The sequence below is a fragment of the Mesoplodon densirostris genome, chromosome 10 (assembly GCF_025265405.1).
Source record: "Mesoplodon densirostris isolate mMesDen1 chromosome 10, mMesDen1 primary haplotype, whole genome shotgun sequence".
In the NCBI taxonomy this organism is placed as follows: domain Eukaryota; kingdom Metazoa; phylum Chordata; class Mammalia; order Artiodactyla; family Ziphiidae; genus Mesoplodon; species Mesoplodon densirostris.
Genome location: NC_082670.1, coordinates 105,149,805 through 105,355,612, shown reverse-complemented (window position 1 = coordinate 105,355,612; position 205,808 = coordinate 105,149,805). Strand labels below are relative to the sequence as shown.

General features: G+C 45.2%; 4 protein-coding genes across 10 annotated transcripts; 2 read left to right on the top strand and 2 right to left on the bottom strand.

Moving 5' to 3' along the window:
- Window positions 1-2,988: 2,988 nt before the first annotated feature.
- Window positions 2,989-77,856, top strand: RAF1 (Raf-1 proto-oncogene, serine/threonine kinase). Of its 4 annotated transcripts, XM_060111590.1 has the most exons (19): window positions 2,989-3,341; window positions 47,440-47,672; window positions 55,354-55,466; window positions 56,309-56,404; window positions 58,224-58,326; window positions 58,619-58,776; window positions 60,383-60,481; window positions 62,174-62,327; window positions 62,926-62,985; window positions 65,435-65,462; window positions 65,570-65,697; window positions 66,051-66,168; window positions 72,238-72,322; window positions 73,103-73,279; window positions 74,512-74,558; window positions 75,727-75,845; window positions 76,231-76,362; window positions 76,497-76,631; window positions 76,854-77,856. In XM_060111590.1, the coding sequence occupies exons 2-19, from the start codon at window positions 47,466-47,468 to the stop codon at window positions 76,995-76,997; spliced, it is 2,103 nt and encodes a 700-aa protein (XP_059967573.1). In that variant the 5' UTR covers window positions 2,989-3,341; window positions 47,440-47,465; the 3' UTR covers window positions 76,998-77,856. The 4 variants fall into 4 exon arrangements, with proteins under 4 accessions (XP_059967573.1, XP_059967576.1, XP_059967575.1 ...); XM_060111593.1 differs by lacking the exon at window positions 56,309-56,404; XM_060111592.1 differs by lacking the exon at window positions 62,926-62,985.
- MKRN2 (makorin ring finger protein 2) lies at window positions 77,784-107,530 on the bottom strand. The gene is made up of 8 exons (XM_060111595.1): window positions 107,415-107,530; window positions 93,016-93,144; window positions 91,892-92,073; window positions 90,359-90,663; window positions 89,240-89,454; window positions 87,457-87,567; window positions 79,270-79,414; window positions 77,784-79,103 (listed from the first exon to the last, which is right to left on the bottom strand). The coding sequence occupies exons 1-8, from the start codon at window positions 107,438-107,440 to the stop codon at window positions 78,966-78,968; spliced, it is 1,251 nt and encodes a 416-aa protein (XP_059967578.1). The 5' UTR covers window positions 107,441-107,530; the 3' UTR covers window positions 77,784-78,965.
- Window positions 107,531-117,829: 10,299 nt separating this feature from the next.
- Window positions 117,830-123,762, top strand: MKRN2OS (MKRN2 opposite strand). The gene is made up of 4 exons (XM_060111280.1): window positions 117,830-118,128; window positions 121,290-121,339; window positions 122,563-122,725; window positions 123,522-123,762. Exons 1-4 carry the CDS (start codon window positions 117,830-117,832, stop codon window positions 123,760-123,762), a joined length of 753 nt encoding a protein of 250 aa, XP_059967263.1.
- Window positions 123,763-131,061: 7,299 nt separating this feature from the next.
- Window positions 131,062-172,323, bottom strand: TSEN2 (tRNA splicing endonuclease subunit 2). 4 transcript variants are annotated; one of them, XM_060109709.1, is made up of 12 exons: window positions 172,265-172,323; window positions 165,945-166,159; window positions 163,806-163,887; window positions 159,248-159,284; window positions 151,624-152,149; window positions 150,357-150,434; window positions 144,171-144,221; window positions 141,938-142,076; window positions 135,086-135,122; window positions 133,843-133,954; window positions 132,712-132,801; window positions 131,062-131,819 (listed from the first exon to the last, which is right to left on the bottom strand). In XM_060109709.1, exons 2-12 carry the CDS (start codon window positions 166,131-166,133, stop codon window positions 131,760-131,762), a joined length of 1,401 nt encoding a protein of 466 aa, XP_059965692.1. In that variant the 5' UTR covers window positions 166,134-166,159; window positions 172,265-172,323; the 3' UTR covers window positions 131,062-131,759. The 4 variants fall into 4 exon arrangements, with proteins under 4 accessions (XP_059965692.1, XP_059965693.1, XP_059965691.1 ...); XM_060109710.1 differs by lacking the exon at window positions 172,265-172,323 and adding an exon at window positions 171,770-171,956 and having other exon boundaries at window positions 151,657-152,149; XM_060109708.1 differs by lacking the exon at window positions 172,265-172,323 and adding an exon at window positions 171,770-171,954.
- Window positions 172,324-205,808: the final 33,485 nt, after the last annotated feature.

Sequence of the window (205,808 nt, the reverse complement as noted above, 5' to 3'; positions counted from 1 at the left end):
GTCCAGCGGTTAAGCCCCCTCCTTCCAGTGCAGGGGACGCAGGTTCCACCCCTGGTTGGGGAACTACGCTCCCACATGCTGCAGGGCAACTAAGCCTGTGCACTGCAACTACTGAGCCCACATGCCACAGCTACTGAGCCTGAGCGCCACAACGAAAGATTCCGCATGCTGCAATGAAGATCTTGCATGCTGCAACTAAGACACGATGTAGCCAAATAAGATAAAATTTTTAAAAATGGCTAATTTCATGTTATGTGTACTTCATTCACCTCAATAAATTATTTTTGAAAAAATGTAGTAGCCAGTCTTACTGGTGAGCTGGGAAGTTTGAATGAGGCACAGACTCCAACTTTCTAAGCTGTGAAGTGCTGGGCAAATACCAGCTGGGGGTGGCTGAAGAAAGGAATGGCCTAGGGGTCGGCAAGTGTGGTTTGCTGCTCTGCCCTAAGCAGTAATGATAGGATGATAAGAGTTAACTATAATAATTACAGCTAACACTTCTATAATGTTTAATGTGAACCAGGCACTGTTCCAAGTGCTTTACATCTTAAACTCACTAAATCCTTACAACTCTTAAGAGGTGAGTGCTATCGCTTTTTCATTACAGATGAGGAAACTGAGGAACGGAGGTTTAAATGACTTATCCAAGTCACAGATGAGGAAGGGATGGGCCCAGATGAGAGTCCAAATTTGAACCTTGGCAGTCAGCCTCAACCCCCAGGCTCTGTGCTAAGTGCTTTTCATGTTTTATCTCATTTAATCCTGTGAGGTACGTATTATTGAGACAGGCTGGGACATGTGATCTGGGACCTGGGACCCTTTGCTGCAGTACACCTGGACAAAATACAAAGAAAATATAAGGGACTAAAAATAACTGCGTGCATGCAGTTGGGGCAAATTATAGAGAACAAGATACAAACGACCAAAAACCCAGCTGCGGCTTCTGAGGTGTCGGGAGCAAAAGCAGGGTACTTCGCATGCCCCCTGCATACAGCAGCACGAGCGGGGCGGGCAGACCACCTAAGCACCCCTCCAGCCTCACCCTGGACCAGCCCCTACCCTCATCCCTTATAAGGAAACAGCTCGCCACCCCCCTGGGGAGCGAGCCTGTTTTCACTCCCCCTTGCTGCAGCAGGGGCCCCAATAAAGCCTTGCCTGGATTTCTTGTCTGGCCTCTGATCAATTTCTATTGATTAAGGAGGCCAAGAACCCTGGCAGGTAACATCATTATTCCTAATTAAAAAAAAAAAAATCCCTTCATGGTCCCTACATGTTCAGTGCCTTCCAGTCTTTCCCCTGCATTTATGTATATTTATGTGTATTTACATATTTATGTATTATTTTATTATTATGTATTTATATATTTATGTATTTATATATAGGTCCAAATACTCCTGTCATTATCTCCTCTTCATCTTCATTTCCCTTTATTTATTATTATTTTTTTGTGGTACGCGGGCCTCTCACTGTTGTGGCCTCTCCTGTTGCGGAGCACAGGCTCCAGACGCGCAGGCTCAGCGGCCATGGCTCACGGGCCCAGCCGCTCCGCGGCATGTGGGACCTTCCCGGACCGGGGTACGAACCCGTGTCCCCTGCATCGGCAGGCGGACTCTCAACCACCGCGCCACCAGGGAAGCCCTATTTATTTTTTTAATATTTATTTATTTGGCTGTGTCGGGTCTTAGTTGCCACACGTGTGAATTTTCCTTGCAGCACGTGGGATCTTTCGTTGCGGCGCAGGCTTCTTTCTAGTTGTGGCATGCAGGCTTAGTTGCCCCGTTACATGTGGGATCTTAGCTCCCCGACCAGGGATGGAACCCGCGTCCCCTGCACTGGAAGGTGGATTCTTAACCACTGGTACACCAGTGGGAAGGGAAGTCCCTTCATTTCCCTTTATACTGTACATATTACTACCTGAATTTATTATTTATATTTTCTTTGGGTTTCCCATCTCTGCAAAACAGAGCTTTTGATTACTGTTGACTTCCCAATACCCAAAACAATGTGTGGTACATAACAAGCTCACAATAAAAATTTAAATGAATGACTTGTACATGGTATTGGGTAGCTTTGTGTGCCTGTGTTTGAATGAATAAAATCATTCTGTACATGTTCTACTTTTTAAAATTTAATGTCCTGGATTAAAAAAAAATCAGTACATAGATCTAGCTCATTCTTTTTAACGGATGGATATCCTGTACTGTGGAGCTAGCACCCTTTATTTAACCTGTTTCCTATTTAATTAATCCACATTTTTTCCAGTGTTATCTCTAACACAAACAACATGGTAATAAACATCTTAGCAGGTGCCTTTTTGTGCGTATGTGTACCTATTTCTCTAGCATGAGTACCTAGAAGTGGACTTGCTGGGAGGAATAGTATATACATTAAAATGTCCATAGATAACGCCGAATTGCCCTCCCGATATCCATTCCTGCCAGCGTTGGATGAAGGTACACGGCAGGTTTTCACACATCTTGCACCAGACTGGATATTATCAGTCTTTTAAAGTTTTTGCCAGTCTGACGGGGGAAAAGGAACCCTCAATTTACAAATGAGGAAACTGAGACTCAGAAGTTTAGGGACTTTCCCACATGATGGGTTGCGATTTGCCACTTGATGTGTCCCACTCCAGGGAGGACGGGCCAAAGGTGGACACGGTCCTCTATGCTATGTGTCCTCGGGCACGTCTGGTTATCTCGGCCTCGAGATGCCGGCAAGCTGGCCTTCCTCCCCCCGCCAATTCTCAGGCCCCTTCGGTGCAGCCAAACCCCAGCCCTTCCCGATTGCCAATCCGGGGCCAAGGAAGACCCGCCCTACTGCCTTGGCGGCTCCGAAATGGCGACCAGCGAGATGGCGAGGCCACGCCCCTGAGAGGCGGGGCCTGAGTTCAGGCCAGAGCGGTGGATACCCGAGCCAAGTTTGAAGTCCGCCGCCAGGCGAGCTCGCGCAGAAGCAGAAAGCTGGTGGCGTCACAGGTCGGGAGGAGGAGCACCGAGTGGAGGGCTCGCTTGCCGGGGCCGCCCGAAAGCGTCTTCAGTGCGGGCGCTGGGGCCGCCATCTTAGATGGCGGGAGTAAGACGAGAAAGAGCGTGAGAAGCGAAGGCTTCCCTGCCGCTCTTCTTGGGCCCCGAAGAGGGCCAGCTGGCCGGGCTTTGGGGTGTGTGCCCTGAGGTGCGGAGGCGAGAGCGACGATGCGAGGGCTGCCCGGGGCCCCGTCCCCTGGGCTGGGGACGCGCCGAATGTGACCGCCTCCCGCTCCCTCACCCGCCGCGGGGAGGAGGAGCGGAGCAGACGCCACTGCCGGACGACTGGACACAGAGGCGGCCGGGCTCCCTCAGGTAGGCTGCAGGGCCGGGCCCGGGATGCCGGGGGAGCCGGGCAGCGGCGGGGCTGAGGGGGCCGGGTTACCCGGAGGCCCGGCCAAGGCGGCGCTGACGGAGCGGCCCCGCGGCTGCCGGGCGGAGGGCCCGGGCCAGGCCGCTGTCACCCCGGGTGGCGCTGGGCGGGCGGGGGCCCTGGTGCCCGGTGTCATGGCCGGCGAGCCGAGTTCCCCACATCCCCACTCAGGTTTCCTTGTGTTTTGGGGAAACGTGCCGGCACTACCCCTGTACCCGGTGCACATTCCTTATATTTTGGCCACGGGAAAAACCGCCCAGAGCTGTCTCGGATCTGTGTTGTTACTCAGATGGGCTAATGTCTTTCTGGCCGCGGAGTGGGGGACCCGGGCTTGCATCTTCTCTCAAGTGACACCCTTTTCCGGAAGATGAGAGCAGTCGGGGACGGGAGGAGGAAATAGGTCGATGCCCCACCACAAAGGCATAGGGGCCTCCCCTTGGGTCTCAGGACTCTGCGGGTACCTAATGAGACGTTTGCGGTGCTTATACTGACGATTGGCCCCGGGATGCTTTGGAATGAAGATCCAGGGCTCTTGTGTGTGAAGTGAGAGCCTCCAGGACGCTTCAGTTCTGCAGCTGCAGAGGCTTTGCAGAGCTAGTCGATGCCCAGAGAGAGGAGTTTGGACATCAGGAGAGGCGAGGCGGCTGTGTTCATTCATTGTTCTCTTTCAAGGGCTCTGGGTGTGCCCCCTGGTATTCATTCTCTGGTGGGAAGAGTGATAGGGTGTCCTGTGTCTCCTCGAGATGTGTGGCCGGGTTCTAGAGGATCACCCAGTCTAAGTAGGGAATGGATTCAGCGCACGTTCATCATTTCTGCTTGATTCGTCCTCTCCGGGCTGGAGGGAGTCTGCCCTCTGTTAGCTCCCGAGGCATGAACACAATGCGCTGTGATTAGGATGGATTTACCAAGTGTCTTGGGAATTTGGAACAACTAGTTTTGCCTGGGGGAGTTGAGGAAGCTTGTAGACTGGAGGGGACTTCTGTGCTGAGGTTTGGGCTGATGAGTAAGTGCTCATCAGGTGAGGAGGAGGGGAGAGCATGCTAAGTTGAGGGAACAGCTGGTACAAAGGCACGGAGACGTGCAGGAGTTTGGGGAGCAGCAAGCAGTCTGGGGTGCAGGAAGGAAGTGGTGGGAGATTAGGGTCTGGAACAAAAGTTGGCTAGCTTGTGAAGGATCTTTGTTGAAGATAGTGAACTAGTTGATTTAATTGGGATTATTTTAAACGAGTGTTGCTAATTCTCTTTTCTTGCTGATAACTTTATTTCCTCCTGTTGATGTTAAAGCTGATAGTAATTGCACAGATTGACTTTGTTAAACCCAGTTAAGAACATTTTGATAAGGGCTTTATGTCAAATGTTTTGTACTTGCACTGTGGTGAACGAACTGAACTCATATTCCTAGGGATTCTTGCAAACGTTTCTTCTAAAGTTACACTTGCTAACAAAAATGTTGATTTTATAAATGTAGTACACTCTACTAATGCTACATTTTCAGTGGCTGTTGACAATGTAAACCATGCTCCGCAGTCATTTAGAAATTGGTAGATTATATGAAACATCTGAAAAATTGTAGAATGTAGAGTATTTTTAGTTAAGTAAATGTTTTATATAGTAAACTGTTTCTTTGGATTGATTCCGTGGATTCCAATTCTGTTATAAAGTCTTTAGCTCTATGAACATAATTTCCCCCAGAGATCTGTATTGTGATTAATGTTTATGCTAAAGTGGTTATTATGGTATTAACAGACTTAATCTAGCAGTTCCTAAACATTTCTTGGGTCGTAATGATTATATACCACTGGAGAACCTTTTGGCTTGTTTTCACCCTTATCACTTCAAGGGATAAGCTATTGAAAATGCAACAGAGACGTTTGACCCAGTTGAACACTGGATACTTGGGAAAATTAACCTGTTACTCTTTCTGTTGTAAAAGCTTATCTTTTAGGTATGCGGTGTTTGTGATCGTAAGTTGTAGTGGAACTGCTTAGTCTTGTTAAACTCTTGTCAAATAGTTTAAAAGATGTGCATGCCTTCAAAATAGAAGGCTTGAGTGAAATACATTAGAACATATTTTATGGGATTTGGTTTAGCAGAAGAAAACAGCGAGAAGCAGGTTAAGCTGGTCACTTATGATGAAAAGTATCTAAAAGATGAAATGGAGAAAGGTTAAACGTTAAGTATTGTACTATAACTGCTTTGAGACTGGTTCCTTTTAGTTTAAAACATGCCGTTTGTGAAATCCAAAGTAGGAGTTTGCTCTGAAGATGAAACAACTTCTTGGAAGTTGAATTTGACTTTTCCAGAAGCACCAGATTATTTATTAAATGGAAAATATAATTAATAACTTGAAATTACTATTTCAAATAGCCTGTTAGTAGTAGGTGCATGATTCTATCACATTTTAATTCCAGGTAAAACTTTGTTAATAACCTATTGCTTAAAGTAGAAAAATGTTACATGGGAGAGTGCTTTTGTTTGCATGTTAACATAGTAGGCCATATATAATAATCCTGGTCTTGGGAGGAGCTTGTTAGTCAAACAGCATGCCTTAATGTTGACTTGGAGAAAAGACTTTTAAATATTGCCTTTGAAAGGCAGTGGACTAATGTGACAGCGGGACGGGGGTTAATGAAACCACAAAATCGAGCTTTGACTTATTAAAAGGTCTTCTGTTTTTTAAATTGTGCATGTCATGGAAGTCAGTTCTCCATAACAAATGTCTGTAGTTGGAAAATTGCTCACCTTGGCTAAATTAATTGGGAAATCGAAGAACACTTGGGTTCATTTAGGATAAGGTTGTTTAGGATTTAGGTTGGGGTGTGTGTGTGAGGGTGTGTTTATATTTATGTATGTGTATGGATGTATAAGAATGCTTATTTGCTAAACTGACCAGGTTGAAAATGTGATACTAGATATTTGTGTTATAATTCAGTTAGTATTTCTGGTATAGGGCTTAACTACCTTGCCTATAATCCTCAGGATAGTAATGTCTGGGTATTTTATTCTTGCCTTAAAGTTGTGAGTAAAAATTCCTTAATTACATATCAAAGTTTTCATCTTCAATTTTACAGTGGTTGAGTCATTCTGTTCCTCCTTTTCTCTCAGAATACTTGTGTAGCTCGCAATGATTTTAGTAGTTAACTTCAGATCTGTTAGCTTTTCTTCTAAAACAACTCCTAGAATGTCAGTTTAACCAAGGAATATGTCAAATGGGTGTTGTTCCTTTCTTACTGGTTTTGGCCCAGGCTATCTCAAGTCTCTTTGGCAAATCACTCAAGAAGTGTGTTAATTGCTTCACATTCCAATCAGTGTACATAGTTTTTCTTGAGGAACACTTGACACAGAGTTTTATTTTTAGATCAGATTCTAAGGGATTTTACTGGGTGGGGATTAACAACCCTAAAACTAGTTTGGAATCAGAACCTTTGTGATTTAGAAACTGTTTACATTTTTGGTTAATGAATGGGAAGCCGCAGGCAATGACAGTGTTTTAGGGAACCAGATATGGCTAATTGCTTCTGAGGACCCTTGTAGACTATACCGATGGCATCTTTCTACCTGTTGGGTTTCACTTACTATGATCCAGTAGCAAGAGTAAGTACATCTTTACTGTTGTAGTCAAGATGTTGTCTCCTGTTTATTTTCTTCCAGCCTGCTAGGCAAGGCAAAAGTAGTCTGATTTCTTTGAAGCTACTTCTTTCTAGGCATCATATTTGGACAAAGTATTTACCTTTCTCCACCCATAAACATTTCTGATGGAAGAATCAGGCTAGTTAATGTTTAACTTTGTTAATAGGTCTTTAAAGTTATGACATTCTTAATCTGGGTTTTATGGAGGCATACTTTTCAATCAGATAGCTTTTAACATCTGTCCTTTACCTAGGTTTGGGGTAGATGAAATATTGAGTTTTCCTTAGAAGAACATGATTCTTGTTCTCTGTGGCAAATCTCATTAGGAGGCTCAGAGTTTTGGGGAGAGGCATTTCCCTGGATCCAGATAGATCATTCAGAAAGGAACTCCCATTTGCATTTAAGAAAGTTTGTTTACAGTAGAAAAAAACTAGAAAAAGTTCAAATGTACAATAATAATAAAATGATTAAGTAAACTGTGGTACAGCCACTTATGGGGCCCTATGCTTTTCATTAACTGTGCGTATATGAAGCATTTATGACACGGGAAATGCTATATCCAAATGATTACAGTTGTGTTAAAAAACAAAACAATACAATGGAATATTACTCAGTAATAAAAAGAAATGATGTACTGATACATTCTCCAACATGTATAAACCTTGCAAACATTATATTAAATGAAAGAAGCTAGTCAGAAAAGACCACATATTGTATGATTCCTTTTATATGAAGTGTCCAGAATAGGCAAATCTGCAGAGAAAGTAGATAAGTGGTTGCCAGTGGCTGGAGGGAGTGGGCAATGGGCAGTGACTGTGACAGGGGTTTCTTTTTTGAAGTATTGAAAATGTTCTAAAATTGATTGTGGAGGTGAATGCACAACTCTGTGAGTATAATAAAAGCCATTGAATTGTACACTTTAAATGGGTGAGGTGTATGGTATGTAAATTATATCTCAAGCTTTTAAAAAAAACTCAAAACCTATGCATTGGAAGAAAACACATATAGATGTTAACAGTGGTTGTTAAACAGTAGAAATACGAATAATGTTCCTCTTTATACTCTTCATATTCTCTGAATATATTGTCTTATAATAGAAAAATACATATAATAAAGTTAAATTCAGTTCATGGTGTAGGCCCTTATGTCCCTCCAAACATTCAGTCACTCTCAGATTACACTGACAACTATATTTTTGAGCTTCTTTCACCTGTTTTCTACTTCCTCCAGATTAGTTCAGGCTTTTATGCTGTATTTGCCTTGACTGTTGTTAGAACCTCTGAATTGAACTCCTTTTTCTTATTTCTTCCCATGCCAGTACACTTTTCACATTATTGCCAGATTCACTTTTTAAATGTGTAGAATCTTAAAAATTGAGTTTCATTAATTTTTTGTATAGATAGTACAGTCACATGCTACAAAATTCAAAGAATACAGAAAGTTATGCTGTGCAGAGTAATTATGCTTTCCCCTTTGTTTCCCAGATACCCAGCTTTTTTTCATGGAGGGAAATATGTTATGGGGTTCTTATGTTTCCTGTTTTGTGATGATACAGGAATATTCAAGTGTAGATGTGCTGGCCTTTACTTCCTTTGGCAAATTGTCCAAGAGTCTCCATTGCTTTTCAGACTGAGCATACAGTTCTTGCTTCTATGTCTTGCTAATGTGGATTCCTCTTACTATCTTCAGTGGAATTCAGAAGCCATTTTTTTTTTTAGCACCTAAATAGGTGCAGAAGGCTAGTGTGGTGGAGGGTGAATTAGGCAAGTTCCTGCCTTCAGCGACCTTATCTAATGAGGAGAGATTCACAGGATTTCCTCACTTTTATCTGTTCCTCTTTTAAGAGTCATTTTGAACACCATCTTCTAAATATCATTTCCCGATCTTTTTCTTTTCTTCTCACTCATTGTTTCCTTCTTTGAACCCCACCTTAAAACCCTTGCATTTATTTTTCTTATGGTCTTTATCATATAGTCATTTGTGAGCTTATCATCCCATTAGGTTATCAACTCAAATTAATGCTTTCTAGTCAACATGCAAGTCCTTCTTTATTGATATTTGTGAAAAAATTTGAGAGGCTGAGGGACCAGGCCTGTGTGCTTTGGTGAAAGCATTGAATCTAAATTACCACATTTAATATTAGGATTTATAATAAGACCTTTTATTTAAACTTAACACGGTTTGTGTATGCACTTTTCGGTACCATGCACTGTAGACTTTATATGTATTTATTGTGACGAATTGATATTTTATTAAAGTATTTGTTTACCTTCCATCTTTTCTCAGAGGACCGTATCTTAATCATCTTTGAATACCCAGAGTTTAGCAGTGGCTGGCCCCTCTGATTTCAGTTCAATTTGTTGAATGTAAGGTGCTAAATAATGTTTATTGAATTGAATTTTTTGTATAGATTTCTTACATCTCTGGCTAAACTTAAGCTCCTTAGAGCTGAGCCATGTCTTGTTTATAAATCTCCAGTTCTTAAAACTTTCTCTTGATTATGTAATAAACATTAATTGCATGAGTAGAGATTCACAGGTTAATCACCTGTGGATTTAGTTCCTTCCTGCTGCCCACCACACACAGATGCTTGCAATTAAAAGAGTATACTACTTACTAAACTCACACTCAGAACTTTGTAACTTAGGACATCTGTCGAAGGACTTACCTTGTTTAGCTTTCCCTTCTGTTTTGCTTTATCAGTAGAATGCTCTGGGTTCTCACTGCCAGCTCCTTGAGGACATTTGCCTGCTTTGGCAGCTCACTCATTGGTTCAAGCCACTCTTGCTATACTGGCTATTTTCTTCTGCATTCATAGGCTTTATACGTGGAGGAAAGTTTTAGCTAGAGAGAATGAGGGGATAAATGATACTCTTCTACCTTCCTTGATCTTAGTCTGGACTGGAATTAGAGAAGTGTGAATGTGAGAAAAGATATGTCCTTCATGACTAGTATTTATCTAGCTGTCTGACAATGCAAAATGGACCCTTTAGGCTTTTTTGGGGGGTGGTGGCGGTGTTGGTGGTAACTTATACAAAATATAAAATATACCATTTTAACCATATTTAAGTGTATTGTTCAGTGGCATTAAGTGCATTCATAGTGTTGTGCAACCATGACCACTAATCTTTTTCCAGAACTTTTTTATCATCGCAAACCGAAGAACCCTGTAACAATTATACAATAACTCCCCATTCCTCCCTACCTCCACCCTCTGGTAAACTCTGCTCTACTTTCTCTCTGTGAATTTGCCTACTCCAAGTATCTCATATAAGGGGAATCATACAGTATTTATAATTTTGTATCTGGTTTATTTCACTTACTGTGTTTTCAGGGTTTGTCCATATTATATTGTGTGTGAGAATTTTATTCCTTTTTATCGTTGAATAATATTGCATTATGTGTGTGTGTGTGTGTGTGTATGTATGTGTATGCTCCCATGTGTGCACACATAAAATATTTTATTTATCCATTCAATAGTTGATGGGCTCTTGGGTTCCACCTTTTGGCTTTTGTGAATATTGATGCTATGAACACTGGTTTACAAGTATCTATTTGAGTCTCTGCTTTTATATACCCAGGAGTGGAATTGCTGATCATATGGTAATTCTGTTTAACTTTTTGAGGAACTGCCAAATTATTTTCCACAGCAACTGAACCATTATATATTCCCACCAGCAATGCATGAGAGTTTCAATTTCTCTGCATCCTTTGCTAACACTTGTTATTTTCTGTTTTTTGATAGTAACTGTCCTAATGGATGTCAAGTGGCTCTAGGCTTTTTTCTTACTGCTGATTAGATCGAATGGTCAAACCAGAAGGTTAAGAAGTTGGCTGTATTTGCATCGGATGGACTTTTTCCTTCCTTATAAATGTATTTGTATACAATGTTCTTGAAAGATAAATTAATTACACAATTAGTGACTCATTTTTTGAAAAAAAAAGTTTTTGTTAAGCTGGTACATATAGTTGTTGTAATTACCTTCTTTGTACCCTTATTCCCCCCACTTTTTTTTTCTTTAATTTTCTTGGCGGCCGCGTGGCATGTGGGATCTTAGCTCCCCAACCAGGGATCAGACCCGAGCTCCTTGCATTGGAAGCGAGGAGTCTTAACCACTGGACCTCCACGGAAGTTCCTACCCTCATCCCCTTTTAATCTAAAATGTATTCAGTTTCAGTTAGTCCTGGATGGTAAGATATATTAAGTGAAAAAAGTAGGGTGCTAAAATATGTACACTAAGACTCCATTTTTATAAAGAAAAATATTTACATGTGTCTATTAAAATGCTACCCCTTCCAAGTTCAAATACTACAATGAAATCATTCTTTATTGTCTACCTCTTCCTCCACTTGAGCTACAAGTGACCTTTCCACGCTCCGAATTCTTATAGTTTTCTTAAGAAGTTACGCCTCTCCCCCACCATAACCACAAAAAAAAAAAGCTCTCACATCTTGCTGTAGGCCTCTTTGTCATCCTGAAAGCTCATAGCACATAGTCTTTGGGAAATGATTATTTTTTTCTTCTACTTTAAAAACTCTTGGAAGGCAAGGTCTTCGAAGCAACTAGCAGTTGAAATAGATTCTTAGAAATTGTTAAATGATAATGCTCCTTATACTTTTCCACTCAGTTCTCTGCCAGGTTGCAGTATACAGAGAGGCATTCTGGTTCTTTAGATTGTATATATCAGTACTTTTATGTGGTAGATAGTGATTCAATATCCATGGAAAAGAATTAGGATAAATGTTGTAATTATAGCTTTTCTCCTTTATTATTATTATTATTTTTTTTTTTTTTGCCGTATGCGGGCCTCTCACTGCCGTGGCCTCTCCCGTTGCGGAGCACAGGCTCAGCGGCCATGGCTTACGGGTCCAGCCACTCCGCGGCATGTGGGATCTTCCCGGACCGGGGCACGAACCTGTGTCCCCTGCATTAGCAGGCGGACTCTCAACCACTGCGCCACCAGGAAAGCCCTCCATTAATATTTTATTCTGATATTTAAGCATCTAATTTTGTGCGAGGTACTATACTGGATGATGGACTATAACAAGACATAGGAAATGCGTAGACTTCTTTTCCTTAAGGCATTCAGACTTTGGTGTATAATTACATAGGTTACATTTTCATATTTTGTTTTTTTGCTCCTGTGGCAAAGTAGCTGGGTATAGTTTAGGGCTTTAATGAATCAATGGTCTAATTTACAGAGAAAACTTCTGCACATTTCCTTAAGAAAATTATTCTTGAAAAGTTGATTTAAAATATTTTCTGAGAAACAAGTGATACTATCAGTTTTACAGGTATACCTTATTGTAATTGCTACTAGTTCTTAAAACAAGCAAGGTGGTTGATTACCTTTGGGGGTATCATTGAAGACTAGGGTATCTTTCTGTGTATGAAAGCCATTGACTCCAGAAGGAATTGTAGGAGAAATGGCCGAATCAGATGGTTACTTCTTGAAATAGCTTTGGCAAGATTGTAAACCTGGAGGAGTAGTACCTCCTATCTTGAGGATAAATCTCAGTGTCTGCCCAATTGAGAGATGCTAGGGTGCAGAATAGTGGATTCACTTATTTTATATTTCATGTCTTTATTTTTGAGGAAAGCTAATGCTGTTTTTTAAGTCACTTGTTGATTATGCAGGACTTGCCACTGAAATTGATGCCTTTTATGTGGAACAGAAATTATTGGTACAAGGTTAAGTCAGTGTTTCCAGGCATTAACTTATTAGCAGGATGAGATGTCTGCGTGGTTTTTATTTCCTCTCCTTCCCCTTCCACTGACTAGGCGTTTTTTACTTCATTATTACCCAGCCATCAGAATGATCATTCCTAAGCCATATTTTATTTGTGCATTGATACATTTTCATGCTTGTGTTAATGGTTTTACTTTGTAAATGGCTCTGTTCATTTAAAAATGAGCAGTTGCTGCCTAAATGAAGAAGCAATGACTCATTTGGAGATGAAAAGTAAAACTTGGGTTAAAAAAGAGTTCAGACAAAGTGACTTAAAATGAAAAACTAAGAGTTAAAAATAAAATTGGCTCCAGATGTCTTTCATTGTGGAACTGATTGCTTTAACGTAATTGTTTGGACTAGCTGATTAACTTGTTTTGAAATTAATTATCCTTTTAAAAAGTTAGACTCTTTCCTAAACTCAGGCGGCCCTGCTTGCTAACTATTAGAAGGGTAGAGTATCACATTTTTTCATGTTCCTGTATGCTGGCCAGTCATCTGATGAAGTTACCAGTTTGTGGTCAGAAATTGAGAAAGAGGGGTGAGGAAACTCAAAATATTGACACACACACCACCTTGCAGTGCATCAGAGTGCCCTTTTGAACTGGTTGGGAAACTGTAGCTAAGCCATTTCCAAACTAGACATATTATTGTTTCCTAGCTTGGACAAGATAACATTTTATTTAAGTGTTTGAGCGTTTCTGTTCAGCAGAAACTTTTTATGTGTGAGGGTGGGTTTTTTACAGTGTTGTGTGACCAACTGAATTAAAACAAAACAAAATAAAACACTTAATCCTTAAAGGAGGCTTGGAGTAATCTTGAAAAATTGATCACCCAGTCTCTCAGATGGACCAAGGCTGGATTGAACAAAGGGATGAGCTTAAAGGAGAAATGAAGAGTGAAGTCGCATTATAAATACATTAAAATACGAGTAGGAAATTACCTGGTGGTCCAGTGGTTCGGACTCTTGCTCTCTCACTGCCCAGTGTTCAGTCCCTGGTTAAGGAGCTAAGATCCCACAAGCCACATGGTGCAGCAAACACAAACAAACAAAACAACCAAACAAAAAATGAATATTCATCTATGTTTTTGCCCTGCCAAAAAAAGTGTTTTAATAATGCAGGCAATTTTAGCCACCATTCCTCATACTGAGTCTATGTTCTTGTGAGATTTTGATTGCATTTGAAGAAAGTGAATCTATTCTTTTGTCATTTTCAGTTCTCCCAAGCCTTATAGTTTGACCATCTCACAATTGAGTGTGATTGTTGTGTCTAAAGATACATTTTTAAAAAAAGGTCCCGGGCTTCCCTGGTGGCGCAGTGGTTGAGAGTCCGCCTGCCGATGCAGGGGACATGGGTTCGTGCCCCGGTCCGGGAAGATCCCACATGCCGCGGAGCAGCTGGGCCCGTGAGCCATGGCCGCTGAGACTGCACGTCCGGAGCCTGTGCTCCGCAATGGAGAGGCCACAACAGTGAGAGGCCCGCGTACCACAAAAAAAAATAAAATAAAAAAAAAAATAAAATAAAATAAAAAAAGGTCCCTAAAGATAATAGCTTACCTTTATTGACTTAACTACTATATGCCAGGTTCTTTTGAGAGTTTACTTAATTCATTTAATCTTCCCATCAGCCTGAAGATGTAGGTACATTGTGATCCTTATTTTAAAGAGGAAGAAACACAGAGACGGAGTAAATACCCTAAATATAGGCCATCTACTTAAGGAGAGATTAAAGAGAGAGAGATTTTCTGGGTTAGTTTTGACTTCATCCTACATCCTATCAACACCTTAGAATTTAAATTCTAGATGTGATGCAAACTTACTGTTCTTGTTAGGTTTCTGGGAATGCTGTCTGCCTTATAATTTTCTTTATGACTTAGAGTAGTTCCATTTCCTTCTTATAGGCCTTATATGATTAACCCCACTTCATCCCTGTATTACTTCTTCATCTAAATTATAAATTTATTGAGGGCCGGAATCAAGTCTTAATCAAATTTGCCTCTCCCAAGTACTTACTTTTCATAGAGCCTTCATAGGTATCCCTTCTGAAGAGTTGTCTTTCCTAAACTTTTTTTGACTTGAGTAGAAATAATTACTTCCATTACTTTTTTCTGTAAGTTGATAAGGAATCACTTTGTTATGACTTTGTATGTGAAAACTTTTCTTCAAATCTTACATATTTAATTTAGGGATTTAGTTTAAAATAGCACTTTAAGAAGTATTCTTCTTGGGGCTTCCCTGGTGGCGCAGTGGTTAAGAATCTGCCTGCCAATGCAGGGGACACCGGTTCAAGCCCTCATGGGAAGATCCCACATGCCGTGGAGCAACTAAGCCTGTGTGTCACAGCTACTGAGTCCGTGTGCCACAACTGCTGAAGCCTGCGCGCCTAGAGCCAGTGCTGCGCAACAAGAGAAGCCACCGCAGTAAGAAGCCCGTGCACCGCAATGAAGAGTAGCCCCTGCTCAATGCAACTAAAGAAAGCCCGCATGCAGCAATGAAGACCTAATGTAGCCAAAAATAAATTTAAAAAAAAAAGTATTCTTCTTTCCAAAATGTGTTTCTCTCCACCACTAATCAATATTTCATAAAGTTCTAGGACCTTTTAATCACTTGTATAAAACAATTGTGGGCTCACACTGAAGCCTTTAATCTAAAGTTTGGAGTGATTGGGGATACCTGTCTAATGTTTTATCTTAAACATTTACCATTTAATGGGGAGACTTCCCTCTCTGGAAAGTTTTCTGTGCAGATTTGCCAGTTCTTATGAGAATGTTTAAGATGCTTAGAATTTTATATGATAGGTAAATACTCTGAAGAGTGAGCTTAGTGGAAAGATTTCTGAAATGATTTATTGGCTTTTCTAATTTTAAAGGTTCATTAGTCAATTAAGTAATCAAAACTGAGTAGACACAAGTCTTTGGAATAGTGTTAGTGTTCTGATCAGAATGGCTGTTGGACTTATTAAAAATTAATGAACTAAATAAGTTTATTTCATTGCTACCATTTCTGCTACTCTATACTTAGCCTATTTTCTAATTTTCTGATTTACCAGGAAGATACAGAGTTAGAATATTTTAATTAACTGATTAAAATATAAATTGACATATACTTCAAATAAAGTTGTATACCATATATAGTTAATAGAGCTACTTCTAATTAGCTACTTCTAACTGTATTTTACTTAAAGAACAGTGAAATAGGGTATTTTACATGTCTTTTAAGCATTGTCACTGTAAGTTGTACATAGCATTTGGTTTATTTGTCTTTGATAGTAAATCTTATAAATCTTGTCTAATTTCTCCTATCATGGGAAAAAAATAGGCTTTTTGAGGAAATGATAAATCCAAGCAGAGAGAGAGGTATTTTCCAAAAAGTTACATTGGTTAATTGTAGGTAATTTAGGAGCGTGCAATGTTACTCACAGGTTCCGAGTTATAGACTAATGGGTAAAGCATCTGGAATTATTACTCCATGCAGTCTCTGCAGAGGATCTCTGGGAATATGGAGACAATTTGCAAAGATCAAATGAACAAGATAGCATATGGCTAGTGTTATTCCCCCAAGTAATGTGAGAGCTAAACAGTTGATCTGTATTTTGGAACCTGGGACTTAATTTTGGAACACAGTACCAGTAGCGGTTAAGAGCTTTAGGCTTTGAACTCAGAAAAACCCAGGCTGGAGGTGTAAGGGCTATCTAGAAGAGTTCCTCCTTGTTGTATATCATGATAATAGGGAACATTTACTGTCTCAGGCCAACGCTGTGTGTTTCACGTGTTATTTAATCCTCACATCTTATAAAACATGCTGAGTAGAGGAGAATGAAATACAAGTAAATCTTAAGTTTAGGTGTCATAAGTCAAAGGCTGTTTAAAACTATAGACACCGTAGTGGATTCAGGTCAGGTATACCAGTCGCTGTCTTTTAAAGCTCTTGCTACCAGTTCCTCCTCCTCTCTCTGCTTTCAAACCAAGGAGAAACTCGCAGCAGCTAGATAGTATTACAACAGAATTTTAACTCTAGGGCAGTGCCCAGGTTATTTTGATGTATAGGAATTCTTTTGTATTGACTAATCTTCAGAAATAGTGAGTCATGGTTTGTAGTTCAGAAATTCAGCAGTCTTCTAGTTACATGGAGATTTTATTTTATCTAAGCTGTATTTATTACCAACTCTGGGGAGAAAAATTTTGGATTGAAGATAAAGAAGAATGACTTAAAGGCAATTTACAAGACCAGTGCTCTAACCCCTGAGCTACAGAGCTGTAAAAAGCAATTTAGACTTCATTATTTTTGTCTTAAATCCTTATCCATTTGCTGCAGATTAAAAGAGTTAGCTTTCTGAATAAAAGATTATATATTTCATACATTCTCTATTCTGTATCATTTAGTGGATAAGAAGAAAGGTCATGTGAGAAAAAGCATTAGTAATAACAACTGCTCTAAGGTAAATCATTTATTATTTAGAAATGACATAAAACTCTCTTAAAAAATCTCTAGTAAATTTAAATTGCTTATGATATATAAAACATACTTTCCTTTCTTCCACATACAGGTCCGATGCATTACTTATAAACAATAAACAGTAATTATTTCAAAGTAGTATAATAGTAACAATGTTAAATAATTATTTTTTGTGTTTTAAATCAGTGTGTTAACATAGAGCTGTAATTTAAGAGTCTGAGGACCTGAATTGTTTGTTTTGCTTCCCTTATTGTCACTAAATCTTTTGAACTTCACATTTTCTTTATCTACAAAGAGGAATAATACCTGCTTTTAGCCTGTTAATTCTAACAGCACTATGAGATAGTGGAGAGGAATAAACTGTAAAGTTCTGTAAAATTTTAAGTTGTCCTGTTTGAAGTAAACTATCTGCAATCAATCTCAACCACAGAATGCATTGCTACATTCTCAGAAACTAGATTTTAGGTAGATTAAGAATTTCTTTAGGGCTTCCCTGGTGGCGCAGTGGTTGAGAGTCCACCTGCCGATGCAGGGGACACGGGTTCGTGCCCCGGTCTGGGAAGATCCCACATGCCATGGAGCGGCTGGGCCCATGAGCCATGGCCGCTGAGCCTGCGCGTCCAGAGCCTGTGCTCCGCAACGGGAGAGGCCATAACAGTGAGAGGCCCGCGTACCGCAAAAAAAAAAAAACCCAAAACAAAAAAAAAAAACAAAAAAAGAATTTCTTTAAAATCTCATTTAATGCCAAAATGCTAGCTGCCATAGGTGTTTTTTGCTCTACCACTTTAATTTTTTTTTTTTTTTTTTTAGAAATGCCTCTGAATGCAGCAGTTCATTGAAATTATTGCTAGAGCTGGGTCACAGGCTGAGAAGGCTGAAATGAATGTGTTGCGTTTAAAATGCCTTATCACAACCTGGTATTCTGGATTTTGAGTTTAGAATAAACTATTCAAGTGTCCTTTGTAATATCACTTGTTAGGAATTGTACTAGGAAATAACTTGATTTCTCTGAAATTTTTAAACAAGTCAGTTTTCACAAACATAGTAGGACCCTTATATTTACTACTCGCTTACTTTGTTTGCATATCCAAGAGTGTCCCTTCCTGCTATAACCAGTTTCTCAGTCACATGGTGTTTTGTGTAGATTGGGGCATGAGGATTGTGGAAAGAGTGCTCAGAACTCTGCAGACTTTGGAAATACAGTAAAGCTTTTTGCCTTAGCTGAGAGAATGTTTGTGACTTCTCCGTTAATGCCTGGGAGTTGAGTGGTAGGTACCGTGCTCTTACTGCCCATTTGATTTGTTGCCTGATGACAAAAGTGCAATATTATGGGGAGGATTTGTACCTTGCTTTACCAGTGTTTAGACTTTTAAAAAGATAAACTTATTTCTTGAAAGTGTAAGATGAAAATTCTGTTCTCTTTCTTCAGAGCTTTCTGCTTGGCTGTCCTGGTGCATATTGTTCATGGAAACCCTCAGGAATGTGTTCTTTTTTTTTTTTTTTTTTTTTTTTTGCGGTATGTGGGCCTCTCATTGTTGTGGTCTCTCCCGTTGCGAAGCACAGGCTCCGGACGCGCAGGCTCAGCAGCCATGGCTCATGGGCCCAGCCGCTCCGCGGCATGTGGGATCTTCCCGGACTGGGGCACGAACCCGTGTCCCCTGCATCGGCAGGCGGACTCTCAACCACTGCGCCACCAGGGAAGCCCAGGAATGTGTTCTTGATTTTAAGAAATATGAATTTGCTGTAAAAGCTGAGTTTTTTTTTTAACATTCGTATATTTGAATTATTTAAAAAAGAGTTTGAGAACTTTATCATTTTAATCATCTAATTAGCTGTGGCATGTAAAACTTGTTGACATTCAGCAGTCGCTTGTTTTTTATTCATTGAGAAATCGGCTTCATCATTTACTAAGATGGAGACTTATTTTTAGGGCTACAACATTATGGCCTGTGGTATTTGGCCCATAGCAAATACAGAGAAAGTGGTGACTACTGTCTGATTCTAGAATCATTTGCAAACCTGATGTGAAAATGTAGCAGTTTTCCCAGATTTTAGCTCTTGCATATTCTGAAATTGCTGAAAACTAACAAAATTTTAAGTTCGTTTTTCTCTTTAATTTTGCTGATCGGTTTCATGGTTGACAACTTATGTATATGAAGAATATTTTAGATTAATATCCAAGAATCTAAACTATAATTTGGTTATGCTTAAGAAAGCATTCTTGTTTTGAGACATGTACTACAAATATTTGTTAATTATTGTATTTCCTTTAAGCTGAACAGTCCCCTCCTTCCATCTGAAATCCTCTTTCTACACATTCTTTTGCATTGTACATGATCTTAGGCATGTTTAAAAACACACTTCCACATTTCTTTAGCAGGGGCACTGTGGTTTAAAACGACTTTTTATTTTCAGTAGTGTATATTTAGGACAAATGGATGTGTGTGTAGGTGGAACATGTTTACAGTTTCGTGTGACAGAGCAGGTGAACAAGAATGGTGCTTGGTTTTATTTTTAAAATAAAACAGCTATGAAGAAAAATGCCAAACAATACTAGTAAATCAAACTTTGGAAATAACTCAAGCATAGTAGAATTACATAATGGCTTCAGCTGGCTCTTATCAGCTGGTTTTTGTCTGGGATTTGTCTGATGGAGCTGCTATAATGAATTTAGCTGACTGCCAGCCAGCAGTTACACTGTGCCGATTCTACAGTTGCAGAATTCCACAATTGTCAGTGTTCTAGTCCTAGGGTGTAGCCCCTCAGCATAGTGTGGTTCATAAATGACTGCACTGATGATTTCTGTTAGAACTCAGCACCCATTGGACCCAGGTGCCAGCATTTGTTACTCATTCAGGATGTGTCTTAACGGCCAGTTGTATGCTAGACACTGTTAGAGGTGATGGGGTTTTTAGGGTGAACTGAACTTAGCTTCTTGGAGCATACTATCTAGTAGGGTAGGCAGACAATCATTGGCTAGGCAGATATCTAATATAATTTCAAAGTATTAATTAGATGGTAATAAAGTATTACGAAAACAACAAAGCTGAGTAAAGAGAGAAGAATGATGGGGAGGGCCAGGATACACTTAAACAGAGTGGTCAAGGTGGTCCCCTTTGAGGAGTGACATTTGTGTGGAAACATGATTGATGAGAAGTGACTAGCAACGAGAAGGCCAATATGACAGAAATAAAGTGAACAAGAGAGAGAACAGTAGGAGATAAGGTGGAGAAGGAAGATAGAGGCCAGGTCATCACGTAAGGCTTTGTAGGTCATAGTTAAAGAATTTGGGTTTTATTTTGAGTGTGATAGGGAACCAGTCACACTTAAAATAAGGATTTTAGCGGAGCAATAGTGTGACCAGATTTGTGTTTTAAGGTTTCTCAGTAGAGAATAGATTTAGAGGCTTTGGGAGTGGACATCGTGACTCCTGGTGTAATCTAGGCAAGAGAAGATGGTGCTTTAGGTTAGATTGGTTGGGTTGGGTTAAAGTAGTTGGATTTTGGAGGGTCTGACAGTACATGATGGATGATTAAATTTGGTGGGTGAGGAAAATACTAAAGGAATCAAGGATCATATCTAGGTTATTTTGTTGTGTGGATAAGCACTGTTATTACCGAAAATAGTAATATAGCTATCATGTGGTAATAGCTGTCATGTAAGTGACCACTGCGTACCAGACAGTGAATTTTTCATAGTTTGTAGTTTTACATTTACTTCTCATAGCCACCTCTTAAAATATAGTTGTGCTTATTTTACAGATGAGGAAATTAAGGCTTAGATGTTTTTTGCCTAGGTTCACACAGCCAAAAAGGTTACTTATCAACAGGTCTCTTTGACTTCAAAGTGCAAGCTCAGTTTATTTAGTCATTCAACAAGTACTCTTCTAGGAGTTAAGTGTACAGAGGTTATCAAAGCTGAGTCACTGTTCTCATGGAGTTTAAGAATTTATAATTTGGGTGTTAAAAAATTTTACCGTAAGAGTCTGTACAGTTTTGTGGACCAAGTGTGTAGGAGGACCTTGCTTACGGGAATGTTGGATTTTTGGTAGCCTTAATCTTCTGGAATGTAGCTTTGACCATGCACACAAGCCTGTCCTGAAGCCTTTTCATTACTCTGTAGGCTAGGCCCTTTCTAGCCAGTAGGCTAGGTTCTTTCTCTTCTGTTGTGCTCCTTAGTACACAGGCTTGATTATCTCTCTTTCTCATATCGGGTTGTCCATAGCAAATGCTGAGGAGTAGGGGAGTCCATAGAGGTATAAATACTATCAAGGCAGAAGTGGCACTGGAAACCAGAGTGTAAGAAATACCTGAAGAATAGAAAGGAGACACAGAACTCTGTTGTCTGTTACATTCATTACCATTATTGTTTTGAAACTTTTCCATCAAACTACCACTAAAATTAGATTAAATGCCTACTCTTTAAACCTGAAAGTTCTTTGAAGTTATGTTTTATCTTAAATCTTTGGTTTTTGAATTTTACTTCAAAACAGGTGTATTATAAAAATATTTTAAAATATTAGTTACTTTATTAACCTCCCTCACTCAAGTCTGAGTAAAATTGTTTTCTTAGGAAAATCTACTATATTTATATTCTGTAGATAGCCAGAGGTTACTCATAGTAATTTATAAATCATTAAGAGAAAGTTGAAGTATAGTCTGTTTGGAAAGCTAGGGAAGGATATTCTATATCAGAAAAGTTTAACATATGTTAGATTTTCATGGCACTAGAATCATCATAATGTGTTAGAGCTAGAAGGATCACTATAGGTCATCTTTTCCAACTCCATATTTTGCAGAGGAGGCAGGTAACTTGAGGTTATGTGGATTAAATGAAATAACATATAAACACCTGTGTGCTCAGGGTGTTGCCTAGCTCATAGTAGATGCCTAAAAGATGCTGGGTTTTGTTTTTCTTTATCTGTCAAGTCTGTTCCTTTTTTTTTTTTTTTTTTTTTTGCTGTACGCGGGCCTCTCACTGTTGTGGCCTTTCCCGTTGCGGAGCACAGGCTCTGGACGCGCAGGCTCAGCGGCCATGGCTCATGGGCCCAGCCGCTCTGCAGCATGTGGGATCTTCCCGGACCGGGGCAAGAACCTGTGTCCCCTGCATCGGCAGGTGGACTCTCAACCACTGCGCCACCAGGGAAGCCCAGTCTGTTCCTTTTATATTTTCTCATATTTCACTTTCTGGAAATTTTATTTTCCTGGTCCTAGAGATAGGTGTGTTCCAGAGAAGCCACTGAACAAGAAAACATCTGGTATCTTGTCCCCTGCCTGCTCAAGTGTCTTCCCTTGAGATTTGCTGAGCAGAGCTACAAGGGCTTAAGAAGACCCATGTTGCTTGCCTGATTGGTCACGTGTGTGTGTTTTATAAACAGTGGCAATGTCTGAGAAGCTTGAATTTAAATGTATCACCTGAGTTTTGATTGTACCTTTAAGAATATGTACAGTAGGTCAGTTTAAGGATTTCTTTAAGTGCCTTCCTTTAATCCCTTGATCTTGGTGATTGTCACCTGTAAACCAGTGAACACCTGTTAACCAGTGAAGTGAACACCTGTTGTTTGTTTCTGTTTTCCCCTTTCATTGTAACTGTATCCCATATTTTTCTCTGAGGAACTGTCAGCCCTTATTCCTTATTACCTAGCCATTCATTTGAGCCATTTTAATGAGATTGACCCCCATCTTTGGCTCTAGTGGAGAGCCTGATTAGCTTCAGTCAGTCAGTAAAGGCCAACCATTTGGACATAATGATTTGTTCAGAGTGACTCACTGGAGGCCGGTGAGATGTGAAGTCATGTTTGGGGCTCCTTACTCTGAAGAGCTTCCCTGGGAAATGCTGTTTACCTGAACGCATTACCAGAAAGTTCCAAAAAGCAAAACTTGAATTTGTCCTATCGGCAACTATTTACGTAGCATTTACATTGTATTAGGTATTGTAAGGAATCTAGAGATGGTATAAAGTGTATGGAAGGATGTGTGTAGATCATATGCAAATACTATGCCATTTTATATAAGGTGCTTGAGCATCCTTGGACTTTGTTATCTGCAGGGGGTCCTGAAACCAATCCCTTGCAGATACCTAGGGAAGATTATACCACATTTTAGTTATTCATTCATCAGTTGGTGGGCATTTGGGCTGCTTCTACCTTTTGGCTATTAGGAGTAATGCTGCTATGAACACTCTGATGTCCTAAGGTTCTAATAACCTGCAAGTCTACCCTGAAGTCCTATAATTCCAGTCTGCAGGAGAGAGAGAAGCCTGATGATTTTTGTTGCTCTGGGCAGACTTTTGAAAGGTTAAAGAATAATTTATTAGGTTTTATTTGGAAATATTGAAATAGAAATAACCAGAGGTTTTTTTTTTTTGGCTGCACAGTGTGGCTTGCGGGATCTTAGTTCCCCTGCCAGGGATTGAACCTGGGCCCCCTGCAGTGGAAGCACAGAGTCCTAACCACTGGACTACCAGGGAATTCCAGGGAGGATTTTTTTTTTTTCGCGGAACGCGGACCTCTCACTGTTGTGGCCTCTCCCGTTGCGGAGCACAGGCTCCGGATGCGCAGGCTCAGCGGCCATGGCTCACGGGCCCAGCCGCTCCGCGGCATGTGGGATCTTCCCGGACCGGGGCACGAACCCGTGTCCCCTGCATCGGCAGGCAGACTCTCAACCACTGCGCCACCTGGGAAGCCCCTCTTTTTTTTTTTTTAAATTAATTAATTAATTTTTATTTATTTATTTATTTATTTTTTGCGGTACGTGGGCCCCTCACTGTTGTGGCCTCTCCCGTTGCGGAGCACAGGCTCCGGATACACAGGCTCAGCGGCCATGGCTCACGGGCCCAGCCGCTCCGTGGCATGCGGGATCTTCCCGGACCAGGGCATGAACCCATGTCTCCTGCATCAGCAGGCGAGCTCTCAACCACTGCGCCACCAGGGAAGCCCACCCCTCTTTTTTTTAAATCCTACTTTCTTTCTTTATGAATTTTGACTACTCTAGGTACGTCGTGTAAGTGGAATCATAAAATATTTGTCCGTTTATCACTGGCTTGGTTCATTTAGCATAATGTCTTCAAGGTTCATCCATGTTGTAGCATATATCAGAATCTCCTTGCTTTTTTTTTTTTTTAATCTGGCTAGTCTTTTTTTTTAAATTAATTAATTAATTTTTGGTTACATTGGGTCTTCGTTGCTGCACGCGGGCTTTCTCTAGTTGTGGTGAACGGGGGCTGCTCTTCGTTGCTGCACATGGGCTTTTCATTGTGGTGGCTTCTCTTGTTGTGGAGCACCGGCTCTAGGCGTGTGGGCTTCAGTAATTGTGGCACATGGGCTTAGTTGCTCTGCGGCATGTGAGATCTTCCCGGACCAGGACTCGAAGCCATGTCCCCTGCATTGGCAGACGGATTCATAACCACTGTGCCACCAGGGACGTCCAGAATCTCCTTGCTTTTTAAGGCTGAATGATACTTCCTTGTATGTATATAGCATATTTTGTTATCAGTTCATTGGTCAGTGGACACTTGGCTTGCGTCCACCTTTTGGCTGTTGTGAATAATACTGTGAATGTGGGTGTGCAAATATTTTGAGTTCCTGCTTTCAATTCTTTTGGGTCTACATCCAGATGTGGACTTGCTGGATCATATATTCACTAGTAATTCTAATTTTAATTTTTTGAGGAACTGCCATACTGTTTTCTGTAGCAGCTACACCATTTTACATTCCCATCAGCAATACACAAGAGTTCAGGTTTTTCTGCATCCTTGCCAACACCTCCCTCCCTCTTTTTCTTTCTTTTTGATAATAGCCATGTGAAGTGCTGTCTCATTGTGTTTTTGATTTTCATTTCCTTAATGATTAGTGATGTTGCACCTTTTCATGTTCTTCTTGGCTGTTTCTTGTATCTTTTGGGGTGTTTTGTTTTTGTTTTTGTTTTTGTTTTTTTTGCGATACGCGGGCCTCTCACTGTTGTGGCCTCTCCCTCTGCAGAGCACAGGCTCTGGACGCGCAGGCTCAGCGGCCATGGCTCATGGGCCTAGCTGCTCCGCGGCATGTGGGATCTTCCCGGACCGGGGCACGAACCCGTGTCCCCTGCATCGGCAGGCGGACTCTCAACCACTGCGCCACCAGGGAAGCCCTGTTTCTTGTATCTTTTTTGGAAAAATGTGCTGATCCTTTACCTGTTTTTAAATTGTGTTGTCTTTTTTATTATTGAGTTCTAAGAATTCTTTATTCTGTAGTCTGTAGAATATTTGTGTTCTAAATGCAGGTCCCTTATGAGATACCTGATTTGCAAATATTTTTTCCTCATTCTTTGGGTTGTCTTTTTACTTACTTTATAGTGTTCTTTGAAGCAGAAAAGTTTTTAAGTTTGTTGAAGTCCAATTTACCTTTTTTTTTTTTTGCTGTACGCGGGCCTCTCACTGCTGTGGCCTCTCCCGTTGCAGAGCACAGGCTCCGGACACACAGGCCCCGCGGCCATGGCTCGCGGGCCCAGCCGCTCCGCGGCATGTGGGATCCTCCGGGATCGGGGCACGAACTCGTGTCCCCTGCATCGGCAGGCGGACTCTCAACCACTGCGCCACCAGGGAGGCCCCAATTTACCTTTTTTTAAAAAAATATTTTGTTTACTTATTTATTTGGCTGTGCTGGGTTTTAGTTGCAGCATGCATGTGTGATCTAGTTCCCTGACCAGGGATCAAACCTGGGTCCCCTGCACTGGGAGCACGGAGTCTTATCCACTGGACCACCAGGGAAGTCCCTATCTGTTTTTCTTTTGTTGCTTGTGCTTTTAGTGTTACATTTTAAAAACCACTGCCAAATTCAAGGTCATCAAAATTTACTCCTTTGTTTTCTTTTAAGTGTTTTATAGTTTTATGGTTTTAGCTCTTACATTATGTAGGTCTTCATCCATTGGGTTAATTTTTGTATATGCTCTGAAGTAGGGGTACAGCTTCATTCTTTTGCATGTGGATATCTGAATTGTTTGGCACCCTTCTCAGTTCTGTTCTACTGATCTATATGTCTATCCTTATGCCCGTTCCACACTGTTTTGATTACTGTAGCTTTGTGTAATAAGTTTTGAAATTGGGAAGTATGAGTCCTCGAATTTTGTTCTTTTTCAAGATTATTTTGGCTGTTTTGGCTCCCTTGAATTTCCATATGCATTTTAGGGTCAATTTCCATATGCATTTTAGCTTGTCAGTTTCTACAAAGAAGCTGGTAAAGAAGCCTATTCTGTTAGGGCTTGTATTGAATCTATAGGTCAGTTTGGAGAATACTGCTGTCTTAACAGCAAACTTGCTTTTACTGCTTTGGACATCCATGGACCAACATGCTTATACCTGAGTTTATATGTTCTCTTATTCCTGAGTTTATATGTTCTCTCAATTTCAAATCAAGTTCCCAGCTTGGATCCTTGCTCCATTCAGTTGTAGTGGGTTCTAAAGGGGCAGGATCATGAATATAAACATGTAAACATTGCTGCTCAGGGCTTATTCCTATGGGTGAAGGAAGGATGTTCTCAAAAGAGGAATGTAGGATTGGGAGAACAGCATAGAGTTGTCCACCACACTTTTCGTTGATGGAGGCAATGTATGTAGGCAGGTTGGAAAGGCTGTGGAACACTAAGAAAGTATAGCGACATAGAAGCCTTGAGGTACATCCATGGTTGGAGCAGGAAGAAGACTAGAAGCCAATAAACAAGGTAGAGGGGATACAGTTGGAGACAGAAGAAACCGCTGCAAGTGCAGTATAATCAGAGTCTCTTTAGGAGGAAGGGAGAAGGAGCATTAGGCTGAGAAGCACTCTAGATTTGATTACTAGGATTTTATTGATCAGACTTGCTTAAAAGCCTGATAGATAAGTAATGGAAGAGTACAAGGTCATTAGTTTAAAGAATGTATTGTCTCTGCTAGACTAGTGTTTCACCACTTCAGTCATTCAAGTATCATCTTCCTAACAGAGAACCACCTGTAATAGTAGTGCTTATTTAATATTTTCTCTTAAATAGCTCACTGGTGGTTTTTTTTTTTTTTTTGGCTGTGCCGAGGCTTGCAGGATCTTAGTTCCCCTACCAGGGATCCAACTTGTGCCCACTGCAGAGTCCTAACCACTGGACTGACTGCCAGGGGATTCTCTGGAACTTTAAAAAAGGTGAAGTAGTTTGAGGCTGTTGAGTTATAGAGATAAAGCCTGGGTGATAGCCTCATCCTAAATTGCAGGAGCAAAGCAGGTGCAAGCTTCTTTGCTGGAAATGTAGTGATGTATCATGTTGTGACTCACTCTCTTGTGTTGACTTCTTTTGCACAAAAGTGGAGAGAACTATGTTATAAGCACGTCCAAAATACACAGTCAAAATGAATCCAGAAGAAGCTGCCAGGAGAATAGGAATCACATATAGTACTAGATTCCTTTGCTGCTATTTTAATAAAATAAAACCAGTATTAATTTGTAATTAGATATTAGGGTCTGTAGTGGCTTTGAGTTTGAAAACTATATTTTTTAATTAAAAAGGGAGATTAAGGGGCTTCCCTGGTGGCGCAGTGGTTGAGAGTCTGCCTGCCAATGCAGGGGACACGGGTTCGTGCCCCGGTCTAGGAGGATCCCACATGCCGTGGAGCGGCTGGGCCTGTGAGCCATGGCCGCTGAGCCTGCGCATCTGGAGCCTGTGCTCTGCAACCGGAGAGGCCACAACGGTGAGAGGCCCGCATACTGCAAAAAAAAAAAGGAGATTAAGAAGTGTTATAGAGGTATTAAAGATACCAAACTGATAATTCTTCCTTATCATAATCTTTATCTGATTGATTTAGTGTTATTTTATGTCATGTCCACAAATCCTCTAAAATTATTTTTGTAAACCATGAATAACGTATGGCCCATGCTTTGGGAAACCCTATACTGCTAGACTGACTATTCTGTTCATGTTGATCAACCACCCAGAATATCTCAAGACCCAGCACAGGTCTCACTAACTCCTCTACAAGGGAGAATGTGCTTAAAGGGGTATAGGATCATGTCATAAATTGTACCGATGTTTTCTTAGGTCAGTCTCCCAAGGCAGTATAAATAAAAGGAAAAATAAACGGGAGCTAATCAAACTTACAAGCTTTTGTACAGCAAAGAAAACCACAAATAAAACGAAAAGATAACCTACAGAATGGGAGAAAATATTTGCAAATGATGCGACCGACAAGGGCTTAATTTCCAAAATGTGTAAACATCTCATACAACTCAACAACAAACAACCCAATCGAAAAATGGGCAAAAGACTTAAATAGACATTTTTCCAAAGAAAACATACAGGTGGCCTACACGCACATGAAAAGATGCTCAACATCGCTATTTATTAGAGAAATGCAAATCAAAACTACAGTGAGGTACCACCTCACACCGGTCAGAATGGACATCGTTGAAAAGTCTGCAAATAACAAATGCTGGAGAGGGTGTGGAGGAAAGGGAACCCCCCTACGCTGTTGGTGGGAATGTAAGTTGATGCAGCCACTATGGAAAATAGTATGGAGGTGCCTTAAAAAACTAAAAATAGAGTTGCCATGTGATCCAGCAATCCTACTCCTGGGCAGATACCTGGATAAAACTATAATTCAAAATAATACATGCACCCCTATGTTCATAGCAGCACTATTCACAATAGCCAAGACATGGAAACAAACCAAGTGTCCATCGACAGATGAGTGGGTAAAGAAAATACACACACACACACACACACACACATACACAGTAGAGCAATAAAAAAGAATGAAATGTCATTTGCAGCAACATGGATGGACTTAGAGATTATCATACTAAGTGAAGTAAGAAAGAGAAAGACAAATACCATATAATATCACTTATAGGTGGAATCTAAAATATGACACAAATGAACTTACATACGAAACAGAACCAGACTCACAGACATAGAACAGACCTGTGGTTGCCAAGGGAGTGGGGGAGGGATGGAGTGGGAGTTTGGGGTTAACAGATGCAAACTATTATATATAGAATGGATAAACAACAAGGTCCTATTATATAGCATAGGGAACTGTATTCAATATCCTGTGATAAACCATAATGGAAAAGAATACAAAAAAGAATGTATAGATATGTATAATTGAATCACTTTGTTGTATAGCAGAAATTAACACAACATTGTAAGTCAGCTGTACTTCAGTTAAAAAAAGGAGAGTATAGGATCATGTAAAACTTTAAAAATGTGAGCTGTTTCCTTCCATCCCTGCTCTCGCCCCACTTCTCTACCCCCCCTTTCCTCTCTCCCCTCTTTCTTCTCTCTGTCTCTGAAGAAAAGAAAAAGGCATCGTCTAGGTGAGTGTTGTTAGTGGTAGTTTGAGGTTGCTAGAAAGGGTCACAGAATTATGGATTCTTGTCCTTGATGCACAGATGTCATCCAGAGATTTTCCTCCACTGACCTCTTGGGGATTTTGTTAGTTTCTTTCTTGTGTTGGATCCCCTTTTTCCTATATGCCATCTCTTTCTTGATTTACTCTTATTCATGTAAAAAATCCCTTGAGACAGGGATCGTGAAGGGTAAAATATTTTTGGTAATGAATGGCAGAAAATATCTTTCTACTACAATAGTTTTGCTGATAATTCTAAATTTGAAATACTTTTCCTTCAGAATTTAGACGACTTTGCTTCATTATGTCTTCTAGCTTCCAGGGTTGAGAAATTTGAAGCCATTCTGATTCCCGATCCCCCTTTTTTTTTCCCCTGTAGAAGTTAGTAGAATTTTCTGTTACCCCATTATTGTAAAATTTAATGTGATAGGCATTTGATGGACTACGTTCTGGTAATTCCAGTTAATCTGATAGCTGAAGTCATTCAGGTTGTGTGTGTGTGTGTGTGTGTGTGTGTTGCCTGTGTGTTTTGGTCTTTATCATACATGTTAGAAGCTTTCCTAAAATGTCTTGTAATCCTTGGCAGTCTGTCTTATTTTTATTTTTTTATTTTTATTATTTTTTTTTGCGGTATGTGGGCCTCTCACTATTGTGGCCTCTCCCGTTGCAGAGCACAGGCTCCGGACGCGCAGGCTCAGTGGCCATGGCTCACGGGCCCAGCTGCTCCACGGCATGTGGGATCTTCCCGGACCGGGGCACGAACCCGTGTCCCCTGCATCGGCAGGCGGACTCTCAACCACTGTGCCACCAGGGAAGCCCAGTCTGTCTATTTTTAAAAGGACAGTATTAAACAGCTGATTGGATGCTTGGGTTAGGCTTGCTGTCTTTGAGCTTCATTATAAGGTAGGGGAACTAATGTCAGTTTCTTTGAGCCTGGTTGCCCAGCTGTGGAAGAGGCTGTTTGGTCTTTGTATTTAAGCATTCAGTTAGCATAGTTTTCAGAATAGCATCCATGCTCTCAACTGTACCTGAAATCCCCCAGTCTAGAGACCCTCCCTTTTACCTTTTCCAGGAATAAAGACTGGGGCCACCTTTTTTTTTTTTTGCAGTACATGGGCCTCTTACTGTTGTGGCCTCTCCTGTTGCGGAGCACAGGCTCCGGACGCGCAGGCTCAGTGGCCATGGCTCATGGGCCCAGCTGCTCCGCGGCATGCGGGATCTTCCCGGACCGGGGCACGAACCTGCGTCCCCTGCATCGGCAGGTGGACTCTCAACCACTGCTCCACCAGGGAAGCCCCGGGGCCACCTTTTTAGAAGGGTTTCAGAGAGCTCTTTGGGAATTAGGCTGTTGAGTTCTACTTTTCTTCGATAGAGTATTAAAAAACACAAAATAATCTCACTTAACACCTAACCTGCTGTTGGAAAGCTGACCCAATGTGAAGTTCTTAAAGTTACACCCACTGGTGTTGCCTTTATCAGTCGGTATCTTTACCCTCTCCAAACTTTTAGAAACCTTTGTCACTTCTAAGAAAATGAAACAACACAATCTTCCTTTTCCTGGTTAAACTTACCTTACTTTCCTGCCTCAAAAAAAAAAAAAAAATCAGAGAAAATAAATAGCAACCAGTTGCTTCAGCAAATAAGCTTATCTTAAAACAAAAATTCACCCCAGACCAATTTTAAAATATTGAAAACATGACAGTAGCAGCACTCATCCCTAATTCTTATCTTTTGACCCAGTAATCTCACACCTAGTTGTTAAGCAAAATACCCGTATATCTGAGGTGTTCATTTAAGGTTCTCTGTTAGGATAAATAAGGCACAGCATTGTTTTTAAGATGTGTTCTGATTTCAGAGATTTTAAATGTGAAAAAATATATGACTTAAAAATAGGTTAAGGATGCATATATACAATGGAATATGTACTCAGCCATAAAAAGGAACGAAATTGAGTTATTTATAATGAGGTGGATGGACCTAGAATCTGTCATACAGAGTGAATTAAGTCAGAAAGAGAAAAACAAATACTATATGCTAACGCACATATATGGAATCTAAAAAAATGGTACTGACGAACCTAGTGGCAGGGCAGGAATAAAGACACAGACATAGGGAATGGACTTGAGGACACGGGGAGGGGGAAGGGTAAGCTGGGACGAAGTGAGAGAGTAGCACAGACATATACACACGACCACATGTAAAATGGATGGCAACTGGGAAGCTGCTGCGTAGCACAGGGAGATCAGCTCAGTGCTTTGTGACAACCTAGAGGGGTGGGGTAGGGAGGGTGGGAGGGAGGCTCAAGAGGGAGGGGATATGGGGATATATGTTTGCATATAACTGATTCACTTTGTTGTACAGCGGAAACTAACACAACATTGTAAAGCAATTGTACTCTAATATAAAGATATTAAAAAATAGGTTAAGGATGAATTACATCCAACGCAGTGGGGTATGATTAGACAAATAACTGTGAAATATTTAAAATTGGAAGGAGAATAATGTAACATAGGATTTGTACTCTAATATAAAGATATTAAAAAATAGGTTAAGGATGAATTACATCCAACACAGTGGGGTATGATTAGACTAATAACTGTGAAATATTTAAAATTGGAAGGAGAATAATGTAACATAGGATTTGGATTGAGACTGCAGTTGTGTACATGTACACATACGGACAAGGATTAAGGCTGCAATTAGCCCCAAAGACACCATTGCTAAATAGCAAAAGGTCCATAGCTCAGCTAGCAGGACTGTCCCCCTCATGTGATTTAGGAGAATCCCTTTCTTTTAGGCTGATGCTGTCTGTGTACGATGCACATTGAGGCATAGGCTCATTTTCTTTTTTTTTTTTTTTTTTTTTAATTTTATTTATTTATGGCTGTGTTGGGTCTTCGGTTCTGTGCGAGGGCTTTCTCTAGTTGTGGCAAGCGGGGTCCACTCTTCATCGCGGTGAGCGGGCCTCTCACCATCGCGGCCTCTCTTGTTGTGGAGCACAGGCTCCAGACGCGCAGGCTCAGTAATTGTGGCTCACGGGCCCAGTTGCTCCACGGCATGTGGGATCCTCCCAGACCAGGGCTCGAACCCGTGTCCCCTGCATTGGCAGGCAGACTCTCAACCACTGCGCCACCAGGGAAGCCCTAGGCTCATTTTCTACCCTCTCATTTCCTATGCTGAGTGTCCTTGTCTAAGGCAGAAGCTATAACAATATTAGTGTCAGGCACAGTACTAAATGCTTTACAAACATTGTTGAACAATTTTCATGACAACTCAGTATTATTATCCCTTTTTACAGTTAATCCTTCAGCGCAGACATCTTTTGAACTCCGTAATTGTGTGTCTACTGCCTACATAGTTTATTTGCAATATAGCAGCTGGACTAGTCCTTTTAAGACCTTAGGCAGATTGTGTGTCTCCTCTGCTTAGAACTTTTCAGTGGCTTCCCATTTCAGTCAGTAAAAGACAGAGTCCTTACAGCGGTGACCTACAAAACAGTATGTTAACCACATTGTTCCTTCTCCCCCAACTGTACTCTCACTTCACTGAACTCCATGATCTCTTTGCTATTCCTTGTACACAGGACACTCCTGCTTTAGGGTTTTCACTGGCTGTTCCTTCTGCCTTGAGTGTCCCCCCCAGCTACTTGCAAGTCAAACTCGTGGACTTGTGATCTCAGCTCCTACCTCCTCTATGAGGCCTACTCTGACCTCATTATGTAAATTGCAACTTGTCTCCTTTCCCCCAGCACTTATCATCCACTGTCATGTTACATAATTCACTTCATTGTGTGTCCTCCACTGGAAGATATGCTTCTCCTGAGATCAGGGGTCTTTGTCTCTAATTCACTGAATTAACCCAAGCATCTAGAGTAAAGCAGTGTCTGGTACATAATAGTTGCTCAGTAATGTTTATTGCATGAAAGATTGAGTGAGAAAATAGGTGTGGGGGAAGTTAAGCAATTTGGCAAAAGGCCACACAGCTAATAAAAGGTGGAAGTAGATTTTGAACAGATACCCATATATTGTGCTTCTAATATTAGAAGATGATATCCAAAAAATGTTTTGTTAGGATGAATAAGGTTATGGATAACTTTTCTCCTCTATTCCCCTGCCCAAATTTAATTATATCATCTTAAATAAAAGTGTAATAAAAACAAATGACCAGAGTGGAAGGAAAAAGCCAGTATCAGGAAGCTAGAGCAGGCAGCCACAAGGTTGAAATCTGGCACCTCATCTGAGCAACAGCCTGTCTCACAAATGCACTGATCTTATCTGCCTTAAGAATAAAGAATGATGGTGTGATAAAGCTCTGTTAAAACTTGTGAGTGCTTTTTTATTTTTTTATTTTTTTTTATTTTTATTTTTGCGGTACGCGGGCCTCTCCCTGTTGTGGCCTCTCCCATTGCGGAGCACAGGCTCCAGACGCGCAGGCTCAGCGGCCATGGCTCACGGGCCCAGCCGCTCCGCGGCACGTGGGATCCTCCTAGACCGGGGCACGAACCCGCGTCCCCTGCATCGGCAGGCGGGCTCTCAACCACTGCGCCACCAGGGAAGCCCTGTGAGTGCTTTTGACCTTAGATATTCTGTCAGTAATCTTGGCTCTCTAGCTTACTGTGTAATCTTGGGTAATTTTATTTAACTTTTGTGGCCTTCAGTTTCCTCATCTCCAAAATCAGAATAATAGTATCTTTCATAGAGTTCTTGGGAGGCTTAAATGAGATACTATGTTTAAAGAACTGATACTAACATAATGATATGTTCAATATCATAAAATTCAATATTATTATACATACTGTAGTATGTACTCAGTAGTATTGTACATACTGAAATGTCAGGAACTCAGTAGCTGTTAGCTAATATTACTATCATTTTTACTATTTAGTTGGTACAGAATTTTAAGAAATTTGGTGACTGTATCTTGTTTCCTAGTGAGTTTTGGCAGATGTCAAAACAGCAAACCACTATTGTTATTGTTCAGATAGCTAGTCTTTGTTAGTATTTGTGTTTTTCATGAATGCTTGCTTGTGGTTATAATTTTATATTACATATTAAAATAGCCATTTTCCTTAATAATTTACATAAATTTAATGTATTATGGATTCTGCAACTACCATCACATTGGTTTTGAAGTCTTGGTGAATAACTCCTGTGAGTCACATGTCCTGCTAAGTTCTGGGGAAACAAAGGAAAACAGAGAGGCATGCATGTACTCTATCCTCAAGGAGCTTATAGTCAGGTAGGGAGGCAGACATGTAAATAAATAATTACAGTTCAGGGTGGGAAGGGCTATTAATAACATACATGTGAATAACATAAAAAACAGGAAGGAGCGGTAAATTCTTTATGAATAGGGAGCAAAGAAGGGAGGCTTTATGGAGAGAATTTTACCTGAAGAACATCACAGAGGACCCAAAGCCTCAATAGAGGTGTATAGAATTCTACTCAGGGGCTGCCCTCAAAAGAAGACTTCCAGAAACCTACTTTGTACCTTTTAAGGTTCTCATGCTATACAGAGACTGGATCTCTGAAGATCCAGAAGAGAAGGTTAGGGCTTCCCTGGTGGCGCAGTGGTTGAGAATCTGCCTGCTAATGCAGGGGACATGGGTTCGAGCCCTGGTCTGGGAGGATCCTACATGGCGTGGAGCAACTGGGCCCGTGAGCCATAACTACTGAGCCTGTGTGTCTGGAGCCTGTGTGTCTGGAGCCTGTGCTCTGCAACAGGAGAGGCTGCCATAGTGAGAGGCCTGTGCACCGCCATGAAGAGTGGCCCCCGCTTGCCACAACTAGAGAAAGCCCTCGCACAGAAACAAAGACGCAACACAGCAAAAATAAATAAATTAATTAATAAACTCCTACCCCCAACATCTTCTTTAAAAAAAAAAGGTTAAAAAGAAAGTTACAAGACTGTGAGTGAGTATACTCTTTGTTGTGTGCACTTTGGAGAAGGGTTTAAATTGGGAGTGGCATCTACATTAAGTTCAGTGAAATAGATGTAACATCACACTCTTACTTGGTATTTTCTTTTAAAAGCAGAAAAGAACAGGAAACAGAAGACCTTACAGCAATAAAGATCATTATAAGAATTGATAAATGAAAAGGTAAAGAGGAATGGCTATTTTGAGAGAGAAGGAAATGCTGGAACTTCTACATAGGGTAAAATAATTTAGTAAATGAGACGTCATAGTGTGAGAACCATGGGTATATAACTTCTGTGCCTTAAAAATGTCATATTTAAAAGTTAGTGAACTATGTAACCTAATCAGCATTAGAGAATGGTCTCAGGTTACTGTCAGTGAATCCATTAAAGTAGATATCATCACAGTAAATTTGAATGATAAAGTCACAAAATAACTAATGGTCCCTGAGAAAAGAATGAAAACTTAGTATACTGAGTTTTTTTTGAGTCTACTTGGCAATGAAATATGTGAAAACTGGAAGGAATCACATGAAGTAGCAGAAACGATTATTTTTTTCATATTAATCTTTTATTTTTATTTATTTATTTATTTTTTGAATTTTGAATTTTATTTTATTTATTTTTTTATACAGCAGGTTCTCATTAGTTATCCATTTTATACATATTAGTGTATACATGTCAATCCCAGTCTCTCAGTTCATCCCACCCCCCCGCTTGGTGCCCATACGTTTCTTCTCTACATCTGTGTCTCAGTTTCTGCCCTGCAGACTGGTTCATCTGTACCATTTTTCTAGGTTCCACATACATGCGTTAATATACGATATTTGTTTTTCTGAGTTACTTCACTCTGTATGACAGTCTCTAGATTCATCCACGTGTCTACAAATGACCCAATTTCATTCCTTTTTATGGCTGAGTAATAGTCCATTGTATATATGTACCACATCTTCTTTATCTATTCATCTGTCGATGGGCATATAGGTTGTTTCCATGACCTGGCTATTGTAAATAGTGCTGCAGTGAACATTGGGGTGCATGTGTCTTTTTGAATTATGCTTTTTCTGGGTATATCCCTAGTAGTGGGATTGCTGGGTCATATGGCAATTCTATTTTTAGTTCTTTAAGGAATCTCCATACTGTTCTCCATAGTGACTGTATCAATTTACATTCCCACCAACAGTTCAAGAGGGTTCCCTTTTCTCCACACCCTCTCCAGCATTTGTTGTTTGTCAATTTTCTGATGATGCCCATTCTAACAGACGTGAGGTAATACCTCATTGTAGTTTTGATTTGAATTTCTCTAATACTTAGTGATGTTGAGCAGCTTTTCATGTGCTTCTTGACCATCTGTATGTCTTCTTTGGAGAAATGTCTAGGTATTCTGCCCATTTTTTGATTGGGTTTTTTTTTTAATATTGAGCTGCATGAGCTGTTTATATATTTGGGAGATTAATCCTTTGTTGATTTGTTTGCAAATATTTTCTCCCATTCTGAGGGTTGTCTTTTTGTTTTGTTTATGTTTTCCTTTGCTGTGCAAAAGCTTTTAAGTTTCATTAGGTCACATTTGTTTATATTTGTTTTTATTTCCATTACTGTAAAAGGTGGATCAAAAAAGATCTTGCTGTGATTTATGTCAAAGAGTGTTCTTCCTATGTTTTCCTCTAAGAGTTTTATAGTGTCTGGTCTTACATTTAGGTCTTGAATCTATTTTGAGTTTATTTTTGTGTATAGTGTTAGGGTGTGTTCTAATTTTCATTCTTTTACATGTAGCTGTCCAGTTTTCCCAGCACCACTTATTGAAGAGACTGTCTTTTCTCCATTGTATATCCTTGCCTCCTTTGTCATAGATTAGTTGAGCATAGGTGTGTGGGTTTATCTCTGGGCTTTCTATCCTGTTCCATTGGTCTATATTTCTGTTTTTGTGCCAATACCATATTGTCTTGATTACTGTAGCTTTGTAGTATAGTCTGAAGTCAGGGAGTCTGATTCCTCCAGCTCCGTTTTTTCCCCTCAAGACTACCTTGGCTAGTCGGGGTCTTTTGTGTCTCCATACAAATTTTAAGATTTTTTGTTCTAGTTCTGTAAAAAATGCCATTGGTAATTTGATAGGGATTGCATTGAATCTGTAGATTGCCTTGGTAGTATAGTTATTTTCACAATATTGATTCTTCCAATCCAAGAATATGGTATATCTCTGCATCTGTTTGTATCATCTTTAATTTCTTTTATCAGTGTCTTATGGTTTTCTGCATACAGGTCTTTTGTCTCCCTAGGTAAGTTTATTCCTAGGTATTTTATTCTTTTTGTTGCAATGGTAAATGGGAGTGTTTCCTTAATTTCTCTTTCAGATTTTTCATCATTAGTGTATAGGAATGCAAGAGATTTCTGTGCGTTAATTTTGTATCCTGCAACTTAGCCAAATTCATTGATTAGCTCTACTAGTTTTCTGGTGGCATCTTTAGGATTCTCTGTGTATAGTATCATGTCATCTGCAAACAGTGACAGTCTTATATTTTCTTTTCCAATGTGTATTCCTTTTATTTCTTTTTCTTCTCTGATTGCCGTGGCTAGGACTTCCAAAACTATGTTGAATAATAGTGGTGAGAATGGACATCCTTGTCTTGTTCTTGATCTTAGAGGAAATGCTTTCATTTTTCACCATTGAGAATGATATGTGCTGTGGGTTTGTTGTATATGGCCTTTATTATTCTGAGGTAGGTTCCCTCTTTGCCCACTTTCTGGAGAGATTTATCATAAATGGGTGTTGAATTTTGTCAGAAGCTTTTTCTGTATCTATGGAGATGATCATAAGGTTTTTCTTCTTCAATTTGTTAATATGGTGTGTCACATTGATTGATTTGCATATATTGAAGAATCCTTGCATCCCTGGGATAAATCCCACTTGATCGTGGTGTATGATCCTTTTAATGTGTTGTTGGATTCTGTTTGCTAGTGTTTTGTTGAGGATTTTTGCATCTATATTCATCAGTGATATTGGTCTGTAATTTTCTTTTTTTGTAGTATCTTTGTCTGGTTTTGGTATCAGGGTGATGGTGGCCTCATAGAATGAGTTTGGGAGTGTTCCTTTCTCTGCAGTTTTTTGGAAGAGTTTGAGAAGGATGGGTGTTAGCTCTTCTCTAAATGTTTGATAGAATTCACCTGTGAAGCCATCTGGTCCTGGACTTTTGTTTGTTGGAAGGTTTTAAATCACAGTTTCAATTTCATTACTTGTGATTGTTCTGTTCATATTTTCTGTTTCTTCTTGGTTCAGACTTAGAAGGTTATACCTTTCGAAGAATTTGTCCATTTCTTCCAGGTTGTCCATTTTATTGGCATAGAGTTGCTTGTAGTAGTCCCTTAGGATGCTTTGTATTTCTGTGGTGTCTGTTGTAACTTCTCCTTTTTCATTTCTAATTTTATTGATCTGAGTCCTCTCCCTCTTTTTCTTGATGAGTCTGACTAATGGTTTTTCAATTTTGTTTACCTTCTCAAAGAACCAGCTTTTAGTTTTATTGATCTTTGCTGTTCTTTTCTTTGTTTCTATTTCATTTATTTCTGCTCTGATCTTTATGATTTCTTTCCTTCTACTAACTTTGGGTTTTGTTTCTTCTTCTTTCTCTAACTCCTTTAGGTGTAAGGTTAGATTGTTTATTTGAGATTCGTCTTGTTTCTTGAGGTAGGCTTGTATTGCTATAAACTTCCCTCTTAGAACTGGTTTTGCTGCATCTCATAGGTTTTGGATCGTCAGAAATGACTATTTTAAAATGTAAGGTGGAATTAGCACACACATAGAGTTCATTGGTAGAGCTAAGAAAGACAATTTAAGACTAGATGGATCCTTAAAAAAATTTTATCATTCAAGTGCAAGAAGATGTCTTTTGTGTGGATAAATGCATTTGGGAAATCAGTGGAAGCTCTGATAGGAATTCTGAGCTTTAGAATTACATGAATTGCTTTCAAACTTAGTAGTGTTCCACACTAAGGAATACATTTTATAATGTGTGTGTACCTGAATTAAAGCTTTCTCAAAATAGTACTTACCTGTACCATGTGGATATATTGTGCTGTGCCTTATTTTTTAAGAAGGCTGGTCCTAACTCACCACAATGGTTTTCTGAACACTTACGGGTCATTCTCCACAGCTTGAAAAAGTGCTGAGTTACAGTCTAGGAAAGAAAGAGACTTGAGTTTTTGAAGTCTTCCTTGAAGAAGCTGGCTATTAAGAAGGTACTTATTCTGTCCTTGTTTGAAACATATTGGGTGCTGTTTTAGTTATGTGGTAGTTCCTCCTTATCTGTGAGGGATGCTTTCCAAGACCCCCAGTGGATGTCTGAAACTGCTGATAGTACTGAACTCTGTACTATTTTATCCTATACATATATACCTGTGATAAAGTTTAATTTATAAATTAGGCACAGTAAGAGAATATCCGAATTTCCAGCATCACTACCCTTGCACTTTTGGGCCATTGTTAAGTAAAATAAGGGCTGCTTAAACACATGTACTGCCATACTGAGACAGCCCATCTGATAACCCAGAAGGCTGCTAAATGACTAAAGGGCAGGTAGAGTATACTGTGTGGATGTGATGGACAAAGGGGTGATTTACATCCCAGGCAGGAGGGAGCGGGTTGGTGTGAGTTTTTTTTTTTTTTTTTTTGCGGTATGCGGGCCTCTCACTGTTGTGGCCTCTCCCGTTGCGGAGCACAGGCTCCGGACGCGCAGGCTCAGCGGTCATGGCTCACGGGCCCAGCCGCTCCGCGGCATATGGGATCCTCCCAGACCGGGGCACGAACCCGTATCCCCTGCATCGGCAGGCGGACTCTCAACCACTTGCGCCACCAGGGAGGCCCTGGTGTGAGTTTTCATGACACTACTCAGAAATCAAAAAGCTTAGAAAAGCATGCAATTTAAAACTTAGGAATTGTTCATTCTGGAATTTACCATGTAATGTTTTCAAACCGTGGTTGACCACTGGTAACTGAAACTGCAGAAAGCAAAACTTTCTAAAGTGGAGCACTGCTGCACCAACCAAAAGGGCCCAAAGAAGGCAACTGAAATGGATCTCAAGATTCAGGGGTTTGGTCTTTGACTCTTCCTTGAGTCCCCTTGCTGCATAATTCAGGGCTATGTGTCTTTCTATTTTGGTTATTTTGTTTGCTCCCAAACTCAGTACTATTTAGAATTTATAAACCACTTTTTAACTTAGATGTAGAAAAGGTATCATTCTCTAACTTTCTAAAAAGGAATATTTATGTAGAGAATAAATGAGGTTGAATGATTATGAGAGGTGAACTATGATAATAAAAACAGACATTTTGATATAGAAAGATGTAGCTTTGAAAAAGAGTTCAGACTGTAAAAAATCATGAATTACATGGCTGAAGTGAATGTATCTTCAAACTCCAGTGTGACAGAATGAAGCATGAAGTCAATAAAAGGCAAACTTCGGTGAACCTATGGAACCTGCCAGCTTCAGAAATTATGCTAGAAAAAATAAATTTAGAGAAATTTTGATCTACTCATTATTGACAAATGTTGAGTGGGTGACTACAGAAAGCTAAGATATCTAGCAATTAATGAGTTGTCCCTTTTTCTGTCATAAGATATCCATCCCCTGGTGTCTCTCAGAGACTGAATCTGGGGTTAAGCCCATTGTGGCACATCTTTAATGGAAGAGTAGTGGAGGAAGCAAAGTAGAGTAGGATCTAGGCTTTTTGATTTCTGAGGTGCTCTGGAATGGGGTGGTTGGAGGAGAGGAGGGCTGAACGCAGAAGGAAGCAGCTTGAAAACCAGTTGAGCCTAGCCTATTCTAGAGTGTTTTAGAATATCCTATTCTAGAATAGGCTAGAAGAATTCATGTTAAGTAAACTGTAGACTTCCTAAATTTATAGAATTTCGCTATCATAATAAGTGAAATTATGAGTATGCTGTGTTCTTTCTGGTAAAAGGTAAATGTGTAGTCTGTTGAATACAAATTCTCAGGCTGTCTCACCATATATAACTATAAACATGTAAGTGTTTAAGATCAGCGAACTTTTGTCATAATAAAGCTACTGTTTTGTATATGTGAAGAGTTATTTAAAAAAGATTACTTTTTAATTATTGGACAGAAAAGAGCTTTTAAAATTAGATTCCATGTAACTTTTTGTTACCAAAGTTATCTTTTTTAAAAAAATTGCTCTGAACATGAACAATTTCCTCTTTTTATTTGTTTGTTTGTTTATTTATTTATTTATTTTTGGCTGTGTTGGGTCTTTGTTCCTGCATGTGGGCTTCCTCTAGTTGCGGCGAGCAGGGGCTACTCTTCATTGTGGTGGCTTCTCTTGTTGTGGAGCACAGGCTCTAGGCGTGTGGGCTTCAGTAGTTGTGGCTCATGGGCTCTAGAGCACAGGCTCAGTAGTTGTGGCGCACGGGCCCAGTTGCTCCGTGGCATGTGGGATCTTCCTGGAGCAGGGATCAAACCCGTGACCCCTGCATTGGTAGGCAGATTCTTAACCACTGTGCTGCCAGGGAAGTCCTGCTGTATGGTATGTATGTATTTGTTTGTTTGTTTGTTTATTTTGCGTTACGCGGGCCTCTCACTGTTGTGGCCTCTCCCGTTGCGGAGCACAGGCTCCGGCCGCACAGGCTCAGTGGCCATGGCTCACGGGCCCAGCCGCTCCGCGGCATGTGGGATCTTCCCGGACCGCGGCACGAACCCACGTCCCCTGCGTCGGCAGGCGGACTCTCAACCACTGTGCCACCAGGGAAGCCCTGCTGTATGGTTTTTAGAAGATACTTCTTTCTTGTTTTTAGATGTGTACCCTTTCTTGTTAATTGATTACAGAGTACCTTGCCTTAGAGCTTCCTATGATAAACAGGTCAGTCCTGGGGCAACTGGTAGGGGCCTTGGCCTTTCTGGGCTTGTCTGCTTATGTAGGCATGCCTTACAAATAGGATCCATCATTTTCTACGAGTGAAATGAAAAAGGTTGGGAGGCACTGCCTTAGTGTGCTTCTCAGCCTGTAAGTGGTCTTGATATAGACATGGAAAATTAAAAATTATGAATGGTAAATAATCAAAAACTTGAGAATTAAGCTGGATTTGCATTTTTTAATCAGTTTTTATTAACAGTTATTGTAGTATGTTCTCTCCTACGCACCAGCACTGTTATTTTCCAAGTGCCTACAAAACTTAGAATTTGTCATAAAATAACTATGATCTTGGACTTAGTCTACAGTTAAGTCTTGTAAGTGGGTTCTTTAACCAATAGATTGTAATAGTCTTCCCTCACAATTAAATACAGAATGCAATTTATTGCGGTTTGTCTTTTGCTGAATAATAGGTATTTTTTAAAGGTGTACTACCAACTGGAGATTTAATTCACATTTACTAGTTCTTGACAGGTCTTTTCTATTAAAAAAATTATATTTTTTGCAACATTATTCTGGCTCGTAGCTGAATTCATTTAATAAATATTTGAGTGCTTGTGTTCCAGGTACTGTGTATTAAGGGCTAAGAATACAGTAGTGAACAAGATTGGCAGGAGGTCCTGTCAAGCTTGGCATGGAGCAGAAAGGGGGTGGGAGGGACTGACCAAAATCTGTAGACAGTTAACATTAGTGGTAAGTGGCATGAAGAAAATAAAGGTTATTTGATGGAGGTAGGGGAGTGGGGTCTTCTGACTGGGTTGGAGAGAGAAGATGTCTCTAAAGGGATCTTTTAGGTGAAGACCTTAATGATGTGAAAAAGCCAACTTGCTTGTTTTTGGAGGTTTTGTCTTCTAGATGAAGGGAACAGGAAGTTCAGAAGTGCTGAGGTGTGAAGCTTGGCATGTTCAGAAAGAAGTTTAGCTTTTATTCTGCGTCTTACACAGGGGAGGGAAATGATAAGTTGCATTTTTAAGATTGCCCTTGCTGCTTCTATGAGCCACATCATTTCAGGCTAGTGAGTTGTTCAAAGGAGTCTTCCTCTTTAATTGGGGAAAAAGGTCTAGGGAAAAGAGAAGCTTGTAGATACCCTTAAAAAGTGACCTCATGGTAATGAAGGGATAGAGTTAGGAGTGTGTTGGGGCTTGGGTAGAGGTGCCAGAGATGGGAGGCAGTGCATCATGGCCCTGCCACTTGAAGGCTGTAGGATTTTGTCCTGCCCCTCCCCCTTGCATAAATAAAATAGGCTTATAGATGTTTGTAGTAGATAGTAAAATAAAAAAGCAAAAAGTAAATAGATATGTAAAAAGTAAAAATTCCTTAATCATCTTGCTGAAATATTGGTACTTTGTTTATTATTCTATATTTTCTCACTTCTTTATTTTTATTTTTTAAATTAAAAAAATAGGTTTGTGTTACTTTTAAAAAATATATATTTATTTTACTTATTTTTAAATTTTTGCCTGCGTTGGCTCATTGCTGCACGCAGGCTTTTCTCTAGTTGCGGCGAGCGGGGGCTGCTCTTCGTTGCGGTGCACGGGCTTCTCATTGCGGTGGCTTCGCTTGTGGAGCACAGGCTCTAGGCGTGTAGGCTTCAGTAGTTGTGGCACGCGGGCTCAGTAGTTGTGGCGCACGGGCTTAGTTGCTCCACGGCATGCGGGATCTCAGACCAGGGCTCAAACCCGTGTCCCGTGCATTGGCAGGTGGATTCCTAACCACTGCGCCACCAGGGAAGCCCCTCTCCCTTCTTTATGATTCTAGATTTCCCTCCCTCTTTCTAGATGAGTATGAAAGAGGTTCAAACTACATTTGTCATTTTTTGTTTTGTCTTGGGTAGCTTTTTCCACCTTTGCACCTACAGATCTACTTTACTTATCACGTGGGAATTAGCATGATTTGTTTAATTCCTTATTGTTAAGTATTTGGTGTTCTCCCCAATTTTTTAAGGATATGAACAATGCTCTAATGAAGATGCTTATGCATATATCGTTATACACTTGCCTTATACTTCTGTAGGATAAATTCCTAGAGTGACATTGAATTACCAGATCAGTCTTTAAGAACATTTCAGAACTTTAATAGTTTCTTACCATATTCTCCTTCAAAAAAGTTGAGCCAAGGGCTTCCCTGGTGGCGCAGTGGTTGAGAGTCCGCCTGCCGATGCAGGGGACACAGGTTCGTGCCCCGGTCCGGGAAGATCCCACATGCCGCGAAGCGGCTGGGCCCGTGAGCCGTGGCCGCTGAGCCTGCGCGTCCGGAGCCTGTGCTTCGCAATGGCAGAGGCCACAACAGTGAGAGGCCCGTGTACCACAAAAAAAAAAAAAAAAAAAAAAAAAAAAGTTGAGCCAAGACTGTGAGAGTAATGCCAGGTAGTGATCTTAAGTCTCTAAACTTTTCTAGTTTTCTCAGCTGTCAGCTAAGAATAGTTATATGTATTGTCCCCTTTTGCTTCAGGCATGTGATGTGAGAAAGAGCATAGTACATAGTGGGTATTCAGACAGAAACTTCTGGTTAAGAACAAGACATTTGGATTAACTCTAGGCCATTTTAGCTCTGACTAAATGATTTCAAGTGTCAGTGTTATATATGAGAAGGTTAAGGGCTTTGGAGTCAGAGCTGCGCAATTCTGAATCCCACCTCTGCCCGCTAAAGCTCGACTGTAAAAATGGGGATGTAATTCCTACCTAGAGTATCCTCTAAGGATCAGGTTGGGTAATATGAGTGGGCTGTATGCAGTATATACTGTTTCATAATAGTAGGCACCTAGTAAATGGTAACTATTGTTAATAATGCTAATAATAAGACAAAACAAGTTTCTGAAGGAGTAAGGCTTGGGAAGGATGGGATTCCCTGTCAACCTCACTGTTTTCTACAGGAGGAAATAAATACCTCTCACTTCTGCATGGTTGCTGACTCCCAATCAGCGTCAGGGCATTGCACGTCCTCACTGCAGAGTATCTGACTTATTGTCATTGTGTGACTATCTATGGACTTTCATTGCAGTTTTCTTGTTGCCCGATTAAAACATTTGATTATTTTTTGTTAAGTAACTGTCTCTCCTTGCTTCGGTTTATAAGCTTTGTTTCTGCACTAAAACTGAACTCCGAATGTTATGTTGGAAAGTTCATGTACTTTAAATATAAACAGATACAGAATCTGGTTATTTTACCTATCACCTGGGTGTTCTTGGGCAAGTAGCATGGTTTTTCTGTGCCTTATTTGTTTAAAAAATAAAGGGTGGTTGGAGGAAGGGATTTAAAATCTTTTGGGGTGCTTACACAGATTAAATGAGATTATATATTAAGTGTCTAACACACATCCTAGAATACTAGTTTCTTTTCCTTCTTCAAAGGCAGAAAGTTATGGCTTACACTTTTTTTTTCTCATAGTACTAATTGTTACTCATACTCAAGTATAGTTGCTCATACTTAATATACAGTAACAAAAGAAGGAGAGAAGTGGAATTGAAAAAGTATTGGGTTGACCAAAAAGTGCTTTCGGTTTTTAAGTAAGAGTAAAAGATACATTTTTCATTTTCAGCAAGAACTTTATTGAACGGCATATTCACCCTTTTGTTCCACTACCTTCTGCCAGTTTTTCAGGCAACTTCATAATTGCATCTTCCCAAAACTCTTTATATTTCTGAGCAAAGAACTGTTCCAGGTGCCTTTTACAGTCTTTCAGGGAATTGAAATTTTTTCCATTAAGAGAATTTTGTAAAGACCTAAATAAATGGAAATCTGAAGGTGAAATGTCTGGTGAATACAGCGGATGAATCAGCAGTTCCCAGCCAAGCTGTAACAGTTTCTGCCTGGTCATCAAAGAAACATGCAGTTATCCTGATGGAAGATTATGCGTTTTCTCTTGACTAATTCTGGACGCTTTTTGTCGAGTGCTGGTTTCAGTTGGTCTAATTGGGAGAAGTACTTGTTGGAATTAATCGTTTGGTTTTCCGGAAGGAGCTCATAATAGAGAACTCCCTTCCAATCCCACCATATACACAACGTCACCTTCTTTGGATGAAGACCGGCCTTTGGTGTGGTTGGTGGTGGTTCATTTCACTTGTCCCACAATCTCTTCCATTCCGCATTATTGTACAGTATCCACTTTTCATTGCCCGTCACAATTTGTTTTAAAAACGGAACGTTTTCATCACGTTTAAGTAGAGAATTGCATATGGAAATATGGTCAAGAAGGTTTTGTTCGCTCAACTTATGTGGAACCCAAACATCAAATCGATGAACATAACCAAGCTGGTGCAAATGATTTTCAGTGCTTGATTTGGCTATTTTGAGTATGTTGGCCATTTCCCAGGTGGTATAACGTTGATTGTTCTCAGTTACTGTCTCGATGTGATCACTATCAACTTGAACTGGTCTGCCCGACTGTGGAGCATTGTCCAGTGAGAAATCTCCAGCATGAAACGTCACAGCTTTTGACACGCCTGATCAGTCACAACACCTTCTCCATATACTGCACAAATCTTTTTTGGCATTTCAGTTGCATTTTTACCTTTTTTGAAATAATAAAGCATAATATGCCGAAAATGTTGCTCTTTTCCTTCTGTCTTCAATATTAAAATGGGTACACAAAAATTCACCAATTTTGATGTCTTGTTTTAAATGCACGCTGATATGACAGCTGTCACATACAATCTAACAAAATTGTTTCAAATGAAGTTAAAGACAACTAAGTGCTACTAGAGCCATCTTATGGAAAAAACCGAATGAACCTTTTGGCCCACCTGATATTAGAATAAGAAGTCAAGAGACCTGGGCTTATAGTTCCAGGTTGGCTTTTAACTGGTGGTATAACTCTTGATGAATCTTTAGACCTCTAATCCCCATTTTGTTAATTTTTGAGTTGTCTATGAAATATTCTATGGAAATATACTAAAATAGAAGTTTTCTGAGTAATTTATTTAAGCAGATGTCACCTACAAGAAAGCCCACATACTACTGTTTTCACAATTACTCTGTATATTGTATTGTTGAGTTAATTACTTTTGTTCAAGAATTCTAATTATTTGTCTGTTTATTTATTTATTTTTACCAGGTTTAAGTATTGTGTAAGCTGCATCAATGGAGCACATACAGGGGGCCTGGAAGACGATCAGCAATGGTTTTGGATTCAAAGACGCGGTGTTTGATGGCCCCAGCTGCATCTCCCCTACAATAGTTCAGCAGTTTGGCTATCAGCGTCGGGCATCAGATGATGGCAAACTTACGGACCCTTCTAAGACAAGCAACACTATCCGTGTTTTTTTGCCAAACAAGCAAAGAACAGTGGTACGTGAACATTCCTCTCAGAAAATGTAGTTGTCCATCACCCTATAGAAAACGTTATGGATCATGTTGCCCATCTTATAGGCAGGCAAAATCTTCACTGTCACTTTGAGTCTTTATTTATTTAAAAATTTTATTTTAGCGTTTTGTAGTTGTACCTGTTTTTGTTTTGTTTTGTTTTTAATTGAGGTATAGTTGATTTACAATATTGTGTTAGTTTCAGGTGTAAAGTGATTCCGATATATATATATATTTCAGATATTTTCCATTATAGGTTATTATAAGATATTGAACAGTTCTTTGTGTTATACAGTAAATCCTTGTTGCTTATCTATTTTAGGTATAGTAGTTTGTGTCTTTTAATCCCATACTCCTTATTTATCCCACCTTTCCCCTTCGGTAACAGTAAGTTTGTTTTCTGTATCTGTGAGTCTATTTTGATTTTGTGTATAGATTCATCTGTATTATTTCTAGATTCCACATTTAAGTGATAATCATATAATATTTGTTTTTTCTGTCTGACTTCACTTGGTATGATATTCTTTTTTTTTTTTTTTTTAAGTATTTATTTATTTGGCTGTGCTGGGTCTTAGTTGCGGCACACGGGACCTTTAGCTGTGGCATGTGGGATCTAGTTCCCTGACCAGGAATTGAACCTGGGCCCCTTGCATTGGGAGCTCAGTGTCTTAACCATGGAACCACCAGGGAAATCCCAGTATGATATTCTTCAGTGACAATATTTCATTTCTTTTTTATGGCTGAGTAATATTCCATTGGTGGGCACTGGGCTTGTTTCCTTGTCTTGCCTATTGTAAATAGTGCTACTGTCAACTGGGGTGCATGTATCTTTTCGAATTAGAGTTTTCATCTTTTCTGGATAGATGCCCAGGAGTGGGATTGCTGGATCATATGGTAACTCTAGTTTTAGTTCTGTTTTTGTTTTTAATAAATTTATTTATTTATTTATTTTTGGCCGTGTTGGGTCTTTGTTGCTGCATGCAGGCTTTTTTTTTTTCTAGTTGGGGCGAGCGGGGGCTACTCTTCGTTTGTAGTGTGCAGTCTTCTCATTGCAGTGGCTTCTCTTGTTGTGGAGCGTGGGCTCTAGGGCACGCGGGCTTCAGTAGTTGTGGCGTGCGGGCTCAGTAGTTGTGGCTTGAGGGCTCTAAAGCTTAGTAGTTGTGATGCATGGGCTTAGTTGCTCTGCAGCATGCGGGATCTTCCTGGACCAGGGCTCGAACCCGTGTCCCCTGCATTGGCAGGTGGATTTTTTTAACCACCGCACCACCAGGGAAGTCCCTAGTTTTAGTTTTTTAAGGAACCTCCATACTCTTTTCCATAGTGTGTGCACTAATTTACATTCCCACCAGCAGTGTAATAGGGTTCCACTTAGGGTCTTTGTTAATTGGCTTTCCAGTTGCAGATTTTATTGCTTTATGTTCCTTTCACACCCCTTGCTTTATCCCAGCTCTTGGCCTTCATTCTGTTGTTAGTCTTGCCTGAAATGTCTTCTTTACTGACATTTCCTCTAAACATATAGTACATTCTTCTTTTTTAAAATTTATTTATTTATTTATTTATTTATTTTGTGGTACGCGGGCCTCTCACTGTTGTGGCCTCTCCCGTTGCGGAGCACAGGCTCCGGATGCGCAGGCTGAGCGGCCATGGCTCACGGGCCTAGCCGCTCCGCAGCATGTGGAATCTTCCCGGTCCGGGGCACAAACCCATGTCCCCTGCATTAGCAGGCAGACTCTTAACCAGTGCGCCACCAGGGAAGCCCTTTTTATTTTTATTTTTATTGGATTACAGTTGATTTACAATGTTGTGTTTGTTTCAGGCGTACAGCAAAGTGAATCAGTTGTACATATACATAGATCCACTCTTTTTTAGATTCTTTTCCCAGATAGGCCATTACAGAGTATTGAGTAGAGTTCCCTGTGCTATACAGTAGGTCCCTATTAGTTACCAATTTTATATATAGTAGTGTGTATATTATATATAGTAATGTGCATATTTCAATCCCAGTCTCCCAATTTATTCCTCCGCCCCTTACCCCGGTAACCATGTTTGTTTTCTACATCTGTAACTCTGTTTCTGGTTTGTAGGTAAGTACATTTGTACCCTTTCCTTTTTTTTTTTTTTTTTTGCAGTACGCGGGCCTCTCACTGTTGGGGCCTCTCCCGTTGCGGAGCACAGGCTCAGCGGCCATGGCCCACGGGCCCAGCCGCTCCACGGCATGTGGGATCTTCCCGTACCGGGGCACGAACCCGTGTCCCCTGCATCGGCAGGCGGACTCTCAACCACTGCGCTACCAGGGAAGCCCTGAACTCTTTTTTTAGATTCCACATATAAGCAATATCATATGATATACATCTTCCTCTGTCTGACTTACTTCACTCAGTGTGATAATCTCTAGGTCCATCAGTGTTGCGGCAAATGACATTATTTTGTTCTTTGTTATGGCTCAGTAATATTCCATTGTATATATGTACCACATCTTCTTTATCCATTCCTCTGCTGTTGGACATTTAGGTTGCTTTTATGTCCTGGCTATTGTAAATAGTTCTGCAATGAACATTGGGGTGCATGTATCTTTTTGAATTATGGTTTTCTCCAGATATATGCCCAGGAGTGGGATTGCTGGATCATAGGGTAGTTCTATTTCTAGTTTTTAAAGTAATCTCCATACTGTTCTCCATAGTGGCTGTTCTAATTTATATTTCCCCCAACAGTGTAGGAGGGTTCCCTTTTCTCCACGCCGTCTCCAGCATTTATTGTTTGTAGATTTTTTGATGATGGCCATTCTGACTGGTGTGAGGTGAAAATAGTACATTCTTATGGGGATATATTTCAAAGGGTTCTTTGAAAAATTCTGTTAGACATTTCTGGTGATTAAAAAATTGTTTTGTTCTGAATATTAAAGCAAACTGTTCATTTAAAAATTTTTTGATATTACAGGTATATTGAAGGAAATAAAATTACCTAGGAAAATTATTTTGGTAAATTTCCTAGGACTTGTGGCAAAGCTGGAGGTAGCTTAAAAATCACAGCTCTGGGCCTCCCTGGTGGCGCAGTGGTTGAGAGTCTGCCTGCCGATGCAGGGGATACGGGTTCGTGCCCCGGTCCGGGAGGATCCCATATGTTGCGGAGCGGCTGGGCCCGTGAGCCATGGCCGCTGGGCCTGCGCATCCGGAGCCTGTGCTCCGCAACGGGAGAGGCCACAACAGTGAGAGGCCCGCATACCGCAAAAAAAAAAAAAAAAAAAAAAATCACAGCTCTTTTCCAAGGGCACTAAACTAGCCAGTTATTCCTGCATAGTTTCTGACACAAAATCTCAACTTTTCTACGAAATTACTGCTCAAAAAGTTTCTTACTATCCTGGGAGGGGAAAAAAAAACACCTGGTTGAAACAGAAAAGTGAAGTTGTGCTAATTTTGCTTGGCGTCGGACATTTGAGAAAACCTTCCTTCAAAACGTCCACACCTCCTCCTTTCCCACCCTCTGTTTTTTGTGTAAAAGCAGTGCATTGTGTTTATTCTGTGTACCTAGGCGAGGCAAGGTTCCAAGGTTGGCAAGTACAGTCCAGAGTTTTCTCAGTTTGTTTCTAACAGTTCAACTCTCTCCACTTTACTAAAACTTCCTTTATACTTCTTTTGTGACCCTAAAGAGCCTTCCAGTGACAGTGTTGTACATTTAGGTACATTCTGAACTGAAGGCAAAACTCAAAGGCATTTTAAAGTGTGAGTAAATTTATTTTTGTTCCCTTTCCTGAAAATGAAAGTTTAATGGCTGGCAAAATAAATAATCCCCTTATATTTCAACAGTAGTCTTTCATTTGCAAACTGATTTTTACCCATTATTTTCTCAGTAATTTTCTTTCTTACCTTAAGTGGAGAGCCCAGATGGGAAGTCTGAATGTGATGGGAAGCTGAAGATCATCTGGTGCTGCTTCTGGGCGTTACTGCCACTGTCTTCTCCACCCCCATCTACTAGTTTGCCTGGAAGAGTGGGAAACTTAGTTTGGCTTAATAATTAAGTGTATGGGCCTTTAAGACAACAAGGCCCAAATTTAAATCCCTGTATTGCCTTTTATAAGCTGTATCATCTAAACAAATTACATAATATTTTGAGCCTCTGTTTCCTGACCTTTATAAAATGAGGCTCATGCTGACTACAGTGGCTAGTTCATAAGTAAAATGGCAGTTATGATTATTTCTGAGTGTTTTCTATATCTGTGTATACTTTTAAAAAATTTTTTTATTTTTGGCTGTGTTGGTTCTTCGTTGCTGTGCATAGGCTTTCTCTAGTTGTGGCGAGTGGGGCCTTCTCTTGTTGCAGAGCACGGGCTCTAGGCACGTGGGCTTCAGTAGTTGCAGCACACAGGCTCAGTAGTTGTGGCACATGAGTTCTAGAGCATGCGGGCTTCAGTAGTTGTGGTTCGCGGGCTCTAGAGTGCAGGCTCAGTAGTTGTGGCACACGGGCTTAGTTGCTCCACGGCATGTGGGATTTTCCAGGACCAGGGCTCGAACCCGTGTCCCCTGCATTGGCAGGTGGATTCTTAAACACTGCGTCACCAGGGAAGTCCGACATTTGTGTATACTTGACAGCCTTCATTTGAGCACAACTGGTGGTTGGGGATGACTGATTTGGAAGCTTGACTTCTCTCTGACAGCTTTTGAGAAGGTTCTGTCAGAGAAAGTTAGTTTCTTCTGTTTCTTTGACCAGAGATGGACTGTTGTGTCTCTGGAAGAACCACCTTCTTTCACTAGGCACCCAGCTTCAGGGGAGCATTGAAGGAGGAAGGAGTCATTTGCTGGCCAGCATGGCCAGTCAGCAGTTTCTAATCATCCCCAGATTGCTTCACTGCTGGAGCCCAGAATGACTGTCATAATCACTTAGTGGGCTCCAGAGATTAGTCAGATTTAGCTGATTACAACCTGTGTCCGTGGGGAGTTAGTTGTAGAGAGAAGAGTGATAGAGAGGATCTACGTCTGATTTAAATAATTTTAGAATAATTAGTAGTGGCCTGTTTTTTGAATTTTTCTTGTCATTTGTTTTGTAAACATGTGTCTCTTTGACTAACTGCTGCTGCTAATTATTATTGGATGAGTGATTGGATCATAGCTGAGGCCCATTAATTACCACTGGAATCACCCGAGAAGCAGTTTAAAATACAGATTCCTGAGCTTCATTCAAGATGACTGAATCAGATGGATGTGTTAGAGGGGGCAGGCCAGGAAAATATATTTTCACAGGCTCCTCAGATGATTCTAATACCAGCCACGTTTGGGAACCCCACTGGATTAGAAGATATTTAAAGAACTGTCTAGCTCTTGGAGCTGTGACTTTTAATGAAGATTAAATAGCACAGATACCACTTTACAGTTTTCAAAGTACTACTGCACAGTATTTGATACAGGTCATGTTTCTGTTAATGTGTGTGTTGATTTACTTTTTATTGTCCTCATTCTTGGTGTATTCATAGTTCAGATCATTCTCTCTCCCTTTACTTTGTTGTTTTGTGTCTGGAAGCTGGAAGTTAGTGGGATATTTCTAAGGGTATCACTGCTTCAAGAAACCTTTAAAATAAACTTGTGAAACACTGTAAATGAATATTTAAAAATATTTTAAACCTTTAAAATAAGTACACACATCACTCACCTCCCTCTGGGAAGGGGCTGGGTTGACCACTGTCAGATGTCACACTTTCACCCAGTGGAAGGACTCTACTTGGGGCAGTTTGCAAGCACTGCTGATCTACATTCTGTTCTCTCTACAGCCCATACTGTCTAGTTGCCTTACTTTTGATTAACTTTATTGGCTTTAAAAACAAAATGTATAGGGCTTTTATTGAAATGCTTAAGAGCTTAGGTGAAATTTTTATATAGCTGCCATTATTAGAACTCTGGCACTCACACTTTATGTTAGGCTTTTTTTTTTTTTAAGATATATTTATTTAGTTAGTTTATTTTTGGCTGCATCGGGTCTTAGTGTGGCATGTGGGATCTTCATTGAGGCATGCAGGATCTTTTTATTTTTTATTTTTTAATTAATTATTTGTGGCTGCGTTGGGTCTTTGTTGCCACATGCGGGCTTTCTCTAGTTGTGGCGAGCGGGGGCTACTCTTCGTCGCAGTGTGTGTGCTTCTTGTTATGGTAGCTTCTCTTGTTGTGGAGCACGGGGTCTAGGCACACGGGCTCAGTAGTTGTGCCTCGTGGGCTTAGTTGCTCTGCGGCATGTGGGATCTTCCTGGACCAGGGATCGAACCCGTGTCCCCTGCATTGGCACGTGGATTCTTAACCACTGCACCACCAGGGAAGCCCTAAGGCATGCAGGGTCTTTCATTGCAGTGTGTGGGCTCTTCGTTGCGGCACGCAGGCTTCTTCTCTCTTCTCTTCTCTTCTCTCTCTCAGTTGTGGGGTGCAGGGTTTTCTCTTCTCTAGTTGTGGCGCACAGGCTCCAGGGCGCGTGGCTTCCAGAGCCTGTGGGCTCTGTAGTTTGCAGCACGCAGGCTCTCTAGTTGAGGCGCATGAGCTCAGTAGTTGCGACGCGCGGGCTTAGTTGCTCCGCGGCATGTGGGATCTTAGTTCCTGCGTCCCTTGCATTGGAAGGCGGATTCTTTTCCACTGGACCGACCACCAGGGAAGTCCCTCTGTTAGGCTTCTGAGTGCCTGCTGAGTTTTTGAGGATTGGGTACAGGGGGATGTGAAGGGGCGTATACTGCTAAGGCTGTGTGGAATGGGTGTGCAGATTTATTTAAACTAGCAGTGATGTTTGTCCTGACAGCAGGGCAGAGGCTTTATTTCCTCCACTTCCTGCTTGCCCTCCCTAGTCTGAAGTGCATGTGAGATGGAATTTTTGTTAGGAATATTAACCATTTTGTTGAAAATAGGTTGAAATACAAAGTTTTGATGAGAAGAACTCATGTTTGTTTATAGATTGGGTTGGCTTATTTTCCTTTCTGGTGGATATTTATGCTTGCATGAACATTTCATTGAGTCAAACAAATTAGAGATGTAGAAAGGGAAAGTTGATCATTTCTCTCTCCCAACCACTTTCTCATAAGGGTAACAGCTGAGTGTCTATCTTTTCACACTCATATAACATATATAGGTTCCCCACCCTTTAAATAATCTTACTCTTTGTATTATTCTGAAAAATATTTTCCCCCAGTTAATATGAACACCCTCTGACGAGTCATTATAAGTAATATATTAGCAGCACCGTGTGACACATACAGATGTTCTGTACTTTATTCAAGCACTTACCTATTGCTGGACATTCTGGGTGCTTCCTCTGTGTGTGTGTTTGCCATTATTGTTGACCCTTGGACACCTCAGGGGGTTATGGGCGCCAGCCCCATGTGCACTTGAAAATCCGAGTATAACTTACAGTCAGCCCTTGGTATATGTGCTCTGTATCTGCTGTTCCATATCCTCGGATTCAACAAACCACAAATCATGTAGTACATGTAGTACTGTAGTATTTCCTATTGAAAAAATCCACGTATAAGTGGACCTGTGCAGTTGAGAGCCGTGTTGTTCAAGGGTCAACTGTACAAGCAATGCTGTCATAAAATCTTCTACATATACCCTTACAGACTGATGGATTTATTTCTATATTCACCTTTCCAAGGGATGTGCTTGTGCAACCTGTGTTGGTTCTAAAGGTGACCCTTTGTTTGTAGGTCAATGTGCGGAATGGAATGAGCTTGCATGACTGCCTTATGAAAGCTCTCAAGGTGAGGGGCCTGCAACCAGAGTGCTGTGCAGTTTTCAGACTTCTCCACGAACACAAGGGGTAAGAACTCAAAAGTCAGCCAGCTCTTCCTTCATACTAGTAAGGATTTCCTAGCTTCAAATAATAACTGTTTTCATAAAAAAAAATTGTACTAGCTTCCTATAGAATAGTGAATATTTGAATACCCTTGTTTATAAAGAGACAGTTCAGAAAAATAAGATACCAAGAACTTGAAAATTTTGCTTGAACATTGCATTGGAATATAAAATACATGTTAGTTGTTGGATAGTGTTTCCATAGAAGGAAACAGTAATGTCAGCTTTCTCTAGAGCAAGATTTTTGTGTTTGCTATATTGCAGTTAACAGAGTGGGTACTCAGAAAGTGTTTCATTATTATTTATAGTTAAAGAATACTGTCTTTAAGAGATTAACTTTTATAATTCACTCATGTTTATTCAGTTAATATTTACTGAATCCCAGCAGTTTGACAGACACAGGGCTGAAAGATGCAGGAGAATTTCTGCTTCAAGGAGGATCAGTGTAGTTCATCCTATTCCTAATGGTGGTAGCAAGATAGAGGCATTGCCTCAAAGTCTAGGAGTAATAATACCCCGTAGCATCAGAGCCATCTGTGACTATCTGTTACTTGTTACTGTTTCCCCCCAAATCTGGGATAATAACCTTAATTTTACCTTCTTCTTGGAAAGTACTGGTTCTGTTATTGATCTTTAGCTTACATCTTTTATATTTCAAGGGGCTCCCCAGCTTGAGAGACTAGCCTAGGGGATGAGTACTCAAAATGTTGCTGGAATTTGGCTCCCTGTTCACTGATGCCAAGTAAAAATACGGAGACAGAGATTTGGAAGATAAGAAATAGAGAGGCTTTTTATTTTCTTTGCCAGGCAAAGGGAAGACACAGCAGGCAAGCGCCTCAAGAACTGTGTCCCCCTGTCCTGGGGAATTACAGGGGGTCTTACAGGTGGAACTAGCAGTCCAGGGTAAGTGATAAGGATAAAAGTGGTGAAGGTCTTTTATTCTTCTTCTTGCAGTATTTTAAAAACAGTCACCGTTGGCATCAGGCAGCCTGGTAATTGGGTCCATTTATCTCTGGGTTATCAGCCGGGTGACCTTCTTTATGAAATGTAAAGAGCTACAAGGGGTGATTTGCTACAAGAGAATGCAGCCAGAATAAATGCCAGGTGCAGGGAACAATTCATATGGAATCAGAGTAATTAGCTTTGTTTAGTTTTGTGAAGGACAAGTCTAGCTACAAGTGTTTGTTAGTAGTAACAGCTAAAGAATAACCAAGATTGCTTAACTCTTTCAGGCCTGTTTATGCTGTTTCCCCAGCCTGTTCATTGTTTATTTTCCTTGTTTATCAGAAAAGTTTCATTTCTATTTTTGCTGCAACAGAAAGGGTGAGCATAAATTCATCTGTTTATGTTATTCCTATCAGCTTAGGTTTTTTTTTGCTGAAGTGCAAATCTTTGAAGCAGATGCCAGTTTTATGTGGGTACAGTCCCAGGTTGGTCCCAAAGCCAGTGCCTAGTGCTCCCTAAAGACTAGAGAGACTCTGAGACAGTGAGGGGCTTGAGCCACTCTTGTCCACGGCTGTATTTGTTTGGAGCTACCCTAGGTTCTCTTTTGGATGGATGGCACCTCAAGACTGATCAGGAAACAGGACTCACCCTCTCCTTCTTCATTAGGGCAAAGCAGGACTTTGGAGTAATGTTTGGGTTTCCCAGACCTTGTATAGGGAATTATATTAAGGGATGGATTATTTCCTGCCATGTAATCAGAAAGGTGGCTCTAATAGGCTTCTCGTAGGTGAAAGGAGAGGTTAGAATGGTGCTGTATATGTGGTGTTCTCTCCCTACCTGAGAATATTCTTCCTTCAGGAGTTGGGCCAGATAAACTAGATAAGGCATGAGAAAGGAACTGGGAATTAATTTTTACTTAAATGTACCCATTTTTCTGTCTTGTTTAGGCACAGAAAGAGTGGTTTCAGAGTAAATTTTAAGACAGTTAAGTCTTTCATCAATTTATATGTATAGACTCTGCAGACAGTTCTACAGATTTGAGCCCAATCGTCATAGAAAAGTGCATTTTATTTGTGATTCCTTTCTATTTATGTATTTTCTAGATTGAAGTAGGCTAGTGAAGATTAAATTTTGCTACTGTAGCAATATTTATAACCCATTTTATAGGATTTTAGGATTTTTATAGGATTTTAATGTTATAAAGTCCAATTTATTGCATATTTCCTTTATCATGAGATTGTTTTATTTCATTGTTTAAAAAAGCTTTATTCTAAGAGTACAAGCTTTGGAGTCTGACTGACCTGGATTCCAAATAGACCGTTACACTCTGTGTGTGGCCTTGACCAAGTTACCTTCTTAGAGCCCCATTTCTGTCATTTTTAAGATGGGAATAATAATGCCCACTTCATAGGTTTTTTGTTTTTGTTTTTTTTTCGTATTTATTTGGTTGTATTGGGTCTTAGTTGTGGCAGGCAGGCTCCTTAGTTGCGGCATGCGAACTCTTAGTTGCAGCATGCATGTGGGATCTAGTTCCCTGACGAGGGATCGAACCCGGGCCCCCTGCATTGGGAGCACGGAGTCTTATCCAGTGCGCCACCAGGGAAGTCCCTGTAGGTTTGTTGTATGAATTAAATGTCAGTGTTGTATGGGATTTAAGTTAAGTTTTATGTTTATGTAGCACGAGCTAAATGGTAGCTGTTGTTATTACTGGTATTCAGCTCTTTCACCTAATTTCAGTATTCCCCTTTCATACTATGTTTTTTTAAATCCTCTTCAGTAAAAAAGCACGTTTAGATTGGAATACTGATGCTGCCTCGTTGATTGGAGAGGAGCTTCAAGTAGATTTCCTGGATCATGTTCCACTCACAACACACAACTTTGTAAGTTGCAGATCTCTTCTCTCTTTGTGGTATGCTGGGTGCTTTGGCTGGCACAATAGGAATTTCTCAGAGATAATAAGTATATATGTTGTTGGATTGTTTAAAGCTGTGCCATTGTTTACAGTAAAGCAATTTAGGTGTCATTAGATCATAGATGTACTTTAATTTCTGTGTATGAATTTTACAGATGTTGGAAGTATGATTCTTCATTCTAATAAAACCTCTTGGGGGTCAAGAAGGAAATTATTTTGTTTTTTATTCAGTATAATTTACACCTGTGTTCTTGTTCCAGGCTCGGAAGACCTTCCTGAAGCTTGCCTTCTGTGACATCTGTCAGAAGTTCCTGCTAAATGGGTTTAGATGTCAGACTTGTGGCTACAAGTTTCACGAGCATTGTAGCACCAAAGTACCTACTATGTGTGTGGACTGGAGTAATATTAGACAACTCTTGTAAGGCATTGTTCTTTTTTCAAAGAATATAAGGGGGCAGGGAGATATAAACCCCTTTTGAGGATGCATACTGTATATTTGACAAGTCTGGGTTTTAGACTTATTAAATGCATTGTCATGATCTGGAAACGATCTACTTTAGAAACATGACAGCTCCGAAACTAGCAAGTTTTGAGGTGGTATATAACACTCTTAAACGAGCTGGTAGGAGTATTACCTGTCAAATAGAGATTGATATACTGTGCTTCAGTAAGGCAAAGAGCAGAGGGATATGAACCCCCCCCCCCAGACTTTTTTTTACTAGGTTGCTAGTAGACACTACTCTGTCTACTCTTAAATAACACCGAACAGACCTCTGACATCAAGAAGGAGCAGAAAGTTGGTGCTGTTTTCTTCACCTCAAACTAGGGAAAACATTAATCTTAAAATGATATTACAGTAAACCTTAAAAAACACATGTATCGGGGCTTCCCTGGTGGCGCGGTGGTTGATAGTCCGCCTGCCGATGCAGGGGACACGGGTTCGTGCCCCGGTCCGGGAAGATCCCACATGCTGCGGAGCGGCTGGGCCCGTGAGCCATGGCCGCTGAGCCTGCGCGTCCGGAGCCTGTGCTCCACCACGGGAGAGGCCACAACAGTGAGAGGCCCGCGTACTGCAAAAACAAAACAAAACAACAACAACAAAAAAACCCCACATGTGTCCCTCAGGAGACAAACCAGTTACTAAAATATATTCCATATAGACAAACTGGTTTTTTTAGTAAGGTTTAAATTAAAAGTTACATATTCCAAAGAACCTCTTAAAAACTATTAACAGGGATATGAAAAGTCAAAGGTGAACTTTTATCCTATTTTGAAGGTACTAGAAAAACTAAGGGAATGTTATCATTAAACTACCACGGGAACATCTTTTTTGCTTTCGTGGTAGTCACGTGTTGCTTTTGCAAAGAGAGCTTGGGTAGCATAAACAGCACAAACTTGGAGTCTAGCAGAAATTGGTCAAAATCTCAATGTTGTCATTAACTATCTGTAATCCCCTCTGAGTCTAAACTCACTCATCTGAAAAACGGGGGTATTACCATGGTTGCAGTGTTCTTTGGAGGCTTAACTGAGATAACATGTGAACTTATCGGGCACCAAGTGCTCATCTCATGGAGGGAAGATGCCCAGTTAAAGTTAATATCACTTTTCCTCTTATTTATGACTTTTGGTGCTGAAGGTGATCTATCCTTCATATTTCTGTCTTCTCATTTGTGCGTTTCCAAGACAATGTTTCTGAAAAGCTCTATGTGATTTAGGTTATAAAGTGCCCTACTCTAGCTTAAAAGAACACATTATTTTGATATGGCTGGACATTGGGCCAGTATTTCCTAGAAATGCATACTAGAGACTCTGTGCTCATTGGCCCGTCAAGACTGTTCACATTCTGTAGTCATTCAAACCCAGTCACTTGGGTAGCCCCTTACCCTGGGTAGCCTGAAATGGTCCAGGAAAATGTGACTAGGAAAAGTTGAGTTTGAGTAGCTGTGAGTTTGCAAGGCCAGGCAGGCTGACTGTAAAATTACTACTGCAAGTCTATGAACCAGTCTTCCTCTGATTTCATTTAGGCTGTTCCCAAATTCCACTGTTGGTGATAGTGGGGTCCCAGTACTGCCTTCTTTGACAATGCGTCGGATGCGAGAGTCTGTTTCCCGGATGCCTGTTAGGTATTTTTTTTTACCTACTGCTTTTCTTTTGGAAAGTTGTATTGGGGCAGGTGGGATTGAAAGCATGAATACAAGAGTTCCCTTGCGTTCCCTCCTTTCTCTGTGTAAACCCTTCGCTGCTTCTGTGGAACTCAGCATTGGCGTTAGAGCAAAACTCTAGAACTTTTTCTCTGTGGTCCTCTAGTTCTTAAATTCTGGAAAGTGACTCTGACTACAATTTATTCTATTATCCTAGCATGTCCCTTGTATCTCATTACATTTTAAAGAGTTTGAGATTTTGCCTTCCTCAGTATGCAGTGAGCCTCAGGGAGAGCATCCCAAAACGATATACAATGATTCGGTAAAAATAAAACCCTCAACTTTGAAATGCTTATATATGGCCTTGCATTGCTAAAACCATGGTATTGGGTTGGCCAAAAAGTTCGTTCGGGTTTTTCCATAACATCTTACGGAAAAACCTGAACGAACTTTTTGGCCAGTCCAATATTGAATAAACTGCTATCTTGAAAAGAATCTAATTAGATTTTTAATATAAATATCTCTTTTAATGTGCCTGTGAGTTTGCACATAATTTGTCTTTACTCTGTTTTCCAGCTTTAAAATCAGAGTTTTGTTGAGTTCACATTCCTTACTGTTACACATGAATTTGGAACCTAAAATAAATCTACATCTTTGTCCAAAATATGTGACTTTAATTTATATATAATCATATAATATTTACTGGCCTTTGTAAGACTATCATGGAAATTGTTAAAGGCAGTATATCTCGGAACAAGGAATTTGTACTGAAGTGATACCTGGATATATTTGTATATGACTTTTATTTTTCTTGATAATTTGAAAAGCAAACCTGACCGAAAAACTGTACTTGCTTCTGAAGATTTAGGTAGAAGAAACCAGGCCTCTGAAGGCATTAATGTTGAATTGCCTGGAAAGGCAATTGCGATAGAGCAATTTCTCTTAGAAAAAAAGTCTTTTATCTCTTGAATCTATGCATGGTGCTACTTGAATTTAAACAAAACTCCGAGTAATCTTTGGAGCAAATAATGAAAATGTTATGCCTAATGCGTGTTCCCAGTTTGGTTGGTGGGAGAGTGGCGTTGGGTAAAAGAAGCCAGTGATAAATTTCACAGTTAGGTATTGAAACCTAAAAACTGAATTCACATTAATTGATTTTGTGAGCTGTTTATGGGGGGAGAGAATGCACAGTGGATAAAATGCTGGCCTGTTTGCAGACATGCTTGGCAGATCTAACCGTCTATCAAAAAATCTTCCTTAAAGTTTTCTAATTTAGTCTCTAAATTAACCTGGGCAAGTTCCAACTAGCTTTAGTAGGGGGTCGTATTGGTTGACAAATGCTAATCTGTTCTTTCCCAGAGATGGTCTAAAAATTCGGAGTATCCTGTAGAGGTGATTTATTCAATAAAAGAAAACTTATAACGTATCATTTCTTTTCACAAGAATTCTGAGCACATATATTATTTACTTTTTAAAAATTTGCATGCAAAGGCATCTAAACAGAAGAAACATTTTAAGTGGTGCCTATTGAAAGAAAGGAATATTTTTTGTCAAAGTTTGTAGTATAAGTAGGGTTTGCCCCCAAGTATCTTAATGAAATAGGTAGTTGAAAGACTTTACCAATACAGAGGCCTGAGTGTCAACCATGGAATTTTCTTTCTCCTTCTCACCTAGTTCCCAGCACAGATACTCCACACCCCATGCTTTCACATTCAACACCTCCAGCCCCTCCTCTGAAGGTTCCCTCTCCCAGAGGCAGAGGTCGACGTCCACACCTAATGTCCACATGGTCAGCACCACCTTGCCCGTGGACAGCAGGATGATTGAGGTAATAGGGTCCTTTGCGGGTGGTGAAGAGTGTCAGTTAGTTAGTCGGGTGGGGTTGATGGTTGTGTCAAGAGAGTTTTGGGTTTCAAACCTGATAAGGAATGTTGCAGCACTTTGTCAGGTCTCTGGACTTTTCGAATTTCTTATTCACTGCATCTTGAGACTAGCTTAATTAATCTGGTTGGTATATCATTCAAGTGGAGAACTGAAATTTCCTGAAGAAATGTTAACATTTGAACTGATTGTTTCCATGTTAGATTTGAATAGGATCTCATTGAGCTAGTGAATAGGATACATAAAGAGTAGTTTCTTTTTCATGTGGCAAAGAAAAGAATAGTGATAGAGGACTACAAACTCTCTGAAAGACTTTAAGTGATTTTATTTAGAAATAAGAGGGTGGAGTCACAGGATTTTAATAATCAGGTATTTAGGGAGATATAAATGCGCAAAGCTAGTGTTTTCAAACTGCTTTTTCTTTTCTTGGCTTTATTGTATGTTCTGTTTGGTTTGCTTTCTAGTTCATCTTTATTAACAACTGAATACACTTAAAATGCTTCCTTTGTTCTTTATTCTTCTTATTTCTCATTGCTTTGGACTAGAATAACAGCCTGAATGCCTCTCCCAGGGCGTGGTCCAGACGATTTTGTTTGAGGGGAAGAGTAGGTATTCTTCTTCATGCCTTTGCTTTCTTGTAAAGTAGCAGGATTGCTATAAGACTGTCAGACAGTAGCCTATCAAAAATGAAACAATCACTAAAATTTATGTTTCTTGTCAGACTTGGTCTCATGTTTTCTTTTTTGGCCATAGCATATTTGGGAGTAAAAAAATAACTTTATGTGGTATTGCTGATAGGTGAAATCAGTTTCTCAAGTGAGATTTTGAGGCCAAGGGTATTAAAAAAATTTTTTTAAATCATTTTCAACTAAAGACTAATGCTAGATTTGTTTAGTTGTTACTCAGCAGCATCACTATTCTATTTATATTTTGCTTAGAAACAAAGTGTGTCAGTTTGGTTGGTGTGCCTTGAAAATCCTTTGATAAGCTTTTATCAAAGACAGCTGTGCTCTATCTACATCATGAATTGTTCCTTGAAAAACCTCAGGGCCACCCACTACCTCAGGCACAGCTTTACGTACCTCACTCAGACCTCAGATCATTTTCAACATACTTGTCCTACTGATCAGACATGGGAGGGGCTCAACAAAAGAGTTGGCTTTCGAATATGGGGCCTAATATGGTCATTTGGGGGCACCTTGGTTATCACAAGATTATTGTGAGGGGGTCATGTGTATGCAAGCTATGAGTTTTATTGTCTCTATTGTATTGTCACTAGCCCTGATGATAATACAGTAATATACCAGTTACTTTTCTTCTGATATATGATTTAGTCCTGTATAAACACTCTAATACTTAGAGGGAACATGAAAAGTGAAAATTCTTGAAGTTTTATTATAGAATAACTGGCACATCTGTGGTGCTTAATCCTCTCTGTACTTTAGAAGCAGACCAAATTTTGATTCCTGTTTTTTAAAAATCACATATGATTCAGCCTTTTAAAAGTACACTTTCTTGCTTTGTTTAAGTTCTCTTTAATATTTAGATTTCGAGATGATGATAAATCAGTCCAACTGTAGAAATTAGCACAGAATTAAGTATGAGGTATGTAAGTGGATACAGGGAAGAAAATTACGATGACATTAAAAAATCCTAGTGCATGGGAATGTACTTCTGGCCAGTAAAAATACATTGTGCCACGCTTTGACTAAAAACAAAGAATAGATTAGTTGAATAATAAAGCTACAGCTGCTAAATATTCTCCTGAAATTCAAGTTATTTTTGGACAAAGTTTTGTCTATCTGGCAGTCATCCTGTCATACTTAAAAGCATGCAGGTTCCTAGGTTTCCCGCCTTCCCTCCCAGACATATTTCAATCAGTCCTAGTGAGGTGGAGGGGCTTGGGAATCTGTATTCTTAAACACCTCTCCTGGTGATTCTGAAGACTGGCCAGGTTTGAGAACCCCAGAACCAGGCTTTATTGGTAAATTCTGAAGATGTTTGGGTGGGGCTGTGAAAGTGGGTGAGGGGCAGCTTGGCCTGTGATTCTTCTTACCTCTTGTAAAGATGTCATAGAGTGTGAGCATTCTGGTAACAGTTGTGTGAAAAAAAGGATCCTGTCTTTACTGTGGTTATACAAAGAAAACAGAGTAAGACTTCCAAGAGAAATAATCCTCTTTGAGGATATGGGGACCAAGTGTTTTTCTGTTATTGTTATTTATATACTCCAAGTGAGGATTTATAAAAATGAGGATTTAGGTCTCATGGAGAGCCCTGTGATTTAAACTGTTCCAACTAAACAGTTTAATAAATTCTAAAGGTAGCCTTTGACCTCTCACCTGAGTAGAATGTAACTAGTTTCAGAGCTTACCCATAAGATCTGAGGAGCATTTTGTGATGAATGAGCTCATGGCTGAGATCCGTGGGTGGTGATTTTTAGTTCTGTTTCTGCCACCTACTGGTTGTGTGACACTCGCCGTGTTCCTTTATCTGTTCACATGTGTTTTCTTATATGTAAAATGTAGGTTTTATATTAGGGGATTTATGGTCCTTCCAGCTTTCTATGATTTTAGGTTTGGATAAAATATGTAGTCGTGGTGCTTACCCATAGCAAATCCAACTCCTAGAGGAGTAACGGTGAACTTGCCACTGAACCCCTCATTAAAAATATTATTATTTTTTTGAGCTTCAGTGGAGCAAGATCCCCAACCACTGGAAGGATCTCAGCTTGACAGTAACTTTGCCAGCCTCCCTTTAAAGAGTATCAGTCTGCAGTGTGCACTGCTTTCTAGAGAGAAAAAAGAATGCTGCTTTATTGTATATGAGAAATTAGCATCAGTCCTCCTAATATTTGATGATAACAATCTTGGAGATATTGGCCACAGACATTTGATGAATTTAATCAAAGAAAAGTTAGAGTATGTAATTAGACCTTTTGTGTTTTAGAGATTTTATAATCCACTTTGCTCCTGTAAATCCTTCTCCTCCCTTTCCCTCCCCCAGAGAACATCTTTTCTAGTGCAGAAATTGACCAGCTTTCCTTTTCTGTTTCAGGATGCAATTCGAAGTCATGGTGAATCAGGTACTTGTCTAAGTCATTTAGCAAATAGTCATGGGCTTTTTCTCTTTATGCTGTGCATCTTCTGTTGGCTTACCCATGTGTGAATTCTGTTTGTCTTGTCTATTAAGCCTCACCTTCAGCCTTGTCCAGCAGTCCCAACAATCTGAGCCCAACAGGCTGGTCACAGCCCAAAACCCCTGTGCCGGCACAGAGAGAGCGGGCACCGGGATCCAGCACCCACGAGAAAAACAAAATTGTGAGTGTGATCAACAGTACCTCTTGCATGTTAGGGTTCAATAAGAAAAGCTTAGTCAGAAATGAGAATGCCTTTAATTTTAGGGTTGGGGGATTCTAATTAAATGAATACATTATAAATGTCAGTGCCATTTTTGGCATGCTTACATTGGAAAACTTGCTGGGTTGTTGCAAGGCGGGGCACAACTAAAATGGTATTTTCTCAAAAGACAAAAACTGGAATTATAGTTAATATGTCTATCTTTGAAAGATATGGGAATGGATGGAGCTGGGTTGATCTTTTCTTTGACACTCTCGTTAAGCAGACTTTTAACAGTCCATGGAGTATATATCAGTGATCTCTGCTTGTTTTAGAGGCCTCGTGGACAGAGAGATTCAAGCTATTACTGGGAAATAGAAGCCAGTGAAGTGATGCTCTCCACTCGGATTGGGTCAGGCTCCTTTGGAACTGTTTATAAGGGCAAGTGGCATGGTAAGTTTGGGGCCCCCCCTTTACTACCAGGGTGAAGTCACGTTTCAGTCCAGAGAGGGCCAGGCAGGCTCACGGCAGCACTCTCCAAGGGTACTTGATTGCACCTGAAGACTGAACTTAGCGGTATCTCGGTGACGTTTCATACTGTTCTGTCTAAGACTCAGCAGTGCTATAATTGGTATGAAAACGTTTTCAGGATAATGAGAAATTGGTGGAAAAGAGTTGAGCACCATAGCGAAGTGTCACAGTCTCTTATAAACTGATGAATGAATACAGTGTGCGCCCGGGAGGAACAGGCTTTGAAGCTCCTTAAATGTGTTTAAGAGTCTGTTGCTTTTAGGAGGGGCATGGATTCTGGAAACTTAAAACTGGAAAGGACCTTAGAGATTTTACATACCAGAAAACCAAGGTCCCCAAGAGGGGGAACTAACATACCCATGGTCAAACCGTTGGGCACAGGAAAGCCAGGAGCCTCCTAAAACAGATTTTCTTTGCTCTGCCCTGGGATGGATTGGTTGTGGGAATCTCTATCAAGCAGGAATGCACAGACTTAATTCTTGAATCTGTGGGGAGTTGACATTCTTATTTTAATGGAAACACTCTGTCACTTGGAAGAAACTTTCTATTTTAAGGTCTGTAGCCAAAGCTTCTGTATTTTGTCAACATACTTAACATTTCTGTCAGGTTTTTAATGCCTCTGGCTTTAGGATGTCAGCCAGAAAATAGACTGTTTTCTGGAAAATGCAACATTGTTCCCCAAAAGACATCTCTTCTAAATTCAGATTTTAATAAAGCAAACAACAACAAAACCACACACAAAACCTAAAGTGCCTAGATGCCTGTGTTTCTACTTTGGATGCCACCGTATTTATCTTTATACATAAATGGACAAAGTTATGAGCGTAAAATACATTAGAGCATTAAAATTCAAGTTGTTAAAAACTGAGAAACACTGTGGGTTTTCCACCTATAACTAATCATCTGACAAATTTCTCGTTCTTTGCAGGAACTGGCAAAGGACTGAACATTTGTAGATACATGTAGGGTGATTCCTTTACTTTCAAAAATTGCATCTAATATACTACTGGCCTGCCTCCTGGGTCACTGAGAAATTATGCTGTTGCAGAATATTTTCTAAATAGATGTCATAAATGTCTTGGTGATCCCTTAGAAAAGAAAAACACAATTTTGTGAGATTGCTTGTATCTGAGACAAGAAGGCTATAAGTAATTGCAGGAAGTGGAGCAGAAAACACTGCTTTTAATGCTTCTCTTAGGAGCATTTTATCATTTTTATCCGTTTTTAAGCCTCAGCTAAAAGCCAATACATGCAGTTTAAGTTGCGCCCAAATTTAAGCTTCCTCTGATTGAGCACTTTTATTTGGGGGTTCATAGTTTTTCAGAGCATTAGATTTGCCACAGTACTGCCTTGAGCTTCCGTTTTGTCTCAGTCTTGAACTTTTAGATGATGGTAAGGAGATGTATTTGCTATAGTGTTACTTCCATAAAGACAACTGTCAGGATGTAGCTAACATCTAATGCTTTAGGATTCTACTTTTTCTAACTTAAGAGTGTCAAAAGTTGGAGGAGTGAGGAGCAGTGGACTTTTAGCCCCTCAGAAAGCAAGCCGTGGTATGTGAATGAAAAGGAAAATGAGAGGGAAGGAAAGCGTAATTTCTAGATTGAGTATTTTCTGCTATATTTGCTTCCTTTTTTTTCCCCCATTGCTTTTCTGATTCCTATATATAATAGAACGTTTTATTCAATTTCTTATAAAAAATACAGCTGTTTTGGTGATCTCCCCCGCTGCCCCCACTGATTCTGCCCGTAGGCTGTGAACAGAAAAGGTCTTAAAGCAGCCAAAGTGGAGGCCTCAGATCCGTGAACTAATAAGTGCACTTACTTTATGTACAGAAGAGACCCTTTTGGGCCCAAGTGCAGAGTGCCCTTTTGGGCATGAATTTGGGGTCTGATTTGGCAGCCTCTGCTAATTACAAACAACACATTAAAAGAGATGAAGATAGCAGTTGAAGCTGTCAGACTGTTAGCAGCGAGGTCACTTACAGCATGAGAAGAAGGCAGCAACCCCCTCAAGAGCAGATCCCCAAACCTGAGAACACTCTTGGGCCACAGTGTGAAGTCAGCAGCCTGGTATAACCATGTATGGGGATCCCCAGCCCAGCCTAAGGCTGAGGTTTGTCATTTTGACTGAGTCAATAAGAACTGGAGGAATGGCGTTCATTCTATTTCTGTTCTAGAAAGCAGGGGTGTGTATAATAAGTTTTAGACAATCTCAGATGATTAAAGCAGGGAAATTAATTGGTGTTTAAAAAGGTAAAAACAGGGCTTCCCTGGTGGGGCAGTGGTTGAGAGTCCGCCTGCCAATTCAGGGGACACGGGTTCGTGCCCCGGTCTGGGAAGATCCCACATGCCGTGGAGCGGCTGGGCCCGTGAGCCATGGCCGCTGAGCCTGCACGTCCGGAGCCTGTGCTCCGCAACGGGAGAGGCCACAGCGGTGAGAGGCCCGCGTACCGCAAAAAAAATAAATAAATAAAAAAAGGTAAAAACATTGGAAATTCACCAGTGATAGTAGCTCTTCCTTCTTCAATGGTAGATGAATAATATTAACTTAATATCTTACTAAAAACATAACCAGTTGCCATGTATCTTAAGTTGCTTGTACTACATTTGCCTCTGACTTTACTATGAAGGGAAGGTAAGAAGTTCTGGTTTGACGAATAATGAGTGCTTCATGTAGTTATTAAGCAGTGTTACTGAATGCCTATTGCACGGAATGCTGGAGAGGTGGACTTAGTCATGATGTGCTCGGCGCCGAGGACTGCTGAGCGACTAAGTCCCCGGTATTCCCTGCTAGAGGCTGTGCCCACTTCCAACTCCAGAGCTTCAAACAGATAGCTTTTCAATTCATAACTTGCCTTGCTGACAGTTGCATCTTAGAGTTCACTCATTTCTTCAGCCAGTGTTTCCTGAGCATTCTTCTAATACCGAGCATTTTTCTAGGGGCTAGGAATGAAGTCCTGAGCAAAACAGATAAAAATTCTTTCTCTTACGGAGTTGATATTCTGGTGGGGATAATAACCAAGAAAAGCAAAGTGGATACTGTGTGCTAAGGAGAAGAATGGAGGAAAGCAGTTATAGAGTGGCAGGCCTGGTTCATAGTTTTTAGTAGATTGGTTAGGGAGGAATCTGCTGAGGAAGTGGCATTTGGGAAGCAGCAACAGCAGATGCAAAATGGGCCACTCACCTGGCCTGTCCGAGGAACTCAAGGAAGTCTGAATGGCTTTAGTGGGATGAGAGAGGGAGAGGCTAATAGAAGTGAGGTCTGGGGTGTGGGTTATAGGGTACCATAAAGACTTTGGATATCATTTGGGTGAAATGGGGGTCTCAGATTGTGCAAGACCTTTAGGAGGTTTGCCCAGCCTTGGCCTGAAAACCAGAGTGATAGGGAGCTCATGAGTTACCTGCAAAGTCATTCTAGTTCCGGGCATTTCCTACCAGTAGAAAACTGTTCTGTATAGGAGTTGAAATTGGTTTTCCTATGGTGTTTGCCCATTGTTCCTAGCAGACTGAGTCGCTGGTATGGCAGTCCTTGGAGGGTACACATACAAATGAGGGTGTGCTGTAACGCAGAGTGTGGTCTCTGGGTTTCAGTAAGAAAGTGCGCATAATCTGTTACCATAACTGTTAAACCGTGAGCTGCCTGGCCGCTGGATCCCTACGGTGCTGTGGGCTCTGTTTTTAGTTTGACCCTGTTCAGTCTTCCCATCAGTGACTTGCATGACTCAGGTATTGTGGATGACTTACACAGCGGTGTCATGCAGATTTGGATAACAGGATTTGGATTTAGAAAGATGGGAGGATTTGAAGTGTCTATGATGATAGAACAAAGAGAAGATGAACTTTTAACAGGAATAAGTCTTGTTCACGAGTCCAGAAAGTAGATGCTAGAGGTGGAGGATGTTCAGCTGACAGCAGGTCAGAGCGAGTCACTGTGAACAGGCTTTGGCTGCTGATGGATCATCTGAGGTCTGAGGTTGCATTGCTGATCAGGTCCAGAATGGGTGACGCTGAGGGTGAGTTCAGCGACGACTGGAGCATGCCCAGAGAAAAGCTGTGAGAAAGGGAAGGACTTGCAAAACTAGGCTCATGAACTAGGAAGCAACCCCTTCTGAGGGACCACCCAGCATCTCCCCAAGTCTTTCTTCTGCATCCCTGTCTCCAGCCTGTCCCTTTAAACCTCCATCTGATGCCTGGCCATCTGGCCCTTCCTGTCAGTTGACTGCCACATTGAGTCAGTTCACCTTCTCAGGGTTTCTTGCCTCCATCTCCTCCTTTTTATCCCTACAGTCACCAATGTGCCTGCATTGCACCTGCGTTCTTGTAGCAGACTCCTCCTCCCTGGCCTCCCTCCTGTCCTACAGGTGTCAGATCACATGCTATATTAGAGTTTCCCAAACACAACTTGGCGTTTCTCTCATCCCCCTTACCTCACCTCTGTTCCTGGTGTACCAAGTCTAGAATAGCCCCTTCCTTTGGCTTATATCCCATTTCCTTCAGAAAACTTTCCTATATCCTCTCTGCCAAGATATTGACTCCCCTCCTCTGTCATCCCCCCACCCCAGTCCTGTCTTGGCTCAGACTGCTCCAGAATGGGCAATTATGCAGAAGACTCTTGTCCCTCTACTCAGTCATAAGGAACTTGAGGTTGGGGCTGCATGGTTTACCAGGTCCGTCTTCCTAGATATAAGGCAGCTCTGAATATAGCAGCAGCTCTGCCATCCAAAGTCAGCAGCACCTTCCAGGCAGCCCTGGGCCCTCAGTAAGTTCATGCGCCAGTGAACTGGATAAGAACCAATTTGGAAGCTGCTGCTAAGTGGGGATTTTAGCTGTAGATGATACAAACAAGAGATCACAGGGCAACAGTTAGGGACCTATCATAAGAACCATCTCTGTACCATTTAGTGCTCCCCAAAAGTGGAATGAGTGCTCCAGCAGGCTGCAGGGGGGTGCTGCCAAGGGCACATGCTCAGTTGTGGAGGAACTAAGTAAGTCACCTCCAAGTGCCACTGAACTTAACTCCTACTTTTGTTTGACCATTGTATTTAGTAAAGTTATTTGTCATGAAAAGCTGAGGTCCTAATAGGGCTTCAGGTAATTTATTATCATTACAACTATTATGAGTATGACATAACACTTCTGAAAGTGGCTTCTAAATCGGCAGCACCTATAAAGTAGAACTGATCTCTGGATGTTTCTGAAGTTTTATGAAGAGGCTGGTTTTTACTCACAGTGATGACAGTCAGTTACTAGTCAGTATTTAGTTAGAAGTACAGCTCTTGGAGTCAGACTAGGGTTCTCATCCTAGCTCCAGCACTTTCTTTTGGCTATATGACTTTGGCCAAGTAACTAAACTTTAGTTTGTTGCTTGTAAGATGAGGACAACAGTATTAACGTCATAGAGCAGCTACGAGGATTAAAGGAGGTAACACCTGTGAGAGCAGACAGTGCCAGGGTATAGTAAGCAATCAGTATTAATCATTAGGATTACTTTCTAACGGCACTGAAGGCCGAGAGGCATAATTTCAATATATGTCTTTGAATTTGTACAAGGGAGCTTCTCAGGTCTCATTGAAATGTGGCTGCTGAGTTTAGCATCAACTGCTTACTAACTGGCCTGCTTCCGGGCCCCAGCCTCCTGGCCCCGAAGACTCAGTATTTGCTGGGCCATTCATATCCATCTGCTGATGTCATCCTCACAGGCCCAGGTTTTGACCTGTCACACATGACCTCACCACTGGGGATGCCAGGCTTGACAGGAACAGTTTAAACCAAGCTGGTTCAAGGCCTGTGGGGTGGTATTTTAAGGAAAGTAGTATAATCTAATCTTTTAAGCTACTTGATAATTCAGAAATTTGCATAGTATTTGTTCTATCTGTGTAGGTATATGATTTTTGAATAAGTGATTAATTATATCTTCCTCAGAACTAGTGTACATGAAAAATAACAAAGTAAGATCATTCAACTGCACTGACTGTAAACTAATTTGCAGGAGACGTTGCAGTAAAGATTCTAAAGGTTGTTGACCCCACACCAGAGCAGTTCCAGGCCTTCAGGAATGAAGTGGCTGTCCTTCGGTGAGTAGAAAGCTGGCCTGTCCCTTGGTGTGGCAGGGGCGGGGTGTGGATGCTGGTACAAGCACTGTAGAGGAAGTAGGCTGCGTGGCATGACCTGTCTCTGAGGGCTGAGGGCTGGGACTGGTGGTGAGTGTTCACTGTGGAGTCCCGTGGTTGAAACAACTCCCTCATGAGTGAAAAGGAGCGGAAGGTTTCTTCCAGCTTATGCGCTTGTTAAGCCTTTAGAAGAGCCCCTTTTGATGAGCATACCCCCTTCCACGGCCTCAGGTCTCTGGGCTCACCACGCTGATAGAACAGCCCAGGTTCTATCTCTGGGTTTTGTTTTGACGTAGGGAGAGACGGGTTCTGTTTTCACATTTATTTCTAAGAACTCTTTATAGCTAAGTTGCCTTAATTTGGACTTCAAAACCGTCAGCTTTGAAGTCTTTGAGTCACTGTTTAGACTTGTAGGAATAAACTGAATGATGATGGATTCCATAGATGAGGGGTCCTTGTGACCCCTGTGGGGAGATTGGTGAATATATGCTGATGAAAGAGAACGTCCTCTGTACGATCAAGGCCAGCACTGAGGGCAGTGACGGCAGCCCCTTTGTCAGCTCACAACACCAGCTGGATCATCAGCAGTCGGCTGTGTTTGCTTTGCCAGCCCCTGGACTGTAAGCATGGGTGGTGTCAGGAACATGCAGGGTCTGGTCGGAGACAGTGGGAAAGCAGACTAGATCTCCCTATTCTTCAGCAGTGGAAGGTTCAGAGCCTTTTCTTCTCTCCTCCCCTCTCCAGCAAAACCCGGCATGTGAACATCCTACTCTTCATGGGGTACATGACAAAGGACAACCTGGCAATTGTGACCCAGTGGTGCGAGGGCAGCAGCCTCTATAAACACCTGCACGTCCAGGAGACCAAGTTCCAGATGTTCCAGTTGATTGACATTGCCCGGCAGACCGCTCAGGGAATGGAGTGAGTGAATGGCCTGACGCATAGAAAATCTGGGGTCCAAGGATCAACTTGTCCCTAAATCAGAACCAAGATTAGGAAAAGCCAAGCCCATTAAGTGACTTCTGTGATATTTTTGCACAGTGGGAAATGAACCTGTGTGGTGGGCCAAAGGAACAAGAAATTCAGGTTTATTGCCCACGCTGAGGCCTACCCCCTTAGGGCTCAGATTCAGGTTCCAGCAACTGCCCTCAAAATTCAGCCAGACACTCAACACAGTGCGGGTTGCCACCTTCTGATGGGCATCGTGTCTGAGGCGTAGCCCATCAGGTGTGCTTATTCCACGTAAAGGTTTGATCAGATGTCACATTCTGTGTAATTTTTCCTTTTGGAGAATGCTTAAATTAAGGTGATCCATAGCACCTCCATTAACTACTATCGTTTTGGGTCTTTGTGCTTGACACATTTCTCTGTGAAAGGGGTGTGCGTGTGCGTTTCATTCTTGGCTAAGCCAGGGCAGTGCTTCTCAAACTTTTCCTTTGAAGTACCCCTAATGGGGAGCAGGGGGAACTCCTCATACCCTCCGACGACTAGGAACTTAACTAAAGCTGTGCTTGCAAGTGGCTTATAAAATCTCATGTTGTATTTTTAAAATTCATATGGAATTTGCATTGTATACATTTTCAGAAATGACTAGTCAGTTATTTTTTAGAGATGAAATTCACTTTTAAAATTCACTCCTCTAAAGTGTACAATTCAGATTTTTTAGTATATTCACGGAGGTGTAAACCATCGCCACTGTCTAATTTTAGAAGATTTTCAAGATACTAGATGAAGCCTTTTGTGTCTGGTTTCTTTCACTTGGTGTGTCTTTGAGAGGTTCATCCATGTTGTAGTGTGTATCAGTATTCCATTCCTTTCTGTGGCTGAAGAATATCCCATTGAATAGATATACAGCGTTTTATTTGTTCATCAGTTGATGGATATTTGGGTTGTTGGAATTACTTTTTGAATAAAACTGATGCTTAAAGAAGACCTTCCCTGTTTGTGCTGTGGCCTCACTTTCAGGTATAAGTCCTGACGTGGACCAGGCTGAACCAGTGCAGGGCCAATCCCCGAAAGTGAAAAAACTAGGAGTTTTTTTGAGAAAACTAGGAGTCAGGCCTTGAAGTGTTTTAATTCTTAGATGTAATTTGAAGCTGCTTTCTACCAATGTCTCTCAAACTGGTTTTAATAGACTTACTTTCCCTTCACAGCTACTTGCATGCAAAGAACATCATCCACAGAGACATGAAATCCAACAGTATCCTTTGGTGGTAGTTTCATCTGACTGCTCAGTTCTAAATTTAGGACACTTTTAAAGTTTACCTCAGCAAAAGTGACTCTGGAAAGAGTTCCACAGAAGTTGAGATACCTGTTTGGGTTATGCTTGGAACAGGCCTAATTTTTAAATGCTCTTTATTACTAAATTTAACTTGGGAGAATGGGCCTTTTGTCTTTTATGCTTACTTCTAGTTTGTGGACTGTATATCTGGTCAGACAGTAGCTGCAAGCCAAAAGTTGCAAGATTTAAAAAATTACTACTTAAAATTGTGTTTCTTGAATGCACAGAAATGGTTTCCTTAGAGATTACTGTTGGAATCAACCTTTTCCAAGACTTAATGTGCTTTTACGGAAGGGGAATGAATAAAGGTTTTTCTTGCCGTAGGGTGTGAAATGTAACAATTTTATGTCCGCCTCCCTCCCCGAGCCTTTCTCTTTGAAGGGAGTAATGGTATTACAGCTACACTTTGCTTCTTGGCCAGTGAGAGCCACAGCCGTTGTGTTGGGTCTCATGATGGGATGTGGCCTATTCTGGGCATGGGTCTGAGACATAGGATACCTTTTAGTGGTGGGTTTCTGGGGACAAACATACCACGAAGGCAGACACCACCGATTTTAAGGAGGTATGAATTACTGGGCATCAGCAGATCACACAAGTCGGCTTTAAACCGCCTGGCTTCTTTACTCAGAACTGAGGTGTTTGGTTTTGATTTCGAAGTCACCAAGTGGTACCTATCCTGTGAGAAATGCCTTCAGGCAGACAGCATTCAGGACTCAGGGTGTTTCCGTTAGCCACTGGAGGGCAGGAATCAGGCAGAAATGGATGTAAGCAGTCAGCAGGCCATGCTCAGAGTCTTGGGGCGTAAGGCACCTACGTTATGTCACAAGGCCAGAGACCTGGCTCCTAGGTGTGTAAGTGGAGGCGGCAGCAGCAGCGGGGGGCACACCGGCTTGTCGTGGCTGGAGCCAGAGAACCTGGTGCCTGGAGCACCTCCTGGAAGGAGCTGCGTTCTAAAGCATTAGCAAATCCAGTGCAGAGAAGGCTGGGGCAGATGGGAGGCCGAGATGGTGCTAGTAAGAACTTTGGGAAGTTTTTCAGCAGTAACTTGACCATTCTTTTAAAACCAGAGTCCTTAACAAGCATTGAGATATATTTCTCCACGAAGGCCTGACGGTGAAAATTGGAGACTTCGGTTTGGCAACAGTGAAGTCGCGCTGGAGTGGTTCTCAGCAGGTTGAACAACCCACCGGCTCCATCTTGTGGATGGTGAGGTGGCTGGGCTCCCTCTAGCAGGGTGCAGGGCCAGGAGGGGGGATGGGAGGTCTGTATGCAGGCTTCAGGCATTTCTCTACATTTCCCGACCACCTCGGTGACACCGGTAGTGTTGGCAGCCCCTGGGCAAATTTGGGTTTTCCTGGAGGAAGCTGGCGACGAGGAAGTGCTGAAGCACAGCTCGGGGGAGTTAGGTGATGGCGGGTGCTGGGTCTCAGAGACAGGATTCCTGAGCTCCTTTGAGCCTGAGAGTGGGAGCCCTTTGGGAAAGAGCTACAGCAGGGCTGAGGCGGGGACTTTCATACCCAGCCCAAGGGACAGCCTGGCTCCTGCATGTCTGTGGGGCGCAGATGGTGACAAATGCACTTTGTCCCCGTAGGCCCCAGAGGTGATTCGAATGCAGGACAATAACCCGTTCAGCTTCCAGTCCGACGTCTACTCGTACGGCATCGTGCTGTACGAGCTCATGACGGGGGAGCTGCCCTACTCCCACATCAGCAACCGCGATCAGGTGCGTCACTGGCGCTCAACAACCCGCTCGCCGTGGAAGCCCCCGGGCTCTGCCCGTCTGAGCAGCACAGGGTGGAGGTGCTGCTTTCACTGTTGTTCATCCACCTGTTCCCTCAACTGCTTTCTCTCCCTTAGATCATCTTCATGGTAGGCCGAGGGTACGCCTCCCCAGACCTTAGTAAGCTGTACAAGAACTGCCCCAAAGCAATGAAGAGGCTGGTAGCCGACTGTGTGAAGAAAGTTAAGGAAGAGAGGCCTCTTTTTCCCCAGGTAAGACGTGGCTCAAGGTGCTAGAACTGATTAAAGCAGGAGTTCTGAGTGATACAAACAAGAAGTTTCTTGCTTTTTGTTCTATAGGGAGGGGCTTGTATTCTCCACAAGGTGATGCAGGTGGGGTGGGGAGAACGGCCTGTGTCTTTGGGCCAGATTGAAAGCTGCTGCTGCAGAATGCCCCGCCCCCCACCATGAGACCATTTTATGGCCTTGTTTCAGATCCTGTCTTCCATTGAGCTGCTCCAACACTCTCTACCGAAAATCAACCGGAGCGCTTCTGAGCCATCCCTGCACCGGGCGGCCCATACCGAGGACATCAATGCCTGCACGCTGACCACATCCCCTAGATTGCCTGTCTTCTAGCTGACTCTGCACCTGCACTCAGGCCACCAGGTGGGAAGGGAAGTGAGCAGGCATCACCTTTCTGCGGGGACAGAGCTCGTCTTCAGAGAAGCTGCTGCTAAGACCTTCTAGACCACTCACAGGGCCTTAACTTCACGTTGCCTTTTCTACCCCTCTGGCCCTGGGAGGAGGAAGCCATTCGCAGTGTTGGTTTGTCCTGCTCCCCCGCAACCCCTGTGCTCATAAGCCGAGCCTCCTTCAGATGCACCGGGGGCTGCTGATGGCAGTACATGATCTGGGGCCCCAGCTGTTGGCTAACGAGTATTTTTAGGGCAAGAAAAAGCACTCAGAGGGGAAATGCAGGTAGCAGGCAAACCAGCCGTGACGTGGGGACACGTGGATTTTGGAAATCAGCTCCTATGAGGAACGCTTATACAGAAGGACTTCTCTTCAGAGATACGTGGTGTGGCACCAAACAGGTAGTTTTGCACATAATGCACCAAACAGCCCAGGACTGTCGAGACTGTGGCAGCCTGGAGGAGCCTGCTTTGGTACTATGGACTTGACTTTGGGGACACTTCCTTTTCTTGAAGGTCTCTAGTGCTTTGGGATAGTTTTCCAGAAGAGGTGCTTGGCCTGCCCCTCCCAGTCTCCGCCCTCTCAGGGAGCAGTCTTCCATTGTGCTGAATTTGTCTTCCAGGAGCTGCCCCTATGGGGCGGGGGCGGGCCCCCCCACCCCCGCCCTGCCAGCCTTGTCCCTACATCACATCCTGTATGCAAGGAAGCCAGGAACACAGGTTTTCTTGGGTTTAATTTTGTTTTTATTGCGCCTGACAAAATACAGTTATTCAATTTGTTATTTTAATAAAATAAATTAAATGTAGGTTTAATGGCTGTTTCCTCCTTTTAAAGTAATCCTGAGCTCACAGCTTGAACTCCATTTGTTCATGCCTTTGGGAGCAGAACTCAAGAAACAGGAAATGGGCTCAGAGCCTCTGCTGGGAATTGAATTCAGCCTTTGTCACCCTTCAGAACTCCAAACTCAGGTAAAGAGTTTTGCATTTTATAAAACACTTGGTGTCTACAGCTGTCTATAAAAATAGATAATTTAGGCTTGGATTGCCTTCTGATTCATAAGGTTATGCTCCTTCAATTAAAATCACTACAGAAGACTTGTACTCAGTTCTCTTCAGGACCACCGCTAGGTAAGAACCAGAAATTGTTCTTGGGTGCTGTTTAAAATTTCAAATCAAAGCCAGGTTCTACAGAAACACACATGAGCCCTTGGGACACAAGCCAGCAGGTGAGAGTTTCCCTGGAGGCATGTGTGCAAGATTACTCCGACTGTGACCCTAACACAAACCGGAAAAGAGGGGCCATATCTCTGCTTCCTGCTACTTCAAGAGCCCCACCCCCACCCCCAGGTAAGAAGGTTTATTATACCTGTCTGCTGAACGTCCTGCAACAAGACTTCACCCCTGATTTGGGACACTGTGGAGCCCTAAGTCAAGTTTTGTGCTAAGGTGTGCAGCACTCACTTGGTTTCTGAAAAGCAATATACAAATCCAGTGTTGACCACACTATTTCAGTATACTAGGGAGGTTCACCACACAGGAATCCTTTGGTAAGATAAATGAATCTGCTGCTTTAGGGGCAGCTGCACGGTTCTCGAGGACGGGAGCCAGGCTGGTCTGAATCAATCAATGAAAACTCTGGCTGGTCAGCTGGCCCCCCTGAGGAGTTTGAGGTGCCAACAAAGATAAACAGCAACTAGGGAAGCAGCAACTCCATATATGTGTTCAGGTTATTTTATATCCTCACCCTTCCCATGGCTGTAATAATGGAGTGGATGAGACCAAGGTTAAATACAACCCCACTCAAAGCCAAGTGACGCGCCACCCCAGGCTGCCGTGAAGGAAGCTCTGCACACCCTGGCGTGGGGGAAGGCTCGGCTGGTGGAGCCGAAGACGCAGGGCGACCACCTACTCTTCAGGGTTCTGATGACTCCACTCCGGAGAGGTGCATGAAGAGGTCCCCAAGCTCTGTCATGTCGACGTCTTCAGTGTTGTGGACATGCTGGCTCTCTCGGTTCTCAATGAAATCCCAGAGCCGCACTGAATTAAAGAACTGCAAAAACAGCCAGCAAACATGCCTGGTTATGGCTAAAGGCAACGTGAAAGCTGAGTAGCTTCTACTCAGCTTTGCCTACCACACGCCCTTCTGCCAAAGCTACGAGGAGGGGCCAGGAGCGGTCCCCAGAAATGCTCCCGACTAGAGATGGCGAAGTCCTTACCCTCACGGTGCCTTCAGAACTGAGCTGTTTCCGAGGTTTCTCTGGTTCTGCTAGCCGCCCATCAGGGTAAGCATGGCGGTAAAGGCATTTGCTTCCAAATGGGCAGGTCCCTTTGCCTTGCTCAAAGTATTTACAAGCTTTTTTCCTGAAAAGCAGAAAGAAAGGATCAAAAGAACAGTGGGAAAATCTGGGGTGCAGAGGAACCACTGTCTTCCTCCATCCCTACCAGAGCCAGGTCAGGCTCAGGTCAGAGGGGCTGAAAATGAGGCTCAGAGAGGGTGGATGCTGACTTCCAAGCTGGACGGTACCTACACCACGATATGCTGCCTCCCGTGGAATTCAACGTGCACGGGGCCCCCACTGTGTTCTGAGCCTGCAGTGCTCCAAAGGCCTCCAGGGGCAGGTAGGCCTGAGCCTTCCTCTGGGCCAGCTGTCTGGGCTCCAAGGTTCTGAAGCTGGGCTACTTGCCTCAGCTCAAAGTCCTAACAGGAGCTTCACCCAGGAAAGTTCCCCTTCCTCTTGGCCAGCAATGACATCAAGGTGACCACAGGAAGCCTTCACTTAGGAGTCAAGAGGGAAAGCAGCAGGCTTTAGCAGCTGCCTAAAGTTACAAGTCTCATTCCAATTTTCCTTGGTCCCCACCCTCCAGAGCAGGGCTTCTTAACTCTATGTGCTACAGAACCCTTCTCGGAACAATGTTTTTATTTTTATTTTTATTTTTTTTTTTTTCTTTTTGCGGTATGCGGGCCTCTCACTGTCGTGGCCTCTCCCGTTGCGGAGCACAGGCTCCGGACGCGCAGGCCCAGCGGCCATGGCTCACGGGCCCAGCCGCTCCGCGGCATATGAGATCCTCCCAGATCGGGGCACGAACCCGTATCCCCTGCATCGGCAGGCGGACTCTCAACCACTGCGCCACCAGGGAGGCCCGGAACAATGTTTTTAAATGCATAAGAGAAGACACATAGGTCTACAAAATAGTTATCAGAAAGTTAAAAAGATTTTCCCCCCATCTTCAGTTTCTAGCTACAGACCCCTATGTTACGAACCCCTGCTCCTGAGGAAACGCAGAACCAAACAGAGAACCAAACAGACAATTCCCATTCCTTCTTGCTGAAATGAAATTTGGCTTATGTAATCGCAAGTGATCCCACGTTGCACAGGAAGAGATGCCCGAGAAGCCAGAAGGGCGGGGAAGGTGCAGAAATGAAGCCAAATCCCAGCAGAAAGGGCAGGCTGCCGCGGGGATGGGGTACGTGGCGGTGGCAGACAAGGAAGGGACCTTCTTGACGTCAGTGTTCCCTGTTTTCTCAGACGAGGGGACAACGGCAGAGACGGTGGTGAAAGCCCCTGAGGCAGGCCTCAGAGCAGCACAAAGAAAAGCTCCCCAGCAGCTGTCCACTCCCACCAGGTCTGACTCAAGCACAGGTGACTGGGGAGTGGATTTGAGCAGAAGTCTGTGGACCAGACGCCATCCATGGCCCACTGTCCCCAAGGTTCTGAGCAGATCTTCAAATGACTGCTCAAGTAGCGAGTTCTTAACAGGGTCTGCGGCACGCTGGCTTTAACAAACTCGTCAGGTTCAAAACATTATCTGGTCCCCACCCCAAAATGATTCCCCCCGCCCAGCCTTATCTGGTTACCAGGGACCTAAGCCTCCAGATCACTCCGACTCCATCTTTGTTCTCAGCGCCCACATCCAATTGTTACTTCTGCCTACAAAGCACCTCCCCAGTCGACCATCCTCTCGGTTCCCACACCGTTGACGCATTCAGGGCACTGTCCTCTGTTGCCTGCCTGCCTGCCATGGTCCGGTCTCAACTGGCCTCCCTCTCACCACCTTGACACACCTCAGAGGAGCTTCCCCAGTGTGTCCCTTGTCGTCCTGTTCTTAAAGACCACTCAAGGCCCCTTCAGACTTGTGCCTGTGTCCCTGTAGGTCCCACATCCTTCGACACACTTCTTTCAACCACAGGGACCACGCCCACTGCTCCCCAAACACAAAATCTGCACCATTCTGCATCCATGTCATCCCATCTGCCATCCCAGCCCCCAACCCCGACGCACGGAGTATTCATGCTTCAGGGCTCAGGGTGCCATTCCCATCCTGCTTTTCCCTGACACAACCAGGTGGATCCCAATGCCTTCTCTATTGTGACGTCTGGCTAGGGCCTCTCATGATGAATCTGTCACCAGATAACCTGTACCATAATTGTCCTTCTGTAATTTCCCATGAAATTTCTGATTTTTACTCTATATCCCACATTGGTGTTTAGCTTGAGGGAACCTGGCCTGCAGCTCAGTAAATGTCTGTGGAATGCATGAAAACACTGTCATCAACAGAAAGCAAGGCCAGGAAGACCCAAACAGCAATAACGTGACTTTTCGGACAACTGCAGCAGAGCTCCTTTCTGCAGGCTGGACCCCTCTGCCTTGCCACTCCTGCCCTCTGGTGGACACACAAGAACATCGCAGGAGGTAAAAATGGTAAAACAAGGTATCAGCCTTTAGTAATCAATATGCAACTTAAAGGAACTATTTAAAAAATATACACACAGTTTCGCTTTTAGTACCCTTCCTGCAGATGAACTAGAAATACAGACACTATTAAAAGACCTGAAGGCACTGGAGAGTGAACAAAAGGATTCTTCAAGAGATTAGACACCTGGAAGAATGGAATGGCAAGAGACTGAGTTATCTTTTTAAGAAGAAATAGCACTTAACCTAGAGCAGGCTCCAGGCAAGTATCTACGTGGGGTGGCTAAAACTCCAGTGGAAAAATCAAGTCTTTCTGGCCTGAAGAACAAAAAGAGAGTTGGTGGAAATCAACCATTGGAAGGGAGGAAACAGTCCCCCAAAGAAAAGGGCCTGAGAGGGACCCATCCAAATACTGCATACTAACTCCTCCCAAATCCTGGACCAGTCCCTAACCCACACATCAGTGCAGCAGGCTCAAGGCAACTCAGCTAAGGATAAAAAAAACTGAACTGAGATTTGAACTGCTGCCCAAGAGTTTGAGTCTAAACAATTTCTCTGCCTATTAAAACAAAAACATTAATGTTTTATAAATGAACCTAACAGAATCCAGAGTCTCTACAAGGTAAGATTTACAGTGTCTAGGTTACAATCCAAAATGACTCAACTCAATGAAGAATCAGTAAAATGTGACCCATTCTTAAAGGACAATCAATCAACAGAGTCTAACTTCAAGATAACAAGGATTTCAAAGCAGCTACTATACATGTGTTCAAGAACATGAGCAGAGAGGAAAAAAGATTGAAAAAAAAACAGAGCCCAAAACTTATAGGACAATATAAAAAAGTCTATCACCTGTAATTAGAATCCCAGAAGAAAAGCAGGGTAGTAAAAAATGTGATGAAACAATGGCCAGAATTTCTCTAAATTTGGTAAATAATATAAACTTACAAATTCAGAGAAAACCAAGCAGTAAAATATGAAAAAAATCACTCCTAGGCAAAGTATCAAACTACTGAAAACCAGGATAAAGACCCGGAAAAATGACATACTACAATCTGCATCACACACGACTTCTTATCAGAAACTACAGAGGCCAGATTATATAGTGGAACGACATTTGCAAAGTGCTGAAAGAAGAGGGGGGAAAACCCCAAACTATTATCTCAGAATTTTACTCATTGAAAGAGGAGGCAAATGTGAATAAGACCAATGAGACCAATAAATTCAATGAAAATATCCTTCAAGAATGGGGGGGGGAAGCTATTTCTGATTAAAAGAAAACCTTCAAACTCATCACCAGCAGATCAGCAAAATGATAAAGGCAGTTCTCGAGGCTGAAGGGCAACTGTATCAATTGGAAGGAATTACATACCAAATGAAAAATTATATATCTGAGTAAATATAAGCAACTTTTTTACTCTTAAAAAAATACACGTTTTAAGGCAAAAGTTATTATTACCTTGTGAGGTTCTAATGCATGTAAATATTACATCCCATACATTAAAGTTGCAGGATACAAAATCAATATACAAAAATCAGTTTTTTCATATACTAACGATGATGTTGTTACATCATGATGTTGTTACATCATGATGATGATACTTTCTGATGAAGTATCATCAGAAAGAGAAATTAAGAAAACAGTACCATTTACAATTGCATCAAAAAGAATAAAATACCTAGAAACACCAAGGAGGTGAAAGAGTCATACACTTGAAAACTGCAAGACACTGATGAATGAAATCAAAGATGACACATAAATGGGAAGATACTCCATGCTTATGGATTAGGAGAATTCTGTTAAAATGTCCATAACACCCAAATCTCTACCAAAATTCCAATGGCATTTTTCACAGAAATAGACAAAACAATCCTAAAATTTGTACAGACCCACAAAGTCCTGAACAGCTAAAGCAATCCTAAGAAGAACAAAGCTGGAGGCACCGCACATCCTGATTTCGAATTAGCTTACAAAGCTATAGTGATCAAAACAGTATGGTACTGAACCAGACACACAGATCAATGGAACACCATAGAAAGCCCATAAATAAACCTGTTCATATATGGTCAATTAATTTACAACAAAGGAGCCAAGAATATGCAATGGGGAAAGGACAATCTCTTCAAAAAATGGTGCTGGGAAAACTGGACCACAATCTTGTACCACACAAAAATTAACTCAAAATGCATTAAAGGCTTGAATGTAAGAAATGAAACCATAGGCAACAAGCTCTCTGACATCTGTCTTGGAGATGGTTTTTTGGATTTAACACTGAGAGCAAAGGCAACAAAAGCAAAAATAAACAAGAGGGACCACACGGAACTAAAAAGCTTCTGCAGAACAAAGGAAACCATCACAAAATGAAAAGACAACCTACTGAATGGGAGATAATATTTGCAAGTCACATATCTGATAAGGGGTGAATATCCAAAATATACAAAGAACTCATACAACTCAGTAGCAAAAAAAAAAAAAAAAAAAAAACCAATCAGATTTAATGGGCAGAGGAACTGAATAGACAGTTTTTCAAAGAAGACACACAAATGGCCATCAGGCACATAAAAAGATGCTCAATCTCACTAATCATCAGGGAAATGCGAATCAAAACCACCATTAGATATCACCTCACACCTGTTAGAAGAGATACCTGCACCCCCATGTTCATTGCAGCATTATTCACAATATCCAAGAAATGAAAACAAGTTAACAGATGAATGGATAAAGAATATGTGGTGTGTGTGTATGCACACACGCAAACACACACACACACAATGGAATATTATTCAGCCACGAGAAAGAAGGAAATCCTGCCACTTGTGACAACATGGATGGACCCTGAGGGCATCGTGTGCTAAGTGACGTAAGCCAGAGAGAGACAAATACTGGGCGGCGTCACATACATGTGGGAATCTAAAAAAAACTCCTAGAAACAGGAGAAGAGTGGTTGCAAGAGGCAAGGGCGCAGGGAAAATAGGGAGAGGTTGGTGAAAGGGTGCAAACTATCACCTATTAAGATGAATAGAGATAAAACATAGTGACTGCTTGACAACACTGTATTGTACAACTGAAATTTGCTAAGACGGTAGAAAAAAAATACGTGAGGCAATGGATGTGTTAATTAGCTAGATGGGGGACTCCTTTCACAATGTATATCAAATTACCATGATGTACACTTTAAGTATTTCATAATTTTATTTGTCCATTATACCTAAATAATAAAAAAATTATATTATTACCTTGTGCAGTTCTAATGTATGTAAACATAATGCATATGCATTATATCTGTAGCACAAAGATGGTAATGAGGAAGTAACTGCATATTATATAAGGCAGCAGGAACATTAATTCTGACTTATTTATTAGGAGTATATTGTAATCCCAAGAAAAAACCATTTTAAAAAAACAGATAAGCTAAAAAGCTGCAAGTTAAAATGGAATTCTAAACAATATTCAAAATAGCTAACACAGCAGAAACCGAAGAGGTATCCATCAACAGGGGCACAGATAAGCCGGGGTAAACAGGCGGCACTTGCTTTGCAAGGTTCTGATCATGTGCTATGGTCTGAATGTTTGGATCCCCCTAAAATTCATATACTGAAATCCTAATGTCCAGTGGGATAGAATTAGGAGACAGGTGATTAAGTCATGAGGGTGGAGCCCTCACAAATGGCATTAGTGCTCTTATAAGAAGAGAGCCCGCGAGCTCCTTCACCCCTTCCACCATGTGAGGATGCAGTGAGAGGATGCTGGCCCTCACTAGAACCCGACCATGCTGGCACCTTGATCTTGGACTTCCCAGCCTCCAGAACTGTGAGAAATAAATGCCTGCCGTTTATAAGCCACCCAGTCTGTTGTTAATCTGGAACAGACTGATACACCATGTACGGTGAGTTGAATAGTGGCCCCCAAAAGACAGGTCAAAATTCTAAGCCCTGCTACCTGTGAATGTGACTTTATTTGGAGAAAGGATCTTTGCTGATGGAGTTAAGGATCTCAAGATGAGATCATCCTGGATTAATGGGAGGGTCTTACGAGAGACCCTTACACGAGTCAGAGGGGAGAGAGAGACACAGAGCAGACAAAGGCAGAGCCTGGAGTTACGCTTCGCCCAGAAGCCAGGAGAGGGGCCTGGAACAAATTCTCCCTCAGAGCCTCCAGGAGGAGCCACCCTTGCCCACACCTGGATTTTGGACTTCCAGCCTCCACAAGTGTGAAAGAACAGATGTCTGGTGTTTTGAGCACCCAGCCTGTGGTAATGTTTACAGCAGCCACAGGAAATGAATCCACCATGGTTTCGTTAAGTGCCACTGGTCCCCCAGCAACACAGTTCAAATTTGTCATCACAACACACAACTGTGAGTGACCATGTGAAGCATACACTGTCAGCTCTTCAGTCCAAACCATCATACGAACAACACGTGTGCACCCTGGTCAGTGACTGACCATCTTAACTCTCCTCCCAAGTCTGTCGGTGACTGGTCACTGTGCATCTGTTATTCAGTGGAGCTGTGTTGCCTCCTTGTTTCCCAGTGATACATCCACAAGACATTTCACAAAAACAGATAACTGAAAGAGGAAACTGGCCAACAAAGTAGAAGTGCAGCAAAGAAATGAAAAGTGGTAACACTGGAAGTGAAATCGGAATCCTCCACCCCTCCACCGTATTCAACGCATCAGCAAATCCATCCCAGTTCTTCTAAACAGATCCAGAATCCGACCACTTCCCATCACCTCCATGCCTTCTACCCTGGTCCAAGCCACTGCCACATCTCGCCTGGACTGTTGTAACAGCCTGACTGGTCTCCCCATTTCCACTTTTGCCTCCTCTTTCAATATATTCTCAGTGGTTCAGCCACAGTGGTCCTTTCAGAATATGTATCAGATCGTGTCAGTCCTCTGGTCAAAATCGTATGGTGGCTGCCCACCTCAGCCAGAATAAAAAAGCTAGTCTATCCAATGACCTACAGAGCCCGACACAATTCACCCCACTCCCCCTGTCCTCGTCTCCAGTGTTCTCTGCACCTGCTTCTCTCCTGCAGCTCCGCCTTGCTGTTCCGAACAAGGCCGACACGCTCCAGCCTCAGAGCTTTCTCTGCAGTGACAGCCCCCTCCCCCCACCTCTGGAGCGCTCTTCTCAGTCACATGGACATGGCTCGCCGCCTTGCCTCCTCGAGGTCTCTGCTCACAGGTCGCCTTACTGACGTGTCCTCTGGGCTCCAGCATGGAAACTGCAATCCCCTCATTTCCTATCCCCATTCCCAGGCTTATTTCACTCCTTAGCCCCACCATCTAATAAACATTTTCCTATTTTCTTGTTTGTTTCTTCTTATTATTTTTTTCCTTCAGTAGAATGTGAACTGTGTGAGGGCTGGGATTTTTGTCTGATTTGTTTAATGCTGTATCTCCAGCAACTAGAAAAGGCCTATCAGACAGATCTTTCATCTCTATTTGTTGAACGAATGATCAGAGATAAAAAGGCTATCTTAGCACTACAAGCAGGATTTCTAAGGGATACTGCTCAGCTTAAGAACTGTTAAGCAAGTCCACTTCACCACGGCCTTGCTTGCTCATCTCTGTGTCCCCAGAGCCCAGCACGCTGCCCAAGAGAAAAGACACTGAGTGGCCTCCCCAAAGGGGAGGCCCGGCATGAAGCAAAGACAGAAACAAGAGCCAGGCCCGCACCAGATCACGCTTGAGCACAGAGCACTTACCCCATCCCCTGTTTGAAAGCTTCAATCAACTCGTTCTTTTTATTCTGATCTTCTACCCAATACACACTTGGAATCACAAACTCTGATATCACACGGCACTCTGGACAAGACCTGAAATAAGAATCGGGTTAGTAAGGGAGAGATTCAGTTACAAATCCTGTGCACACTCCACCACTAAGCCTTGTGCTCAGATGCATGACTGCTCCAGGTGTTTGTTTCCCACCCCAGAATTCTAAAAGGTACAAATGCAATCCTCTAACCTAATTTACTGTTGAAACATGTTCTTCTCAACAATAAAAAAGACAACCTAATTTTAAAATGGGGAAATGATTTGAGTAGGCGTTTCTCCAGAATGGCCAATAAGCACAGAAAAAGATGCTCAGTACCATTAGTTATCAGGGAAATGCAAATCAAAACCACACTAAGGCACCACTTCACACCTGCTAGGATGGCTGACATCAGAAATCAAGACAACTAAGTGCTGGCAAGAATGTGGAGAAACTGGAATCCTCCTATGTTGCTGATGGGGATGTAAAATGGTTCAGCCACTTTGGATGGCAGTCTGGCAGGTTCTCAAAATGTTAAACACAGAGTTCCCATATGCCCAGCAACTCCACTCCTAAGGGTATACCCAAAAGTTCTGAAAATAGTGTTCAGACAAATACACAAATGTTCATAGGCACACTAGCCATAATAGATAGCCAAAAGGTGGAAACAACCCAAATGTCCATCAACTGATGAATGCACAAACAAAATGTGGTCTAGCCATACAATGGAGTATTATTTATAGTCACTAAAAAAGAGTGGAGTACTGATCCATGCTACAATATGGGTGAACTCTGAAAACATGCTGAGTGAAAGAAGCCAGACAGAAAGGCCATATACTGTATGATTCCATTTATATGAAATTTCCAGAACAGGTAAATTCATAGAGAAACGAGATTAGTGGTTGCCAGGGGCTGGAAAGAGGAATGAACAGGCAGTGACTATAGGTAGAGATTTCTTTTTAAGATGATGAAAATGTTCTAAAATTAGACTACAGTAACAGAAGCTGCACAACTAAGAATATATTAAAAAAAACCCTGAATTGTACATTTTTATCTCAATAAAGCTGTTATTTTACCACACGAATGTGTGACTTCAGGCAAGTTACTTGACCTCACCATACCTGAGTTTCCCTACACATAAAATGAGAATGATGATCAGAGGGTCTCTGAGAGAATTACAACTTCATGTATTTGAGGTTTCTGACAGTACACCGCACGTGGTAACTTCTCACTATGACTTAGCTTTTCTCCCACCCCACTGCGGAAGTTAAGAATTCTATGATGTTACGTGTCAGTTATCTCTCAGTAAAGCTGGGGGATAAAACCCTGTGTTGGCTCACTGAGTACATCCCATGTATCAGACATTACGTGAAATGTGTTAGATGCACTATTTCATTTAGTCCTCAAATAAGCCCTACGTTACAGATTAAAGAAAAAAAGGCAACCGGCCTACGGGCGGACCACCAGTAACTGTGCCAGAGTCAAATGGGCCTTCTCACAAAGAGGATCCCTGCGGAGTGTCCCCCCAACACCCTAAATGCCTGGCAGGAATTGTCACCCGCGTTTTAAAGGAAAAGGCAGTTGGGCTCAGGGAGGGTCTGCGACTTGCTCAAGTCCTTGCTCAAGGACTCACCACTCACCTGTGGAGGACAAGGGAAGGCTTCCCTGTGGATGGAAGAAGATCCCAAATCAAACCTTCTCCCAGATTCTATAGGTAAGATCCCTGCTGCACTTACTTGATGATTGGGTTCTCAAACTGCTTGGCACACCTCCACTGCCGGATGCAGGACAGGCAATACGTGTGGTTGCAGTTGGAAAGGATCCCGAACCTCCGCTCCGAGGCTGACGCCTTCTCGAGGATAACCTCCATGCAGATGCTGCACACTTTGTCCTGACTCGCCTGGAAGGCAAAGGCCTTCTCCATCTCGTGTTCGAATGTTGACATGCAGATCTGAAGTACAGGGAGGGAGGAAGGAAACCTTTGGTTCTGGGCTGGGGAGTGGTGAGAGCCCAGTGTGACTGCCAGCCACACAGTACAACCAGGATCGGGAAGGAACGGGGACTGTGGCTGCTTCAGGCAGGCCTGGCCATGCCCTGCATTCGGGACACAAAGCTCTCTCAAGACCACCACTGGCTCGCCCCCCTGCCTGTCGGCACTGCTTCACGGTCACTTCCAATTTAAAGCCGAGACCAGAGGCCCAAGAAGATTAGAGGGCCACTGTGGGGTCAAGGAAGTCCCAAAGACTGGGACCCTGGTCTCCTTGCCCCTCTGGGTACCGCCTTTCCCAACACCAACGCCGTTAATGCCAAATAACCCTTAATCTAAAACATCAGGCTGACAGGCCAGGGTCAGAGGTCAGCAGCATCACTTCTTTCTACGAGAACCAGTTACTGAACGAATCCCTTCACTCAGGAGGCAGGTGAACAGAGCATGTCCCCTGCGCAGCACCATGCATCAGGCACCAGAGTCAATGCAAAGGACCTAGGACCCAGGCCCTCGCACAGTGGATGCACACATGAGGTGAACCCACAGCACAGCACCCGGATGTCATGTCCCTGGGGAGGAGGGAAGCTCTAACCTGTGCTCACCTGAACACCCCCCGGGAGACGGCAGAGGGTTCAGACAACCTCCACAGCCCTGTGCTGAGCAGAAGCCCACACAAACACGGGAGCCTAATGACCTGCAAGGTCCCTTCCAACACTGAACTCCTCAAATTCTCCAGAACTCGGCCTGGCTGGCCAGGTACAGAATGCAGGTATCACTGGCAGAAAGATGCTTACAGAAGTACCGATTTTGTCACTTAGTGCACTTCAAGTTCCTTAAAACGAGTTCACATAAAGGCTTGCAACTGTACCTTCTCGTGAGCTTTCCTTTGCTCTGGGTCGAAGGGGTGCAGGACTTGTAACCTACAGATTTCACACACTTCCCCATGCAGGTAGACACAAGCATCCCCAAATCGGCACTCCCCGGCAGCTGCATAGGGGCACAGCTGCTGCTCGCTGCTGTAGGAGCTGCTAGCTTCTAAGCTGTCGAGACCACTCCTGATTGCTTCTAGGTAGGAATGCGGCTTCAGCTCCGGGCTGTTCTGCGGGTCACTGCAGCCTCCGGGATTACTCACCACACTTGGGCAAGTCTTTTCTTCAGCCATGCCAGAGAGATCTTAAAATAAAACACACAGCACACACACACACACATGAAAACTGGCCCAACCTTTCTGGTAAGCAATCAGTCAAAACCTGACAAATTAAACCTGACTTTGGGAATTTCACTCTTGGGATGTATGGAAAAAAACAGGCCAAGAGGGGAAAAATAAAAGGAAAAAATGTTCAGAGTGATATTACTTAGAATCATAATAAAAAACAAAGAAACATAATTGGCAACATAGGGAAACAGCAAACCAGACCATGATATGTTTATATAAAATAACACTAAAGTTCCTTTTTAAAAATGCCAAGTATGGAAATCTCAACACATGGACCAGTTACACTTAAAAAAAAAATTTTAAAGAAAACAAAGTATAAGTCAAAAGGAATTCAGAAAGAGGTCAATAGAATACAGTGGTTTCCTTTTTTTTTTTTTTTTTTGCGGTATGCGGGCCTCTCACTGTTGTGGCCTCCCCCGTTGCGGAGCACAGGCTCCGGACGCGCAGGCTCCGGACGCGCAGGCTCAGCGGCCATGGCTCACGGGCCCAGCCGCTCCGCGGCATATGGGATCCTCCCAGACCGGGGCACGAACCCGTATCCCCTGCATCGGCAGGCGGACTCTCAACCACTTGCGCCACCAGAGAGGCCCAGTGGTTTCCTTTTTATCAGTAAAGTTACCAATCTTTTTAAAGTGAAGGAGAATGAAAATCTGGAGCAAGTCTCTGAGTCCTTCGGCCAGAGTCAAACTGTCCTTCGGCCACCCACCCGCTTCTCACTCGGGAGCTGCCGCCTACCCATCATGCTTCTAACATTTACCCTGCTCCAGGGTACAGATCACGCCCCAAACCTGAACATGCTATTCTATTTCCAAAGGTGGAACTGGCTCAGCCTAAGAACTAAGACTATGAACTGACCAAGAAGACAAACAGTGAAACGTGCTCTTCAACAAAATATGTAGCTTTGAAATGAACAGCTTGGTGCTTCTCAGAGTTGGGCAACCACGCTATGCAGATGACAGTTACATGGTGACAAAAAGGCCACGTTCAATGTTTTGCCAGGCAAACCTGGTGCTCCGCCCCGCCACGGACACGAGGCCTAATGCGTCATCTGAACGCTCTGCAGCCAGATGAAGCCTGTTCTCAGGACTGTTCTGGGTGTGAGGTTAGGAGCCCCCTTGACAAGAGAAGGCCAAGGAAAGCAAGAGTGCTATTCAGAAAGGCAACAGAAGGATTCTGCTCACTCACTTCGGTCTCTAAGTACCAACGTCCTCTTTTCACGTTTCCCAGGCTCGTGTAAGTTAGTTTTCACTATTGATGCAGTGAGGTCGGAAGGAGGGTGAGGACTGTGGAAACCCAGGGAGGGCACCCCGTGGGGAACAGTGCCCACGGCCCCACCAGCTGCAGCAGAGGGCCTCGTGTGATCGTATCTGAAAACACACAGCAGATGCGTTACGGACACACCACACGCACGTGCCTCCCGCATTCCCCAGACCTGGAACATCCCTCCTTCTGCTCCATCTGTAGACGTGCACAATGAGACAATCGTTTCCCGTATTTTAAGTGATAAAAGTCTTATCAATTAGTAAGAATTACCTGGCAATTCAGAGTGAGTAGTACACTGCTGTCTATCACCTCCACTTAAGTGTCCTGTGGGACTTGAGTGGGACAGATGTACTGCCCAGACCACACAAAGAGAGCCCGACGGTTCCGGAGATGCTGACTGACTGGCTTCTCCTGGACTGTCTCTTGGGGGCGCCCACTGGCAGGGGGAGGGCAGAGTGGGCCAACTTCCCACATCCCAGGCAGCACAGAGGAAGGACTGAAGGGAGCTCTGCAGCCCAGGAAAGCAGAGCAGCCCTTCACTACAACAGCACAGGAACAGGTTTTGGAATGTTCTCCTGTCTAGAAGTTACAAAACTTGCCTACAGATGTCAGTAAAAAAGGAAGATTCTACATGCTCATAAATGTTCACTGCACTCATAGCAAAAAACTGGAAGCCCCTTAAGTATCTAATAGAGGGACAGTTAATAAAATGATGGTACGTCAACATTATGAAGAATTATAAAATTACAGGTAAGACATAAAGTAGCAGCACTGGAAGGAGCTTATGACATGTTAAAAAAAAAGGCAAGACAGAAAATCTTATGTATACTGTGAGGGCAAATTTATAACTATAGACTCATAAGAATAGGCATGAAAAGTGACTCTGAAAAATTAAAATTATTTTTATGGTACTAAATTTGAAGTTTCAAAATTATCTTTGTAACATTACTTTTAAACTAAAGTTTTCCCATCATCAAGACCCAGGATTTAAACCCCTGAAGGTAGTGAACTCAGTGTAACAACTGGTGACAGAAGCGGGTTCTTGCCTGCAACGAGTTCCATAGGCGCAACAGCCCTTCTGGTAGTATTTGCAGATGGTAGATGGCTTGCTGTTTGCCAAGTCATGTGAGAACAGGCACTGGTTTCCTTCACGACACACACCATGCATAAAATACCTGATGAGACAAGCAGAGGCATAAAACTTTTTTTTTTTTTTTGCTGTACGCGGTCCTCTCACTGCTGTGGCCTCTCCCGTTGCGGAGCACAGGCTCCGGACACGCAGGATCGGCGGCCATGGCTCATGGGCCCAGCCGCTCCGCGGCATGGGGGATCTTCCCGGACCGGGGCACGAACCCATGTCCCCTGTATCAGCAGGCGGACTCTCAACCACTGCGCCACCAGGGAAGCCCCGGCATAAGACTTTTAGAAGCACACTTTGCTTTATAAAATCACCAAATTCTTGAACCCAGCATATAAACACACACTGTGCATATGCTATGTATCAAGGCTCTACTGGGCACTGGAGATACACTTATGTCCTTGTCTCTAAGACAGTGATTTTAGATGTACCACATCTATTTCAATGACAGCTTTTCTGGAAGAAAAATGATCCCGTGCATTTGTCTTAAGATATATCCTCTTGATTTAAGATATGCCACATACGTAAAATGTGAGCCTCAGGATTGAGAAAATGCACACTGAAAGACTGCTCTGTTCTCGTGGATTTTAAAGGGTATGGTTGTAAAGGAGTCGGAGACCTGGGCTCAAGATCTAGCTGTGCCACGTGTAAGCAAGTCACAAAACCAGCTTCCCTGGGCCTTCCTACCTTCACCTATAAAACAAAAATTACACTGCCTACTCTACTATCAACTGTGGTGAGGCTCAAAGAAGACAGTGGAGCACCAGGAGACACGTGTAAGAATGTTCCACTTAGTTGTCCCATTCTGGCCCTGAAAGAACAACTGGGAGGCAATCTAGTTCTGTCCAGCCAGAGCAGAGAGGCCCGGCTGAATACTCAGAGGAAACTGTAGAGGGACATGCCTTGGCATTAAGGGTAAACAAGTCCCCAAATAAAGAGATTTTAGACCTGTCCTAATAAAGTTTTTTTTTTTTTTTTTAAACAAGCTTCAACACGATCTAGCTGATAGCAAATAGCTTATTGTCAACTAAAACAAACTTTAACATTCTTTGAAGGAAGACAAAAAAATCCAAATGCTCAAAAATACTCACAATGTTTGGCATCCAATCAAAAATTACTAGACATACCAAAAAGCAGGAAAATGTGACCCATAACCAGGAGAAAAATTAGTCAATTAACAGGAATGACAGATGATGGACTCAGCAGACTAGGACTTTAAAACCAGCTATGACAGGCTATCATCAAACAATCCACAAACAATAAATGCTTGAGAGGGTGTGGAGAGAAGGGAACCCTCTTGCACCGTTGGTAGGAATGTAAATTGGTGCAGCCACTAATGGAGAACAGCATGGAGGTTCCTTAAAAAACTAAAAACAGAGCTACCATATGACCCTGCAATCCTACTCCTGGGCATATATCTGGAGAAAAACATGGTCTGAAAGGATACATGCACCCCAATGTTCATTGCAGCACTGTTTACAATAGCCAAGACACAGAAGCGACCTGAATGTTCATCGACAGAGGAATGGATTAAGAAGATGCGGTACATGGGGGGAGGGATGGGATGGGGAGGGTGGGAGGGAGGGAGATGCAGGAGGGAGGGGATGTGGGAACAGATGTATATGTATGACTGATTCAAGAAATAATAAATAGAAAATAAAAAAGAAGATGTGGTACATATATACAATGGAACATTACTCAGCCATAAAAATGAATGAAATAATGCCATTTGCAGCAACATGGATGGACCAAGAGATTGTCACACTGAGTGAAATAAAGTCAGACAGGGAAAGAGAAATATCACATAATATGGCTTATATGTGGAATCTAAAAAGAAATGATACAAATGAACGTATTTACAAAACAAAACAACCCACAGACTTAGAGAATGAACTTATGGTTACCAGGGGGGAAGGGTGGAGGCAAGGGATAGTTAGGGAGTTTGGGACTGACATGTACACATTGCTATATTTAAAAAGGATAATGAACAAGAACCTACTGCATAGCATAGGGAACTCTGCTCAGTGTTATGTGGCAGCCTGGATGGGAGGGGAGTCTGGGGGAGAACGGATACACGTATAGGTATGACTGAGTCACTTTGCTGTGCACCTGAAACTATCACAACATTGTTAATCGGCTATACTCCAATATAACATAAAAAGTTAAAAACAAAACAAAAGACCCCAGCTATTACATATATGTTTTATATAACCCAGCTATTACAGATATGTTCTATATGAAGATTTTAAGGAAAACACAAAAATAACATGGGAAGAAATGGACGATATAAAGAAGAACCAAATGGAACTTCTAGAAGTGAAAACTACAATATATGAAATGAGAATTACATTGTAACGGCAGATTAGACACTATATAAGGAAATCTCAGAAAACTTGAAGACAAAGCAATAGAAACTATTCAAACTAAAGTACAAGAAGAAGAAAGAGAAAGAACAGATTTTGGCTTCTAGCTTTGGAGGAGCATGGAACCTGCCCTTCCACTGTGAAAAACTAGAAAACAGAACAAAATATATGAAACAACTGCTTTCAGACATGGACAAAAGGCAACACAAGACTGGCCCTTGAAGAGAAGGAAAACAAGGGAGGCGGCCAGGCTTTCTGCCTTGAGGCATATGTTGGACCTTGGTGCAGTCTCGCTGAGGTGAAGAGACAGAAACTGGAGCTCAAGGAGGCTGAGGAAAGCTCTTTAAAAAGCTTGTCAGTAGAATCACACATGCACGATCAATTAACTTTTGATAAACGTGTCAAGGTAATTCAAGAAATGATGCTGGACCCAGTATCTATATGGAAAAACAAAAAACAAAAAACCTCACACATTACATGTCTGCTGATGTTACCCAACATGAATGAAGTATACAACATAACCTGCCACGTATCCTAGCCGAAAACATTTAACTTGAATCCAACAAAACTTCAGATCTAACTTCTAGTTTATAGGAAATACAGGGGGATTGGGAACAAGCTAAAAGACCTCATGAGGAAGCACCCAGATAAATACAAAAGAAGAGGCAGTATGCGGGCCAGATCTCTTTACCAAGGAAGTGTCGTGGAAAAAAATAAGGGGAGGGGACCCGGGTTTGGAAAATGATTTGGTGGTTTCTTAAAAACTTAAACATAAATTTACCATATGACTCAACAATTCCAGTCCTAGGTGTTTACCCAAGAGAAATGAAAACATATGTTCACACAAATACGTGTATAATACGTGAATGTTCATAGCAACATTATTCAGAATAGTCAAAAAGTGAAAACTGACAATTCCATCAACTGGTGAACGGATAAACAAAATGTAATATATCCATACAACGGGATATTATTTGGCAATAAAAAGGAACGAATAATGATACATGCTACAAGGATGAGATGCAAACACACTATAGTAAGTGAAATAAGTTAGACACAAAAGACCACATGTTGCATGAACCCATTTACAAGCAGTGTTAAAAAAAGGGGCAGGGCCTCCCTGGTGGCGCAAGTGGTTGAGAGTCCGCCTGCCGATGCAGGGGATACGGGTTCGTGCCCCGGTCTGGGAGGATCCCATATGCCGCGGAGCGGCTGGGCCCGTGAGCCATGGCCGCTGAGCCTGCGCGTCCGGAGCCTGCGCGTCCGGAGCCTGTGCTCCGCAACGGGGGAGGCCACAACAGTGAGAGGCCCGCATACCGCAAAAAAAAAAAAAAAAAAGAAAGAAAAAAAAAAAAAAAAAAAAAGGGGGCAAATCTATAGGAACAGAATGGTCCTTATAAAGACTATTATACAGCCTATATAGGCTACATATAGACACAGTCCCTACATATGGTATGTAAATTATACTTCAATAAAGCTGTTAAAAGAAGAAAATTTAAAAAGGAGGAAACTGCACTAGATTAGTGGACAGAATAAGGTATGTAATAACCAATGCAATATTTGGCCCTGGATTATATTCTGGTTTGGACAAACCAGCTGTAAGAAACATTTGTGGGACAAATGGGGAAATCTGAGTACAGACCAGGTATCAGATAATTTACTGACATGGCAAGTTGAAGATTATTAACTGAGAAAAGCATATTATATAACAGAATATACAGTAAAATGGTGTAGCCGCTATGTAGAACAGTACAGCGGTTCCTCAAAAAATTAAAAATAGAATTACCACATGATTCAGCAATTCCACTCTTGGGTATATTCACAGAAGAACTGAAAGCAAGAACTCAAGTATTTGTACACCCCTGTTCATAGTGCATTATTCCCAGTAGCCAAAAGGTGAAAACAATCCAAGCGTCCATCAGAGGATGAATGGATAAACAAAATGTGGTCTACACGTACAATGGAATATTACTCAGCCTTAAAAAGGAAGTAAAGTCTGACTTGTGCTACAACAGGGATGAACCTTGAGGATGTTATGCCAACTGACGGAAGCCAGACACAGAAAGACAGCACTGTGTGATTCCACTTATGAGAGGTGCCTAGAATAGTCAAATTCAGAGAGAGGGAGGAGAACGGGTGTTGTCAGGGGTTGGGGGAAGCAGAATGAGGAGTTAGTGTTTAAAGGGGACACAGCTTTAGGCTGGGAAGACGAAAAGAGCTCTGGAGGTAGATGGTGGTGATGGCTGCACAACAGTGTGATGTCCTCACTACTCCTGAACTGAACACTTAAAACTGGTTAAGAGGGTAAATTTATGTTATGCACATTTTACCACAATTAAAAAATTTTAAAACAGCACGTACAGTAGGCTCTCATTTTGGTAAACACTAACTACACACACGCACACATCTGCATTTTAACAATGTGGAAAGACAGACAATCGCCGTTTTAAGAGTGGCAATCCTTGAGGGTAAGGCATATGGTATTTTCTTTTTTTTTTTAACACCTTTATTGGAGTATAAATGCTTTACAATGGTGTGTTAGTTTCTGCTTTTTAACAAAGTGAATCAGTTATACATGTACGTATATCCCCATATCCTCTCCCTCTTGCGTCTCCCTCCCACCCTCCCTATCCCACCCCTCTAGGTGGTCACAAAGCACCGAGCTGATCTCCCTGTGCTATGCGGTTGCTTCCCACTAGCCATCCATTTTACATTTCTTAGTGTATATATGTCCATGCAACTCTCTCACTTCGTCCCAGCTTACCGTTCCCCCGTGGTATTTTCTTATTTTTGTTGATCTGTACTTTCTAATATTTCTACCAGGAACATATACTGCTTTTGTAATAGTAAATGGTTGCTTTAGTTTTAAAACATTATGAAGGGCTTCCCTGGTGGCGCAGTGGTTAAGAATCCACCTGCCAATGCAGGGGACACTGGTTCGAGCCGTGGTCCGGGAAGACGCCACATGCCACGGAGCAAGTAAGCCCGTGCGCCACAACTACTGAGCCCGCAAGCCACCTACTGAAGCCTGCGCTCTAGAGCCCGTGATCCGCAACAAGAGAAGCCACCGCAATGAGAAGCCCGCGCACTGCAACAAAGGGTAGCCCCTGCTCGCCACAACTAGAGAAAAGCCCGCGCATAGCAACAAAGACCCAACGCGGCCAAAAACAAACATTTTTTTTTTTTTTTTTTTTTTTTTTTTTTGCGGTATGCGGGCCTCTCACTGTTGTGGCCTCCCCCGTTGCGGAGCACAGGCTCCGGACGCGCAGGCTCCGGACGCGCAGGCTCAGCGGCCATGGCTCACGGGCCCAGCCGCTCCGCAGCATATGGGATCCTCCCAGACCGGGGCACGAACCCGTATCCCCTGCATCGGCAGGCGGACTCTCAACCACTTGCGCCACCAGGGAGGCCCCAAACATTTATTTTTAAAAAATTACGATAGGTATCGAATACTGGAGAGAGTATGGTTTAAAAACAACACATAAATGCTCAGTACAATACCTATCTCACAGTGGGTACCCCCAAAGTTCAGCTCTTATTAAAGTTTAGTAAAAAAACGCTGCCGATTAAGCTGACAGTTAGTTACAAGAGGGACCTGTGCCTTATCACAATGCACGCAGAGGGCTGAGGAGTCACAGTCCATGGACCGAGGCAGAGAGAAGGGGGCGCTGGCCCAGGGGCCGCCTCGCCAAGCAGTCTACAGAATGCCCGGGTGCCGATGGGCGGGAGGAGTATGTGCCAGAAACACACAGAAAGGCAGGGAAGCGAGGCCCCATGAAGGTGCGGCAGGCCTGCTGAGACACATGGAGGGTCAGGCCTGACTGGGGCAGCTGGAATACTGATGAGTGCGCCTCCCAGGAAGGGACAAGGGGCCCAAGTCAAGCCCCGAGACACACTAAACCCCCTTCCTAGGCCTCTTGCAGAAAGGCCACTGGAGCTGCAGGGTGAGGACAGACTGAAGAGGCTGGAAGTGCAGGTGAGAGGAGCCCGTCAGGAGGTTGCTCTGTAAAGGGGCTTTATCTGTGAACCCATGTTTTAACTTAAAAAATATACTATGTTAAGTCTCAAACATATACAAAAGCAGACAGTGGTAGGGTAACTCCCAAGACGTTTCCACACCAGCTTTCACCGTAAACTCCCAAGCACTCTGGTTTCACCCATTTCTCCCCTCTCCCGTATGGCTGTGACAGTTTATCTTTTTAAAGAGGGATAACAGGGCCTCCCTGGTGGCGCAGTGGTTGAGAGTCCGCCTGCCGATGCAGGGGATACGGGTTCGTGCCCCGGTCTGGGAGGATCCCATATGCCGCGGAGCGGCTGGGCCCGTGAGCCATGGCCGCTGGGCCTGCGCGTCCGGAGCCTGTGCTCCGCAACGGGAGAGGCCACAACAGTGAGAGGCCCGCGTACAGCAAAAAAAAAAAAAAAAAAAAAAAAAAAGAGGGATAACACACACACCTCTTGAATGAAGACTTCGGGGCAGGGAGGGCCCTCCCTCCCTCTGAACAAGTATGTTATCAGAAATATATGAAACGAGGAAAAATACAACAGCTCCAACAAGCAGTACCATCAGCACTCTGTCTAGCACTTTTACTTCTTTATCTCACTTAATCCTGATACTACTCTGAGGAATGTTAGCTCTATACCCATGATGCAGACAGGAAAGCGGAGGCTCAGAGAGGTGTGATGCCTCAGAGAAGATCTAATTGCTGAGTAGGGGACCCCAGCTCTGGTCTTCCCAAGACAGCCCTGACCTTTTCCCACCAAAACTGACTTTCCTGTCACTCTGCCTCTGTCCATACCGTGGCCCCTTTCTACAACACTGTACCCCATCTTTCACTGTACTTAACTGTGCTAACCTACCTTCCTTCCCTCCCACCGCTCCAGCCCACAGCGTGCTTTCCTGGCGGCTCCATGGCATAGTGCTTCCCAACTTGGGGCCCCTGACCCAAGAGAGCTGGGGCTCTTGAACACATGGTTGGGAACACCTGGTTAACACCATACACAAAAATAAACTCAAAATGGATTAAAGACGTAAATGTAAGACTGGAAACCATAAAACTCCTAGAGGAAAACATAGGCTGAACGCTCGTTGACATCAATCGTAGCAATATTTTTCTGGATCTGTCCCCTAAAGCAAAGGAAAGAAAAGCAAAAATAAACAAACTAAACTAAAAGCTTTTGCACAGCAAAGGAAACCATCGACAAAATGAAGAGACAACCTACTGAACGGGAGAAAATATTTGCAAATGATTTGGTAGGGGGTTAATATCCAAAATATATAAACAGCTCATACAACTCAACATCAAAAAAACAAACCACCTGATTAAAAAAGATGGGCAGAAAACCTGAATAGACATTTTTTCAAAGAGGACATGCAGATGGCCAACAGGCACATGAAAAGATGCTCACATCACTAATCATCAGGGAAATGCAAATCAAAACCACAATGAGAGATCAAGTCACACCGGTCAGAATAGCTATCATAAAAAAGAACACAAATAACAAACGTTGGTGAGGATGTGGAGAAAAGGGAACCCTCCTACACTGTTGGTGGGAATGTAGATTGGTGCAGCCACTGTGGAAAACAGTACATACGTTTCCCAACTAACTAAAAAGAACCACCAGCAATGACCCAGCAATTCCACTCCTGGGTATATAAAAAAACCTCCAAAGCACTAATTTGAAAAGTACGTGCAAAACACTAATCTGAAAAGATGCATGCATCCCAATGTTCACAGCAATATTATTTAGAATTTCCAAGATGTGGAAGCAACCTAAATGTCCATCAACAGAGGAATGGATAAAGAAGATGTGGTATACGTACATACAACGGACTACTACTCAGCCAGAAAAAAGAATGAAATCTTGCCATCTGGAGCAACATAGATGAACTTGGAGGGCATTATGCTAAGTGAAGTAAGTCAGACAAATACTGTATGTTATCACTTATATGTGGAATCTAAAAAATATAACAAACTAGTGAATGTAACAAAAAAGAAGCAGACTCACAGATACAGAGAACAAACTAGTGGTTACAAGGGGGGAGAGGGAAGGGGGAGGGGCAATATAGGGGTGGGGGTTAAGAAGAACAAACTATCAGGTATAAAATGAGCTACAAGGATATACTGTATGACATGGGGAATACAGCCAATATTCTATAATAAATATAAATGGAGTATAATATTTAACAACTATGAATCACTATATTATACACCTGTAACTTACATAATATTGTACATCAAGTATACATCAAGGGGGGGAATAAAAAGCCTTGGAATAACTTGAGGAAGACGCCGCTGGAACATCACCAAATGCGACTGAACACGGAAAGCCTAAACCTAACCAATTATGTGGTTCTGCCTGGAACTGGAGAATGATTGACAATGTTCAAACGCTGGGAAAGGGAGTGGACTCTAAGGAAGGTCAGAAGGCCCGACTGTCCTTCCCAGAGAAAGGGTACCAGAGAACACGGGTGGCAATTCATGCTGCACCTCGGCCCTACAATGGGCCTGGGAGGCTGCTGAGCTGGAGGCCACAAGTTTTTAAGCCCTTCCATCCCTCCTTGCTCCCTAAGCATACTTCTAACTTTCTCCACCTGTCTTATCTCCCCAAAAGCAGAAGTGCTGACCAGGCCCAGCTGACAATTTCTTTTCTCCCAGGAAATGTTAGAAGGGTATATTCTACTTTGTGTGTCAGTGTCTACTGAGTTTGGGTGGCATGAGCCATCTCTAAATACACCAACAGAATCAAATTTCTGAGCCTACAAAGATGACTGGACCTGTGATGTAAGTGACTATACTAAGGTGGCGTCCTATAGGGTCTTTTCTAGGTGGTCAGTTATGCTTTTCCCAGGCAACACCCCCTGGGAGTCTTCCACTAAATCAGGGATTGTGTAGTAACTTGCTAAAAGGCTGCTGTAGATTTACTTAAAAAGAAAGAAAAAAGGCTCAGAATCTGGCAAACGAAGGGTATTCTTGTTAGAAACTTAAAAAAAAAAAGGCCTATATGAAAAGAATCTTGTCACAATACTGATTTAAAAAGTATGCAGAAGAGTTAATAGACAGGGTCTGAGCTTGCTTCCGAGGCAAGGCCCTGCTTACAGCACCTGGGACTCGGCTGGTAAACAGTTCCCTACGCTGATATAAACCGCCTCTAAGTGATCCAAGTGGCTCACTGGGCCTATACTGTGTACAATGTGGTTTACGCTGAACGTCTGCTTTCCTTCTGGGAGCCTGGTTTGGGTACATGCTGGGCAGAGGGTGACTGTCCAGGGCACTGGATCTCTAGTGGGCTTCCCTGGGCACATGGTGCTGCTGCATTTCTGCTGTGGGAGGAAGAGTGTGCTGTGACCCTTTACGGGAGGAAGTGAGGGCACGAAGCCTGCACACTGGCTCCTCCAGATGCCGCCTGAGTCCTTCTCCCTCGTGATCCATCTGTGAGTCCTCACTACTCACTGTGACAAATCTTCGCCTTGAGCACGACTATGAGCTAAGGCCCATGGGTCATTCTAGCCAATCACTAGCTGTAGGGGTGGTCTTGGGATCCTGGACACTAAAGTTTATTACGCTTCTAAGCAGTTTGGTAATTCTTCTTGAGAAATGCTACTCAACACTGTGACATTATTCCAATCAACCTCAAGTATGGTAATCTTCGAAGGTATAAAAGTAAAAAAATTTTAAAAATAAAAAAATAAAGAAAATCAGTGCCAAGAGGCAACTCCGATTCTCAGGATTAGAAAACTCATAAAGAGAGGAAGAGAACAGGTTCTAACTGGTTACATAAACAGTTTCACAAAAGAGAGATCTAACAAATACCTCATTAATAATTTCTTGTGGAGAACTAGACAGGATTTCCTGAAAGAATGAGGGTAAGAGACTACCAGAGCTCCTCTACCAGATCCTACCTGTTAACCAGGCATGCAAGAGGAAGGACGTCAGTGGTGGCCCCGCAGATGCCTTTTATAATTCCACCTCCTCCCGTAAGTCCTATTCAGAAAACTTGCCTTCCAAACTGCACTGATTATCTTTCCCATCAAAAATCCAAAATATTTAACCACCACCTAAAGCTTCTAGTTTTGTCACTTATAAGCTGGTGACTTCATGCAAGCCATTTCACTTCTGTAAGTGACTGAGCTGAAATTTTAAGAGGTTCAAAAATAACTTCTAGGCCACCATCACTGCCTTCAACAAAGGTGGGTGTGAAACAAGTGTTACAAGAGGTGGAGCCAGCCAGCCCTATTTTTGTAGCATATGTCACCATTTCCACTCCCCAGTGACAAACACAAAACTTCCTTGAGCGCAACCTGCCTGTCCTTCGGGGCATCTTTGTCATGTGCTTATAGCGATTCCTCAGCATCTAGGTTATACTAAGCTTAATCCAGGCCTTTTGCATGTTACACCCTGTAATAAATTTCCAACTGCTCACCCTACCCTATGGCCAAACCATCCCTTATATCTTCCTAGAGAGAAGACTGAGACATGAGCTAGGGAGGAGTGTGGGCTGTTGCTAGTATGTGGGGGCAAGTGCATGGCTGGAGACTCAGAGCAGGGAGATTTCTAGGGGACACTCCTAAGTCATCTGTTATCCTGGGTGACCCCAAAGACCGTTTCAGATGGTGTGGCTATTATATGCTGCAAAGGATATGAGGTTCACTACTGGCCACAGAACCGCCAGCAGCCCTTGCTGTGCCTGACGGCTGAACCAAACAGAATCAATCTGGTTTCTTGCAGGTCTTTCAATGGTGCCTGCCTCTAGCAAAACACTTTTGCAAATCGTTTCCAGGTATATGGGTAATTTGCATTCTCAGCGTCACCTTCCTTTATGTTTTCGCACATAATTTCACAGACTTAAATTTTATGGCTGTACTGCTTGTGACAAAAGATCCATCAAGGGGGAACACAGCTAATGTGAGGCACGGTAGTAGGCTTGAAATAACTGATAAGAGGTGGGGATGAAATAAAGTACAGTGTAGTGGTTAAAGGAAGACTCTGAGGTCAGAGAGCTTCCTGTGACTTTGAGCAACTTAATTAAATCTCCAAACCTGTTTCCCCATCTGTAATATGATATAGTTGTACTTCACAGACTGCATGTCAGTGCTTAGCCTAACGCCATAAATGCTCTTAGGATGGTTACTCGTTGTTATCTAATCTCTTAACCAACGCTGCCGGTTAGGCATTACTATCCCAATTTTACAGATAAAGAGACTGTGATATCAGAATCAGAATCCAGAACTGCCCAAGTCTGGAGCTCAAGCTCTTCCCACCACTCACTGGCCACAAGATGCCCCATATTTTGTGACTTTCAATGAGTCAAAAGCTCCAGGCCCGACTCTCAGGAAACTGTAATTCTAGGTCTTGTACTACCGATTATAAAACAAAGGGACCTCTATCACATTGAGGAGGAGGACAAACAAATTGGTTACCAAGCAATAATAAAGGCCTGCACCAGGGCTTTGAAAACAGACTGGAAGACATAGGGAGATGGTTTGGAAAAAGAATCAGCAAAAAAGGATCCCCAGATTTAAATTCTGGATAGAGTGGAATGTCAAGAAATCAGGGGAGCTGACTGATAGCATAACTGTGTGAGGGGCCATTCTTGCATTCCAGGCAATAAATATGGAGTGTCTTTGTCATTAAGTCTGGGAATCCTAGCATTTCACATCCATCTCTCTGAGGGAAATAATTCGTATTAGAATGGAAGCAAAACAAACTCTCTGTTCAGCTGACATTCAGAATAAGCAAGTATATCACATCCCACAGCAAGGAAAACAAACCAAAAAACAGTTTGCATCCTGACATAAACCAAAAACAGCAGACCACCCAGTTTAGATCTGGTCCCCCAGATAAATCATACCTGGATCATTTCATGTAAGTTACCAATGTGTGGAGATAGGACTTCAGTGAATAAGATAATCAAGTGAGAAAAGCTTTCCCATCACGAGCACACTAACGTAAACCTGGTACTCTTGGTAATACGGCCGTTTCTCCTGTTTAAATATGTGTTCTGTTTTTTATTTGGCGAGGCAGCCCTCGTGAGGCCCAACTCCTCCACATCCCTTTGCAAGTAACCTTTACTCTCCTTATGGTTTTGGTTGAGTTTTCTTTTCATATGATCATATTAAAAGATTTGAAAATTCCTGTAGCAAAGAAACTTTAATTTAGCATTTCCGAAACTTATCTGGAAGCCATAGGGTCTACAAGAGCATAAATTCTGACGCCACATATCTGCCACCTGGAAGCTGAATAACCTTGGCAAGTCAATGCCGAGGCTTGGTTTTATTATCTGTGGAATGGTGCATGTTGCTGGATTACATGCGACACGGCTGTAAAGAACCTCAAAGAGCACCCAGCACACTGCGAACCCCTGCAACGAACAACAGTTAGTACTTAAACAGAATCGATCCCTTCCCAACGTTCCAACCCACTCTAGTTTCTCTGCACCAACTTCCTGCAGGACACCCCTATTTGGGAAAAAACAGAACTAAAGCTTTTAGGTCAGGCCATCTCCTAGTATAGAAGGAGAAAACCCAAGATGATCCTGATTTACATTTTTGTTCCTGCAGTTAAATGTGAATTAGGGGCAAGGTTCAAGCCTGAGCACAAGGTTTCCTTATCAGTAAAATTAGATTATCTCACAGAGTTGAGATTCAGTTACAAAGCATCATATAAATGTGCACTGTTATGTGGCCGCATCTTAGTAGCAGTAACCAAAATTTGCTATACAGTCCACAATGACTAAGAATATTGCTCCAACAGGGGGAAATTTATACAAATAAAAATAAACATACACAAAGGTCTTCACAAAAGACCTTCTATTACAAATAACCTAGTAAAACTCTTTTCTATAGACACTTAAGTGCAAGTTTCTGACAACTGCTAAATATACGTCACCTAGGCCTTGCATAAACTGGCTGAACAGTTAATAGAGACTAATGCTAACAGGAAACTTTTTACATTATACTGTCTCAACTATTCATACTAACGAAAAGAAGTAACAACACAGATGATAATTAAATAAACTGCTCATTACACAATCAAACCATACAACTGTGAGCTGTTTTTTTCCCCCCACAATCAATGTTTCCCACACAGACTTAACTGAAACCAATTATTAAAAGAAAAATCGTACTTTGCAGGTACAATAAGACTAGGATCCCAGTACCTTCAAGCCACACGCTTAGCAAAGAATGAGGGTGTTACTCATCTAATTATTTGTATTTAACAGGAGCAGTGCAGCCATCGGGCTTTGAGTTTTCTACAACCAGCCACCCATTAATGTTGTATTTCTCCACGGAAATGGGTCTCTCAGTAAGATGAGAGTCTCAACCTCCGTTAGCCCGAGTTTCCTGCACTGCAAAATAGGAATAATGTCTGCCTAGTAGTGAAGACTAGTGACGAGTACAAACGACTTGGGAATATGCGGGGCAATGAACAAAATTCCAGTAAATGCTATTTTCCACACAGCAATTCTTAACTCGCTAACTCTGCAAGTTTACGCTGCATCGGAATTCTCCAAACTCTTAGGAAACCAAGGCTGCTTTCCGGGCCCCAGCTTCTTTGAGGCCCTCACCGACGATTAACAGCCTACACCTGCGTGGTATCTCCATCTGCAAACCACCTCCTGGTGCCCCTTTACTCAACTCCAAGTCACCTTTTCCAGCTAAACCCTCCCGGCCCGGCCCCCAGGACCCCACCAGCACTCCTTCCTTCCAGCCGCACGGGCCACCCCTGGAACTCGCGGCACAGCCGCCCGCGCTGGCTTCGTCCGGATGTCCCCACAAGGCTCGGCCACGCACGGCCGAGCCCCAGGCTCCGGCCGCCGCGCCCTCCCCGCCTGGGGAAGCCGGACCCCGAACCGGGAGCCACTTTCCACGACCCCGCTCCGGCTTGTTTCCCTGGCGCAGGACTGGGGCGCACCCGGGGAAGGACCTGCGGGGCCGCGCACTGACCTGCAAGTGACCTGCTTGGTGCTCATGGCGGTTGGGTGGAAGGGCCGCCGTCACGCCGCCGCCTCTCGCTCTCGTCGCCGCCTAGGCCTCGGCCCTGCCCATCCCGCGCGGCCGCGTCACGCCGGCGCACGCCGTCGTCCCCGTGCGGCACCTTTGTAGCGCCGGCAGCAAACCTCGCCACCCTCACAATTGGTTCCTCCCCAGGGGTGAGGCTGGGCCGACCCCCAGCTGACTCATTGAAAGCACTCCTAGTCCGGCATTTTCAAACCTCCTAGGCGGGGCCTGGCTAGCCTCCCAGTCCTGCGGATTTTATCCCAGGTGCCGACTATTAGTTCCTATGGGTCTGCCCCTTTCTCCAACTGCATTTCTTAGCGGATTCTCACGGCCTAGAATTACCTCACCCCTCCCGAGGCCAAGCTCCCGCCTCTCCTCTGCGCACCTTAATCCCAAGTACTCCTACCCACCCAAACCCTCCCTAGGCCCCTTTCTCACACCCGGCCTCAGCTGTTCCCGCCAAGCCTCGCCTCCCACTTAAGTAATTCCTTAGCCCTCTCCATTTTCAAAATCTCCATTCCCACCCCAAGTTTTAGACCTCATTTTCTCTCCTGGCATTCCTCAACTATTCATCTTCCATTTCCTCTGGTGGAAACCCCAAAAGACGTTCGTGACACTTTCCCCTGGTTGTCTACATCCTGCAGATCCTGCTTCCACACCCCTCTCCAAAGCGTCCCTCTTCTCTCCATTTCCACCGTCATGGTTCCTGTCTAAGCAAGTGGCACTCCTTGCCTGGGCCCATGCACTGGCCTCTTAACTGGTCTTCTGGCTTCTGTTCCTGCCCTTTTCTAGTCTGTCACACAAAACCTGTTTTGTTTTGTTTTTAATTAATTAATTTTACCTGATTTATTTTTGGCTGCGTTGGGTCTTTGTTGCTGCACGCGGGCTTTCTCTAGTTGTGGCGAGCAGGGGCTACTCTTCGTTGTGGTGCGTGGGCTTCCCATTGCTGTGGCTTCTCTTGTTGCGGAGCACGGGCTCTAGAGCGCAGGCTCAGTAGTTGTGGCGCACGGGCTTAGCTGCTCCGGGACATGTGGGATCTTCCCGGACCAGGGTTCAAATCTGTGTCTCCCTCATTGGCAGGCGGATTCTTAACCACTGTGCCACCAGGGAAGCCCACAAAACCTGTTTTTAAAACATAAATTGGATCATGTCATTCACCTCTATTAACCTCTCAGTAGTTTCCCATTGCTTTTTTCAAAATTTCTTTTTTAAATTGTAAAAACTTAGATAATAGTAAACTACAGGGAAGTGCACAAAATACATATATACATATGTGAATTTTTACGTATGTATACGCTCATGAAACCAGTAACTAGATCAATATAAAGAACTTTATCAACACTCCAGAGGGCTCCTTTATGCCACTGCCCAGTCAATACCTCCCAATTGTTCAATTCTTTGAACAATTGTTTCAATTGTTCTTGACGTTCATATAAATGAAATAATTCAGTATGTACTCTCGTCTTTCTTTTGACCAACATTCCAGAGATCTACCCATGTTGTTATACACAGCTATATGTTGTTTTTACTTTGCTGTAAAAATATTGTCTTCTGATGAATGAGCATCGTATATACCTCCAATTACTTAGAACTTTTGAAATTTCTCTCAGAAACTTTGGAAGAATATTGGAAAATTTGTAGTTTTCAGTGTACAAGTCTTCAACAACTTTTATTAGATTTATTCCCAGGTACCTAGATGAGTTTTTTTGATACTGTTTTAAATGATATTTTTTAAAATGTCCTAATTGTTTGTTGCTTGCTCCATACTACACTCATGTATTAATTTTAATTGTTTGTTTTATATTTTCTACACACACAATCATGCCATCAACAAATAATGACAGTTTCACTTTATTTTCAACCTTCATATCCTTTATTTCTTTTTCTTGTCTTATTGCACTACTGAGAATCTCAGTGCAAGTGTAAATAGAAGCAGTAATAGTGGACACCTTGTCTTGTTCTTGAGTTCATGGAAAGTATTTAATATTTCATCATTAATTAAAATGTTAGCCCTAGAGTTTTTGAAACTATCCATTATCAAATTAAGGCAGTTTCTTTATCATTCTAGTTTTCTTAGAGTTTTTAATCATGAATATGTCTTGTTTTTTTAATCAAATCTGTTTCCCCCCCCATCTATTGAGAAAATCATGTCTTATCCTTTATTTGGTTAATGTGTTGAACTATATTGATTGATTTTTGAATGTTAAACCAACCTCAGATTCCTTGGCTATACCCCCACTTGGCCATGATATATTATTCTTTCTATAAATCATCAGATTCTATTTGTTAATATTGTTTAGGAGTTTTGCAACCTTATTCGTAAGACATATTGGTATGTAGTGTTCTTTTTTTTGTAATGTCCATGTCAAGTTTTGTACCTGAGATGTGCTGGCCTCATAAAGTGAGTTCGAAAGTCTTCCCTCTTTTCTATTCCTTGGAAAAGTCTGTAATATAGCTATTAATTTTTTCCTTAAATATTTGGAAGAACATACCACTGAAGCCATCTCAGCCTGCAGATGTCATAAGATTTTTTATTAAAGGTTTAATTCTGTATTACATATAGGGCTACTCAGATTTTATCTTCTGTCAGGTTTGGGAAGCTTTTTTCCCCCCAAGTAAATTAGTCCATTTCATCTAAATTATGAAACATGGAGTTGTTAATAATATCTTCTTTAAAAAAATGATCTGTAATGGTGTCTCCTTTCATTACTGATATTAATAATTGGTGTTTTAAATCCATTTTACTAGAATTTTATCAATTTTGTTCATCTTTTCAATGGACAAGATTTTGGCTTTGTTCATTTTCTCTATTGTACATTTTTTTTTCTATTTCAGTGATTTCTGCTCATATCTTTACTATTTTCTTTTTCTATGTCCTTTGAATTCACATTGCTATTGTTTCTGGCTTCCTGAGATGGAAATTTAGATCACCAGTTTTCAAATGTTCTCCTTTTTTAAGTATTTAAAGCTATAATTTTCCCTCTAAGCACATTTTAATTGTGTTCCACAAGTTTTTGTCATATTTTCCTTATCATTCAGTTCAAATATTTTCTAATTTCCATTCTTTGACACGTATGTTACTTAGAAGGGTTCTGCTTAATTTCCAAACAACTGAGGACTTTCTAGTTATCTTTTCCTTACTGATTTCTAGTGTAATCCCATTGTGGAATTGTCTATTCTCCTTTTGGTTTGGTCAACATCTGATTTATATATTTTGAAGCTGTGTTTTAGGTTCAGACAAATTTAAGATTGCTTTAGCTTTTTTTTGTTTCAACACATCACTAAGAAATGTCCTTCTTTGTGCTTAGTTGCACATGTTAATTAGGGCAGTGTTATATCAGTGAAAGAATGTGTTAGAATGTGTCTAGAAATTCTTTTAATTTAAAAGTGTACTTTGTCTGATATTAATATAATCATATCAGCTTTCTTTCAGATAGTGCTTTTATGGTATATCTTTTTCCATCCTTTTATTTTCAACTTACCTGGTATTTTTATATCTAAACTGTATCTCTTGTAAATGGCATATAGTTGATTAATTTTAAAATCCTATCTGATAATCTTTGTTTTGAATTGGATTATTTAGACCATTTACATTAAATGCAATACAGTTGGATTTAAATTTACCATCTTGCTATTAATTTTCCATTCATATCATCTGTTATTTATTCTCCTTTCTTGTATTCCTTTGGATTAAGTATTTTCATTTATTCCATATTTTTCTTTATTGATTATACACTTTTTTTTTTTTTTGCAGTATGTGGGCCGCTCACTGTTTTGGCCTCTCCCGTTGCGGAGCACAGGCTCCGGATGCACAGGCTCAGTGGCCATGGCTCACAGGCCCAGCCGCTCCGTGGCATGTGGGATCTTCCTGGACTGGGGCACGAACCCGTGTCCCCTGCATCGGCAGGCGGACTCTCAACCACTGTGCCACCAGGGAAGCCCTGATTATACACTTTTAATTATCATTTAAAAATTATTCTTTTTTTTTAAATTAATTAATTAATTATTTTTGGCTGTGTTGGGTCTTCGTTTCTGTGCGAGGGCTTTCTCTAGTTGCGGCAAGCAGGGGCCACTCTTCATCGCGGTGTGCGGGCCTCTCACTATCGCGGCCTCTCTTGTTGCGGAGCACAGGTTCCAGACACGCAGGCTCAGTAGTTGTGGTGCATGGGCTTAGTTGCTCCACGGCATGTGGGATCTTCCCAGACCAGGGCTCGAACCCGTGTCCCCTGAATTGGCAGGCAGATTCTCAACCACTGCACCAACAGGGAAGCCCCTAAAAATTATTCTTTTAACGATTACCCTAGGGATTACAATATGCGTCTGTGAATTTACTAAAGTACTAGTGCCTTAAATTAGTACTAGTACCACTTCCTCAACAATGCAAAAAACCTATGATAACTCCATTAACTCTCCTACCCCATTTTGTACTATTGTTATCATATATTTTACTTCTGCATATGTTTAAACCCAACAACATATTGTAATGAATGTTGTTTTAAAATGTGGTATTCTTCATTTCTTTCAACCATTCCATGTTTCCATCTAGGATCATTTTTATTCAGCCAGAAGAACTCTTTTAGTATTTCTTATACTGAAGATCTTCCAACGATTAATTTTCTCAGCCTTTATTATTTGAGGAAGTATTTGCTCCCTTTTAAAACATGCCTTTTATTTTAGAATAGTCTTAGATTTGCAGAAAAGTTGTGAAGATAGTAGAGACGTCCCATACACTTCACATCCAGTTTCTCCTATTATTAACATCTTCTATCAATATGGCAATGTATGTTGAAACACTAATGCGTCATTATAAACCAAAACCCATACTTTATTCAGATTTCATTAGTTTATACCTTTTTCTGTCCCGGGATCCCATCCAGGACACCACATTGCATCTAGTCCTCATGTCTCCTTGGCTTCTCTTGGGATGGCAGTTTCTGAGAGTCTCCTAATTTTTGATGATCATGACAGCTGTGAGAAGTTCTGGTGAGATATTTTTCAGAATATCCCTCAACTGGGATTTATCTCATGTTTTCCTCATGATTAGACTGGGATTATGGGTTTCGGAGGTGGGGGAAGAACTTGGAGCTAAAGTGCCATTCTCTTCATGTCATATTTGGATTAGACACACAAACTACTGAAACTGACTCAAGAAGTAGAAAATATGAATAGACCTCTAACAAGAGACTGAATTAGTAATCGAAAAACTTCCCACAAAGAAAATCCCCAAACCAATGGCTTCACTGGTGAATTCTATTAAACATTCAAAGAAGAATTAACACTAATCCTTTACAGATTCTTACAAAAAACAGAAGAGGAAATACTTCCCATTCTATGAGGCCAGTACTACACCTTGATACAAAAACCAGACAAATACATCACAAGAAAACTATAGACCAATATACTTTATAAATATAAAAACCCTCAACAAAATACTAGCCAATGGAATGCAGCAGCATATAAAAAGGATTATACACCATGACCATGTGAGATTTATCCCAGGAGTGCAAGATTCATTGAACATAGGTAAATCAATCAATGTAGCTCACCATATAAATAGAAAACAAAAATATGGTCATTTCAATAGAAATGGAAAAAACATTTTGACAAAATCCAACACCCTTTCATAACAAAATCACTCAAAAAAACTAGGAAGAGAAAGGAACTTCTTTAATTTGATAAGATCATCTATCAAAACCCCACAGTTAACATCAGACTCCATGGTGAAAGACTGGAACTTTTCCCTCTAAGATCAGGCACAAGATGAGGATGTTTACTCTTAACACTTCTATTCAACATTATACTGGAATTTCTAGCCAGGGCACTTAGGCAAGAAAAAGAAATAAAAGTTATTCAGATTGGAAAAGAAAAAGTAAAACTATCTTTACTTGCAAATGATATGATCCTGTATAAAACTCTTAGAAGAAAGCATAATCATAAATTTTCATGACATTGGATTAGGCAATGGATTCTTAAATAGGACAGCAAAAGCATAAGAAACAAAAGAAAAAATGGATACATTTGACTTCATCAAATTAAAAAAAATTTTTGCTTCAAATAGCACCATCAAGAAAGTGAAAAGACAGTATTTAGAATATATATAGTATATCCAGAATATATAAACAAACAAAAAATACAAAAAAAAGACAAAGATATATAAAGAACACAAACTGAACAATGAAAAAAAACAAATAACTCAATTAAAAAATGGGCAAAGCATCTGAATAGATATTTCTCCAAAGAAGAAATACAAATGGCCAACAGGCACATGAAAAGATGCTCAACATCATTAGTCATTAAGGAAATGCAAGTCAAAACCACAATGAGATACCAATTCGAAACCACTAGGATGGTTAAAACAAGAAATACAGACAATAACAAGTGTTGGTGATGTGGAGAATTTGGAACCCTCTTAAATTGCTGGTGGGAATGGAAAATGGTGCAGCCACTTTGAAAAAAAGTTTGGCAGTTGCTCAAAATGTTAAATACAGAGTTACTATGTGACCCAGAAATTCCACTCCTGGGTATATAATCAAGAGAATTGATAACATATGTCCACACAAAATCTTGTACAGTAATATGAAACTTGTTTATAGCAGTATTATTCATAATAGCCCCAAAATGGAAACAATCCAAATGTCCATCAACTGACGGAAGGATATACAAAATGTGGTACCTCTGTACAACGGTATATTATTCAGCCATAAAAAAGGAATGAACGGGCCTCCCTGGTGGCGCAAGTGGTTGGGAGTCCGCCTGCCGATGCAGGGGATACGGGTTCGTGCCCCGGTCTGGGAGGATCCCATATGCCGCGGGGCGGCTGGGCCCGTGAGCCATGGCCGCTGAGCCTGCGCGTCCGGAGCCTGTGCTCCGCAACGGGGGAGGCCACAACAGTGAGAGGCCCGCATACCGCAAAAAAAAAAAAAAAAAAAAAAAAGGAATGAACAACCAATACATGCTACAACATGGATGAACTTTGAAAACATTTTGCCAAGTGAAAGAAGCCAGATACAAAAGACCACATATCGTATAATTCCACTTATATGAAATGTCCAGAATAGACAAATCCATTGACAGGAAGCAGACTAATGGTCGCCAGGGGTTAGTGGGAGAGAAGAATGGGGAGTGACTGCTAACAGGTACAAGGTTTCTTTTTTGGGAGTGATAAAAACGTTCTGAACTTAGATTAGGTAAAAACCACAGAACCGTACACTTTAAATGGGTGATTTTTATATGTAAATTTTATTTCAACTTTTTAAAAAAAGTAAGGCATATTGTAGATAGAAAAAGGGATCCAACATACAGAGAATAGAATTTCATGAAGAAGAAAATCAAAACAGAATTGGGAGAGTGGACTGACATATATACACTAATATATATAAAATAGACAACTAATGAGAACCTGCTATATAGCACAGGGAACTCTGCTTCATTTTGCTGTACAGAAGAAACTAACACAACATTGTAAAACAACTATACTCCCCCCCCGAAAAATGAAAACCAAAACAAAGGAAACAGAACAAATCCTCAAAATTATAATTTATGAAAAATTTCCTGAAATAAAAACGATACAAAACTGTATATTCAAAGAGCACCCCACAGAATATAACAAAAAGGAAGCAGGCTCACAGATACAGAGAACAAACTAGTGGTTACCAGTGGGGAGAGGCAAGGGGGGAGGGGCAATATAGGGATAGGGGATTAAGAGGAACACACTATTAGGTATAAAATAAGCCACAAGACTATATTGTACAACATGGGAATATAGCCAATATTTTATAATAACTATAAATAGACTATAACCTTTAAAAAAATAAAGTTTTATAAGTTAAAAAACTACAAAGAACATACCACAAGCCTGAATAAATCAACCTAAAAAAACAACATCAAGACATACAATAAAATTACTGATCTTTAAAAAAAAGAAAAAGAAATATCCTTTGGGCATATTGGCAAAAAAGAACACGACTTATAGGAGAAAGAAAATTGTTTTGTCATCAGACTTTTGACAGCAGTGCTTTATACCAGAAGAAAATGGAATAACATATTACAGAAAATGCGAGCCAAGGATTTTATATCCAGCAAAACCGACCTAAAGAACAGAGATAAATTATCAACATACAAGAACTCAGAGAGGGACTTCCCTGGTGGTGCAGTGGTTAAGAATCCACATGCCAGTGCAGGGGACACGGGTTCGAGCCCTGGTCCAGGAAGAACCCACATGCCACGGAACAACTGAGCCCGTGAGCCACAACTACTGAAGCCCGTGCGCCTAGAGCCCGTGCTCCGTAACAAGAGAAGCCACCGCAATGAGAAGCCCACGCATGGCAACAAAGAGTAGCCCCCACTTGCCGCAGCTAGAGAAAACCCACACGCAGCAACAAAGACCCAACATAGCCAAAAATAAATTAAAAAATTTATTTAAAAAAAAAGAACTCAGAGAATAGTCTTCCTATGAGCCCTTCCTAAGGAATCTTCTAGGAATGAACTTCATAATTACTAGAGAGTGAGGAAAGGACTAATAGTGAGCATGAAAAGATATTTGTGTGTAAAACTAAGCCTTAGTGAGGGCTAGAGGGGAGAGGTTATTGTTTACAATGGCAGATGCTATGACAGTGAAGAAACAGGACAAGCATTTAAATACATGAGAGGAAGATGGGGAGAGTATGTGCAAAAATTTAAAAAAAGCCCTCTAACCATAATTAGAGGTGGTGGTATTACTATTGCTACTCTGAGATTGTGTGAAGTGGGATAAAGCATCCCCTGTATCCTTGAGACCAAGGTTTTCAGTGTGGAGGAAAAGAGATACAAATGTAATATAGAAGAGATTAAGTAAAAACACTAGTCCTGAGCTTGAATTGGAAACAGCATGTAATCTTTATGTGTATGCATGTATGCATGTGTGTGTGTACCTTTTTTACCCTGCTCTGTTCACTGAAAAGATCAAGAAACGATTTAAAAAAAAGAACGCTAGCATATTAAAAATGTTGATTAAGGCATGGTTCCTGTTTCTTTTTATAGGACTAAAAATACCTCTTGGTATTGGTGTCATGAAGATGAATATATTCTCAGTTGAAAGTAACTTGGGTGACACAAACAATCGCACAGTAGCGGTGGTTTATATTAATAATGAACAATCTCAGATCCTTGTCACCTGAGCTGCGCGTCTAGCTCGAACCTGTCTGCCTTCGCGGTAACAAGAGAAAGTTGGTTGAAAGGATTTCTAAGGCCTTTTTTATTGCTGTGAGTCTGATCATCATTCCATGTTATTACGCGGAATATGTGTTCTTCTGCACTTCAGCATACTGTACGTTATTTAAATGCACATTAGGAAACACTTTTCTGAAGCGCCTTTACCTGCCATGACACCTTCTCTGGGGGTCTTCCCTCTACGATCGCTCTTCTCTGGAACCACAGGCATCAGGAGGCGATGGGCTAAGGAACGTGTGTTGCCATCAAACTCTGGATTCCTCTGCAGGCATCTGAAAGGCTGAGCTGGACCTATACAACCGATAGTGTGAAAAAGTTTCCAAGATGAGAGAAAACCACAAATTTCAAAACAGTATACAGTAAAACAACATTGGGGTTTGAAGAAAGTATGTGGAAATATTCACTTACTTTACCTTGCAGTTTTCTCCCGGGAGTACAATATGGTGGGTGGAAAAATGCTATGAGAAATGGGGGGCATTACCTTTCCACATATCCTTATGCAGCTGCTTAAAATTATTTTAAAACTGAAGAATCATAAAGTGCATATAGCAAAACGTACAGCTTGATGTGTTTTCACAAACTGAATATTCTCGTATAATCAACACCTAGATAATCAATCAGCACAACCCCAGACCCCAGGCCCCCCTCATGGCCTCTTCCAGTCAGCACCCACCACCTTGGGTAACCACTATCCCTATCCCTGTGCTGTTAATTTTTTATGAGCAAGAGTCCTTCTACAATATAAAATATCAAAATAAAAATAGCCTCAAAGTAAGGATTCCATTTATTTATCCAAAACCCAAATGATATAACCTATTCTAGAAAACCAAAAGTAAATGTGGGTCACTAACTCCAAGCAGCTCACAAATTAAATAACAGCGCTGGTGAAAACAAATACAGTGCTGCTAGCGCAAGGGAACGCTGGGGGACGCTGGGGAAGGTTTCACAGAAAGGTAGGGCTTTGGAGAATGAGGAGGAGCCGGCTACCGACTGTTGCAAAATGTACAAAGGCTAGAAAGAAACGTTGTGAGCACAAATGAAGCTGGCTCTTTAAGACACCTGTTTATGGGGAGGCCTGGTTACAGGTTAACCCTAGCTGCTTTGGCTTCTGAAGCCACCAGTCAGAATGACGTCACTGGTATCAGGTTACCCGGATGGAGGGCAATTGCTGGCCATGTAATGAGGAAAAGGAAGTCCCGGGGAACGCACCCCTCCTTGCCCAGGAAGGGAAAGCCATGCAGCGCCCACAGGCTGGGAAGCCTATCATCAAATTCAACCACTGTCAGAAGGACATCTACAGCTTCAGTGTGCCGCCATGCTGCCCCCTCTGCCGGCAGGACGTGGGCTCCAGGAAGCTGGAGGAAGCACCTGTCAGCATCCCCAATCCGTTTACCGATGGGCATCAAGAAGAGTGTTCATTCCTCCTCAGACCAACTCAAGGGACGTTTCTCAGGTACAGTGTTTTATGTGTTGCATTGGATTGTGCAAAGCTTTCCTTCTCTGTTTTAGTCACTTAAACTTTCTTTTTCTCACGTGCTATATACAGTGTGAGATTTGGTGGATAATCTTTTCAGTGGTCTGGTGTTAAATCCTAAAATGTAGGCCTTTTTGTTTCATAAGAATAGAAGGGTGCATACTTTCCTGGAATGATAAATGCAAGAATATACGAAGGTCAAACTGCTTATACAATTTTAAGAGAGAGGAATCGATAGCCTGGAGATTTTTTTTTTACCCATAGATTTTGTGCTAAGAGGCTAACTGGGAAAATGACCCAGCAGCTGATCTCATCAAAATAATACCTTTACTTCGAGTTAGTTTGTAACATTTGTGACAAGCAGGTACCTTGCACAGAGCCTGAAGAATGGCCACGTACAGACTATTTTGCATGGAGGTGCATGAAGTTGAGACTAGAGCTGGTCTGTTTCAATGGTAGATGTCACCTGACTTTAAGAAATATTTCAGAAACCAAAAGAAAGGATGGTGCCTTCTTAGAGTCCTGAGTTTACAGGTGGAATTGGAACTGGCCCTGCACAAGCCAGGTTCCAAGAGAACAGTGATGAGTAATGGTGCGAGCTTTGGGGAAGTGTGTCGTGCACACTATTGTGGTCTGATGCCCAGACCTTCCTGCCTCCTTGAAATATACCCTCCTGAGTCCCTCATGCCCTCTAGTGCTGGTTTGGGATAAGAAAATTGGAGTTGACTACTTCCCTGCTCGCTAACTTCCTTAATCAATTTCCTTCCAGTTCCTATGGGGATGAAATGAACCGACGTGTGTACAAGGCATTGGTCAAACACTAGGGGCAGAACAGACTGCACTCCTGACCCTTCCTCGGGGAGGCAGCGGGATGCAGAGGGGACTGTGCAGGCTTGTACGCCAAGAAGCCCCCCATTCCTACCCTGATTCAGACCAGTTCCAGGACCCTCTCCGAGTCTCTGGTTCCTCACCTGTAAAATGAGGACCCGCTGACCTTGCAGAGTTGTGAGGGTCAGCAAAAAGGCCTATAAAGCTGGCCTGGGTGCCAGGCACGACGTTGAACCAACACGCTCCTTCCTGTCCCAATATTTTCATACTCAGCTCAGAACGTGACTGGCAGAACCTTCATTTCTACCTTAACCAGAATCATGAAGCCCGAACTATTTTATAAGGCCCCTCATTCACGCTAACTTGGAGTTAGTAACTGGTTGGATTCCGAAAGCTTTTGAACAGAGGTTAAAATTCAGAATTCATTTCCTGTAACACTGGTTCATTCAACAGGTCCTCACTGAGCAGCTCTGTGTGGGAAATGCTAGGGATGTCAGAGTGAACAAGCTGCAGCCCTGCTCTCCAGAAATGACACAACACGCGACGGGCTTTCAGGCTAGCCCTGAAAAGCATTCGTCTCTTCTGTGATGTGGTGGTGACGCTAACAGGCCTGGCCTCTCTCGGCAGCAGCAGAAAGGAGGTGGTGGTGTTGAAATACATCGTGTACTTAGGCATCTTCCTACCCCCCTCAGGAACTCAGGCCAGGATCTGCAGAACCCAAGTAGCCCCCTGCCCACCAGTCCCTTGAAGGCCAAGTTCCAGACTATTCTCTTCCCTCTCATCCTGTTTCTAAACCCTCAGGACCAACTCCCACAACTCATCTTGAGACAATTTCATCTGCTTCATAAGAGAACTTAGCAGTGACTCAAAGGAATCACGGAGGCTCTGTTCTAACTAGATGAGGATCCCTCAGGGTTGCCACATAGGGTTGTGCAGCTTGTGGACTGCACAAAGGCACCTGGCCAAGGCAGTGGCGGGTACTGAAATTCAGCCTGCATTCCCCTCACCCTGGGCAGAGCTGCATCTGCAGGAAGAAGGGGCACCTTTTCTTAATCCGCACAAAACTATCATGTGGGATAGGGGTGGCCCTGGCCCTGCCCCATCACGTGCTTCTGTAACACTTCTCAATCTGTTAACAACTTGTTAGACTAAAACTAAAAAAGTCTTCTCTGGAAGCAGGCAAACCCTGCGAGGCAGGGACCTCACTTCCCGTTGTGTCACTAACCCTTCACTTCAAATGACAGGCCCGTAGCTGACCTGTTACGTGAATGAGAAATAACTGAAGGAGAGGGAGGAGAGTGAGAGGGAACGCCTGGGATTCAGGCAGGAAACAGAGAGGCTGTACGTGCAGGGGGTGATCTTGGGATGGCACACATCCAGATCCAGCACCGTGACTGGCCACCCAAGACTTACTGTTTTTCCCAGCTTCATTCTCAACCTCTGAACCCACAGGGTCTCAGAAAACTCACAGTGGCTGCAACAAGACGGCCTGGGGGGATTGCTCTGAAGAGGTGAGGCAGCCATCTGTGTCCTTGGCCATTGTAAACCCCGGGACTGCTTGCTTTAACGAGGAACCAAACGTTCAGAACTGTGGTCTGACAAAGGAGCTTCGTCATTGAAAAATTCCCTGACTTATCTGACACCTCTACATGGTAGCACTCAATAGGCATCTTATTCTTACAACCAGCTTGCCAGGAGGCTTATGCTATTTCCATCTTACAGGTGAGAAAGTCTCGGGGCAAATAAGTGATGGCCTGGGATCATATATAGAGGCTAAATTACCTGGAGTTATACAACTAATGCACAGCCTCGGGGGAAGGATAATTTCAGGAGAGAAGGGCTGTCCAGGAAAAGCGAGTGTGGCCACAGGCTTCAAGACCATATTAGTTTCAAAGGTCCAAGTCCACTGAGGTGCTTTCAGGACCCTCTCACCCACGTTGGCCTGAGGAACAGGCTGCCCTCTCACACTCAAGGAGGAAAGAATCAGGAGTTTCCTCAACAGCTGACAGCCGGGTGGGCCCCTCTGCTGCAGAGCCAGGCGTCATGCCGACGTTATGCTCCAGCAGGGCTGGCCTTCCAGCACACTCACCTTTAGGACTGCGGGGGCCAAGAAAAGCCAGAGGGGGTGCAGGGCACCATTTTCTGCCTCACATGTGCTCTTGGCCTTTCCACTAACCTGGCCTCTGGCACCGAGGCCGAGTTCTGGCACCGGCCAAGAGGGGAGGCTCACTGTTCTCCTCCCACTTTAAATACCAATTCTACACGCCTAGTGTGTGCAAATGAGAGGACAAAAACGCTCCTGTTTCTTCTAGGGAGTATGACGGGAGGTCTGATCTTCACGTGGGGATAACCAACACAAATGGTAAGTGCACTTTCATAGCTTAAAAAGTTCCCCCAATACCCGGTTAGAAGAGAGCAGCATTTCTAGAGAAAAAGTATTGTGGCAACATTTCTAACAATACTAAGTATCTGAAAGCTCTTTAATGTTTTCTCAGCCAAGAGCTGAGAAAACATTAAAAACATTGCATACCTGTACGTTTTTTGTTAGTTTTTAAGAGAGGAAGAAACAGACATCCAGAGAGGTTGAGTTGTCCAAGACCTCACCTTGTGTTAGAAGCAGACCCTATGCTCCCAATGCTGTACTCAGCCCACTGCCACTGGGTCCTCATACTCCGGGGTCTCCTGGGGCCAGGCAGGAACACCAGGGATAAACTGGGGGGACCCAGCACCTGAGTGTGCGGTAGGGCCTGCGAAAGTTTGCTTTTAAAAAAGCAGAAAAGGGCTTCCCTGGTGGCGCAGTGGTTGAGAGTCCGCCTGCCAATGCAGGGGACACGGGTTCGTGCCCCGGTCCGGGAAGATCCCGCATGCCGCGGAGCGGCTGGGCCCGCGAGCCATGGCCGCGGAGCCTGTGTGTCCGGAGCCTGTGCTCCGCAACGGGAGAGGCCACAGCAGTGAGAGGCCCGCGTACAGCAAAAAAAAAAAAAAAAAAAAAAAAGCAGAAAAGCAGCATATTTACATAAAATGGTTCCTCTGGCCAGATGTAGCTTGGAGGGCACAGTCTGCAGGAAAGGGCCTGGGGAGTGCCGCCAGCACGAGGGTGCAGGCCCGGGAATGGTGAGCGAGGCCAGCCACTTGCGGCTGCGATCAGGTCCCACAGGTGAAGTCTGATTACAGCCCTTGCTGCTCCCTTAAGGCAGGAGAACTGACACTGTGAACAGAAACCTAGGACTGGGTTTTGAACTCAGTGACTGTCACGAGCAGGCAAACCTGCACCAGTCTTTGTCAGGAGAAACGTACTGCTGATTTAAGGGAATGAGACGGATGCCTCTGTAGACAGAACTTCGACAAAAATCTCTGGAGATGATCACCCCAGCACCTATTACTGTCTCGTTTCTCTGGGACAACCCTGGGGGCTGAGAGCAAGGAGGCAGAGGCTGCCTGGAGGGGGGGGTTCGAGAGCTCTCGGACTGCAATCGGGAAGTGCTGTCCGGGCTCCCGTTGTGTGCAGTTACCAGGTGGCTGCTGTCAGGTTCACCGGGGTGCGTTTCCCCTGACGCTGCCATGTGATTTTGGTTTTGGTGGCAGGAGTCGTGTATAATTACACGGTGCACGGTGTCCAGCGAGACGAAGCGGGCTGGGAGCAGAGTGTGAGCATCCCGCTCCTGCAGCCCGGCATGTTTGGACTGATGGACCAGTGGGACAAGTACCTGGAAGACTTCTCCACCACGGGGGCCTGGCTGCCTCACAGGTAGGACAGGGCCCTCACTCACCACCAGGTGCCGTCACAGCTCACAGAAGACGCTAAGCTGCATTGACGTTCATGCTGAGCCTGTACTGATATAGTAGCGTCTGTAACAGAATTAAGCAGGGGCTGAATTACTTGGGGTTTCTGCAGAGGTGAGTTAGCGCACGTCTCCCCGATAGAACCACAGCACTCTAAGAGCTGGAAGGACCAGAACTTAGTACTCTAGTTAGTTGACTTATTTGACTCTGTTACACACTCGACATTTAATTATACGTACAGCAAAACCCACAGTATTATGTTCCCTTAAAACAATTTTAAATGAGGTTCAAAATGTAAACCTATCTAAAGCTCCCCCCTTTTTAAGTGTCAGCAATTTTGAAATTAATTTATTGATTCTTTGCCCCCTTATCACTGTAGAAGATATATAGCATACTTGTTGACTTAAATTGTTCTGATGCTTCCCTTGAAATAAGTTTAGACACTGTAGGATATCATAAAACTCAGACATGGAATTCCACTTGGAGAATCTAGAATTTCAGTGAAATTAAGTTCCCCATATTGGGGCCTATATGCAACTTGAGTCACCACTCTGGACATCTCGGTGAGTCCTATCTATACTTAAGCTGCAAGCAGAAATAGCCCCAGATGCCAAGTGTCCCTCAGAACTGCATCTCTGGACACTTTGTCATCAAGGGGGCCAGCACACATGGGGGCCTAGCTTGCAGCGAGATTAAAGTTATGAAAGGCTTTGGGCAGCTCAGGGCTAAGCCTTGTCTTCTCGACGTCCTTGCCCCGTAAGGTACGAAGAAGACCACCACAACTGCTACAGCTACGCCCTCAAGTTCATTAACTGCGTCCTGGCCACACAGGGTGAGGAACGGCTGGACCGGGACGAGTTCACGGAGAAGTTCGTGATCCCGAGGACAAGGAAGGCTTCCAAGTACATCACGCTCTACCGCATGATAGAAGAGCACGGCTTCTACGCCATTGAGCCCCCTGGTCCCCAGAGAAGCCCACATCCGGGAAGCGGCTCGTGCTGAGCGCACATCGCGCCTGACAGCAGACAGGAAGGGATGTCTGGGGGTTCCTGCCTGGAACAGCTACTGGGCCTCTACATGTCCTCAACTGTGGTTAATAAAAAAGAGTTATGGCTTCCCTTTACGCGTATTTCAGCTTACTGCAGTGTAAGAATTTACGAAATTAATAAAAATTGCCCTGGGTTTCCAAAATTGTAGGCACCACAACTAAAATTCTTTTCACAGTAGTTTGGGGTCCATGTTACAGTGTAAAGTGGCAGCATCTTTTATTCACACAGCAATGAGAACTTTTCCTATAAATTAAGTAGGGAACAAATTCACCTTTCAATGTGAATCCAGAAATTGGGGATTTGTAGGAAGAGACCCTTATGGTTTATGAAGTAATGACTGCCTTCACCTCATTGTTTTTATAAAAAAAGCACATGGTAACCTTTTGACAATCAATAATAGTTAAAAAGGGCTTCCGTGGTGGCGCAGTGGTTGAGAGTCCGCCTGCCGATGTAGGGGACACGGGTTCGTGCCCCAGTCCGGGAAGATCCCACCTGCCGCGGAGCGGCTAGGCCCGTGAGCCATGGCCGCTTAGCCTGCGCGTCTGGAGCCTGTGCTCCTCAACGGGAGAGGCCACAACAGTGAGAGGCCCACGTACCGCAAAAAAAAAAAAAAAAAAAAAGAAAAAAGGTCTCAGAATCTGAGCCAGGAACCACGCACTCCTCCTGAGTCAGCCTTTCTGTGTCTACGTGCACAAACAGGATTGGCAATTCCTCAATCAACCTGCTTCCCTGGCCTGAGGTGGGGAGTTGGGGTGTTGGAGTTACCACAGCGAATCACCTCCTCTGCCCACTCTAGGTGCAGAATTCAGAAAGGACACGATGAAAGTCCATCTTCTTTCTCTAATACCTTCAGGAGGAGGAAGGGGACGACTGAGATGAGTAACCACAAGGATTGTTAACAAGCACATTAGAATTTTTACACCCAAATAATCAGACTTTAAATAGCCAGTGAGCAAAACATTTAAGGATTCCTCTTTGGAAACTGCTTCCAGAACTCTCTGTTTTTGACCAAACGTGATATACTATCCACCTAATCTTATTCCTCAATATGGGCACCGAATGATGTCTAATTTCCAAAAACCAAACCCATCTTCAAGGTAGCAATAGTTACTTAATAATAAAGACATTCAGAAAACTTGCTACAGATCCTTCAAGCTTGTTTCCAAAGAGGCATTGGTCAGTGCTCCACACTAGCGACTTCAGTGGGAAAAAATGCAGGCAGCTCAACATTTGCATTTGTTAAGTTTTAGGACTGTTCTTTAAGAAATACAAAACTTCCTACCTAGAAAATGAGACCACCTTAAACAACCTGCCTGCTACTCTGTGTGTTCAAGGAATCATAAAGACCTCAGCGGGTAAAGATGAAAGGAGCGTGGGGTTTGGGGGATATTCCGATTTGCCCCATTCTCTTTACGCTCTGTCTTAGGACTCTGCTTCCCTGGTCCAGTTCTTTACCCTATTATTAGTAATCATAACAGCTGCAATTAACGCGTATTCATAAAAGACTCCACACCAGAGTAAACACTTCTTACTCTTCCCTTTTAATCTCTGAGACCATCCTGCGAGGTAGGTACTGACATCATGCCCATTTTACAGATGACAAGGGAGACGGACTTGCCCAAAGGCACCCAGTGGCAAAACCAGGGTTCAGACCAGGTTTGACTGCAAAGCCTGTGCAGTTACCTGCAGCACCTAGCAACCTGAAAGCGACCAGTGGCACGTAGGGTGTATGGCAACTGGGTCATCAATTTGCCATCCTTAAAGAAGATAAGCATTCTGCTTTCATCAGCATTCAAATATGAACAGGAGATAAGAAACATGTCATAAAACAATTAAAATAAGAATTGTTGGGACTTCCTTGGTGACACAGTCGTTAACAATCTGCCTGCCAATGCAGGGGACATGGGTTCGAGCCCTGGTCCGGGAAGATCCCACATACCACAGAGCAATGAAGCCCGTACGCCACAACTACTGAGCCTGAGCTCTAGAGCCCGCAAGCCACAACTACTGAGCCTGTGTGCCACAACTACTGAAGCCTGCGCGCCTAGAGCCCGTGCTCTGCAACAAGAGAAGCCACGGCAATGAGAAGCCCACGCACCGCAACGAAGAGTAGCCCCCGCTCGCCGCAACTAGGGAAAGACCGCGCGCAGTAACGAAGACCCAATGCAGTCAAAAAAGAATTGTTAATATAAGAAACACTAATTTCATGCTACTTTCTCTAAGTGCGGCTTGACCTTGATTTTCAAACAAAGCTTTAACAATCCCCACTCCCTATTTTCGGGGCTGCTCTACACCCTGGGGTGCCTTTGGTAGTGGTCGGCCTCGTATTTCTTCTTTCACTTCAGCAGGCTACAAGTGCCCTGCTCACAAAAGCACAGTACCAGCCTACAGGTTTTACCCCAGTAAAGGAAAGGGGCATCAGAATACCACAGACAGATGGGCAACGTGGCTCAGTTCTGCAGAAGTGTGAGCTGAGAATCCTCAGCACTGGCACCAACTCCAACCCCTGATGAAGTCTCAGAGGTCCACCCAGCAGCCCAAGTGCACTCCCTCACGTCAGCGGTGAGTGCAGCCCTGGGCACACATCTGTCTCCGTCAGCGCTCCTGGGATGATGGATGGCTGGGCTCCCGTTCACAGCAAGGCCACAGACTGCCTCAGAGTCACCGATTCGCAAGACTAAACTAACCCACACGACGGTATTTTCCCAAAGCCTCCACAGCATGCGTGGATTACTCTTATAACCAGGAAAACCCAATAAACAATATTAAAAAACCAAGAAGCCACCCGCAATGGCTGCACCTCACTCCCTTCGTGCAGGAAGTGCTTACCACGGTACCCCTCCCCCATCCCCAGAGCTGTCTTCACTACTTTACCTCGAACTTTTTCTGTCACCTCCTTCTTCTGCACTGTGTTACCTACCAGGGCATAAAATAGGCTTTTTACTTCCTAGAGGAAATAATTATGTCAATGCTCACACTTCTGGTTCATCTGAAGGGGAAAAAAGCACACCTATAATGTGCCAGATCCTTTCATATACCATCTCATTTAGTCTACAAAACAAACTCAGGAGCTAGTAATTATGCCCACTTCACGGCTGAGGAAACTGAGGTTCAGAGGGATTAAGCAATGTTCCCAAGGTCACCACTGTTTTCCTAGTGTAGACCTGGACTCTTGGACCCACGTTTTTCTGATTCCACTCTTTCTACTCTATCAGAATGTGCCATCTGAACGTTAGGAAGAAGAATACCTACCTTTGAAATACTGCTTCTGAAAATGGAAAGATTCCAAAAATTTTTAAATGCTAAAAAACTTTCACTTAAAAGAAATGTTAGTGAATTACTTTGAAATAAAAAGTACTGCCTTAGTTTAACAACTTCACAAATTTGCTTTTCCATATCATGTATTCTTAACTGAGGCATCTGCATATTTCACAAAATGGTAAAAAGACTAAAAATTTTCAGCTTATATATAAAAAACCAAAGATTTAAGATAAACTCATGGATTTAAATCTCTATCAGTCAATTTCAGAAATGGGCCTTAGTTACAGTCTTAAGGAAGTTAACATTCATGGGATAATTATTTGAGTCTGTAATCAGGTTTTTTTTCTTTTTTAATAAATTTGTTTATTTACTTAGTTTTGGCTGCGTTGGGTCTTCGTTGCTGCGCACAGGCTTTCTCTAGATGCGGCGAGCGAGGGCTACTCTTCATTGTGGCGTGCGGGCTTCTCATTGTGGTGGCTTCCCTTGCTGCAGAGCACAGGCTCTAGGCGCGTGGGCTTCAGTAACTGTGACGCACGGGCTCAGTAGTTGTGGCTCACAGGCTCTAAGGCGCAGGCTCAGTAGTTGCGGCTCACGGACTTAGCTGCTCCACAGCATGTGGGATCTTCCCGGACCAGGGCTCAAACCCGTGTCCCCTGCATTGGCAGGTGGATTCTTAACCACTGTGCCACCAGGGAAGTCCCTGTAATAAGGTTTTTAAAAATTCAATTCGGTTGGAAAAATCATAAACGGGAGGTGGGTGATGGGGAGGAGAGACATTTAATTTCTTTTTAGCCTAAGTACTTTCCCCACAGGGGAACACTAAAAACCACATTCAAGTAAAGAACAACTTTTTTTTTTAATGAAAATGCTTTAATAAAGGTAAAATAATTAAGATAAAATAAAAACTTTAACAATAAGTAACAATGAACTTTCAGATCTGTATACTATGCTCAAAAATGCTGGGAAACCTAACCAGGTCCACCCTGGTAAACCTGCCTAAAACTATGTCCCATTCATGTTGGTTTAATCCCTGCCAAGTGTTACATATAAACTAATTATTTTATAGAATTGAATCTCTTTATGAGGGAATTTTAGAACAGTGAAGGCACAGATATCACCATTTCCCCTTATAGTTTGGGGCTGAGGTCAGAAAAGGCCAGCCTCTACAACTGAAGGCAGGAGAATCAACCTACAACAATCACCCGTGTAAGCAGCAGCTGTCACAGGCAGTGTGCATCGTGGCTGTAAGGACATGGTGCTTCCTCCTTCCCCCAGATGAACCCTCACAGCTGCAGAGCTGAAGGGTGTTATGGGCCAGGCTCTGTGCTTAAGGCACCTTGTAAGGACCAGCCCACTGCATCCTCCAGCAACCTGCTGGGGGAACACTATTATTTTTTTGGCAGTGCCGTGTGGCTTGCAGGATCTCAGTTCCCTGACAAGACGCTGAACCCAGGCCCACGGCAGTGCAAGTGCCGAGTCCTAACCACTGGACTGCCAGGGAATTCCCACTAACATTATATTATTATTTTTACTTTCCTTTATTGAGGTGAGAGTCATAAACAGTATCATCGGTCCATTTTAGAGATAAGAAAATCAACGCTCATAAGGGCAAGAAAATCGTCCAAGGTCACATAACCACGAGAGGCAGAGCTGAGGTCTCAATGTTTCCTTTCTAGAAGGCTCCTCCCACTACACTGACTTCAGTAAAATTCTCTCTGGGGAAACTACGAGCTAAGAACCACACTCTGCACCGAGGTTCCTGACCTTGGATCCACAGAGGGTCCTCATGGAATCGGGGAACCCCTGACACTGTGTGCCAAGTGACATGGACCAGCACGGTCCTGGTGACAGGGGCCCCGGGCTGTACCCCAACCTTGAGGTGGGGACCACTGTCCAGCGTTGCCAGCACACCCCAGGCCCTGCCTGGAGTGGTGGGCAGCCTTCCCCTCTAACCTCCACTGGATGAGCCCTAGCAGGGCTGTTCTGTTGACTTCACATGATTTTTCTGGGCCGGTGTCACTTCAGCTGTGGTGACCTCACAGAGGTGCCAAGGGCTCTTGGATCAAGTCCCCCGCGTGGACATCCTGGCGGTGGCGTACGGCAGCCACACCTCTGAGCCGCCCTATTCCTCCTGTGGAGCGTCCCACTCCCTGAACTCAGAGGCTGCTACGGGATAAACAAGAACACAAAGGTATCTGCCCCATCTCAACTCTCACTATCCAAATATTGGCTGTAATGGTTTGCAAAAAACATTAGCCCATATTGGCTATCCAAGTGAAAAATGACAAATACCTAAGAGCCTGCCGCAAAATCACTCAAGTTCTGAGTGTCTTAACCGAACAGAGGCCTCAGCACACGCTGCTGTCTTAGCCGACTGCCGGGAACTTACGCTGTTTAGGTGTGTAGTGTGTTATCAGCTCATTTTCCCCACTTTATTAGGTGAAACTGTCTCCTCTGGAAGTGGAGAAGTCCATGAAGAAAGCAGGTGCGTTTCAGAGGCTGAGGAAATTCCCTCTGTTAGGAAAAAAAGCTGGAGCGACAGTATATTGAGAGGGGTGATCATATAAAAGATATAACCTTGGCCAAGTACGTGCGTCCCTTTCCTGTGCATGGTTTTTGCATTGGGTAGGTGACAAAGCACAACTTGTGAAACGCGTGGGTTCCACAAAGTCTCGCAGTCTTCTGGAGCATGGGAGCTATTTTTATCAAGCTAGTGAGATTCGTGTATGCAGGATGCACAGCCAGTCAGCGTGATGCCACTGAGCACATGCTGGTACAGATGGAGAGTTAGAAAAGTGATGGGGAACGAGGCTTTGGTGATGGACTTCGGTTTTAAAGCCAGACTGGAAGGTCTGGGAGATTTATGTAAGCCTGACTGCAGCTGCGTGTAAGGCTGCAGCAGCTCCCCCAGTGAACCCCGAAATTCCCGAAGATGGCTGTACTACAGAGCAAATTTCCAATCTTGATGAACCTGAGCTTTTTTGAAAACAAAGCGCATGGTCTGCTACACGGTGTTCAAACCATACACGACGCAGGAGAATCTTTCACACAAGGCTTCTTTGACAGAAGATGATGCTTCTAGGCATCCTTCTAGAGCTTTCTGTTACGGATAATAACTGTGGTCTTTCCGCTTTCACACACCTTTAATGTAGCCTTTATTCCAAGGAGTCACCACAACCTTCAAAGCCTATCAGGTGATGATACAGTACCTAGAGAGCTGATAGGGTGACTGAACTTTGACGAAGGATTCATGGCAGAGTTTTTACCATAAAGGCATTCGATGCACTGATTAGGCTTGGAAAGGAGTGTCATCACAAATGATGAATGAAATAGGAAAGCAACGGCTCTGGACATTTTTTGCTGACTTTCAAGGTTTTGATAAAGTGATGATTCAAAGCCAAGTCTTCTGCTGTGTCAGGAGCCTGGAGTAAGCAAGGCGGACGGTAAAAACGCTGACCAACTACTCTCAACACGGATGAAGAGCAAGAAGGCTGCCACAGGCTCTTTCAAACTGAGGGGCTTTACTGGTCTGCAACAGGGAAGGAAGAGGAGCTCCACCACCTGGACGCCAAATCTTGAAGACGCAGATCATGCCGACGTTAACGGTCTGGCTGCCAGAGCAGTACCGTGAGGAGAAGAGAAGCAACCCCTTGAACACTCAACCTCAAGCAGAATCTTCCGGCATCAGGAGCTCTAAGCCCAAGGTCAAGGGAATGCAAACAGAGGCCCATTTTGGTTTTTTTCATCTCACAGCTTCTCAAGATGGTTCTTAGCCATCCGCTTCTGGGGTACTTGGCGTCAACGAGAAGGCTGCCCGCCGGTGATGTGAATCTGGGCGCTGGGTGGTTCTCAGACATTGGTCACCGTCCCCTCCACCCATCCCCCCGCACCCCCGCTGCCCCTCAGGCAACTCTTCATTGTCATCTAAACAATTTAAAAAGGGCTTCGTTTACTGTGTTTTACCAAATATTAATTGCATTCACTATATATCTCCATTCACTTTTTCACCACATATTTTTATTTTATAACGAGTTCAGTGAAGCAAGATACAATTCTTATCTAACCCTGTACAATATTGTGTACTCTACACAACGTACCCACCAATGAGTTCACTGAGAATTAAATAATGAGGTAACTGGTTTTAAAATTCTTCCTATGATACAGAAATCCTTGGTAGACAGTAAATGGAATTTCCCATGTTTGTGAGATTGGCTGAAGTTCCTGGAGAGCTGGAGACGTGTGGACAGAGACCCCTCTTCCAGGACAGACTGGACGTGGGTAATGAGAGAGGCAGGTGCACAGTGGTGCCCTGAAAACTGCAGAGCCGCCTGGAGAGAAACTACCATCTCAGGTAAAATCAGAGAGTAACGGAAGTGGCCTGTTGCTGGGAGAGTCCTCTTGGGACTGGCCTAGTCCAGCCCCCTCGCAGAAAGGACGAGGCCCCGAGGCGAGAGGCCCGGGGGCAGTGAGTGACCGATCCAAGGACAGAAGCTGCAGTCCCCGCACGGGGCTCTTCTTCCCTGTGTAATTTTAACTAACACTTTCCGGTGCTGGGAGTGCCAAGCCCTTTAAAACTTTTACTTTAATGGACAATTACAACAAAAGGACTCTTTACCTCGCCCTGAACTTGGCTTATACAGGAGACTCAGTAATATTTGCTGGTGAAATCAGAAACCTGAGGCTGAGTTGTTAAAGTTCGTCTTGATCGCTCCTCTCCCGTGAAGAAACCCAACGGCTTAGAATCACCTCCTGTAACCAATCCAAATACAAAGGCGACTGAATTTCAAAAACAGAAATGAACGAACACGAACACGCTAGGCATCCAGCATCGCAGAGACATTTTGTCGAGGGCTGTATGTCCAAGGATGATACCTGCTCCCCATTCCTTGTAACTAAACATTTGGAGAAATGTGAATGTAGCAAACCTTATGTGGAAACATCTACAGCATCTACAGTAATCACCCCAAGATTTTAAGAGCTACCCTTGCTGTGGTTTCCTACCAGCACATTTCAGGAACAGGAGCGCTGGTGCGAACCCAGTGTTCAACACAGAACCAGGTCTGTGCCGGTGCTGGTGCCGGTGTGTCTGGGGCAGCACGGGGAAGGGAGACGTGGGTCTCGACTGGCAATTTATGAAGAGCTAAGCCAGTGGGTGTGAGCAGAATAAACAGGGGGACTAGGCGCTTGGGCCCTGGGGACCGACGGCTGGCCTGCTGCAGGATGGGCAACTGGGTGGCGGATCGGCAGTGCCGGCAGAGAAAACCCCATCAGGAAGATGCGGGAGCCTCAGCCCAACACAGGCCCCCAGCAGCCAGACAAGATGTTCAAGGAGGCGGCGAGCCAACAGCGACCCTTGTCGTTTCAGGGGCCGAGACCCGGGAGAGGTCTGGGCTGCTCCCAGCAGGCTGTGAGGGCAGTTTCAGCTGAGTGCCAGGGGCGGAAACCAGAGGACGTCACAGGACAAGGGGCCACAGGGTTAAGGGGGAGAGAGGCTGGGTTCAGAGGGGAAGGACCTGAGGGGGCTCTCGTGGCCGAGGCGAGATGCTTTTCCTGTCCTGTCTCGGGACCACAGGTTCCAAGGGACGCAATACGCTGGGCAGAGCCTTTGTGACGACATGAATTTGTCTCCGAGTTCACCTACCTGAACTTTAATTTGCTTCATACATTCTGGTGACTCCATTTCTTTGTCAGTCATGGCGGAGGGTTTAATCAAATAGCACAGCATAAATTCCTATTGAGACATGAAAAACAAACTCCGTATCCCACAAACCAAATCCAAATCTGGGCAGGAAGCACGGCCGTCTCCAGCCCCTCAGTGTGTGTTACTCGAAGCTCACAAAGCATGTCCGTTTCCTCCCGGGAACGTAACCAGGCCCCACTCTAGACCAAACACCTGCCGTTCAGTCATCGTTGGCATGGCAGGAGAATGCAAACAGAGCACATATGCTGATTATAAACACAGCATTTAAAATATTCAATACTGGAAACAGTTTAGACCCCTATTTCTCTAGGACAAAGTTACTTTCACAGGATAAAGCCTAAGCAACGCAGCCTGCACCCAGGCAGCTGCCTCTGGACCCTGCTGGCCCTCCCGGCCTCAACGCCCTGCACGCCTCCAGCAGCTGTGGGAAGGAGAACTCGGAGAACTACTGAGTAACAGAGAACACACACAACTTCCATTCTTTGTAGTGCTGGTATGAGACGAAATGTCCCTCCTAACTTGACGGCAGTGGGATATAGGAGAACACAAGCGGGGCAGTCACATGGCTCTGGCTTTGAACCCCAGTTCTGCTCATGAGCTGTGTGTTCTTGGATTGGTCACCCAACATCTCTGACTCTGATTCCTCACCCTTCGGATGAGGATGATAACAGGGTAGTGAGAAAAGACATAAGGTGTTTAGCGATAAATATTAATTCCCTTCCTCTCTCTCTTTGAGAGACCTGCTACCTATGAAAACAAACATGTCAATGTTTATTGAGTCATCTGTGAATAGGTGGGAGTGGATTCTGAGCACGTGCTGGTTGGGCTTGCCCCTAGGGAGGAAGGCAATGCCCACTGACACCCATCACCATGGGAAACCTCGGAGCTCCGTCCCTGGAGCTGTGCACCAGCTGGTGGGGGGAGAAACGGAGAGGAGGACCAGCTTCCAGAGCTTCGTTCACATAAATGCTCTGCGGTTCCTACACATGACTTTTATGCTTCTACCACAATTAAGACGAAAAATCCAACCATTTAAATGACACATGAACCCCAAAGCTGATGCGGTGTTACCTTGGAGACACTGACTGAAACTCTGCTCAAGGCAGCCAGGGACCGCCAGCTGAGAGGTCTGCGAGGAGAGCCCTCAAAACGGTCATCCACCAGCTCGATGATGACAGAGTAACTGGAAAACAAGGCAAGGGTGTTTTAAAAATAAAAAGCATGAAGTCAACCCATTTAAAAAGAACAGTGCTTGGGACTTCTCTGGTGGTCCGGTGGTTAAGAATCCACCTTCCAGCGCAGGGGACGTGGGTTCGATCCCTGGTCAGGGAACTAAGATCCCACATGCTGCGGGGCAAATAAGACCGTGTGCCGCAACTACTGACCATGCGGGCCACAACTAGAGAGGCTGTGTGCCACAACTACAGAGCCCACGTGCTCTGGAGCCCAAGCACCACAACTAGAGAGAAGCCCAAGCCCCGCAACGAGGAGCCTACGCATCGCAGCGGAGGATCCCGTGTGCTGCAACTAAGACTCGATGCAGCCAAAAATAAAATAAATAAATATGAAAATAAAATAAAAAGAACAATGTTTGTCCTACCAAGAACGAAAATATGGAAAATAAAACACACAGCATCTGATCCTGAATTCCCCTAGACTACTACTGGGAAAAGTATTAATGAAAAATTCACACTTTACATTACAAACTATAAGCCTGATTCAGCACTTACAGGAAAGGAACAGAAATATTTCTCCCAACATGAAAGCCGTGAATTCACTCAACTGTTTAAATAATACTACTCACTTATATGAAGATGAATAATTAATGTAGAGTAGTAACTACATAGATTAACTCAATGTTTAATGCTAAAACATAAATTATCCTGACCTACTTATTATTTTATACATAGTGTAACAACTTTAACTTATAAGGGACAGACATATAGTATCTATTCCTATGAAGCCAGGAGGAATTTGACTCTAATTATTTGTGTGCCTCTGAAAATTAATTGGGGCTCAGAAATTTCCTCCTGTCACTTTAAGCCATTAACTTATTTACAAATCATTCCAATAAATCATGAGCTTGGGATGAACACACACACACTATTATGTACAAGATAGATAACCAACAAGGACCCACTGCATAGCACAGGGAACTCCACTCAATTATTGTGATAACCAAAATGAGAAAAGAAACTAAAAAATAATGAATATATGTGTATGTGTAACTGAATCACTTCGCTGTACAGCAGAAACTAACACAGCACTGTAAATCAACTATACTCCAATAAAAAAAAAAAAAATCACTCCAAACCTTGCGTGGTAAAATGGAGGGCCTTTTCGATACAACACTGCAAAGAAAAAGAAAGAAAACGTATAACCACTCGAAATCAAAGTCTCATTTTATACTTATAAAGTATTTTCTTCTCCAAAGGCACACAAACACCCAGTGCTCTGTATGTGGGTAACCTGTAATACACCCTGTGGTCTATTTTTAAAACCCAAACCGTTTTTTCCCCTAGAACAAAAATTAGCAAAGCAAATCTGTTGCCAAGACCCTAATACCCTGGTCCCACCAGCACCCCACAAACGAATTCCAAATCCAAGTATGAGCAATTTTTGTCCTGTCTCTTGTCTTACACTCTCCAGAGAGAGAGTCTGAAATCATGTCAAGCGTCTCAAGTTGGTAAAATGAGGACCAACATTCAGTCATTCATTTCAAATCTTTTGAATCGTTATTCAGGGTCTGAGCTCCTCTGGCCGGTACAGGATAGGTGCTGGTGCTAAAGATGAATGAGACTCATGCCTACTTTTAGGAAATTCAAAGTCAAGTGGGGAAGAAGTCACATAAGCACATACGCCACTCAGAGACCCGCCTGCCCACCTCATTCAGTCTGTGGAGGTCAGAGTGGCTGGCCGGGGTCTGACGTGGACCGTGGAAATGCAGGCGAGCCCTCGGGGGTGCACAGCCTGTGGCAGGATGCGGAGATCTGCCCACCAGATCTGTTTGCTCTCTCTCCAGGCACGTGAGAGATACCGTATCAGCCTCCTAAGCAGCAAGGAGTGGCTGTGTGTCACGGGGCACTTCCAGATTGGCCCGGAAACCCTCCCAGGCACCAAGCCTGTGCTTGTTCCTTTGTGAGGCCGAGGGAAGCTCGTGGGACCACAAGAAGAAGCCGGGCCCCTGCAGTCCCTGTGGGAGTTGGCCTACCCACCACTCAGACACTGGCTTTGGATTTCACATGAACAGAATTAACTTCTAGTGTTAATTAAGCCCATGAAATCTGGAGTTTATATGTAACTACAGCCTCAGGAATTACCTTAACTAACAAACAATTATATCCGTGAGCTTGTTCAAAAACCAAGGCAGAAAAGCTTTGTTTCCTTTGAGGAACGGGTAGCACTTTTCCTTTTGGGCATAAACCCGGTATTTAATCACGCTTCCCTTTAGCTCACGCACCACGAGGTCAGAACCAGTTTAGGACCCAATGGGTGATACAGTAACCCTTCACATATATTTTCCATGGTCACCTTTCCTTCTTATGAACATATTTCCTATTTAAATTGTATTTAAAGTATTTGGCAAGTCAGCTCAAATTCACTGTGTGAGGGCCCACATTTAAGTAAATATCTAAACACTGTGTAAGGGCCCACATTTCTCAATTTCTGGGGATGTGGTGCAGTGGACGGACACCCTGTACGGGGGTGAGACTGAATTTGGGGTTCTGTTTTGGCCTGATCTCTGCCACTCCTAACTGTGTGGCTTTAAACACATTTTTAACTTCCCTGCGCCTCAGTCTCCAAAATCATAAAATGAAGACATGAGGGGAAATTAAAATCTTCTCTAGCCCTCATATGCTATTATCTATGATCAGTTACACATCCTTCACCTAAGATGCATCTGGAAAGTGACACAGCTTGAAAGCAGCTCCGACCCCCAATTCGGGCCATTCAGATGCCTGACTACGATGGAGGTGCAGCTTAGGGGTCAAAAGCATACACATGGCATCCGTCAGACCCCAATTCAAGGCTCAGCAGTGCCAAGACCATATGATGACACTTGTGTTTCAATCTCCTTATGGAAAATGGGGGTAATAATGCAGGTGGAGGCGCTCGAAGAGTTACCCATGATAATAGAGATTACGATGATAACAGTGTATTCAGAGGGAAAAATGAAACAGTTTTACAAAAATGCCTCCCAAGTAGAAAGATGAAAGCTTCTGAAGTCTAAGAAATAGTGGGTATTTAAAAATAAAGTCTGAAGGAAGAGGGAGAAGAGAGGAAACATGCTTTCTTACACTAACACCAGACAAGATGTGCGGAAGGAATGCTTGAGTCACAACACAGTGATCAGGGCAATAATCAAGTTGGGTGACCACTATGACTACTAGGGGACCAGATATTCAGTGTCACCCCACAAATCACTTGTGAACTACAAAAGGAAAAGTGCAGACACCTGACAATGGCTGCCCTAGCAAACGGACGGCATCACCAGCAGGACAACCTGACATCAGGCATCCCTGGACATGGCCCAGTGAGGACACACGTCACCCGTGCTTGCAAAAAAACGGCAAGCCCGAATCTAACCACGAGGAAGTGATCAGACACACCTAGACTGTGGGACACCCTACAGGACTCTTCAAAAAAAGTCAATGTCACAGAAAACAAACAGGTGAGGGGACTCTTTTAGATTCAAAAAGACTGAAGAGACTGCAGTGGTTGAATGGTGGCCCCCAAAAGATATGTCCATGCCCCAATCCCTGGGACCTGTGAATGTGACCTTATTTGGAAAAAGGATCTTTGCAGAGATTGGAGGGACGCAGCCACAGCCAAGGAACAGCTGGCGCCACCAGCAGCTGGAAGAGGGAAGGAACGGAGGGAGCATGGCCCCGCCAACGCCGTGGTTTCAGACTTCCGGCCTCTAGAACTTCTGCTGCTTTATGTCCCCAGTTTGTGGTCATTTCTCATGGCCTCCCTAGGAAACTAAAAGTGGTAAATGCACTCAATGTGATAAGTGAATCTTGAGTGGAGCCTGTCAAAAAAATCAAAAACAAAACAGCCACAAAAGACACTGTGGGGACAAGTGGGAAAACTGAAATACGGACTGGATATTTTTGGTGATATTATATTACCGAATAATTAATTAATGCATATTAATGAATAATCAATAATGAATTGTTAATTATTCTGATTAATAATACTAATGAATAATTCTGGTTTCTCTTAGGTATTATATGATGCCATAATTATGGAGGAGAATATTCTCAGGAGTTGCATGCAAAAACACTTAGGATTTAATATGGATTATGTGTGCAAATGTGGAAAATGTTAACAAAAACATTTAATGTCTGATTAGAAGAATAAGCCAAGAGGGTGGCTTGGGAAAGAACTGAAGAGGAGGATGGGAGGAAGGTGCACCTCTTTGCTCTGTGAGGAGCACGGGGCCCCAGTGCCTCTCCCCGGGGGCAGAGCCGGCCACCAGCTCTGGGCCGGTGCCACGACCAGCGATGGTTCTTCTGCTCTGGACATCCTGTAACTCTGCTGGCTTCTAACGGCTCCCCTCCTTCTACCTGTTTTGCAGCTTCTAATTTGCAGGGAGCTGGGGAATCACATGATCAAACTTAGTCCACGTGAACCCAAAATTGGAACGGGTGGGAATGTGTGAGACAAAAACAGAAGCCTGGAGTTGGTTTTCGGCTTTCTGGCTGGCAATGTTAGTCAGGTGTGGTGGGAAGTACACAGAGCTGGGACCCAAACAGCCCTAATCTCTGTACTGACCAGCTGAGAGACCCTCGGCAACTCCCCTGACCCTTCGAAACCTCAATTTCCTCAGCTACTGAAGGAGGTGAGCGCCACACGCCTCACAGAGCGTGAAGATGAAGGAAGACGGGAGAAGAAAAGCACCAAGGCACCTGGTGCTTTTGGCACCTGGTCACCATACGAGCCAGCAGCCACAGGAGCTTCTGGGGTTGGGGGGGATGTACGGAAAGGCTCCCAAGTGATTTCTGGCCTGGTTTTCAGCACTGGGCAATCAAGGCCAACAGGCCCGGCAGCTGTGCCTGATTTGAGATCTTATCACCTGTTCCAAGTGCTGCTCCTGGAATGAAATCTGATTGACAAGACAGTCAAGGGAAGAGTTTCCCTGATAAGATGTGAATTTCCTAACGGCCCTTTGTCACGAGTCATTACCTCTGCGAGCAGAAATAATTGTTAAGGGAGCACGTGTGGCCTGGGTGTGGCCTGTGTCGGCAGTTCTAGGGTATGTGTGATCACGCCACTGGCCTTCAAAATTAAAATGATACTGTTAAGAGACCAGCAGCACCGTGTAGAGCCTGGAGAAGAGGTCAAGTTTAGGAAGCTGCTCCTCTCACCCCAGGCTAGAGCAGCTCCTGAATTCTCCCTAAAGCAGGAAATGTGAAGACAGCCTTCATGGCACTGCTGGGCCAGAAACCTGGTCTCACACTAATCACACAAGCAGCTCCAAGGGCATGATACACCCCTCCTGGGGCAAAGCCCTTGAGGGGTTGGGAAACAACAGCTGATGTATTTCTTTTCTTTTTAAAAGTCTGTCCAGGGCTTCCCTGGTGGCGCAGTGGTTTAGAGTCCGCCTGCCGATGCAGGGGACACAGGTTCGTGCCCCGGTCCGGGAAGATCCCACATGCTGCGGAGCGGCTGGGCCCGTGAGCCATGGCCGCTGAGACTGCGCGTCCGGAGCCTGTGCTCCGCAACAAGAGAGGCCACAACAGGGAGAGGCCCATGTACCACAAAAAAAAAAAAAAAAAAAAAAAGTCTGTCCATCTGTCTGTCCTTTCATCCAGCCTTATAAGGCAGTTTTTTATTTTTTTATTTTTTTTATTTTTTTATTTTTATTTATTTTTTATTTTTTTTTTTATTTTTATTTTTTTATTTTTTTATTTTTGCAGTATGCGGGCCTCTCACTGTTGTGGCCTCCCCCGTTGCGGAGCACAGGCTCCGGACGCGCAGGCTCCGGACGCGCAGGCCCAGCGGCCATGGCTCACGGGGCCCAGCCGCCCCGCGGCACATGGGATCCTCCCAGACCGGGGCACGAACCCGTATCCCCCGCATCGGCAGGCGGACTCTCAACCACTTGCGCCACCAGGGAGGCCCTATTTTTTTTTGTGTGTGTGTTATGCGGGCCTCTCACTGCTGTCGCCTCTCCCGCCGCGGAGCACAGGCTCCCGACACGCAGGCCCGGCGGCCACGGCCCACGGGCCCAGCAGCTCCGCGGCATATGGGATCTTCTCGGACCGGGGCACGAATCCATGTCCCCCGCATCAGCAGGCAGACTCTCAACCACTGTGCCACCAGGGAAGCCCAAGGCAGTTTATTTTTAAATGAGGAAAGTTTTCTCTACTCACCATCCACAAATACAGCTTGAGTACTGAAAACACACGCAATCAGGTATGCTTCCAAGGCACTCAACAGAGGTCCCTTCCCCCGGCAACGTTTTGTTTTTATTTTTTATAAAGAAGATGCTGTCTTATAAAGATGCTGTTATCCATGTTACATGAGTGAACGGAAGCTCAGGGAGATGAAGTGACCTCCCTGAGGTCACACAGGTAGTAGGACGTGGAACCGGTGCAAGCCCGAGAGCTCTTTCCGTTACCCCCACCTCCTCAGAGCGCATCACTGTGGCCTGGTCGACTGGAAAGTTCTGCTCAGGTTTCGCCCATTCGGGGAGCACACTGGCCTGCCAAGCGCCCACACGGAAAGGCTATTCTCACGGGGCAGGAAAAGGAGAGCAGGGCGGGGAGCCAGTGACGGCAGTGCGACAGCTACGTCACGTACTGAAACGCTGTGACCTGTGGGCCACGCAATTATCTGGAAACCTGGCAAACTAATCTCGAGCTAGTCCTGATCATTCTGTCTGCAGGGCTGGTCAGGTCAGCTTCCCTAACTACTCTCTCTGCTTCCATTCCCGTCCCCCGCCCCCCGATGTCTATTAGTAAGAAAGCACACAAAGGTCCCACTAAATCAAGTTATTGAATATGTCACTCCTTTGCTCAAAATCTCCCAAGACTTCCAATAACCAGAATAACATCCGGAGTCTTTGCCCAGCCCCACGTGATCTTCCCCAGACATCACCTCACGTCACTCTCCCCCTCGGACCTCTAAGTTCTAGACGCACTGTCCTTGTGCTGCTCCTAAGTCCTGCCTCAGGGCCTTTGCACTGGCTGTTCCTTTGTGCCTCAGGTATTCTTCCCCAGACTGTCAAGTGACCTGTTCCCTCACTGTAGTTACCTTTCTGTTGTTGTTTGGGGCACATCTTTTCAGAGAGTCCTTTCCTAACCACCCTAACTTCCTTTTTACTCTCTGTTCCTGTACTCTGCTTTATTTTTCTTAGTACCCTGAAATTACAGTACGTATTTATGTGTTTGCTTGTTTGTTCCCCACCCCTGCCCCACCCCAGCATGTGAGCAGCTCCATCCAGGCAGTTTTGTCTGTCTTGTGCACCTCTGTGTTCTTGGCACCTAAGAAGATCTGGCTCACACAAGACCCTGAGCAATTATCTGGTGAATGAGGTGCTCACCGGGTCCCGACTCCCTCCTATAAATAAAGATGCGGGAGGCAGTACTGTGTAGAAGTTTCCAAGAGCCTGGGCTCCAGCATTCAAAGCCCAGGACTATGAGTTACTGACCCTGGAAACTTTTAGGGGCAAATGACCCTCTCTCTCACAACTTCAGTCTCCCTATCGGAAAAATGAGGATTGTGCGCACTGATCTCGTAGAACTGCTATTAGGATTAAACGAGGTCGTGCAGGTCAAACGTCTCCTACGATGCTTGGCACATGTAAGGGCTCAATAAATGACAGCTGGATTATCACCGCAGTTACACAATGATTATTAATGGTATTGCACACAATCTGCCAGATGAGGCTACCCCAGAAGATAAGGGACTACCCTACATCACACAGTCACACACTAATGAGAGGCGGGGGTACGGGCTGTGGACTCTCTTCTAAGATCTCAGAGCGGAAAAGAGGGAAACATGCCCTCTACCTCGATCCAAACATTATTCTCTAAGGCAGGAGGACACCCATCATCTCAGGAAAAAACAGCAACAGCACATATAACCAATTCGATTTTCACCCCAGGATCTGATGTGAACCCTGGTGCTCACACCTGCCAAGCCAAGAATCACTTACGCAAATCTGTTCCGTACTTAAGTCCCGCTTTGGGCACCCAGCCCTTGCTTCGGAAGTGATGGTACGCCATGTACGTAGTCTTGAACGTAGGCTGAACTACGCAGAAGGCGTTCCAGAGCTTCACAATCGTTAAAGGCTCCTACAGTTGTTGGGGGAAAACAAAGCATTATGACATATGTATCCACCCATTAACCAGCTGGTGAATCAACAACATCTGTACTAAGTGTGAGCAGAAGATAAACAAACATGGTGTCCACGACAAAGAGTTGAACCACAAGATCCAGACCCGCGCTGTCCAGTGTGGCGGCAGCCAGCCGCTCCTCTGAACTTAGATGTGTTGCCAGTGTAAGAAAAACACTGAATTTCAAAACTGAGTATGAAAAAAAGAATATAAATTATCCCAGCAATTTTAAATATGTTGGGTTAAATATACTATGTAAATAACGTAAATCAATTTCAGCTGACTTTAAAAAAAAACCCTTTTTAATGTGTCTACCAGAAAAATTTAAACTATGCATGTGGCTCCCATCTGAGGCTCGCATCATATTTCTACTGGACAGCACTGCCCCAGAGGCCCTGTGAGAGGCCCCCTTGAGACCCTGCAAACTGGAAGCAGCCAAGCGAAGCGGGCGAGGGCAGCGGAGGGGCTGCTGGTGGGAGAACAGTCCAGGCAGAGGAATGGGGGCGGGCCGGGTGTCCACCAAAGCCAGAGGGCGCATGTTCCAGCATGCACAGACCCTAATGGGTAGCTGCGGTATGTCAGGCCACATTCAGAAAAGCCAAAAATAATTCTGTAAAAGTTTTTATAAAAAGATGCTCCATTTAGTCTTTGAAACTAGAACATTTATCGCAAGGCACAAGTTAGTAATCCAACTGCTTCAAAGGGAATTTTGTTTCTAAGGTCAGACTTGAAGACACTGAGAACGGTTCAGAGAACATTCTGATGTGTCAACACAAAAACGCAACAGGAAAGACCAGGTAAGCTTGGAAGGTTTTCCACTTCATTTCAGCGCTGAGTAAAATGCCAGTCCTTCAGTTAGTTGGTTTACGGATCAGTCACTCAATGAGACTTGCTCAGTTTGTCTCAGCCTGAGATTTTAACACCATAAATATGAGCTAGAGTTGGGTTTTTTGGTTTTTTCTTTTCTCCTTTAAAAAAAACAAACAAACAAAACAAAACCGGTTGTTCCTAAGGTGGAAACTCCATATGTGTGTGGTCTTGAAATCCACCCCCCCTCCAAAACAAGCAACAGTCTTGTGGAGAAGGCTGAACTTCCGGCTTGGACAGCCCACCGAGTTTCAGAGGCTGAGGGTTCTACGGAGCAGCTGGAACTCCCCGACAAATGTCAGTGAAGGCCCAGGGGAGGAGGTGGGGTGGGCTAAGGACGGCCCCCCTCTCAGACAATGGGTCACCCGTCGCTAGACACCTGTTTCCAAGCCACTGGAATACTCATGAAGGGGACTTACACAGTTAGAAGCAGATGAATGACAAAATACGTACCCTCAACAACAGAATAAAATGTATTTTCTCTGTTCTGATGTTCTGCTTACCTTTTTCATCTTAATTTTAATTTCACGTGAATTATTTTGAATAGGTATTGTATTCACATGGGCCAAAATTCAAGAAGTACAAAAGTGTACAGTGAAGTCTTGCCTTCCACCCAATTCCTCTACCAGGAGGCAAGCATTGGGATTAACGTTCTGCTAAGGGCAGCAGGATACAGCACAAAATCATGGGCTTTGGAGCTGTCCTGACATAGGTTCAAATACTAATTCTAACCAGACCAGCTGTGTGACCCTGAGTGAGTTACTTGTTTCCTCAGCCTCAGTTACCTCATCTATAAAAGTCTTTACAGGCGCAAGTGAGGACTAGAAGTACTGCATATGAAGTTCCTAACTCACAGCCTTTACTGAAGCAGGTGCTAAACATGGGTGGTTTCTACTTTTGCTGTTAATTTTTGGTACCGCTCTGACAGATTTCCTGATCATTATAGAAGATACTGCTATCCTCCTAGTCTCTGGGAATGAAATTCAGCCTGAAAGGGTCAAAGCTGGCTTTTGCCTGAACAATCCCAATTCAGGACCCAAAACCTAAACTTAGAGAAAAAATTCAATTCCAATTTTATCCAGTGAAAGTGGACACATTTGTATTAAAGCAATACGGAAATTACTACAACCTGCTTTTAACATCAGGAAAATTTTAAGTGGACTGTGTCTGAATAAAACATCTTACCTTCTCATAGTAAATACTTAGACATCCCAGAGCGTAGACCAGGAAGAAGGCCTAAAAACAGGGCAAGCAGAAAATGCTCATCAGAAACTGTTCCACGTGGAGAAATTATTTTACAGACTGATTTCTCTTTGCATTAAATACAAATTAATGTCCTTATCACCATCCAAATGGTCACATATTTTTAAACATAAATGGTTCATTCAAATTTCAAGGATTAAAATATGAACGTCATAAAATGGTTTAGAATCAGTACAAAACATTTCTATGAAAATTTCCATATATTTTTTCTTTATAAAAACCACACGGCTAAACTGAAAAATCATGTAAATAGCAAGAACAACAATAGAAACCTTTGCTCATTGGATTTTCCTCTGTCAAATAACCTTACTAAAGTGAGAAAAGAATTTATAGAAAAAAGTAAGTAGGAAATTGTGGAAAGTAGGCAACGCAGACTTGGTTTGTGTAAACCAAATGAGTTTCTTGGTCACTCTCGCTGTAAAGTGATTTCCAATCAAGTAAACCCCATCTTTCCATTAACTTCATTAAAAGGCACCATGTTTCACTCACGTGGGGAGGCAAGAGGAACGGCAGACAAGGTCGGGCCCAGTTGAGTAAAATCACACTGACGTGGAAATAAAAATAACTTTCTGACAAAAACAAGACGATGCCAAGCACTGACAACAGCAAACAGGCCCCGGTGTTGGCTCTGCCTGTGGAAGGGGATTAGGATCTGCGTTCATGCCTCAACAGCTCAGGTGAGACTGGTCTGTCGTAGTCAGTGACGAAGAAATGGTGGCTCTAAATGCTACTTTCTTTTTCAACATGAGGATGGAAGATGAGATTTCAGGTATCCTGGAGGGCCCTCTGGTGCAGGTAGCAGCAGGAAGGCGGTCCCTGCCCTGAGCCCTCAGGCTTCTGTTCCACCACAGTGGTGCTGATGGCTTTTGTCCTCCCCGCCCAGGGCTCAGGAAGCAAGAGTACACAGGCTGTGAAGGTGCAGGGCTTTCAAGCAGCGACAAGGTCCTGCTAAGGACACACCTTCCTGACCCTCAGGAATTGCCCCAATCCACCCCACCGTCATCCTCTCCTGGCCACCTGATGACATTTCTCTTTACAGCAGGGGTCCTTGAAGTGTGGTCAGTCTGGGGATCCAGGGGTCCCCATGACCCTTGCAGGAACTCTCAAAGTCAAAACCATTTTGTGAGATCAAGGCATTATTGGCCTTGTTCATACTCATTCTCCCCAGAGGCTCCAAGACACGTGACACCACAACAGACTGAGCGCAGCAGCAGATGTGAGAATCCAGGGGACTTCTCTTAAGCCAGACCTTAAAGTCTTTGCGAAAATGAAAAACAATGCTGCTCTTTTCACTGGATTTGTTTTGTTTTGAAAGAATACAGTTATTTTTAATAAAAATATTATTTGTTAATGTATAGTGGGTTTATTATCATTATTTTAAAATGAGTTAGTAAACACATATTTAAGTTTTCATTTTAATTTATAATTTGGTAAACACTGACAGATATAATCCATGTAAAAATGCTCCTTGGGGTCCTTCAGTAATTTTTAAGAGTACAGTGGTTTGAGGACTGCTTTATTTATTTATTAAATTTTATTGATTGATTGATTGATTTTTGGCTGTGTTGGGTCTTCGTTGCTGTGCGTGGGCTTTTCTCTAGTTGCGGTGAGCGGGGGTACTCTTCGTTGCGGTGCACGGGCTTCTCATTGCGGTGGCTTCTCTTGTTGTGGAGCGCAGGCTCTAGGCGCGTGGGCTTCAGTAGTTGTGGCTTGGGGGCTCTACAACGCAGGCTCAGTAGTTGTGGTGCACGGGCTTAGTTGCCCCACGGCATATGGGATCTTCCCGGACCAGGGCTCGAACCCATGTCCCCTGCATTGGCAGGCGGATTCTTAACCACTGCGCCACCAGGGAAGTCCCTGAGAACTACTTTAGTTCTACCCAGATCCAAATCGAGAGCTTCTCTGAAGATGCAGGTGGTTACCTGCCAGGCCCGCTTCTCTGGGTCCAGCGCCCTGATCCGGGCCGCCGCCGCCTCCCGCCTGGACTTCTGCAAAGGCCTCTGTGCTCCGGCCCCGCAGCCCGTCCCCTCGGGCAGCCCGAGCTACCTTCTCAGCACATGAAGGCCCCTGGCTCCCAGGCGTCTCGTGGCACTCGCCCAGCGCTCTCCCTAGATGGTCGCTTCACTTCCGTCCCCGGACACACTGAGCTCACTCCTGCCTTCGCCTTTGTAACTGCTGCTCCCGCACCCGGAGTCAAAGGTCACTCCTCAGAGGGCTCCTCCCCGACCACCCAGTTTGCATGACCCTGTCCCGACCCACCTCCTCAGATCATTTATGTTCGCCTGAAAGCATCTTTCTTAAGTGTGTCTCTCCAGCTAGAATGTAAACTCTGTGAGACAGAAACTCTGCCTGCCATGCCCTTGACCTAGAAGGGGCTCAGTGCGTGTGCTGAAAGAATAAAGAAGCAGGTGTGGATCCCGCCTGTGGTCTGGAGCACGTGGCCAGGCCACCCAGGGCAGGTCTCTCAGCTCCATTTCCTCAGGGTGGACACTGTCCTGCTTCTCCTTTAGCTACTGGTGACAGCCTGCCGCTTGCTCTCCTGTGGCCCACTACTTACTAACACAACACACTGCTTTTTCAGACGGACACAGATGGTGGCCAAAAGGTGCAACAGAAAAGAAAAGGTGGTTCCTCAAAAAGCCAAGTCCTTCTTTTCCTTTCGTTTTCCCTCAACTTTCCCTTCTGGGTTCACAGTGGCAGAACAGGAAGATACACTGAGATAAGCAGACCTGGGCTGAAATCTCATTAGCTTGGAAGTGTCACTTAAACCCTCCCACCTCATCTAGAAAATGGAGATGATCAAGCCTTCTTAAAGATTTAATGAGGTTAGATTTCAGTGAAGACTTACAAAGACCATGCTGGGAGTTCCCTGGTGGTCCAGTGGTTAGGAGTTGCTTTCACCTCTGTGGCCCAGGTTCAATCCCTGATCGGGGAACTAAGATCCCACAAACCGCAAGGCACAGCACCCCCCCGCCCCCGATCCCCCAAAAAAGCATTCAAAGCACCTAACTGCTCAATTCATTTAATTTCCCTGCCTTTCTAAAAAGACACTGTAGCTGGGAAAGGTTCAATCCAGTCCTTGACTAGGAAGAGATGGCCTCCTGCTATCCATCAGAATCTAAGTTCTTCAGAAACTTTCCATTATTAGCAAACACACATTTTCCTAAGAACTGATGAAACCAAAGCCTCGTTTTTTGTTTTTTTTTTGAAGCCTCATTTTTAATTGGCCTAAAACAGCTTTTATGAACCTATGCAAGCTGCTCTTAGCACTTATTATAGATGGGGAGGATCTTAATCCAATGAAGTTGGCTTTGTTTAGAAATTAAGTCATCAGTAGACCGGGGAGGTCTGTGGAGGCTGGAGGCTAGACCCTCGAAATCTCACGGGTGAGTTTTTACTTTGATAGTACTAATAAGATGGACGGATGAGCTTAATGATGGTTTTAATGTCTTGTCACTAAATCCGGTCAGGGCCTGGAGCGTTAAAATGAAAAACAGCTCTCAGAGACAGATCTCTCAGTCAGCTCGGTCTCACCATTCTCAAAACCTAAGAACCGCTTTGAATCACCACAGCAGGGCTGCCCGTGTTCCTGAGGGACATTTATGGAAACATGTTACACTGTACGGGTGGTGCCATCAAACACGGGTGATTCATCCAAGGAAACCTGCCAAAACAGAACTGGGAAGCGGAGCCGGCTTTAACTGCACGCTCCCTGGAAACTTCTGCAACATGTCTCTGGAATGTTCTCAGGAACCGAGCGGCCTCCAAGAACGAGAACCACCTCGTCTCCTGCCTCCCATTACTGTGGCATTTCTTCAGCGGGTTTTTGGGAAGAGGGAGCAGCACAGTCAGTGAAAAGCATCAGCTGGTCACCGCCTGGAGCAGTGAGGCTCAGCCCCCAGCTTCTGACACCGAATTCTCTCCCTCTGCCCGCTGCTGCTGCCCCTACAGCTGAGAGGCTGGCTGCCTCCTGATGGCTCAGCCCTCCAGCCTGCCCTCACCCAGATGCCAGCTCTGGTCCCTGCCACTCCCCTGCACAGCCACCTGCAGTGCCCCAGTGCCACCAGGACCAGGTCAGACCCCTACTCGTGGACGCGCCCTCCGTGATCTCCCCTCCTGGGCGGCCGCTTCCGGGACCACGTTGCATGCAAGGGCCTGCCATCCCGTGTCCACGTGGCAATCCCCTATTTACCCCGTAACACCTCCAGGTACCACCAACCCTGTAAAGTCTTTCCAGGTGGCTCGCATCCCTTTGGGACCCACCAGTTTCTGTGCCCATCCCACCTTGTACACATCCACTTGACAAATAATTATCAAGCGCCTCACAGATGTCAGACATGGGGTACAAGAGGAGCAGCACTGGCAGAGCCCACACACCACATGGTGCCCATCACACTGAAATGCAATTTTTGGCTATCTTAGGGCCAGAGCCACATACTGCTTACCTCTGTACTGTTAGTACTCAGCCCAGTGCCTGGCACATAGGAAGTCCCTGGTAATATTTTTGCTAAACACTGATTGCAAAAGGAAGAGTTCCGGGCCTCCCTGGTGGCGCAGTGGTTGAGAGTCCGCCTGCCGATGCAGGGGATACGGGTTCGTGCCCCGGTCTGGGAGGATCCCATATGCCGCGGAGCGGCTGGGCCCGTGAGCCATGGCCGCTGGGCCTGCGCGTCCGGAGCCTGTGCTCCGCAACGGGAGAGGCCACAACAGTGAGAGGCCCACATACCGCAAAAAGAAAAAAAAAAAAAAAAAAAAAAAGGAAGAGTTCCAAGCAGCCACTAAATAGCTTTTACAAGTGACTTAATAATGATGGTAATGACAGAAACAGCAGGCACAATGCTTACTGAGCATCTACGATACACCAGGCACGGTGCTGAAGCCATCACGTGCACTACTTAATTCCAGAACATATTATGAACAAGCTGTTACATCACCCTCATCTTACAGAGCAGAAATCTGAGGCTCAGAGAAGTCAAGGACCTAGAGGATGGTGTCCCCAGCGTTGTCCAACAGAGTAGCCACGGGTGCCTGCTGAGCGCCTGAAACGTGGCTGGCACAACCAAGAAAAGAATTTTTAATTTTGCACAATTTTAATTAAACAGTTACATGTGGCTAGTGGCTACTGTGTTCGACAGTAGACTAAGCTGTCTCATTTGTAAACTGAGGAGATGAAGTAAATAAATCCCAACATCCTTTCCTGCTCTGAGAGCCCGTTCTTTGTACCGCTGGCCTCACTGCAAGGAAGCAAGCACAGCCTAGGAGGTAAAGAGAATACAGAGACACAATCACTTCTCTGTGAACACATCTATGAAACGACCAGCGTGGACGCTTTCAACAAGCACTGCCTGAGACCAAAAGATACACCAAGCACTGAGCTAGATGCTGCAGGAGCCTCCAGACAGGCAGGAGCACCCCTGCACAGCCAAGGACAGGAGACAGAGGAAGGGGCGCTGTCGTCAAATCCGGGTACAGTACAGACATAAGCAAAAAGGGGGAATGATGGCCGCGTGAACGCAGGACAGAGGAACCCCAAATCAGATGGAAAATATGAGGCAGATTTAGAAAGCCCCTTGCAGCAACTTTGGAGAACGCAGTAAAGGGAACACGTGTTAGTAATTCTGCAGAAGGAAATACCTAGAATCCATTTACGTAATTAGCAGTCACTACATGACTCGGGGCATGCATCGAAGCCTGTGAAAAGCTGGCGAAACTCCATGAATATGCTAAAAACCACTATACACTTTAAATGAATGAATGGTATGGTATGTGCTCTGTGTCTCAATAAACCTGTATGTTTTTTAGAAGCTGCTAAAAATTAGTAACACAATATTTGGACAATCTGAAACCTTGATGTGAAAAGAAGTGCTCAGACAACCCCCTTGAAACCTCTGTGGGATGATACGGGGCAGGCCCGCCCCAAATGGACATCTTAGAATCAATGAAATGAAGGCCGAGCAGTGAAATGCAGGCAGGCCGACTGTGGACTCTGCCTGCGGTGACCTCAGTACTGAACTGCACACAGAACTGCATTTTGAGGTGGACTCATCTACATGGCATTGCCCAGGCCCAGAGACCGACCGCTGAGAAGATGACATGCTGGGAACATACCTCTTCCAGGCTGAGCTGCAAGTACTCAAAGATCCTAAATGGATTTCTTCTGCATATCAGTCTCTTTTTTGGCGACAACTGAAGAGAAAAATAAAATACATACTGAACAAATGGAGCACTACATGTTACCTGGAGGAAGGTGCATTTTAAAACGAACGTTTTCTTCTAAATTTCCCCGATTCACATTTGTTGGATTAATTCTGTTAAAAAATTTATTTATGTAGAAAAGTAATTTATTATTTATGTAGAAAAATACGTTTTCATTTTTCTACTACAGCTGACCCTTGAACAACAAGGGGGCTGGGGTGCTGACTCTGGGCAGTCGAAGGTCTGCATGTAAGTCACGGCCGGCCCTGGCCCTCCACGTCTGCGTTCTTTCCTATCTGCAGATTCAACCAACCGCAGGTCGTGCAGCAGTACGGTATTTACTACTGAAAAAAATCCTCTTTCAAAAGGGGACCCACAGTGAAACCCAAGTTGTTCAAGGGTCAACTGCATTAACATTTTGACTTAGTTCCTTTCTTTTATCGCCCATGAACTTTTCCTGCAGTAGTGATTGTTTTGTTGGTCAGCTTTATGTGTTGCTTTTTTTCACCCAACTGCACCTCACAAGCATATGCCTATGTTCTTAATGAGACTTCATAAACTCCGCTCTAAAGGCGAGATATTTCTTCAAATGGGTGTTTCTCATGCTATTTAACTATTAGACTGTTTCTCACTTTTAGCTGCTACAGATGATGCTGGGGCAACTATCTTGTAGGTCCCTTAATGAAGCGGATCTAGTTCTGCGCCCCAGCCTCCTCCTGTGAGGGCTGCCCGCCCCACCTGAGCCCCTGCCCACCGCTACACTCAAGACTGCGTAACTACCGTTGCATTTCTTCTTCTCCTTGGCAAAGGAGAGAATGTTACTGGACCTGCTTTACTTTATATGTTATGTTATATATTACAGGTATGTTATTTAAATATTATATATATATATATATATATATATATTCATATATTTTTTTTAAAGTTAGGCTATTCACAGACTTTTAAGTTTCAGTTGAAACAGCTCTCACAACTACTGAGCCCTTGGGGCTGGGACCCAGGGCTGGCTGGTGCCCTTGGAGGGTCTGCAGTGTGTGTCCTGCACCAGCTCTCACATGCCCCGGGTGCTGAACACGGGCCTGCTACCGGTTCTGAGTAAGGGACGTCCCTGTTGGCCAGCCTCTCCTCTGGGCCAGACACAGATGGCCCTGGAGGAGGTGACCTCTCTCCTTCTACTTACGTCCCCAGCTGGGGCGTCTTCCCTCTCACTCACGTCACACACGACTTCCTCCACCAGCACGTAGTGGTGCTCAGGCCCTCTCTCTCTGGCCGGGACCAGACCCGCTCTTTGGCTGCTGTCCCCAGGTTGAGCGCCAGAGGGCGGGAGGAGAACATCTTGTTTGCCGCAGTGCACGTGGGGCACAGGAGCGGTGACCTCCGCCATGTGTCCACCCGAGCCGTGGGCAGGGATCGGGTCAGGCCCGGAGCCCTCCTGCAGGCGGTCTGATCGCCTGCTGGGATCCTCTAGATCGCTCGACTTTCCTGCAATCCCATTCATGGCAGAAAGTTTCTCTCTATCTTCTGTGCCTTCCGTTTCGGACACCATTTCAGAGTTCAGCTCATGACACGACTGGACCTCTTCATTCCTTTGCAGACAAAGATGCTGAAGGGGCTTTGTGTAATCCTCAAGGAGTCTACGCACTGTGCTCTCATCCTGGCCTTGTCTTCGCATGAGGTTTGTGGCCCATTCCACGCTACGCTGATACCTGCGAAGTAGAAATTCTGTTAGTAACAACACTTACATTTCAATATTTAAAAGACAGCGGAATGTGTGAAGAAGATGGGAAGGCAGTATGCCAAAATGTCTACAGTTCTTCTCAGTGATGGGCTATAGGTTGTTTTCTTTATACTTTTTTGCATTTTCTAACTGCTCTGCAATAATTATCTACTACTTTTTTAAAAAAATTTATTTTATTTATCTTTGGCTGTGTTGGGTCTTTGTTGCTGCACGCGGGCTTTCTCTAGTTGTGGCGAGCGGGGGCTACTGTTCATTGCGGTGCACAGGCTTCTCATTGCGGTGGCTTCTCTTGTTGCGGAGCACAGGCTCTAGGCATGCAGGCTCAGTAGTTGTGGCGCACGGGCTTAGTTGCTCCGCGGCATGTGGGATCTTCCTGGACCAGGGCTCAAACCCATGTCCCCTGCCTTGGCAGGTGGATTCTTAACCACTGCACCACCAGGGAAGCCCTATTACTTTTTGTTTTTATTACACAGCTTTATCTCCCAGTTTAACAAAGTGTGAAAATTTATGTAATTTAAAACTGGTGGACCAAATGATTTAGGTGAATTTAAAAGAGAAAATGGCCATCCTTTGTCAGGGTTTGTTTTGCATTATTTTCAATTCTGGTTATCATGTTTTCAGATATGTATCTCAGTCATTAGCAAAAAGTCTTTGTTTAGTATTCGAAAGCAAAATGAGAATTTTAATAAACATTTTTCACAGTACAGTACTTACTAATGTCTCCACCGTGTTTGGAAAGAAATGATTACAGTTACATACACCCAAGCATCTTAATTAAAAATGGCCCTTTTTCCCATAATTTTCAAAGTATATTTTAATGAGAAAATACATGCTTAGTTTCTTAAACTTGAAGGCAACCCCTGAACACTTCCCAAGTTATAAAAAGTTACAGGCAAGACAAAAGGATTCTTCCTATTGAAGCAGCGTCAACATCTGACAAGGCTGCTGGGATGCGTCATGTGACATAAGACGCCACACGTGTGTGGAATCTGATCTGCAAAGGCGAAAGACATTGCAAAACTCGAGCACTTTTCACCTCCACCTACAGCAATCAGTCTGCAAAGCATCGAAGAAGACACGTGGCTTGTGGTAAGACAGATGTCACTTTTCTCTTCACCTTGAGTATCCTGCCTGTGTATGGATGATGGGATATGTCATAGTCTATAAACTGATAATCCCCTGCCTTGGCAGGTGGATTCTTAACCACTGCGCCACCACGGAAGTCTCATTCTGCTGTTTTTAAAAAAGAGATCTGTGGCTGATTAACCCTGATTCATCAGAACAATCCCCAAGCTGTCCGCACCCTGCTTATCCTACATGGGGATGAGCATGCAGCTGTATATACTGGGGACTGTATCTTAGATGTAAAGATTAAGACCTGGCAAGGCTGCTCTACACCTACAAGGCAGGATGGTGCAGTGATTACACACGTGGACTCTGGTCCTGCACGTTTTGTGTTCAGCCCTGACTCTATCCCTCATAACTGGGTGACAAAGTCAATGAATTAACTGCTCTGTGCCTGCTTCTCCACCCCTAAGATGGAGACAATAGTACCGTTACCTCATAAAGATCACGTTATGCGCTTTTTTTTGTTGTTTTTTTGCCGTACGCAGGCCTCTCACTGTTGTGGCCTCTCCCGTTGCAGAGCACAGGCTCCGGACGCGCAGGCTCAACGGCCATGGCTCACGGGCCCAGCCGCTCCGCGGCATGTGGGATCCTCCCAGACCGGGGCACGAACCCGTGTCCCCTGCATCGGCAGGTGGACTCCCAACCACTGCGCCACCAGGGAAGCCCTGAATTGTACACTTTATTTATTTATTTATTTACTTACTTACTTACGGTACGCGGGCCTCTCACTGTTGTGGCCTCTCCCGTTGCGAGCACAGGCTCCGGACGCGCAGGCTCAGCGGCCATGGCTCACGGGCCCAGCCGCTCCGCGGCATGTGGGATCCTCCCAGACCAGGGCACAAACCCGTGTCCCCTGCATCGGCAGACGGACTCTCAACCACTGCGCCACCAAGGAAGTCCGGGGAAGTCTTTCTTTTTTTTTTTTTTTGCTGTACGCGGGCCTCTCACTGCTGTGGCCTCTCCTGTTGCGGAGCACAGGCTCCGGACGCGCAGGCTCAGTGGCCATGGCTCACGGGCCCAGCCGCTCCGCGGCATGTGGGATCCTCCCAGACCGGGGCACGAGCCCGTGTCCCCTGCATCGGCAGGTGGACTCTCAACCACTGCACCACCAGGGAAGCCCCTATGTGCTCCTTTTTATAATCATCATAAAACGTAGCTGCCCAGAGAGCAGCAGGATGTCTCCTCTCCTGCATGAAAGGTACAGCCTCTCTCATGTGCAGTTAGAAGGACTTTCATATGAGGGAACTAAAAGGATCTATGCTCTTCATGTCACCTGTAACACTGGCTAAAGCCTTCATGGGTCTATGAATCTCCCGTGTCTGAACACCAATGTTCGTGTCATGTGTATTTTCCTGGGGAAGGGATCTACAACTTTCATCAAATTCCCTGATTTAAAATATGTGAAAGAACCACAGCATTAAAGGTTCAACAGCTCCCACTTCGAGCAGGAGATGTGCAACTGAGAGAGAGAGAGAGAGTGCGAGCGAGCACATGCACACAGGTCCCTGCTCAGCTTCTTAGCAGCAGAGTGGTCAAGGCAGATGTGAGCTCAAGCCCTCACTGTGAGCACGAGGTCCTCGTACCAGCTACGTGCCCTCCCCTCCAAGGCTCGGGGATAACTGCACCTGCCTCAGGGGCGGTGCAAGGATGAAAGGAGATGAGACATGTGAAGTGCTCAGCACATAGTAAGTGTTCAATAAATATTTGTTACTGTATGACTGTGGGATTTTTCAGGGAGACTTGAAAAATAAAATCATTTTGACTCAATACCTATTACATTAAAAAATACAAATGACATTTTAACGGGTGGAAACGTACACCTTAACGAATCGCGCTTTGGGAGCCGGGGCCGCCGTGTGGGTCGACCACTGTACCAGATCTGGGTTCCGGAGCCGGCTCTTCCGTGACTCTGAGCTGAGCCACTCAGCATCTGACACCTTCTGCTCTTCTGCCGAATGCCGGGATCACACCGCTTTCCTGCCTCTGATGACCTCAGATGTTTATGGAAGCTTAATGCAACAGCGGCTGTTAAAGCCTGTGGAAGAACGCCTCTGACTCAGCCTGTGATCGACACACGGCAATGGGGCACAGAGCAGAAGGTGTCCTCTCACTGGCTGGCAATGCCTTAAAAAGTCCTGCTGTGATTAACCCTGAACACTGCTGGAGAAGCAGCAGGAAGAGAAGAGTAAAAAGTAAAAGCTGGAAAACACGAGGGGAGAACGGGAGGAGGTGGCAGGTGCGATGAGAAGCAGCCAAGGGCCTGGTGCTGCAGAGCCGTGCCGGGGCCCCAGGAACGCCGAGCGGGGCCGTCTGCATACGGCTCAGCTTCTCAGGTGCCTCTGCCCTCAAGCACACCTCTTCCATTTGTAGCGAACATCCTTCTTCACCTCTTACTGACTGAGGCCTATTTATTACTGGAAGTTCACAGCGAAACGGTCTTGAGGCAGGCTGCTTAGGTCCAAGTACTGACCTTGAGCAAGTTAATTCACCTCCTCCGGTGCTCTTTCCTCCCCTGTCCAAGACAGATGATTACAGCACTGACCACCTAGGGGTGATGCGAGGACATGAAAAGCTAATCCACAAAGCTGTTATGAACACAGTGCCTATTACATGGAATACACCCCAGAAATGCTGGCACGTACAACTATGGGATTACTGCCCAGGCTCCGGAGTCGTGCTTCCTGGTTCGAGCTCACGAACTCTTGGGCAGCTCTCTGCAGGCTCCCTATGCAAGTGATGGCAACAACTACACCCACCTCAAAGGTTTCTCCAGAAGACGAGCTGAGAGGATACGGGTAAAACGTGTGGACCGGTAACGGCACTGTTGGAGAATCAGTACCGATTGGTTATGACAACGATGCTGATGCTGATGGCGGCACCTCGTCATAATCCTCATCACAGAAGAGCTCATTTGTCTACTCCTCTTCCCCTCCCGCTGGACTACAAATCCCCGAGAAGAGGACAGAGATCCTTCCTCCTCTTGTATCTCCAGCACCTACCCAGTGCCGGACACATGGGCACCCGCAGTAAGTGCTGGCCGGAGAGAGGCCCACAAGCGAGGAGGGGGACCGGCACCGTCCTCAGGGCTGGTCCTTCAGGACACAACCCTGCAAACTCCAGCCCCCAAGTGCAGCCCCTGAGGGTCTGGATGCTCACCTCCAGAAAAGACCACACAGGAGGTTCTCAGCACCCAAGGACGACTACTGTTGGAAAAAGGCCAATTAGAGTGAATCCACTGGGAAGAGGGATCCAAATTTCTGAGGAAATAAACAATTATAACACGTACTTAAGTTGGAAAATTAACCTCAAGGTATGAAAAAGAGTCCATTTTTCTAATCTTTAACAAAATTTAGATTGTGACTGCAAGTTTTATGAACTGATGATGAATCAAGTATTGACGGGGGTGCTGGGGAGGGCATACTTTCCTGACAGAACTGTCAGATGTGCTGAAGTCCTACCTCTTGGCACCTGCAAATGGGACCGTATCTGGAAACAGGTCTTCTCAGATGTAATGAAGTTAAGATGAGGGCAAACTAACTGGGAAAAAAGGGAAATTTGGACACAAACACAGAGACACACAAGGTGGACCACCATGCGACGATGGAGGAAAGGACTGGAGTGATGTGTCTACAAGCCAAGGAGGGCCAAGGACTGCTGGCCACCACGAGAGGCTAAGACGAGGCAGGAAGGATGCTCCCCTAGAGCCTCCTCAGGGAGCACAGCCCCGCTGACACCTTGATTTGGGACCTCTGGCCTCCAGAGCCGTGAGAATAAATTTCTGTTCTCTTAAATTGCCAAGTTTGGGACTTCCCTAGCGGTCCAGTGGTTAAGAATCCACCTGGCAATGCAGGGGATGCCTGCTCGATCCCCGGTCGGGGAACTAAGATCCCACGTACTGTGGGGCAACTGAGACTGCACGCTGCAACTACTGAGCCAGTGCCGCAATTACAGAGCCCACGCGCTCTGGAGCCCATGTGCCACAACTAGAGACAAGCCCACACACCGCAACCAAAGATCCCACCTGCCACAACTAAGACCTGATGCAGCCAAACAACAACAACAACAACAACAACAACAACAACAAATCGCCAAGTCCTCAAGTCCATTCTCAAGTAGGTCTGTGTCTTTATTCCCGTTTTACCCCTAGGTTCTTCATGACTTTTTTTTTTTAAATTCCATATATATGTGTTAGCATATGGTATTTGTCTTTCTCTTTCTGACTTACTTCACTCTGTATGACAGACTCTAGGTCTATCCACCTCATTACAAATAGCTCAGTTTCGTTTCTTTTTATGGCTGAGTAATACTCCATTGTATATATGTGCCACATCTTCTTTATCCATTCATCCGATGATGGACACTTAGGTTGTTGGATATGGGGAGGGGGAAGCGTAAGCTGTGACAAAGCGAAAGAGAGGCATGGACATATATACACTACCAAACGTAAGGTAGATAGATAGTGGGAAGCAGCCGCAGAGCACAGGGAGATCAGCTCGGTGCTTTGTGACCGCCTGGAGGGGTGGGATGGGGAGGGTGGGAGGGAGGGAGATGCATGAGGGAAGGGATGTGGAAACAGATGTATATGTATGACTGATTCACTTTGTTATAAAGCAGAAACTAATAAAAAAAATTTTTTAAAAATCGCCAAGTCTGTGGTACTTTGTTACAGCAGACCTAGGAAACTGACGCAAGGGTCAACAGAATTCCTGGAATGTTGCACATTCTACAGAGCTTACCGAGGGTTAACCTTCAGATTGGGGGGGGGGGACAGCGGCAGTCCCCCACCCCCCAGAACCTCACATATTTAAACGGGCTTGCTGCCGTGTCATCTGTCCTGCCAGCCCGATCGGGGTGCGGTTCTGAGGGACAGGCTTCTGCTGTTTCTGCATCCTAGTGTTGGCTGCAGCAGCCTGTCTACACTGCAGCCCCCAGTGCAGTAAGGGCTCGGCCAGGTCCTCTCAGGCCCTATGCCGTCCCCCAGCCTGCGGCTATGGCCAGAGCAGCCCCTGAGATCTCCCAGGTGCCACTGCCTCTCGGGCACTCCCTGGTCGTGGGGTTTCAGAGCCTGAAAAGGAGCTGTCAGATTCTGCCAGTACGTGCCAGAAGCAAGAGGAAGAACCACTGTAGGCTTGAGCGGTTTCAGAAGGCTTCACGGAAGAGCTGCAACTTGAGCTGTCCCGCAGGGATGACGGGCGTTTAGAATGAGGAACATTTACTCAACAAAATCCTACCAAGGGAGCGCTGGGTGTGGGGCTGCAGAGGGGAACCCGGCATGGTCCCCGCCCTCTGACAACTGACAGTCTAAGTCCAGTGTGTGAGGTATGGCACAGCGACAGGCGCCAAGGCAGATTCTGCGGGGGCAGCGGAGGAAAGGGCGGCGCGGAGACGCTCCAGGAAACTGGCACGTAGGCTGGACGTGCAGGAATAGTCAGCAGCACGCGTGCCTGGTAGGTTAGGGAGGAGTGTTCTGGGAAACGCGAACAGCATAAACAAAAGCCCAGAGGAAGGAAGGATCATGGCTGTGTGGGTGGTCTGTGTGAGAGCCTCTGGGAAAGCGGCTTTCTCTAGCCCCGCAAGTGTGGAGCGATGAAAGAGGACAGGGCTGTTGACGCCCACACAGTGCAGGAGGCCAGCTCCAAACCTAAGTACCTTAGTGCTGACAGACAATATACGTTACAGGATTAGTGTTCATATTTTGGAAGGAATTTAACTGGCAAAGGTTTTGGTTTAGGATTATTTTTAAAAATAAACTTACTTAGTGCAATTCAAATATGATTTGATCCACATTAAATTCAGACATAACTTTCAAGCACACACCTACTACCACCACACACACACACACAAAAAGGTGTGGACAACCACATCAGAAAAGGCTGCCTGAAAACAGATCGGATTTAAACCATAATTTTGCCCAAGGTCAAAGTCCACCAAGACTTACTTTTTTGACGTGATTACAGGCATGTCTGTCTTCATATCTGCAACAACAAAGAAGTGCTATTAGTTTAGACAAATTTTCCTTAAGGGGGAAAACACTGACAACCTAGAAATGAAAAAGAATTTCAAGATTCACAAAATCTCACATCCAGAAGGTTGAATGAATCCTGTCCAAGCAGCCAAACAGGTGCTTTATACACCACCACTCCCTGCACCCACGCCCTGGCAGGCACTGCTGACCTGTCAGGGCTCTTGCTGGCCTGAGATGTGACCTCGGAATCCTTCTCAACACTCCAGCTAAGCAGCGACAGCATGGAAGGGGAAACTCTGCCGCCTCCGAATGCTCGGGCCCTCAACTTCTAGGCGAGAGTACCGAAGCCCTAAGGTTACATACTTTACCCCCATTCTCCGTGTTCCATCAAGCACCTTCTGTGACAGCTGCTCACACGCGCCTAAGGAAAGGGATGTTGAAGTAGATCCCATGGTGGTGTTAGCTCTGGACGTGGGCTTGGGAGTCCCAGGCTCTAGTTCCAGCTCTGGGCATCTGGCTGGAAGGCTCTTTCCACTTAAAGTGTTGACCAGGTCACTGATGGGGTGGGTTTTTGTCCTGCTCCTCCCTCACCCTGCCTTTGGGCAGCTCATCTTTCCTCTTCCACACTCGGCTTCCTCTCTGGTGCTCTAAAGGCCTGGAATTGATGCTGTTCGGCTTTAAAATCCTAGGGAGGTGAGTTCACAGACTCCTATCTCCTTAGTAATTTGACCTAAGGAGACCTCCCTCCTCTGGTAATTTAACAACAAGCTACAATTTAGCAAGTTTCACTGACAGCCTTCCATGTGCCCAGCACGAGATATACAGAAGTAATAAAGCAAATCCCCTCTCCTTGAGATACTCACACGCTAGTTGGGGAGACAGACCAGACACGACGGATTCTAACCCAAGCTGATTCTAACCCTTCTTGAGCAAGGACAGTACATATTGTAAAGAGACTGGCTTAGTTTACCTGGAAGGGTTAGGAAAAAACACAAAGGAGGAGGAATAATCGAGTGGGGCTCTGAAGAATGAGTAAGAGTTCGCCAGGCGGACCAGGGGAAAAAGGCGGAGGACACCATGCACAAAGGCTGGGGATGGCAAACGCATGGCAGATTCCCATATCGGCCAAGGTGGCCGTGGTACCAACGAGTAGAAGAGGGTGGGTGGAGAGGGGGTGGAAGATGAGGTTGAAGCCAAAATGTTGAAACGGACATTTGAGATCTACTTCCTGAGGGCAGCCCACAACCTTAATCATCTCTGTTTCCTTGGCCTGAATTCATTTCCTTCAAATTTCGACCCTACTTAAAACTTAGTTACTACATAGATCAGGAAAAGATTCTCAACTGTTAAGACCATTACACTATGTGAAAACTTTCTCTTTTGGGGGGGGCAAATACTAGTAACTGCTGAAGCTGGGTGCTGGGGACAGGCAGGGTCACGATGCTACTTGCTCTACCTCTTTTCTCCCTTTTAAAAACTCGATGAAAGGGCTTCCCTGGTGGCGCAGTGGCTGAGAGTCCGCCTGCCGAAGCAGGGAACGCGGGTTCGTGCCCCGGTCCGGGAAGATCCCACATGCCGCGGAGCAGCTGGGCCCGTGAGCCATGGCCGCTGCGCCTGCGCGTCCGGAGCCTGTGCTCCGTGACGGGAGAGGCCACAACAGTGAGAGGCCCGCGTACTGCAAAAAAAAAAAAAAAAAAAAAAAAAAAACTCAATGAAAAAATTGAAAACATACAAAAGTAGAGAGAACAGTCTAGTAAATTCCCAGGTTCCCATCACTCAGCTTTAAATTAACTCACGGCCAACGGGGCTCCACCTGCTGCTCTGCCCACTCCCCTGGCCCCCACATTATTTGGAAACACATCCCTCGTATCACTTCATCTCTAAATGGTTCAGTACATCTGCAATCACCATGAGAACGTGCCCGAGGCTGGCCTGTGGAGGACGACATACCCGGTACCCTCCCCCGCTCATCCCACCTGAGGCCATCCTAGACCAGCTGACAACCATCCAACAGACAACCCGACACCAGTGAGTCCAGCTACATCCATCACTGGACTTCTAATAGTGCAGCCAGTGGATCCATAACTAACCAGATGGATGAGCACATCCAGCCAAGATCAGTGGACCTACCCGGCAAACCCGGAAACTCAAATGAGCAATCTGGTTGCTGTTGAGAGCCACTGAATTTTGGGGTGGTCTGTTAAACAACACTGTGGCAGGAGATACAAAGTCTATCCCATTAGGACTGAACAGTCAAATTACCATGTTTTAAAGTCACTGAAAATAGCTTCCTCTGTGGCTACACCACCTTGTTGTCATGTAATACATTTACAAGGTTCCAAGGTCAAATCTACAGTCTCACCACTCTCTCCATCCTGTTCCATCCCTTGCCCATAGGCATTAAAAAAACTATGATTTATCCTTCCTTACATTTCAAAAATATATTTATATTCCCCTCCCTCTAGATAAGCCACAGCATACTTTGCTTTACCTTGCTTTCTTTGCTTAGAAATATAACCTAGTGATGTCCCATTCCTACCTCAGCTCCACAGCATGTCATTATATGAATGTTCTATAGTTCATTCAGCTGGGATCCCCACCCTCCGTGGACATTTTGGTTGCTTCCAGTCTTTTAACATTAGAAACAGTGTTGCAATGAATAGCCTTGGGCTCTTTCTTTTCATATTTTTGCCAGTGTATCTTTAAGATAAATTCCCAGAAGTGGAATTGCTGGGTTAAAAGTAAATGCATAGGGGCTTCCCTGGTGGCACAGTGGTCAAGAGTCCGCCTGCCGATGCAGGGGACACGGGTTCGTGCCCCAGTCTGGGAAGATCCCACATGCCACGGAGCGGCTGGGCCCGTGAGCCATGGCTGCTGAGCCTGCGCGTCCGGAGCCTGTGCTCCGCAACGGGAGAGGCCACAACAGTGAGAGGCCCGCATATTGCAAAACAAACAAACAAACAAAACAAAACAAAAAAACAAAAAGTAAGTGCATATATTGGGCAACTGGATATCCACAGGCAAAACAATGAAGCTGGACCCATACCTTACATCATAGAAAAACTAAATCAAAATAGATCAAAGACCTAAACTTAAGAGCTGAAACTATTAACCTCTTAGAAGAAAACACAGGGAAAATCTACACAAGCTTGGATTTGGTAATGGTTCCCTAGTATGACACCAAAAGCACATGAAAAGAAAAAAAAATGAAAACGATACATTAGACTTCATTAAAATGAACAACTTTTACCACTTCACATCCATTAAAATGGCTATCATCAAAAACAAAAACAGAAAAGAACAAGTAAGGATGTGGAAAAGAAAAAGTAAGGATGTGGAAAAATTGGAAAACCTTATGCATTGCTGGTGGGAATGTAAAATGATGCAGGTGTCATGGAAAACAGTTCGTGGTTCCTCAAAAAATTAAAATAGAATTATCATATGATCCAGCAAGTCTACTCCTGGGTATACACAGAAGAGAAATGAAAACATATGTCCACATGGAAACCTGTACGTGAATGCTCACAGCAGCACTACTCATAACAGCCAAAAAGTAGAAACAACCCAAATAGCCATCTTTGGATAAATGGATAAACAAAACAAAATATATCATACAATGGAATAGTATTCAGGATAAAGTTCTGATAAACGCTACAGCATGGATAGACCTTGAAAAAATTATCCTAGGTGAAGGACACAAAAGGTTTCCACTTATATGAGATATTTAGAATGGGCAAAATCAAAGACACAGAAAGCATATTAAGGTTACCAGGGGTTAGGGGGAGAGGAGGATGGCGGGGAGTAAATGTATATATGATTTTTCGAGACAGTCAAGTCCCCTTCGTAATGGCCATACCACCTGCACTCCCACCAGCAACGCGTGAGAGTGTTTCTCAGGGGCTCACCAATGGGGCACATTGTCAAACTTTCTGATTTCTGTCACTCTGATTGCTGAAATGGTATCTCAGTGCAGTTTTAATTTGTATTTTTTCTTGCAATAAAATGTTTTTAAAAATCCTGTCTAATTCTGTTTTAACCTGCTGGTATTGGTTATGTAATTACCATGAGACTCCCTTAGAAAAATACACCCAGATGAAAGATTTATAAATTAAAGAGGAACAGCAAATGGGAATCATATACATTAGTATGTTTTAACAAATACATCAATGTCATGGTTACTGTTGTAAATTCCAATTCTAGAAATAAAATATAAAACCCACCTTGCATACAGGTGAGGAGGCACTTAATTACTAGTACCTTCCACACACACAGGACTCTGCTGAGCAATGCTTAACAACAGAAAAGCCTAAATAACACTTTTGATAATTCCAGAAATCAGACGAAACACATTTTCACCAATCATAAGAACCCTTTCACCTTGATTAGAATTATTCTAGTTGCTATTTTTACCAGTAAAACTGCCAGTGGCATGTTACTTCTCCTCTAGAATTTTACTGTATAATCTGGTGTCACAGCTAAAAATGAAGAAAAAGATAATTTGCCAAAAAAACTGAATGTTGCACAAGTTTACCTTTCCATTTAGCAACCAGCTTAGGATCCGAAATTGTGAAGTTTGGACGGCTTCTGGACAGGATACCTTTTCCAAAATAACCCTTCCGGGAAGAGAAAAAATAGAGTTAGTTCAGGTTTAGTTATCAGTTTTTTAGCTGAGGGAGAATAACGACTTGAGTTAACAAGACAGTCATTGCATTTTTCACAGCCTGACATCTTCCCTCTGATTATAGATAATTCACGATTACTAGTGAACACCTTAGCGTTTTCTCTCTCCTATCCTTTGAAGGGAGCTGGGAAGTTTCTGGTGCACCTCGCTTGTCTCCTGAGTAGTGGTCTCAGCCCAGGCCTGGTAAGCTGGAGGTGAAGGGCAGGCAGAGGCAGATCTCCTCTGCACACGTGGATCAGGAACAGTGGCCTACAAGCAGGAGCCAAGTCCACCAGGAACAAAAAGCTTCTCAGATTCTCTTGCACGCAGAACTGAAGGACTATTCTTCTCCTTCCCGCTGACTCCAAAAACACTGATTCCCCATCCCCCATTTCTTAAAATTAGAAAATATTTAAACCCATAGAAAACTGAAAGAATAATAAAATGAACACCCTATACCCTCCACCCAGATTGACAATCAGAAGAAATCATGTGTCTGGCGCTTCACAAAGCCTCTGCTTAATGTTACATATTGAGAATGGGGGGGGAGACTGTCCTTGGCCTAGACACCTGTCTCACTGGGGTCAGTGCCACCCACTGTATTCCACATTGGGAAGGTGACTACAACATGTATTTATACAAAATGTCTAGAGAAGGCACATTACAGAAACAGGAAGTGGATCAGCAGTGCCTGGGCTGGGAGTGGGGACAGGGATTAAGTACAGTGAGTATCAGGGGACCTTCTGTGGCCATGGGGAATGCTCTACAAGTGGACTGTGATGGTGGGTGCACAGCTCTATGAATTTATTACAGTCATTGCATCGGGCACTTACAATGGGTGAATTTTATGGCTATAAATTATACCGCAGTAAAGCTGCTTTAAAAATGCCTCCATGGGCTTCCCTGGTGGCGCAGTGGTTGAGAGTCCGCCTGCCAATGCAGGGGACACGGGTTCGTGCCCCGGTCCGCGAAGATCCCACATGGTGCGAAGCGGCTGGACCCATGAGCCGTGGCCGCTGAGCCTGCGCGTCCAGAGCCTGTGCTCCGCAACAGGAGAGGCCACAACAGTGAGAGGCCCACATACAGCAAAAAAAAAAAAAAAAAAAAAAAAAAAAAAAAAAAAAAAAAAAAAAAAGGGCCTCCAGGGCTTCCCTGGTGGCGCAGTGGTTGAGAATCTGCCTGCCAATGCAGGGGACACGGGTTCGAGCCCTGGTCTGGGAAGATCCCACATGCCGCGGAACAACTGGGCCCGTGAGCCACAATTACTGAGCCTGCGCGTCTGGAGCCTGTGCTCCACAACAGAGGCCGCGATAGTGAGAGGCCCGCGCACTGCGATGAAGAGTGGCCCCCGCTTGACACAACTAGAGAAAGCCCACACACAGAAATGAAGACCCAACACAGCCATAAATCAATAAATTTAAAAAAAAGAGGCAAAAGACAACATATTAAAAAAAATGCCTCCAGTGTTGAGTTGGCTATGGGGGAAAAAATAAGCAAGCTTCCAATCTCATCCCAAACCTATGGCTGATGGAAAAAGCAAAAACTGGAACTTGTCCTCATGTAAGAAGAGGTCCTCAACCAGGAGAGTGAGCAAAGGACACGCTGAAGCCCCATCTGGTTTGTCCTGAGCCAGAACAATCTGCCACCCTACGGTTACCTCTGGGGGTGGAGTGGCAACGAGGGGGAAATTTTTACTTTTTACCCATTACATTTCTGTAAATTGCTTGATTTTTTTTTTTTTTTTTTTACAATGAACATGTGTTGCTTTTATAATCGAAAAACAAGAAAGGTCAATGCACTGACTCAGCTTCACTGACGAAATGTGGGTTTGTGGCTGGGAGCTGTCCTCTGGGCTTATGGCTTCGGGGCACCTGATTCTGTTCCTACATTGGACTAAACTGCAAGGGAAGTGTATGGGTCATTCATGGTCTGTTTCTGGGGGTGGATGGGGAGAGAGTGGTTGGCTCAGGGCTGTCAGGAAGCAGCAGAGCTGAGGCTGCCCGCACATACCTTCCCATAGAGCTGCTCCATATCTTCTGCATTCCTCACAATCACATTGTTGTTTATCATCTCGGCCCGGAATATTCTAAAGTCCTTCTTAGGACCACAGTCCTGACCGAAAGGGATCGGTAGTGGAGACTCATAGCTCTCATACACTCTTCTTTTCCTCTTTGGGGGACGGAAAACTGCCTCTGCCATTTTCCAAGGTAACTGTTCTTTAAAGACTGTAATAGGGAGAAAGAAACAAGTCAATCAATAACTGTACTGACCAAACATGTGAGTACATTTATATCCAGGCTCAGAAAACCTTGTGGTCTGTGGGGAAAATATTTATAAAGCAGTGAACGAAAAGAGAGAGTGACAAGAAGATTTTGTTTGCACAGCACAAAGCCTACCCACCTAGGGTATCTCGATTACTTCCCACAACAATGCCGTGGTACCATTTCTCATTACAGCTGACAAGACTGAGGCCTAGTGACACGTCCATGGTCACAATGCCGCTCGTAGGTCTCCTGACAGCGAGCACAAGAGGATTTCTGCCCATGAGGATTCCTCCCATCCTCTCAAGCGGCCGACAGACATTTACTGAGTACCCACCAGAGGCTCCCAATCATCAGAGGTGCTAGCGATACAAAGAGAAAACCAAAAGGACCCTGTCCTCAAAGAAGTAAATCTAGTGAGCACCTCCTTTTCCAAAAAAGGACCTTAAAATACGTTCCAAACATTCGGTCAATCATCTCCCAGTTTTTCAGGTAAATTAATAATAATAACAACAGCAGCAGCGGTCATCATTTAAGGGTCTATTCCTCAGCACCAAGCGTGAGTGGCTAATAGCAGGAAGTGTCAAGCCAGAGGGCAGGGATGGGAATCGGCTTCACCACTGCCCAGCTGTGTGATCTGGGGCAAAAGTTACTTGATCTCTCTGTGCTTTGGTTTCCCCATCTTCAAAATAAGGATAAATACAGACCCCATCTTATAGTTTAGACCCACAGGAGCTTAGAACAGCCCCGGCACGCAGCACTGAGCGCTCTGCACGTTCACCGTGATTCCTATTACGGCACTATTACTATTAGCACTAAGAACACCGTGTGACACATGAGGAAACAGAGCCAGGTTAGACGGATGCTGTCAGAGGCCTGGAGGGTGGTGGCCCTGGATGACCCCGGGTCTGCTGAACGCCAAAGGCCACGCTCTTCCCTCTGGGTTCCGCTGTGAGCACAGGCAGCAGCTGCCTCCTCTTGTTTGGAGGCTCACTGTTTCCCCAGGTTAGGGGCTGAAGGGTTACAGAGAATTATGGAGAGTTATGGAATTACCATGCGCCCAGCTCTGTGAGGGAGGAAAGGAAGGCGAAGCCAGTACCTCTCCCTTCCAGGCCTTACCCTCAACCCGAGGAGACAAAACAAGGACAAGACGCACACAGGCTGCAATTCAATAACGGCTGCGGGAAGGAAGTCAAGTTGAGTGCGTTGTACGATAAAGACAGAGAGCCACAGCAGATGCATTTAACTCAGGAAAACTCAATCACATGCAAGGGGGAAACACAGACAGTGCAGGGAACTGGGTCAGGTGCTCCACTCATTGGGCAGGTGCCCTGGAATGAGACAGGGGACCTGAATCTGCTCCGCCCTCAGTCCCGGCTCTGGACCCGACTTACACGGACAGCACATCTGGTGCTTGAAGATACAGTGGAGCTGTATCACACACGTGTTTAGCCTCCATGGCTCCAAACCCTCACAGGGGAACAAGTACGACTGATTATTTAGGTGCCTCCTGCACTCAGTACCAGCACCCTGTTGGGCAAAGGATGTAATCAAGCCTGAAACAGCCAATGAAGGTGGCGAAAGCTGAGGCAGGAAGCTGAGTGGCTTTCAGGGTTTACGCCCATTAAAAAGAAATCAAAAGCCTTGTCCAATGTGAAATGATTCCTTTATCCACACTCACAAAGATGTTGAGGAATTAAATGAGGACAAAGAAAAACAAAGACCAAGGAAATTAGAGACATTGATAAATCAATTACAAAAGTCACAATAAAAAGTAAGAATCAGCAACTTGGAACCGTCACAGAATTGCCAAAGTATTCCAAGCAGCAAAATGCTAAAATAATTTAATTTCTAAATAAGAGTCCTTCAATGGAATTAAATAATGAGCACAACTGTATGCATTTTACATACATCTGTGTGTGTGTGTATATATGTATATACATATACATATATACACACACACGTATCGCTATATAGCGTTCATAACAATACTATGAACACCACATGTTAATGGGCAATTAAGATTTCCTCCCGAGGGCATTTAAAGTAGATTTTCACTTGCCAATTTATCACTCAACCCAAGCAACCACAGTTGACCCCTGAACAACATGGGATTTAACTGCATGGGTACACTAACACCCAGATTTTTTTCAAGAGTAGATGTTACAGTACTACACCATCCACAGTTGGTCAAATCCACAGATGCAGAACCTCGGATATGAAGGAACCAGGGATACAGAGGGCCGACTATAAACTACACTCAGATTTTTTTTTTTTTTTTTTTTGCGGTACACGGGCCTCTCACTGCTGTGGCCTCTCCCGTTGCGGAGCACAGGCTCTGGACGCGCAGGCTCAGCGGCCATGGCTCATGGGCCCAGCCGCTCCGCGGCACATGGGATCTTCCCAGACCAGGGCACGAACCCATGTCCCCTGCATCAGCAAGAGGACTCTCAACCACTACGCCACCAGGGAAACCCCAACACTCAGATTTTTGACTGCAGAGAAGGTCAGAGCCCTGACTTCCTGCGTTGTTCAAGGGTCAATTGTATTGCATTTAGCATTCAATTGAAGAAACGGCAATTGTTCTAACAATTAAAATGATGCTGTATTGGTTTTTTTGAGGCAGGATGTAGGTCTCTAGTGAGGCACCTTCTAGGGATTTCCAGGAATAATTCGAACTTTTATGATCATTGCACTTTTATAACTTAACCTCTGGTGAGTATTCGATTTGTATATATTACATTTGAGATTTTTAAGAAAGAGAAAATTTTAATGGCTAACTTCAACAACTTCCAATTAAATTCTCTCAAACAAGTGAAACAGTTCTGTTTCAATTTGCCTGGTTTGTTTAGGATTTTCCCTTTCAGATTGCTATTACACTCTCCAAAAAAAAAAGGCAGAAATGAGCTATGACACTTGACGGCAAGAACCCTGTGCTCCAGCCCAAGTGTGCATGACGGAGGCTCCTGCCACAAGATTCCCAGTTTTTCACAAAACCTCAAAATCCCAGGTTTAGAGCCACCTCTGCACATGAGACAGCAAGCACGTCAAGAATTTGGCTCTCAGTAGGCCTTCCATAAATGCAAAGCTGCCATTACGATCATGTGACTTTCAACACCCCACGTAAAGCTCCCTGAACCCAGTTTCTTCATCTTCAAATTGAACAGAACTAGAAAACAATCTGGAAGCCACTCAAATGTTAAAACACTAAGTAACCATATGATCCAGCAATTCCACTCCTGGGTAGATAAAAGAAAACTGAAAACATGTTCGTACAAAAATTTGTACACAGGACTTCCATGGTGGTGTAGTGGTTAAAAATCTACCTGCCAAGGCAGGGGACACGGGTTTGAGCCCTGATTCAGAAGGATCTCACATGCCGCGGAGCAACGAAGCCCGTGTGCCATAACTACTGAGCCTGCACTCCAGAGTCCAGGAGCCACAACTACTGAGCCCACATGCCACAACGACTGAAGTCCGTGAACCTAGAGCCCGTGCTCCGCAACAAGAGAAGCCACTGCAATGAGAAGCCTGTGCACCGCAACGAAGAGTAGCCCCCGCTCACCACAACTAGAGAAAGCCCACGCGCAGCAATGGAGACCCAGTGCAGCCAAAAATAAATAAATAAATAAATTAAAAAATATATATGTACATGAATGTTTACAGCAGTATTGTTCATAACAGTCAAAAAGTAGAAACAACCGAGATGTCCATCAACAGATGAATGGATCAACAAAATGGGTTATATCCATATAATGGAATATTATCAGCAATTAACAGAGGAACGAAGTACTGATACAGACCATAACGTGTGTGAACCTTGAGAGCATTATGTGGAGTGAAAGAAGCCAGTCACAAAAGACCACACATTGTATAAGACCACTAATATGAAACATCCGGAACAAGCAAATCCAAAGGGCAACACCAAGTAGATTAGTGGCTGCCAGGTGCTGGGGGAAGGGAGCTATGGGGAATGACTGCCCATAGGTATGGGGTTTATTTTGAGGGATGAAAAAGCTTTACAATTAGATTGCATTGATGGTGTTGGCTGCATAACTCTGAATGTATTAAAACCATTGAATCGTACATTTCACAAGGGTGAATTTTATGGTATATGAATCATCTCTCAATAAAGCTGAAAAAATTCAATAGGACAAACCAGAAGATCTCTCGTGTCACAGTTTCATACAAGAGTTGCCTTGTGCAGAACTTGGAAGGCAAAGCAGGGGAGAAAGGATTGAGTTTGTTATTCTCCATATCTGCAATAGGCATTTCAGAAATGTTTCTTCAGTGCCAAGATAGGAGACCAGCATGACGGGAGATGTGGGATGTGAGTACAATTACAACAGCTAACCATCACTGGGAGGTACAACATGCCAGGCACTGACTGTGCCAACGCTACACACGTGGGTACCGCTACCCGCATTTCACAGATGAGTAAATGGAGGCTTAGAGAGGGCAGGTCACTTGGCCACAGCACCGCAGCTGGGAAGATGAGAGGCCAGTAAGGCAGGGAGACAGGGCACGGTGAGAAGACTGGCTTCAAAGAGGACCCCTGTCTGAAGCACACACAAATGTACAGGAAAGACTGGGCCATTGGTCAGGGGGTTTGGGATGTGAAGGCTTGATGCCTGTGCAGCTTCTCAAGCCGGGAAGGACAACTGAAAAGATTAAGAGGGAATTCCCTGGCAGTCCTGTGGTTAGGACTCCATGCATTCACTGCTGAGGGGCCAGGTTCAATCCCTGGTTGGGGAACTAAGATCCCACAAGCCACTCGGCAGGACAGAGGGAAAAAAATTTTTTTTAAAGAAAAGATTAAGAAAATTAAACTGGGGTCATATATAACAGCGGCTCTCAAGGCTTGGCTTCCCTTAGAATCACCTGAGGAAATTCTGAAACTTCCAATGCCCAGGCCTTACCTACAATTACATCAGAAATTCTGGGGTGGGACCCAGGTGATTTCAATATGTAGCCAAATTGTCAACTACTGGTGATAGGATGGCCTATTCAAACTCAATGCCAACAGCCATCTCCACTGTACAGATGAGGAAAGGGACTCAGGGGTTGACGGCTACGCACATGTAAGGAAGGAGCTGTTACTTTTCCTTTTCTAAACCTGGGCACACCAACTCGAGGCACCAATCGTGTTAAGTACATTTACTTTCCTAACAACATCAGGACTTGTTCCTAATTCTTCCCTTGAGCGGATAAGCTAACACCTTTTAGGTATTCAGTAAATGTTTATTCTAAACAAGACAAAGTAAAACAAAAAAGGGGGGAGGTAGCTTCATTTAACTTTCCAACCCTGTGGGCCCACCTTGCCAAACCAGCCTGGTTAAAACCTCCCACTCAGCAAAACTCACATTCACCCAATTAAAAAACCGTTGAAGCTCCAAATGCATACCTCCTGGGCCAGGGGAGGCAAGGATTAAACAGAGAAGGCAAACAACCCTGCCTCTGGGGAGCTTTCAGGTTAGAACCCGAGACTAGACATGTAAACAAATGATAAACCTTTGCAAGCTGTTGTGAGGATTAGATGGGTAATTGTGCGAAGGACCCTGGTACTGGGCTTACCATGCGAAGTGCTAGCCCGACGGAAGCTCCAGCTGCAACTAATGATCAAGAAGTGTTAAGGGCCCAACAAACCCGCAACTCCTTGTCATTACGCATCCCTTTGCTGGTTCCCTAGAGTGGCGCCCCCAGCAACCCTACTCGCGGCTAAAGCTCCACTCGGGCAGAGCCGGTGTCAGGTGCACCTTGACGTCCTCTGCCCCCAGCACTGGACGTGGCGTCAATGTTTCCAGAAAGAACATAAAAAAGAGGGCTACAGGTACACGGAGAAGGGGAAAGGGGCTAATTCCAGTGGAACAAGGAAGCCAGGCCCCGCGTCCCGGCCCAGTCTGGTGCGACTCTGAGACCCGGGGAACGTCTGTGGGCCGTTTCCGCTCTCGCCCCGGAGGGCTTCGAAAAAGGCGATGTCTCCTCCCGCGGCGGAGACCCCTCCCTTGTGCTGCGGCACCGCGCTCAGCTCCCCGGGACGCCACCTGCGCCCGAACCCCGGAGCCTTACCTTCCTCTGCCCTACGCGCTCGCCGTTACCCCGGCAACGCCGGCCGCTGGGGGCGGACACCGCTGCCGTCAAGCAGTGCGGCCGCAAAGCCGGACGACTGCGCAGCCGCACAGCCCGAGGGAGGGCCCGCCGGGTGTTTGCGGAGCGCACCTGCGCAGGGCCTTAAGGCGGGTCTTCGGTGGGTGCTCGTTCCTCGCGAGGCGTAAGGCAGAGGTGGCGCGTCCTCTTTCCCGCCTTCCCCGCGATCGTAGCGCTACCGCCCTGCACACATGCTGTTCTCGTTTAATCCCCACAACAATCCCGCAAGGTCCATTTTACAGATGAGATCTAAGTTACTTATCCAGTGTCACGTAGTTGGGAGGTACCAGAGTTAAGAGTGATAGGACTAGACTCAGAACTCAGGTCTAAGGACTTGGGGTCCTCGCCCCTGGGGAGATGGGACTCTTGAAGCGACGGGACTTGATATGACCCCAGCCCTGAGGAAGCGGGGTCCACTGAGCTCAGCCCGCAGACCTCAGCTTTCTCAATGCTTTTGTATAAGTGCAGCATGCAGGGAACCTGTAAGAAGTGCCCCCTCGCACAGGGCACTGACCAAAAGCCAGTGTGGGCACTGGCCGCCCTGTGCAGCGTCAAGGCCAAGTCAAGGACAACAGGCCGGGAGTCAGACCTGCATGTGCATCCCTACCTCCCCGCTCACTGGCTGTGTGGTTAGTCTTGAGTGAGTGACTTAACCTTTCTGAGCCACAGTTTCCTCTATTGAAAAATGGGTCGTCAGGATTATGAGGGAAGAACAAAACAGAAGTGCCCTGGGAATTGTAAACGTTTCTCCCACCTGGTTATTTTAAAGGAGGCCTGGTAGGGAGTCCAATAAACACCTTCCTAAATAATGAACCCCAGGGTCCCCAGCACACATACCACACATGCTGGGCAGGTGGGGAAGGTGGGTGACAGGGAAGGGTGGCAAATTGTGCCAGAGAGATTTATGGGGCTAGGTGAGACAGGCTTTGAAATCTGGACCTTTCCCAACTTTCTCTTGTCTCCAGGCCTTCCCACACGCTGTTGTCCCTACCTGGAACATCCTTCTCCCCTGTCTGGAGCACTGATTCCTGGTCACCCTTTAGGCCTCAGCTCAGATATCTCTTCCTCAGACTTCCTCTTGCTTCCCCAGGCTGGCTTGGGTGACTTGCCTCTGTGCTCCCACAATAGTCTGGTGCCCCCTGATTCCTGGTCCTCCTTAACTGGACTGTGAGCTCCTAGTAGAAAGAGCTCAAGACGTGGCATTAAGTGGGTGGTCTGCCTGCAGGGGCCTTAACTGCTTAGCTCAGGAGTTCAGATTTTAGAGAAATCAAAAGCCGAATAGCTTCCTGGTTAGAATGCTGCAAAAAAGGGAGAACTTGAGCAAGAGTCACAGAATAGTGGTATCGGGATGGTTTGGGTTGGAAAGAGAAAGGTGGAGGGAGGCTGTAATATTGCACCAGAACATGCCAACGGAGGAAGTACTGGATTTAGAATGAGAGGCTTTTAAAAATGAAAGGGAACTCCGAGGGTGTCCAGTTCAACTTCCTTACTTAACTGATAAGAAAAAAGGCTCAGAGGCACAGTGAGTTGCCAGAGGTAACAGAGCAAGTCTGAGGTGGCGCTGAGACTAGAGCCAGGTCTCCACAACCTCAGCGGGTGCTCGGCACTCGGCTTGGGACGCGCCCATAATGGGATCTCAGGGGCCATCATCTGGAGCCCTGTCCCCACAGAGGGTCCAGAGCGAAAGCTAATGAACAAGATATTCTTCCCCCAAGATTTTCTCCTTGGTGTTCCCCCCCTCCCCGCTCTGTGGTGCAGCTTTCGGGAAATCAGTTCCTTGACCAGGAATTGAACCCAGGCCACAGCAGTGACAGCGCGGAATCCTAACCACTAGGCCACCAGGGAACTCCCAACAGTGTGTATTTTAAACCTTTTGTTATGGTCCTTTTCAAGCATACACAAAAGTAGATCGCTTCCAGCATCTTCAACCTTTGGTATCTTGATTCTTTTACACTCTCCATAAATACACCTTTCCCCCACTGCTGGTGTATTTTAAAGCAATTCCAAACATCATATAATTTCACTCATAATATTTAAGTATGTGACACTAACAGGTAAGAATTTAAATTTTGTTACATACGTATCTATATAGTTGATTCTTGTTATTCACAGAAGTTCTACAGAGTCACCATGAACACTGAATTGGTGAACACTGAACCATTGCTTCTAAGGGAATGCAGGTCGGTTCCTGGCAGCCTCTGGTCGCAACATTTTCATCAACCAATCAATACACAACCTTGTTTTATGTGTGCTTTCTTTTAAAAACACTTTATTTAATGTCTGTTGTAGATTCATGAACATTGAACTCATGGCCCACATCAATATAACTCACACCTGAACAAATCTCATCTAACAAGTGTATTTCCTCAGTAAGGCACGTCACAGCATTCTTGGCTTAGGGACACTAGACAGCACTTCAGCACTCTGCTTGGGGTTCATTTTATTTATTTTACATTTTTTACATTTTTTATAAATTTATTTTATTAATTTTTTAATTTGTGGCTGCATTGGGTCTTCGTTGGGGTGCGCGGGCTTCTCGTTGCGGTGGCTTCTCTTGTTGTGGAGCACGGGCTCTAGGTGCGCGGGCTTCAGTACTTGTGGCTTGCGGGCTCAGCAGCTGTGGCTCGTGGGTTTTAGAGCGCAGGCTCAGTAGTTGTGGCACACGGGCTTAGTTGCTCCGCAGCATGTGGAATCTTCCCGGACCAGGGCTCGAACCCATGCCCCTGCATTGGCAGGCGGACTCTTAACCGCTGCACCACCAGGGAAGCCCCTTGGGGTTCATTTTAAAATTACCAACACAAATCACAAAAACATGAAAAATGTGGCACTAATGAGATGGCAAAAAGCACAGTTGTTTATGATATGAGAGCTGAAACAAGACAGAGTATCACCGGTTGACTTCAGCTGAGAACATGCATATTGGGAGACTCAAATTTTTCTCCTGTCTACGCATGTGCGTGTCTGTAAGTGATCCAGTACTGTGAATATTGGTTTTGGCATTACAAATACATTTTAGCCAGGAGGTGAATTTGCAAATGCAGAATCTGCCAATAATGACGATTGACTGTATATGTATATTCCCAATATCATTAGCACATCTAACAAAATGAACAATAATCCTTAACATCATGTGTCTATGAAGGGTAACAGAACCTGCATGTACTATTTAGGATATACTTATACTAAAAAAAAATTCGTTTATCTGAAATTCAAATTCATTTGGTATCCTGTCTTTTATGTGACCACCTAACAATTTATTGGGCCTTCATATGTGCCAGCCACTTTGCATCCAATCTTGACTCTCACCACAGTCCTGTGAGATAGGTGTTCTCACCAATATTTCACAGTTGAGGTTCCCTCCCTGCCCAAGTTCTCAGAGCTAGGAAGTAGTGGAGGCCAGGTGAGGATCCAAATCCACGGGACCAAGGGGCTTGCATCCATTTTCATCTATCATGTTGGATACGGGAGGGCAGTGCATTGACAAAGCACAGCTTTAAATATGGAAATACAAAAATGACCCACAGCCAAGTTTTGGTGGGAGGTCAGGGAAGACCCAGATGGGTGGAAGGACCCGGGAGGCTTCCGGGAAGAGGTGGCCTTTGCGCTGAGCCTGGGGAGAGCGTGGAGGAGGAAGGAGACGGCAGTCGGGGGCACAGGGCAGGCCCACGTGCCAGGAGGTGTGGGCCTGTCGGTTCTGCGGAGGGAGGAGCCGGGCTTGGCGGGTTAGGAGGTCGAAGACGCCGATAAGGTCCGATAGGCAGGGCGCGGCCCAATCGTGCAGGCGCTTGAATTCCAGGCTTGGCATTTGGACTTTACCCCGTAGACAATGGGGAGCCACTGGCGTTTCTGAGCTGGGCTGGGCGGCCTCCGCCGTCGCCTCATTGTTTTTCCCAGACGGGGGCCCGAATGAGCCCTGCAGTATTTCAGCGAGGCCACTAGATGGGGATATTTTAACAAATTTAAACCACCCAGCCTCCAATTTCCAGCGAGGAAAACAAACACAGGGACCCAGCGAAAGGCTCCACGCGTTTACGCGCGGCACGCAACGCAAAACGCAAGGGCTGGAAATGAAAATCAAACGAGGGACACAGTTCAGCTTCTCCCTGCCGGCGAGACGAAACCTCAGATAATTTCTCTGCTGTGAAGGAGAAAGGGTCCAGGGCGTGCAGGAAAGGTCATTTCCATTTTAACAACTGCCCTGCAGACATTCTCTAGCATTTAAGCCTCACAACAGTCATTCAAAGCAGGTGTTATCATCCCATTTTACAGGCGAGGAAACTGAGACGCTGAAGGTTACATTTGCTCAATTATTTACGGAGGTGACACCAGGCTAGGAAGGGAGATAGAGTTGGCAGCAGGTGTAAGGGGTGGGCTGGGCAAGACCCCAAGGCAGTGCTTTGCTGGGCCCAGAGTCCCTAGTGCAAAGGGCGGGGCACTGCCTTTAGATCCTACTTTGGCTGCTAGAAAAACCTGTAGCGTGGATGGTGGGAGCCGCTGGACAACTACCATTTGCTCAACTCCCGCTGCTTTTTAGAGATAGTCTCACTTAATTCTCTGACAACCACCCAGTGAGTTAGGGGTTATCACACACCCATTTTACAGGTAAGAAAACCGATTCAGAGCGGTGACGTGACTTGCCCAAGGTCACACACTGGGGTTAAGCGCTGGAGGGGGAAGGGGATCCCAGGTATGCCTACTCCTCCCTGTGATTAATCAAACACATTCGACTTCTGGGTAAACTTCCTAGAGAAACTTGGGCAGAGATGCCCAGGGAGACACATACGAAGATTTTCCTTTTTCTCTTAAATCGAAGCATGATGGTTTATAATAAAAAAGGGAAACAACATAAATGTCCATTCCTAGAAGAATGGACATATAAAATGTGGTACGAAGGATTCATAAAGTGGAAAAGTATTCAGCAGTGAAAAGCTAGCTCTTCTACGATTATCAACATGGATAGATTTCACAAACATGTTTGCACATCAAGGCCAGAAGCAGAACCATATGAATCCTATGATACCTTTTGTATAAATTAAAACACACCCCAAACAGTATCAAGTCCTGAGTGTACGTATAGGTATGCTAAACTATTTTAAAATAACAGGAAGGTTATGCACCAAAGTCATTAGTTATCTGTGGGACTTGGGTAGTAGATAAGGGGTTTTAGCTTTACATTTTATTTCTTAAAAAAAAAACAAAAAAACTAGAAGCAAATATATGGTTGGGACTATAGGTGACTGTTAAATTATTTGTTGTATTCATTTCTCATTTTAATTTTTGCACAAAAAGATGCTTCAGTCGAACCAATAAATACAAAGATAGAAAACTACAAAACCAAAATAATTTTCCTATTTAGGATCAACGGTTTGAAGATGGGGGGGGCGGGTGCCAGTACTCTGGGAGGGTCGGAGAGGAACCTGGGACAAGGTGATCAGAGGAAGTGGCACACAGGTTAGGCCGGAAATGCACAGGCCTGGCTCTGTTGTTATGGGAATGTGGCTGGTGGGGTCCAGTTCACCAGCGTTTCCAGAGGAAGAGCCCATCCTGGCATCACACAAGTGGTCCCACCACCCTGTGACTGTCGTGCCTGCCGGGGAGCAGCAGGTGGCAGGTAAGGCCATGGGAACCCTGTGAGGGGGCCAGAGAGGACCAGGATGGGGTGCAGGGTCCCAGGAAGATGTGGCTCCTGTGTGCAAGAGAGGTGGCTGGAAGCGTTTACACCCTCCCTTTCCTCTGGTCATTTTCTCTGAACTCATGGTGACATGGACCATTTAATGTGTGGCCTGGAGGGGTCACGCCCACTTTCCAGAAGCAGGTGCTGCAACCAGAAACTAAGGGCAGTTCTCACTCTGTCCACCTCCCGGGCTGCAGTGACCAGCATGGGAGGTCATGAGCGCTAACTATCAATCACTACAAAGTAATAAAGTCTTCTCACTTTTCCTCTTTTTCCTCATCCTTTACGTTTGTCATAATATACAAAATAATAAGACATACAGGTAGAGCCTAGCATTTTCCTTGTATTGGCTCATTTTTCCACTCACTTATTCCTCCTTACAGCTCTATTGGTGAATACCTTTATACTCCCCATTTTGAAGGTGAGGAAATTGAGTCAGAGAAGTTATAATTAACCCAAGGTAACCCAGTGAAGAAGTGGCGGAGGTAGGATTTAAACCCAGGTCTGCCTGACTGCAGGGCCACTGTGCTGTACCGATACAGTAAGTTTGATGGTCTCGTATCTTATCCTAAAAAGGAGGTAAAGAGAACATTTTGTGTTTTGTTCTGTTTTTCCTCTTTCTCATGGAAATTTTCTTTGTTCCAAGTTGCTTTTGTCTTGTGTGTGACCCCCTGCAGGTCATCCCCATCTGAGCTCAGGATTGTAATTTCCAGGGTGGTTGAAGAACTCTTTGGTCTGTTCCCAGGAAAGACAGGAGAAGAGGCCCAACGTGGCCCAAACCTGGCTTTCCTGCTCTCCTGGGTATGTCCGCCTCAGATGTCAAAAGGCCTGAATTCCAGGCAAACCAGGAATAATGCCCCAGTCATCAAATTTGAAACCAAAATTCAGCAAAGACATGTATTTGCTGCCAGAAAGCAAATAGCTTTTTCTTTTCTTTCTCATTTTTTTTTTCGCCCAAACAAAACATCCTCTTATGAAATATGTCCAATTTGCAATATTTACTTTCCCTTTATTTAATAACAGGAAAGGGTTTGCTGGACTTTTGTTGATTTTCGCATTTCTTATTAAAATTCTTAAGGGGGTTTTGGGGGAACTTAATCAGCAAAAAAAGGAGAAGGAAAAAAAATCTCATCTGCATTCCACAGGCCTTATTAATGGAGGAAACTTGCTGTTTGTTTAAGAGCATTTTCTGATGGGAGAAAGCAAATCATCATGTGTTCCAGAGCCTCTGACTCTTATTCTTGACTGTGCTTCCTTCTCAGCTGTCTCCAGGGCTCTGAATCCCTTGTTCTAAGCTTTCTGCCCAAGACAATGGGGCTGGGCTTCATGCCCCCCTGCCAGGCTGGGAGGGAAGCTAACATTCCTTCAACATCTCAGCACAGTTCTCTGCACCCACAATCTCAGTTCACCTCAAGTCAGCCCTTGTGGCAGCCCTCACTCGGCCGATGCGGAAACGGAGGCTTAGAAGGATGAAGTCCCATGTCCAGGCTCCCTTTCTGTGTAGCTTACACTCCTTGGGATGAAAAGGAAAGGGGTCCTAGTATTCACGGAGTCCTACATCCAACTGAATCCTCACTGAGCAGCTCTCTGAGATAACTAGACAATCTCCACCCTTCAAGGCTCAGAGAGGTAAAGTGACTGGCTTGAGGTCACACAGCTGGAGGGTTGCGGCGCTGGGATTTGAGCTGTGCTCTGCCTGACTCTCACATCCACGTTTATTTTGCTTCTCTACACCTCCTCTTTGGGGCCATGAGCAGCATAATTTTCTTGTAATGAAATACCTTGCTCCCCAAAAGTTAAAACTCTCTCCCCCTGAGAGGTCTTGGTCCTGCCTTCCTTGGTTCTATAATTAGACTGCAAGTAACTTCAAGGACTTTGTTTCTGCATTTTCATTCTACCAGAAATATTCATGTACATTATTATTACATACATTATATAATTATTATAATATGTTTATTTCTAGAATAGTGCCTGACGCAGAGGAAGTCTTAATCAATGGCATTGCAGGTAGTTGGGTCCCCATGTTCTCCTTCTACGGAGAAGCAGACTGAGGTCTCGAGAGAAGAAGGAATTTGCCCAAGGCCCCAGAGGTCCAGAGCCAGGTCCAGAGCTCCCTGTTCTCTGGGCTTGGTGCTTCCCCATGAGCACATCTGCAGCAGCCGTCTTCTTGTTCATCCAGCCCCTGCTCCGTGTGGCACCGAGCTGGAGGTTAGGACCCTCAGATAAACCAAATGTGGTATCTGATGTCAGAGTTCTCAGGGTCCAGCAGGAGAGGATGCTTGGAAAAGCTACTCTCGTAAATGCGGTAAATGCTATTACCACGAAGGGTTTCAAGCAGGGGAGGGGGCTCAGGAAAGACTTCAGGGAGGACCGGACATTTGAGCTGGGACTTCTAGAATGACGATGAATTGGCCAAGTCAGGAAGGGTGTCCCAGGCAGAAGGCCCTGCCTGAGCAAAGGCCTGGAGGTGTGAACACATATGGAATATTCAGGAACCATCCAGCAGTCTAATGGGGAAGAGAAGCAGGCCTGGAAAGGAAAGTGAAGGCCAGGCTGTGAAAGGCCTTGACTGCTCTCCATGGGGACGCAGGAAGGGTTGAAGGAGGGGAGTGGCTCGGTCAGATTTGGTTTCGTAAAGTTACTCTGAGGGCCGGGGGTAGAGGAGGATCTAGAGGGCTGAGAGCCCCCTGGAAGGAGGCTGCTGCATATTCCAGGCCAGAGATCCCCAGGCCTTGCCCACCTAAAATCCTCCATCTCCCCTCGCCCTCGAAGGAAATCTTCCTGTCCTTCCTGCTCTAGGCACCCTCCCAGACCACACGCTTGCCTGGAGCCCCTCTCACTGGTTTCTGGAGTTCTTACTCTTTGGGTAGCTGCTTTGCACTCTCAGGGTCCTCTCTAGCCATGGACCTTAACCTTGTGGCGGTCAGAGAGCTCTAGGAGAGCCGAAGGAAGGCTTGGAAAACTGCTCAAGGATACAACTGTTCCAAACGTGGAATGTGTGTGGAGTCTCACAGACCCCCTGAAGCTGCTTTCACTTATGGGAAGGGGCAATTCCAAGACAACGAGAGAGGCAGACACCCTAAAGTTTACCAGCTACACTCTGTAAATCCCCGGGGAATGCGGAGGCGGTCCAAGGAGGCAAAGGAATTAGGAGGGAAGACCGCCTTGAGAGTTCAAGCATTGACCCAGGAGGGCTCCGAGGCCAGAGGGAGCCCAAGATGAATGTAGTAATTTCTAAATAGTAACGTTTCTAAAGAGAGAACGTGTCCATCTGAAGAAGGGCCAGGCAGCCGGGGAGGCAGAGGACAGAGAAAGAAGGACGCCATCCCGGCCAAGGATTCGGTGGACCCCGGCAGCAGGTCTAGCTTGCTCTGGTGCCCTGAAACCCTGGAATCGCATAACCAACCCCTCTCTTCTCTCATTCTGTGCTCACCAAGCATCGTTCTGATTAGAACTTGGCCTCCCGTGCAGTGTGCCTACAGGGAGTAGGGTGTTGGCTGGAGGACACGTGTATCCGGTCCCTTTGGCAGTTATATTTCTTGTTGTAAATTAGTAAATTGGGAACAGACAATTCACAGAACAAGCAATACAAATGACTAAGAAGCACATGAAAAAAATGTTCATCCTCACCAGTATTCAAAGAAATGTAAATTCAAACCAAAACCGAGATTGTTTTCTACCTACTAAATTAGAAAGGATTTCTTTTTTTAAGTGAATACATATTGCTGGGAAAGGGGTGATGCAAGAGGCACCCCCATGTGCTGCTGACGGGAGCCTAATGCTACCTGCTGGGCTCTTTAAACTCCTGCAGCAGACAACCATCAAGCCCATCGTGGAAGGAGTGGCTGGAGGGGCTCTGCATGAATCTGTTCACCAAATGTTTACTGAGCACCTATTATGCACCAGGCTGAGGAGGGGTCACTCGGAAATCTTAGCCCAAATGCCAAACGGTCCCAGACCAGGAGGGAGGATGGAGGCCAGTTCCTGGTGGGCCGGAGGAGGAGGAGATGGAAGGGAAGGTGAAGGGGAGAAGAATCAGCTTCCCCCTGCCCCGACCCTGCCCTACAGTTCAACTCTCTCCTCTTTCCAGGTCAGCCTCAGGCTCCCGGTGGACCACTGGGCATTTCCTAGAACTCCCACCCCTGAAGACTGATTTAACTTGTCTGGGATGGGCCCCAGGCAGTATTCCAGGCCTTTCAGATGTGCGGCCTGGGCTGAGAACCACCGAGAAAATGGAAAATAAGAAACGCATACAAGTCGCGGTTAAGAGCTCCGGCTTGAGGGCCCCCAGACGTGGGTCAAGGGCCGGCCACTCACTGCCTGGGTCACCTGTGGCAGGACGCGCCCCCTCTTTGGGCCGCGGTTCTCTTCTCTGTCAGACAGAGATCAAATATGCCCTCGTGGGCTTCCCTGGTGGCGCAGTGGTTGAGAATCTGCCTGCTAATGCAGGGGACACGGGTTCGAGCCCTGGTCTGGGAGGATCACACATGCTGCGGAGCAACTAGGCCCGTGAGCCACAACCACTGAGCCTGCGCGTCTGGAGCCTGTGCTCCGCAACAAGAGAGGTCGCGACAGTGAGAGGCCCGCGCACCGCGATGAAGAGTGGCCCCCGCTCGCCACAACTAGAGAAAGCCCTCGCACAGAAACGGAGACCCGACACAGCCAAAAATAAATAAATAAATAAATAAATTTATTTAAAAAAAATGCCCTTGTGGGGAGGACTACACGAAGCAACGCGTGTAGGGCGCTCGCCAGGCTGGGTGATATTCACTGTCACGGTGCCTGATCAGCCAGAGCCCATTGCACGCCGCCCTCTGGCAGGAACGAGGGACACGGGCTCCCAAGGCCTCTGAAAACCGTGCGGGAGGAAGACTCGAGACCGAAACAGCTCGGACCGAGCACCTGATATCTTTTCTGTGAACTGGGAGACAATCCCCGTGGATTCTACTTGAGCTCCAGGAATTCTTGTTCCAGCTGACTGTGCAGCTCGGGAAGTAACAACACGATTCTAGCCCAAGAGTCCTGAGGCAGGAAGGGATGGAGCCGGGACTGGGCTGGCTTTCCAGCGCCGAGATCTGCTGTCCCCACTTCTGTGAGGACGGCCACCAAGAGCACCGGCCCTCAGACCCGAGTCGGCCAGTTCCACCTCTCACTAGCTGTGTGACCTCGGGCAGGGGGCGGCTTCACCCCTCTGAGCCTCAGCGTTTCCTCTCTAACGTGGGAGTAACACTGGTCGCTGCCCCAGCTGGCTCTGGGGGAGGATGAACGGGGTTGACGCCAGCACAGCTCTGAGCCGGGGATCTGGTGCAGGCGAGGGCCTCTGTGGACGGCGGCCACGTGGGCCTCTCCCCAGCCACGACCGGCCCTCCCCACACCAGTGGGATTCCCTGGAGGTGCTCTCCCCACACGTGGTGCTTAGGGTGTAATTGTTCCTGTGGGTGTCTTACCAGGGCCGGGGCTGATTTACACGTTCCTCTCAAAGCTGTGGTTCACCATCGTATTTAGCTGCTGCTCAGGGAACCTGTGGGGAAGTGAACTGACCCCCCTTCCTTCCCAGAGGAGAAGATGAGGGTTTACCGAAGGGCGATAGTGGGGCAGCTGGTCACGTGCTGGCCGCTCGGCTTGCTGGCTGGGGAAGGCCTGGCCGGTGAACTTTAATGGGGGGCGGGTGGAGGGAAAGGTGGACACTCCCAGGGACACCAGCTGGCGGTGGTGAGGCTTGGCATGTGGCCCCAGAACCAGGGTGAGCAAGGGGAGGGGAGGGGCCGAGCAGGTAAAATTCATGCTGTTGCCGGTAGAGTGACTCATCCATGCCAACAGGCTGGTGAGACATAGAGAAACTCGGGTACAGGAAGATCAATGGGATAAACGCGTTAGAAAGTTCTTTGAAAATGGTAAATTGAAGGGATGTGGGAACAGATGTATATGTATGACTGATTCACTTTGTTATAAAGCAGAAACTAATAAAAAAAAAAAGAAAGAAAGAAAAGGGTAAATTGACCTAAGATCAAGGGCTCTGGCTTCAAACAGAATGGGATTCACAGCCTGCTTCTGCAACTCTCCTGTGACCTTGGGCAGGGGCTTAACCTCCTGGGGCCTCAGTTTGCTCATCTGAAAGGAGGGGGCAGGAGCGGGACTGCCTCCGAGGGTTGCTCTGAGGATTAAACAACGTGTGGATAATGTGCAGGGCATGGTGTCTGCCAGAGGACCACCCACGGCAGCTGCGGTGCCGGTGAGGAAGCAGTGGGGCAGTCGGCCAGGATGGCCTTCCTCACTGAGTCTCCCCGGCCAGTTGGTCTCCATCCTTCAGCCCTGCCCGATTCCCCTGGACGGAAGGCCCTCTCCCTTCTCCACACTCTCAGGACATTTATCTAAGCCTCTCCCACAGCCCTTATCAGCCTAGGCCTGGCATGCGCTGCTGTTTAGCGAGCACGCCTTAGCCTTGTGAAGACCTGGTGGCCTGGCTCTTACTCAGCTCTGTGCCCACTGGACCCAGCACTCAGCCTCCAGCCTCTCCAGAGAGCCTTCAGTCTCTTCAGAGAGGCACAGGCGGCAGCTGGGGGGGTAACTGTCCGTGTCCCGATACCAGAAAAGAGTAAGTCCTCTGCAGTAATGAAAAGAGGAAAAAAGGAATTTGTAAACGTGTTTTCAAAAATTCTACAGACTTCTTTTGATTGGTACACTTGAATTCATTTTCAAAGTGAATACAGTTTCCTGTTTCTTTCGTTTTTTAGGCTGTGATGTAAATTCAGTGAATGAGAACTTCCCACAACCCACAAGATGATAAGTCCACCTGGAATGTTTGTTAAAGAGCCGGGCAGAGAAAGCTGGCTCAAATGTAGAAAGCCTTATCCGCCTGCCATCAGCAAAGGCCGAAACAGATGAAAAGCAAAAGCATCCACTCTCAAAGTCTGGAGAATTCTTGGGCTCCCACCTGTGTGCCACTGGGGTTTTCTTCAATAAGAAGGTTCTGGGGACTTCCCTGGTGATCCAGTGGCTAAGACTCTGGGCTCCCAATGCAGGGGGCCGGGTTCGATCCCTGGTCAGGTAACTAGATCCCACATGCTGCAGCTAAGACCCAATGCAGCCAAATAAATGAATAAATATTTAAAGGAAAAAAAGAAGGTTCTGGAACTACTCCGAACCGAGCTGAACCTCTGGCTTGGACCATTATGGATGTCTCCAGAAACCACCAACAAACCAGGAAATAAGACCACTCATCTACCAGATATTCACTGAGCTGAGAAGACTTTCTTCCTTCCCTGCCAGGCTCCCCACCCCTCCCCTCCCCTCCCTCCCATCTTCTCTCTCAGGGTAGTAACTTTCTGCCGGGTAATCTTCTAAACCGAACTCTTCAGGTCAGAAACGCCCATGGTGTTTCTGTCCCCTTCTCCTTGCCTGTCACGGGGTAAAACCCCTGCTCCTCTGAGCTCCTGATCTGCAGCCAGTATAAACGGCCTGAGGGTCACGGGGTGAACAGCCCAGCTCTGGCTGTCGGCCCTCGGGCAAGCCCTGTGTCCTCCCCGCCCTCTGCTTTCTCCTGGCGCAGGTGCGGTATGAGCAGGGGACATGCCAGCCCTTCCGGCTCTGCCATTGTGACCCCGGCGAGGCCACCTGTGGGTCTGGAGCCCAACCAACTGGGGTCCCTTCCCTATTCTACACTTATGGCTGGGTGGCCTTGAGCAAAGTACACAACCACCAGTGGGTACCCGGGGGTCCCCTGTGGGGTCGTGGTGGGGATTAAGTGAGATGCTACAGACTAAGGTTTATTCTGGCGCTGGCACAATAAGCGCCCCATAAATGGTCTGTACTATTCCTGTCACGCAAAAGAGGGTGCACCAGCACGTCAGCCCCGTCTGACGGTGGGGTCCAGCCCTGGGTCTGCTCTCTGTCAATTCATCGATGTGGCAGCTGTATTTGCCAGCCTTGGGGCATCTTATGATCGGACACCCGTGAAAGGATGAGGTGCAGCGGCTTCCAGAGGCGCTCAGTCCAGGGCAGGGTGATGTCCCCACAACCCTGGGCGCCCAGGGGTCCCCCAGGCTTGGTACAGGGGTGGACACATCAAGCCGAGCAGGTTGAGTAAACAAGTCAGTCCTGAGTGCCTAACAGGGGACTGGAGAGCACAGGTCCAGCCTACAGGCAAAGAGATCAAATAAGGTTTTCAAACGCTGCCAGCCGAACAAGATTCCACAGCCCGATCTGATCTGCAGACCTAATTACGGGGCTCCTTACCCTGGGTGCGTGCTTCTGTCGGGCTGGAGTCATGGTCCTCCGCACCACTGTGTAATTCACATACCACACAACTCACCCTTTCAAAGTGTATGATTGTTTTTTAAATATATTCACAGAATTGCGCAACCATCACCACAATCAATTGTGGAACATTTTCACACCCTCCAGAGAAACTTCTTACCCAGGAGGAAGATCACTCCTCATTCTCTCCTCCCTCTCACCCCTGGCAACCACTAATTTACTTTCTGTCTTTGTAGATTTGCCTATTCTGGACATTTCATAAAAATGAATCCCACAAAATACGTGGTCTTTTGTCACTCCCTTCTTTCACTTGGCATAATGTTTTCAGGGTTCATCCATGTAATAGAACATCTACTAGGACTTCATTCATTTTTTATAGCCAAATAATATTCCACTGTATGGACAGGCCACATTTTATTGATCTGTTCATCTTCTGATGCACCTTTCGGTTGTTTCCACCTTTTGGCTACTGTGAATAATACTACTCTGAACATTCACATACATGCCTTTGTGTAGATATATGTTTTCATTTCACTTTTGAAAGTACACAGGGGGCTTCCCTGGTGGCGCAGTGGTTGAGAATCTGCCTGCTAATGCAGGGGACACGGGTTCGAGCCCTGGTCTGGGAAGATCCCACATGCTGTGGAGCAACTAGGCCCGTGAGCCACAGCTACTGAGCCTGCGTGTCTGGAGCCTGTGCTCCGCAAAAAGAGAGGCCGCAATAGTGAGAGGCCCGCGCACCGCAATGAAGAGTGGCCCCCACTTGCCGCAACTAGAGAAAGCCCTCGCACAGAAACGAAGACCCAACACAGCCAAAAAAAAAAAAAAAAAAGCCAAGCATTTGAAGCCCTTTAAAAAAAAAAAAAAAGAAAGTACCCAGGAGGGGACGGCTGGGTCATAGGGTAAAGTGTATATTTAACTTCACAATGCACTGCCAAAGTGGTTCCGCATGTACCATTTTGCATTCCCGTCAGGAGTATATGAACGCTCTAGCTGTTCCACATCCTCACTAACACTTGCTACGGTCAGTCTTTTTCGTTTTAGTCATTGTGATGGAGGAAGAGGCAGCCGTTGCTTTACCTTGCATCTCCCCATCCTCACTCTGGATCACATGGTCAGCTGCCTGGCCAGCGTCAGCCCCCAAGGGGTCCACAGCTGGTGTCAGGGCCTGAGAGACTGCATTACCTTAGCTTCAAAGCCTGTCTCCACTGATCCCTTGGGGTAAACAGAGGCGAGTGGGTGTTGGTGGTGGAAAAATCAGGCAAAGAAAAGAGTGTCTGGGTGGGTGGGTGGGGGAGCCGGACGGAACGAAGTGAAGAGCTGACTCAACTCTCAGTTTCCAGGTTGGCTGCCTTTGTTTTTTCAGCACATTGGAATCTCCTGGCTACTAGTCTTTTATTTCCTTTAATTAGCCTTCCCCACTGACAGCGACGGGTCAAGATTTCTAGGAAGTGCTCTAGACAACTCTGCCTGACAGACATCCATCCCAAGAAGTTCATTCCTTAGAGCTGAAACGCATCCTCTCTCTCATCCTCAGAGCTGACTTCAGGGGCTGGCAAAACAGTTGTACTTTGGTGCTCTGACTTTTCATTGAAACTTTACCTCCAACACAAAAGCAGCGTATTATTTACAAAGTATCTCTATCGCCTAGAAAATCCCTTCCTGGGAAGAATTAAACAGTTACACATGAAAACCTCTTAAAAATGCAGGCACGCATCAGCTGCCTTTAGTTCAGACTCGTTGGGCATCTATTTGGTAGAAAAAACAAGCTTCTAAAGCTTGAAGGCAAAGTTGGCTTCCTTGAAGGACACTTTGTTGTAAATCTGGGCATCCTCGGGGGTTCCTTAAAGAACAACAGTCCACACAGTTACCACTGTAGGGAAGGAGATTTTCTAAAAGTGGTGAGGAAATTTTAAGAGTTTGGAGCAAAATACTCGGAAATCAATTCCGAACGGACTAAGCTTCTCTTCCCAGGCAGGAGACAGATCTATAAAGAAGTAAGTGATAAGACAGCGTGGTGGTTGTTACGACAGAGAGGACAGAGGAGAAAGCAACTGTTTGGAGGAGGTTTAGGGCTGTCTGACAGAAAAGGGGATGTTGAAGTTGAGCTCTGAAAGATGAATAGAAGTGTGTTGGAAGACAAGAGAAGGAACCACCTACCTGTTAGAAGAACATACCTAAGGCACCAAGATGTGAAACCATGTCCAGGGCTCAGCCGAGATTGCAACCACCCAAACGCTCCAGGCACCACCTCCTTGGTACTCGAACGTTTCACGACCCAGTGGCCTAAGCCTGGTTGACAACCCAGCTCCCCTAACAGCTATGTCACACCCTGGGAGGCAGGCAGGCAGGTCAGGGCTGGTTAGACCCTTGCTTTTCCAGAGGAGGAAAACGAGATACAGAGAGGGGCCGGGGCTTGCCCACGCCCACAGGATTAAGAAAGGGTAGAGTCAGGACTCGGATGAAGGTCTCCAGGTGCCCAAGTCGCTTTTCTAAGGGGCTTCTCACAAAGGGTCAGGAAAACAAACGCTAGGCCGTGTGTTAAACCTACATTTTCTTACTTGAAGTCTCAAGACCGCTCCCATTTTGCAGATGAGGAAACTGAGTTTGATTACATGTAGCAAGAGCTCTGTCCACCTGAGGCCTCACACACGCACCAAGCTGCCTTCCCATATCTGAAAACAGGCTGGATCAAAACTTCTTTCCACGCTGGCAATGGTCAAGGCTGCTTTGCTGAGCAAGGACTGATGAAGACACAGGCCTCTGGAGACGGTCATATTTTCTGCATCGACGTGGCAAATCACTTGCAAAATACCACGGTATTGAGTGGGCTTTTTGCAACAGAGCTCTTGTGACAAGGCAAAGAGGCCATAACGCTCTGGGACTTGTGCGTCCTTTGAAAAATCAATATTTTTTTCTCTTTTTGACAAATAACTCAGATCCCGGGCCAGCGTCAGAGCAGCCAGGGGAAGTTGCCCTTCCCCCTGGCGGCACCCACTTCCTCCCAGGCCCAGGAGAGCGCGGCCTGGCTGCTATCTCCCAGGCCGCCGCTCTGTGAGGCGGTCCCAGGTACCCGGAGTTTGTTTTATGGATGGGTCTGTCGTGAGTCAATATGATAATGTTTCCTGTGAGAACTTTATTTCCCTGCATTGTTTGCAAGGCCTGTGTGTGTGTCTGAGCACGTACTCCTCATCACCACAGAGGCTGTGCGCCTGTGCCCCGGCGACGGGACACCTCTGGGGGTGGGGGGTAGGGGCCCAGGGAGACCAGATGCGGGTTGTCCCCGTTGCCTCTGGGGCCGTCTGGGATGCTTCTGAATAGTCTCACTAGGGCTGGAGACGACCCTCTCTTTCAGCTTTTAGCTCCTTGATCTGCAGGTGGGGAAACCCACAGAAGTCGCAGGACTTGTCTGAGCTGAAGCAACCAGTGGGGAGGCACGTGGTACAAGCAGGGAGCTCGCTGGTCCTGGGTTCAAATTCTGACATTGCTACTTGTCACTGGGCAAGTCACTCTCAGCAGTTCAGACTGCCAAATGGGGTTAAGACTCGCCCCACAGACCAGCGGTGAGCGTTAAATCAGAAAACAGGTCCACAGCAGGGGCCACGGGAGGAGTCTGGAAAGGATTCTTGCTTTCCCCCATTTTCTATGGAATACAAGTTGGGGCTGGAGCTGCAGCAAGTGCTACACAGCAAACGCCTCAGGTGGGCGCCTGAGGACCCCAGAGGCATCGGCGCACCTGGCCCACAATGGTCCTCCTCGGACCATTTCATCAAAGCCAGTGGACCCCTGAGGCTTCCAGAACAGAAAGGAAATGGCCTGAGTGCTGAGAGATGGCTATCAGGATTAGTCAGTAGCTTGGCCAAGAGTTTTAAAGAAGAAGAAACTATAAGTTGCCCTGGTTCTCCTTAACTTCCTAGCCCGCCACCTACTTCCTTCTCTGCCCTCTGGCCCCTCTCCCCACCGCCCCGTACCTGGCGCTCAGTGATGGCCCCAGGTTCGCGGTGCTGAGCTGCCCTGCCTTGCCTTGGTGGCCTCCCTGTTAACTCTTCCAACTCTCATTTCCTTCTTTTGCAATTAGGGAAATTTTCCAGTGGATTTCGGTTGTTTTGATCTGCCCAGCACGTATCTCCCCTTCTTCTAGAAGCAGAACCCAGTTTGGCTCTTGAGCCCCTCCCTGCTTCACCAAAGCAGTCTGTTAATGGAAGTGCCCCAGCCAAGCCAATCAGATGCCCTTCTCCTGGGGTCTGCATCTCGAGGGGGAGCAACACAGGGAATGAAAATGGTTACAGCGGCTTCGTCCCGTAGAGGCTTCCTAAAGAGATGAGCTGGGTCTGCTGCGTAGACCCGGGACCCGGCCTTCCCATGGCGTGAGCTGCGAGTCCCCCCGGGGCCTTCCCAGTAAATTTCGTTTGCCCTAAAGTTACATCCTAAGTAATACACAGTGTGCATATACACTGTGCGTCCGACGCCATTTAGGTCTGAAAACAAGTTGATGTCTTGCCTCCTCAGCTTGTCCCCTGAGCAGGCACTGAGCCATTTATTCATTCACTTTTTAAATTAATTCAACAAACCCTTACCAGGTACCTACTCTGTGCATCCGTGCTGGGAGTTAGGGTTCGGAAATGAAAACATGGGACTTCCCTGGCGGTCCAGTGGTTAAGACTCTGTGCTTTCACTGCACAGGGGGCTGGCACGGGTTCCATCTGTGGTCGGGGAACTAAGATCCAGCAAGCCATGCAGCATGGTAAAAAAAAAAAAGAAGAAGAAGAAGAAAACATAATGCCCTCCTCCAAGCAGCCCCAAGTTGGGTGAACACTGACACAGGCGACCCTCCCGCCACGCACCGACTCATCTCATGACTCCCAGGGTCACCTGCTATGGGCCACGTGCTGGGCTGGGGTGGCAGCAGAGAAGGTGGCATGCCTTTCCCCATAGAACCCACAACCGGCTGCGCAAAGTGAACTAAAATAACCTCAGAATTCCACAAGGTCAGAGTCTGAAGGCCATCCAGAGTCCATGTGGCCCGATGGCTTTCAAACAATCCTGTGGGGTCCTGGGGGTTGAATGTGGCTGTTTCATGAAACATTCTAGTTCTTTACGGCTTGATTGAGGGATAATTTACATACCATAAAATTCAGCCATTGTAAGTATACAATTCAAGGCCTTTTAGAAAAGACATCACCACAATCCACTTTTAGAATGTTTCCCTCACCCTACAAAGTTCCCTCCTGCCTGTGTGCAGTCCATAGCTGCTTGAAGCATTCTATTGTTTTAAAGAAAGCTAAAGGAACATTTGAGAGCCAGTGATCCGTTCTAAGCCACTGATTCTCCAGGTGGGGAAACGGAGGCCCAGAGAGGAGGCAGGGCCTCCTGAGGACACAGAGCGAGGCGGGAGCATCGCTGAGATGCAACCCCAGAACAACCTGATCTCAAAGCCCAGGTTGACAGCCCTCGGTCAGCGTGGAGCGGTGGGGAAGAGTCCCGGAATCCCGCAGGCTGAGCTCACATCTTGGCTCCACCATTCCCAAGCCCTGTGACCCTCTGGACCTCAGTGTCTTCCTCGGCAAGTGAGGGGAAGAACGATACCTAGTGCAAGGGTTGGGGTGTGGGTTCCCCGAGATCTCGCACGTAAGGCCTCGGCACGGCGCAGGGCGCGGGGTGAGCCCACAGAGAGAGTTGGCTAATGATGATCGTTTCACCATCTCGCTGTCTCCCAATTTGCCCTCAGAGATTTGGAAGTGAAAAAGACAGTGACTAAACAAACCAGCCCAGGCCCCAGATGGAAATGCCTGTACATAGGCAGCTTTCTAAGAACATGGTGCAACACCCGCCCTGGGGCATCATCGCCCTGTTTGCAGATGGAGCAACTGCCAGGGTTAGGGGGTTGCTCAAGCAGCCTGGACCCGGCAGAGAGACGCAACGCCTGCTGTGCCGTCCTCTCCGCTCTCAGCGTTTCCCAACAGGCACAAAACAGACACATTTCGTCAGCGACCAGGGAGCCTGGCTCCCCGCCCACCCCCTGCCCAGAGGAGCCAGAGGTGGGCTTCCGGGGGACCTCAGGAAGGACCGGGCCCTGCCTCCTGCTCCGCCTCAGCCATCGCGGGGGGCCTCTGCACCATATGGAGACGGGGCGGGGCACCCAGGAAGGAAGACGACGTATCACCAGGGCGCACGCGTTGTGTGCGTTACCTCTGTCAGCCCAAGAAGGAAGCTATTAATATCATGCCCCGTAACAGTTGAGGAAATTGAAGTTCAGAGAAGGGGGCTGTTTGCCCAGGTAGGGAGCTTCCATGAGAGGTGGCATTAGGTCCAGGTAACACTGCTTCTGGGAAGCAGAGTGATTTGTTTTTTGTATTTTGGACACATTGGAAAGAGTTCTGCCTTTGAAGCTAAGTGGATGCGACTTTCGGGCGAGTTGCTTAACCTGAGACTTCATTTTGGGGAAAGCACTGCCCGGGTTGCGAGGTTGCCATAGTGACGAGCTCCTGTTTGTAAAAAGCATCTGGCGCAGTGACTGGGTATTTACTGAGCTCCTCTGAGGGCAGGGCATGGAGGATTCTCAGCTAAGACAACACCTCCAACCCGGGAAGTTCCAGTCTGTGACGGACGGCCAAAACCCTATGGGAATCTAAGTTCCATTTTGATGAGGATTAGAATAAAAGTGCTATGGAAGAAGTAAGGAGAGACCCAGGGAGGATTTGGGCCTTGAACGCCGAATGGACCGGGGACAGCTGGAGAAGGCTTCGTGGCCCTGTGTGGCCAGACTGGGAGGTGAGGCTGGAAAGGCCAGCTGAAGTCAGACTGTGAGGGTCTTCAATGATGGTTAAGATTTGTAATCTTATCCTGGTGGTCACAGGGAGCCACTGAAGGTGTCTGAGCAAGGGAGTGACCTGGCCAGAGGGGCCTTGATCTGCTGGCAGCTACACCGGAGTCGACAGGGAAAATGGGTTTCCTTTAGGCCCCTTCCCTGAGTTCTCCGATTGAATGAAAGTGCAAATGCCAACTGAGAACCCGCGATGCGCTGGGTACCTGCTGGATTTAGAAATGACTTAAATACACGCAGAGCTTTTACAAGGTGACTCAGTTTTCAGAGAGCAGATGATGATTCAGGGAGCGGGGAGCACTGCTGAAACCTGACCCTCAGGAGAGGTGCAGCCACCAGCAAAGAAAGCAGCAGAAGCACCACAGGCCAGTCAGGGGAAGGGAGAAGTTCACTTGTCAGGGCCACTTGGTTTAGGGGCAGACAGCTCTGCACTAGCCGCTCTGTTGGGGTTCATCCTGATGACACTGGCAATGAGAAAAAGTCACCGATGGTCTGGACACCACGTTTGCCGAGGCAGGGATTGCTCATTTTATGGCTACCACGAATCTAGATGCAAAGAGCACATAAAAAGAAAGGGGACAGAAGCAGTTCCTTCCTCTGGGTCCTTCCTCTTGACTACCTGCTGTGGCCTGAATTAGGCTCCAGCTAAACCAGATCGACTGGGTGAAGCCACAGGAGGGGCTGGGGCACTGAGAAGGCCACTCTTTTGCCACTGGGGTCACTGGGTTAGCCATCGGACACCCATCATCCACCTTTACTTCCTTCAGATGCTCCAAGACCTCCCACATCTGTACCGCCCGGTCCTGGGCTGCCTTGCACAGGTGGTGTTGCCACTAACCAGGACGCTGGCTTCCGGCTGCCGGCCTCGGGCTTGCCCGCACTCCAGATGATGCTGGAGCTTCTCCGGGTTTTCCCCACCACTCCACGGCAGCCACAGACACCAGGTCTGCCCTTAAGCTCGGGCTGACACTTGCTGCTCTGGGCCCACACACGCACCCTAAAAGAAGCCTCTATGTTGCACCAATGCAGATGAGGTTTGGGAACAGATGTCTTCCATCTAACTTCCTACCTCTTGGTCAAGAGCGGCTCCTGCTAAGTCCCTGGCCGCTTCCTGCCGGGATTCACCAAGGGCAGACGCAGCGCCTGAGCCCACGGCGCTTGAAGACCAGCCAAGCCCAGTGTACACAGCAGTGACCCGAGTCACCCCGTCTGGAGGCCCTGCAGTCCGGGATCCTTCAGCCTTAGGAGTTCAGAAGAGGGCAAGGCCAGCGAGGGCTGGAGTGGCCAGGAAAGGAGAGGAGAAGGAGAAGAGCTTGAACAGGAGAGAAAACATTAAGGAGAGGGGGAATGGAAAGAGGTTACAGAAGAGTGCCATTGTGTATTTGTTTGGTCTGGGTATCTGCTGTGGGCGGGATACCGTGTGGGCATAGTAACTCCTGACTTGTTCTTGCTCCTGCAGGAGATTCAAGGAGGAAAGAGGGGTTGCATCTCCGCCCCTCCACGTCAGCTTCTCCCAGAGGAGAATTTACTGGCCTTTTCTCCCCTAGAGCCTGTGCTCCCAGAGGTGACGGTGCTGGATGGCTCTGGACAGAAGGGGTAGAAATGGGAAGGAAGGGGCTGTGTCCCCAGAGACTGGGGACCTGGGAGGTGGCCTGGAGGCGGCTGAGCTGCTGATGGGCCTACGGCACGGAGGCCGGGGAGGAGGGGTGGATGCTGGAGCAGTGACTGTGACCGGGGTTGTGGGGGGACCTGGGTCAGGGAACCCTTCCACCCTGGCTGGGCCTGCAGGTTCAGAGCCGCCCGCCTCTGAGAGACCAGCGAGTCCTGCACACGTGGCCACGGGAGCGTGAAGACCAGAGGCCCTGCCTCCACTTCCCATGTTCGCCCACCCTGAAAACATCCTCATTGGATTTAGAGAGAAAACATATCGACGCTTATCCTCAAGCACTGTGGCACAGCCTGGCCTGCATCACTTACAGCAAAGAAATGTCGATGGAGAGGAAATCCCCACCAAATGTCGGCAGTGGTGGCCACGTTTGCTTTTGTCCTGTGTCATCCACAGTTTGCGCTTTGTCTATCACGAACAGGAATTATTTTTGTCATAATAGTTTTTTAGATGATGAAGCAGGTTTCCAAACAGCATTTTGGTAAAAAAAAAAAAAAAAAAATTTATGTAAAGGTACGCATGTGTCCACTTAGACTGGGAGTTTGGAAGATGTGAACGGTGCTTGTCTCTCCATGTCATGTTGTGGTTCATTCTTAACTTCTCAGTTTTCATTTTGAAATGAATATTTGAAATACATAGAGAATTTCATTCTCTATTAACTATGTATTTTTTTCTAAAATAAAATGAATTGCATAGTAAAGAAAAATAAATGAAAGATTGTTCCCTCTAGCCCCAGAAGAAGGACACAGGCGTGGGGATGACCTAAGTCCGGGTCCAGAGGTGATGTGGAGCCCGGCCAGGGCTGAGGTGGACGGTCCCCACGGGAGCCTGTGTGGAGCAACGAGGTTGGGCCAGCCAGGGAGGGACCGGATTCCAGCGGCTGTGTGTCCAGCAGCCCTCATCCTTCCCGGCATGAGTGTTTGCATCAGACCTGGGAGAAAGTGCCCTTCTCTGCCTCTGCAAAGTACACACCCCGAGGCCTAAGCAGACCCCCTCCTGAACGTCATATGTCACGGCCTGAGCTGGGATGCTGATCATTAGTCAACAGGCATTTCTCGGGTCCCTGTCGTGCTGGGCCCTGGGATGCAGAGATGAACGAGGTAGGTTTGGTGGAAGGAGCTGGGCTTAGAAGACAGTGCCACTCCACCTCTCCACGGTGTGTGTGCAGCCTTCCACAAGTTACTTCACCTCTCTGGGCTTCAGGGCATTTCTCTGTAAGAATGAGGAGAGTGCCACCGGCCAGCAGAGTCAAACGGGATCACAGCATATGCGAAGCCCCCAGCGTGGATATTGGCACAGAATGGACCGGTCAGCAGAGGTCAGGCTCCTCTGTCCTCCTGGGTTTCCTGCAACTTCAGAGCCCGAGGGAAGAGACGGACAGACAAAAGAATATTTGCATAACAACAGTAACAATGCCGGCAACCATTGACAACGATGATACCATTTATCACCCATTTAGTTTGTGTCAGTTCCTGCGCTTGGGAGTATGAACAGCATTTCGTTCTCGTAATGACCCTGAGAGGACAAGATTACCAGTCCTATCTTCAGGAAATGATGCTGACGATCAAAGAGGTGGAGTCACCTGTCCAGGGCCGCTGGAAAGGCAGGGGTGGACTGGACTCCAGATCCCCCTTGCTCTTCGCCACGAAACTATGTTCTTCTCCAACCCGATCAATGCTAACACGGAGGTCTGTCCGGGGCGTTAAAGGAACACAGAACTGAGAACGTGGTGAAGGGGGCCGGTGGTATCAAGGGCGGCTTCTCAGAGGTGATGACGTCGACGCGGGGCCCTGAGCCGTCCGTTGGAGTGCACCAGGCTCCGTGTTCAGCAGATGCGACGGTTAATAAGATGGTGACTGTCCCGCTAAGGGGTGCCCAGGCTCTCGTGGAAGTCAAGATCCCGGCTACGGAGTACCTGAGCCACATCCCCCTTTCAGGGCAGCCCGCAGCACAGATTCTTAGGCTGTTCTAGGTGGGAGGAAACTGAGACTCACACAGGCTGAGAGGCTTTGCCCGAAGCCACAAAGCTTGCACGTGGCAGCGCTTGAAAGCCACTCTCTCAGACACCTAATGGCCCATATTTAACCCCTGGGTGAAACTGCAAACCTGGACGGGTGCTGCATGAAGGACCCTGTGGTCAATGCAAAGAAAGGGCCTCCCCTCTGACCACGCACCCTTGGGGCAGAGATCCCCGTCCTTAGAACAGAGGCGCAGCCTGAGGAGGGAGGGGTCTGAGAGTCCCGGAGCCCCGAGTTCCAGTGCTGACTCAGGCCCCTAAATAACCGTGACTTTGGATGTCATCGCCCCCCTCAGCCTCAGTTTCCTCACCTACAAGAGAGATGACGATACCGCCCCCGTCCCAGGAATGCTGTGAAAATATGAAATAATGTATATTCGGCGCCCTGGCCTGTGGCTGCCACTCAGCGGATACCCAATAAACGCTTGTTGTGTTTGTATCTAAGGAGCCCAGCACTGTTTACCGGGGCCTCTGACTAGCAAACCCTTGACCCAAACCATTACACAACATCGGTCCTGATCATATGAGCCTTTGCCCCAGAGCTCAGGTCCCCTGAGTTCCCGTGGCCTCTTATCCTCAGATGCTGAGCCCCACGTCTGTGGCAATAACTGCCTCACGTGGCGGCCGCCCCTCTTGCAACGGGGGCGGTGGAGACAGCCAAGAGCTCCATGGTGTCACCACCGCGTGCTCCGTCCCAGAGCGGCCGGCCCTACCCGGGGATTGCTAAACACGCCCCGTGTCCCTGGCACCATCCAGGGAGCTCAGCCAGGGCTGGAGGGGGCTGGAGACAAACACGGTCCCCAGAGCCCACCGTTGGTAGGGGCACAGACGTTCGACTCTACCGTCTTCCATTCGTCCACCTTCTACCCTGCATGGCCTTCAGGGTCAGAGAGACCAGGGTTCAAATCTAGGCCCCGCCACTTCTTAGTTCTGACCCTGGACAGCTCAGTTCTCTTCTGTAAAACGGGGTTTATCATTCCTACAGTTCAGGCTTGCTGTGAAGACTAAATGGCACGATGCGGGTGAAGGTTCCCGGTCAAGGCCTGGCTCAAGGTGGGTGCCGAGTTTGTGTCAGTTTCCCAGGGACCTTAGATAACCCTCTTTTCTCTCTGGACTCACTTTCTTCACGTTGGATGTGAGACTAGACGGCCTCTCGGGGTCTGCCCAGCTCTCAGCCTCCAGGCTTGTCCCAAACTGGACCAACCACCTTGGGTGGTGTCAGTCATCGGGCAGGAAAGAGAGGGCAGAATCGGCTTAATGTCACCCGGCCACTCGGTTAGAGGCCCAGGACCTCCTGCGCCCAACTCGCAAGCAGTAAGGAACTTCCCCTTCGGGTCAGAACAGGGGCTCAGCTGGTTCTCTGCCTGCCACCAAGGCGTCTGGACTACCTCCTGGGCCATGTTGAGCTCCTTGAGCCTATTCATTTATGGTTCTCTTGACCACTAGCTTGTACTGGCCCCTCCTTATTAAATCTCTATCTTAAATTTCCAAGAATAATGTGAGCCCTTGGGGGTAGGGGCTGCATCAAGCCTTGCACGATGCTGAGACAAAGTCAATGCTCGCCAAACACTAATTGGGTGGCTGTACATGCCAGGCTCTGGGCAAACACTGTGGTGGTAGCCAGCCTCCAGGGTGACCCCCAGTGATCCGAGCCTCCTGGTATTCATGCCTCGTGTAGTCCTCTCCCATGGTGAACAGGGCTGGCCTGTGTGACCGGTAGGACCTTGTGGAAATGACAGAATGTGACTTCCAAGCCTGGGTGATAAAAGGCATTGTGGATTCTGCCTTGTTCTTTGGGATCCCTCACCCTGGGGGAAGCCAGCTGCCACGTTGTGAGGACACTCAAGCAGGGAGGTCTACATGGTGAGGGGCTGAGGCCTCCTGCCAATAGCCATGTGAGTGCACCATCTTGGAAGCAGATCCCACAGCCACAGCCAAGCCTTCCGAGGATGCAGCCCAGCTGACACCTGGATGCAACCTTTGAGACAATCCAAGTCAAAACCTCCCAGCTAAGCTGCCTCGAAATCTGACCCACAGATACTGTGTGAGACAACAAATGATCATCATTGTTTTGGGCCACCAGATTTTGGGGTCATTTGTTATTCAGCAATAGATAACTGACACACTCAAGGCACAAAATGATATATCAGCACAATCCACCACTCATGCCCTCTTCTGAGGGACTCTGACTCACTCACAGCCCCCAGTACCTAAAACATAGTGTTTGATCCTGCTCGGAAGTTTGCTCAATTGTGGATTACTGACCGTCTCTTTCAGGAGCACCTGGGATGTGCACCTACAGTGCAGGTTTGGGGCTGCACACAAGACCCCTTTGGCAGATGCACATGTACCTGGTGCCCACGTCACATCCCAGGCCCACTTCTAATCAGCCACAGCTGTGGGGATGCTTTTGTGCAGGCTCAGACTCACCTTGAGCTGTCAGAATCCCATGTCTGGTACGTGCAGCACATCTTTCCACATTCTGCCCCAGGCTTTTCTCCCAGGCTGTGGGAGCCTTTGAGACCCACATGCAAACACAGTCAGGACACCCCCAGGGTCAGTCCTCAACCAGTGGGGGATGGGGACTGCGCTTTCGGTGAACAATCTTGGGAGTATTTATCTACTGAGAGGCTAGCAACGTTGCCACCACACACTTACACTGACTTTTTCTCCTTGCCTGTCTGGTTCTCCTCACGCCCTCACTGCTGCTTCCTGTAATCACCTCCCCCCGATACTACCTGCACCCAAGGCCCAGGTGAACCCATTTTAAGACTTACCGAATCAGAGTCTGGACGCGTCCCGGGAAACGGCACTTGTGCAAGTTCCCTGGGTAGTTTTCAAGCACCCTTAACAGTGAGAACGCTGCTTGCAGTGGAGTTCCCCAGCATGAGGACCAAAGGCGCTGCTTTCAAGAGTTGCTGAGCCATCAGTGTGCTGGGCACCTTCTATCTACTTCCCTAGATCCACACCCCACCTTTCTCCAGGCTGGAGGCTGACCTGCGCGGTTTGCATGAATAGACATCCTCGCCCTGTGGTTTCTGGCCAGCTGTAGTCAACGGGACACACACCTGAGACAGAGGGAGAAAGAGAGCAGGATCAGGGCTTATTCCCCTGGTTCCTGCCCTGTCGGGGCCCCGTGAGCTGGCCACCTCCCTGGACCAAAGTCACTCTCTTGCCAGGCTGTCTTCTCCCCACAGCTTACTCTGCCTCCAGGTTCTGGTGACCGTTGTCTCTCTGTCACTAGGCCTTGCCCTGGGTCGGCACTGCCCCTTGTGGTCTCTCTACACTCTGCCCACCCCTTTAGAAACAGACCCCTTTATTCAGCCCTCTTCAAACTGCTCAGCCTGAGCGTGCCTGCTGTTTTCTGGCGGGACCCTGACACAATTCTGTATGTGCTCCACGTCTTGTTGTGGATAGAATATATCACGTTTCCCTCACACCACTGAAGCCGTCACCAGCTATTTGCTCCTCCAGAATTCACTTCCTTTGCCTTTAGCAACAGCTCCTGGTTTTTGTTTAGAGATGTCCGCACCTTCCCAAAGTGCTGGATGGGGGGGCTCCATCCCCTGCTTCAGGGGTGGGCATGAGACACAGGGATAAGCCCATTGGCTTTTTTGTGTCCTCCTGGATGCAGGGATTGGGTAGCTGGCGTGTCATGTGACTTTGGTGGGCCAATCAGGTTGAGGTTCTAGAGGTTGGCAGGTGCTACCTGAAAACACTGGCTGTTCCTGGTCTGGGGGCTGCCTGACTTCACTGGACTTCTTGGGCGTGTCAGAGCTTCACCTGGGGCTGAGGTGCAGTGTGGGAAATTGGCTCACCCCTTTCTCTGTCAACTTAAAAACGTGCAAATTACTTAGCAATTCTGAGCTTCTCTTACGTCTTCTTAGAAAGGGACATAGGAATTTTACAAGAGCCCTGTTGGATTCTTGTAGGACTCAGCCAGAGAACCCATGAAAAGAACTGGGAACAGAGATTTATTAAAGAAGCTCTTTTAGACTTAACCCAGAGGTCTCTTCTTTCCTAGGACCCAGATATAAAAGTCAGTGGAGCTGGGCCAGGGAGAGATTTCAGTGACCGTCCCCTGCTGGGCTCAGAAATGCACCTCCCCCACTGAAGACTCTGTTGCCCAGTCAGGCTCCTGATCCCAATTCACAGGCTTCTCTGTTGCTCATGGAACTGAGTTTCTGTGGCTCCAATCCACCCGCTCACCTGACGGGCTCAGGAATGTCTGAATCACCTCTCCCCCATACCCACATAAATTCTCATCAAAATCTGATTTTCCCATATTTCCAATAGACAGGAATCTCTGAGAAGAGTGGGAGCCAGGCCTGAGCGGGAGGGGCTTTCAGGGCTAGCTTGCGCTGGCCAGAGAGGGGAGCCCGGCGCCGCCCCGCTTGCTGCCTTCTGTGCTCCAAAGCCTTGAGTCCCTCTGCAAAAGGCCATCTGGTCACAGCCAGGCCTGGACCAGCACTGAAGCAGGACAAGAAGCAGTGAGGACCTTGCTTTGCACAACGGCTCCTCTGGTGCCTGAAATACACCCCCATTACAGCTTCATTTCCTCGGCTTAAACACTGCCCTCTTCAGATTCTCTTTGAAAAACGCAAACGGAAAAATAAGAGGCCTTTTAGGATGTGGATTCGGCTTCATTTCCCAGTGCTGTTTCTTATGAGCCGTGTCCCATCCCCAGTGGACTACTTAGTGTTTCCAGAGCCAGGCCATGCTTGACTCTGCCTTCACCCATACCTTTCCTGACCCGGAACACCCTTGCACACTTTCTCCCACGGGACTTAATAAGACCCAGCTTACTGGATGCCTCTCCCACCCGCAGGCTGAGTTCGGCGCTCCCCACTGTGTTCTCACAGCAGCCTGGACCACATTCCGTCACTGCTCGCATCACACTCTGACCGCTAACCATTGGTTTCTGTGTCTGTCTCCCTCACTAGACAGGGCGTTTCTTGAAGGCAGGGCTCATGACTGGATCCATCCAGTGTCCCCCGCACCCAGAGCCTGGTATTCAGGAGGCGCTCAGGGCACTCCCACAGACCGTGTGGACGGATGGGTGAACGCCACCGTGCTCACTCTGGCTGCCGTTACTGTTAACGGGGTGCCTTAGCGTGGGCCCTCCACAAGCAGACCCTGAGCAGCGCTCTGCGCGGACGCCAGTTACTGGGAGGTGAGGGGAACACTGCAGGCGGGCAGCTGGGGGAAGAGAAGTAGGCCCCAAAAAAGCTGTGCTTTCGAGCCGTTTACCATGGCGGGAGACGTCATCTTAATCCCACTAGGAAACCCTGGGAGTCCACACCGGAGGGTGAGGGAGCTGGGTGTTTGCCCCCGACGGCCATCAGCCCTTGACTGCGGGCTGCTCCCAGGGAGCAGGAAGACCCCAGAGACCCCAGCAAAGCCCATCAGGCCAAGTGGGCGGCCAGGTGCGGGCAAGGGGTGAGGGCGAGGGATGCGCTGGGACCCCTCCCTCTGCTTCCTGCAACGCCCCCCAGACGGTCTCCGGAGCCCCTTCTAATTCTGACGACACGCTCCCTGAGGGCAGAGACGGGCTCATTCATCTCTGTCCGCAGCAACAGGGCCAGGCTCAGAGAGGATGCTCTGTGGGCCCTGAAGGAACACTTGAGTGGGTGAGTGAATGAGGGATGGATGGGCGTGATGACGGGGTTAGCAACTTTCTCCCTCCCTGGCGGGAGAAATGCGGTGTCTGGAGATCCCTGGAGCCCAGGGAGAACGTACGTGGGGGGGGGGGGGGGCGGGGCAGGAGCGGTGAAGGGGGACAGTCCTTGGGAAGGGGGAAGACTTCCCGGTGGCTTTGAGGCTGGCCGGCCAGGTGGCCGTGAAGACAGGCTCGGTTCATGTACTTTACAGGGTGGGGAGGCTCCCAGCCCGGCCTCGCTGCTTCCGCCCTGGGCCTGTGGGGTTGCGTGACTCCTGAATGCTGGGCCCAGGGCGTGGAAGTGAGCAAACGCCATGAGCCGTATCAGTGATCTCCTGGCGCAGATATGGAAGTTTGAGGAGGCCCAGCGGGCTCTGCCCGACTGTAAAGAGACGTGATTGAGGTGGGTCACGGGGAGGTGGTGGTGATTAAGGGGGGCTGAGTCCCGCAGACTTCCTGCTCAGCAGGTAGTAGGAGACCCAGGGAGTGAGATGGGCTATTAGTCACAGTGTAAACCCTCTCTGAGCTCATAAAACCTGGGCAGAGGCTTGGCTCCCATAGCTCCAGGGACAAAAGCTGATTCCCTGGGGTTGAACCTTAGCCCCTGGGCTTATCTTCCTCACCTCAAACCTCTTGCTTGAGTCTTGAGAGCTCCTGCCTTGGGGCTGGACTCAGGGAGGCAGGTGGGGACACGGCTCTAAAAAGAGTGACAGTAGCTCAGTGGCCCCATGATTTCTAGTTTACAGTGTTTGCAAAGCACTTTCTCCTCCCAGTATCTCATTTGATCCTCCAAACAGCCTTTCTCCATCTGTAAACTGGCAATCATGTCCATTTTACTGATGAACAAACTGAGGCCCCAAGGTTTCAGGCCTGGAAAAAATGGGGTGGAAAGAATACCCAGGGAATCAGATCAGGGGCTGAATTTCAACCACGGCAAGTCTAGTCTGGGGCTCCAGCTGAGGTCCAGGGACACAGGCTGGGGTGAGGCTGGACGGGAGGGGGGTTCTCCCAGGCTGGGAACTGGAGGAAGAGGAATCTAAGAGTGAAAGGACTCTGGCCCTGGGCCCCGCCGTCTGCCTGGGCCACGGCTTCCTGATAATAAAACTCTCTCTAAAAGGAGAGCTAGGAGCTCAGGGGAGGTTTCTGTTGAGTTATGGGAGAGTATTGAGCCCTACAAAGGAGCCAGAGCAAAGCATCTATTAAGTGGTGTTTCCGTGTGCAGACGCCCCATGGAACGCCCACGGGGACCCATGCATGCAGCCTCTAACCCCATTCCTGCAGGTGCGGGTGAAATGGAAAGAATACTGTTCATCCCTGACGGTCACTCTTAGGGGAAATGGGATGGCGTGTGACTTTGCCCACGGGAGGCTCTGAAGAACTGGCCGTTGAATAGAATCCTGTTTCTCCAACGGCCTGCAGCACGTAGGAGGCACTCAATAAATATTATGGAGCCAGTGGATAAAAAGAAAACGGAGAAAGTCAAGTCTCCCATTGACCTCGGTGGGAAACCAGGGCTTAGGGAGTCAAATGGATTTTTGGAATATTAGTTGGTCTCCTTTCCTGTTGCTGTCCTGTGGCTGTCCTCACCCTCCTCCATCGCGCCCACGAGGCCCCCCAAGCCCACCTCCCCACTGAGCTGCAGACACCCATCTATGTGACAGCTAATGAGCCCTCCCCGCCCCGATGACTAACAAGTCCCCCCATCCCCACCACAGTATTTCTAGAACAGAGCTTGTGCTCCTTCCCGCCAACAGGCCCCCATCTCGATAAAAAGCATGTCTTTCTGTGTCACCCACGTCAAACCCTGAGAATCACCCTCTGTCGCCCCTACCTGAAGCCGAGCCTGGACTGGTTCCCAGACCCCGGCTCTCCTTCTGCCCCCATGGCTGATGCGCCCCCTCGCTTGGACCACCATCTCTTCTTGTCTCAAAACTGTCATAGCCTCTAGAGGTCCCCCCACCTTCCCATCACGTCCCATCTCCTTGCTTGCTGACAGAGGGGTCGCTAGAGTGAGTACCTCCGCTGCTACCTCCCTGCTTAAAGTCTCCATGGCTCTGCGCTCTCCCTGGCATGAAGTCCAAACCCCTCCATCTGTTGGTAGAGGCCCCGCCCGAACTCGATTCCAGCCATTTCTCCTTCCCCGCTTCTGTTCCACCTACACCCTTCCCAACATGCCACTCGCCTTTGCCTAGACAAGCCTCCCCTGTCGCCCTGGACGACCCTCGTAAATCCTCTCAGTCCATCTCAGAGGGCACCTCCTCTGTGAAGCCTTCCCTAGCCACCCCCGCCCTGGGCAGAGTTAAACCTCTCCCACAGCTCCATGGCAACAGAAACCACAGAGCTCAGATCATCCAGGAGATCTGAGGGGACCTCTTTTGACATTGGACCAAGAAATGCAACTTTTGGTTGGGAGAGCACGGCTGTCCCGCCCAGCCGTGGCCGCACAGCCCTCCAGCCCGGTGTCGACAACCGATTCCCGTGGTGCTGCCACGCGGCGCCACATGCTTCTTCCCACTCTAGCTTTACGAGGTGGGCAGGAGCTCGCCCAGTTGTAAAAGAGGAATCAGAAACCTAGGAAGGCTGTACGACTTGCCCAAGGTCATACAGCCAAGAAGGGGCGAGGCTGGGGCTCTGAACCCACCTGCCTGCCTCCCAGCCCTTCTACTTCCTGCCACTTGCCTGGTGGGACTGGAACTGCCAGCTTCTATGCCTGTCTCCTCGGGTTGTGAGCTCCCTGAGGACACGAGCCTCACCAGGCTTCTCTGAGTGTCCCCAGAGCTGGGGACAGAGAACCCAGTGGACATAGGCTGACACCGAGCTCAAATCTCTTCCCCCTCCGCCCTCTCAGGCCGACCACTGGGGACCACCTCCCCTTTTGAGACTGTCTCCTGGGCTCCATTTGGCCCGATTTCCTTTCTCTCAACCATGCAGGGAGCAGGGTCATGAGATTCCAAGTATGATTATTAGCTGTGTGATGTTGGGCAAGGAACTTCTTTCCCTAAAGGACTTCTCTGTGCTTCTCACAGTGGGGTACACAGCCTTATTTTAGGGGCACCTGAAGCCAGAGAAAAAGTGTAGCACCCCTCCCTGGAGGGCCTCTTTCTCCTTGAACTTTTGGGGTAGGTAGCAATAAAGTAACATGGTTTTTTTTTTTGCGGCACGCGGGCCTCTCACTGTTGTGGCCTCTCCTGTTGCGGAGCACAGGCTCCGGATGCGCAGGCCCAGCGGCCGTGGCTCACGGGCCCAGCCGCTCCACGGCATGTGGGATCTTCCCGGTTTGGGGCACAAACCCACGTCCCCTGCATCGGCAGGCGGACTCTCAACCACTGCGCCACCAGGGAAACCCACAGTAAAGTAACTTTTAAGTTACC

What these genes read in the sequence shown, in the direction of transcription:
- RAF1 (XM_060111590.1), top strand. Translation starts at nt 47,466, where the DNA reads ATGGAGCACATACAGGGGGCCTGGAAGACGATCAGCAATGGTTTTGGA. An exon ending in GATTTTGTTTGAGGGGAAGA is followed by an intron (nt 62,986 to 65,434) that starts GTAGGTATTCTT and finishes TTTCTGTTTCAG; the next exon opens with GATGCAATTCGAAGTCATGG. An exon ending in CAGACCGCTCAGGGAATGGA is followed by an intron (nt 73,280 to 74,511) that starts GTGAGTGAATGG and finishes TTCCCTTCACAG; the next exon opens with CTACTTGCATGCAAAGAACA.
- MKRN2 (XM_060111595.1), bottom strand. Translation starts at nt 107,440, where the DNA reads ATGAGCACCAAGCAGGTCACTTGCAG. An exon ending in ACCAAGCAGGTCACTTGCAG is followed by an intron (nt 93,145 to 107,414) that starts GTCAGTGCGCGG and finishes TTGTCTCATCAG; the next exon opens with GTATTTTATGCATGGTGTGT. An exon ending in AAAGGAAAGCTCACGAGAAG is followed by an intron (nt 89,455 to 90,358) that starts GTACAGTTGCAA and finishes CCTGTACTTCAG; the next exon opens with ATCTGCATGTCAACATTCGA.
- MKRN2OS (XM_060111280.1), top strand. Translation starts at nt 117,830, where the DNA reads ATGGAGGGCAATTGCTGGCCATGTAATGAGGAAAAGGAAGTCCCGGGG. An exon ending in ACTCAAGGGACGTTTCTCAG is followed by an intron (nt 118,129 to 121,289) that starts GTACAGTGTTTT and finishes TGTTTCTTCTAG; the next exon opens with GGAGTATGACGGGAGGTCTG. An exon ending in GGGGCCTGGCTGCCTCACAG is followed by an intron (nt 122,726 to 123,521) that starts GTAGGACAGGGC and finishes TTGCCCCGTAAG; the next exon opens with GTACGAAGAAGACCACCACA.
- TSEN2 (XM_060109709.1), bottom strand. Translation starts at nt 166,133, where the DNA reads ATGGCAGAGGCAGTTTTCCGTCCCCCAAAGAGGAAAAGAAGAGTGTAT. An exon ending in TAAGTATTTACTATGAGAAG is followed by an intron (nt 142,077 to 144,170) that starts GTAAGATGTTTT and finishes CAACAACTGTAG; the next exon opens with GAGCCTTTAACGATTGTGAA. An exon ending in TTTCAGTCAGTGTCTCCAAG is followed by an intron (nt 132,802 to 133,842) that starts GTAACACCGCAT and finishes ATGTCTCAATAG; the next exon opens with GAATTTATGCTGTGCTATTT.